The sequence below is a fragment of the Aspergillus pseudodeflectus genome (assembly GCF_044049435.1).
Source record: "Aspergillus pseudodeflectus strain CBS 756.74 chromosome Unknown BJX68scaffold_57, whole genome shotgun sequence".
Classification (NCBI taxonomy): domain Eukaryota; kingdom Fungi; phylum Ascomycota; class Eurotiomycetes; order Eurotiales; family Aspergillaceae; genus Aspergillus; species Aspergillus pseudodeflectus.
In genome coordinates this window covers 1-215568 of record NW_027263833.1, presented here as the reverse complement: position 1 = coordinate 215568, position 215568 = coordinate 1, and the positions used below count along the sequence as shown (strand labels likewise).

General features: G+C 52.0%; 84 protein-coding genes and 2 non-coding genes across 86 annotated transcripts; 42 read left to right on the top strand and 44 right to left on the bottom strand.

Moving 5' to 3' along the window:
• Window positions 1-857: 857 nt before the first annotated feature.
• On the top strand, window positions 858-1349 carry BJX68DRAFT_271170 (uncharacterized protein; the record flags this gene model as incomplete). The annotated part of the gene is made up of 1 exon (XM_071046894.1): window positions 858-1349. One exon carries the CDS (start codon window positions 858-860, stop codon window positions 1347-1349), a length of 492 nt encoding a protein of 163 aa, XP_070894636.1.
• Window positions 1350-5220: 3871 nt separating this feature from the next.
• On the bottom strand, window positions 5221-6134 carry BJX68DRAFT_271169 (uncharacterized protein; the record flags this gene model as incomplete). The annotated part of the gene is made up of 3 exons (XM_071046893.1): window positions 5221-5509; window positions 5631-5930; window positions 5992-6134. The coding sequence occupies 3 exons, from the start codon at window positions 6132-6134 to the stop codon at window positions 5221-5223; spliced, it is 732 nt and encodes a 243-aa protein (XP_070894635.1).
• A 1495-nt stretch (window positions 6135-7629) lies between these two features.
• On the bottom strand, window positions 7630-8371 carry BJX68DRAFT_271168 (uncharacterized protein; the record flags this gene model as incomplete). The annotated part of the gene is made up of 3 exons (XM_071046892.1): window positions 7630-7834; window positions 7912-8208; window positions 8262-8371. 3 exons carry the CDS (start codon window positions 8369-8371, stop codon window positions 7630-7632), a joined length of 612 nt encoding a protein of 203 aa, XP_070894634.1.
• A 1649-nt stretch (window positions 8372-10020) lies between these two features.
• On the bottom strand, window positions 10021-10680 carry BJX68DRAFT_271167 (uncharacterized protein; the record flags this gene model as incomplete). The annotated part of the gene is made up of 3 exons (XM_071046891.1): window positions 10021-10234; window positions 10289-10597; window positions 10649-10680. The coding sequence occupies 3 exons, from the start codon at window positions 10678-10680 to the stop codon at window positions 10021-10023; spliced, it is 555 nt and encodes a 184-aa protein (XP_070894633.1).
• Window positions 10681-13747: 3067 nt separating this feature from the next.
• Window positions 13748-14407, bottom strand: BJX68DRAFT_271166 (Hemopexin-like domain-containing protein; the record flags this gene model as incomplete). The annotated part of the gene is made up of 1 exon (XM_071046890.1): window positions 13748-14407. The coding sequence occupies one exon, from the start codon at window positions 14405-14407 to the stop codon at window positions 13748-13750; it is 660 nt and encodes a 219-aa protein (XP_070894632.1).
• A 2886-nt stretch (window positions 14408-17293) lies between these two features.
• On the top strand, window positions 17294-18959 carry BJX68DRAFT_278654 (sugar porter family MFS transporter; the record flags this gene model as incomplete). The annotated part of the gene is made up of 3 exons (XM_071048581.1): window positions 17294-17778; window positions 17828-18609; window positions 18668-18959. The coding sequence occupies 3 exons, from the start codon at window positions 17294-17296 to the stop codon at window positions 18925-18927; spliced, it is 1527 nt and encodes a 508-aa protein (XP_070894631.1). The 3' UTR covers window positions 18928-18959.
• A 411-nt stretch (window positions 18960-19370) lies between these two features.
• Window positions 19371-20527, top strand: BJX68DRAFT_271164 (GNAT family N-acetyltransferase; the record flags this gene model as incomplete). The annotated part of the gene is made up of 3 exons (XM_071046889.1): window positions 19371-19478; window positions 19861-20353; window positions 20454-20527. 3 exons carry the CDS (start codon window positions 19371-19373, stop codon window positions 20525-20527), a joined length of 675 nt encoding a protein of 224 aa, XP_070894630.1.
• Window positions 20528-21261: 734 nt separating this feature from the next.
• BJX68DRAFT_245597 (uncharacterized protein) lies at window positions 21262-22882 on the bottom strand. Its single transcript, XM_071041522.1, has 2 exons — window positions 22028-22882; window positions 21262-21945 (listed from the first exon to the last, which is right to left on the bottom strand). The coding sequence occupies exons 1-2, from the start codon at window positions 22602-22604 to the stop codon at window positions 21503-21505; spliced, it is 1020 nt and encodes a 339-aa protein (XP_070894629.1). The 5' UTR covers window positions 22605-22882; the 3' UTR covers window positions 21262-21502.
• Window positions 22883-24720: 1838 nt separating this feature from the next.
• BJX68DRAFT_172989 (Zn(II)2Cys6 transcription factor) lies at window positions 24721-26749 on the top strand. The gene is made up of 2 exons (XM_071037079.1): window positions 24721-25009; window positions 25054-26749. The coding sequence occupies exons 1-2, from the start codon at window positions 24942-24944 to the stop codon at window positions 26576-26578; spliced, it is 1593 nt and encodes a 530-aa protein (XP_070894628.1). The 5' UTR covers window positions 24721-24941; the 3' UTR covers window positions 26579-26749.
• BJX68DRAFT_172910 (serine hydrolase FSH) lies at window positions 26634-27579 on the bottom strand. The gene is made up of 2 exons (XM_071037078.1): window positions 27003-27579; window positions 26634-26910 (listed from the first exon to the last, which is right to left on the bottom strand). The coding sequence occupies exons 1-2, from the start codon at window positions 27469-27471 to the stop codon at window positions 26690-26692; spliced, it is 690 nt and encodes a 229-aa protein (XP_070894627.1). The 5' UTR covers window positions 27472-27579; the 3' UTR covers window positions 26634-26689.
• A 43-nt stretch (window positions 27580-27622) lies between these two features.
• BJX68DRAFT_245592 (uncharacterized protein) lies at window positions 27623-28342 on the top strand. Its single transcript, XM_071041521.1, has one exon. The coding sequence runs from the start codon at window positions 27688-27690 to the stop codon at window positions 28075-28077; it is 390 nt and encodes a 129-aa protein (XP_070894626.1). The 5' UTR covers window positions 27623-27687; the 3' UTR covers window positions 28078-28342.
• BJX68DRAFT_245591 (endonuclease/exonuclease/phosphatase family protein) lies at window positions 28320-30455 on the bottom strand. The gene is made up of 2 exons (XM_071041520.1): window positions 29678-30455; window positions 28320-29630 (listed from the first exon to the last, which is right to left on the bottom strand). Exons 1-2 carry the CDS (start codon window positions 30345-30347, stop codon window positions 28459-28461), a joined length of 1842 nt encoding a protein of 613 aa, XP_070894625.1. The 5' UTR covers window positions 30348-30455; the 3' UTR covers window positions 28320-28458.
• Window positions 30456-30526: 71 nt separating this feature from the next.
• On the bottom strand, window positions 30527-33021 carry BJX68DRAFT_245588 (glutamine--tRNA ligase). The gene is made up of 5 exons (XM_071041519.1): window positions 32505-33021; window positions 32375-32456; window positions 32038-32330; window positions 31779-31989; window positions 30527-31734 (listed from the first exon to the last, which is right to left on the bottom strand). The coding sequence occupies exons 1-5, from the start codon at window positions 32874-32876 to the stop codon at window positions 30809-30811; spliced, it is 1884 nt and encodes a 627-aa protein (XP_070894624.1). The 5' UTR covers window positions 32877-33021; the 3' UTR covers window positions 30527-30808.
• A 724-nt stretch (window positions 33022-33745) lies between these two features.
• BJX68DRAFT_245586 (putative short chain dehydrogenase) lies at window positions 33746-34835 on the top strand. Its single transcript, XM_071041518.1, has one exon. It carries the CDS (start codon window positions 33984-33986, stop codon window positions 34749-34751), a length of 768 nt encoding a protein of 255 aa, XP_070894623.1. The 5' UTR covers window positions 33746-33983; the 3' UTR covers window positions 34752-34835.
• A 2179-nt stretch (window positions 34836-37014) lies between these two features.
• Window positions 37015-37345, top strand: BJX68DRAFT_271157 (uncharacterized protein; the record flags this gene model as incomplete). Its single annotated transcript, XM_071046888.1, has 3 exons — window positions 37015-37052; window positions 37124-37137; window positions 37200-37345. 3 exons carry the CDS (start codon window positions 37015-37017, stop codon window positions 37343-37345), a joined length of 198 nt encoding a protein of 65 aa, XP_070894622.1.
• An 814-nt stretch (window positions 37346-38159) lies between these two features.
• On the bottom strand, window positions 38160-38853 carry BJX68DRAFT_245585 (uncharacterized protein). The gene has a single exon (XM_071041517.1). It carries the CDS (start codon window positions 38656-38658, stop codon window positions 38335-38337), a length of 324 nt encoding a protein of 107 aa, XP_070894621.1. The 5' UTR covers window positions 38659-38853; the 3' UTR covers window positions 38160-38334.
• On the bottom strand, window positions 38160-39745 carry BJX68DRAFT_278652 (TMEM53 family protein). Its single transcript, XM_071048580.1, has one exon. The coding sequence runs from the start codon at window positions 39689-39691 to the stop codon at window positions 38816-38818; it is 876 nt and encodes a 291-aa protein (XP_070894620.1). The 5' UTR covers window positions 39692-39745; the 3' UTR covers window positions 38160-38815.
• Window positions 39746-40182: 437 nt separating this feature from the next.
• Window positions 40183-42199, top strand: BJX68DRAFT_271154 (uncharacterized protein; the record flags this gene model as incomplete). Its single annotated transcript, XM_071046887.1, has 4 exons — window positions 40183-40403; window positions 40551-40770; window positions 40882-41188; window positions 41904-42199. The coding sequence occupies 4 exons, from the start codon at window positions 40183-40185 to the stop codon at window positions 42197-42199; spliced, it is 1044 nt and encodes a 347-aa protein (XP_070894619.1).
• Window positions 42200-43303: 1104 nt separating this feature from the next.
• On the bottom strand, window positions 43304-45058 carry BJX68DRAFT_258115 (alpha/beta hydrolase; the record flags this gene model as incomplete). The annotated part of the gene is made up of 2 exons (XM_071043469.1): window positions 43304-44513; window positions 45048-45058. The coding sequence occupies 2 exons, from the start codon at window positions 45056-45058 to the stop codon at window positions 43304-43306; spliced, it is 1221 nt and encodes a 406-aa protein (XP_070894618.1).
• Window positions 45059-45619: 561 nt separating this feature from the next.
• Window positions 45620-46471, top strand: BJX68DRAFT_271152 (ribonuclease H-like domain-containing protein; the record flags this gene model as incomplete). The annotated part of the gene is made up of 1 exon (XM_071046886.1): window positions 45620-46471. The coding sequence occupies one exon, from the start codon at window positions 45620-45622 to the stop codon at window positions 46469-46471; it is 852 nt and encodes a 283-aa protein (XP_070894617.1).
• Window positions 46472-47123: 652 nt separating this feature from the next.
• Window positions 47124-48497, bottom strand: BJX68DRAFT_271151 (phosphotransferase family protein; the record flags this gene model as incomplete). Its single annotated transcript, XM_071046885.1, has 1 exon — window positions 47124-48497. One exon carries the CDS (start codon window positions 48495-48497, stop codon window positions 47124-47126), a length of 1374 nt encoding a protein of 457 aa, XP_070894616.1.
• Window positions 48498-49528: 1031 nt separating this feature from the next.
• On the bottom strand, window positions 49529-52912 carry BJX68DRAFT_245579 (exoribonuclease II). The gene is made up of 3 exons (XM_071041516.1): window positions 52674-52912; window positions 52289-52623; window positions 49529-52234 (listed from the first exon to the last, which is right to left on the bottom strand). Exons 1-3 carry the CDS (start codon window positions 52854-52856, stop codon window positions 49621-49623), a joined length of 3132 nt encoding a protein of 1043 aa, XP_070894615.1. The 5' UTR covers window positions 52857-52912; the 3' UTR covers window positions 49529-49620.
• Window positions 52913-54529: 1617 nt separating this feature from the next.
• BJX68DRAFT_172859 (FAD-binding oxidoreductase) lies at window positions 54530-56651 on the top strand. Its single transcript, XM_071037077.1, has 7 exons — window positions 54530-55198; window positions 55242-55355; window positions 55405-55487; window positions 55531-55782; window positions 55829-55857; window positions 55901-56096; window positions 56150-56651. The coding sequence occupies exons 1-7, from the start codon at window positions 54697-54699 to the stop codon at window positions 56471-56473; spliced, it is 1500 nt and encodes a 499-aa protein (XP_070894614.1). The 5' UTR covers window positions 54530-54696; the 3' UTR covers window positions 56474-56651.
• Window positions 56652-57598: 947 nt separating this feature from the next.
• BJX68DRAFT_271148 (uncharacterized protein) lies at window positions 57599-58355 on the top strand (the record flags this gene model as incomplete). Its single annotated transcript, XM_071046884.1, has 3 exons — window positions 57599-57757; window positions 57852-58177; window positions 58259-58355. 3 exons carry the CDS (start codon window positions 57599-57601, stop codon window positions 58353-58355), a joined length of 582 nt encoding a protein of 193 aa, XP_070894613.1.
• A 660-nt stretch (window positions 58356-59015) lies between these two features.
• On the bottom strand, window positions 59016-64497 carry BJX68DRAFT_258111 (uncharacterized protein; the record flags this gene model as incomplete). The annotated part of the gene is made up of 6 exons (XM_071043468.1): window positions 59016-59293; window positions 59595-60588; window positions 60647-60660; window positions 61101-61447; window positions 61494-61743; window positions 61797-64497. 6 exons carry the CDS (start codon window positions 64495-64497, stop codon window positions 59016-59018), a joined length of 4584 nt encoding a protein of 1527 aa, XP_070894612.1.
• Window positions 64498-68522: 4025 nt separating this feature from the next.
• On the top strand, window positions 68523-72920 carry BJX68DRAFT_245562 (uncharacterized protein). The gene is made up of 2 exons (XM_071041515.1): window positions 68523-69679; window positions 69751-72920. The coding sequence occupies exons 1-2, from the start codon at window positions 69087-69089 to the stop codon at window positions 72539-72541; spliced, it is 3384 nt and encodes a 1127-aa protein (XP_070894611.1). The 5' UTR covers window positions 68523-69086; the 3' UTR covers window positions 72542-72920.
• On the bottom strand, window positions 72615-73123 carry BJX68DRAFT_172769 (uncharacterized protein). The gene has a single exon (XM_071037076.1). It carries the CDS (start codon window positions 73009-73011, stop codon window positions 72688-72690), a length of 324 nt encoding a protein of 107 aa, XP_070894610.1. The 5' UTR covers window positions 73012-73123; the 3' UTR covers window positions 72615-72687.
• A 258-nt stretch (window positions 73124-73381) lies between these two features.
• BJX68DRAFT_172705 (phosphatidylinositol-3-phosphate-binding ubiquitin-protein ligase) lies at window positions 73382-75680 on the top strand. The gene is made up of 2 exons (XM_071037075.1): window positions 73382-74599; window positions 74658-75680. The coding sequence occupies exons 1-2, from the start codon at window positions 73709-73711 to the stop codon at window positions 75288-75290; spliced, it is 1524 nt and encodes a 507-aa protein (XP_070894609.1). The 5' UTR covers window positions 73382-73708; the 3' UTR covers window positions 75291-75680.
• A 31-nt stretch (window positions 75681-75711) lies between these two features.
• On the top strand, window positions 75712-79143 carry BJX68DRAFT_245557 (putative C6 transcription factor (War1)). The gene is made up of 5 exons (XM_071041514.1): window positions 75712-75949; window positions 76045-76122; window positions 76212-77415; window positions 77463-78285; window positions 78342-79143. The coding sequence occupies exons 2-5, from the start codon at window positions 76059-76061 to the stop codon at window positions 78906-78908; spliced, it is 2658 nt and encodes an 885-aa protein (XP_070894608.1). The 5' UTR covers window positions 75712-75949; window positions 76045-76058; the 3' UTR covers window positions 78909-79143.
• A 22-nt stretch (window positions 79144-79165) lies between these two features.
• Window positions 79166-82407, bottom strand: BJX68DRAFT_245550 (uncharacterized protein). Its single transcript, XM_071041513.1, has 8 exons — window positions 81721-82407; window positions 81618-81646; window positions 81361-81555; window positions 80977-81287; window positions 80656-80923; window positions 80152-80607; window positions 79982-80094; window positions 79166-79901 (listed from the first exon to the last, which is right to left on the bottom strand). The coding sequence occupies exons 1-8, from the start codon at window positions 81729-81731 to the stop codon at window positions 79665-79667; spliced, it is 1620 nt and encodes a 539-aa protein (XP_070894607.1). The 5' UTR covers window positions 81732-82407; the 3' UTR covers window positions 79166-79664.
• BJX68DRAFT_172694 (uncharacterized protein) lies at window positions 82307-82959 on the bottom strand. Its single transcript, XM_071037074.1, has one exon. It carries the CDS (start codon window positions 82727-82729, stop codon window positions 82379-82381), a length of 351 nt encoding a protein of 116 aa, XP_070894606.1. The 5' UTR covers window positions 82730-82959; the 3' UTR covers window positions 82307-82378.
• A 328-nt stretch (window positions 82960-83287) lies between these two features.
• BJX68DRAFT_245544 (uncharacterized protein) lies at window positions 83288-84630 on the top strand. The gene has a single exon (XM_071041512.1). The coding sequence runs from the start codon at window positions 83798-83800 to the stop codon at window positions 84236-84238; it is 441 nt and encodes a 146-aa protein (XP_070894605.1). The 5' UTR covers window positions 83288-83797; the 3' UTR covers window positions 84239-84630.
• A 291-nt stretch (window positions 84631-84921) lies between these two features.
• BJX68DRAFT_172650 (putative MFS transporter Fmp42) lies at window positions 84922-87409 on the top strand. Its single transcript, XM_071037073.1, has 3 exons — window positions 84922-85010; window positions 85064-85492; window positions 85541-87409. The coding sequence occupies exons 2-3, from the start codon at window positions 85069-85071 to the stop codon at window positions 87220-87222; spliced, it is 2106 nt and encodes a 701-aa protein (XP_070894604.1). The 5' UTR covers window positions 84922-85010; window positions 85064-85068; the 3' UTR covers window positions 87223-87409.
• Window positions 87410-88021: 612 nt separating this feature from the next.
• On the bottom strand, window positions 88022-89941 carry BJX68DRAFT_271139 (uncharacterized protein; the record flags this gene model as incomplete). The annotated part of the gene is made up of 2 exons (XM_071046883.1): window positions 88022-89265; window positions 89314-89941. 2 exons carry the CDS (start codon window positions 89939-89941, stop codon window positions 88022-88024), a joined length of 1872 nt encoding a protein of 623 aa, XP_070894603.1.
• An 809-nt stretch (window positions 89942-90750) lies between these two features.
• Window positions 90751-93107, bottom strand: BJX68DRAFT_245541 (putative acetamidase). The gene is made up of 4 exons (XM_071041511.1): window positions 92858-93107; window positions 92387-92790; window positions 91868-92338; window positions 90751-91818 (listed from the first exon to the last, which is right to left on the bottom strand). The coding sequence occupies exons 1-4, from the start codon at window positions 92896-92898 to the stop codon at window positions 91001-91003; spliced, it is 1734 nt and encodes a 577-aa protein (XP_070894602.1). The 5' UTR covers window positions 92899-93107; the 3' UTR covers window positions 90751-91000.
• A 1407-nt stretch (window positions 93108-94514) lies between these two features.
• Window positions 94515-95228, bottom strand: BJX68DRAFT_172610 (uncharacterized protein). The gene has a single exon (XM_071037072.1). The coding sequence runs from the start codon at window positions 95187-95189 to the stop codon at window positions 94719-94721; it is 471 nt and encodes a 156-aa protein (XP_070894601.1). The 5' UTR covers window positions 95190-95228; the 3' UTR covers window positions 94515-94718.
• A 1190-nt stretch (window positions 95229-96418) lies between these two features.
• On the bottom strand, window positions 96419-98549 carry BJX68DRAFT_172598 (uncharacterized protein). The gene is made up of 2 exons (XM_071037071.1): window positions 98207-98549; window positions 96419-98137 (listed from the first exon to the last, which is right to left on the bottom strand). The coding sequence occupies exons 1-2, from the start codon at window positions 98351-98353 to the stop codon at window positions 96563-96565; spliced, it is 1722 nt and encodes a 573-aa protein (XP_070894600.1). The 5' UTR covers window positions 98354-98549; the 3' UTR covers window positions 96419-96562.
• A 29-nt stretch (window positions 98550-98578) lies between these two features.
• Window positions 98579-101071, bottom strand: BJX68DRAFT_245534 (putative sugar transporter). Its single transcript, XM_071041510.1, has one exon. The coding sequence runs from the start codon at window positions 100412-100414 to the stop codon at window positions 98855-98857; it is 1560 nt and encodes a 519-aa protein (XP_070894599.1). The 5' UTR covers window positions 100415-101071; the 3' UTR covers window positions 98579-98854.
• rhgB (putative extracellular rhamnogalacturonase) lies at window positions 100642-102384 on the bottom strand (the record flags this gene model as incomplete). Its single annotated transcript, XM_071043467.1, has 4 exons — window positions 100642-101369; window positions 101415-101616; window positions 101670-101708; window positions 101758-102384. 4 exons carry the CDS (start codon window positions 102382-102384, stop codon window positions 100642-100644), a joined length of 1596 nt encoding a protein of 531 aa, XP_070894598.1.
• Window positions 102385-104580: 2196 nt separating this feature from the next.
• On the top strand, window positions 104581-106201 carry BJX68DRAFT_172560 (TDT family transporter). The gene is made up of 5 exons (XM_071037070.1): window positions 104581-104848; window positions 104905-105273; window positions 105325-105621; window positions 105669-105954; window positions 106006-106201. Exons 1-5 carry the CDS (start codon window positions 104754-104756, stop codon window positions 106150-106152), a joined length of 1194 nt encoding a protein of 397 aa, XP_070894597.1. The 5' UTR covers window positions 104581-104753; the 3' UTR covers window positions 106153-106201.
• A 974-nt stretch (window positions 106202-107175) lies between these two features.
• BJX68DRAFT_271132 (uncharacterized protein) lies at window positions 107176-111363 on the top strand (the record flags this gene model as incomplete). Its single annotated transcript, XM_071046882.1, has 1 exon — window positions 107176-111363. One exon carries the CDS (start codon window positions 107176-107178, stop codon window positions 111361-111363), a length of 4188 nt encoding a protein of 1395 aa, XP_070894596.1.
• A 400-nt stretch (window positions 111364-111763) lies between these two features.
• Window positions 111764-112963, bottom strand: BJX68DRAFT_271131 (hydroxymethylglutaryl-CoA lyase; the record flags this gene model as incomplete). Its single annotated transcript, XM_071046881.1, has 3 exons — window positions 111764-111829; window positions 111949-112378; window positions 112443-112963. 3 exons carry the CDS (start codon window positions 112961-112963, stop codon window positions 111764-111766), a joined length of 1017 nt encoding a protein of 338 aa, XP_070894595.1.
• A 927-nt stretch (window positions 112964-113890) lies between these two features.
• Window positions 113891-116428, top strand: BJX68DRAFT_245528 (putative cholinesterase). Its single transcript, XM_071041509.1, has one exon. The coding sequence runs from the start codon at window positions 114104-114106 to the stop codon at window positions 116330-116332; it is 2229 nt and encodes a 742-aa protein (XP_070894594.1). The 5' UTR covers window positions 113891-114103; the 3' UTR covers window positions 116333-116428.
• Window positions 116429-117016: 588 nt separating this feature from the next.
• Window positions 117017-117640, bottom strand: BJX68DRAFT_271129 (uncharacterized protein; the record flags this gene model as incomplete). Its single annotated transcript, XM_071046880.1, has 1 exon — window positions 117017-117640. The coding sequence occupies one exon, from the start codon at window positions 117638-117640 to the stop codon at window positions 117017-117019; it is 624 nt and encodes a 207-aa protein (XP_070894593.1).
• Window positions 117641-118636: 996 nt separating this feature from the next.
• On the bottom strand, window positions 118637-121102 carry BJX68DRAFT_271128 (transcription factor domain-containing protein; the record flags this gene model as incomplete). Its single annotated transcript, XM_071046879.1, has 3 exons — window positions 118637-119804; window positions 119852-120564; window positions 120617-121102. The coding sequence occupies 3 exons, from the start codon at window positions 121100-121102 to the stop codon at window positions 118637-118639; spliced, it is 2367 nt and encodes a 788-aa protein (XP_070894592.1).
• Window positions 121103-121559: 457 nt separating this feature from the next.
• BJX68DRAFT_271127 (Zn(II)2Cys6 transcription factor) lies at window positions 121560-123849 on the bottom strand (the record flags this gene model as incomplete). Its single annotated transcript, XM_071046878.1, has 5 exons — window positions 121560-122547; window positions 122602-122778; window positions 122831-122988; window positions 123069-123620; window positions 123673-123849. 5 exons carry the CDS (start codon window positions 123847-123849, stop codon window positions 121560-121562), a joined length of 2052 nt encoding a protein of 683 aa, XP_070894591.1.
• An 847-nt stretch (window positions 123850-124696) lies between these two features.
• ugp1 (UTP glucose-1-phosphate uridylyltransferase) lies at window positions 124697-126696 on the bottom strand (the record flags this gene model as incomplete). Its single annotated transcript, XM_071043466.1, has 2 exons — window positions 124697-126160; window positions 126616-126696. 2 exons carry the CDS (start codon window positions 126694-126696, stop codon window positions 124697-124699), a joined length of 1545 nt encoding a protein of 514 aa, XP_070894590.1.
• Window positions 126697-128704: 2008 nt separating this feature from the next.
• Window positions 128705-133556, bottom strand: BJX68DRAFT_271125 (putative membrane bound C2 domain protein (vp115); the record flags this gene model as incomplete). The annotated part of the gene is made up of 7 exons (XM_071046877.1): window positions 128705-130003; window positions 130055-130194; window positions 130245-130385; window positions 130437-132842; window positions 132897-133152; window positions 133218-133280; window positions 133350-133556. The coding sequence occupies 7 exons, from the start codon at window positions 133554-133556 to the stop codon at window positions 128705-128707; spliced, it is 4512 nt and encodes a 1503-aa protein (XP_070894589.1).
• Window positions 133557-135705: 2149 nt separating this feature from the next.
• On the bottom strand, window positions 135706-137972 carry sti1 (Hsp90 cochaperone STI1). Its single transcript, XM_071041508.1, has 5 exons — window positions 137817-137972; window positions 137552-137745; window positions 136774-137503; window positions 136132-136723; window positions 135706-136083 (listed from the first exon to the last, which is right to left on the bottom strand). Exons 1-5 carry the CDS (start codon window positions 137879-137881, stop codon window positions 135931-135933), a joined length of 1734 nt encoding a protein of 577 aa, XP_070894588.1. The 5' UTR covers window positions 137882-137972; the 3' UTR covers window positions 135706-135930.
• Window positions 137973-138117: 145 nt separating this feature from the next.
• On the top strand, window positions 138118-139709 carry BJX68DRAFT_245502 (RPC34 RNA polymerase subunit family protein). Its single transcript, XM_071041507.1, has 2 exons — window positions 138118-138541; window positions 138607-139709. Exons 1-2 carry the CDS (start codon window positions 138285-138287, stop codon window positions 139421-139423), a joined length of 1074 nt encoding a protein of 357 aa, XP_070894587.1. The 5' UTR covers window positions 138118-138284; the 3' UTR covers window positions 139424-139709.
• Window position 139710: 1 nt separating this feature from the next.
• On the bottom strand, window positions 139711-141245 carry BJX68DRAFT_245501 (putative PHD finger domain protein). The gene has a single exon (XM_071041506.1). It carries the CDS (start codon window positions 141050-141052, stop codon window positions 139799-139801), a length of 1254 nt encoding a protein of 417 aa, XP_070894586.1. The 5' UTR covers window positions 141053-141245; the 3' UTR covers window positions 139711-139798.
• Window positions 141246-141735: 490 nt separating this feature from the next.
• Window positions 141736-143669, top strand: BJX68DRAFT_172152 (nicotinate phosphoribosyltransferase). Its single transcript, XM_071037067.1, has 5 exons — window positions 141736-141980; window positions 142035-142118; window positions 142184-142803; window positions 142857-143292; window positions 143365-143669. The coding sequence occupies exons 1-5, from the start codon at window positions 141869-141871 to the stop codon at window positions 143583-143585; spliced, it is 1473 nt and encodes a 490-aa protein (XP_070894585.1). The 5' UTR covers window positions 141736-141868; the 3' UTR covers window positions 143586-143669.
• A 304-nt stretch (window positions 143670-143973) lies between these two features.
• On the bottom strand, window positions 143974-146446 carry BJX68DRAFT_172158 (transcription factor domain-containing protein). Its single transcript, XM_071037068.1, has 2 exons — window positions 145762-146446; window positions 143974-145697 (listed from the first exon to the last, which is right to left on the bottom strand). Exons 1-2 carry the CDS (start codon window positions 146344-146346, stop codon window positions 143985-143987), a joined length of 2298 nt encoding a protein of 765 aa, XP_070894584.1. The 5' UTR covers window positions 146347-146446; the 3' UTR covers window positions 143974-143984.
• Window positions 146447-146993: 547 nt separating this feature from the next.
• Window positions 146994-147605, bottom strand: BJX68DRAFT_245499 (putative TOM core complex subunit Tom6). The gene is made up of 2 exons (XM_071041504.1): window positions 147425-147605; window positions 146994-147362 (listed from the first exon to the last, which is right to left on the bottom strand). Exons 1-2 carry the CDS (start codon window positions 147524-147526, stop codon window positions 147309-147311), a joined length of 156 nt encoding a protein of 51 aa, XP_070894583.1. The 5' UTR covers window positions 147527-147605; the 3' UTR covers window positions 146994-147308.
• A 90-nt stretch (window positions 147606-147695) lies between these two features.
• Window positions 147696-150317, top strand: BJX68DRAFT_245496 (beta-catenin-like protein 1). Its single transcript, XM_071041503.1, has 10 exons — window positions 147696-147912; window positions 147963-148017; window positions 148079-148317; window positions 148370-148476; window positions 148529-148763; window positions 148811-148904; window positions 148950-149464; window positions 149514-149798; window positions 149848-149965; window positions 150018-150317. Exons 1-10 carry the CDS (start codon window positions 147886-147888, stop codon window positions 150098-150100), a joined length of 1758 nt encoding a protein of 585 aa, XP_070894582.1. The 5' UTR covers window positions 147696-147885; the 3' UTR covers window positions 150101-150317.
• Window positions 150318-150745: 428 nt separating this feature from the next.
• On the top strand, window positions 150746-152708 carry BJX68DRAFT_172097 (indoleamine 2,3-dioxygenase family protein). The gene is made up of 5 exons (XM_071037066.1): window positions 150746-151418; window positions 151498-151811; window positions 151881-152041; window positions 152102-152404; window positions 152469-152708. The coding sequence occupies exons 1-5, from the start codon at window positions 150928-150930 to the stop codon at window positions 152670-152672; spliced, it is 1473 nt and encodes a 490-aa protein (XP_070894581.1). The 5' UTR covers window positions 150746-150927; the 3' UTR covers window positions 152673-152708.
• Window positions 152709-152744: 36 nt separating this feature from the next.
• Window positions 152745-154717, bottom strand: BJX68DRAFT_271116 (Leucine Rich Repeat domain protein; the record flags this gene model as incomplete). Its single annotated transcript, XM_071046876.1, has 5 exons — window positions 152745-153960; window positions 154011-154135; window positions 154186-154296; window positions 154346-154650; window positions 154705-154717. 5 exons carry the CDS (start codon window positions 154715-154717, stop codon window positions 152745-152747), a joined length of 1770 nt encoding a protein of 589 aa, XP_070894580.1.
• Window positions 154718-155026: 309 nt separating this feature from the next.
• BJX68DRAFT_258087 (uncharacterized protein) lies at window positions 155027-158265 on the top strand (the record flags this gene model as incomplete). Its single annotated transcript, XM_071043465.1, has 5 exons — window positions 155027-155209; window positions 155272-155352; window positions 155436-156647; window positions 156705-156818; window positions 157153-158265. 5 exons carry the CDS (start codon window positions 155027-155029, stop codon window positions 158263-158265), a joined length of 2703 nt encoding a protein of 900 aa, XP_070894579.1.
• Window positions 158266-158610: 345 nt separating this feature from the next.
• BJX68DRAFT_258086 (RTA1 domain-containing protein) lies at window positions 158611-159573 on the top strand (the record flags this gene model as incomplete). Its single annotated transcript, XM_071043464.1, has 3 exons — window positions 158611-158773; window positions 158844-159092; window positions 159143-159573. The coding sequence occupies 3 exons, from the start codon at window positions 158611-158613 to the stop codon at window positions 159571-159573; spliced, it is 843 nt and encodes a 280-aa protein (XP_070894578.1).
• BJX68DRAFT_172072 (uncharacterized protein) lies at window positions 159397-161037 on the bottom strand. The gene is made up of 2 exons (XM_071037065.1): window positions 160903-161037; window positions 159397-160804 (listed from the first exon to the last, which is right to left on the bottom strand). The coding sequence occupies exons 1-2, from the start codon at window positions 160969-160971 to the stop codon at window positions 159656-159658; spliced, it is 1218 nt and encodes a 405-aa protein (XP_070894577.1). The 5' UTR covers window positions 160972-161037; the 3' UTR covers window positions 159397-159655.
• Window positions 161038-161172: 135 nt separating this feature from the next.
• On the bottom strand, window positions 161173-162185 carry BJX68DRAFT_245487 (uncharacterized protein). Its single transcript, XM_071041502.1, has one exon. The coding sequence runs from the start codon at window positions 162005-162007 to the stop codon at window positions 161261-161263; it is 747 nt and encodes a 248-aa protein (XP_070894576.1). The 5' UTR covers window positions 162008-162185; the 3' UTR covers window positions 161173-161260.
• Window positions 162186-162825: 640 nt separating this feature from the next.
• Window positions 162826-167076, top strand: BJX68DRAFT_245486 (putative nuclear pore complex subunit Nup85). The gene is made up of 3 exons (XM_071041501.1): window positions 162826-165410; window positions 165467-165968; window positions 166013-167076. The coding sequence occupies exons 1-3, from the start codon at window positions 163065-163067 to the stop codon at window positions 166477-166479; spliced, it is 3315 nt and encodes a 1104-aa protein (XP_070894575.1). The 5' UTR covers window positions 162826-163064; the 3' UTR covers window positions 166480-167076.
• An 82-nt stretch (window positions 167077-167158) lies between these two features.
• On the top strand, window positions 167159-168589 carry BJX68DRAFT_245484 (uncharacterized protein). The gene is made up of 2 exons (XM_071041500.1): window positions 167159-168235; window positions 168298-168589. Exon 1 carries the CDS (start codon window positions 167895-167897, stop codon window positions 168129-168131), a length of 237 nt encoding a protein of 78 aa, XP_070894574.1. The 5' UTR covers window positions 167159-167894; the 3' UTR covers window positions 168132-168235; window positions 168298-168589.
• Window positions 168590-168715: 126 nt separating this feature from the next.
• On the top strand, window positions 168716-169941 carry BJX68DRAFT_271109 (putative lipase/esterase family protein; the record flags this gene model as incomplete). The annotated part of the gene is made up of 2 exons (XM_071046875.1): window positions 168716-169384; window positions 169456-169941. 2 exons carry the CDS (start codon window positions 168716-168718, stop codon window positions 169939-169941), a joined length of 1155 nt encoding a protein of 384 aa, XP_070894573.1.
• A 212-nt stretch (window positions 169942-170153) lies between these two features.
• BJX68DRAFT_271108 (uncharacterized protein) lies at window positions 170154-171319 on the bottom strand (the record flags this gene model as incomplete). The annotated part of the gene is made up of 3 exons (XM_071046874.1): window positions 170154-170714; window positions 170810-171117; window positions 171202-171319. 3 exons carry the CDS (start codon window positions 171317-171319, stop codon window positions 170154-170156), a joined length of 987 nt encoding a protein of 328 aa, XP_070894572.1.
• A 149-nt stretch (window positions 171320-171468) lies between these two features.
• esdC (GTP-binding protein EsdC) lies at window positions 171469-173458 on the bottom strand. Its single transcript, XM_071041499.1, has one exon. The coding sequence runs from the start codon at window positions 172831-172833 to the stop codon at window positions 172027-172029; it is 807 nt and encodes a 268-aa protein (XP_070894571.1). The 5' UTR covers window positions 172834-173458; the 3' UTR covers window positions 171469-172026.
• Window positions 173459-174223: 765 nt separating this feature from the next.
• Window positions 174224-178549, bottom strand: BJX68DRAFT_245478 (DNA-directed RNA polymerase II subunit RPB2). Its single transcript, XM_071041498.1, has 2 exons — window positions 174674-178549; window positions 174224-174583 (listed from the first exon to the last, which is right to left on the bottom strand). Exons 1-2 carry the CDS (start codon window positions 178276-178278, stop codon window positions 174421-174423), a joined length of 3768 nt encoding a protein of 1255 aa, XP_070894570.1. The 5' UTR covers window positions 178279-178549; the 3' UTR covers window positions 174224-174420.
• A 134-nt stretch (window positions 178550-178683) lies between these two features.
• Window positions 178684-179624, bottom strand: BJX68DRAFT_245476 (protein PET117). Its single transcript, XM_071041497.1, has 3 exons — window positions 179433-179624; window positions 179167-179369; window positions 178684-179102 (listed from the first exon to the last, which is right to left on the bottom strand). Exons 1-2 carry the CDS (start codon window positions 179526-179528, stop codon window positions 179190-179192), a joined length of 276 nt encoding a protein of 91 aa, XP_070894569.1. The 5' UTR covers window positions 179529-179624; the 3' UTR covers window positions 178684-179102; window positions 179167-179189.
• A 180-nt stretch (window positions 179625-179804) lies between these two features.
• BJX68DRAFT_258079 (uncharacterized protein) lies at window positions 179805-180475 on the top strand (the record flags this gene model as incomplete). Its single annotated transcript, XM_071043463.1, has 5 exons — window positions 179805-179807; window positions 179862-179900; window positions 179959-179992; window positions 180116-180216; window positions 180302-180475. The coding sequence occupies 5 exons, from the start codon at window positions 179805-179807 to the stop codon at window positions 180473-180475; spliced, it is 351 nt and encodes a 116-aa protein (XP_070894568.1).
• Window positions 180476-180919: 444 nt separating this feature from the next.
• On the top strand, window positions 180920-182583 carry BJX68DRAFT_278620 (triglyceride lipase; the record flags this gene model as incomplete). The annotated part of the gene is made up of 8 exons (XM_071048579.1): window positions 180920-181127; window positions 181183-181423; window positions 181601-181689; window positions 181737-181775; window positions 181833-181962; window positions 182009-182245; window positions 182309-182343; window positions 182412-182583. The coding sequence occupies 8 exons, from the start codon at window positions 180920-180922 to the stop codon at window positions 182435-182437; spliced, it is 1005 nt and encodes a 334-aa protein (XP_070894567.1). The 3' UTR covers window positions 182438-182583.
• A 4-nt stretch (window positions 182584-182587) lies between these two features.
• On the top strand, window positions 182588-185443 carry BJX68DRAFT_245452 (arrestin (or S-antigen), N-terminal domain protein). Its single transcript, XM_071041496.1, has 5 exons — window positions 182588-183376; window positions 183437-183553; window positions 183606-183818; window positions 183875-184444; window positions 184499-185443. The coding sequence occupies exons 1-5, from the start codon at window positions 183164-183166 to the stop codon at window positions 185207-185209; spliced, it is 1824 nt and encodes a 607-aa protein (XP_070894566.1). The 5' UTR covers window positions 182588-183163; the 3' UTR covers window positions 185210-185443.
• An 822-nt stretch (window positions 185444-186265) lies between these two features.
• BJX68DRAFT_171827 (uncharacterized protein) lies at window positions 186266-189309 on the top strand. Its single transcript, XM_071037063.1, has one exon. The coding sequence runs from the start codon at window positions 186359-186361 to the stop codon at window positions 189062-189064; it is 2706 nt and encodes a 901-aa protein (XP_070894565.1). The 5' UTR covers window positions 186266-186358; the 3' UTR covers window positions 189065-189309.
• Window positions 189310-189553: 244 nt separating this feature from the next.
• On the top strand, window positions 189554-190168 carry BJX68DRAFT_271101 (uncharacterized protein; the record flags this gene model as incomplete). The annotated part of the gene is made up of 1 exon (XM_071046873.1): window positions 189554-190168. One exon carries the CDS (start codon window positions 189554-189556, stop codon window positions 190166-190168), a length of 615 nt encoding a protein of 204 aa, XP_070894564.1.
• Window positions 190169-190344: 176 nt separating this feature from the next.
• Window positions 190345-192743, top strand: nfr1 (putative AIF-like mitochondrial oxidoreductase (Nfrl)). Its single transcript, XM_071041495.1, has 3 exons — window positions 190345-191106; window positions 191168-191357; window positions 191410-192743. Exons 1-3 carry the CDS (start codon window positions 190560-190562, stop codon window positions 192680-192682), a joined length of 2010 nt encoding a protein of 669 aa, XP_070894563.1. The 5' UTR covers window positions 190345-190559; the 3' UTR covers window positions 192683-192743.
• Window positions 192744-192780: 37 nt separating this feature from the next.
• BJX68DRAFT_171806 (DNA-directed RNA polymerase I subunit RPA43) lies at window positions 192781-194429 on the bottom strand. The gene has a single exon (XM_071037061.1). The coding sequence runs from the start codon at window positions 194285-194287 to the stop codon at window positions 192977-192979; it is 1311 nt and encodes a 436-aa protein (XP_070894562.1). The 5' UTR covers window positions 194288-194429; the 3' UTR covers window positions 192781-192976.
• A 1-nt stretch (window position 194430) lies between these two features.
• On the top strand, window positions 194431-195790 carry BJX68DRAFT_171807 (J domain-containing protein). Its single transcript, XM_071037062.1, has 3 exons — window positions 194431-194604; window positions 194656-195174; window positions 195224-195790. The coding sequence occupies exons 1-3, from the start codon at window positions 194563-194565 to the stop codon at window positions 195668-195670; spliced, it is 1008 nt and encodes a 335-aa protein (XP_070894561.1). The 5' UTR covers window positions 194431-194562; the 3' UTR covers window positions 195671-195790.
• A 1615-nt stretch (window positions 195791-197405) lies between these two features.
• BJX68DRAFT_271097 (uncharacterized protein) lies at window positions 197406-198285 on the top strand (the record flags this gene model as incomplete). Its single annotated transcript, XM_071046872.1, has 2 exons — window positions 197406-197836; window positions 197898-198285. 2 exons carry the CDS (start codon window positions 197406-197408, stop codon window positions 198283-198285), a joined length of 819 nt encoding a protein of 272 aa, XP_070894560.1.
• Window positions 198286-199547: 1262 nt separating this feature from the next.
• Window positions 199548-201830, top strand: BJX68DRAFT_271096 (putative Ran-binding protein (RanBP10); the record flags this gene model as incomplete). The annotated part of the gene is made up of 6 exons (XM_071046871.1): window positions 199548-200323; window positions 200377-200603; window positions 200654-200784; window positions 200848-201094; window positions 201144-201653; window positions 201700-201830. 6 exons carry the CDS (start codon window positions 199548-199550, stop codon window positions 201828-201830), a joined length of 2022 nt encoding a protein of 673 aa, XP_070894559.1.
• A 559-nt stretch (window positions 201831-202389) lies between these two features.
• On the top strand, window positions 202390-202517 carry BJX68DRAFT_t147. Its single transcript has one exon. It is a non-coding gene; the product is annotated as a tRNA-OTHER (tRNA).
• An 86-nt stretch (window positions 202518-202603) lies between these two features.
• On the top strand, window positions 202604-202732 carry BJX68DRAFT_t148. Its single transcript has one exon. It is a non-coding gene; the product is annotated as a tRNA-Val (tRNA).
• BJX68DRAFT_245435 (uncharacterized protein) lies at window positions 202611-202961 on the top strand. The gene has a single exon (XM_071041494.1). It carries the CDS (start codon window positions 202623-202625, stop codon window positions 202830-202832), a length of 210 nt encoding a protein of 69 aa, XP_070894558.1. The 5' UTR covers window positions 202611-202622; the 3' UTR covers window positions 202833-202961.
• A 478-nt stretch (window positions 202962-203439) lies between these two features.
• BJX68DRAFT_258072 (uncharacterized protein) lies at window positions 203440-205698 on the bottom strand (the record flags this gene model as incomplete). Its single annotated transcript, XM_071043462.1, has 5 exons — window positions 203440-203581; window positions 203748-203885; window positions 203982-204508; window positions 204556-205372; window positions 205547-205698. The coding sequence occupies 5 exons, from the start codon at window positions 205696-205698 to the stop codon at window positions 203440-203442; spliced, it is 1776 nt and encodes a 591-aa protein (XP_070894557.1).
• Window positions 205699-206320: 622 nt separating this feature from the next.
• On the top strand, window positions 206321-209261 carry BJX68DRAFT_171702 (uncharacterized protein). The gene is made up of 2 exons (XM_071037060.1): window positions 206321-206632; window positions 206990-209261. The coding sequence occupies exons 1-2, from the start codon at window positions 206405-206407 to the stop codon at window positions 209036-209038; spliced, it is 2277 nt and encodes a 758-aa protein (XP_070894556.1). The 5' UTR covers window positions 206321-206404; the 3' UTR covers window positions 209039-209261.
• On the bottom strand, window positions 209261-210833 carry BJX68DRAFT_171686 (protein-lysine N-methyltransferase). The gene is made up of 3 exons (XM_071037059.1): window positions 210542-210833; window positions 209891-210442; window positions 209261-209840 (listed from the first exon to the last, which is right to left on the bottom strand). The coding sequence occupies exons 1-3, from the start codon at window positions 210773-210775 to the stop codon at window positions 209484-209486; spliced, it is 1143 nt and encodes a 380-aa protein (XP_070894555.1). The 5' UTR covers window positions 210776-210833; the 3' UTR covers window positions 209261-209483.
• A 254-nt stretch (window positions 210834-211087) lies between these two features.
• Window positions 211088-211766, top strand: BJX68DRAFT_258069 (40S ribosomal protein eS24; the record flags this gene model as incomplete). Its single annotated transcript, XM_071043461.1, has 3 exons — window positions 211088-211164; window positions 211360-211607; window positions 211690-211766. 3 exons carry the CDS (start codon window positions 211088-211090, stop codon window positions 211764-211766), a joined length of 402 nt encoding a protein of 133 aa, XP_070894554.1.
• A 1899-nt stretch (window positions 211767-213665) lies between these two features.
• BJX68DRAFT_171636 (uncharacterized protein) lies at window positions 213666-215563 on the bottom strand. The gene is made up of 4 exons (XM_071037058.1): window positions 215426-215563; window positions 215173-215375; window positions 215000-215107; window positions 213666-214940 (listed from the first exon to the last, which is right to left on the bottom strand). Exons 2-4 carry the CDS (start codon window positions 215371-215373, stop codon window positions 213783-213785), a joined length of 1467 nt encoding a protein of 488 aa, XP_070894553.1. The 5' UTR covers window positions 215374-215375; window positions 215426-215563; the 3' UTR covers window positions 213666-213782.
• Window positions 215564-215568: the final 5 nt, after the last annotated feature.

The window sequence follows — 215568 nt, the reverse complement described above, 5'->3', positions numbered from 1 at the left end:
TCTTGTTTTATGGGTTTAATCTCATCTGGCCGGTTCCTGTTTATCCGGTGGGGAGGGAGGAGGAGGGCGGGATGGGGCTTGAGAGTATGGCGAGGACGGAGGGGTTCTTTGAGGGGGGGAGTGCCGAGGGGATTTGATTGGGGTTTGGGCCTGGTGTGGAAGAGGGGGTGAAGAGTGTTGGATATGGGGTTCGAGAGGTTTAGACGTTGACTTTGAGATTTGAATGAGAGACATTAATTCATATTCGGCGCTTTCAGCGCTGTATTAACTGGATATTCTGTTCACATATCGCTAGTCCCTCTCCTGACTCGAATGTATGTCCTCGATATACGGGGCAAAACTAGCAAACGAGAGTCCGAAGCAAAGATCCTCTGCTCGGCGCCACTGCACCTCCAACCCCGCACTCCGCAGTCCAAAAAACTCCTCACGGCATCTAGATCTCTCCTGGAACCCTCTTTTGCAAACAAACTTCCGGAACAAGAGCCATGGCACCCGGAATCAATCTCCGAATGACGTCTCGCCAATGGCTGCCGAAATAAACTCTCGGTCTGAGCGAGGGCCACTTCCACGCCAGTCCATCGACATGTACTTTGCAGCGGACCAGATCCGGTTGGGTGGGAAGCCTCATGCGCGTGTGAAAAGCTTGATCCATTACGCCCCCGGAGGAGGATGACCATGTCATGCCCGGTCTTAGAACGGATTGTAAGGTTTTTCTTGAGTCATTTCGTTCCTCTTGCTCTTTCTTCTCTTCAACTCTCTGTATCTCGACTGCATCCATCTGAACCACATTATCGAGCTACTTATCTGTCTTCCCTACGAAATGGAATATTAGCATTGTACCTGTCTACAGCTGATCTATGCTCATATTACCTTTATTTGATACTCTCGGTGTCCTTCTCACAGACGATAACAATATTTCTTCCATCTCTCACCTTCGTCCGAGTCAAATCGAATCCAACCACCACCACCACCACGACCACAACCACCGCAGACATTATCCCTATCTCACCCGAACTGCAAGTTATCGGCCATCACAGTCTCAAGGAATACCACCAAAGGATCACATAACACCGACGACCAAAATCCACCTACAACCAAACACACTCACCACCACCATACCTCTCACAAACCCGCTCCCGCGCGTGCACTCGCACATCCAGAAACAGTTCCAGCGCAGTACCGAGGGCATCCACCGCGAGTACCAGATTATCCGTCTGCGCCGCATCCTCAAGAGTATCCCCGCCCTCGCTGATGCAGAGGCGTATTCGTCGCATCATGAGTTTGTGAATGAGAACCCGACGCCCCTTACCGCTATTGCGAGTGCGGTTGAGGGTGCGAAGGTGGCGTGAGAGATTAGAGGAAGGAGCGAGGAATTGCGGAGATAGAACTGTTAGATTGATAGGTACGTTTTTTCTTCAGGGGTGTCTGTGCGGGATCGTTGAGGAGCTGGCTAACGGCGGGCGCGAGAGTAGTCCGCAGCGTTGGGGAGTTTGAGTTGATTCTAGCTGCTAGGAGGATTTGTTAGCGATATGTGCTCCCCAGCATGATGAATTGAACGACACAACACCGGATGACATTTAGATTATGGCCACATGAAGGCACAACGCCAACCAACCACACATGATTGACTTTCTTATCATCACGCTACCCATATGAAGCGGGACCGAACCACATCGATATCACAGCGCGAAGAACATAAAGAAGAAGAGAATATAGACTCGCAGAGTGCGAGTGCGGAGCTTACCAGTCTATAAAGTCAAGGTACGTACTGCACTCTATATATGAGTGGACAAGAAAGAAAATTAGCTTGACTTAACGGCGTAGGACTGGCGACATAGAGTTCAGCAGTTGAACACATTCAGATCTCGTCGCTTGAGATTATATTATAAGCTGCGCCAGGATTAGCTGACCAGCACAGCTTCGCAAAGATCCCAAGCTCATACACCGCGGGTGCGGCGGCTAGCAAGGCGTAGATTGAGGTACGTGATTCAATGTTGCTGATGAAGGTTCATCCTGAGTGTGTGATCTGACTAGGCGTAGGGATATATTGGTTTTAAGCGTTAGACGATCGTTCACGAATGCAGGACGATATAAGCCGAGGACTAGAAGGGAGGATATGGTGTAGTCTAGCACGCCAGACACACCATTGGGAAACCTGAATACGATACTGGCTGGATATATTAGGTGTAATAAAGGGCTTAGCAACGTTATCCTGGATTCGGGACATTGGTCATCATGTGTTCATTCCTGTTCTTTTGTCTGGCTTCTTTTTTGGAAAAACTCAATGTCGAGTTGGCGTGTGCGTCATTGAGACGATTCTTCCTGTATGTAATTAGCACCAAACAATGGAACCTGTGTCTACCTTTCCAATATCGCACCGTTGTCGTGACTTGGGCGGATGCTGGCCTTCGATCTGTAGCTTGCAAATCACCGAGTAGCAGTGGCTTTTCCGTCCACCAGTTGGAAACGTGTTGTAGCAGAAAAGAATAATAAACAAAAAGAGAAGAAAGAGAAGAAAGAGAACAAGAGGTGTATAGGTCGGGATTGAGCATCCCTACCGTGACTCGGAAGTAATCTCCCCATCCCAGCTGGAGGCAGAGCCATCTTACCGGCTCACAGGCTCCGTGGCCACACCGTGTGGCTAGGAGGATAGATGCTGCCAGAGTCGAGGTAGGGAAGGAACCTTAAACGAAAGAGAGGTCACACCGCACTGGTATTCGAACCACCGGGGGCCCCAGTGTGATGTGCTCAGCCTTCAGCCTTCTCAGCACTACCCGGATCTCGGCCGTATTAAGACACCTGGATCGCAATTAATTCGGTGGATCAGTTTCCACGTGTACGGCTGGTCATGAGGCAAAATGGTATCTTCCATAGCCAAGGTTCGGCCAGTCAAATTTGGACGTCGGTAGGTATTCCGCTCGTATCTCGAGTTGGGCGAAGAATTGTCCAGGCTCCAGAATGAAACGCCTGTCACGACATGCCGGACCAACAAAACTGTCTCCTCTGGAAATAATATTTGGTCGCCGTCGTGCCTGTAGACTCTCTAGGAGTCCGCATTTCTGTTCTCACCCCAGCCAGTGCGTATCACGATTAAATCTCGACGGATTGTGCGTTTGATGAGTCGATTGCGTTTGATACAAACACATATTACCGCAGAAGCAGCTAAACGCGGTTTCCTTTTTGACTCGTGCAATTCCTCGACGGATCGCTCGGGTCGTCCTGACATAAAGAACGGACTGGATCGCCACAAATTTTGTGATAAGACCGGGATAGCACAGCCAATCCGTCTTTTGTTTTGCAGCTGCTTAGACTATACTGCTCCTAAGTCACCTATCGCTTGTCCCCTATCTCGAAACGCTAGCTCAATCAGGATCGCCGCCGGAGGTTCGACCGCCACGTTGGAGGCTCCGGCGCTATGGGTGTGGGGTTTGGGGAGCTGGCAGTCGATGGACGGCTAGTGGATCTCGGCGCTAGATAGGGTGGGGCGATAGTGATCCAGTACGTAGTCGGATTCCGTGTGGAGGCGGAGGCGGAGCTGAGATCGATTCGATAACCTGGATGGAACTGGGGATGGTTAGGTAGTAGCTTTCAAGGAGTCTTCCTCGCTCGCTCAGCGAAAGGTCTCCAGCCGGATTAGTGAATTTGATTATCAAGAAAGTGAGGTCAGTACCTCTTGAGGGTTCCGAGGTTCTTTGGGAGCAACCGGCTCAAGGAGCGGAGCGGGATGCCGAGCGAAGCGATCAAAGGCGCCGGGCTCTGGTCTTTCTTTCCACTTCCCATCATCACCAAACAACCTCCGCGCCGCGGCGTCTTCCATCCTCAACAATGTCATTTCCTCGTCATTTCATACTCTTCCAAGTCTGGGGTCCTCATTCAGTTTCTTATGCCGGCCTAAAGCCCTGCTAGAAGCGCACCGGCCAGACTGCAGCGACTCGATGGGAGAGGTTGTTTCATCGCGGCCAGGAAATCCGACCCTAGGCAGGCAACCCATATGAGGTCTTCACTACTTACTGAATCCAATAATAGTACTGCTTCGTGACGCATTAATCCCAACCTCTTTCTCGAAAAAAAGCCCCCTCGACTTTTTCCAGCTCGCGTGGCCGCCGTCATAATCGCCGCGAACTCTGTCAACGCGAAAAGGCACCACCACCTCAGACAGCGACTACGAAAACGGCTTTTCCAATGTACTAGAGCATACGCGGAGATGCCTGAACGAATAATGGGCTGGAGGCACTTTAGTTCCTGCAGGGACAAATTTGAGTTGATTGCGAAGACAGGCTGCCCGCAGGGATCTCACAGTTCGGGGAACAGCGCACTTTGAGGCTATTTGCGCCAATGGCCGCAGACATTTCTGATTCTATGACGCAGTTTCGATCGCCCTCTATCGTCTAGACACGATACCACTACATCGAGTGACGCAGAACTGGGAGAGATCCGGGCAGAGAGGGGAGCTTTCTTTTCTGTTTTGTGCTCGGCGATAGCGTGTGTCTAGATTCGGTTTTTGTTCTTTCCTCTTTACTTGGTCCTGCTTCAAATGATACAGATTGCTGACCGGTGAGCGTGTGGATGGTGATTAGGAAATGTTTACATGCCTCTCACTACCACCCTCAGACGAGCTCGTCCAAGCCGAGTCCATGTCCAAGTCCTTGGAATCCTATGAGAAAAAGCGGATGCCCGGACTATACAATCAGTTACCAGACAATGGATTAGACTTGCAGGTTGCCACAGAAGCCTGAACAATCAAGACAGTCAGCAGGACTATGGAAAACCTTGGTGGGATATACAGAGAGGAACACACTTTGTACGTGCGTCATGAGACGGCGGGACTTTTGCGACGAGAACCGATATGGGGATCCAGAGCATTTAGGCGAGAGGATTCAGAAAAGAGGGCAATGACTGTCATGGGCTTACTGGCAGACCCGCGAAGCAATCAGGCAAGGTCTTCGCACGAAAGAAAGGATTGCTTACTAGCCCAGGTTGGCTGATGCCGCACCTCCTTCGAGCTGGGATAGGACAAGATACGAAGGGGAATTGATGGTGGAATAATCAAATTGACATTACTTTATTCTTTCTCTGGCTATCCAATACATCTCTCACCAGACGTAGACAACGAGCCAGCCGTACTATCACTTCCAATCAATCAATCACCGAGCTTGCCGTACGGGCTCTTCATCACCAAACACCCAACCTAAACCTCACGACAGACACACATCCAACCTCTCAGTTATTTAATCCCGACCTGCCGTGTCCAGCGAAAAACTGATCACCCAAAGACCTCATCCCCTGATCGGCTTCATGCCTCTGCACAAGAGGACTCCAACCCTCGAACATCATCTCAAACTCCTCCTCGGTTCCGCCCAGTTCCCAGCCTGCTCTCACCATACCATTTCTCACGGCGGGCTTTTTGACCATTCTATCGAGCCAATCGTCAACGCGTGGGAGGGTCGGTGCCTTGAGCTTTCGATGCAGAGCGTAGACGTAGGGCAGCAAGACGAGGTCGGGGAGTGAGCTAGATAAATAGAGACTTGTTAGCGCGTATCCTGAGCACGGAATGAACGACAGCTAAAGCAGTCCGAGGAGTGATCCAAGAGGAATGATTAGTGAATTAGAACGTGGAAGGGAAGACGTACACCTTACGGCCCACAACCCATTGCTCGCGCGACCAGACCAGACCGTAGCTCAGTGCACAGAATGCGCCGGCGTCGTCGCCGAGATTTTTGATGTCCTGCTGAACTTGCTCATAGCGAGTTTGAACCTTGCTGGCCATGAGACTGCCTTCTTCATAGGAGATCTTGTGGTGCTGGTCATGGTTCTTGACCAGAAAGGTGAGGATCTCCTCATCATGGACGATGACAGTGTCATTCGGAACGTTCAAGTTTAACGCGGGCTTGTCGTCGTCCGTCTCTTCGAAATCCACGCGATATTTGACGCTGAATGGCGTGTAGTCAGTGGAGTGCTCTTCAGAGGGAGGATTGTAATGTGGTTGCTTACCCCAGAATGGACATCGCCATCGCAGCAGCTGTTCCCACGCGAGACTCCTTCTTGCAGATCAGAGTGTATCGTCTCTCCTGAATCGGTTCCTCGTTGAGGGTGGCCAGGAGAGCCTCGGAGGGCCAGATGCTGAAGACGGACATTTTTGCTAAGGGTGACAAGTGCTGAAGATGAGGTGATGAGACAAGAAAGGACGACGAGACTGGGCGATGCGCTGTATTTAAGCACAGCTTTGGCAACGCTTTAAGTGAATTGAATCTTGTGGTCGAGTGGTGGTGGGGTCGAAAGGTGAAGCCGGTCAAGAGGAGGTGAATGAAGAAGACACGAAAGGATGTGAAGGTAGCAAACGACGAGACAGGCTCAACAGCGGTAGTCACTACAGCGGATCTCAAAGATGTAGATGATTGTATCGGGTGAAATGGAAGAGTGAATCCAATCGAAGACAGGAGGAAAAGGGCAGGACAGGGGAGAACATAGGTGTCAATCAGACGGATCAGCAGCAGTATCCAGCAAGTGGTCTCAGAAACGCTGAAGTTTGAATAGAGTGTCGCTTGCAAAGCAGTGTAGAATAGAATTGTGCACTCGACTGGTGATGAAAGGAAAGGAGGAATCCAGACGACGAGACGATGAGGGGTAATGAGAGGACCGAGCAGGAGGACTTCCCGACTGATTTCAACAACAGAGGTGCGTGACTTGACTGTCTCTGTAAACAGGTAGGGTATTGAAATGTGAGCCTGGCTGTTGAGGAGAGAAAAGGCAAAGAGGGAAGTGGAATAGAAGAGCGACCTTGACTGAGGATAAGAGGAAAAGAGGGAATGTAGAGGAGAAGGGGGAGAGAAACAGGGAGATGCAATGAGCAGTAGACTTTACAACTAGTCACAACGACAGAGAGACTTGAGCTGAACGACGCTGTGAACTGTTGTAGAATGAAAGCTTGGAGCAGACTGCTGAGGAGGGGGAGAGAGAAAGAAGAAGAAGAGGAGGAAGAGAGGTGGGGGGGGAAGAAAAGAAGAAGAAGAGGCGAGCTGGGTGAAGCACACAACAACAGAAAAGGGAAAACGGGGCAGAGGGCTTGTGCAAATAAGCCAGAGGGGGAAGGTCACGGTCACCAGGGCCCTGCAGGCAAGAATCTTTTACATTGAGGGCAGATTCACTCCCTGCAGCTCGAGATTTCCTGCCTGGTGGATTCGCAGATGGTCACCAAAATAGAATCGCTTTTTTGCCTGACATAAGTACAGTGGCTTGAATCTTGCTAGTATCTTGGAAGTTGCAGAAGTCCCAAGACTTTCGCTAGAATCTAGTAGCTCAAGAAGAAACACAACTAGTGGGGGGAGTCAATTAGGAGCCTTGAAGCTGACAGGGCTCTGGGAGGTTCCTGTTGGGTAGATTTCGACCAGGTTTTACACGCTTAGTCGTCTAATCTGCAGCTGGGAAGCCTTGTAGGCCATTGAAAAAATCTCAGAAGAAAACAGCTCTGATATACAACCAGCTAAATCGTAGTCCTAATCGTACAAAAGCGATAAGAAAAAAAGAAAGACAGAGAAACAGAAAATTATCCAACAATGCCCCATACCAAGCCGAAACACCTCCGTCCAAAGAATTTCCCAGCCGTACACAGTTCCGAAAGATGCAAGTCCATCACCAGCCGTTTCGTTCCAGCAGATTATCATAGGCAGCATCCCCTTTCCGCCATCCAACCGATGCCATTGCATTGAGGGTCCTGGGGTCACGCGCCCAGGCGCTGTACCAAAGATTAGTCCGTCTAAAAAGACAGTTTCTGACTTCCTGAAAGGGAATAAAGATGCTAAACGAGACTGGGAAGAAGAGAAAGTCGGCAATTGAGCTGTATGTCTTGTCAGGAACAGCAAACCCACAAGTGTCACAAGGTGCCAAAGCGAGATGCAATTGAGTCTGGCTTACGTTGTACGTCCGACGACCCGACAGGAACGTTCCTCGCGCAAATACGTTTCCAGGTCGAATGCGAAACGAACTGGGTCGCCGGCCTGGATGCGTTCCATCATCCGGTCGATTCGGATCTGCACTATCTGGGACCCCAGTGTGCCTTCTTCGTACTTCCGTTTCTTTTCAGTGTCTAGCGACTTGAGAAGGTGCGGCACAATGTCGAAACCAGCTATAGTCTCGTCGGTATGCGGATCGTGCAGGGCGGGTGAGTCCACGCCGACGTCTTTCTCGTCCCAGCACACACGGTATTGGGCGCTGGTCTGTCAGTCCAATGCTATCAGTCCGGAAGACTGTTCTTGCAAACTTACTTGTACCATTGGAGTATCAGGGCCGCGCTGGCGCCAATCGGGGACCTTTTTCGACAGTACAGACTGTAATGGATGGGCACTGAGGGCGGGGAGGTGGTTGAGGAAGACATTGATCGAAAGATGAGGAACAGGGCTTCTTATGTGTTGAATCTGGCGAGGCGACTGTAATCAGAACGCTGAAAGTGTGAAGATGCTGAGAGCTTAAGATGTGAATATGCGAATGTATCGAGATTTGCGTTCTGAAGGACGTGAAGGAAAGAGAGGAGAGGGGCAGGAAAGGAAGAGCAAGGCTGGTCGTTTTATCAGGCGAGGGAAGCTCAGTGAATCACCCTTGCGCCCCACTCACGTAGACGGACGGCCTGCAGTGACTTCACACTGCAGGTCCAATAAGATCAAGACAGGACCTGCAGCAATTTCAAATGTGCAGCTGGCGTCTACTCGAGGTGAATGTCCAATGGGTCACGGGCAGGACCTGCAGTAGCTGGGCACCCGTGACGTGCTGGTTGATTCTGATCGAGGCGAAGACGGCCACTCGAGAGCAGCTTGATTGGCGGAGATCAGACAGAACCTCCCGACAGCCCTCAGTTACCCGCAACTCTGCTTTGCTTGAGGTGGGGTATTTGCGAGACAAAAGTGTGGTCGGCGCAGGACTACAGCATCGAAGATGAAAGAAAAACTGTTGGTGGCTACGGTATGACTTTTTTGCCTCCGTGGCAGCAAATTCCAAGAAGGATGGAAGCCACTGCTGGTTAGGCAACGTGCAGCTCCGTGTTGTTCCAGCTCAAAATTTGAGGTTTTCCAGAAAAAGCGTGATCTGGCGGTACAAATGGGAAAACCAGCGGCGGCTGTGGTATGCCTTTGCAGCAGACTTGGTTGTTTGACTAGCAATGGATACATCATTCTATTTCTTGCGTTGCAAACAAACTCCTAGAGAGAGATCGCCCAGTTCTGCGAGATTGAAAATCGTCGAGGCCCAGACTGTAGGTACAGAACATGTAGCTCTGCTTGGCTCGAGGTGAAAAGCTTACGGGGAAACCGACCAGCGGTAGCTGTAATCTGGCTGAGAGTCAAATTTGGCAGATTTGGCTTTCGGACTGGCTTTACTAGATGGATGAGCCTTTGCACCCGATCAGTTGCAAAGAAAACTTAGAGGAAGAGAAAAAAATCAGTCTGCGAAATCGATAGAACCGAGACTCCAGCTGTGGTTGCCGAGCCTATAGCTCTCGTCTGAAGAGTTTTGCTCAGGAAAGGCTCGGTTGTTCCTGCCAAGCAGCGTCAGACTGGGGTTGTTGAAAAGACTATCAGTGGGCGTAATACCGTTGTCCGTCGAGTTGAGCTTCTTCATTGTCCATTAGCTTCAGGGACAACTAGTTCCTGCTCTTTCAATCAAAGTACGTCAGATGGAAGCCAGGTAGCTCTAAGCGGAGGAGCCTTGTAGACAAGTGTAGTCAAGGACATCAGGACACATCTGTTTACGGACCAGGACCTGCACCCATCGAAAGTTTCGATTTCTTTTCTACTCACAGGGACGCCGACAAGGGCAAGAACAAACAGGCGCTGCAATACCATCAACTCATCTCGATACATAAATGACACTCCAATCCAAGGTTCTCTCCTGTACAAAACTCGGTCCATCACAGCACACCAAGTCATTTATCCGCGTCTCTTCAAATCGCACGAAAATGTCAACCGCCACCAGCACCCTATACAAGACTCTATATCCAGGTAAACTCAGACCTCCGTTTATCTGTCCATCCACTCAGAGTCGCCCTTGATAAAGCAAGCCCCTTGCAAGCAGATCTCTGAATTCCTTACTCTCAAAGTCCCAGCCTGCCCCGAGGACCCCCTTCCGAAGATCGCTAATTGCGGCCATCTGGAAATACCATTGGCGGACATTGGGGAACATGCCAGAATCTATGGCGGGAATGCAGTTCAAGTAGATGTACGGAAACCAAACAATGTCGGCGAGTGTGCTGTGCGCTGTTAGCAAACTTAGTCAAGCTGAGTGGAGGAACGGAGTCACATACACTGTGTTTCCGACGACATGGAAACCGACAGAGTTATGCAAGTAGTACTCGAGCTTGCATAGCATGGTTATAGTCATGTCGTTCCCGTCAACACTCTCAAACACAAACTTTGCCCGATCGGCGACCATGGCGGCTTTGGAGCTTCCCTTTTCGTAAGAGAACTCCTTCTCGGTGTCGTACTCTTGAAAGAGATACTCGATGATCTGTGATCCAAAGACCGTCTCCTCGCCCCATTTGCCGTCACCTTCCCTAATGGGTTCACTAAGCATAGTGGTGCCATGCTTATCAAAGGCCATCCCGTAGGGTATTCTGGAACCGAGTTAGTGAGTTTGATAGAAAGCGCGTTTGGAGGGTAGTTACCCGAGGAGCTCTAGGGTTATTGCAACGCTCATTGTGAGTGCTGCTCGCTTTCTAGTGTAGACAAATGGAATGATGGGCCTAAGCCGAGGAGCCTCGCCAGCCGACATATCTACAGTATCACCGTTCTCCATTGCTGAGGTTTGTGAGTTGAGCAAAGTTTCTGTAGGCCGCGACGAGGTGAAAGCCGATGAGTGGATCGAAGCAGCGGAGTCACGAGGACCTGGTGTTGTACAAAAATCCAACAGTCTGTGCCGCGATGGATTGTTAGTTCTGCAATAGGACGTGACGAGTAGAAGCCCGAGTGGGTGTGCAAATGGTAGAGCAAGGGGAGGGGAGAGAGTACTAACGATTGTTCTATGAATGAGAGGTAACTCCTGATCTGGTAGAAAGAAGAGTTGAGACCAAGCGAGTGGTTGGAGAGAGGAGGGAGGAGGGAGAGAGAGGAGAGGGAGAGGAGAGTTTAGATCAGTGTCGGGTGGAAGCCTGGAAAATCAGTGTGGCCTTATAGGTCCTCAGGCACCCCAGGATTTCTCAATCACTTCTTGCAGTTGGGTTTTGTCCGTCACTCACCCTCGCGTCCTCGCCACAGGACACCGCAGCGCGTGGCTGGCGCGTGACTCGACCGTGTTTGTGTCCCAGGATCGAATCCCAGCATGGCAGACCTTTCATTTAACAGTTTACAAGTAGAAGGAAGAGCGTTCTAACTTCGTATCGACGCGCTTGAGGCATCCAGAGAACTTTGAGCTGCGCAAGGCTGAGCGTCGAGGGGTTTCTGTCTCTAAATATTACGTGGATTGCCAGAAAAGGAAACCTGGTCCTATACCCCGGTCTGTGGACATTGCAACCGCTTGGAGCTAGGCGTAGAATTGCTGGAAATACAATCCGGAAAAAGACCTTGGCTAGCAAGCTCTTGAGTGAATCTCTGGCGGTGGTCCAGAACAGTCTGGAGTGACGCCCAGCCCCACTGTGATCTGATGCCCGTAAGCGCCCCGCAATCTATGATGGTCAACCTTTCTTGAATCCAAGAACTAAGCTTCCTGAACGCTATTCCAGCTGTCCAGCATCTAGAACAGACTTGATCTTACTACCTATTTTCCGATCGTGTTTTCATTTACGGCTCTTGATTTACTTTCTACGATTCACCCTAGGAACGGACTCGGCTTCTGCGTCGCTTGCCGTCGATTTGTCGAATTGGGAAGTCTCTAGCTTCACCAGCAGACTTCACGCTTCATCTTTCCGTTCGGATATTGCACTTGGGAGCGCAGAGAGACGGAATCAAACACCAGGAAAGATATGTTTGAACAACATTTCCAGCTTTTCGGACATTGCAGCGACAGAAGACATCGCCAAAGTATTTGGAAGGAGCGACTCGAGATCTGAGCCCGCGGCTCGGCAAGATACCAATCTCCAGTTTTGGTTCTCTCTTCCCTCCCTATTACTTTCTCGATCTACAATGCTGATAGTATCTGCGGTCGAAGGAGATGAGCAAGATTCTCTCGACCGTCGAACGGCCTCCGTCAAATTCCCTCGCTCGATCCGTCCGGTTTCCTCCTTCCACTCAGTCTCCGTCTGTGGCAGCCAGAGAAATGCGATCCCAAACTATAAGCAGAATATAAATCGCGCGCCTTTTTGCAATTCTTCTTATCTTCTGAGTCACAGGGACAACGCCGCCTTGCACGCCTCCCTTCACTGGCCAAAAGGGAACCGTATCGTGCTACGAGACGGACAAATGGGCATCGATACAGCGGAAGCCAGGAAATCCGGAAGGCATTGATGACAGACGAGCATGTGTGGCACACTGTGAGAAACATCCTTGACTATGGAGCCATGGTGCTTGTTGCTTCCGTCAGAATTTCTGGAGCAAAGTGCGCAATCATCGATGTGCAATTACGCAGGAACCGCACCGGCGACAGCTCATATAGCACTAGTGAATCAAAGGTATGTGATATTTGAATCCAGAGAACTAGCGCTTGACGACAAGTTGTGCCTAACCATCCCTATAATTCTAGTCCTCTCATTTCAGGATGTTGCTCCGTTTCCAGTTGAACCTGCAGATGTGTCCTGTGAACCCAATACCAATCCGTACGATAGTCACCCAAGTCGCAGCCATGATATATCCAGGGTAATACTGGCTGGGCCTTAGAAGGTTGAGGGTATCGTCGGACAGCCGTGCCATTGATAATGTCTCTTGCCCTTGGCCAATCTTCGTTTGCGCCGGTAAGTACCATTCTGTGTCCTGGTCCCCAAAGCGCTCTTGGAATTACGTTGCTAATTGTAACCTTTTCAGATATGGCACCCAAGACGAGACACACAACTGTGTCCTTGGATACGTTTCCCAAGGCCACTGCAGCCAGCTCCCGCTACGCCGCGGAATCGCCAGCCCTTCAGAAGGCCTCCGTCTTAACAATGCATCCTCACGGCATACGAGCTATCTACGAGAGCGAAGGGCGTGTTGACCCGAGCTAGCTCGTATCCGAATAACAATCATACTCGGCTGCTTGTCCGGTCGCACTCGCGCCCTCCCAGCCTTGCGTTCGGACGAAGCTTCGCTTTCCTGAAGACCTGGTGGGCATTGCGATGATCTGCTCAAAGCCTGAAAGTCAGAACATCAGGTTGCAAGAAGACTTGAGGGTCAGAAAGGCGCTCGACACTGCATGACTGAATTGTGCGAAGTTGATGAAGTCATCCTTGCTGGGGGTTGGTGCCTGAGGTGTCTGCACGGACGAAGCCCTAATTCGACAAATCATCTCGGAGCCACTTGACGCCGTGTCTTTACTCCGCAAAAATAAGACACCATTTCTCGCACTTTCCCTCTCAGTAAATGTTGTTTTTCAATCTCAGATTGATCTGGTCCCTATAACAAGCGATTCAAGGCTGTTTCGCCTGCCCTTGGGCGGGTGTTCCCGCTCCGCATCTCACGCTCCCCTCTCTACAGAATATTGTACGGTGAACTCATGGGCAGATAATTCATTAACGAGCGTATAGCACTAAGCTGGCTAGTTACAAACAGCACGATACATCAACTGACTGTCCAAGCACTGGAGCACTTGCGGTCTCCGCGAGCGGCGCCGTTGGCCAACTCCCTGATTTCCCGCTCATCTAAATCCAGTCGAGCGTCTTCCAGTGATCGGCGATGAGCTTAGGCCCGTACGTGACCTCATCCGGCGCGGACGCAACCACTCTGATCTTGACGTACTTGTCGCCCTTGAAAAAGTACGCCACATCAGCGCTACCAGGCTGCGCAAAAGCGGCATCGACGGAATCAAAGCCCGCAGAGGTCAAACCAGGCCACTCCTTGGCCAGTGCAGCGGGACCATAGACAATCTTGTCCTGGTCAATATTGACACGGACGTAGTTGATGCCGCGGAAGAAGTACACCTCGCCCGACTTGCCGGGCACTGGAAGTGCGGCGTCAATGGTGTCGAATCCCGCTTGTCCGAGACTCTTCCATTTGTTGGTGATGACCGTAGGCCCCTCGACAACGGTATCGCTGGCGGTAGAAGGAATGACTTTGACGCGGGCGACACGGCCGCCGAAGAAGAAGTAGGACTCGTCCCCACTGCCTTGGACTGGGAGGACAGCTTCAACGCTGCCAAAGCCGATGGACTTGAGCGAAGGCCAGTACTGGCTGATTATGCCGGGGCCAGAGGTGATCTTCTCGTCGGAGCCGTTGGGGACAAAATCGATGCGGGCATAGCGCCGGCCGCCAAAGGCATAGGTGTGTTTTCCACCTGTGTGGTAGTAGATTGCATCAACCATTTTGATGGTAGTTGGATTGTTCTTGGAGGTGTGGTGGTTGTTTGAGAAATGTGATGGGATTGGGGATGTTGTTGGTAACGCAGATTGCGAGGGCGAGATGGGGGTTCTTATAGACGAGGGAGCTGGGTCGACCCTCGTCTCTCACGAATCATTTCTTGCGCAATCTCGTGCAATACCAGGCAGTTCTTGCCAGTGTGACCCTAGCAGAGCTCGGCCTGAGCCCAGAGGGTGAGGCACTGACCCACTGGACGATTCATCGACAGACTCTGCAAGTTTCATCACATTTCGTCAGAGAGCGCCAGTCAGAACGTTGTCCAGTACGTCATCTGCTGCACAGACATTGATGTGGCTAGCTGAGGTCCATTGCGTAGAGACACTTCTGAGAAGCTCCGTGCTGCAGTTTATTTTCTATTCTGTAATTAGATGTCGCCAGATCTGCACGGATTGACCGTAGTTCTGCAGGATCAATACGCTTCTGAGGCACGAACCAAGTGAACCAATCATTGCGGTTCCTAATCGAACAAGCAAACAAGCCCCATGACATGCGACGGGAGCTAGAATCGCGTCATCCATCGCCCCTACGCTAGCTCATGGTGAACCTCTCTTCCCAAGGCTTTGACATTGACCTCCTATCCGCACATTCTCACTGGTATCCATTGCTCAAACAACCTGTTTTTTGTCTCCCAATCTGATGTGAAGGCATATCCAAACAAGCAAAAGAGGTCACCCCGCTCATTTGAGGGGAGACGTGTCAGACGGACAAATGCGGGCTCTTCCTCCCGACAAAGCAAACATGGCGCTTATGCCCTCACAAATAACGTCAGCCAGACTTCCCTTGAGCACTCGACCTTGATTACGGCGCCACTGAAAGGCTTAGCGATCTGCAGACATGGTGTGCTGTCGACGTCCTAAGCTCAAGTCTAACACCGAACATGGATCGTGCTTCTAGGCCTTTCTCTCTTTCCTCGCCGATCTCGCCCCGATTCAACCGACAGCTTTCTGTCTCCTAGATCAGCCAGACTCAAAGCATTTAGCATTACTGGGGTAGAGGGATCTTTTCACGAGGTACGATGTTCTGCACTGGCTGTTCTTCAGAGGGTGACTGCGTGAAAATGTCGGTGGACGCATCCACTGAGTTGATGAGCAATGGGATCTGGAGCTCCGAATATGCATGACCGATCTTGGTTGTGCCGCGTTAGATCCAGCATCCCCATGTGAGTCTCTCCCAATCCTTCGCCCTTGTGCAACAATTAACGTAACGGATTTCCTTCAGTGTAAAAGGCTGCCGATTGTGACTTTGCGGCCGCGAAAGATGCAAGTGCCAGCACATCTAGAAGACCGGGATGACGCTATGCTCACTAGGTAACAGGTTTGTACGGCCATTCACCTTGATCCTTGCAGCCGACAATCTTGTTTCGAAGCATTTGGGGTTCTCTTTGTTACACCAGCACAGCCCACTGCTATGTTATCATCTTTGTTCTTATTGTTCCCATTGTTCTCATTGTTGTTGTTGATGACCTGCTGATATAGTTCGTGCATTTTGTTGAGTGGTTGGTTGCAGTCTCCCTTTGAATTACGTGACGCGATTTTCACAATCTCAGGTGACATTTTGCTTATACCTGCCGATATTGACGACTCCCATTCTTATGGCAGGATGGCTAAGGTCTGCAACCTTCGCGGCCTAACCGCCGCGCCGAGATAGTGGTTAGGCCACGAAGGTTGCAGACCTTAGCCATCCTGCTCGTGGTCTCGAAGCACCGAGAGGACAGATGCGACCCTTTGCAGAGCTCCCACCTGAGTCCGCCTCTTATCATTACAGTTTCGATAGTTTCAGCCGAGTGCTGGCGAAGATAGAGCTGGCGAGAGTTCTACAGGAAGATGACCTGCTACAGAGCCTCAGTGCCTCTCCTGAGACATCTCTTCCAGCATCCATGGATGTCTCCCAGGGTCCCCGGGTGATTCGCCTTGTCACACTCAATGCGGGCGGAAATGTCGGAAGTAAGCACGATGGACAATCGTTCCTGATTCTAAATCGGCATGGATTTCTTTCTCAGTACAAGAAGCTCCAGCGCCGATAGTTTTAAGCACGGCTATAAGCAGATTGCTGACCATATCTACTAAAGGCATCAACGACCTAAAAAATCACAGCTTCTAACTTACGTCGGGTTAACGGGCACCGAACCTGAGTCCTGGAGATCTATTATCATGGCCCGGGCTGGCCGTATCTCGTGGAGGCCTTCACGAACCAATCACCCACTGTGTGTTGATGGAGGGTGATCTCCTCTGCGATTCGGCTTTAGCGGGTGTCTAAAGCTTGACTCGCTGTGCCGCAATAACCAGTCAGCACTTGCTCTTCGTTCAAAGGGAAACCACCGAGACTATCGAATTCCCTCTTTGCGGTATCACTCGGAAAGCTCGAACCCAAGTCAGAAACGATGACGCTGATTAAGAGTAGAGACAATGGTGGCCAGGATCTGCAAGCCACAGGGCGCCCAACTGATCCTTCCCATAAGCCGAACCAAACGGGGGGCGCCGGATGCTGCCAGGCGGTGCGGCCGCTTGTCTCGCCAACCAATTGCCGAGATTCATCCAGAATTCTTCCCGAGTGAGAGTGGACGTGATGTAACGTGGCTCCGACCCCAGAGTGGCGACACCCCGCAGGCTTCGGGGCGATGATCGCCCGACTCGGTGCGCGAATCCCGATAAGATCGTCGGCTTACATCCCATGCATTCGACAGCCGCTACGTCGGTGGGGAGGCTCTGTGGGCTCGCTCGGGGGAATCCAGGGCGACCGTCTGGGGATTTATGATCCCCAGGTTCGTTTCCCGCGAGTTCGCTGGCTCCATCTCCAGATCAATTCCCGGAGGCCTCTTCACCACCACCAAGATGCATCTCTGGAAGCACGAGTTTCGAGGCAAGGCGCTGGTCTTTGCTATTGCCGCCGCATCATGCCAGGCCTTTCTCCTCCTTGGCTTCGACCAGGGCGTCATGGCCGGTATCATTGGTGCTGAGAACCGATTCGGGCGCGATTTCAACAACCCGGACGCTGACATGCAGGGGAACATTACCGCGCTGTACGATATTGGGTGTGTGATTGGCTCGATTGTGTGTTATTTTGTTGGTGAGCGGTTCGGTCGACGGACAATGCTCATCAACGGAGGAGGAATCATGATTGTCGGTGCTATTATTCTGACGACGTCCGAGACTGTTGCCCAGCTCATTGTTGGGAGAATTGTCACTGGCATTGGAAATGGAATGAACTCGTCTACTGCGCCTGTGTATCAGTCCGAGTGTGCGCCGTCCAGATATCGAGGTGCCCTCCTTACTCTGCAGGGGACGTTTACTATCCTCGGTGTCGTTATTGCTTATTGGTATGCACCCCCTCCTCCTCCTCCTCGAAGCCAGTGCTAACAACAGCAGGATGGACTACGGGACGAGTTTCACAGAGTCTTCCTTCCAATGGCGCTTCCCTCTTGCCTTCCAAGCCGTCTTCGCCATCCTCCTCGTCCTGCAAGTCATCGGCCTCCCCGAAACCCCTCGCTGGCTCGTGCAGCACGACCGCCACGAAGAAGCCCGCGCCGTCGTCGGCGCCATCGAGAATAAACCCAGCAACGACCCCGAGGTCATTCGCACAGTCCTCGACATCCAGGTCGGAGTCGAAGAAGAACACAAAGGCGGGCCCTTCCGCTTCAAGGAACTCTTCACTTGGGGCGATGAGCAGAACTTCCGTCGCCTACTTATCATCATCTCCGTCGAGCTAGGTCAGCAGTTCACTGGATCCAACATGATTAATTACTACGGACCCGTGATGTTCCAGACGACGATGGGAATGGGTCGCAACCTCGCTATGATCCTTGGCGGAGCTATTCAGTGCACTTACCTGGTTGGGTCTGCGATTCCGGTCCTGCTCATGGATCGTTTTGGACGGCGGACACTACTCATGATCTGTTCCATCGGGCTGTGCTTTTGCTTCGTCATGGTTTCAATCTTGCTCTCGCTTGAAAATACAAACGCAGCATACGGTGCGACTGCGTTTATCTTCATCTTCCAGCTGTTCTATGGGACTGGACGGCTTCCCGTCCCATGGTTCTACCCGAGCGAGATCTCGACGACGCGGACTCGCACTCGCATGCAGGCCATTGCCTCGGGCTGGAACTGGATGGCTGTCTTTGCCGTTGTGAAAATCACACCCATCGCTTTTGGTATGCTTTGTGTCATCTCTCCCCATCCTGCTTCGATAACAGAACTGACAAATCATAGACAACATCGGCTGGCGCACGTTCATAATCTTCGCCGTGCTCAACGCCGTCTTTATCCCCATGGTCTACTTCTTCTACCCCGAGACCAAGGGCCTCGAGCTTGAGGATATTCCGCTCCTCTTTGCGAAGCGCGGGTTCACGGGTGGTGTCTTTACGTCCAAGGGTGGGCGCACGGTCATCCCTGGGCAGCATGCCCAGCAGACGGAAGTTGGAAGGAAGGTTGAGGGGTTGGGGGTTGAGCAGGTGGAGACTGTTGCGTGATGAAGTGGGATTTTAGAGGGTCTATAGACTGGTATATTAGAGTGCTTCAACTAAGCGTTTTTTTAGTATATATATGATACGTACTGTATGAGAGTCTTGTAAAATCTGTAGGAACTTTAAGGAGGAATAGTTGTAACTTGTACTTTGAGCCTATATATCGCTGATTTCTCGTTATCAAATTCCGAACATACGGATGTGCCTCCTATATATCGCATCTAGAACACTACTAATAACAAAGCCAAGGATTCTCAATTATGAATGAAGCCCTACAACTTGTGCTGGCCCTTGTGCCTACGTTCCTAGTGCTCAAAATCAGGTATATTTCTGGATATATCACGCGGAATACATGAAAGCTATTGGTGCTCACGCGGTAGTCGGCAGTTTTTGCTCGCATTTCGTACGCCGTTATATCCAGTGCCTTGCACTGAGTATGTATTGATTCTATGAACTACGGCCACGTACTAGCACCACTGCTGTTTGAGGGAAATCGGGTACGAGTCCCCGTCGCCTACATGTGGCCGAGACTACAGGTCCTGCGCCTTCCCGATGTGGTATGCACGAAGGACTCAGGTCAACTCTCCATATTCCAACGACATTTCAAGCCCTCCTGTTTCTCACCACCGCATCACTACCTCTTTCGAGGAATCTCATTTTATTCTTATTCTTACTCTATTCTTATCCACCTCACCAGTCCTCTCCGCTCGACCACCACCCGCCAAAATGCAATCCCCTCCAGACACGGCCCTCACCTTCTCGTACACGATCACTCTCCTCGAACCCACCGAGTACACCACCGCGTTTACTCTAGCAGACACCTGCTTTGCACCCCTCGACACCCTCCTCTTCAAAAAGAACAGCTACCCACCCTCAGCAACCTCCTCCACCCAACGCACGAAACCCTGAATCGCCCGGCTCAACAATATCTCACCACAGCCAACTCTCTTCAAAGCAACCGACACCGCGACAGGAGAAATAATCGGGGTCGCCCACTGGACGATCCACGCGGACGATGAAGAAGTCACTCAATCCGTCGCCGACGCAGTGGCTGATATCGTCGCGGCCTCGGTACCAGAGATGAACCGCGACGCAGTCCGGGGTTTTTACACGATGGTTACGGAGGGGAAGAGGGATGTTCTCTGGGTCGATGTCCCCGTTCGCGGGGTCTATGGGCGGAAGGAGAAGACATTTCCTGTCGTCAAGCTGTCCCGGCGCGTCGAGCTCGAGACGGTTTTTGTGCATCCGGATTGTCGGCGACGCGGTGTTGCGACGCGGTTATTGGAGTGGGGGATTGCAGAGGCGGAGAGGTTGAATTTGCTTGTTTATCTTGAGGGCACGGAGGAGGGGAGGATGGTTTATGAGCGGGTTGGGTTTGAGGTTGTTCGGGGGGAACGGTTTGATGCGGCGCGCTTTGGCCGGGAGGGGGGGTGTGAGTATACGGTATGCTTTCCTCCTTTTATGTTCAACCGAGAGGGTGTCTGGTTGTTTTCGGTGTGACAGTGGTTGGTCTTGCGCTAATGGCCTGATAGTTTATGGTGAGGAGGCCTACGGAGCTGATGGCGGATTAGATCACGAGCTGTGGAGGGCAGACGGGGGGATGTGAGGTAATACTGATTTTTCCAATTGGAATGCGATTGCTCAGGCGGAGGGAAGGTGGTGCAAATTGGGTCTCCGGCCTGATCAAATTCGTATCCTCCATCTCTTGATCCTTTACCCTACACCACTACCTCTTTGGTATTTTGTTCTTCAACTACTCTCCACTCAGCTCCCATCAACCATCGGCATGACCGGCCAGATAGTCCCCAGTGGCTCAATTCCAGTATTCAGGTCTGGCGCAGCACTCTACCGCCTCATCTCCGGACCAGGAAGACCACGATAACTCGCTGCACAACTCCTTTACCACTCAGAGTAGCCACTCACAACCCCATCATGATAGTAATCACGTCGCCAGGAACAGGAACTCACCCTGCTGGGAGCAGGAACATCCTCAAATACACCTCATGAGCTTGGAATTGCCCTTCGAGGGGACACCTGTAGGCATCTCACGCTCCATATCCACCGCGCATCATTCTCGCGCGGTTGCGAGGCGCAGTAGAATGGCGATAGATAGTTATCAGCGATACTGGATTTTCACGTCCCCATTGGCCCCGTTACACGTCGGGCAACATTATTACTGGCAGGCACGCAGGAGACGCTTAGTGTGGTGACTGACGGGTCGATTCCTCTGTCTGCTAAATAAGTGGTACGAAACAAAGCGGAGGGGAAAGGCTCTCATGTTTTCGGATTGTGGAGCAGGCAGCTTTGATTTTTTTTGGATTAATTGCTGCGATGTTTTGAGAGGGGGAAGCGCAAGAAGGCCTGGCGGTAGTACGTGCCAGACTCTCTTCGGCTGGATTGTATGACTATTCAATGCCGAGAGCCGTCCTAAGTACCAGAGAGGGCGACTCTGTGACCATTATTGAGGTTACAGTGTAGAGGCAGGTAGATACCTTGCTTATAAGAGAGGGATCAATTGGATGGCGAGCCAGCAGCTTGAACCAGGTCCAATTGCTTGCTCGGTCTCAGCCCTTGTTCGCGCTTAGAACAACCCAGAAACCATTGCAAGGCCCGCAACAACAATCGGCAAGACGAAGCCCGACACCCGCGCCGCGGAGTTTTCATCATCATCTTCAGCACCTGCACCTCCACTCCCACTCTCATCATCGCCACTCTGACTCTGGCTCTCATCCTGACTCTCACTGTCGCCTGCATCCCCCGCCGAAAGACAAACAAACTCGACATCAATCTCCTCAAATGTGACATTCTTCTCCCCCTCGTACTCCATCGTCTGCCAGTTCAGCACAGGCTCCAGGTAAACAGGGACGCGCGCGAGAATGCCCACGCCGATCTTGTCGAGTTGCGCGCTATAGCTGCGGGCGCGGTCGATCGGGGCTGAGTAGGTGGATGAGGCGTTTCCAGTCGGGAGGAGCTCGGGTGTCATCCAGCCGAGGGTGTTGTTGAAGGTTGCTTCGATTGCGAGAGCTGCAAGTGTGTTAGTATGGCTTGTTGGGAGTGGTAGGGGTCCGCGTAGGGGTGGATGAGGGTGTTAGAGGGGAAGACGCACCACGACCGTAACTTCCGTTCCCTGCGACAGTTGGATAAAGAGGGGAGTCATCGAAGAGATCACCGGGGCAGGAAAGATTCGTCAATGGCTTCGCGTACAGATCATCAAGGGTCTGGTACAGCGACGCATTCTGGCCCTCGGCGAGATGTCTCAGGATCCCCCACTTGAGCACATCCTTGAGATTGTCCACACACTCCGACCCGATAATCCCGTCGCAGCCGCCATTGTCCCCCTTGACGGTCTGCGACGCGTTACTGAAGAGCATTCCTACTTGCGAGATCACTAGGTCCTCATTGTCGATGTGGACTTCGGGGTATTCGACCCAAAAGGCGATGCGCTGGGCTTCGGTTGCCTCCTCGATTGTGCTGTATTGCAGTTCGTCGGAACTGAGGGAGTCGACGGCGTATACGAGGCTTGCCTGAGATGGGAAGAGAGGCTCGAATTCGAAGGTCTTTGTGCCGTTCGTTTGCGGGTTGATGCAGTTTGATTCCTTGCTGTAGTCGCATGATTGCGCATTGGCGCCTGCAGTTGCGGACGCAACGAGGAAAAGAGTGAATACGGAGTTGGTGGTCCTCATGTCGGAAAGGTAAAAGTAACGAACGTCAGGGCTCCAAGTCGCAGAGTCTGAGGGGTTGACTCCGGTGCGCGAGGGTCGGGGTCTAATTCAAGTACCCTCGCAGGGGAACTAGTCTGGTCGGAACGAAGTGAGGCCGAGTGCTACGGCCCCATAAAAACGCCGACTAGTGACTCAAAGTTCTAAATAAGGGGTGTCTTGCGGCGAATGTGCTTGTGAGAGGCTCATGCGCGCCAATGAAAACCGTCTCTCAACATTAACCGATGCACGATTTCTGTCCAAGGTAGTTAGTGCAAGCGAACCCCGGGACCAAGAACCCCGACAGGCTCGGTTGATCAGGCACAAGGTGCGGCGGGAGATTAGCCTGCGCGAAAGGGCCAATCATCATTGTGCCCTGGTGTTGGGGCGCTTTTAGTGCTGGTCTTCTCCGAGACTATTTGGATTAAGGCAGGCTAAGCCGGATTCTCGGCTCCATATCCATCGTTGAGAATGGTCAACAAGTTGGTAGACGGCAAGTATGCCCAATTGGTCTCTTAAACGGTCGGGTCAATATTGGAGGACAAGCCTTGAAGATATCACGTATATCAACCGAGAGGCTGACTCGATTGTACCCGTACATGGCGGGAACCGAAATGCTCAGAGGGGGAACATGTGGAGCACGAGTTCAGCGACTCACGGCGTCAAGAGACTCGTAACTGGTATCTTCGGTCGAACAATCTATTGTAGATTAGACCAGGCGCATGGAATTCGCTGCCAAGATAGAGAAGTGGGATGCACAACCCCATACAGGGCTTTTTTGCTTTCCTGTTATCAACCGCACCCAGTCGCTTTGCACGCGCCGCAAATAGCGAAAGTCTGAACCCCCCAACCCGCCCAGGAAACCGGAATCACCATGCTAGCAAATTTCTCTGAAAGGCACCATTAGCACCTGATAGCCTCGATCTTCTGATTGCGTTGCCGCATATACTTGGTGTCGTGAAACTTCGACTTTGTGTCTGCGATGCCGAAACGTTGCAGAGCAGGTTGACGGACCGTTTCCAGGCAAAACTCAACATTCTGTTGGACTGAGTCTGGGATCTGGCACCAACTGATTCCAGCGACGGCGATTTCCTCCATTTGGTGCCTTCCATAAGTTCGGCCCATTATGGGACAGTGTTTGGTATCCAGCAAGGTTCTTCTGGCAAAGCACAGAGTAGGTTCTGCGGGATTCACTCTAAAAGTAGGTCATTTTGTCTGCATCAGAAGCCCTACCGTGGAAAAGTAATGGTGCCGAAACGCACGGCTTTCAGCCGTCGCAGGGGCTTGATTTGTCTCAGCTGTGTGAGCAGTAGCCACAGGCAAGCATCCCTCCGGGGAAGAAACGTGGGTCGAGGGTATTGTTGGGTTGAAGCTTTCCTGCGACTGCAATCCCTCCTGAGATCCTCTCAGGTCGATTCAAGAGCGCTCAGGCTGGGTAGATGGTGGAGAATATCCGGAATGAGGCAGGTGAAAAGTTCAATTTGTTACTGCTTGGTCTCTGTAAGCGGGCAAGTTTCCACAACATGAAGAATGTCTTCCTCCATTTCGAACATGCCAACTCGCCTTAGAAAATGCGTAGCTTTCGGAGGTTTTGAAGTGTATCAAAACAAGGATCGAATCCGTCAAAACTCGGTCTCTGGCACCCAAAGCCGGAAGACAAGTAGTCTCTCGAATTGCCGGACCTGCTCTGTCCAGGACTGCAACTCGTGGCCCCAGCCGCTCTGTAGTTCTTGTCCACATACGTAGCCAAAGAGCTTGTCCTTTTCCCCGAGACTCCGTGAGACGGACGCTAGACGGGGATTCGAGCTATGTGGTGTTTGTAGATCCTGCCAGCGTGGGAGGGCCTTTGTGCTCGTGGGGGCTCTATCAGGAGGCGCCTGCGTCCTTTCAAGGCTAGAATTCTCGTCTCACAAGACCCAATGGATGGGTTGACTGTTGCAGAGAGATGTCCGAGGCTTTGGAAGGGATGATTCCAGCTTGCAAAACTTGTGCTATTCAAGGCAGCAGCGAGCCAATGGGGGCCAAGCGATCATGTGACCTTGGTCTTCTTAGTCTCGGCTGACCCCGACCGAGATTCCTCCTTTCTCCACCTCACAGTCGACCTCATGCCAGATCAAGTGGGACGCGTTCATTTATCTTTGTGATAGGAGGAAACAAATCCCAATTGCTCCGACTGCCTCAAAAGGTTTACAACCCGACTACCAGCGAATTTTTTTGACCAGCCTGGAGCCGATCGTTATGACCCTCTCCGGCGGCCGTTCGACAGTCTCGCGATCCAGTTCCAATCGGTGATGCTAGCACCAGCGATAAGACCGCCTTCGAATGTCCGGACTATATCCGCCAGGTCGCATTGATCGAATCAAATCGAGAACAGGCTGCAAAACGTGCAAGTGGGTGCTTTAATCGGTTAGGCTGGGCAACGCTGACGTGCCAGGGTCCGACGCGTGAAATGCGGAGAGGAGAAGCCATCCTGTGTCCGTTGTAGCAGCACGGGGCGACGATGCGACTACACAAATACCGCCACAGCAGCGCAGTCCGCTGTGGCGCGAGCCCTGCCGACAATTTCGGCCGAGTCCAGGGAGCGGCGCGCTTTTGAATACTACTATTTCTCCGCTGCGCCGTCTCTCTCCGATGCGCTGGATCTGGATTTCTGGCGCGGCACCGTCCTGCAAATCTGCAGATCTGAGCCGGCGGTATGGGATGCTATTGTCGCTCTGAGCACCTTGTACGAGCATCCTCTGCACCCGGGGTCGCGGGCGACGTATCAGATCGACGAAACCGATCGTTTACCATCACCTCGATCGCGGAGCCATCGAGAAGCTCTGACTTGGTACTCACGATCACTGCGCAAGATCCAACATCAAATCGATCAAGGCTTGGCCGACTACACCGTGGCACTAGTTACCTGCGTGCTCTTTTTGTGTATTGAGATCCTCCAAGGCAACATCAAGGCTGCCATGTCATTGTACCATCGTGGGGTACAGTTGCTGTCATCGGCCGGATCGGCTTCTATCTCCCGGATTCGAAAAGCAATCCTACCTCTTTTCCTCCGCGTTGCAACTTCAGCTGTTATCATCAGTGGTGTTGAACCGGTCCTCGATCGCCAATACATCGATCCTTCAGGTGATGCTTTTACGTCCCTTTCCGACGCCCGGACGGCACTGCACAAGCTAGTCGCCGACTGGAAAATGCTTGATTGTGACTGTGCAGCTTTGCGCCAAGTGCCGGAAGCAAGTCTGCACATACCTCGTCCCTTGCAGCACCGTCGAGATATATTAGAAGGAAATCTTCTAGCGTGGTACCGGCTATTCTGCGAAATGCCCGAGGTCAGCAAATCTTCTTCGCCAACTAGAGCAGAGCACCAAGGGGTGATAGCAACACTCCAGATGACATACAAGAGCATTCTCATTCTCACCCGAACAGCCTTTTCTGCTACGGAAACCAGCTACGACGCCCACGAAGCCTACTTTGCGGATATACTATCGCGCGCCCCGACAGCCCTCGCCGCGACAGCCCGCGAAACCGGCCAGCAGCCACCATTCACCTTTGACATGGGCAGCGGCACTCCGTTATTCATCACGGCCCTCAAATGCCGGACACCGTCTATGCGTCGTCGGGCATTACGCTTGTTACGTCAGGCACCGCACGTCCAGGGCATGTACTTTTCGCAATCGGCGTCGGACTTTCTTGCGGCGATTGTCGCTGTTGAGGAAGGTGGAGGGCATTGCTCGGAAGAAGAACTGTCATTCACCAGTGTGATCACTCGCCCGGGAATTGTCCCAGAGGAGAGTCGGCGGGTTTTTTCTCTACAATTGGTACCCTGGACAACGACCGAAGGCGACAAGCGAACGGCGTTGAAGTACTCCAGGAGAGACCTAATTGATGGGAAGGTGCAGGTCGTCAACGACGTTGTCGTTTTACCAGCTCCCTCTCCCCACAGAGCGTTGAGCATCCTTTGATGTCCTGCTGCAGCCATGCCATCAAAACGATAAACCCTCTATTATCACTTGAAACGTCCTTCTATACGTCTACCTTCCTCTTTTCATTATTTATCCACTCTGCTTGATCCCCTACTTCGTCTTGTTATATAACTCCTTGATCCGCCTCGCCAACTCCTCCGACTCGGCCTTGACCCACGGCATCGCATGGTGGTAGTTGATCTCGTACAGCGTCGCGGTCTCGGCGTCGTAGTAGTTGGCCAGCTGTTCGCGTCCCAGCGGCAGGAACTCGTCTTTCAGTCCGTGGAGATGCAGCGTCGGGATCCGGATGACTGTGTCTGGCTTTTCCATTTCTGCCGCAGTCAGCGTGATACACCACCAAATAACCGCCGAGAAACAGGAGCACAGAATGGCGAGGAAGAGAAGCAGAGAAAGGGAAACATACTAAACCCAATCTCCCCCTCCATCGGCGGCCCACCCCCCATACAACAAACGCCAAACTTCAGCTTAATCCCCCACGGAACCCCTTCCCCGGCTGTCTCTCTCCTCTGCTGATCCAACAACAACCCCCCAACAACTCTACTCCCCTGACTGAACCCAATAACGCCCACCCAATTCCCACCCGGAACCCTCTCCTGCATAAGCCTCCAAATCCTCGCGACACCATCGCTCCCCTTGTTATCAAACCCACTGCCATCGCCCGCGTTCGTCTCAGGGTGGAACCACGATTTGTAAGGCGCGTACCCGTCGAATGCGGGCAGGACACCCGGGCCCGCAGAGCGCTCAAAGGGCCCGTCGAAGAACTCGAGGCGGAATGTGTCGGAGAGCAGGCTGGTTAGGAACGAGCACTGGATTTCGTATATGGAGGCGTTGGAGCCGCCGCCGTGGAAGGCCGCTATTAGGGGTTTGGACATTGTTGGTGGATTGGTTCTGGGGGAGTGCGGGTTGTTGTTGTGGTGTTGTGGTGTGGTGTGGTGTGGTGAGGGGAAGGTCAGTGAGTGAGATTGCGGTGGGGTGAGACGGCGGGGCCGACGCGAGGGGTAAACTTGACGGTCGAAATAAGCATTTGGGCTGGCATGTAAGCTGCGTGTATTTTAGTCACACTGCTGCCAGCTGATTCCTCAAGTGTCATGCATCCTGCCGCTGCCCGCGTGGCTGTTTTATTTCATTTTATTCCATACCACCGCAGATGCAAATGCAAATGCATGCAGTACCCCATCTCAGCACATATGCAGTCGACTTCCGGTTTCGAAATCGTCTGCAGGCGGGTAATGCAGGCGACTTTCAATTTCGAACACGCCGACAGCGGCGCTGATCCACCATGCAGTCGAAACCGAGTTTCCAATCCGTCCACGCCGGCAGAATCAAGGTTTGTTTGCTGTCGTACAAGAAAAAATCCAATCATTTTTATTCCCCTTCCGATTTTTATTTATTCCATTTTCTTCCTGCTGTGTCACAACGGTATTCCGATTCCTGTAAGTTTTGTATCTGTCTGCCGCTGCGCTTTACCGCGCGCTTAGTTATCGCTGATGTTGAGGTTGGGTTTCGACTGCGTTTTGTTTGTCTGCTGGACAGCGTGAGGTGGGTGTGAGTTTATTTCGACTTCCAGCACGAGCTTATTTGCACTTCACTTCCATCTTTTCGGTGTTGAGGTCGGGTAGGAGGATGATGGGGAGCTTGTCTATAGCTGGGATGGGTTGACTATGTGAAGGGGATAAAGTGCGCTAGATCTGTTCTCTGCCTCGAATAGAAGCTTGATTCGATTTAATCATCATAGAATAATCCACTCCCTTGCGAAGATGATCCGAGTGCGAATGCGAAATATATACAGTAATAATCACCAACCACCGAAACCAAACACTCTCCTCTCCTCTCCTCCTTTTACATCAACCAACTCAATATTAGTGCTTGGGCTTGCAAGTCGACTTCTTCTCACAAACATTAAACACCGCAACAGACGGATCATGGTCACTGCTCGCATCATCATAGTTCAACCACGTGTTGACATGGACATGTTCCATCTTGGCGCCCTTGGCCAGCGCCTCAGAGACAAACATGTGGTCGAGCTGCTGGTGGTTCGAGTCATAGATGTACGTGTAGCGCTCCGTCTCGGGGATTCCCACGACTTCGTCGAGGTCGACGAGGCCCGATTTCTCAACAAAGGTCGTGAGTGGCTCGACGAAGGCGAATTCGTTGAAGTCGCCTGTTGCGAGGATCTTCGCTTTCGGGTCTTTCTCTAGGATGCCGGCGATGAACGATGCGATGACCTCGGCTTGTGCGATGCGCTGGTCGACGGCGCCGTTTACGGGGGGGCGGACGTCGCCCTGGAGTGATGTGCCGCCGCCTTTACTCGAGAGGTGGACGTTCACCGTGAAGAACTTGTTCTTCCCGTCGAGAGTTTCCCAGGCTGCTGCGAGGGGCTTCCGCGATGCGTCCCACGCGCCGTTCGAGGGGTCGATGAGGCCTGGGTTATATTTCAGCTCAGCACCCGCAAGGACCTCATTTGCGTCTGTGGAGGAGCCGGCGTTTTCGTTGCGGAGGCGGATGATGCTGGAATCGTAGAGGTATGCGACGCGGATGTTGCCGCCGGGCTGGCCGCCGTCCGCGTTGTTTACGGGGACGATTTCGGTGAACTCGTAGTCTGGTCCGCCGGCTGCGGCGATGAGATCTGCGAGGGTGGATAAGGTCACATTGGCAGAGACGACGCCGTCGTCGGTTGCGCCAGAGTTGTCCTGGATTTCCTGGAGGGCAACGAGGGCGGGGCCGTTGAGGTAGTTTGCGATGTGGTTCGCGATGCCTTCGATGTTCGAGGCGTTGGGGGTGAGGTTCTCGACGTTGTACGAGCCGATGCTGAGCGATTTGCAGGTCCCGTCACCAACGAGGGTGGAGGCTGGCGCGGCGGTGTCGTTGGAAGCTGTTACCTTGAGGGCTGTGGTGGGGAGGACCATGTACTGGCCAAAGACCCACTGCACGACGCCAGTGACGTCCTCGACGGTGTCGCCGACTTTCGAGTCGTCGCGGTTGCGTGTGCCATCGAGCGGTGTGCCAATTTTTATGGCTTCAGGGTTGGAGTCTGGAGATATTAGTATAGTTTCAGTCTCAGGATCTAAGAAAACATACCCTTAGCAGTCATGGTCAGACCACCGTGCTCATTCAGGCCTGAAACAGCCCAGTTGCCTCGAACAAAGACATCGCCGTACTGGTTCGGCTTGGTGATGATGGTCAAGTCAGTCAACGAGACGAGCTCACCGCTGAGACTCTCCCAAAAGTCGAGACCATTGGCATCGGGCTTCAGGACGGGGTTCTCCTCGGAGATCCGGCTGACGTTGTTTGGAAGCGCATAAATGTCACCAGTGTCGAGAGCAGAGTACACCTCTGTCGGGGGGGAGCGGTCCTTGCCAATCACGACGGGGGTCACCTCGTTGCCGCTGCTCTTGACAACAATGCTGGACGGGGAGGTGATCTCTGTCAGGTGGAGGTATGTGTCCTGAGACCGGTACTCGGAGACCTTTCCGCTGAGCGTGATGATGTCTCCGACAGTGACCTTGGAGACGGAACTGCTTCCGTAGACGTAGATGGACTCCGAGGTAGCATCGTCGGAGTCTGGAGTGGTCGAACGGATGAAGAAGCCGTTCTCGCCAATGGCCGTGACCAGGCCTTCGACGCCGGAAACGCTCTCGCCCTTTAGCGGGGAAAGGTACGTGTTTCCATTGATTTCAGCGATTGTCACTGCCGCTACTGCAGAGGGCAGGACCCAGGATAGGGCAGAAAGACACGCGAGGGACCTCATTTTGACGGCTCGGTCCGGAGTATTACATGCGACCAGAGGCGGGCTTTATAGGCGCGGGGAGATGTGAATCCTGTTATCGAGGCGATGGTCAGCCCCTGATAGTTGAGTGTTATCAGGCGGGAGTACCTGAGCTACAAGGGGCGGCAGCCACTGAGATTGGCGGGTGATGCCCACGTTGCATCGCCAAGACTGCGCCCAGCCCCGGCTGGGAAATGCCCCGACGACTCACCGGCCACAGCACCAGGTTGTGAAGAAGTGCAATATATTGTGGATAGCCTTGGTCGGACTTGGTCCTGCTTAAGAGCTGCAATTCAGACGCTAACGGCCAATTAAATATCAACAGATTCTCTATTCATAACTTGCGCCCACGTGCTCAACAGATAATTGTACGCCATCCTCTCTTCGTCTCGTCGTCTCTCGGAGCTCGCCGGATCGCCCAGCTATCAGGCTCAGGGCTCGGCTCACGCCTTTCCAGTGTCCTGCTTGAGCGATACGATCCGGTTCAGCACCACATGATCATCCGTGGAGTCGGAATCCATCGCAAAGTAACCCACCCGCATCGCCTGGAAACGAACGGTCTCAGGGCGGGGTCTATCTTCGCTGTGCTCACCAGCGGCCTCGGGCCAGGGGGCGCGCCGCCGCACCTCGTCAAATCCGGACTCGATCAAGGCGTTTGTGTAAATGGTCTCGCTGTTGGGATTAATGTCGGCTAGGAAACCGCCCTCGGCGCTGGCAGGCTCTGCCGATTTGAAGAGAGGGTCGTGGACACGAACTTCCACCTTGCGCGCGTCTTCTGCCACCCAGTGGATATACGTCTTGGGCTTTGGTCCGTCGCGATCCAGGACAGCGCGCACTTCCGTGACCTTTCCATCCTCATCCTTCGAATAGGTAGTGGCCTTGATGGGGAATGGCGACTTGTACAGACCGACGTTCTTGCCAGGCGCAAGGCGGAAATAACCCTTGCTGTCCTCCTCACGGAAATCAGAGCGGTCGATATACACGGTCTTGGTGTAGCGAATAGTGTGCGATCCCATGGAGGTGTCTTTGGGGGAGAAAGGAATGTCAAGATCGAGCTGTTCAGGAGTGAGGGTCTCATAATCCTCGATCACAACCGGGATCGGGTCAAGAACAAGCATGAGTCGGGGTACCCGTGTCTCAAGGTAAGTGCGGATACTCTGTTCGAAGCGAGCGATGTTGATGACAGAGTTCGCAGTGGTGACTCCAAGCTCATTGACGAACGACAAAATGGCCTCGGGTGGTACACCACGGCGGCGCAGGGCAATCACAGTGTACAGGCGGGGATCATCCCAGGCTCTGACGTGGCCTGCATCAACGAGCTTCTTGAGCCCGCGTTTGCTCATAATCGTTCCACTGACGTTCAAGCGGCCTGAAAATTAGCGTCGTCTATTGGATAGCATTTGATGAGCTTACCATATTCTCGCTGCATCGGCTCATAAACGCCGAGTGTTGAGTTGAGCCATTCGTAGCTCTCCCGGGACAAAACGAACTCGGTTGTGCAAAGACTGTGTGTGATTCCCTCGAAGCTATCGCAGAGACAGTGGGCAAAGTCGTATGTTGGGAAGATAACCCAGCCAGGTGCCTTGTGATGCTCCTTTTTCAAGACGCGGTAGGCCGCAAGGTCCTTCACGAATTAGCTCGAATTTCCCCGCGGGCTCGAATGCAAACTCACCCACATCTGAGGATTGGGGTTCTCAATGTCCTGGCGCATCCTCAGGAACGCCGTCTGCGGTTCGTATTTCCCGTCCTTCATATCCCGGAACTTCTTCAAGTTTGTCTCAACATCCTGCTCCGCGTCCTTGCATCGGTATCTCGGCCCGTGGTTCTCTCCTCCGCGTTGCAGTTTGAGGTCTGTGTCGCTGCAGTGGCAAACGTAGGCCTTTTCAAGCTGGATAAGCTTTTCGGCGTGCTCGTAGAGCTTCTGGAAGTGGTCGCTTGAGTGGGTAATCCTGGCAGGTTTGAAACCTACGACTGTTAGCAGCATCACACCAACAATGGCGCCTACATACCAAGCCACTGAATGATCTCCTCGATAGCCACAAAGTATTTCTCCTCCTCCGCTTCGGGGTTCGTATCGTCAAACCGAAGAATCTACCCTAGTCAGCAAGCCCCATCTCCAAAACCTCCTACCATACGCACCGTCTCTCCCCCATGGTATCGCGCAAACCCAAAGTTGACCGCAATCGCCTTGCAGTGTCCAAGATGCAAATATCCATTCGGCTCCGGCGGAAATCGCGTAACGACAGGTTTCATAGGACGTTCGCGGAAGACATTGGCGAGGAAGCCCTGCTTGAACATGGCATCCGGGTCAAGCGGGGTCTCCTCGACGGGCTTCGCCTGTTCGGTCTTGGGCTTCGGGGCCGCAGGCTTCTGGTTCGCTTTGGCGGCGGCCGCGGCGGCCTTTTTAGCGCGTTTCTGGGTCCGCTTCTTCAGCTCGTTCTTGGAGACCATCTCGCCGGTCTCCTCGTCGAGGACGAGCTTCGCCGTGCTTTCGGCGAGGGCGTCGGCCATGGTGGGTGGGTTTTCGACGTTTGAAGCGATAGAAATATAGAATGAAAGAAGGGGTTAATCGTGTGAAGCTGTAGGATGGGCAATTCGCTAATCTATCAAAGAATGGGCGCGTGAGTCACGGTTTGGTGTGAGGGTCAAAGAAAATATCCCGCCGTTATCAGCGGGGAATCTTTTGTGCCGCAGATGGTGACTCAGCCGCCACCAACAGCAGGCGGTCGGGCCTTCTTGCACGTGATGATAAGGGCAGCCCGTCTTGACACCTCAGGTGTCGACTTTGTCCCCAGAAGGAAGCACCTTGGACTCGGAACTCGTAATGCTGCATGTTGCTCCTCGTTGCCTCTTCGAATTATTCCCTGTCTCAATCTTTGTAACTCGCGGCCAGTGTAATTGCATTCCACCGACTTTACTCCCGACTATATCCAATGGTACTCTGCCGCTTCTCCTTCAGCTCTTCGTGATATCTATATCCACGGCACTGGACCATTTTATGTCATCGAACCAAGAGTGACCCTCGAAGACTTAAGTTCCTCGATAGAACTTGACACGGACATGACGCTTGCCAAGCGTTTGCTAGGTATCAGGTTCCACCCACAGTTTAGGCACCTACAGTTCTCCCGCTGCGGCGACTTCATCCTGAGAGCTGCACGATGCTTACCCCTTTCCCAACCAATAGGAATCTGAACCAAACTCGCCAGAGTTCAATCGTCGCCCGCGGGTCCCGTCTTCAATCTGCAACTGGCGAGTCTTATTGGTCAAGTGTTCGAGACCCTTTTTGCCAAGTCCCGAATACGAGCTTCGATTCCATACAAACTTATGGACGTCACGTCCAAGAGCTTCGTTTTTGCGCTCCGACTCATCGGTCCAAACATGCCAAGTACAGCACTTCGGAGACATTGCTTAGAAATTCACCTGCTGTCCATTCGATTAGAAATGATTGTGCGGTAGAAATGCTTCGAATCTGTACCTTGCAGAGGCCGCTGGAGAGGTATAAAGAGGGCTGAACAGACCGTGCAAAGGGTCATCACCAAGCAACCTCAGCACGAGTACTTGACAACTATCGACAACTCACAACCGCTCTCCCCATCAAACACCTCACAAAATCACAAAATGTCTACCTACGCTGGCAAGAAAGCCGTCATCATCGGCGGCACCCACGGGATGGGCCTCGCAACCGCCGAGCTCCTCCTCGCCTCCGGCGCCGACGTCCTCTTGACAGGCCGCAGCCAGCCCCCCATTGACTCTGCAAAGGCCAAACTCGGCCACAAAGCCCACATCGTCCAAGCAGACATCACCTCGCTCGCGAACATAACCCGCCTCGTCTCCGACACAAAGGCGGCCTTCGGCGACGACGCCCAGATCGACTTCCTCTTCATCAACGCCGGCTACGCAGCCCTCGAGCCCGTCGCCGCCGTAACCGAAGAGTCCTTCCGACGCACCATCGACACTAACGTCTTTGGCGCCTTCTTCACAGCGCAGCAATTCATCCCGCTTGTCCGGGACGGCGGCGCAATCGTCTTTACCAGCTCCGTCTCGGCGAAATTCGGGTTCCTGGGTATGGGTGTCTATTCGATTGGCAAGGCCGGTGTGTCTTCCTTTGTGCAGACGCTGGCTGCAGAGCTGGCGCCGCGGAAGATCAGGGTTAATGCTGTGACGCCCGGTTTCATTAAGACGCCTACGATGGGAGTGTCCGGTGTTTCGGCAGAGGACCTTGTAGGGTTTGAGGCGGAGGGAGCAAAGCTTACACCACTCAATCGCATCGGAAACCCCGAGGAGGTGGCAAAGGCGGCGGTTTTCTTGGCTTTTGAGGCGACGTTTACGACTGGGACTGAGCTTTTTGTTGATGGTGGATTGGTGACTATGCAGAAGGAACACTAGGTCAGGATTTGTCAAAAGATCTTGGTGGCACATAGGAGGAATTGAAGAGTTAGCTATTTGAATACCATTCATGCATGTTTACTTTGATCTGTTGCTTACTGGCTTTTTGCTCCATCTATTTATGGAGCCGCATAAACTGTACCGGAGTGCCTACGATTTCCACCTCAACTGCTAGTATAGACTCTAAGACCTAGTTGTTCGCTCCATATCTAAATGGTCTGTCATAGGTATCTCAACATTCCGTCATCCACTGCTCGGGGCCCTTCTCAAAGTTTCATTGATACCGCGAACTGAGTTCCTCTTATTCCTGTTCAAGAAATGGTGGTTCCAGGTCAGGTGGGTGGTTGCCTAGGAGTCTACGACAACACCTTTCTGTAAGATGACTATTCTATGGCTCTTCGAAGGAATTCCCCGAGGATCAATCACCAGTCCACACGGCACAATCACAGGGACCGTAGAGCACACACAGGCCGCAGAGAATACATACGACAGAGCACACAGACCATAGAGACAATAAAACATCAAACGCCAAAGACTTACCAGAGATTCATCCGTGTCACGCCGACGACCCTGATCCAAACATACCGTGCAGGAATCACGCAGATACCCTCCACTAGAGAACCTGCCAGAAGACCCGCCATAAGTCCCAGAAGCTATTATTGACCAAGCCGCGTGTCCAATTGTCAGGTACACTTTGCTCTCCCATCACCGCAGATCCTGTCGTCCGCCATATGCCGCAGACACGTTCACCAAGGGAAAACCGAGATCGACACGGGAACTGACTACGAAATGGCCCTCATCAAGCGCAGCTAGGACTTGTACATGACGCGTCAGTATGTGGACTCAAAGAAGAAACCAGAAACTGCATATAAAACTCACGATCAAGGGCAAGATTGTAACTCTCGTCTTCTCAGACCTCGAAGTCACGTCGTTGCCCACGTATGCGTACCTATACGCTCTCAATAACGCCGGTAGGCTCTTGGGCTCTGCTGAGGAAAAGCTAAGGGGAACCAATGCGTCGACAAACACCTGACCAGGTATGAAAAGCTTGTACTCGAAGAAGCAATATTCGAAACTGGATGCTGTTGGGGAGAAGAGAGAGAAGAATAGGAGGAGGAAAAGGGCGGCAGAAGGAGATTATAAGGGAGGCCATCAACTGTGGTCCAGGCGGGCGGGCAGGAACAGTCGCGAAGGCACGCCCAACCTCCTTGACGTGTTGGTCTTTTTATCCATCATGCATGATTTGATCTGAGCGTGTAGATTCCTGCCTACAAGGACCGAACACTGCTCAGACAGGCCAGTTCTGCATGCCAGCCGTCTGGGTGGTATGTCCACAGCCAGGAACAGTGGTGTGCAGCAAATCCGCTCTGGGATTGTTCTTAACGGCAGCTTCATTATTAGTCTCACTAGAAGCTCATTTAAACGTCACCTTCTTCATCAGTAACTTGCACTCAACAATGTGGCTGCCAGCTAGTCACGAAAGAATGGCGACGAGGGTGACAACAAGCGAACATTCCAGAGAGCCGCATCGACTGACTTGCAAGCATGGGCTGAGACTTCGACACGAAGCCGATCTCGACTCGAGTGCGGCAAATGTGCGCTGTACTCTGGACTACTGCCTCTTCTCATGCCCAGTCAACTCATCACGCGTGAACCTCACCCACTCTCTGCTCGCAAACCAACGACGATCTCCTCTTCAGCCGCTCCTAAATATACCTAGCCTCCATCAACCAAATCCAATTACCCTCGTATCCTCCGCCCCCCGAAACGCGCCGAGAAGATCTACATTCCCAGAGTTCGAGATCTACGCCAGCGATCACTCAGCCACCCCGCAAACCTGGAGTATATACGAGGGATCTGCGCGGAGGCCAACGTATGAGCTTATCAAATGCTACAGAGTCTCCTTGAGGGTGTAACTTTCCCTCTCTTCGAGTTTGTTTGTGATACGAGGTGTAACATCTCGGCTTGCGGATCGCGGCTCTTTGGGGTAGGGAGGTGCACGAGCTGAGATGCGGACTTCGTGTTGGGTTGCGTTTGTTTGTTCGTGTCTTTTCACAGATGGGCGTTGACATCAAAGTCTTAGGAGAGTGGCTATAATTAGAGGGAAGGCAAATGGGGGTCATGAAAGGTATATAAGCCCCGTCATTCTCTCTCGAGATCTCATCATCATCTGCCAACAGTCGAGCATCGCAAAGCAAAGCATCACAACAACAAACTGAATCTGCAAGCCACAAATCCCAAGCAAACCAACCAACCAAACGGAATGAAGTCCTTCATCCCCATCGCCCTTGCTCTCGTCGGGTATGTCTTCTTCTTTCCTTCCCTTCCACTTCTGCATTTTCTTGGCAACCTATACTAACTTTTATATACAGCTTCGCCGCCCAAGGTTAGCCTGCATTCCTTTCTGTACCTCATCCTCAGTTCAATATTCCTAACATGATCACTTAGGCTACGCCGTCTCCTGCCAGTCCCAGGGCGGAGCCTGCCACGACGGTGACCGCGACTGCCCCGCCGGCACCAACAGTGTTTTCTGGGATACCGGATGCGATAGTGCTTTCTGGCCCTGGGAGGAGGACGACAAGTGCTGTGTCTAGGCTAGGACATGGATGACGCTCTTGAGTCGGGTGCCATTGGGATACTGGTGGGGATAGGAGGTATACGCGGTGGGAGAGGTGGACGTGGTGTGTGTATGGGATTTCAGCTCCAATGATTAGGCAGAGTCATTCCTGTCCTACATAACATTCCTAAAGCACAATCCACATACTGTCAAGCATTTCTTTTAGAAGAAATATTCCTGCCTTTTAGTCGTCATCATCATCTGGGACGAAATGCGGTCGCCGATGGTTGGGATCCTCCGAATCGTCCCTGTTAGAGTCAGAAGCTCTACTATACCCAAATACCTCATCCATATGTTCCAGTACTCTGGATACTAAGCCTGTAACCACCATGAGCTCTTCCTCGGCAGATATGAAGAACACCATGAGACGACGCAGCCATGTTCCGAATGGGTACGTTGAGATTACCAATGTTGAATGCGGCCATTCGGTCCACATTTCATCTTCACTCCCAGCGACAAGTACACTCTTCTATCTCGATGGTCCTTCTGTAGGCGGATCGGATACGATGGAGAGAATCACGAGTTGGCCACTCTCCACGAGAACTTTGGTTCCACCGAGAATAGGAAGGTCTATTGTACACGTTGGTGGATAGCTTTGACGCTCGAAAGGCCTGAGACTCAAGTTACATCCGGCATAGTCCTGGAGCGGCAGTTCCTCTACATCAAACATGTATGCTGCAATACTCCTTAACTGTGGTGGGACTAGCTGAAAGAAACTGACACCGCTTCTATAGCGCATAGTCGAATACGGGAGATGCCAAATCGGGCACCAAACATGTTTTTCGTCGTCGCGCACACATTACATTCTCAAAAGTCGCCGCTCGAATCTCCGGCGCGAGATCGTCTCTAGTCTCCGCTCAAACAAAGCATTGTAGGCATCATCATCAAGAGAGCCGTAGCGGTGTCGTTCGTTATCCAAATCTTGCTCTATCAACCCTTTCCACTTCGTGCCCGCGACCCATTCCTTCACTCGGCGCGTAATGTTTGCGTTGACTTTGATTGGCTCGGCTTGTGATCATCTGCGGAGAGTATTTGCTCGTGGAGCTGGACTCTAGCGGCCTCCAAAGCTCTGGTTTCTGATGGGATATTTAGGAGCTTTGTTCTGAGGACGGTAGCGGCTTCTGAAGGAGCAGTTTCAGACATTGTGAGGACAGTTTTCGATGGTTTGATGAGATTCAGATGGTCGTTTGGGAATGAGATGATGGATGAGAAGGAGCTATTTGCGCACTGGGAGGCGAAGAGCCAGAACCCGAATGTGAGCGCCGGATCGAGATCCCGTGATGTTTCCATCTTCGACGCCAGTAGCCTTCCATGAGCCAGGAGCAGTAACCGTCCTGAAGCAGGGGACAATCAGGCGAGAAAAGTGCGGCGATACTCACAGACCCTCAGGTTCGCCACGGGCGTGGTCGCTCCTGTCCTAACGGGTCTGTCTACTAGATCTCGCCATCTACAATCGACTCTCCCTCGCCGACCTCTCTTCTTCCCCCTCCCAAGCCCTTCGAATTGACCCCCAGTACCTCTCTTCGTCAAGCATAACAAGCGCACAATGCGCCCCTTTCCCAAACTTCTCCCCCTGAACCAGAAACCCGCGTCCTCTCCCATCCTCCATATGCCTCTCGACATCCTCCCACCTCACCAGCTCGTCCTCGACAGAATAAACATAGAACCTCCGTGCCGAACTTCCAAATAACCCCGGATCATTCAACTCTGCTCTCAAACCCTCAACATCACTCATCACCCCGGCAGCCTGCAATATGGAGAGCAGCCCGATACTTGGGTACAGAACGGCCCTGCCGAGGAGATTCCGGATTGGATAAGTTGTTGCCGGAGGCAGAGATACGGCTGCGGCATTGTACTGTCGGATAAACGCGCTGTCGCCGGGACAGCAGTCGAAGATCACCAGTCTCAGTGCGGAGACGAACCGGTCGTGCTTGGCGACGCTGTCCTCTCGGATCGAGCGCATAAGCTGCGTGCCGATATTACTGCCCCCGTGCGAGAAGATGTGAAGGAGGACTGGTCTACTCGTGTCTCCACCGTCACTGTTCAACTCAAAGAATTGACTGATAACTCCCCTTGCTGGCTCCAGTCTTTCCTTTACAGCGGCAAAACTCTTCACCGTAATCTCCGCAATCGTCGTCGTGATCAGTACAATCACCGCGGTAGGAAACAACTTCGCATAGCCAGCCGTGTACTTGGCAATTCGCCGGGGCGAGGCACCGCCGAGCCATGTGCAGAGGATAATTAGCGCTGTTGGTGGCGTGGGTGGTGTGTAGAGGTAGATGTTCTGGGCGATTGGTGCGCAGGGCCCGATGGGGTAGTCCATGGCCGATGAGGCTAGACAGAGGTGACAGAGGCGATGATGTGATGTGGTGTGTAGAAGCGATGGAGGAAGGAATTGGAGTAATAACAAGCGTCAGTTGTTGGGATGTTGAATGCCCAGTCAGGCTAAACCCGAAACAGCCCTATCGCCCGGTTGCGACACGAGGCGGGCTGCAAGCCACCCGGCCTGCGGAGCGATTAGTTGCGGAAATAGAGGTTGTTTAGGTCTCGGTTATTATCGTTGTTATGCAGAGAACAGACCATGACGGAGAGATCTGAGGCTGGCCAAGGCCGAGTGGAAGAACAACAGACTCCGACTACAGACTCAGAGTAAATGACATTATCCCGTACTCCGATCACCAGCCCTAATAAATACATCTCGCGATCCAGCTCATTACCAGCTCGTCACAACCCTCATTGTACCTTTTACCCTTTGACAAACAAAGCTTCACAATAGACGAACCCTCAAGGATCGAGACCAAGCTCAATCCCAAAATGAAAATAATCCTAGCAGGAACAACCGGCTTCGTCGGCACCGAGGTCCTCGCCCAAGCCCTCGCCAATCCACGCATAACATCCCTCATCGTCCTATCCCGCAAACCGCTCCCGCAATCCATCACAGAGAATGAAAAAGTCACCGTCAAGATCCTAGATGATTTCCTTACGTATCCGGAATCCCTCCTCGAGGAACTTGCTGGGGCGGAGGGGTGTATTTGGTTTGTTCCCTACCTTGTTTCTTCTTAAATCACAGCCGTCAAGGCCCTGGCTACCGGTTTACCTTTCTTACCCACTACCAGAGCGGCGCTGAGCTAGACCCACGGTCACCCTCTTCGAGCTGGATACTGATACCATGAGTGCAATAGGTCCCTCGGCCTCGCCACATCCCCCTCCCTATCCCTCTACCGAGAGGTAAACCACGAATACACGCTCGCTGCGCTCGATGCGTTCTCCAGAATTCCTCTGCCCCCAGGAACGGCTGTTCCCAAACCCTTCCATTTCGTATACTGCAGCGGCGCCGCAGCCGTCCGCGATCCCGACCGGACCAAGACGCTGTGGTTCATGGGGGACATGAGGAGAATCAGGGTATGCTTTCTTTCCCGCATCCCACTCCCCTGCTTCTTCTGCCTTTGGGTCCTGCTAGGGGGCCTAACAGGACCCTGTATGTACTTGTACTGACCCGCTGGATGAGCGCAGGGCGAGACGGAATCCGCGCTCCTCTCATACAACTCCAATGTCAACTCCAATTCTCAGACCGTGGACCCTCTCCAGGAAGAGAGGAGTACACCTACAAGAAAGATGGAAATATCCATCGTCCGCCCTGCAATGGTCGTTGCAAAGGAATGGACCCTGCATAGTATGCTGTTTAGTCTGGGCCCGAGTATCCGTGTTGATCGCGTGGCCGGGGTTATGCTTGGGCTTGTGCTGGGGTCTTATGCGGATGAAAGTGAGGGGAAGGGCGAGGGTAGGGGCAAGGGTAAGGGCAGGCACGAGGATGGGGAGAGTGAGTGCAGCAGTGAGGGAAATTTCGGGGTGAGAGTGGTGGAGAATTGGGAGATGAACGGTTGGAGAGGGTAGAGTGGTTTTAATGTTTGCGGCCGTTTGCTGTTTGCTTGGTGGCTGGTGCGTTTGTTTTGACTATGGCTGTTTGAGTTAGGTATATTGGAGTTTAATATTGGGAATATTGAAGATGGGAGAGTTAGGGCCAGCTTTTATGAGCGTCTGTGTTTTGAATACAAGTCGAGATGCCTTCTACAACACTGGGCGTAGTAAAACAACATAAATACTCGCATTGGCATATATACATGCATCAACAAATAGGAACATCAAGCAATAGTCTATCAATAATTGTGGAAACAAATCGTCACCTATTCCTCATTCTTTCCTCCTCCTTCTTTTCTTTGACACGATATTTTTGTCAATTCGCTCTCTTGCGGTCGGTTGACCCCACTGCCCTCGCTGCTTGTGTGGCTTCTCTATTATTTCCTCTTCTCCAAAAGGCAACCTTACTACTCTTTTCTCTTGCCCTGTAACCAGCCTTACCTGCCACTCGGCCCAATACTCAAAGTAGTTGTCAACCCTCAGGATGCGGAGACAGATATCTCTGGTTACAAGCATGCCTTAGAGGCACTAGTGCCCATCAAACCCCGGGATTCACCGCCCAATGGATCTCGTACGTGATTTGCTTCAAATTGTAGGGATTGACTGTCCCGGGGTAGAGTTCGCGGACTTTGTTTGTCGTGAGAATCTGGGTATCGACAATGCGGTTGTGGACAAGACGCGGGGCCTCGAGGTCGTTCTGGGCTGCATGCGTGACGAGGATTGTGTTTTGATCCACAAAGCTGAAAAAGGCCTGTTGGGCTGGCTCGAAGCCTTTGAGATAGTGGCCATCCCGCTCGGCGTTCCGTTCATGATAGCGCATTCTCGTGGCCGTCATAATGCTCCACTTTGTTCGTCAATTCTCGATTGGGTCTTGCGGGTCAACCACGCAGTCGATGAGAACTTCTCCAGTTAGGACGTCGACAACACATAGTTCTCAGATGTGACTGGTGTTATTGGGACTGAAGCCAGCCGTTTCGCAGTCAAAAGCGACGACCTTTCGCTCCCTCTGTCCGGTAAAGTTCGGTCCGTAGTTGATAGGGACAGAGAGGTTGGAGTTTCCGCTTGGGTAGCGGGCCTTCTCAAGGTCATATTTTGAGTGGATATTGTCTTGTATTTTTCGTTACATCGTACCCCGCTCTTCCGGCCGGATATTGTACCACCAGCCGCCGCTGATACCATCTGACGGGCGTGGGGCCCATTGTAAGTATGAATAGAAAAGTGATCAAAAGAAAGAATACGGGTTGTGATAAAAGTCAGGTATAGCCGTGCAAAGATAGTCGAGTATAGAAACTCCAAGTAGGGATAGAAGTCGGGTTAGATAACCAGTTCATAGCCTGACCAGCCATTCCAAAGCCCATCAAGGAGCCGTCGCCATCCGGCATTGAGTTGAGAAACCGAGCTCGGGATCGCACAAAGGGCAGACAAAGTGATCCTTTCCGGGCATTTCTCGAAATAGAGTGGTGGGTAAATCGGCAGTCCATAGAGCGCGGATGGAGTCCTGAACTCGACCGAGAACAACTATTCCATTAAAGGAGCTCTCTAGTCCAAAGTCGATAGGACTGATAAACTAAAGCAGAAGAGTCTGGGTATGTGCGCGCTCCTGGACAAAGAAGCCGCCAAGAGGCCTCTGCGACTCAACCGGGACACCACTCGGTAGAGAACATCGAGTCATTGCAATGCACGGCCAGAAAGAAGAATTGTTCTTAAGGAATTCTCGCCAGGTCAGTGGGGTTGCAATAGCCATGCGGTAGCCTTGCGGTTGCCATCGACTGCTCCAGCCCCGAGACCTGATGACCGGTTCGTGACACCTCTCCTCGCTCTGGGATATATAACGTTGTAGACGATAACACCAAGCGTATCGTGTAGATGTAAATGTAGGTCTTTTGGAACGACATGGCCAAGCAGGTCTTGGTCTTCGATCTGGAGTGCGTCGTTGGGAGGTTGAAATGGAAGGGGCGACAGATCCTTGAGCGGCCTACAGAAGCCGATAACCAGAACTCCCGAATCAACACTCCGTCTATTTACAAGAAGAAACCTTGAAGATAAAATTGACCAGCGCCTTTCTACCGTCTACCTTGAGCGGCCCCTCGATATGCATCGCGCCTTTGACGTCTTTCCGTTCCACATCGAGTCCAAGAGTCTTTGCCTTCTCTTCCAGCTGGTCGGCCACCCACAGCGGAATGACCTCGTCGTTTGCCGCGGACAGGATAAAAATCGGAGGAACCGGTCTAGCGTTCTCTAGAGCTTCCTCTCTATGATGGGCGATCTTTTCCAGAGCTGCCGCCACGTCCCAATTGTTCCAGGAAAACGGCCAGAGATACCGGTACGGCAGCCATTTTTGCGGATAAAGACTGACCAGCATATCCTTGATGCTAGAGATAGGAGCCTCGAGGATCAGGCCTGATATAGGAACGGGGTTTTCTTGACCTGCTGGTTCATGCGATGCGGTCGCGGTGGACAGCTGCGTGACGGTAGCCGTGCTAGCAACAGCTGCGCCCAAACTGTGACCCCAGAGGACGACCACCAAGTCGGTGTCTGGAGTATTATACGTCTCGGAGACCCACTTTAGAAATGCTTGAGCGTCAAGTTCGATGCCACGCTGCGTCGCGCGCCCCAAGGACTTCCAGTACCCGCGGTACGACAACGCAACCACGATATACTCCACATCAGGTGAATGTGCAGAGTCTTGAATCGTGCGCATAACCTGGGAAAGCAGCGGCAAGCGCAAGGGAGTTGAGCCCCCATTCCCTTGAAAGTAGCAGATGACGACTGACTTCTTCCTCGCATTCGAAGATCTAGCAGTCCTGGTCGGAAAACGGCCTTCACACAGCGCCAACTTGGTCCCGTCCAAACTGCGAATACTATTCTCAGTCCACTGCACACCGCGAAATTCGCCTGCATAGTCCGCTATACTTTCAGAGCGCGAAAGAGGCGGCAGCCACGAGAGGTACAGCAGCTTGTCCTGCAAAACCACGATCCAGATACATTTCCACGTCCAGAGCGCCAGAAGCAGTCCAACAAAAATAGCGGGTGGAACCAAGATTGATGGAATGGCTTCGGTGAATAAGGCTCGGGCCCCTAAGAGACCTTGACACGAGAGATGATGTCGCGGGCTGTGCTGGATGGAATGGCGGGAACCACGAACATTGTGCAACGACCTAATGGGTCCTCGTTTACCAATGGCTAGTGCTTGGCGCGGACTGCGCCAGAGGCGCCGAAGAGCCCATCTTTGAAGCATCAATTGATGGGCGGGCCACTCAAGAATTGATGATGGTGTTGTGGGAGAAATCGGAACTGTTGTGACGACGACGCGGCAGCCCATGTTGCATGTGCACTAAGAGTGACTAAGCTATGCTTGCATAACTAACGAGGCATTTATACAACCATAACCCTAGACAGTGACTCTATAATCATCATGGTGAATGTATGAAATCAGAGAGCCTTTTAATGTAATATTTAACGCCTCCGCTCTCCGTCAGAATCTCTCGCTGTTCCACATCTCCATGACGCACCCAGCCCGACACCGTTTCAGACGCTGAGAACCTTGACCAGATCATAGCCGCGGATCAATGCAGCATCCCAAGCCGTTTTGTGTCTCTCGTCTCATGGATCTACTTACAGGTTAGATTCAAGACCCCCTCGGGACCGGCCCGGTCAGAACGCAATGCCCTCTCAACCGTGTCGAGATGGACCTCCAGCAGTCAAGGCTGTAGGTCTAGTATGACGACTTCTCAGGTAGACGCCAGTGACTCGACAAGAACATTCCCGTCATGTCTGTAATGTCCGTTTCTTTTGCCTGGCGTGTGGTGGCGGGCTCTGAGGGCCCACACCTCTCATGGTAAAGAGTGGCTCAGCAAAACGTCCCGAAGCCCCATGAGCCGACAAGCCCGGGGCCATTCCAAACGAAACCCCAAGGCACGGTGAGTCCAACAGGTCAATCCTTAAGCCCATAGCCACAGGAGGTTAGAAACAGCCGAACCACGTCAAAGTTTTCCGGAAACCCTAAGTAACTTTGCGTGTCACGGCCGAACGCTAAGTTTTCAGCAGCAGAGCATATGACCCGGGATACACTTCCTGTTGAAGTCTATCTTAAAGCAACGCTTGACTCATGCTGCGGCGTAAGGCTGCTTATTTCTTTGCCTCTCGGTTCCTTCTCACTGAGACATCTTATCATCCATACACTGTTTTATCCATTTATCAGCTTTCATCTTTCAATATACCGAGCTATAACATTTATCTCTTAACACGCTTAGCGGCTGTTGTACTGGATATCCAGTAGAATATCCACTTCTATATCTTTATTTCATTTCAACCACGACGACAAGTCATCAAAATGCCGTCGACAACCACAACCACAACCACAACCACGACAAAACCCACCTCCACCTCCACCGCACCCCCCGTGTCCATCCAAAAAGAAAACCACGACACCATCCTCCACACCCTTTCCACCAAGTGCCACTCGACCGCCACACTCGCCCAAAACCAGTACCGAATCGGCACCCCAACGGCACCGCCACCAAACCCGCAGCGCACCAAGAAACACACTGCCCTCGCCATCGACTGCGAGATGGTCGGCATCGACCCCCGAAACACCGGCTACCTAGGCCAAGTCGTGGCCATCGACGTGCTGAGCGGCAAGACCGTGCTCGACATCTGCGTGCAGCCCCCCGTGGCCGTCCGCAACTGGCGCGGCAAATCGAGCGGGCTGTCTCCCGCTGTTTTCAAGGAGTATAATAGGCGCGGGAAGCTCGTTTCCGAGATAAAGGGTGCACAGAAGGCGCTGTTCAAACTCATGGACAGCGAGACGATTCTCGTCGGGCATGCACTTCAGAATGACCTGCAGGCCCTGGGGATCGTGCATGGATGTGTCGTCGACACGCAGATCCTCACAAAGGAGCTTGCGGGTGGGTTTGCGGGGGTCTTACCGAACCGGACGTGGGGGCTCAAGGGCCTCGCGAGGGATATTCTGGGGAGGGATATTCAGAGGGGGAAGGGACATGATTGTGTGGAGGATACGCTTGCGACGAGGGACCTTGTGCTTGCTTGTATTAGAGATGAGGGGGTTGGGGAGTGGGCAGAGGGCGAGGCGTCGTGTGCGGGGAATTTCCCTTCGACGTCGTGGGGAGAAGAGCAGGATGAAATGTGGGATCTGGATTCGAATAATGTGAATTCGTGGCTTTGATTGTTCTGTTTCGAGGTTTCTTATCTTGACTTCTCTTTCGAGTTCTCGATTCTTTGCTGGTTTTGTGGTGCGAAGCTAATTGAGGTGTCTGTATGTATAGTCTCTCGAAACACCTGTCTGCTCTCATGTGAGGATCTTCTATACATCCATGCAGTCTCGGAAATGATATACGCTTGCTCCTATTCTGGCATTTCCATCAAATTATCATTTGTAAAGCTCCTGGGCATATAGATAGCTAAGACGATGGGTCATGAGAATGTGTAGTGTTGCCTGGGTACCAACTTCTTAAGCTCGTTTGTGAGGATGGAAGATTCTCTTGATGCAGTCGTATACTAAGGATCCGTCAACGCCGGGCAGTCTTCCAACGTGGGATCGAATCTACCAAGCGGGTGACTGGCGTAGAGAGAAAGGAGGTATGTATGCTGGTGAAAGTAGGTACCAGAATGATGATATGTGGCAAACAATACACAAGGGATACGAAAGGATAGCAACAGGAGAAGCTACGTCCTGTATATATCTAGTTAGGCTGATTTCCTCGAGACTAGCAGTCAATAAGAATGATATTTCTCGGTCATCTGCTGATATGACTATTCTTTGCAGCTAGGCTATCTAGGCTATCTGGTCTTCAAGCTCACATCTATCAACTAACAGCTCACAAGTCACACAGTGCATTGAATGGAAGAGGATCTGGAAAGCGAGGTCTGGGGCTCATCCTATACTCTGCTACCTTGCGTTGGGTCAGGGTATTCAGTTCGGCCTGCTGTCCTGCACTCAGCAACTCGATACGCTGGTCGAGATTAGAGAACTCGCCATAGTATCGCTGGTCGATGTATTTCCAGTAAATGGCATCAAACAGCGACGGAGTGCGAGCGGCGAGACAGAGCCAAAAGATTCCATTGTCTATGGACGCTCGCATCCGCCTAGAGAGCCGGTGCTCTTCGTTCATGAAGCGTTCGCGTATAAGCTCGTCTTCGCGCTCTCTCATGACTGCGAGGAATTCGGCCAGTCTAGGCATGTAGACATTCATCACCGATTCAAGGTTAGTGCTCCATAGACCCGGAGTCTCTCCCATAAGCCACCATGGAGCGGCATATGTAAATTCGACTGGCGCGGCGTACGCAAACTCCCAATCAATCGCTGCAGAGACACGCCCGGTCTTCCTATCTGCTCGCACATTCGAAGGGCGAAAGTCGTCACAGTATAGCCTGAACGGCCCCTGGGGACTTTCGTAGCTGAGGCGATCTCTGACGAGGTTGAGGAATAGGAACCGCGCAACGAGTTTAGACCGACAGTCCCTCTCGGTGTAGATGAGCCCGTTGAACTGCACCCGGAACTGGGTGAGGTGCAGGTTGGCCAGGTGCACAAAGTATTCTCTGGAGGATATATACGTCCGCTTTGGAAACGCTTCGAGAGGCAGACCGCAGTTTCGTATCAGCTCGTTCATGGTAAACGTGAGCGGCCGACCTGCCACTGCGAAAGTACCCCGCTGCCGGACGAGCGACCCGATCCCGGAAAATCTCAACCAGGATAGACGCAGAGTGATATCGGCCATTTCGCGGTACGCCTGCCGCACCTCTCGCTCATGAGCTCTGGGGTCACGCGTCCTATCAAGGAGTGGGAAGAGGACGCGACACAATGGACGCCCATCCACCCAGGGCATGACGACGTACGGGCCCATTGGAGCCATGCCCGTCCCAAGGACTTCGGGTATGGGAATCCCAGCGTGACCGCGTAAGCATTCCGAAGTCGCAATCTCAGAGTCCGTCTTCTCTCGGCGCAGAATCTGTTTCCCCAGCATCGGAAAGCGAACAATGACCTTTCTTCCGTCCCTCCATATGACCGGAAAGCACGCGTTGAAGCTTCCGCACTGTTCCTTCCCTACACCGAGCGGCTCACCCCAGTTCAGGTGTTGTCGAACGGCCGTCAAGCACGCGCTTTCAAACTCCTCCCGTGGCCACTCTTTCCACCATTCGCCTGCTTTGACGTGGGACCTCCGCCTCACCACGTAGTCCTCGAGGCGTGCCATGCTAGATCGGTTGGTAACGAACGGCTAAAAAGAGCGGATAAAGCGGTAAATGATGTGTATATCTGAGTAGTAACGATGTTTGTGGTGATTGTTCAAGCACAGTCAATCCAGGACAACAGTTCCCGCCAACATCGCCCTACATCCTCCAAAGGAAGGCACGACTCATGGTACCATCGCCTGCCCAAATGCTCCGGAGGCTCGAAGACTGAGCTTCCTATCGCCGAGCTCAAGTTCAGTCCAATCCAACTCCGGGGTGGCAGGCACCATTCCACCATGTACTCGCCCATTGGCCTCAGAGCCGCGCAGCTCAGTATATAGCCAGCCTCGCAGTCCATCTCCTGCTGACGACGCTCACATACAATAATCTCTTCTTGAGCCCAACTCTCTTCGTCCAGCCAGCATCGAGCAGCACATCCAACATCGACCATCGATCTACAAAGGGCGTCTACGCATCTCCTTCCACGCCTTCCAACAGTCCCACGTCCTCGCGGACTCATCCTTCGACCCACACGCCACCCATACACCGAAATGGTCGTCGGCCTCGTTCTTCCATTTTGGACGGGAAGGCTCAGCCCATTTGGCTCCCAGGGTGGCTCTTCTTGTTTGCGCCCGGATTTATATAGCAAGTTTCGGCTCGAGGGGAGTTTGTGGGGATCTGGGTCGTGTTGCGTTGGCGTTGGTGCCGCTTTTCAAGATGATAATAATGTAAATTAATAATTCAATTGACAAGTCAACTTAACGGTTATTTTCAGGGAGGGATAGAAAGTGGAAAGAGAGTGTGAGAAGGGATGAATGGAGGTTAAAATGTGAGATAATGGAGTATATGGGGCGATAGAAGATTTAGGATCTTTTGACCTGGGTAGATGTATGGTGGATATCACGAATATTTGTACCATCCGAACAGAGTAGCAAACCAGTATGGTTCTCCCGACATTTACTCTTCTAGCTTGTTGTCCAGGATACTTAGTGTCCGGTGCTAGTACAGCATGATACACATGAACTACTGGTTCCGTATCTTGAATGTCTATCTTCGGGCTAATGTACATGTTTCTATTGAGTGGTTTGATCTAATATACATAAAGCTGGGTGGTACGCTGAGGCAAAAAGCTATAACCTCCATAGCTTACGCCCACTCTCCAACACGCGTAAACGGTCTGACAAACCTCGTCGCCTGCATCATCACAACCGATTGTGCCAAGTCGACACCAAGAATCTTCGCCTCCACAATGCTCATGGTACTAATCTCCCCAATCTCCGGCGGCGCAGTGATATGGCACCGGACACCGAGCGACGTGATGGTCCCAAAGTGCGTATCATCATTTGTAGCTCCCGCCTGGTTAAACGGGCTGTGGACGACGCACTCGAACCTCTCGGGGAGCTCGCATTCTCCAAAGTAGAACGCGCGGAAGAGGAGCATGCACGCCCAGAACTGCTTCGAGCCCTGGTCGCAGACCCGCAGGCGGGTGCGCAGCCAGCGCGTGCGCGCGATGTAGTGGTCCACGTCGTCGTGGGTATAAGGAAGCTCGGCGATGTCGGTTGGGCTGTTGCCGTCGAAGCGGCGGCCGTGTTTGTGTTCGAAGCGGAGGGCTGCTTCGATCTGGTGGTGGGCTAGGACGTCCGTGTAGCGGCGGAGGGGACTGGTTGTTTTTACGTAGGCGTCGAGGCCGAGCGGGATATGGGGGATTGGGCGGGAGGATGAGACGCCCTTGGGCGGGCCGAGATGGAGCCAGCCCTCGCCGCCGAATTCAGAGACGTTTTCGTTGGTCAGGTGTGGGTATTCGGGGTGGTAGTATGTGCCGTCGTAAACGGCTGGGATGTTGCGCTCAGCGCACCATCTTGCCGCGACCCAGCAGCCGAGGTTCATTAGTAAGGAGACAAGGTAGCGTTTTGTCTGGTCTGCAATCTCGTGGGGGTCGACATTCTTCTGGCGGAGCTGGATGATCGGGTCGCCGAGGACATAGCGCCCTGTGGAGAGGTTCGGCTTGGATGGCGGAGCAGGAGCGGACCCGAAGCTGACTGCAACAGAAGTGTCGGCTGGGCTCGGCCAGTCCATTGCTCCGTTCTGGCGGCGGAACTCGCGGAATCCGAGCATGAGCTGGCGCAGGGTGCGGAATGTGTCCTCTTCCTCGGGGGTGATTGTATCGCGGATGCCTTTGCGGGAGTCATGGGGTGTAAACTTCCCTCCAACTGTCAAGGGCGGCAGAGTCTCGTTTTCGCCCTGTGATGGTTGGAATATACTGCGCAATTTGTCGTGCGTGAGATAAATGACGTTTCGGACGATACCATTCGAGACGTCAGTATCCAGAACCTCGCCGTTGAGTTTCATTTTGGCGCTGAAAGTTATTGTAGGCCGGTCTGGAGCAAGACTGAAGTGGTTCTCTGTCAGGGATTTGGGCAGCATTGGATAGGTCCTTTCGGGTGTGTACAGTGTCTGCAGCCGAGATGCTGCATACTGAATGATCGTGTTTTGTGGATCAAGAAACGCAGTAGGGTTGGCAACATGCACGTGTATCCAAAAGGTGTCGTCGGATCCTGGAACGGGCTCAAGCGAAACACCATCGTCAATCTCCTTCGCATCTGGATCGTCAATGCAATAGACGGGGAGGTCTCCCCAGTCTGTTCGATGCTCTTTCATTGTGTCGACGATACCATCTTTGTTGAGCTTTTTACTCTCCGTTTCAACAGCATCCCACATTGCGTCAGATTGCTTATTACCGTGTCCAGGTAAAGCTAGATCTCGGTCGGAGAGATGCAGGTTTTCCCAGGGCATGAATACTCCAAGCTCTTGTAACAACAAAGGGACCGACCCGGCGTTGAGGTCCATTTCACTATACATTTTGGTTGCGCGCATAATGTGCGAGCCAGCCGCCCGTAACTCAGCCTTGGTCATTCTTCTCGGAGGTGTGCACCATAGCCGGAGAAATTCGAGGATAGTCTTGTCCTCTTGGGTGAATGGTTCGGTAGCCATCTCCCGATACACCATTGGCTTGCCATCTTGTCCAGCCACGAAGCGTTGCGCTGTTGGGCCAACGTTGGACATTGTCGTAGGCGAGCGTATCCTTCGGCTGAGACGGACTAACCGCTGTGCTCTCCGAACGAACATTGCTATCGGATGATTCTTCAATTCAGGGACGTCCCTCCCCGTTTCAGCACGAACCAGATAGTTTTGGTGCTCACGCACCCAGGAGACGACTGTAGTAAGTATCCTAGCTGTTCGAGTCGGAAGCACAACGTAGTGGTTAGCAAAAAGAGAACTGCTATCACCTTCCAACAAGAACGGGTTTCGGCGGACTGCGCGGTGGACAGCATAGAGGATGACGTCGTTCAGCTGCTCCGGTTCAATATCCAACGCTTTGCAAGCCAACTGTTCCAGAGTAAGGTGCAACTGCTCTTCTTCATGGGCAACTAGGTCGTAAATTTTGTCAAAGCGAAGCGTATTGGATCGATAAAGTTCTTGCACCTGCGAGTTGAAATCGATTATCCTGAGCAAGAGACCGGCTCCTACATTCCGCGGCACGCCACCTTCAATCGCACTCTGCACTTCCGGACTCAACGTAGCAAAAGTATCGGGGAAAAATGGGTGTAGGGCGGAGACTTCTTCGGGAGATGCAAATCCCTTGACCACGAAATCAAGGTCTTTCGGGTACGCGACTCGCCATTTCCCCCTTTCAGTGTAGAATTGTTGCTGCTTGAAGATGGATCGGACGTATATAGCAAATCTCAGAACTTCGTCGCCACTGCGTCACCCTAGATTAGCACTTGTTGCACAGTCATACCCAGCCGGTACATACCATGTAATCGCTACCAGGTCGCCTGGCTCTAGGTAATTGTACAGACCCTCCTCTTCATTGCCAAAATCCATGATATCGGGTACTTCTTCGCCATTTATCCGCTCAATATCGCTCCCCGACTCGAAGGCTTCCACGCTGTCGTTGAGCATATTTCCTACCCACATCTCGCCCTGCTTGTATCCCTCGGGAATGTTGACGGGGTCCAGAACATTTGGGTTGATGTCCTGCCATTTTCGCAGATACTCCCTAACGTCTTTGTTTGCCTCGAACTCGTTCTTGAGTCGGATATCTTCGATGTTCGGCGGCCGTAGAAGGTCGTTTCCTGTAGGGACACTCTGGCAAGCGATTAGCGAGTTGCATCCCAAGACAAATATGGAAAACAAACCCCTGAGTTGGTAACTAAGCTCCGAAAGATGACCGAGGAGCCTAGCAATGCTCTATTGAGCCATGGGGCTGGTCTTGAGAAAGCAGTTCCAGGTGTCGGAGACGCGGCGCGACTGGACTGGAGCAAACCGCGCACGGCAGTCGCCCTGCCCGGTACCTGACCCCTTGATAATTTCAAGAGCATACTGCAGTGCCCATTTCAAGAGTCCAATGTCAAATTCGACTTGTCTTTCGATAGGGAGGCGATAGAGAAAAACTAATCGATGCGACGTCCGCGAAAAATGAATGCGATTTGCTGGCAGTATATCTTCGCCGCCTTGGCGGTGAGCCAGCAAGCTTATCGCCACGTGCACTTATCTTTCCCCCTTCAGCAAACACCGGTTTCTCGATGCTCTTCCGTCAGGCTCGGCGGTCTTGACAGCTCAAGTGTGCCAATTCTGTATTGATCGTCTTCGACACCAGATAGCCGCACCACTTGTCGAACTCTACTGGAGCCGGTGATCATGGCTCCATCGCCGAACTCTCAGTAAGCTGGCTGAGGTTTGTTGCGAAGTGTGCACAGGGCTGTCTCTAGCTGCTAGCAGTGACCAAGTCGGCCAAGATTCGCCCCTATCCCCAAGTCTCTTCCCATCCGCTCCCTCCGAAAATATGATAGCGCGTCCTGGCGACTTGAGGATTCCACGTTGAGCTGTCAATTTTTTTTGTTCCTTATCAACAGCATATCCTCAAGGTCAAGTTCATCAATCCCTCCCTCCATACTCTGGAGTACATCCTCGGCTGAGCCGCGAGTACCCACATGTGACGGATTGGCCCGAACATGCACAGTTCCGTTATGACACTCCGTCAATCGGCGTCAAAGGAGATACAGGAAGCGGTGACCACCAATCACGGTAACAGCAACTGGATAAAAGGTTTTGAGATCAAGAATATACCAAGCCACAAGCTTGGTGCGAGGCAATCCCTTCCGAAAGCAAACAGTCGAGTCAGTAGCCAGCACGTCAGAATGGGGTCCGACCGTCCGAGTCCTCGAATTCGGAATCCGCAAGACTTCCTTTCCAAGTCAAGTGCCTTTTGTGCTTGAAGTCCCCACTCCCCGCATCTCAGTCCACCGGCTCATGAACGATCATGGACGATCTATGCAGCTGCCAATGGAATCGACATCTTGCCCTCGCTTAGAGAACGCTATGAGCCGTGATTCTCGAGGTTTCGTACTCATATCCCGCTCATGACATCTCGTCAATTGGACATATGTCGTACTGTCATTGCGGATCCCTCTCCTCGAAGCACCTCATTTACACAGAGGGGATTGTGCCTGCTCATGTTTTCCTCGCCAGGATACTGACAAACCAACGGGGATTGCATCGGACTCACTGGCAGGGATAACGGCATTCTAGAGACAAGTAGTGCCTGCCGATCACAAAGCAGATTAGCTTTCTTCAAGATGCGCGGACGAATGGCATTTCAGCCACCACGCCCCCAGACCACCCTTCTTTGACTGGCCCATAGTTCATGGAATTTTACCCCGGAACAGCCTCTACTCATCTGTGTCGCCCCTGTGATTCCGAGGCTCTACATCAGGAGGCGAGGGGTCCTTCCAGTGTGAATGGGTCCGTTTGTGACTGGCTTTCCAGGCACAAGCCACGAAGTCTCCCCCTACATGCTCTCAAGATAGATTCGGAGGCCCACTAAACGTTGTAAGCGAACGCCGATCAGTTCTATCAATGACTCGCCTGATCGAGTCTGCTCAGTGGATGACAGGCCGCCGTGCTCGACAATCTCCACGCTTCCGTATTTACGCAGAACAACCGAAGCGAATTCTGCTTAACAAATCCAGCCGAATAACGGGCTGTTCCAAGATGTAGACAAGCAACCCCTGAAGGCGTGGGTGGCGACGCCGTGTTCTCCGCAATTTTGACCCATGGTTCCTCTATATAATGAGCGTGGCCGCTCGCCGAGTATAAGTCCGCAGCCCCTTATGCAGGCATCTCCTGAGCATTTCTACCTCCTTCCAGTCTTATCTCGTCATGGGACGGCATTCAGGATGGCGCGTAGTCGCTATGGCGCTTGCTTTGGCGGCCATTCCCCTGGTTGCTGCAGATATCTGTTCTACACTCGAGTCACAGGGTGTGGAAATCGAACGGCCATTTGCGCTTGACTATACCCTGGAAATGAAGAACTATTGGTCCGTTGCATGTGGTGACCTACGACCTACATGCATTGCCTATCCCTCAAGCGCCCTCGAGATGTCGGCTATCGTCAAGGAGCTTCACAACACGGATGATCTCTTTGCTGTCAAATCCGGGGGCCACATGCCCAACAATGGCTTTGCCAGCATTCAAGATGGCCTCCTCATCTCTACAAGGAGGCTTGACCAGGTGATCTATGATCCGGGCGACCAGACGGCGCTCGTCGGTCCTGGGTTGGATTGGGAGGAGGCGCAAAAGGCTCTGGATAATGTGAACAGTGGACGCACTATCGTTGGTGGCCGATTAGGTGGTGTAGGGGTCGGAGGGTATATGCTCGGAGGTAGGTCAAAGTCTATTGAGTGGGATGTAGCTGACATGAGCAGGTGGCTTGAGCTTTCTCAGTTCCCAGTATGGCTGGGCAGCGAACAACGTTGTCGAGTTCGAGGTCGTCCTGGCAAATGGTAGTGTTGTCAATGCCAATGCTCAGCAACATTCCAGTATGTCGTATCATCCCAAAAAAAAAATGTTTTCCTAACTAATTACTAGACCTCTTTGCTGCTCTCAAGGGAGGTGGAAACAACTTTGGCATCGTGACTTCGTATAAGCTCGAGACACACCCAATTTCAAAGGTTTGTCTATCGCTCGTGTATTCGATAGCTCTAACGAGAGCAGGTTTGGGGAGGAAACTACGTCTTCACTGCAGACAAAACACAAGAAGTCCTGCAAGCCGTCCGCGACTTTACCGAGTACTATCCCGACGATAAGGCCGCAGTCATCGTGACAGCTGAACATGCCTTGGTGCTCAATACCTGGATCATGTTTCTATTTTACGATGGACCTGAGCCACCCGAGGGTGTGTTTGACAACTTTACTGCCCTCCATCCGATTGAGACCACAAAGACATGGGATACGTATTATGATTTGGTTTGTCCTGCGCATCGTTTATCAACAATATGCTAATCAAAAGCAGCTCAAAAACAACGACTTCTTTATCCTTCAGTAAGTACTCCATCAAAAAGACGGACGAAGCTAATAATACCAGGGGCCAACGTTATACGATTGCCACCGAAACGACACCTCTTCCCTCAAAGGAAGTCGGCGCAGACGTGATGCAGAGCTACTACGACCATTGGTTCAACATTACCAACACAGTGCTCGAGGTTCCCAACGTCATCGGATCGCTAGCGCTGCAACCAATGCCCCGTGCCATTACGAGCAAAGCCAAAGCCAAGGGAGGAGTGAGTCATCAAGCCGCAGATACAACTGTGTAACTCCAACTCAACTCGTATAGGATCTACTCGACTTCCCCGAAGACCAAGACTACATCATCATCGAGCTCGACTTTTCGTACGCCTTTTCCGCCAGCGACAACAAGATCGACAACGCCAACAAGAATTTGTATCGCGGATTCGACAATTTGATTTCCGAGTACATCGAGCAGGGCGTCCTACCAGATGTATACCGGCCACTCTTTATGAATGACGCGTACTACCCGCAGGACTACTGGGGACGAATCAGCCCAGCCTCGCGAGAGCTCGCCCTTGAGGCGCGCAAGGCGTACGACCCGGAGAAGTTCTTCCAGACGCGCACCAGCGGCGGCTTCAGACTTGGATAGACGAATCATATAACCGACCGTATATAGCTTTGACACCTATAGTCGCGATCAGACATTTACAATTATAGCCCTTCGCTCCCAAGCCCCGTCCTAGAGTAAATAAATCGCAAACCGCCGTACTTTTGCACGGCTTAATATAGACCACCCGGATACGCCGCCGATCGACCCAAGAACCAGGACACAGAGCTATTATAACTTGTCATTGGCTCCAAGCTACCCAAACCCGCGTTTCATAAGGAAAAATGACATCCAGCCACAATCTGCCCTGCGGTAGAGCCCCTGCGTCAGATCCGAATAAGCTCGTGTGGGTGTTGGCTGAGAGCGCACGCCGCACGCAGCGCCTAAGCGCCGGGGCGGGGACTGGACTGGATTCAGCCCTGAACAGCGCTATGAGCTGCCAATTTTATCTCCACTATTTTTGTCGCGAGGGATTGAGCTCTAGCTAGCTACTCGCTTGTATCTAATAGCTATTCATCGGAATTGTGGAAGGGGAGCTTTGACGCCGCGCCTGACTCACTCCACTACACTCCACCAAAGTCAGGCTGCGTGCAATCTAGATCCAGCCTCACCATCTTGGCCCCGTCTCACGGCCATCCTGGCGCTTTGAATGATCGTAGCAGCGTCCTACGCCGAGCAATGGGATTTGTTTTATTGAGTGTCTAGATGGAAAGGCCTAGACTTCGTCGTGAGCATCTAGACTTTCGAGCCCGTGTATATAAGAGTTATTGTGTCTCGCTCCATTCAAAGAAGAGTTTCAGGGTGCATCAACAACATCAATCAACATTCATAGCATAGCGGAGGTTTCTCCTTCTTTTTTCTTTGTCTTCTTCTCGGTCCTCTTTTGAGTTTTCTTCTAACACGGCGACGCTCCTTCATACATACTCTGCTTCCTCTTGAGACGGAAGCGACTGCATATAAGAGACCGGATCCTCTGCTGGCATTGGATCTCCATCTTGCACTATCGTTCCTAACTCGATTTCTCTATAGCCATACCTGAGGTATACAATTACGACACGACGCTACTGACGACTACAAACGGCACTTTCCCTACTTCTCTTTTCGCTTTATATTGCATTGCATACATACACCATCAGATTTCAGGCCCATCTCAATCCATCCAGCAAAATGCCTCGCTACGGTGCTCTAGGAGCGACATTCCTCCTCGCCCGCATAATCCAAGCTTGCTCGCTCATCGCCATCATCGGGCTCACGGCGAACTTCATCGCCGAGATCGTGCGCTATGATGCGAAGCCGCCTGGGATCTTCATTGGGACGATCACTGTTGTATGTTTTCTCCTCCTCCTCCTCGAACACATTCGCAAGCTCAATTGCGATTCTTTGGCATGCACGGGGTATACTAATCCGAATCCGCGTCCAGACCTGCATCGCCGTAATCTATACAATAATAACCACAATCCTCTTCATCGACGACATCCTCCCCTTCCTCGCCTCAGGTATCCTCGACACACTCATCCTCATCGCCGTCATTGTCGTCGCGGTCATCATGGGCCGCCCGCTGTCCTACCTCGAGTGTGCGGAGATCGGGTCCGGGAACGAAATCTCGAGCGCGTACACGTTTGCGACGCATCTGAGCTCGTATCTGAGGAATCTGAATGGCGAGGTGGATTATCGGAGCTGGGTTGGTACGAGCAAGGGGGTTTGTTTGGAGGCCAAGAGTGTTTGGGGTTTGAGTATTGCTATGTGGTGAGTTTCTTCTTTCTTGTTTCTGTCACGTTGAGGGGGTGTTGGGTGGTGATGCGTGGAGGGAGGCTAATCTGCGTGCAGTATCATGTTCTTCTTCTCTGGAATCTGCTGCGCGTGTTTGTGGAAGCAGAAGAAGATTGGGGCTGGGGGTTCCAGTGATGCGAAGGAGGTTGATTAATCAAGTCAATTAGCATCAGCATTCTTGATCTAATCAGGCTGCATGATTCGGATAAGGGGGCGATAATGAGGCGCTTGTGGGTGACGGGGCTCAGATTGTGTTGATTCTGTTTTGCTTCAGCTTTGTTTTCCCTCTTCTGTTGTTAATTCTCATTCGGTTTGGCTTCGTTCTGTTTTGCCTTAATACTCTGATTCGCACATTTTCAGCACATCTATATCATAAATTAGTGAGACATCTACACAACCAAAATCAAAACGCATTCCTCATGATTGCGGCTGTCCATCCTATCTCTTCTTTACCAAGATCTCAGGGTCTAGCGAGACTTGGAAATCGAATAGATGCGAGAAGGTGTTTCAGTGTTAGGGAGGCTCACCCTGTCACACAGTCGTCGAGCCGTGTGGATAAATCAAACGAAGTTCGAGGGAAGATGCTCAAATTCCGAGTCAAAAAGAAACTTCAACGCGATGATATTGTAAGAATCTAAAGCCGTGGGTATATGTCCATATTTAAAGCGCCTCCTAGCAGTCTGATCAGTCTCCAGTCATATCCGAAGAGCGCAAGACTCACCTCACCCTTATATACTTTCATTCCCCCAACACTGCATACGCCCAATTCGCCCTCTCCTTCCATTTTACCCTCAGCGAGTTGGAAATCGCCCGATCACCCCGAACTAACAGGCGGAATAATCGCGACCTCATCCCCCTCCCCAATCACTACACTCCCATCCGACCCCTCAACATCACCTTCGACATCAACATACTCATCTCCCAAACTCACACTACAACTGGCGAGCACCTTCTCTTTGATCCCCGGGTACAGCGCCTCGAGTGTGTTGAAGAGAGAGGAGAGTGGGAGCGGCGCGGGGAGGCGTTCGGTGTTCTTCCCCGTGTAGGTGGATGCACTGGCGAAGTAGTGGATTTGGAATGTTGGGGACATTTCTATGTTCCCTCTTTTTTCTCTTTTGAGCCGGTTGTGGTTTAGGCGAGGGAACAGGATGGATGAGGGTTGGTTTGTTTGCTGCGTTGCTGAGGTCGAGGTTCGTTCGAGTTGAAGATAGCGGGAAGTGGGGAAAGTGGTTGTGGTGCAGAGTGGCCTTATCTAGATAGCGCAACGGTCCAGCAATGCGATTTCTAACTTACTGTATACGGTTTGGTTGAATTTAGAGATTAAATGAGATGAAATTGCATGGTATCTATCGACCCTCAACAAGCGCTCTGAACGCATTCACTAAATCCCGACGAAGATCCTCCCAGTTCTCCAGGCCAATGCTCACCCGCAGCAACCGACGGTCCACAGTCTTATCAGACATCGTCCGCCATTCAATCAGCGACTCCACACCTCCGAGACTAGTAGCATGCTGGAAGAATGCGAGCTTGCTTGGGAGTTTGCGAGCGTAATCCTCCTCCTTCATCGTGATAGAAAAGACAGGCCCAAACCCGTTGGGCATCTGCTTCAACAGCCAGGACTCGTCATCTTTCTGTAGACTCGAGTGAAAAACCTGTTCGAGAGCCTTTTGAGTCGCATCTTCGTCGCTGCCCGGAGCCGCGTTCGGCGCATGCAGTGCGTCGTGAAGCCACGATACCAGATTCGTCGCGTTTTGGCTCAGTCGTTGCACCCGAACCTCCAGGGTTCGCAAGCTCCGAACTCCGAGCCAGCTCTCCATGTTGCCCATTACACTTCCCAAGAAGACTCTGTCTTTAAATAGTTGTTGCGCCCAGTCTTTGTTCTGTGTCGCAAGCACTCCACAAAGGACATCGCTGTGTCCGCCAAAGTATTTGGATCCCGAATGCATCACGAGATCCGCGCCCCATTGGAAGGGATCTTGAAGGGGAGGTGGAGCAAAGGTTCCATCGACAATAAGGTACGCTCCTCGAGAGTGCGCCTTTTTGGCGTAGGTCTCAATGTTGAACGACGTGCCCTCGGGGTTCACAGGAGTTTCCAAGTGAATAACATCTCCAGCCTGCAACTCTTCCGCGGGACAATCCAGAGGCAACTTTTGCATGCCGGTCAGGCGGCTGAACAAGTCGATGACTCCATGACATCCATGGTAGCCATTGCCGATCGAGATCCGACGAGGGTTCAACAATGTAAGGGCCGCATGAAATGCCGACAGTCCAGAAGAGTAGCTAATAGCCTGGCCATTGAGAAGCGCTGAGAGAACAGTTTCGAAACGGGTAAAGTTGGGAGCAGTTAGGCGCGAATATACGTGTGACGTTTTATCCTCGTCATTGTACTAAGAGTGCAGGTTAGTGTCTGCCAGTAAGGGGATAGCAATCTGGTTGGTGACTCACCCCGCTCAGGTCGGCTATCGGCGTCAACTTGTCCGGGTCGTCCGAGTAGCGAAAAGTAGTCGCAACGTGCAGTGGAGGGGCGACGTCTGCAACGACATTGAGTGCATCATCTGCATGCAGAGACCGCGTTGAGGCGCCGATTTCCTGATCAGTGGGTAACATTGCGAGCGGAGGGGAGAATGGAAGATGAGGAATGGGAGAAGAGGGGTTCGGGTTCGTTAATGAGGGGTACACGTGACTCGGGCGGGTCAAGAGTGGGTTGATTGCGTGACGAAAACCAGAGTATCCGAGTCGACTCCAAGACTGAGAAGACAATGTGATGGTGGTCTACCGCCGCAGCGAGCCCATCCTAGATGGTTCACGTATTGACCCGGGAACGGCCGCCTGGAAGTTGCTCCGATCTACGACCATTAGTGTCTAGCGCCAGATTTATTATGATCCATTGGATACTTACCAGCTTCCGAGTCAAATGCGATGGCGATATCGTCATGCTCGCTGGGATAGTCGGGCATGTCCAAGCAGACAAAGCCGGATGCTGGATCATCGTCGGTCTTGGGCAGGGCGAATTTGGCGTCCACGATGCGGACACAGAATTTCCCTGATCGGTTGAAGCCCTCCAGAGTGTCGGTACTCTTCAGCACAAAGTTCAGACACCTTCCATGACTAAAGTCGTTGAGGAAGGCAAGTAGCTGCACCACCTTATCCTGGCGAACAATCTGAATCCGAGCCATGGTCGACTCCCATTTCTTTGTGATCGGAACCACCATTCGGCGGCGGGAAATCATGAATGAAGAAGCGACACTACATGATTAGTATGCGTTCAGAAGTCAGAGAAACTACGGCGTACCTATCAAAGAGCACTTTGAATCCTGTGACAGCTCTCTCGAAATCATGTAGACCTTTCAAGGACGCAAAATCAAATTTGCGAACCATTGGTTTAACCATGGCCGTTTGAAGGAACTCCGTTAGCTTTTCAGGCATTTCCGGAGTGATCAGGTTCTCGGCAGCTGAGACAGTCAGATCTTGCTGCACTGGTCTGTACAAGCTGAGTCCTGTCCGGTTATTGACATCCAAGCCTAGTCTAAGCTCCCCAGGTCCTATAGTTTGTCAGTAACCTTGTCCATGGATTCCAGGTGAGTTGGTAACCTACCAAGGTTAAGGCGGTCGGTCACGGAACCCCAATCAGAAGCGACGAAGGCTCGCAGATGTTCCGAGAGGATAGTGGGCCCATATCCATGGTCGACAAAGTCATGCTCTTGGTCAATAACACTTACGGTTCCTGCAGGGAACTGGAGGTGCTGTTTAGGTGGTTGGCCGGACGATCGATCAAATGGTTGTTCAATGGTGTATGCCCGGATTGGAACGTCGATCACCTTCTGTTCCCTCTGTTTAGGCAACATGGCAAGGAGCAGTGAGTGAAGGGTCGTCCGTTCCCGGACTTCTTGGAATGTCATTAGCATAGACCGCGTTCGACCATCCTCCGTCACTTTGAGAACAAGCGCCGGTGCGCCGTTCTCGCCTCGCAGCAGGCCAAAGACGATAGGGGCTCCATGACCCAAAAGATGGCGTACGCTGCTAAGGGTCTTTACTTTTGGTGTTGTTAAGATGGTGATTCGGAAGCCTCGATGTGCGCTTCTAGTGCCGGTGCCCTCTGTGACTGTGACAGAGCGCTCAAACAGCCGTAGACGACATCGCTCAATGGGCTCTGCGGGGAAAGCTTTTGGAGTACCCGGGTCCATGTACTGGAACTGCTTTAATGTGCATTCATAAACCACAGATTCACCAGCCTCTGGCTGCAAACTTGCTTCTGTCTTGAGGGTATATTGAACGATATTCCAGAGCATCTTGAAATCATCTTCCTTGAACATGACATCTAGCTCAAAGCCTCGGGGTAGCTTGACCCTCATGGAATGCGACCGGACCTGCCAATCAACTTGATCCCATGTTGGTCCCTTTTTTTTATCGGACTGAATCATAACATTGACCAAATCGCTCTGGCTCGTAATAGCCGCGAAGACATACCAGTCAACACGGTCGCGAATGATTGATAAGGCGCAAGGCATAGAAAACTGCTGTCCGTCGTCCTCGCTTGAGCTCACGGAAACCTCAACAAACATACTTCCATAGCTAAAGTAGCGGCTGGTGTCACCAAGAGGCATCGTCTGTACAAAGGTCGGTCCTTTTCCGGAGTTGTCCAGCAACATAGATCGTGATGTGGCTCCGGAAAGAACAGCTGACACATCAGGGGCGAAGAAGGGGTATCTGACCCAAACACTCGTGTCAGCCTCAGCATCAGGAGGAATGTCCAAAAGGATATTGTTTCGCTTGATCGAGACGGAGAGTGATCGAAGGTGGCTCATTACTGATTGATGGACTCCGAGGAGGTCCTCGAGTTGTTTGTCACCAGTTGTACTGACCACGGCAATAAGCGCGTCGATGCTCATTGCGCCGTACCGAGTCAGATCCCCATGCTGGGGAACGATGTTCTCAAGGATCCACAATGCCTTTGCGAGATCAATCACAGCTTGCTTTGCGCTCCCTGCTGAAGACGGGCGTGAGTTTGGTCGCGCGCCAGAGCTAGACGGCCTTGAGCGCGCATACGCCTCCAAGCGCTTCTTTCCGCGCATGAACCACCAAACCGCGGCCCTCACCCATTCCGCAAGGGAAGTTTCCATGAGCGGTTTGACACTTTCGGCCGAAATTTGTATAAGAGCGTCGTATTGTGCTGCATATTCCTTGAACTCGGCAAACGCCGTCTCGCCGAATTGACTCGCGATAGAGCGTAGCGAGTACTTGGGTGGTTGAGGGCTGGTAGATTTACTGCGTGCACCCTGACTAGATGGGCGGAGTAAATCATCACTAACAGCATCGTTCGCTGGTTGCGGTTTCGGAGGCGACATTGTTCGCATATTACCGCCAGGCGCTAAGCCAGATGGAACAAAATCGTCGGTGGTGGTGCGCGTCAACTGAGGGCTCGGAGGGGTGCGAAGCGGACTCGGTGGAGCAGCAGGTTCCGGTTCCGAGATAGGGGGAGTGTCATACATTGAACTTGGGCTCTCCGGGCTCCTCTCGTTCGAAGGTGAAGTCGGTTCCGTGTACCTGTGTTGCAGGGCACGGCCTTCTTCAACCTCCATCTTTGCGCGTACTCGCTGAGCGAGTGAATCTGATCCAGGAGACGCTCTGAAAGATAATCGAGAGCCGCTTTCACCGAGACTTAGAGTCATCAAGAAATCTGAATCTTGGGCACTTTGTACGAGCAGCGGTGTCCGGTTTGACGGATCACCACCTGCTTTGGTACGGTCTCGCTCGCTGAAAGAAGTGTCTAGTCGAAGGTGAGGAGATGCAACCTGAGCGCTGTCACTATCATTAAGCCGACTCGAGCTCTGGCTATGGCTACGAGTCCGGTTGCGCGATATCTCTATCGTAGGTGCCTCGGATTCGTCCCCACCTTCTCCAATACAATCAGGTGCCCCGTCGGCGAACTTGACCCTCAACCCTTTGTTCTTCCGTGGCTTTGTGGGCATTTTCGGGATATTGACTGGGGGGTAAGAGTCAGTAGCTGGAGACGGGTTGGAGACCGGTGATAGGTTTGTAGGTTCTTGTGAAGACGGCCACTGGCGGGGTATATCCAGGCGGGGAGGTGGTGCTTGCAAGTCCCTTTGCGGCGGAGCTGCCGTATGGCGTCCATGGGAGACGGACATGGAGCGAACAGGACCCAGGAAATCCGCCACCTGCTGGTCCGCAGTAAACTTGGGCTTGTCCCTCGAAAACAGCTTATCCCTCCAATGGGGCTTTTTGACTGTCGGCTTCCGCTCAGTGCCCCTGTATGAAAAATGATCTTCCGTAGACATGGTGGCTGAGATCAAAGTGAATTTATTTGTCAAATGGTGTTGAAACCGCTATAGCGCATCGCAGGTGTGCGCAGGAGATAAGGCAGCAAGACCCCTCACAGAGTTTCTTGGCCCTCTTCGGAATCCTGCCCGCTCAATAACACTGTAGAGCGAAAGTATTGAACGGCTGTATAGGACGCGTTGGCTTTGGATGAGTGTCGAATATGGGTACTTGGTAAGAACGAGGACTCGTCGATGGCGAGGAACGACGTAGTGTAAGCAGCGTCGGCCAACAGGGAGGGAGGTGGGGAGAGCGGCAGAGAGAGTTATTATCGGGATATCGAAACCCCTAGCGTTAGCTGTATGAGCGGAAGGCTGGCTTTGGGCTGCAGGACTGCGAAGGAAAGGAAGGAAATGGACTAGTAGTGGAGGATAAGCTCCAAGGCCGCGCAGTGTTCTTAACTCTTCGCAAGAGGTAAAGTCGTGCTTCCAGCAGGAGTGATTGCTGCGCGTTGTCTGGTGTGGAGTCAGGGACGAGCGATCTACCGCGACCAATTATTCAATGACCATTCAGGAACAAGAGGACGGACGGGAAGTTTGCGAAGAAGGGGGCATTTGCGCAAGCTCAAAGGGGAGAGGGCGGGTTTTAGGAGGTACCTGAAAAGCGACTAAGCTGATAAACAAACTCCCCAGATTCGAATGAGGGACAGTCGAAGAGCCCGGTGGGGATCCACGAGAGTACTTGGTGGACAAGAACGAAGGATTTGCCTGAGCTGAGCCAGCAGCCGTGAACTCGCCTGGATTTGAACAAGTAACAGTGCGCCCCTGTCGAGATAAGTAATAAAAGATAGCAATCGAAGAGAACGACGTTCAAGAGGAGGATGGGAAGAATCCCCAGGAAAGTAGGTGGGCGAAAGAGGTGGAATGGAGACGACAAGCCCGTGCGACGAAGCCTCTCCCCCGACCGAGGGCGCTTTGGTCCGGAAGTCAACCGCCCAAGGATTCCTCAAGTCTCAAACGCCACCTTACAACCACCAAACCTCGTTCTCCTCTTTATGGGCTTCGCTAGGCACAACGCTGCTGTCAGGTCTTGTGCCTTTGATTGTTTTCAAACCTCAATTCGCAGGTTATCCGCTCAAAACTCGAGTGCTCATCATGTCACGTGGTCTAATTGAATGTGCATCTTCCTGCAATAATAATACCTCAGACATAACGCCCTTTGTTTTATTAATCTCGGAGAGCCTAAATATAAAAGTGTCTCCTTTCAAGCTCCTGTGATTGATGCAATTTCACTGTTGGAGTCTTCAATTTCGTCGCCGCTAGTTCTCTGTAAAATGCGACGGATTCGAAGTGAAAAGCCTCGGAAGGCTGACCACTGACCGGAAGCGCTAAGCGGTTTCAGCAGATGAACTGACGCCCGCCAACGGCGATTCACCCCGCATATTCCTGTTGGTTGTTTTATCTAGCAACGTCCACATTAACGGCGTCCTCTGGTACCTCAATTGCTGGAGAAGCCGCAAAACGGTGAGGCAAACAACGTTGGAATTTTCCGAGAGAACTCGGTATCACCTCGCGCGCAGAAAGGCTGAAACTGACGTGGACTCGTGAGAGGGACCCAAAGAACAAATGAAACCCCTGTGCATTAGCGCCAAAACAGTTATCTTAGGAACAGATCAGACAGTCTCTCGACCAATTATCAATGAAAGGAATCACCCCACTGCCACAGCCCGTCTGTGCGATCCATTGGGCGGCGTCCACAAGTCAAGCCCTCCCGTCACTCTGAAACTGGTCGATGCCCCGTCTCAGACAACGTCGTCCCTTTCTTCATCCTTTTTCAGGCAGACGCGCCTGCCCAGTGGGCCTCGCTAGCCCTCGTCGAACCTTGGCTCTCATGTGGGTTTTCCATGAACCGAACCATATCTTCTCCTTTCTCCGAGTCTCAGTTTCTCAGGGGTGATGATGAAGGCTGTGCAATTTCAAAGCTCTTCAAGACATTGTTGCGCCACAGGCGTATTGGCTGAGAGTGGAAGAACTCAGCCACATCTTGGAAAGAATGTTGACACTTGACAGAACAGGGGCAATCATAGAGTTCACATCACAACTTCGAAATAGCTGACAAGGCGTATCATCAGGGCTGCTCGGTACGTCACATGGGGAGGGCAATGCTCAGCCTGAATCAACCCAAGCTGCGCAAGTCTACACTGTTAGATTTTCGAGCACGCAGGAACCTATCATCAAAAGGTCGAGGAACGATGTTCATCCGCTGAGCAGAGAGTAGAGATGCTCTCATGTCTCTCAGCCACAAAAAGGCTGAGTCGAACGTCAACCAAGAACAATTTGACATAGCGCTCAGCCGGAATGCAGGTGCAACAAAAGTAGCACCCGTTTGGGTGCCCGGACCTGAAGTCCTGGACGCCTTAATATGAATGAATCGGCCAGGATTATTATACTCATGTACAGCTCCGCGATAGTCTCCTCCTCTGGAGTCAGAAAAAGCATGGTGCTGGCCAAGAACCTCGGCTTCCCTAATCCATCGATCCCGGGCACATACTTCACCAGCACAAGCATGCGTCGGTAGCTTACATTGTTATTCATCTACCCAGAGCCCCTGTTACTGTGGAGCATCTCAATATCTGCACGAGCCTGAGAAGAATCATGCGTTATTTATCTTCCTCTGGAGTCTGGAGTAGTATGGAGTAGTGAGTACGTACTCCGTACTGCGTGCGAGAACCCACCTGGCGATCGCTGCGGTTGTCACAATTTTGATGATTGGTGGCGAGCAGCAATTAGTTTAATATTGTATAGACACCTCAAAAATAAAGAACGAGGAAACTTGTGCGCTTGGAGTGGATGTCTTATGACGTCGCTGCCTTTTCCGATGATCCTAGATCGTCGAACAAAATGAGGCCTCCACATGTCAGTAGGATACATCTACAACCCTACGCGGTCATTTTATGGTTTGATCAAAATCCTGCTGGAGCACTCTCTATGCAGACAAGACGAATAATACATCTCCAAGTGCCTCGTAAAAATGATGTACAATCGAGCGTCTTTTGTGCTCATCTGATATCTTGGCGGCTGTTTTGGCCAATATGGGATTGGAGTACAATGCCTAAATGAGGCTGTTCGGTATCAATTTGATATATATCGTTGCTTAACCTCGCAAATATACGTGAATCATGTTCGGATTGAATTATGGAAGTACTCATCTCATTTTACTCAAGACAGTCGGACGCTTTCTACTTCGGTCACGATAGCGAAGCACGGGTCCGAGATATATATATCCAGGTTTACACTTGAGTGCGCGAGCCTTGCTCGAATATGCAATGTGCCTCGTATTCGTCCTCCTGCATGGGAACGCCTTTCTTATCCTTACGTCGCCGTGGTCCTATGAGTAATAGCAATTGGACCAGGACTGTCGCCCAGCACGACTGGTGGGAGCTGTTCTGAAACAATGGCTGAGGTGGAATCCAACCACGACTGAGCTTATTACTGAACGAGGTACTCGATCTTTTCCAGATGAGGGACGATCCACGTTGGGACGCCTGGAGATCTTGGTATGAGTATGGAGTCTTATTATTCTTTCTCCGTACTCCAAGCCCGACGCTCAAATATTAGGGGTATTGTTGATTCCACTGATCACCAAGCATATACCACAGGGCTCGAATTACCGTTGATCCGGTAGCGCATCACGAGATGCTTAGTATTCAAATCCTCTTGGGCTAATATAATACTGAGTCACCTGGGCTGAAACTTGGCAATTTCTCGGATGGTTGAAGCGGGGTATCGAATGACAGCTCACTGGTTCGAGATCGAGGCATCGGACAATATCTGGAAGTTCTCGGCCGTCGGTCAAGCCAGAGGTAGGATAGCTCGGTGGCTGGCTGGCTGACTGCTGGTTCGAAGACCGAGGAACAAGATGGAAACAAGCGCATCCGGATCAGCAAGGTTTTTGAGAACTGAGACACGAGTGGGTTCAATTGAGAGGCCTGGGAAGAGGAGGCTCATATATATTTAGGTCCACGGCGTTGATGTGTGCCGGCCCAAACTGGTTAGCGTTTCCAAGATTAGAAGACTGGCTGGACATCACCGCCCCAGTCGGCACCAGCAAAGTGAGCAAACATGCTGCGCAGCATCCTCCGCCCAGTTTTCGCATTCCAACTCTCCCATCCAACTTTTTTCGACCAGTTTCCCTTACCAATAATGTCTCTCAGGGCTCCAATCTAGCGCGTCTAGATGTGAAGCTGCTCCAGCTTTCCTGCACCAGCGCCCGGTGTTTATCCTGCCGCCGACCGAGCCTCTCCCCACCGTTTTCGAAAACAATACCTGCTGCGCCTCCCTACCTCCCCCGAGATCTGGAAGAGGGCGTCAACAACCTTTGACCTCGATCCCCCGAAGAGAATTATTTCGAATTGGACAGTGGCTTGGGAATTTTTTTCCAGGTGTTGGTTTTGGGTCGCCGCCTGAGGATTGCGGATACGAGCTTATCAGGCAGCCGTCGTGGATCAAAACTCGAACAGTGGAAGACTCTTGGCCCGGGCAACGTGGATTGAAACCTTTCGACAGGGCTGACCTCCCCAAGGGGGTCATCCCATATAGACAAGATCACGATGGTTCTGGATCGCGACCCCAGGCGACTCGATAAATGGCCTGTCGCTCTACCCCAACCACCCCGATCAGAGCAACCCTTCGGACGGTCTCATCAACGACATCGAAAATGGCACAGTACCTTTCGGCGACGGCCACGGAAAGCTGCCCCGTTCGGAAACGGGGTAGCATGCCTTCTGGCGGTACTCCTGACTTTTCTGTCCTCGGCCCATGCGGCTCTGCTGGAATTCGACAATTGTTTGGCCAAGACCATTGTTGACTCGAACCCGCAACAACTGCAGTTTGTTCCGCTCAATGTGTCCGTCAACTTCGACCTGTCGGATCCACTGTATCCTCTCGATGTCACAGTTTATGGAAACGTGACTGGAACTGCGGACAGAAGCGCGGACTACCCGGCTCCTAGCGATCCCCAATGGAACGATAGCAATTCAACGACTGGAAAAATTGAGGACCTAGACGTTGCTAATAACAATTACTCGACTCTCATAGCCTCTATTCAGGTCGTCAGCTTTAAGCCTTATTCGGAGGCCTCCCGCTTCTGCGATTCAGTTACTCAAGGGGATTGTCCGTTGGGGCCGGTTTTTGATGCCAATACGTGAGTCTCTTGACGTCTCACTTCGGTGTTCCTAGCTAGACTCGAAGTTGGGCTAACTTATTTATGCTTAGGTCCGATCTTACCACGCTGCGGGCTTTCTCAATTCGCCATGATATGGTCTCTTCCTACCGTTTCTCCTCTCTCTACACTACTCTTAAAGTTATATCCGGCGACGCAGCCGCAGATAGACTTGGTTGCATATCTCTCAGCATAACGCCTGATCTAGGCTCAACCGTCAAGGGTGCTCTAGCCTACGTTCCCCTCGCGATTCTCATTCTGGTGGGATTGGCGACAGTTTCCGCTGCAATGTATAGTCCATGGGGGACCACAGATCCGTTTAGATGGACCAGCAATTATGGCCGCGACGAAGACGTTTTGCGGCTGGTGACTCCAGGCTTTGGAGACTGCCTTCAGTATATACAGTTCATCGTTCTTACCGGTGCACTGTCTCTGAACTACCCTGGTTATTACCAGCCAGTAGTCAGTCAGGCTGCTTGGTCGTCTCTCATGTTCAACCAGAGCTTCTTTGGATCTGAACAGAACCCCGTGGTAGACGGTGTATACGCCGTGAACGGTTCACGGGGGTTGGACAGATTAGAAAAATACGTCGGCATGGATGGAGCACGCGATGTCTGGCCGGCAGCGATGGTTTGGCTGCTGTCTATCCTGGGCATCGTCACGCTTTTGATCCAGCTAGCATTTGCGTTCCGCTGGGTTTACCGTGAACTGGCAAATGTTCCGGAAGAGGACCTCCGAGCCAAAAACATGCCTTTCACTATCGGCAATGTTATCCGAATTGTCTATAACTTCTTCTTCTTGCCGCTAATCTCGCTTTCATTTTTTCAACTAATTGTCGCCGGCGAGTCCCCAGCATACAGTGTGGGCCTGGCCGGTGTTGTCATATTCATATTAATATGCTTCTCCATTTGGATTGTTCGTTTGATCATTACAACAAATCCGGTTTCCTGCCTTTTCGACGATTTACCAACCGTGCTCTTGTATGGCCCGTTGTACAACACTTTCTGTGATGATGCGGCTTCATATGCTTCCATCCCAATCTTCATCTCTTTCACCCGCGGTGTTGCGATTGGCGCACTCCAAACATCGGGAATTGCCCAGATTGTCGTCCTGGCAATATGCGAGGTGGTGTCGGTTCTTACCATTCTTGCCTTCCGCCCCTTCACCTCTCCATCCTCTATGAATCTATATCACATATGTTTCTCGCTCATACGATTCCTGACAATACTGCTGAGCATCGTCTTCGTTCCTTCCCTCGGAGTTTCGCAAGCCGCCCGAGCTTGGATTGGCTATGTGATCCTATTACTCCATGGCCTGGTCTTGGTTTTTGGATTCTTCCTAAATGCTCTGCAGACGCTAATTGAAGTTGTGGCCCATCTCCTTGGGGCGGGCGGCAATGAGGCCGGCGCTACGCGTGGTGGTCTTGTCAAAGTTTTCGGTATGCGCCAACTGTCACGGCGCCTTCCAAGACGAGATGTCGTCACCCGACAAAGCATGGCATCCGATGCAGCTATGCTGGCGCATACCGATGACCGTCTCTCGTCTCAGTTCGACGGGTCCCGGCCTAGGAGCCTCTCAGGCAGCTCGGCCTTGCTATTGAACCGAGCAACGGCAAGCGAAAGCAAGGGCAGTGGAATCTATGAATTTGGAAGCGCGTATGATAGATCTCATAGTCGAGCCAACAGCGCTGGTCTTTATACACCAACTACCCCGGGCGGGTTCCAAGGGTCTGGTTACCATACCACAGGAAGCAATTCACCCAAAATTGGTCCAGTTTTCTCCATACAACCACAAGATCCTTATTATCGACCACCCCGACCCCGTAAGAGGATGTCGGAACGAGGCTATTCAGATGATTCCGGCAGGCGCCGCTCGTCCAATCTTTATCGAGATATCAATTTCGCGGACGCAGATGATGACATTATCGAAGGGCCCTCGGTATCTAGGAGGGGGACGCCTATCCCGGCGTATATCCCCGCACCGAAAGACGACCTGGATCTTGACGACCCAAGGAAGTCGAGAAAAGATTACGCGGTGCGAGAAGTGGATTTCTACTATCGTGTCCGGGGCCCTCCGCTTTCACACACGGGCACACGAAAACTCAAGACGGGTCCTGCAGATCCTACTGGGCCGGTCTCGTCTGCCACCGGATTCTTCCGTAATCTACTTCGTGGCAAAACGAAAGAAAAGGGCAAAGGATTTGAGGTTGTTCGAAGCGCCAGGGCTCCTCCACAAAGGCTTCCTCCTGCTGGCGAAGAATTCAATGAGCCGTACTCGGATGAACCTGGCAACCAGGCAACCGCTGAGGCTGAAGATCGCCCGCAGCAGGATTCAGACCGCAGCGATGACAATCAGCCAGGGGAGACCGAGATTAGCTTGCCTGCCATTGATTCCGGCGGCACGATCGAGCTTCCGAGCCGCGTAGGATCTCGCCGAAGCACTACAACACTCCCGCCGGTCCCAAAGACGCCACCACCACGTTCAAGCAAAAGACGTGGATCTCAGAGCACTCCCCCAAAAGAACAGCATGAAAGCCCCAACACCTCCCTGAGCCTTCCTGGACAGTCCAGCGGAACTGCCCGATTGCCATTCAGCGCGAACAGCTCTCCCTCCCGGGATCGGAATCATTCACTTGTTTCTACTAGCGCATCGACGGCATCCAGCCACCCACAGGCGAACGAGAGAACAGGCCGATCCCGCATCGAGCGCCCCTCAAGTGTGGGCTATGTTGCCCAGCACCGTACGCGAGACAATATCCACCAGCCTCTTACTGATGAGCCATCGTTCACGGAAAGTGCCGCAGAGCTTGTGAATGAACTCTCCCGTGAAGGAAGCCGTACATGATTCCTCCAAGCACCCTCATGGTACACATGATACGCACTTGAGGCGTTTCCTTTTGATATGTATGTTGATTTGGCAGCGTATTGGATTTCCATATTCCTTCATCTATGTGTTGATATCCATGTGACGAATCTCCTTGTCTTTTTTCCTCAAAAGAAGCGATATCCCAGTCTCCTGCTGTAATCGATCCTCGTGGCGTGTATGTCTTTATGTGCTGAGTGTATATGTTCGAAGCTGCCTCTCGTATATTCGTATGAGAAATATAATATTTCTAATGCTATCCCTGGGATGACGTGGCTATTTCTTTCTGCCACACTAAAGAATTCAGATGAAAGAGCAGAGTAATGGGGTGGGAGCATCACGAGGCTTATGCACGCGGGATATATGCAAGTAAGCAGCAACGGTACAAGTTGAAGGACGGGCAAGGTGGACGGGAAAGAGATAAGGCTGAGGCTCCGCGAGGTCGGGCGCATCCAATCATCCAGAAACTGGCACTGAGTGACCTGAGGAGCTGAGAGGGTCAGGTTCTCACATTACTACATTTCTCGGAGAAGCAGTCGGTAGTTTTGCCATATCATCCCTCAGATTTCCCGACTTCGCGCAGGCAACTCTTTGGTTTGTTTTCTTTGACTAGGCCCCGCGGCGAATTTTCGGGCACAGTGCAGTGGCGGTGATAAGACCAGGCACCTCAGGCTGTTTCAGGCCCTGTGTTGCTTCCAGCGTCTTCTGTCCGACCTGCAATCTGCCTTTATTGCCCTGCTCAACTTCTGCCTCGCATCATCTTGTTCCTTTCGGTTTCCTCTTTCTAGCGTGGTGTTTCTCTGGTCTCGCGGTCGCTGGGTGACTGTCACGAGACTATCTATCCCGCCTGGTCCAACTCCTCTTATCGGCTCGACAACCAACGCAACGACGACCTCCCCCTCAATTATTCTTATCCCTCTCATCTTTCTCCCTCGTACCGGTCCTAAGTCCCCGCCCTACCTCTCTTTCTTGCCTCTCTACCGTTGTTGCGATTATCCGCTGCCAGCGCTTCTGTCCGACCTTCCCTCAACCCTGGAACCGCCGCGCCGCCCAGTCAATGACCATCCGGTTTGCAAGCGACGGAGATTGATCTCCCCGCGAGGAAGAACCTCATCCTTGAGCTCTACCTTGAACCATTCACCTAGTTTTATGTCGTCGTTCTCGGATTCCGCACACTCCGCCAACCGCCCACATACGAACCCTAGCCCCGGCTTCAGATTCCATGCGAGCTCGGACAATTTGAGGAGACGCGAGGCTGGCCCTGTATCAGACCCACGACTTGAAAGAAGGAGGTCTACAGTTTCTGGACCTGATCGGAAGAGAAGACTAGTCAATCCGGAGGTTGCTGCTGGGACGAGGTATGTTAGACCCTCGGCAATAGTGTCAAGCAGCAGCAGCAGAGCGGAAATGGATAGCAGGCCTATCCAAAGTTCATCATCTCAGTTGCAGCCGGAAACTCCCAGACCCGGTTCCTCCTACGAAACCGCCATCGATATATCCTCATCACCCCCGGAACCGCCGACGCTCGACCGCCGACGGAGCTCCTTATCGCGCAGGGATAGTCAGTATGGTGCTGATTCTACACGGCCGCGATGGCAACCGGACTCGGAGGTGACGGAATGCCCAATTTGCGGGGCGGCGTTTAGCTTTTGGTACAGAAAACATCATTGCCGGAAGTGTGGCCGCGTCGTATGTGCGTCATGTTCTCCCCATAGGATTACGATTCCGAGGCAGTACATCGTTCATCCGCCGACTGCTATCCACCCGAGCGCCTCTGCGCTAGCCCACCGAGCAACGCAGATGATTAGTCTAGAGGGAGACGAACCGACACAATCGCCAGTGGCTTTCAATCCAGCTCTTGGAGGTGGCGAAGAAGTGAGGCTCTGTAATCCCTGTGTCCCCGATCCGAATCCTGAACCGCCTCATGGATACCCTCCTGTACGAGCGCCTGGTGAGCTGGGATCCGGTGCAGGATGGGTGCGGCATCGGTCGTATCATTCAATGTCAAATCCATCGAGACAGCACCCGTTTACCCCAATTGTAAGTTTTGTATTCACTCCCGTGATCCCGATCGGACGCTTACAATCTGTCAATTCAGCCCGACGTTTTCACATCTAGGCCCACTCGTAGGACTGTGGGATCAAGCGACTACCCTGCCTTTACTGGGTTCGGTGGTCCGCACGCTCCGTCCCTTCAAGGACGGCCAATAAGCTATGGTTCAATGTCGAGTTCTCGCATGCCTCCTCTGAACCCAGGTAGACACTCATTCCATTATCCCTACGGAGCAGTGTCAGGCTCTCACCCCGAGCCGTCGGGGTCGTCAATGAGCGTCCCTCGTGTGTCGCGGGGCTCACACTCGCGACCTTCCCGGCCTGTGGACGAATGCGATGCCTGCCCGATATGCGACAATCCACTCCCCCCTATTGGGGTAAACGGGAACGAAGACGCCCGAGAAGCACACATTCGAGGTTGCATTGAGAACCACGGACGGCCCGCGAGTGGGAGCCCGGTCTCCCCATCTCCTGTTCCCGTTCGAATGCTGGCCTTTACGGCGACGGAGAAAGATTGCATCGGACAGGATGGTACAGAGCAAGAGTGCACCATCTGTATGGAAGAGTACGAAGTGGGTCAGTCCCTGGTGCGCCTCGAGTGCTTATGCAAATTCCACAAGAGGTGTATCGTGGAGTGGTTTGAGCGAAAGAAAGAGTGCCCTGTGCACAAGACCTCTTAGAACACCCGTTGGCGCTCCCTGTTTCCCGCCCGCATTCGTGTTTCGTCCTTATCCGCGCACTGTCCATCCTAAGCATCACTCTCCCCCTCGTCTATTGGCTAGTTGGAGTATATATGATCCCCCCTCTACGTTCTAGCCGGCGTTTGTTTTTGACCACTTCAGACACCCCCTGACTTGTATGCGTTGGCGTTTGTTTCACATGGGCGTGGCATATTCTGGTATCTGATGGTTTTCACTATGCTCAAAGTTAGTGATAAATTCGAATTCAATAAGGAAGACCTAGTAGATACTCATCTAGATGATGCTCTAAGCCTTCTTCGTAGGCAGATAGCCTGGGGCCAGAGCGTTTGATTGGCTGGTTGCGGCGAAGCTCCATCTCGACTTTCAGGTCCTTCGTGTACTGACTCAACCTCGTTTCTTCCTGCTGATTTTTCATCTAAGGGCCTAGAGTCCGTCGATAATAGAAGATGTCATGATTTAAAGCAAGATTCTTCGATTTTCCCTCCCTTTTCATCGACAGGGCCCTGTTTTATCGGATCCTCCACACGGTCGGTGATCGGGACCCAAAAATACCGTGCCCTTGGCTGAAGCAGCGACGCCTCGACCAGCCCACCGCAGAGAGATTATTAATTGCTTGGGGACTCGCTGATGACAGCTTGGTATGCTAAACTCCCCTTCGAAGCTTACCTTTGGCCCCCTGCTACCGCCTCGTCGCGACGATGGTGAAGCTGACATCCGCCACCCACTATGTTAGAGTCCCCGCAATCGATGGAGATTGATCCACGACTGCACGCTGGGAGGGAGCACAGCTCTTCGGACACCGCGGAATCTGGTAAGCAACGCCATCATTACTCCCGGGATTCCTCCCCCCGTAGCTCCACAAAGCACAGTAAGCTAATGTTCGCCTTTTACGGCATAAAGTCTCCGATTATCCAGAGCAGCCCCCTTCTCAGTCCGCGCGTCCGCAGCCCTCCTCGACCGTCGTTCCGAACCCGTACGAGTCACAGAACCCCCTCCATACCTCCCCGCATCTCGATTCCGCCGACCCGAATGATCCATACTCCGATTTGAAACGGCCACGCGCCTGTGAAGCCTGCCGACAGCTCAAAGTCCGCTGCGAGCCCGACCTCAACAACCCCGAGGACCCGTGCAAGCGGTGTGCCAAAGCTGGGAGGTCATGCATCGTCACACAGCCCACGCGGAAGCGACAGAAGAAGACGGATAGCCGGGTTGCGGAGTTGGAGCGCAAAATCGATGCTTTGACGGCGACGCTACAGACTTCGAAGCAGGTTGATGCCCTTCTGCCGTCGAATAGCAATGCGCAACCTACAACTTCGCGAGATGACCATGTCGGACGGCGGTGGTTGGTTTCAGGGCAGACTGCGACGAACCGCTCTCTACCCACGCCGACGAGTCAGGGGAGCAAGCGGAATTTCAGCGGAGAAATCAGGGACTCGCGGGAAACCGCCAGCCTTTCGACGCCATCACAAGCTAGCAACCCCAGCCCGGCCGCGGAGCAAACACACGATGCCGGTGCCAGACAGTGGCAAACTTCTTCGTTTTCTGCCGCAACACCTGGCAGCAGCAGAGAGACCAACAAGGGTCCTGATATCATAGAGAGAGGTCTTGTAAGCCATGCGCTCGCCCAGGACTCGTTTACACGCTACGTGGATCATATGGCGGGTCAAATCCCTCTGGTGGTCTTCCCGCCTGGGACACTAATGAACGAGATCCGGAAGGAGAAACCTATTTTGTTCCATGCCATCGTTGCTGTTTCCATCGGCCGGTTTGAGCCAAGCGCGCAGACTCCGCTACTTCAGGAGCTGTACAAGACCGTTGCGGAGCGGGTGATTGTGAAAGGCGAAAAGTCGCTTGATCTCGTGCAAGCCCTTATTGTGTCGTGCTTGTTCTACACTCCACCCGAGAACTTTGAAGAGATCAAGTTTTATCAGCTAGCACAACTGGCTGTGGCTGTGGGTATGGACATAGGGATGAATCGGAAAGCTTCAGGGAAGCTGAAACCGTTCAATCTTCTCCGTGAAGTGATCAAGAACTCACCCACTGCGGATCCTGATTCTCCAGAGTCGAGACGTACCTGGCTTGGCTGTTATTTTATTTCTGTTCAGTAAGTTTTGGCCGCTATGTGAGACATGCATTATCTAACCTGATTAGGACTTCGAGCGCTTTGAGACGCCCAATTCTGGTACGATGGCTTCCATATATGGATGAATGTGTTGAAATTCTGGAAAACTCACCCGATGCCCTACCTTCTGACAAGTACGTCATACACTGGGCCAAGCTGGCGCGCATCATTGAAGAAATCAGTGCAAGATTCTTTCTGGATGATCTCGGTGTTCAGTCATTCTACGAACCGCATTCCCAATTCACCCTGAAGGCGTTCGAGCGACAGCTGGAACAATGGAAGACAGAGGCTTTCAATAACCACAACACAGCTCTCATGATACAAGCGGAAGCCATCGTCAACGTCTACCTTCATGAACATTCAATGGCTCTGGAAAACCCAGATGAGTACGGAAAAGAGACAGAGGTAGACATTGGTAGTCCTCATATGACGGCTCGTATAAGCGCTCTCAGCTCCACGCTCTCATCTATCCACCGATCCATCGATGCAATCTGCTCCGTCCCCGTCAGGGAGCTTATTAACATACCTACAGTAAGCCTGGCGCGGACGGCTTTTGCTATCGTCGCCTTGATCAAGCTCTACTCAATCGTGACAGCACCGGGTTCTTATATCGGGCAGGTGATAGAGCCCAACAACCTGCAAGTCGACTGCTACCTAGATAAGGTGATCGCCCACTACACAGCTGCAGGGAGTCTTTCAGGCGGAGTCACTCCAGCCAAGTTTTCTACAGTCTTGTCTATGCTGAGGGATTGGTTCAAGTCGCGCAAAGACCAGCATGGGGTGCTGAAGGATTCCCTTGAGACTTCTACAAAGGGAGATGTGGTCACGGCGCTCAAAGCAGCCACGGGCCAGGTACGGAACACACTTACTACTTGTAGCTTTCCATTCAATGTACTGATCCACAACAGCAAAACCAGGCCACGAATGCAGCCGGCCCCACTCCACTCCACGTCCTCAGCGCAGTCGCCACAAACGATCCTAAGAACCAATCCTCACAGCAACAACAACATTCATACTCACACGCCGGGTACCCCACAGACCCAAACGTCTCCCAACAACACCAATCGCCCTCAGACCTCATCCAGTCCCTCCCACCCTGCATCGGAATCAACCCCTCCGCCTGCCCACCACCCGCCACAACAACCTCCTCCGACCCAAAAACTACCGACTCCTGGACCCCCTACGCCTCCCAACGCCAATTCTACCCAACAACAACAGCAACATCCCCCTTCGGCACAACCGCTTCCCCAAACCAGAACCAACCCGCCTCCGCACCCGCGCCGGGCTACCCAGATCTCACCGGGAGTACATCCGGCGGCGGTGGGATGATGATGCCCTCGACCCCCGGCGTGTTCGCTCCCGAGTTCGGTATCCAGATGAATTATACGGATCCGAACCTCTTCGCGTTTTATGAGTGGTTGGGCGATGGCGTGTCGAATTTCCCCGTCCCGCCTGAAGGGACAGGGTTCTTTTGAGGGGGGGTTGGTTGATATATAATGATATATACATAATCTCCTCTCTATGAGTGTAACGATAGTATTTTCGGCCTATAGCTTTGTCTAGAACTATAGGCCCTTGTATACGCGTCCATCTTGAACAGCGGACGCGAGAAAAACTGTTACCAAATACATCTCCGCTTATTGAGCTGGTCTCATTGAGTTTTCAAGTTTTCTGTTATCTGGATCTACAGCTGAGGGTGAGCGAGGCGTATTTCTCTATCAAGTGATTATGATGCTGTAGTTCGTGTGAGTATATATACAGATTAGATCTCTATTATCGATACAAAGGAACTTCATTTTATATAACTGAGCCAGCTAAGGCGACCTTCTCAAAAGTATCCTCGAGCATTGTAGGCAAAGGACGCCTATATATATCAGGCTTGAGGTTGGAGTATCTCAATTCTCCTCTAGAAGGTGCCTGGTCCGCCGAGATTGAGGAATCATTCCTCTGTGGATAGAGCCACTGAACCCTTTCGAGGCGTACCATATGGCAACCAACCGTTGGCTGACATTCTAGGGTAGGCCAGCTCTACTAGATAGAAGGTGGGTGACTCGGAGACATCGAGCGACGTCCCTCAACATTTCCAAAATTCGGCCACAATCGCTCGACTGACTCGAGATGCAGACGACTCTGCAAGTTTGTAGGTTGCCCTTCGTTTGCTAACAGTCTCGTTCCATGCAAGTAGCATACTGGACGCGAAACATTCTGTTGGTGCAAGTCGTTCATCAACATCAGGTTGCAGTAAGGTGCCACTCCCGACTAAGCCTCTGAGCTACAAAGCCCCACGGCCATCCATTCTCCGTTTCTGTCTTGCGAAGCAGGTCTAGAAGAACTCGTTGCGCGAGGGGTTCGCGGACCCAATATCCACAGGCAGATAGTGCGTGGCATGCCATGACGCGGGCAGAGGCGTCGCCGTCGCTTGAGAGGGCGATGCCGAACAGAGTGCTTAGGTTTTGTGTTATGTAGTCCTGGGATTTCGGAAGTTAGTAACACCATTGTTGTTGCTGGTTTTGATAGCAAGGTACTCAGCGGGACGATGATGACGAACCTCCATTCTATCGGTGTCCTGAGTGTGACTAGGATCATGGCGCGCATGCGGATCGCGCAGTTCCTGCTCTTGTATCAGGACCTTTGCCATGCATATATGCTGCATTGCGGTAGCTGATACCAATCGTTGGGTTAGCGGAAGCCAGAAGTTTTCAAAATGAAAAGGCTTACCGTATAACGACTTGGTATACCAAATGACAGGATACGGCCTGCCTATTCTCGAGTCGGCAAGCGAAAAGTGCAAGGGCCGAAAGCCATCTGGTTTGCGAGTCTCCCACATCTCAATCTTTTGCTTCAAGAGTCTTCCATTCGCAGAACGCACATTAGGGTCGTGGACACCGTAGCAGTGGTTTATAGTCTCCGCTAGAAGCCACATGGCTTGATGTGCCCAGTCGCGGTCCGTTTGATTTGTGCGGTGACTCCATAAGAGTTGCAGTCTTTCGCCGAATGGGCTCAGCGTTAGACGCAGAGGCTTCTGGGATGTCAGCCCGAATTGAATATCCTGCATCACAAAAACCCAGAATGCTGCCTCTGCGAGACCCCCGGACACAGCGCAGTCGACTTGAGAGCTTATGTACACTGACCCGGCGAGGAGATGGCGTTGTGAGTCGTTTGATGGAGCGTGCGCTATTACTGTTAGCTTTCGAATGTAGCACTTGGATTTGCTCGACGTACACGACAGCTGCTCAAAGAAGCGCAGTATCACTGTGGATGCTAGAAGAATCTCGAGTCCTATCTTTGACTCCCAGTTTCCCAGACCGGGGAGAAGTATAGCAATGCATTTTTCATGATATTCATCCGCGGTATTCGGAGGGACGAGGTTCGTGGTGTGGGAAAGGTGGCGCGCCGCGGTGGCCAAACATGCGTAGAGCAACAGAGGGTATGAGGGCGCACGCTCGACCACATCTATCGAGAATTGTCTTTCGTAGTCGCAGGAATCAAGCTAAACGTCATGCGTTAGCTCGTTGTTGACTATGAAGAAGCGGGGTATGTTACCCAAGGGCCTAGTGTCTTCTGGAAATGTCGCAGAAGGAAAGCTTCGTTGAAGTCGCCCAAGCTTGGGTATTCGCGAGGCGACCTTGGTGATATGAGCGAGTCCATTGAGTATGCGCGCGAATGGATGTTGCTTGACGGTCTGGGATTGACTGGGGCGATCGCCTGGGTTGGGGACGCAATGGACGGTAGGGTAGAAGTTGAAGTATTAGTAAACCGATCCCGGTGAGCTCCTCTCGGGGCAGTTGGAGACGGCTCAGCAGAAACGACGTAGTACTCGGAGGCTATCTGTTCTGTCTCGTCCTCGAAGAACACTGGAGGAGCGTTAGCCCTGGAACCTCCCCCGACGCTTGGGAATCGAACGTTGAGAGCAAGCAAGGTACACACATTCAGACGGCAAGACGGCCCATTCCTGGTCATCCGGAAAAGTTAGATCTGTTTCTCCGTAGCGAGGCGGTCCTCTAGATCGCATAGATGGATTCTGGCCGTGACGGAATGTGATCTCCTCCGGCCTGGCTGGCGCGGGAATACACTGTCGTCCAGATCGCTGGCAGCGCAGACACTCGGTCCCAGTCTTATCACCTGTATAGCGGCGGTTAAGCAGTGATCTCACTGGGCTGGGAGGCTCTCAAGGCAGGACTGACATTTAAGGTGGCGTTGGCGACAGGTGAGGCTGGCGGGTTGGAAAGCAAAATTAGAGTCAACGGCGCACAGACAAGGCATGCCTATCAGGCGGGAGACACTCACCATCCCCTCATTACGTTATCGGCAATTCAGTCTTTGGCTGATGATGAGAAGAGCCATGGACGGGGAGAAACAACAATGCTGGGCGAAGCAACCATTGACAGTTAAGAGGGAATGCAAAAGAAGCAACACCATTTCTGAAACACAGTAAAAAGAACCAGAGAGCTGAGAGGAAGATAACGCGGAGGGGAGAGGTCTGAAGAATGAGAGGCACTAAGGATGTACTCGGTAGATGCAGCTAGACGCATTGTGACAGTGATTGCGATGGGCGGAACAACAGTCCAACGGCTCAACTGTGGATGAACGGTTCATGCAAAGTGGAGCCGTCGAATTGGCACCGGTAGCCCAAGGATCAAGAAGAGAAGGACGCCAAACCTGGGACAGCAAGAGGACGAGAGCGGGGAGGGAGATCGTTGCCTGTGACAGAACTGCCGCCGAACCAGCTCTCTCGCCGTTTCAGGGGCTGATGCTCTGTTTAATTTGGGTTCGCGTCCACATGGTATCTTGTCAGGAATGAGGATAATCGCAGTGGAAATGAAGCCTAATTCCATCCCCACTGCAATAAGGGTAAAAAACGGGGTTCCTCGATCGCGTCTCGCAACCGCATGGCGATTGGCACGCCAATGTCCGATCACTGCCCAAACAAGGCAATCCTCACGCCTTAAGATGGAAAACCCACCCAGGCGGCCAGGCCGGAGCTTTTCTTGGTTCTGTCACCGGAGCTTCTCAGGAGGATTTCGGCACAGCGCGCACCCTGCTGCTGATTTAAGTTTGGCCCGTCAGAATTGTATGCAGAGTGATTGTGAATTGTCCGTGGTTTGTGCTTGATCACAGAATCATCTGATTCTGGACGTGTTGTGACTAACTCGGGCTCTTCTTGCAATCCCTCTGTCGAAGAAGCCGTGGGATATCTTGGACTCTGGAGTCTGGACCGCGCCTTCTGTTTCCTTTCCAACACAGCGCGCCGTTGGCGGGTCGAAGAAGCTCGCAGATCATCAGCCAGAAATGACATATTTAGATACCAGTCATTTGGTGCATGCCCTCAAGTGGAGATATCCAAGAGTGGCTGAAACTAGCATTCAAGCATTTGCCGGCGAGTTGGGCGTTGGACATCTGGTATTTTCCACTTGGTGCGAAACAGCCTTTGGTCTGTATAGATTAGTCCTACGAGTCATCCATACCGCGTCAAAGAATGGCTTGGTGGCACCACAATAAACTGGACACCGTTGAGCTTCTACTATGGCATTGTCTCAAAAACAAATACATTGTAGATGAAGGATAGTGTCCCGCTAGATGGGTTGAAAGCAAACACTAGGCCAGAGCACGAAGCCGCCAAAAACCAGGCTCTTTCTAGACCTAGACCCTAGATCCGCAATATACAGTCCATAGGGTTGAGTTCCAAGATAAAACCCTTCGCGCGTCGAGAGTAACAACTACTACACTATACCCAGTATCATTACGGGATAGCTTCATGAATGTCATTCCGTCCTGTTTTTTCAACGCTCCTCTACATATAACTACTAGTACCCACACCTCAAACGCCTCGACAGTAGGTTAACTCTAATTATCTCCGAGAGTTCAGAGACGCATTGCAGGGCTATCTAACCACCACTACTCCAGCACGTTTCTCTTTCCTCTTTGCGGCGATTTTGGGTTCGGTTCATGTTTCCTAGGTTCAGCCATCAGCAGAGAAAACTTTACCCGCAACTCATGGCGCACGCTATATGGCCAGAGAGAAATAGACTTGTGGCGGAAACGATGTCCGTGGAGGCAAAGGCAGGCATGATAAAAGATTTCAGCAACCTCCTACGCTCTTTGTCTTCCTGCCAGCTGCTTTACTTACACAGTTCCAAACCCCATCGAAAGCTATCAATCTGAGCATACCAAGCACTATCAACATGTTTGACGACTTCCGCGTCCGTGTCCGGGACACGATAACACCGAGTCTTTGGTCTCACAGACGACGAATGGATCTCACTGCTCGCATACTTCACAGGTACGAGGAGTTAGAGTGGCAGTGCAGCGGGAGACATGGCTTCGAGGCGAGTCGGCACGGTTGAGATGCATATTGAAGGATGAGATGAGGCATGGAGAGCCTACGCCAGACCAACTACGCGCATACGCAGACATCCTAAGCGAGAGACAGTTGAATAAACAGGCTTGCAAAAACGCCCTCGACAAGTGGCAGGCAACGGCACAACGGCACACGGCATCAAAGACACTCCTATGTACCGCGGGCTACATTCGACTCGCACGGCTTGTACGAATCGCATCACGGACTATTGGTGGCTTTCAAAATGGCTTCGCCAGCAGTGTGCCAAATCTGGAGGGTGCTGTGGGAGAGCTTGTAAATGTTGTTGGAAGCTTCAAGACATTGAACTCGAGACTTGGGGTGGTCACTGCACGCCTGCATGTGGTTGTCGTCTGGATTGCATGGGCGTTGATAAGCCGATTGAGCAGCTGGAAAGCCGTGGGGAGCGACGCTCTGACCCGGAACATGAATGGAGCGACAAAATGCTGAAAGCATTTGTGTGGCAGCACTGAATTTTTTTTTTCTCACTTGTCTTCTCATTTATCAGCAGTTGAGTCATTGCTACACGAATTCTATTGCTACACGAATGAAGAACTTTTCAAATCCTCGGCACCCATAAGAGCAAAATAGAGAAAAGGCATGTTGTTGGATTTCCTCAATCTTTGATGGCTTTGCCGAAAAAGTAGGTGCTCAGCAGTTGCACAAACTGCAGGCTCGGGTTGCACGCAATTTAAGGTAAACCCGCAACTGAAGGCGCACCATTGGTGAGCTGAGGCAGCAAAATAATGGTACGACGATGACTTGGGAGCTCGAAAACGGGCACCAGCAGAATCTGGAAAAAGCGGCAGAGAATTGAAGGATCGGACCGTGGACGTTATCTCGGAGACGGAACCCCAAAAAGAAAGAGAAGACATCAGCCGAATTAGCCCAGCTAAAACGCGGGGAGAGCTCCAGTCAGGTGACGTTATCAGCGTCTTCCAAGGAACCAGCAGCCACGCGCTGCGAGCTCCCAATTCCCTCATTTTCACTATCGTCATCGCCATCCACGTCATTTCTCTCATTTTCCGCACTCGACATCCCTTTCTCTTTTATTGATACCCTGCATCGAGCTCTGTTGTCGCCCAGTCAGCGATCCCGAGAGCTTTCCATCCTCCGAAGACTCCCCCGCACCTTGTTCCGGGCCAAATTACAACTGCTGTTTCAACTGAACCTCGCCACTGTGCCAAGTGGAAGTGAGCGGCTACAGAATCCTTCTCCAAAGGTACCCCTTCCAGTCTTTTTTCTACAGGCAGGCTATACTAACAAACTGCACAGGTAGGATGTCCCTGCCCCGAGTCTCTTACTTGGAGTCGTGGGAGCCGAACCCAGCCTCACTGCGCCGCCCGCAAGACCGCGATCGGAGCCCAGGCCATGAGTCTGACGGTGATAACGACTCATACCAAGATCTTCCCGATTCTTCCTTATCGTCCTCCTATCCGTCCGCCACCGATATCCCCTCGTTGCGACATCGCCTAAATTTCAACCCATACGCTGGACCTGGCTGGACCCAGGCTGTTGTGGATGGCGGAGATGACGATCGAAATACCCTCTCGCGAGTTTCTTCTCTCGCTTCCAAACACCGCCAGGCAAAGCGTGCGGCGATAGCAGAACCACAAGCCATTCAGCAAGCCGAGCCGGATCAGGACGCCTGGGGCCCGCTTGAGACAACCGGAGCGTTCGAAGTTGGCACTACAAAGCGAGTCCGTGAGTGATACCAACCCCGACAAATTGTTCTAGGCTGACATTCTATAGTACAGGTTATTGTTGCGGTGGTCTACTGCTTCTTCGCTTCTGGCATTGTCTTTGGCTTTGCTGCAATAAAACCAGTTTTCATTAGAGAAGGAGTCTATGGTAACTATTGTTCCGGGGAAGAAGATGTTTGCTATGGACAGGAACTCCGGCTGAACCTGATGTTCACAATAGCTGCTGTCGCCACGAACGTTTCTGCTCTCCCAGTAGGGACCATTCTCGACACGTATGGTCCACGGGTGTGCGGGATAATTGGCAGCAGCTGTCTCCTTCTGGGTGCGCTTCTTCTTGCGCTAGCCAGCCGTCTTCCATTCGATGCGTACGTACTTGGCTATCTCTTGCTTGCGTTGGGAGGTCCTTTTATTTTTATTTCGTCGTTTCACCTCTCAAATACCTTTCCAACTCGGTCCGGTTTGATATTGTCTTGTTTGACCGGCGCTTTCGATGCCTCCAGTGCCCAGTTTTTGATATTTCGTATCATCAACGACAAGACACACGGCTCCTTCTCTTCCCAGAAGTTTTTCTCAGTCTATCTTGTGATTCCTCTGCTCATCTTGATTGCGCAAATAACGATCATGCCTAGCACCTCTTATAAGACCGCTGGAGAGCTTGTTCAGCAAGCAGAGGACCACATAGTCGCTGAAGCAACTGATCGTGTTGATGACCACATATTGGACCGTGATGAGGGCGAAAGACAACGAAATGATCGCCGTATGCACCGCCAGACTGTCGTTAGCAAGATTCAAGATCTCCTCACCGACGGTGACGAGACTGCATCTGTCATTAGTGAGGGGTTGACACTGAACGATGGCCGGGGTACCGCCGAGGCTAGCGCCGCCCGAGCCCATCCAGAACTCAGCCCTCCAAACAAGCACACGAGCGGCGGTGTCTGGGGCGCAATGCACGGGTTTTCCGCCGTCCAGCAGATTTGCTCCCCTTGGTTCGTTCTCATCGCGTTCTTTACAGTACTTCAGATGCTACGCATCAATTACTTTGTCGCATCCATTCGACAACAGTACGAGTATCTGTTTGATTCCGATGAAGACGCCCGCCATATCAACGAGCTGTTCGACTTTCTCCTCCCAATAGGTGGCCTCTGCGCCGTCCCGTTCATCGGAACCATCCTCGACTCTGTCAGCACCCCATTTGTGCTCCTCGTCCTAGCCTCAACAGCCACAGCAATCGGCATCTTGGGCTGCATCCCAGACAGCCACGGAGCCGCCTACGCAAACATCATTCTCTTCGTTATCTACCGACCCTTCTACTACACAGCCGTCTCCGACTACGCGGCCAAGGTCTTCGGCTTCCAGACCTTTGGCAAAGTCTACGGCCTGATCATTTGCGTCGCGGGCCTCGGAAACTTCGCCCAAGCCGGCCTCGACGCTCTCACCTTCACCGTCTTCGACCGCAACCCGATCCCCGTAAACCTCATCCTCACAGTCCTCACTTGCGTCACTGGGTCAGCTCTCGTCGCCTTTGTTTGGCGCAAGTCAACCCTGATGGCCGAGTACGGGCCTCCGCCTCCACCAACTCATCCGAATGATCCTGAGATCGCGGTCGTGGTTCAGGACTATGACGGTGTCACAACGAGGGACTGGGAACAGCAGCCCTTGCTCGAGCCAAGGTCTATCCCGTCGAGGCGACAGGGCGAGTCGCCGTCTTATGGCAGTGTGAGGAGTCGGTAGTCTTGACCAGGTGTGAAATATTCTTGGAAACGCTTTGTTTATATGCGTATGTACAAACCCACTGGCTTCTGCTCATTCTTTCTATCCCTTGGTTAAACAACCTCGTTTCTTTCACTGCTACTGCTTTCAAACATTACCATCTAGGTACTGCAAGACTCATGATTGATGTATATGCCATGCCATACCCCGTTACGCGATGCCATACCCACTCCATTACTATATTCATGAATGTTGATCGTTTCTTCTTGCTCCTTGCGCTTTCTTGCCTTATTCTTAGAGCAAAATCAGTCTCTATTATATACACAGACACAGAGAGAGATCTATATATGGTAGATATACAAGTTGTTTCACTGTTGTATCTCAAGATCCAAAAATCAACGAAAAGTAGATGCCAGATAGAGATTACTGAAAGGCACTGCTCTCATGATGGTCGTAATTCTATCGACCTGATCGTCGTCTTCCACTCCTCCATAGGTGTATATGCCGCTTAGGGTGATAAGTTCCCCGTCCGTCTGACCAGCTGACGGCATACTTCGTATTCTGATATTCGCGGAGTCTGGGCCCAAAAACGGAAAAGGCATGTATATACCCAGGATTCAGACTGGCTGTATGTCATCCCAGACCACTGTATTGGGTCTATCTCCTGCGGTAGGAGAGTGTCTAGAAGCGGATAGAGGCTGGATCTGAAGAGTCTCGAATATATTCAAGTTCCGTCACGCTGCGCCGCAGCGGACGTACAAGAATGTTGCAACCAAGGGAATGATCTTTGGGGTATTTCGCCCCTCGAACTTAACTATCGTCACCGATACATCCGCGCTCTCTCGAGCGCAAACCATAACTTCATGCCCGGCGTGTCACAGGCTACCGGATACCACGCCAACATCGCCAAATACCGCGATAGATGCTCGTAGGACGCGATCTTGTGATGTTCGACTACGCGGCACAGCCTCTCAATGTACCATGACCGATGCGGCGTATGTGTTGCTGCAATGCCGCCGAGGGTTAGAATCCAGAGGAGCGCAACCTGGGCTTGTGGGGTCGTCCACAGAGATGGGTGATTTGGGTTGCTGAGGACGTTGCGGAGAAGTTCGGCGAGATTCATAATTGGTGAGCTCTGAGGTGGGATGGGGAGGACGATGCCGACGCTGTAGATTAGACAGGCGAGACGGAGGGCTTCGTAAATAATGTCCTGGGGTTGAAGGGGTGGTGCTTGACTGATGTTTGAGTTTGGGTCGGTTTGGTGGGGGGCGGCTGGAGGGAGGCATAAGAGGGTGTAGTGTACGATGCTGCGTTGATCGGCGAGTAGAGAGAGATCATAGTGGCCCCTTTGAGCTTGGTCCACAAGGTTGGTGTAAGTGTTCATTGCGCAAAGGAGTTCTGCGATACTGCGAGAGACGCCGAGGTGTTGGTGTTGTACGTAGTACCGGTCGATATCGGCATCCCTATACCCTAGCAGTTCTTGCATCGTCTTGTTCTTGCGACTCATTTCCAGAGGTATCCACGGGAAAACCGGGTGGAGGAGGAATGTGCTCGAAGTAACAATGTCGGAGAACGATATCACTGAGGCCAATCCAGGGAGCTCAATCTTCTCTATGCCACCTCGTAGATTGACCATCTGGATCAGGCCTCCGATATGGATAAGGTTGGGACGGAGGCACCCATAAACGTCTAGCCATTGGAGTCGTTGCATGGGGGCGGTGAACGGGATGTCTGGTAGTCCATTTACATCATCCTCAGCCTTATTGTGTGCCATGCAGACAACGCTCCAGATCATAGCATCGCAAACTGCACGGGAAGGATTGCTCATCTCTCTGCTGACCAATCGGACCGTTTCCATCTCAACATGCTCAAGGAGGCGCTGTTGCCGGTGGCGGAAGATGTGTCGAGGAATCCAGCCTTTCAGTGCCTGGACACGCATGTGCGAGAGGGAACCAAATAGGAACGCGGTAAAAAGAACTGGATCGGATACCCCCAATGGAAACCAAGATTGCATGTTCGTCCCTGAGGGTCCGGGGGTGAGTCCAGGCCAGAGGCATGAAATGCCTATCAGGTGTTAGTACAGGACAAGAGAGGCAGAGCAATTGAACACACAGTATTCATCTGACAATCGAATGAGCTTTGGATCGATGTTTGTAGGATATGCTCGGAATGGATCCAAAGAGCCAGCGCCCACAATCTCAATGTATCCCCTGGATGACGAAGTGCCGGACTCGGCCCAGTCTGCAGATGATCTCTCGTCCTCATCATCGACTTGTTGCTGATAAAAATATGCGTTCGCTGGAGAAGGGGTGCCAGTCTGTGAGGGTATAATGACCAGCGGCAGCCGTGGATGCGGGGCTTTCGGGAATATAGGAGTCACATCCCGCGAAGCGCTCGAGGTACTCGACCCCGGAGAATCGTGTGACGAAGGAGACGAGCCCGACGTAAAGGTCCAAGACGGCGAAGTAGAAGAGAGATAAGGATCGTCAGAGTCGGCATCGACGGCTTCCACTGGCGGATGGGGCCTGTCGTCGAAAGCAGCAAGCGGGGGCTCAACCAAACTGGCGGGACCAGCAGCGGCGGCAACAATACGGCCCTTTGTTTGGGTTGAGATCCATTGTCCAACGTGAGCGCGCACCAGCCGCTTATTATTCAATCGCTCTGTTTCCGAAGTCGGGTATGCGTTGACGAAGTGGATGGTATCCCTCTTGACCTTCGGAGCGCCCTTGTCAGCGGGCATGCTGCCTTTGCTTCCCATGCCTCAGTACACGCTCAAGAGCAGGCAAACGGATATGGCTGGAGCGGTATATGAGATGCCGGGAGGGTCATCATGCGTTTTAAAGCTGGGACAGGCAGGTTCGAGGCGCGAACATAGCTGATCTAGGAGGGGGTTTTGCGAAGGGCGAGAGCGAAGTTAGCAAGACGAAGGATGCGAAGATGCAAGAAAAGAGGAAGAAAAGATTGAGTGCCCAGAGAGGGGTAGGCGAATCAAATAAATAATTAAGACCAGACCGGTGTCTGGGGTGGTGAGTGCCAGGGTGCGGAGCAGAACGGCGAGGGAGAAGAAGAAGCAGCTCAACAGCGAGGTGAAAACTTCAAGCTGAACGCGAGGCGCTAGAAAAGTCCATGCCGAACTAGATCAATCCTCACTCAGCTTGGATCCGCCGCAAAAGTGCGAATTGCGAGCCCAGAAGGCTAGGGACTCTCCCAAAGCCCTCAGGGTCTTTGTTTGTCGCGTCGAAAGTACTTTTGCGATCGAAGAGCCAGCGATCGTCAGACCGAGAAGATCCATGGAGGCCAACCGCACTAAGCCGCAATCTCCACTAGAGCGGACCCGTCTCTGCTTAGTGGACTGCCCGTAACTGATTTGTCATGTTCCAAACCAACACTCTTTGAAGCTTTCCGTTAAAGAGAGGGTTGAACTTGAGTATCGACATTGCGGATTCAACTGCCGGTATATTGAAGCTGTTGTTGTTATCCTCTTCGCTCATGTGCGAAAGGAGGCAGAAATGACGCCTGCAGGCTACTCGAGGTTTGCGCCGGACTAAGCTCTCAACACAGGCTGGAATCGCGAATGAGATTCGTTCTCAATAATAATCTCAATTCCAAATCTTCGATTGGTCTTTCTGAGTGGTACAATAAAGTTTCGCTTCTTAATTTGCGCAGAGACATATCGTCGATCAGAGACTGCGGTCATAGATGATTATGGAAAAAATTCCTAGTATCAAGTCTTATGCTACAGAAAACGACCTAATCAACGACAACTCTTATAAAGCGGGCATACATCGTAGTACCAAGCTCAGTCAAGCTCAAGAAGTGGGTACTTTCCCCCCTCTCCAGTGATGGGATTGTGATATTTCTCCAATGCGCCCTCGACTGCGGCCATGTAGCCAAGCACCTTCTCTTCCTGCCATCTTCTGCCCACGACCTGCACCGCCGTCGGAAGACCCGCCATTTTAGTAGCATTGTAGTGCTTCCAGGCGCCCCGTGCAAGCGCGCCATTGGCACCAAGTTGCTTCAGAACCGTCCTGTAAGGAGCTTCCAGAGCATCCTTTTTAGCATCGACATGTGAGACCGGCATAACACCAGCGCTGTAGTCGAGCAAGTTCCAGAGAAAGGTGTACCCGCAGGAGGAGACAGCATCTTTCATCGCCCTGTGTGGAAGAGCCGGAGTGGCATTTACCGGACAGAGAATGAAGTCGTAATCTTGCTCATCCCACCAAGCATGCCAGGTTGAGCGGAAAGCCTCACGTTTCGCAACTAACTTCCACTGCTGGGCAGCGCTCTTCGGACCGAAACCTAGTATCAAGGCTGCCCATTGCGGGTCACGCCGGATATACCGCACAAAAAGGTAGTAAAGGTATCGTAAAGGACGAGGCAGGTTGGCAATCAGGGACAGCTGAGAAGCGCCAGGATCGGAGGGTTCAAAGCTATAGAAGTGTGAATTGAAGGTCTCGCAGCCATCGGAGTTTAGCAGCTGAGAGGCAAGATGAAGACCGGCGAACGGATCAGCATTTGGTGGGGGTGTGATCTCCACAACTTGGTGACCTGCCGCGTTGAGAGCAGCAACTGTGGTAGCGACGGCACGTTGGATAGCGGGAGTTGGAGGAATGACGCCTATTAGTTGGTCAGAGAGTTTCCCAATATACCTCAACCTTTGGCTTACCATCCGTAGACATTAGCCCAACCCTCAGTTTCTTGCTCTTGGCCTCAATCTCCTCCTCACCGCGCCAGGCAATGGGATGAACGGTGTAGTCATACTTCCATGGTTTCATGCCAACAATGGACCGAGTGAAATATGTGAGATCGTTCAATGTGCGAGCCATGGGACTGAACACACTCGCCACTCCCTCTTGCCCGGCCATGCTGGTGTTCACTCCATTCTTTGGCCAGCGACCAGTACTGCAACGCAGGGAGTAGATTCCACTCCAAGCAGCAGGAACACGGACTGAACCTGCGACGTCCGAGCCGATACCAATTCGACCACCCAAAGCGAGCAAAGCACCCTCTCCACCGGTCGAGCCGCCGGGGGAGTACTGCGGAACATGAGGGTTAAGACAGGTACCCCAGAGAGCGTTTGCCGATTCAAAGGACAGAAGAGTGACCGGTAGAGCCGTCTTCGCATAAGGTACCGCACCTGCAAGGATGAGCTAAGGGCAGTAGCAGGTTTAAATACGATACTCACCTGCATCTTTCAAGAGCTTCACCATCGGACCATCCTCGGCATACGGCTTCCCGGCCAGGCGCGAGTAGCCTAGCGTAATGTCAAAGCCTTTGACCTGGATCGAGTCCTTCAAGGAGACAGGCACTCCAGCTAACGGACCTTTGAGGTTGACTTCGCTCTGAGCCCAAACCTCGGCCTCCGGAAGTAGCAGTTCTGTGATGCAGTTGGTCTTCTCCTGAGCTCTGACAGCCACCTTGCCGTACGTCTGAAGCACATCTGTCGCGGAAAGAGAGCCATCCTGAATCTCCTTTACGAGCTCTTCGATTGGCTTATTGATTACCGCTTTATCTGAAGCATCTATGGGCGCATGGTAGACCGCAGGCAGAGAAGCGAATCGCGCAGCGCGTTCCTGCCGCTTTATGGTCCTATTGTTGAGAATCAAGCATTAGCCCAAGCTCACCAGGTTGGTAGTTTCGCCTAGTGCAGACTTACCGGGCACGACGATAGTTGAAATAATCGAACGGTGGAAGCATCGTGACAGCGTGACAAAGAGCAAGGAGAATGAGGGGGCAGTTGGAGACAAACGGCGCAACCACTGTTCTTATATGCGGAGACAAGTGCGGGGGCTGCGATAAGACCCGTAGATAAGCGACGCCTCGGCGAGCCTGGCGCAGCAACAAAAGCGCTCGTTCGGTAGCAGATTTTGAATCTTTTACTGGATTCGCAAATGAGTGTATCTTCTGCCCCTGTGAAGGTTAGGAACAGAGAAAGTCCCCTTCTTATGGTATTTTCGAGAATGAGCTGCTCCACGTGACAACTTCCATCGGAAACCATGACCTTCCCGATTCGGAAGGTCCACGCGTGCGCGGCCGTTGATAACGCGAGTTTGGAGTTGCTGCTTTGCTGGTCCACGATTCGAGCATCTCCATCGGTCCTCGTTTTGATACTCGTTTGCCGATTCAATAGCTTCAAATAAGTTCATATCGGGTATTCTATGTCCAGCTACTAAACTCTATACTCCTGAAATTATCACAACAAGGCCAGCTCATCATGACCAACTCCGTTCCTTCTCCGGCCTGCTCCTTTCCCTGAACGTCTACAGAGAGCTCATGCGGTTTTATCTTCTCTAGACTTCAGCCAGTTATGTGCGCACAACCACCAAACCACGACGGCTATAGCTGCAGCACATATCATCACGACGAGAAGCACTGCACAGCCGCATAGGACGCTTTTCCGCCGTTTTCGATGTTGCTGTTCGAGCCAATCGCCACTGACATCCATGTTAGTTGAGAGACACTCTAAAGCACCCGCCTCGTTTCAAAAGAGATTCACGCACGACCAAATTGTGGGTTCCTTTTCCTCAGCGGGTGACTTGACCACCTCGTCCAAATGGACGGCTTTCGAAAACCTTTTCCAGAACCAAGGGTCCTGGACTAGTGCCATTGTTCTGTATGTATTCGGTCATGCGGGTCGACCCGTCGTTCTTAAATTTTACTCGAGTGTGCGCGTCAATGAGTTCAATACCGGGTACGTGTGATTCTTCGTGTCAACGGCCTCAAAAGACACGCGTTGTTTTGAGTTCGCAGAAAAGTCGCGTTCTGCTCACGGTCGATGAGCAGAGAGGAAAACAGTTTGGGCGCGGTGATATTGTTGGAAAGTCAAAGGTGCGAGGATTGAGAAATGAAGTTCAGGTAGGTGTGACGACTTACGCGCCATGTCTATACTCAGCGTCCAGCGTCGAGGCCAAAGAGTGAGGAACCTGGATTGAGTGGGCGCCGGCGTTGTTATGGATAAAGACAATCCAGAGATGCCGAGAGATGCCAGGGAGCTGCGACCGAGTTCTCCCTGCATTCCAGCCATCCAGGCAGGGCACGCATTCTGGAGCAACTGCCTAGGAGAGATCCCGATCCTAAAACGACCCACTTCTGCATGTGTATGCATGTCTCGGACTATGGGTCTCATCTTAAAACAGTAAAAACGCAGGGCAAATTGCTTGTCGAAAGCTTTGCTCCATGACCTCGAGGTTTTCAAGACCTTGTGCCTGACAAGGAGTGGGGCTGAGAAGTCGGATTGTCAGATCTTTCTATTTTGACAGCAATGCCCTTCTCAAGATGCTATGGCGATCACACATTCTCATCAAAACTCAAAAGCGGTATGCATTGCTCGTCACGAGTCATCAAACTAACTGTGTAGGTATATGTGTACACCATCACTCCGAGAACATCACATCATGAACCATCATAAATCATAAAACTCAGGAAAGAGAAAGAAACCGTCCCATACCCGCACCATCCCAACACCCTCAACATACAAGTGGCCAGATTATGTTTCCTTGACACGTGGATGAACAAGATTAGGAAGTGAGGTAAACCCTCCTAGGCCTCCTCACACTTCCCCGGTCACCACCACTGCGACTCCGGTACGGCTTCTCCGAGTACTCATAAGTCGGGCTTCGTCTTCTTCGCCGCCGATAATGCGTTGTTGCTTCATTCGTGGGGTATCCTCCGTTACCCACAACAACGGGCGTCCCCGTATGCTCAGCCTCGTTGATTGCAGACGTTACCATGCATGTGCGCCACAGCCAGATTAGAAGCAAGGTACCGGCGATTGACCCAATGACTATTCCGGCGATGGCGCCTCCGCCAATTGTGCTTGGACATGAGCACGATGTACTGCCGCCGCTGTCGGAGTCGGAGGTGGATTGGCGTGGGAGGAGATTGAGGATGTGGTCGGTGGATATTGGTGCCTGGTTGGGTGTTAGCGGCGGTTTGTTTACCGAGGAGACGTGGAATGTGAGGTGGATTGGTGGATAATGAGTAACCATGGTTCATCCGTTTGCCGATTCGACTTTGTTATGGAACAGAATCAGGCTCAACGGGCCGTAGCCGCGACCAAACAGAGGATGAACCAAGAGTGACGAGGTGCTATTCCAGGTATTCTAGAGTAAGTGAAAGCAAACGTACCATGTTGACTGAGACGGAACCTCTCCGGAATCTATACCTCCAATCGACACCAAAAAAAAAACGCGAGACCTAAGTGCCCCGGATCTCCAACGTAAGGGACAAGGGATAAGGAACGGAAAACGAAAGAAAAGAATAACCGCGGGGCTTTCCTCGAGATATACTCCCCGAAGCATCCACTTCTGACGGGCGAAGCGGGATGAGGGTCTCATACTGACGTCAATATGCCAACCTCCCACCGAGGAAGTCTAGTTTCGCGACCAGGACCCGGATCCGCTGTTGATCTTGTGTGGATTGAGATAACCCGCGCTATGCCGAGGCTTGAATTGAATGCAATTGACTCGCAGTATTCGTATGTTGTAAGCCACTGATTTTTTCTTCCCTGGTTTGGGGCCCTGGGCGCTGCTTACAGTAGTGTCGCGCAGTGCGCGTTTTGCTTGCGCATGGCCGTGATTATGATGTCGCTTGTCGGCGATTCGGCGCTCGGAAGTTGGGTGGGGGTGGGCTTGGATTGCGCTTTTTCATGAATTGATTGTGCTGTTGAACAGGGATTTGTGCTTCAAGTATGGATGTGGCCGTCTTTTATTAGACACGATGATTTGAACGTGACGCAGTAGGGGATGGATATCTCTCGACTGATGAAAAGAAACGCAATGCATAAATTCGAACTAACGCCTCGTAAATCAATCAATCAGGCAGGAAATCAAGGCCAAAATGAACATTCAAGCGTATACAATAATGAGGAATAGAGGAGAAAACGCCTTGTCTACCCCTCTAGTCATAACGTCGTAAAATCGTGGCGTCGCAACACAGAGTTGGTTCTCGAGCGAAGACTCCAGAGAGCCGACCCCGCCCGCTCTGGTAATTCGTATCCATCCTGGTGCATCAAGTTTTTCTCTTCTGTAAGTCCAAATCAAATTCCAAATCGAATCAACGCCTGCATCCAGCATACAACGATGAGGAGTATGTAAACAAGTCGTATTGTGTCGTGTCGTGTCTCATCAATCAGCGAGCACTGCGATACAATGCAACCAATGCCCGAAACTCCATTTCAGCCAGTCCCAAGCCAGTTACACCAACCACCGATAACCAAAAATAAAAATAAAAAATTCAACCAAGCCGACAAATCGAAACCTAAATATTGGTAGTCAGATGTTTTGTTGTGCATATACAAACCTTTACAGCACCCAAGTTGGGATACTCATCCTATCTCTTTTTTTTCACAATGTTGTTGGCCCTAGCGATCGTACATCGATGCCATCCTGCCGTATTCGGCTTCCATGATGTTCTGGGGCACCCCTCGTCCGCCGGGACCGGAATTGTGGACGCCGGACCATCGTGGAGGCTGGAAGTCGCCTACAGACGCGAAGCGCGGCCGGCCGTGGTGAGCAGGATTCCCGCTCGGGTTTGGAGTCACGCTGCCACCGCGATAGCTGTTGCGTCTTGGATCTCTCGGGTCGTCCATAATGTTTGCGTCGAGGTCAGCCTGTGGATGGACCATGTAGGCTGGGCCACTTCCGTTCACGAAACGAGGGTGTATAGGATGGATGGGGTGCACATGGTGCACTGGGTGTGCGTGTCCGTACACAGGGCTGGTTGGAGCGGTAGCCGCCTCGGCAAAGCCAGGTTCGCGGTATTGAGAGACGGGGGTACGGGATTGGCGGACTTCATCGATATAGACTCTGGGCTGCCGCACACAGCGACCGCTGTCGGAGTCATAGATCCTGGAGCTCGAGTTTCCGGGAAATGCCTCGCGGTATGCGAACCGTCGCTGCGAGTCGGGGGATAGTTCTCTCTGCGGTCGGCGCGAATATGCTTCATGGGAATGCCGACGGGCGTTTGGAGCGTGCGGCGGAGATAAATTTCGTTGATGTGGGTAGTGCGGCGGAGGCGAGCCGGGCTCTTGTGTTGCGGTCCCAGAGTCCTCGGAGGATGCATCTGAGGAACTATGTCCGTGGACCGGCTCTGGGCTCATAGGACGGGAGTATGTCTTGCGCTCTCGGCCTCGAGACTTCGGCGGTGCATGCTCCGGGTATGTCGGGGGCGAAGGCGCGCGTGGGGACGCGTAGCCGCTCGCGCGAGCGCCCGCGCCCGCGAACTCCGCCGAGCGACGAGGTAAGCTTGGTTGCGGTTTATGTAAATTGGCCTGCGGAATCTCAGCACTTTGTCGTCTCTGGTGACGGCGAGATGTTTGCGCGTCGGCGGGCACGGAATAGCGATAGCTCGATGATCTCGAGTGGTTAGAATGGCGGTTGAGATGGCCTGGGTGGTGCTGCTGCTGGTTTTGGGCAAATTCCTCCTCTTTGGCGGAGGTCGGAGCATCCTTCTGGTTAAACTGGTCGTGGTATGAACCGAAATTCGGCGGAGACGAGCGGAGCAAATTCTTCTTCCAGTAATCGAATTCGAACTTTTGGCTGACCGTCTCGTGCCACTGGATCATCTCTGGGTCTGGTTCCGCTGGGAAGGCCTCGCGGGGGATTGTCTTCGGGAAAAGAGTTCCGTTGGGGCTGAGAATGTCCCATCGTTCGACAGCGTTCTGCAAATATGAAACATGCTCGTCTGGATCGAGGAGGATCTGGATGGTCTGCCATCGCACGAAGCCGTGGGGCTGTAACGCCGGGATCGACGGAGGCTTATAGGGGTCGGCGGAGGGTTGGATGCTGTGGAAGCAGCCAAGGCGCTGGTATATAAAGGATAGGGCGGAAGGTTTCGTATCGAGAAAGAGGACATCGTAGTTTCCGCCGACTTTACGATAAAAAGCCGCGAGTCGCTCCGGTGTGAGGTCAGGGATGGCGAGTTGATCAAAGGTGGTCTGCGTCACCACCAAACAATTGGGATCAGCACACTCTCACAGCCTTTTTTTTCCTAGTGTCCAACTTACAATCACATGGGCAATCCCCAGACACAGTTGTTCCAGCAACGGCGAGGGACTCTTATCGGGGTTGATCAAAACACCCCAAAAGTCCGCCTCATGATCATACGAAAATGAGGCCATAGTTGGACGGTCTTCAAGATACAGCGCAGGCATCTGACAGCAGCGAGGACTGTCGTTGCATCGATAACGTGATTCGAGGTGGTGAGGAAGGGTTACAGAGAGAAAGAAATGAAAGCAGGCCAATCTCACTGGAATTCCAGCTTGCAAGTACCCCCGACAGGCATCGTTGTCTGGCGGTCAGGCACCCATCGTGGCTGTCGCTGCTCCACTGCGGGGGAGCCCAACTGGACAACGCAGGCCACTGCCTCTGCAACAAAACAGAGGGCGTACTTTGCAAAGAACTCCTAGTGCTTTGATTGGGAAACAAAGAGCCCAACTTGCAGTCAGGCCATGCACCTCGCCCATTTGGTTGTTCGCGCACTGGTTCGAGAACCCAGACACTGTTCGTCTGCATTGAACTGCAAGTTAATTATCCGGTACCTCGGCTGCCTCAATCTATTGTGATTTGGCATGGCACCGTGTTGCACTATTTACTACAGTTGCTGAAGAAAGTACTGGACACAGCTATACACAGACTCGAAGCTTAGGCACGTGCTAATCGCTTGCCAGTCCTCGCGATTCGTATGGAATCAGTGTAACCAACCAGCCAGCTACTAAAAATATCGCGCCGCTGATATATATCGGTACGGTGGTCTGCAAGTCAGCCCCAAGGGCCACAAGAGGTGCCATGATCCCACCAAGCCGATTCGCCGCACTCACGAGCGCGTTACCTGTGCCCCGATTTCTCGTCTCAAAGATCTCCGGTGTATACGCATAGAGAACAGCGTAGACAAGACTGCTGCTGAATCCGTAAGCACAGTTCCAGCCCAACAAGGCTGACGAGGTTGTGGCCGATGTAGAGGCTAGGAGGAACACCCCTGTCATTATTGTTGCTAGCGCAAGTGTGCCTCGACGCCCGAATTGCGGCAACTCGACCATAACGCCCCCGACAAGACTGCCGGGAACCCCTGCTACCGCGATAATCAGTGAGTTGCGGTACGTCAACGAAGTCGACCCATCCCCAAACTCTATACCACGTTGGTGCTGGAGGTAGGGTAAAAAAGCGTTGTACAATGGGAACGCAAGACCGATCAGCCCCCAAATAAGTATCAATAGCGCTGTTGTCCATGCACGGTGTCGGGTCGAGAACAAAGAATGGAGACGGGTAAAAGCAAGAGGCTCTAAGCGGAGTTTCACCTGCTCAACAAAGCCTAAGCCTCGGCGGTGGTAGTGAGAGCCCTGCCCATCTCCGTCATTGGTGCAATCGTGCAGCTCGTCTGCAGTCAGATTGCTGCTCTTTCCATTACGTCGTGCTACTTCGTGGACGACGGCAACGGCTTGGTAGTGCTTTCCCTTGCCCATGAGGTATTTGGGAGACTCGAGGAGAGTAAAAAAGAAGTACCGAGTGATGCACATAACCAAGGCCAATCCGCCCATTGTAGCGAGAAAATACCGCCATCCCATATTGTCAGATCTGACACAGTCATCGGCGGAAGGACAGGTGAAGTTACCCACCAACGGCCATGCGACGAGATTGGCTAGTAGCTGAGCAAGGGCCCAATTGATCGATAATACGGTAAGAAGGTACTGGTGCGAGCCTGGCAAAAACTCGAGGAAGATGGCCGAGTCCACGGGAAGGTTGCCGCCCACACCTGTCGACCAGAGAGCTGACAAGACACAGAGTGCGACAAAGGTAGGCGACCATGCTGCAGCCAGACTAAAGACAGCGGTTATCCCAATCGTCATGTTGAAGGCTACACGCCGCCCGAAGATGTCACAGCCAAACCCCCAAAACAGTGCGCCGACAAGGAGGCCTATATTCTGTGCCAGAAGCAAGAGAGGCGGTTTTGAAACGTCAAATTCGTACGTGACCGGAACGAGTACAAGGGACGTGACGATAGGCCACAGGTTATCGCAGGCCCAACCAAATCCGACGACTCCAAATAGCTGCCATTGGTATCGTCCCATTCCAATATCCTGGATAGCACGGTTCAATACATTGGCGTTCAGTTTATACGCGGAAGACGCATTAAGATCAGCGCCACGATTCAGCGGCGTAGTTTCGTGAAGGGCAGCAGTCGGACTGGCAGGATCAGATTCTCGACGAGCGGTCATTTCGGTTTGATTATGAGGTATATTCGAAGGTCTCAGAGGAGCAACGCGAGAGTTAACCTATTATTTCTCAGATCAGTCAGATTTCGTCCTCATGAGATGCTTGAGAATTCAGCACGATTCTCGGAACTTCAATGAACAGATGATATTCTGATGACTAGCATAAACTGAATTGAAGAATACCTCGGATCAAGTACTCGCTTTCTCTAAGAGAACACAACAAATAGCGATCAATGGGCGTGACAATGGTGTTGGTGGTTGTGATGATGAGAGCTTCCATGTGGAACTCCGGTAGGCTTCACGCTGCCAGTCGACACAAAAGGGGAATGAGAGGCCGTACTCGCTGAACTGCTCAACGCAGCATTAGCGACTCGCGTCGGCTTGACAATCGACGTTGAAGAGGGGCCAATTGAGCTTTCCAGTGTTGCTCTCGCATTGCTCACTGCAGAAGTGGATAAAACCGCCGCTGATGAGGACGATTCAGCAGAGTCGACGGAGTTGGCTCCTGCGAGGGCACTGTAGGGAGTTGCGCCAGGAAAGAAGGAGGTTGGGATTGTGGGAACTGGAATCTCGGAGTCGGTGCCGAACGCTGACTCAAGATTGTTTTCCATGCGGGGTGCGGAGAAACCAGACGGTGCTGCCGTGGCGGTCAACGTCGTGGTATAGGGGGCAGACCCGTCGCCATCCTGCAGACAAAATCCCGAGCCAAATGCGTTCTCGCAGCGATATGTTTGTTCGTCCCCTGTTTCTGTCCACATCTCAAAGTCCTCAATTGTGACCTCCGTACATGGTGCCCCGGCTGCGCAGACCACCTTGATTGGCCCACGCTCTGCCCCATTTGCCTCTGTTCCTTTCCAGTTGCGAATCGTGACATTGTTCAACTCAACCCCCTCCCCATCAATGGTGGACATGCTACTCCAATAGGCGTCTATGTCCAGGCTGTATGCATTTCCGTGGCCTAGGACGTCAGCATTTCTCTGGTCGCGAATGAGATCCAGCATACCTATGAAGTTTTCGAGTACAAGGTTGGAAACTGCTCCGCTCCCGCCATTGGATTTGACCATAAACATCTGGTTCGAGTTCCAGGTGTATACATTGCGATAGACAATGTCGGAAATGTCAGTGTCTGTTCCCAGTGATCCCATAGCGCAACCTCCGCTCCAATTGCAGTAAATGTTCTCGACGAGGATGTTCTTGGCTGGACTCTTTGGACGGTCAGAGCTAAATTGAGGGAATCCTCGAAAACTGCTTGACTTACCTTGACAGTGACACATTCGTCCTTGTTCGTGACCTCAACCTACACCCGTTATGAGCCAATTCCTTTCGAGGACGGTGTCTTGACTTACATCATGGATCCAGACGTTCTCACTCCAGACGTCAATTCCATCCAAACCTCCAGAGTTACCGCCACGGATCGCCATGTTGTATACTTCTCCATTATAGCATGTATCCAACGAGAAATGGAATAGTGGTGAATCAACGAGCGAGACATCATGCACCGAAAAGTCCGACACATCATAGAGCCTCAGAATCCGAGGGCCATCCATTGACCCTTCAGCATGAAACTCGTACCCATAACCCTGGATTGCACCTTCGGAAGTGCTGCTGAAGAACTCAAAATCGGACGAGTGCTTGATCATGATCATGTTACCCCCATCAGTTCCTGTGCGATAGATGATGCCGTCTAGCTGGATCGCACATGCGTTTCCTCCAGAGAGCGTGACCCAGGTCTCCATCGCATAGTCACCCGGGGGGATATAAATGACACCACCACTCGCGCAATCATCCCAGGCGGACTGCAAGGCAGAGCCGATATCCGTAGCCTTGTCGGCTACCGCACCGTAGTCAACGACATTGCAGGTCTTGACCTGGCTTTTGGAGCTTGCTGAAGTAAGGGGACCAACGCTACCAGAGAGTTGACCCTTCACTAGCAAGGGGGCTAGAGGGAGCAAAAACAAGCCAGCGGTATACATGATCAAGACGGATGCGATGCAGTTCTGACATCTCAGGCAAGGACAACGCACGATCCTTCTTTATGTACGGACCCTCCGTGTCGGTCGGAGAGAAATTATAAGGAGTCATTGCCCACCCGTGTTTGAGCTTGAAAGTGCCTGCATCCCCTCTTGCCCCTGTCATAATGAAATTTTAGCGGACTTTACCCGAGTGGAGTCATGCTTCTCTAAAGCTTGATGGTTCAAGCACGGCCCGTCGAGTTGGGCACTACCTTGATTGGTCGTTGATATCAATCTGAAGCGCCGGTGGATACAGGCATTCGACTCCACTGCTGTTTTAGTCTGGTGGGCTTGCGCGGTCGAGACTGAAGCTTCTCGTCTCACTGCACAGCATTTTCCGCCGAGTTGAAGATACCAGGTCCGTATTCGAGCCAGAGATCGAAAATAGACAGGTTTGTGCCTGTCAGGATGAAATTGAGCTTGTTCGCCTCGAGGCTTGAGGACCTTGACTCCGGTCTTCGAGCTGCCGCCTTAAACTAACTACGTGACATAGTCACATCGATGAAACTCTGGATCAAGGTGGTTGTCACCGGTATAGACTGGGGCGGCTTGAAGGCTAATCTCCAATCTATGTGGAGAGTCAGTCACAGCTACTAACTTTAGGAGTTAAATATTTCCCTGGCTATTCCTCAGCGCTCTGAGAAGGCCAACCCACCTCGTCAGGTGCAATAGCAATACTAGTTAGTCTTTCTGCGTTGATACTCGTCCCGATGAACCTCCCTTCTAAGGTTGAAGCTCTCGAGTTGCAGCATCAAACCCATCAAAATGATCCAGGCTGAGCTTCCCACTATTCAGCGCGAGGTCTACCTGGCGGCTTATATTATATCGCTCTCATCTTCAACGTCCTCAGATCAGAGTCTTAATCATCGCCTACGAGCGAAGTTTCTGTAGTTACAGGAGTGATCTTCAGCTACACGTTTTTAGGACTAACGGGTAACAATTGAGCTTCGCTGTGCATTATGAATGACTTCAAGTTCTCTTGACCTCTAATCTGCCTCAGCCTGAATGATGCTACCCTACTGGGTACATAGTTTACATGGGTATTAGGAGATCAACCACAATGGTGTTTCTGGTTATTTCTAGCCCAGAGGTGCATATTGCCCTGGAGGACAGCATTTGGGGCCAAAATCTCACTATCAATCTCACTATAAATGTGACTGTAAATGTGACTTTCACGTACGTTACAGTGTCAAACAAAGTTAAACCCGAGCTAACTTGTGTTGAGAGATAATAAGGAGAAGAACCACCAGAGCTTTATCAAAGCTCAAGTCCGCAAACTTACAACTGTCATTTCTGCCCGCGCCGGAAAAGGAACCATATCAGAAAGCGGTCGGCAGGGATAGACGGAAAATCAGACCCTCAGGCCAGCTGTGTCTTAGAGATGAGAAACGTTCCCGAAGGGCACAGAGAGAGCCGAACTAGTTTCTTGTCTACGGGTTATTCTGTCTGTGGCATTACCAGCCTGGAGCAAATGGGAGAGTACGTGTAACGACATGGTTGCCAGGCGGTATGTATATTGACCCTGCTAATGCGATTATTCAACATTTATTACAAACTGGAATTTACCACAATCCCCGAGGCGGAGAAAGCGATGAGGCTACTGAATGGGCTTGAATTCAAGGAGTGCCCACTAGGATCCGGATACCTCACCGGATCCCGAGAAACTCGCTGACGACTCGTGCACTCTGAATGAAGAGCTACGCTAAGCCTGATATTGAACCGTCCAGCCTACAAGACTCATCGTATCTCAATCTAAGATGAGCGACTAGGCACACTACTATGTTGAACAACTCACGGTTTAGCTTTGAACTGTCTACGGTGGTTTCAACTCACACTGGCGTCCCTATACCAACCTACAGAATGCACTGTTAGGTTGAGTCGGGCCAATGCTTGATTTGACAGTTGTAGTACCAGAAAAGTTGAAACTTTCAGCCTCCCGTGCCTCCATTCGCCACTGATCACCACGAACATAATACTAGCCATAGCGGAGCACCACTTCTAGCGTCGATCACTCTTGCGAGTATAATGAAACTTATACATTATTATGGTCAACTCCTATCGAACTGAGCAATATCTTCACCTGTGCTGCCTGGCTTTATCCATGATGGCGGGGCCAACAATCCATGGTGGAGCCTCCTCCAAGAAAATTTGGCCGAGCAAATTCCGAGTCAAATTTTCGTCGCAGAATCACGTTTAAGACTTTGAGTCAGAATTCCGACAGAACTAACCGGGTATACAGAATTTACCATTGAGGAATTTGGTGAGTTGCGGATGTCCCGAGTATAAACTTCTCCCGACGCTGTTCAGATGCGCATACTGCCACCGCAACGATGACGATAGAAGATCAGGATGAGAGTCCCAAGCCAGGTTCAGTCACCAAGCATGATATTGGATGGAGGAGAGTGGTGCGTAACTTTACACCGTCGTATGCGCTGATCTCTCCATTGCGTGATAATCCAAGCGGCTAACAGGAACATCCAGATGGTTTTCCATAAACATGGGCACTGGAATAGTGTCCACGCTCCTTTATGCGCTGCCCTATAACGGTACATGGCTGTACTGGATCTCGGTAATCATCTTTGCTCTAAATGTTTTACTCTTCATTATTGTCTGTGCCATCTCAACCCTTCGCTACACGCTCTATCCAGAGATATTCAGAGTCATGATCACGCATCCAACACAGTCCATGTTTATTGGGACGCTGCCAATGGGCTTTGCTACTATTGTGAATATGCTCTGCTTCGTTTGCGTTCCTGCATGGGGCGACTGGGCTCGAGAGTTCACCTGGGCGATGTGGATTATCGATGCAGTTATTGCGGTGGTTACTGCACTGTCATTACCATTCATGCTGTATGTGCAAACGAATTTCGAATAAAAGTGCTCCAACTAACACTGTTCCAGCATGTCCAGAAGGGATGAGACCCAGCTCTCGTCAATGACGGCGGTCTGGCTTCTCCCAATTGTGGGCACAGTGGTCACAGCTTCATCGGGAGCATTAGTCGCTGAGATCTTGCCAAATCCGCAACATGCTCTCTGGACTATAATAGTGAGCTACGTGCTTTGGGGAATCGGCTTGCCTCTAGCATTGATGGTCATGGTGATATACCTCCAGCGGTTGACGCTGCATAAGATCCCGCCCAAGGCGATGATTGTCAGCGTCTTTCTTCCACTGGGACCGTTGGGACAAGGGGGTTTCGGGTACCTATCCCCATGCTCTCACAAATACTGCAATTAACCATATTTAGAGCAATAAGACTCGGAAAAGCCGCGCAGACAATCTTCACCAAAACACACACTCTCGAGGAAGTATCTGGACCCGTGTTTTACTCAATGGGCTTCCTGGTTGGGCTTATTCTGTGGTCGTTTGGCCTCGTATGGTTGTTCTTTGCCTCGGCGTCAATTGCCCGCGCAAAGACGTTTCCATTCAACATCGGTTGGTGGGGGTTCTTATTCCCCATCGGTGCTTATGCTTCGTGTACCTGTCAGATTGGAGCAGAGCTTCCATCTGCGTTCTTTCGCATCTTAGGCACGGTATGTATCATTCCATTCAAGACTGTAGTGCCATGCCTAACATTCGGATAGATCATCACGCTTTGTGTAGTAGCTCTATGGATCGTCATAAGTCTGGGGACTTTGAAGGGGGTGGTCACTGGAACCATATTCTATTCACCATGCTTAGCGGAGCTGAGGGCGAAGGAGATGGAACGGGGTGAGGTTAAGGCTGTGTAGTTTGTCTGCTAGCATTTAAGCGAGTTGTTTTCTAGATTTTCCAACATTGCTAAAATATACTTCAGCAGAATCCACTAATATCGCTCAAGCGGGTCTGACTGAAATATCAAGCTCAACAGAGACAACGCTGACCTTGCACTGTACAGAAGGTTATAGTTTAGTCGCTTGAGTAACCCTGACGACCAACCCGTCCTATACCAACCGCGGTATGACGCGTGCTCATGGAAGCCTTGTGGTTCGTGCCCGACGTTGAGTGGCCAGTCTGGCAGCGCATCACGTGATGCGGAGAGAACCAGCGGAAAAATCGAAAATCGAAATTCAGAAAATCCAAAATTCAAAAAAGAAAAATAATAAAATAAAATAAAAAAAAGGAACGGCGCCCATCGAAAAGACCGCAATCCATCAGTTATTTCGGCCGACCCCAGCTTTCCAGATCCCAGGAGACGCCTGCGAGCCTTTGATTCACCCTGTTCCGGCTGCTTGACTGCCTTTGCTCGCTGCTGCCTTCGATTTTCCGGTCGGGGGGCGCGCTGAGTTTTCACCCTCGCTCTTTCCTGCTCACCAAAGTTGCGCCACCTGTCCTCTTCCGATTCCCGTAGCACCTGGCAGCCTGAGGCAGGAACGGTCGAGACGCGCATCACGGGACCGACTCCGCACACCCTCCGCTCTCATTCGCTGGTTCGGTGGCTTGTTGTGTGGCTTTTTGTTGAGGTCTGTTATTGTTGCCGGACGCTCACGGCAATTGTGCCAAAAACGCGTTTTCTTTTTGCGCGTCGTTGTGGCGTGGTCTTCCATCTCGACTATTGGATTCTTGCGACTGCCGCGATTATTGCTGCTGGTGGAGCTGGGGGGTTTGTCGATTCGCGAGCCGCCTGGTTATCGCGCGCGTGTACACTAACTTCGCCACTAATTCTGGTCCCTGGCCATTCCGATCAAACTACATGTCTGGTCTCGGCGTCGGCCGACTCTGACCATCTCTGAATAATTGAGAGTCGGTCGCTTGTCTGAGTTCCGCTGGACAAGATGATGGGATATGGGGGTCACCACTACCCTCAGCAGCAACAATCCCAGCGCAGTGCGCTCCCACCACAACAGCAGCAGCAGCAGCATATGCAGTCGCCATCAACCAGCGCGGCTTCTGGGCACCTGCAGAACGGTACCGCATTTGCTAGCAATAGTAGTCTGTATCGGACGCAGACGCAGGCCGACCTGACAGGTCTTTCACCGAGTCTCCGGAATATGACTGCGACCTCATCGCAGTCGTTGGTTGGGGGGTTGCCGGCAGCCACCAGCTACGGCTCATATACGGGACAGTTCCAGTCGCCTACCTCGTCCGACATGCTGTCTAGGACGACGGACTCACTCGGTCAGATGAAAAGCCCGTACATGTCTTCTTTGCAGGGGACTTCAATGCAGAGTTTACAGCGGAGCATGAATCCAATGGCCAGTTATCGGCATCCTCCATTGAATCAGCAATCTGCGCTGTCTCCGCATTCGCAGACGATGGGTATTTCTTCTCCGCAGCAGTCGCTGGATCGACTGCAGCAGCAACAGCAGCTCCAACATCGACAGTCTCCGCATACGCATCCAACGGCGTCCACGCCTGCGACGGCCTCACCGATGCTTGCAACTAATTCACAGCAGCAACATCAGCCATCGTATACGCAGCAGTATCAGCAGTCTTCTCCTTACCAGACTCAACAGCAGTCTACGCCGTACCAGCAGACACAGCAAGCTAGCCAATATCAACAGCAGGCGCAGTCGTTGTCTCAATATCAACAGCCGCAAAAAGCGCAACAAACCACGCAGTATCAGCAGCCAGCGCAGCAAACACAGCAACATTCCACTCAGTATCGTGTACCGCAACAGGCTCAATATCAGCAACCTCAGGCCCAGCAATCACCGTACCAGTCTCAAACACAGTATTCTCAGTACTCGCAGGCGCAACAGAGTCCATATCAACAATTGCAAACCTATCAGCAGCAGGCGCAAAAGGCTCAACAAGTGCCTCAATCTAGCCAACAGACGCAGCAGACACCATCATCCCAGCAAACGCAATCCTCCCAGACTTCTCAATATGCTCAAGTGTCTCAGCCCTCACAAACCGCTCAATTTGCACAGGCGTCTCAAACTTCTCAACCTCCTCAGTATGCTCAAGTGTCTCAGTACCCTCAACCTCAGTCATCACAGGCTACTCAATCTTCGCAACTTGCACAATTGTCTCAGCTTCCTCAGACATCCTACTCTTCGCAGTCAGCCCAGGCAACACAACCTTCGCAGACTACACAAGCATCACAAGCGCAACAGTATGCTCGGCAGCAGGCTCATCAAGCGCCAGCTACTCAAGCTTCTCAGACACCACAGGTCTCACAGGCTCAGTACCAAGCTCGTCAACATGCCCACCCGCAAGCCCAGCAGGCACAGCAAAGAGTCCATCAGCAAACCCAGCAAGGGCAGGCGCAGCAACAACAACAGCCTCAAAAGGCAAAGCAGCCGCAGCAGGTTCAGAAACCTCAACAGACTCAGCAAGCCCAGCATAGCCAACAAAGTCAGCAGACCCAGCAGAGTGCACTTACGCCATATCAGCAAGCACAGCAGCGCTTCACTCAGGCCCAGCAGGCCCAGAAGGCTCAGCAGGCTCAACAAGCCCAACAAGCTCAACGGTCACCCTACCAGGCTCAGATCCAAAATCCCCAGCTGCAACAATATGCTGCCTACCAGCGCCAGTATCCACAACAGCAACAGTACCAGTTACAGTCTCCGCAGTTGCATACCTCGCAGACGCCTCAGCAGCAACAGTACAATCTACAAACGCAGCAGTCCCAGACGTCGCAATCTCCCCAGCAACAAATCACGCAGCAGACGCCACAGCAAGTTAATCAGCAGTTACAACAGCAAAAGTCCCAGCAAACGCCTCAGCAAACTCCGCAGCAACAACATCAGCAGATACCCAAAGCCCATCCTCAACAGCAGCAGCAGCAGCAGCAGCAACCTCAGCAGTCATCGACCCAATCTGCCTCAACCAAGGCTAAGCCGGTCAAAGAGCCTAAAAAGAAGCAACCCACCAAGAAGCAAAAGGCCGCTGCCGCCGCCGCTGCTGCTGCTGCCGCTTCGGCTCCTGCTCAGGCAGCACAGCCGGTACGGTCGACTCATAATGCATATACTGCTCCAACTTCTCACACTGCTCACCCTGTTCCGAATTCTCATACGGCTTACAATGCACCAAATGCACACACTGCCCATACTGCCCCAGCTCACGCTCACGCAGCCCAAGCCCAAGCATCCCGAGTGTCCCAGATACCTCAGTTACCTCAAGTACCCCAGCCATCTCAAGCATCACAGGCCCCGGCAGCTCAGCCAGCTCAGCCAGCCCCACCATCACAACCAACGCCGGCAGCGCAGGCGACAAATCACGTGAACGGACAAGGTCCTGTTACTTTCATATCCGAGAATTCAAACCGGGCGCCCACGAAACCTGGAGATCCGAATCACACTCCGAGAAAGCGAGGCCGCCCACGGAAACAACCTGGAGACGAGACAAAGCCGAAGAAGCCGAAGAAACCCAAAGTTCCCGTTGCTCCGGGCGATGCTGCTGCAGCTGCAGCTGCCGGTCTGCCCAACATCCCGGGCGTCGGCGTGCCTTTCCAGATTACAACACCTGGTCAAGCTGCTGCAGGTGCTTCTGGCCTTCCTGGTGCACCGGGCGCCTCTGGAACGTCTACCGCTCCCCCTGTCCCAATAATTGGGCCGGATGGCAACCCTATTCCCATGAAGCGTAAGCGAGGGAGACCTCGTAAATCAGAGATGGATCCTAACGCGCCCCGCAAGCCCAAGCCGCCCAGGGATCCGAACAAACCAAAGGGTACGGGTCGTCCTCGAGGTCGGCCGAGGAAAGCAGATGTGCTGGCACGGAAGAAGTTGGAGGAAGAGCAAGCTGCGGCGGCTGCTGCTGCCGCCGCCGCCGGGATTGAAGATGGGGTTCCTTCTGTTCCTTCTACTACTCAACCGGAAACGCAATCAACGTCGCAACCTAGCTTTCAAGCAGCATCTCAACCTGGGGTCCAGCCTGCTCCGCAATTTGTGAATTCCGTTGGGGCCCAAGCGCAAGTGCAAGCTCCGCCGCAGAGCGCTCAACCATCGACCGAGCCTCAGGTTCAGCACATGTCTCAACAACCTCAGCATCAAGTTCAGCAAATGCTTCAGCAATCCCAATCTCAGATGCAATCTAGACCAACAATGGCACAGCTGCAGGCTCAGCAGATGAAAGCTCAGCAGATGCATGCTCAGGCTCAACGACAAGCGCAGACCTCGAAACAGGCGCAGCAAGTGCAGCAAATGCAGGCCTCGAACCAAAGGCAAGCTCAACCGCACTTGCAAGCGCATTCTCAGATGCAGGCATCAAGTCAGAGACAGCCCCAAACGCACATGCAAGTCCAGCAGATGCAAGCACAGATGCAGCCGCAGCCGCAGCAACCGCAAACCAAAGCTCAGATGCAGGTTCAGCCTCAGAAAGCGCAACCGCAGATGCAAGTACAACCTCAAAAGGCTCAAGCTCAGATGCAGACGCACCAGATGCAGGTCAATCCTCAGATTCCTGCTCAGCAGATGCCGAAAGCTCAGATGTCGACCCAGCAAATGCAGTCCCAATCACAGCTACAAGCTCAGATGCATGCACAGACCCAACGACAGACGCAGTCCCCGATGCAGACCCAGACTCAGAGACCACAGGCTCAGATCTCTCATCAGCAAATGCAGCCCCATGCGCATGCGGCTCAGTCTCATGCAGCTCAATCCCGTGTACAAGTTCAGACACAGCCTTCTGCGCAGGCTCAGACCTCTACACACGCTCAGGTGCAACAGGTGCAGGCGCAAGGACAAGCCAAAGCTCATCAGCAGTACCCTCAAGCTCACACCCAAGGCCATACACAAAGTCATTCTTTGCCGTATCCGCAATCGCACTCGCATCCACAGGCGTACCAAACACAATTCCAAACTCAGATCCAACCGCAGCTGCATCATATGCAGACTCACTCGCTCCACCCACTCTCCCAATACCAACAACACCTTTCGCATCATACGCATTCCTCTCACTCACAAACCCAAGCTCAGCCTGGGTCTCCGATGACCTTGAACCCGGGTCAAAAGCGCTCCTCGTCGGCGCTAGACGACGACCCTCGCAAACGAGCCTATATCATGCCGCATCAGCTATAGCGTCGAGAGCTTACACTTGTCACCTTGCAGGCGTATGTTCGTTCCAGACATGATTGGTGTTATCATTACTCCCCGTTTCTATACCACTTAATATGGCGTGTCCTTTCCTTCCTAGCACTCGTGAGCCTTTTATCTCATCTATTGGTCGACTTGTTCTGCATTAATCAATCGGTTCGTCGTCTATTTATCTGTTTGTTTCCCCTGCTTCCGTTCCATAGCCGGCATTGTTTGATATTCCCTATACCATAATCCGTCTGCTCTGTCATTTGATTCGCAATCGTGTTATATATCATCCCTCTACTTGTTTCCGGTGTGGTCGACTGCATATTGTTTACTATACATAACTAGTATAATGACCACTTCAAGCGTTCCATTCCAAATTCAATCATACACCACGGGTCTAACAAACCCACAAGCGGTCCAACTCGTAGGAATCCGAGATCGTACTGGACTGCGACTTGGACGACTCAGGGCACCATTAGTATCTAAATTAGCCTGGCCGTAACCCAAACCTCTTCCTTTCTCTCGCTCTTTCTCCTCTCTCTCAACGTCAGACTCCCCTCCTTCCGAAACCTCTCTCTTCACCCACCTCGCCACCTCCCCCAAAACTCGGGCATCAACACCAGTCCTCACCCCCCTCCCCTCAAACATCCCCACAACCTCCTCCGTCGCAACATTCCCCTTCGCTCCCGGCGCAAACGGGCACCCACCGAGCCCAGCAACACTACTATCATATACGCGAACTCCACACAGATACGCCTCCCAGACATTCTCCAGGCCCCGTCCATGACTATCGTGGAAGTGGCCTCCGAGCTTGGGCACGGGGACGGGGACCTCGTGTGTGGTGAGGTAGGTTAGCAACGAGCGCACGAGAGACGGGGTCCCTGTCCCTGTTGTGTCGCCGAGAGAAACTTCGTAAACTCCGGCGGCGAGGAGGGTCGTTGCGCACTTGTGGACTGAGGAGAATGGTGTGGGGGAGTTGGTGATGGGGTCGGTAAAGATTGAGGAAATGTATCTGGTTTATCTTAGTTTACTAACCTACTATAGAAGAGGGTGGGAGAGGGATGGAGGAGACTCACCCACGCACAGCAACCCCCTTCTTCCTTGCTATCCTCGCAACTTCGACGGCCCGTTCCAGACCCTCTTCAACAGAACAGTTTATATTCGCGCGGCTGAACCCTTCTGTAGCACTTACGAAGACTGCAACCTCGCCGACACCATGCGCAAGCGCAATTTCTAACCCTTTGACGTTCGGCACGAGGACTGGTAGTCTCAAGGCACCCGCATCTGTATCTGTATTCGCATCCGCATCCGCCCCATCACTTCCACCCTTAGCCTCATCCTTGCCATCGACGGCCCTCCGCCGCTGTAGATGCCTAACAGCGTCACTCCTCAGTAACTCCCGACAATCCGCTAATTGCGGAACTGCGCGCGGCGAAACAATCGATGTGAGCTCGATGCTGTGGACACCTGTCCGGGAGAGACGAGATATCAGCTCGACCTTTGTAGATGTTGGGATTTGGTGCGCGATATTTTGTAGGCCGTCTCGCGGGGAGACTTCGACTATCCGAACCGCGTCTGGTATCGAAGGTGGCCTCATTTTCTTGGATTTTTGTGTAGTATATGATGTGGTATGGGGTTGGATTGATAAGTAGATAAGTAGAGAATAGGTATGCTAATCCATAACGAGTGTATGTGTGTCCAACCCGATCGAAGTCGTCTATGCCCCGCGCACAGAACTCAATCTGACTCTTACTTTTGAAGACGCCAAGGTTGTCTGTGGCAAACGCAGGGTCTGGTCGGGTTATATACTCCACGTTTCGATGAGTTTCCGGGCCGAGGCTGGGCGGAGACGACCGGGGCTGATGACGACATGCACCTGCTGAGGCTCGGGGACGTGGAGATTTATCGTCCGACTGAAGATTTCTGGGATATTTTTGTATTTATTTATGATTATGAAAGATAATAATCCGCTTGAGTATATTATACCGCTTTATTCAGACAGACTCGGTACTTTTTTTTACCTCGAGATGGAAGGATCAGGAGGGGAGGCTCGGTGAGGCTGTACGGGATATTTCTGGCAGACTTCAGCTCTCCGGAGTACCAGGATATGAAATCCGGTAATTTCGGACTCGGATGTATGATGCTAGTGTGAGCTTAGGAGTCCTTTGTGATACTCGGGGTAAGAGTCGTGACTCGATGGATGAGAGTCATTCTGACTCGATGCGGAAATAGGGCAAAAGTCTAGGGCTGGATGCAGGTCCAGTTTTACGCCTGAGGCGCTGAACATGGTCGACTCGCAAATTGTTGCTAGTGACTGGTTCATTTCCATCGAATATTTCATTGGCAACCATAACATTTTGCATTAATCATCTCCTCGTGAGTTGTCGAATCACTGCGTCCCCCGATATTAGTGTGTTATTTCCCCTCAAAAGGCAGACGCTAAGCAGCTGGCTAACAGTAGTTGCTGACTGGGCATATATTACGGGGTCCGGAAGCCTCGGCTGCCCGCTCCACACGACGCCCAGTCCTCAATCCTGTTTTGCACAGAATGCCTTCTTGTTCGGGCCTAATCGCCTCCAATTCTAACTTCCCCGGGCGCTGAACTCGCTGGAGTCCTCGCTAGCTTTATCCTTTCGGGCATCGATGGGGCCGAACCAAGAGTCGCCGCGCTGCGCTCAGGCAGTGCCAGCCGGTGCGGTGCGGACGCCTGACTGACGTCTGAGTTTATAAACTCGTCATGTCGCTCTTTCAAACTCTGTCTCTTTTGTGTCCCCAGGTGTTCGCTCCAGAAATGCATCTCCGGTCTTTTGCGAGTGTCCTGCTTCTCTGCGGAACTGCTCTCGCGGCTCCGACCAAGGATCGCTGCCCAGCTGGGCCCAGTGTCCCCAGTCCTGACTCGCTTGGCGCTCTTCAGGCGCTCAATTACAACAACCTGGGCGCGGAGAACAATGGCACCGCTGCTGTCCTGGTGTACGAACGCTTGCCCCGCTCCAAGGCTCAGGAACGATGCGCTTCGATCGGGGAGACCCTGTTCCCCTTTGCGTCTGCGCCTGAAGCCAACCGCACCGAGCTAGTGTATCAGCTAGACTACCTCGTCTACGCAAAGGATCTCCGTCCTGACGACGATGTATGGGTCGCTGGGGACGGCAAATGTCTGGCGTACTCTCAGACCAGGAAACAAACGTACTCTGCGCCGTGCGACTCTAAACTTCCGGCTCTCTGCACCTCTCGCGTTCCTCCCACCACGGACGTGGATCGCACGGTCATCGCCTCGTCTAAGATTACCGTGAAGAGCAACGAGTACACCTTGACTGGATACCGCGATGCGCGCTCATTCCGCTTCGTAGGTGTGCCCTTCGCAGACCCTCCAGTGGACGAGTTGCGGCTCGCTCCGCCACGCGCGTACTCGGGTCCTAAGAAGATCGATGCAACCAAGTTCGGAAGTCCCTGCGTTCAGGCAGGGTTCGGAGGAGACGTCTCGGAGGACTGCCTGTACTTGAACATCTACACCCCTGTCCTGCCAGAGCGCTCCGATACTCCAGTGCACCGCCGCCCCGTGGCCGTGTACTTCTACGGCGGCGCCTTTGTCTCTGGCGCGGCGTCCGAAATCGACTACGACGGAGGCAACTTTGCCAGCCGCAACGACGTCGTCGTCGTGACCGTCAACTACCGCCTTGGCGCCCTCGGCTGGCTCGCCACGGGGGACCTCACCACGGGCAGCTACGGTATCCGAGACCAGATCCTCGCGCTCGAGTGGGTGAACAAGAACATTGCGGCCTTTGGCGGCGACCCGAGCCATGTCACCATCTTCGGCCAGTCCGCCGGCGGGCAGAGCGTCATTGCCGTGCTCTCCTCGTCTGCAGCAAAGGGACTCTTTTCTGGGGCAATCGTCCAGTCCGCACCCGTTGACCTCCCCTGGTATACCCGTGAGGTGTACTCCTCGCTCGTGGTCCCGCATGTCGCCTCAGCCGTCGGCTGCGGAAACTCCACATCAAGCGAGGAAACCCTCTTGTCTTGCCTCCGCTCCATCCCAGCAACAAATTTTCTCGAAGACCCCAACGCCAACGTCAGCGTGACCTCCGCAATCGCCGAAGCCGTCAGCGAAAACTACCTGCACGTGTCCCAGCTCATCGCCAACATCGAGCCCTACATGCCGATGATTGACGACTCCGGGTCCGGCGTCATAGACGACCAATTCCACACCCTCCTCGAATCAAACTCGCTTCCCAACCGCGTCCCAACAATGTTTACAACCGTCACCGACGAAGCAACCTCCTTCGTCAACGCCGTCGTACCCAACCTCGGCTCCGCGCAGTCCTTCCTAAACACCCTCCTCGGCGTAGCATACCCACCAACCCTCGCGCAGACAATCGCAAACAACACAATCTTCCCCGTGACCCCCGGACAGAACGACAGCGTCCGCATCACGGGCGCCGAAGCCCTCACGTACAGCGAATGGGTGTGCCCACAAGCCTACCTCCTACGCAACGGCGGAACCACAACCTTCCCATCGCTCTACGAAGTCCAGATAACAAAGGGCCACGCCGCCTACAATCTCCCCGAAATCTGCTTCCCAAACGCAGTCTACAACGCGACGTGCCACTCCAACGATGTCCTCCCCGTCTGGGGTACGCTGAATTCGAAGACGGAGGGCGTGAGTACCTACTACGATACGGCCGACTGGCTGCACTCGCAGCTACTCAACGACGTCTTTGGGTCGTTCTTCCGGAGCTATGATCCGAATCCGGATGTCGAGTGGTTGAGGGTTAGGGGGCCTGCGTATGCTTCTACGTTGGGGATCTTTGCCGGAGAGGAGTACCGAATTGAGGAGCATAATCCGCGCGATGAGACGCTGGCGCTGTTGGGCATGCCACCGTCGACGGCGCAGAATCCAGGGCTGACGGAGAAGTGTGTTGTCTTTGAAGAGTATGGGTTTACGTTTGAGAATGCGGAGCTTACTGTCTAATCTGCGAATAAGTGGGGTCGACGTGACGTGCCGTGACGTTGTATATATGCTAATGATGTATATATGTAGTAGTTAATGAATCTGAATCTCATAGTACTATTGCGCAAGACAAATATGAAACATTAAGAAAGTAACCTGCAGCCAAACAATGAATCAAGCCCAAGGCCCCGTCCCGTCCATCGTATATTCAAGTGCACGTGCAGGGGTAAAGTATAGATGGCAGTTACATCGGTAATAATATAGCAGAAGTGTGTAGGACAGTATGTGCAGTGTAACAAGGGAGAAACTCGAGTAAGCGGGCTGTATACTGAGGCTACTTGGCCTTGTCATCCATAGAATAACATGAGCAGGAAGGGGCCAAGCAGATACTAAGCAAACTGTGTGAGGCACGAAGCTCTAAAAATAGACATCGAATACAAAGAAGCCATTTAAGATCTCGGGGCGGACTGCTGCTCAAAGGACTTATTCAGGAACCGGGAGAGGAATTTCCTCGAGCGATTCAGGGTAAATGTCGCTAGTACAGTCTATACTCGAGTCTTTCTTAAGGTGGTTCTTTAGTTATTGTGTAAGTACTTGGGCTAGCCCTAACTCCTAGAAGCTCCACTGTTGTAACACTGACCATGACTGAACAAAAGTATCCAAGCACTATTTCCAAACCAAAATCCCAAATCCCCATAGACCAAGTTACATTACCACTGGCCCGACAATTCTAATCCTAGACCGACGCACGTACTCCGTGGCCCAATCCTCCAACTTCTGACGGCTGTCATTAATCACCAACAACACCTCCCTGGCCGCATACACATCCTCCACACAATCATGGCCCTTGACTAAATCCGCTTGAATGATGTGCCCACACAGACTCTTCGATAAATGCTGCAACTTTGACAATCCGCTAGGCGGCTCTCCGTCCTTCCACTTCGGCTGAATCGCAATCACCTTCCTCACCTCGTTCCTCGCCAGGATTTGCGTATCAATCACATTCATCACATTCACGCCATTATGCGTGCTCACTTTAGTATGTCTTATTCCCACCGCCCGAAGGGCATTCTCTAGTGCATGCCCGACCAGAATCGTGTTCTCATCGTTCCACTCGAAAAGCTGCCTGCGCGCGGCTGCCACACTCTTCACCAGTTTTCCCTCTTTCCGGGCATCCGAGAAATGCGCCTCTGTAAGCCCGCTCTTCTCCGTGTGATAGCACACGACGTGCTGGGGAGTGTGTTTTACCAAGACGTCGACCAGTACATCCCCCGTCAAGACGTCAACAGCCACGAGTTGCGCAGCACGCTGATCGGTTTTTGGTCCCATTGGTCGCCGTCCAACGCGCTAATCAATTCGCAGTCGAAGGCGACGAAGCGACGTTTGGGGACGCGGGGGCTCCCGGTACCGTGGTTTATGGCCGTGGTGTCCACGTCTGGTGTGGGGATTGTTTCGGTGTCCTCTTCTAGGGGATAGTTGGCTTCTCGGAGCTCCTCCGGTGTGGCACGGTGATCCAGGAGTCGCTGGGCGACGCTCGCGCGGTCGCTGGGGGGGATCGAGCTCCATCTGTTTCCCGGGGGGATGGTGTGGTTGTAGTAGTCAGGTATTCCTCGGGGATCTCGTTGTAGTCCATGTTGATGTATATAGATGTTGATAAAGATAGTGCAAGTGTAGATGCTGTATAAGGATATAGCTGAGCCAGCAGTATAGTAGGATAGTATAACGATAGATAGAACGCAAAAAGACAAGAGACGGAGAAGAAAATTCGAAGACGGGAGTAGGCAAAAAGTATACTAAGCGTACATTCTACTTTACCAGCACATCCAAGGTTAATCTCTAAATATACTTTTGTCCTTGCCACGAACATGGCTCCACTTTCTCTCGGACAGTAGGTTCAAGGGAATTAGCGCAGAGAACTCATTGTAGACAAGGGGCTGGTTGTCATCTGAAACGGCCGAGTCGATGGCACAAAGAGGCCTTGGGGTTCGAAGGTAAACTAGGATTTCGGGTCTAGTGGTTGCTGAAAGAGGGTTGAGGCAAAATAGATAGTGGAAGGATTCTTTGTTGCTGCTGCTGTTGACCGTAGACCTCATCGGGTGTTTCATTGTCTCGATGCTTTGGGGGAACCCATAACTCGAAGATATAAAATACATAACCCGGCAGGCAAGTCCGACGTCTAGTTCACAATTTGCGCTCTGGAAAGTTTTCACCCGAAAAGGAGCATTCATCGCCCATCTCATTTCCCCAGATTGAGAGAAACAGAGAAGAAGAAATATAAATACAAAGGGAAGGAAGAAGAAGGAAGGGTGGAAGGGAGAAAGAAGCCTAGCCGTCATCCACCATTGCCAGCCCATTCTCACTCATTTCAATATCCTCTCCCTGCGGTGGAAGCGTCTCCGAGCTCGGTAGCTCCCGTACATCAATTCCCAAACTCGGCCCCATGCGCCCTAGAAAGCCCTCGCATATCATAAATGCCCGTCGGGCGGCGCGGCTCGAGAAGGCCAGGTGGTGCAGCCAAAAGAATGCCTTGCGGGTCTCCTTGACGAGCATCTCGCGCGTTAGCGGTGGGACTTTATTCTGATCGGCTGTGTTCGTTTCGTTGTCCGATGTTGCGCATGTTGAGAGGCCGATTAGTAGAGCGGTCGTCGCTTGCATAATGTAATGCAGGATCGCCCACCAGGGAGTTACTGTGGTTAGCCAGACAGTGTCGGGTTTCTCGGGAAGAATGGAAAGAAGCGAGCACGAGGCCTGGAGGCAGGCGAGGGTCATTGTGGCACGGAAGCTAGACTTGGATTTGGGATCTCGGGCTTTCTGAAGAGAGTTTGGGGTATGCGAGAGACAAGGGCGGCAGAGGGTGATTCGCGCGCTGTAGTAGTAGATTGCAAGTGTGATACGCTCGCGAACATAGTCCGCGCCGGGTTCAATGTGGTACCTATCGTCTGTGGAGGAGAGGAAAAAGCGGTAGGCCTCTGGAATTTTGCGGAGCCAGAGGTCCATGCTCTTGCTGTGTTTTTGGAGCCGCTGTTCGAGTTGACCGGGTGTCTGGCGGAGACCCTGAATGCTATAGACGCTGTTGATCACCGTCTGGGCGATGATACTGAGGTCTACAACGTAGTGAAAGAAGAGCAGGGGGCTGGGCTCGCAGCGAACAAGCCAGTCTCTGGCAATCTGGGCTTCCTCATCGTTCTGATATATCGTCAACTGGAGGCGGCTCGCTTGCAGCGCCGCGTCGTGGAAGATGTCGTTGAGTGGTGATCTCCGGCTGCCTCCTCGTTCGTCAAATGGCACAGGAAGCAGCGCAGCACTGAGTTCTTCACCGCAGCCAGATATCCGGCCAGTGATTGAGGTCAGGAGATGTTCAAGAAGGAATATGGACCACCAAAGACGGCACCGTGCTTCCTTGGATGCGTGATGGGTCTTGTCGTCTTTGAACCGAAGGTTGATGCCGAGCGATATAGCGGAGCGCAGAGCCATACTCGAGAACTTGGACCCACTATGCGGGTCAGCAGCAGCAAATAGGTGTATAGAAAGAATACTCACCTGTTCACCTGTCCCAAGGCAACAAGATAAAACGCGACAAGTAGTTCCACCTGGATCTGCTGGAGATCATCATGGTCAAACAGCACATTTTCACCAAGGCAGAGCCTCCGAGTACGGTTCAAGAAAACAAGATCATCTGTATGAGCATCCTTCGCATTGACCTCGCCAGTCAGCTTGCAGAACCGACATCCGAGAGCAAAGATCATATTCAACACTGCAAGCCACTTACGCGGCGGGTTGACAAACTTCTTGGTGAAGAACTCCTCATACTGCGACGTAAATGTGTTTTCCCGGACCACCATGAACGCTGGGTGGACTGATCGCATATACGCGTGAAAGTACTTGTCGGCAAGCGGCTTTGGTGGCATCGCAAAGGGATCAACCGAATCAGAGAGAGGGAGCACCAGGTCGTCGAGGTGATAGCTCATCGACATGATCGGTACTTGTCTCCCCGAGGCTTTCTTCTCGAAGCCCGAATCGCCTTGCTCAGCTCGTTGTCCCGACACATCCTCCAGCTTTTGCAACCACGCAACCTCCGAGTTCTTTCCAAAAAATCCCATTGCTACCGTCTTATCGCTGCGATTCAGATCCTCCTTCACAAGGTCGATCTCGTCAAGCGATCCATGCGATGTGGACGAGTCCGCGTCGCTCCCACCATCTTCGCCTTCAACATCCGCGTCGCCGTCACCATCGGATGGGGACCGTTTAGTAACCTACACCGTTAGCTCGTGGATATTCTCCTCGCCTGCCACAACTATTACGCACCGATAGGGCCTTTCTGATCCGCTTCGTCGTTCCCGGGTCCATTTCATTCTCGAACTGGCGCAACAACTTCTCATACCGTTCCACCTTCCTCGACAACACTCCAAGCTGCTTCTGGTCGCGAATCCGCTTGATGTCAATATATGAACAGCTCAACGCGTGCTCGCGGCACTTTCGACACTCCGGCCGACCGCCGTCGCATTTGACCTTCCGCTGTCGACAAGGCTCGCAGGCACGCGCGGACCGGCGTCGTTGCGACGATGTCTTGGCGCTGGTAGCCCGTGGAATCGCAATCTTGGGTGCAGTCATTGTATCTTGCGGCGGCGGGAAGTGCGGGTGCTGCGCGGCATTGAGATCAGGGTACGGCGTGAAGGGATAGAGCTGGTAGTTCACCACCGGAGGCGCGCTGTTCGAGCTGATGGACCCTGCCCGCCACATCCAGTCGGAAGATGAGGACTGCGAGAGGGCCCCCTGATTATTTGGGCTCATGTTGCTATCGACATTGTCATTGCTCGCAACATGGTTGTATGCGGAAGGATGATTGGAATTGAACGAATCGTCCATTACTGGTACCCATGAGTGGTTGCCAATTGTGATCGAAAGGCTGTTGAATTGGCTCCGCGTAAGAGCTTATAAGTCTCAGTGACTTTCGAAAAGGAACTCGACAGGCCTCCTGGAATGTTTGGGAGCAAAGAGGGGCAGGTGAATGATAGCAGCTTGTAGGGGTGGCGGAACCTTTGGCCTTACAGGGGATGATGTCATGCGCATCATCATCGCGGTGACGACTTCAAAAATTAGGGAACTTTTATATGTTAGATGCGCAGAAGATCGTCGTGTCAGCTGTAAGGATTTTGCAAGAGCACTCGATTTGCTATTGTCGGGCGCCATTCTTTCCTGCCCTTTGACTGTCAAAACGCTGGCTTTTTGAATCCACAAAACACATTCTCTAGCCATGATCAAGGTCCCTTTCAGGTGCGAGCTCGTCCCTGCCTAGACTCAGACACTCATACTTGTCAAGCATCTTGCACAGGGGATGACACTTCGCGATTGCACGATACCTTATATCCTCCAACTTCTCCAGCCCCTTAGCGCACACATCAAACTGCAACGACTCGGTGAAGTTTTCATCAAACACATCCTTGACAACATCAGTCACCCTGTCGCTTTCACGAATTTGACTCCCTTGGTGTTTAGATCGAACTTGGACCCGAAATAGGTGAAACAAGTTCCGTCCGACATGAGACCGGCTCGCGATGTTGCCAAAGGTACATGCTAGGAACAGAAAGTCGTCGTCCTGGATATCAAAGTCCCGATTTAGGTTGAGCAGCACGAAGAGAGCCAGGTTGATGGCGTATACAGCGAAGTGGTGGATACGGGTAAGATGATATGCCCGCTGGTGCATGCGCGCAAGACCGGCGATAGCCTTCGCGGCGTTTTGCGCTCGCTCGTAGGGTGATATGACCTCCCTAATAGCGCCAGAACCTGCCGGACTATCGGGAGTAATCATGGTGTCTGAAACATCATTTACTGTTTCAATTTCGGCCTTGTATAACAATAGAATGATGATTAGAGTGTAGTATCGCATGCCCATGATAATCACGTATGGCGGCGGGCATCGCAACGGATCGTCAAAACTGACCTTCTCGTCTATTCCTTCATACCACTTGCACAGTTTGCGATCCAAGTCGGCCTTCTCCTCTTTCTGTTCTTTCGAATGAAAATCATCATAATCCACCGTAAAGAGACGCTGGGACATGTCGCAGGCAATTTCGCACAGCTCCCATGATTTCGCAAAGTACTCGTCGAAGTATGAAGGACGGGCATCCTTGAAATAGGGGTATTGCTTCCACTCTCTTTCCTCGGCAGAAAGTATAGGCCGAGGTAGGTTGACTTGACGTATGACGCAGGGCCTCAGAAAGTCGGTATGCACAACTCTAGCAGTGTTAAGTTCGGCTTCTAAAACACGAATTAACGAAGCGAGAGCTTACGTATCAATATGAAACAATCCCCAGGCAGTCCTCTCAAGAGACTCTTCCATATCAGAGGAGATGTGGCCAGGTATCAGATTAGAACCACTCTGACCAACCAATCCCATGGACTCTCCAATGTTGATCGCCCGGTGGAGCATGCGGTATCCAAAGTCCTCTTTTCCAGACAGAGAGTATCTGGCACAAGTCAGAAGATGGTGCAGAAAGCCTTGGAATTTGAGAGGCAAACTTCTCATATAACATCAAAGTGCCCTGTAGATAGGCCAAGGTAAACTTTTCAGGTTCCTGGGCACCTAGCCGCTCAGCCTCCGCAAGAAAATCGTCACCCTTGGTCATGATGTCACCGGGTTGTCCATGCTTGAACACCTCCGAGATCTCGGAATAGTGCTGGATGTGTCAATTGAGATTCCGTCCTGTCTAAGCACAGGTGCAAGAGGACTAGACTTATGTGGTGCGGGATTGCATACGCATGCATTCGCAAGTAGTGCATTCACCAAGAACGGACTGCACAGCTCGGAGCTCATATCCCCAACTTTCATATGCCGGATAAACACATCACGGTTCAAGAAGATATGGGATGGGTAATCCCAGGTGAAATAGAGAGATACAAGATGCGAGACGAGATCCGAATCCATCGTGACGGTTGTCCACGGTTCTGCAGGGACCAGATATGGGGGTTCGCACAGATAGCTGAGATCCATGACTTGAGGTCGGAAAGGCGATCCCTCGAGGGTAATGGAGTAGGGTTGGTTCATTTCCATTTCCAAGAGAGTCGTACGGATCAATTGGAGTATGTCATTCATTGGGGTGCCCTTTCGAATACACGAAAACAAAGTTCGGCCATACGACTCGTCCTCTGCTCGAACCACCCTCAGCAAATCGTAGAGAAAGTCTTGAAAGTAAACAAGCTCCTCGGCCGTATGCTTCGCCGCCACTCTGCGCCGCTGATCCTTGGTTTCGTCAAACACGCATTCTCGACCATAGGCGACACAGTTATCACACCTGTAAGCACCGGAGCACTGCAATGTCAGAGAGAGATGTATCAGGGTCAATTTCGGAAAAGGTAGTCACCTTTCGCTTGGACTTTTTGCACGCCAAGCATGCCATTGAGGCACGCTTCTTCCCATGTTCGCTTGAGCCTCGACGCTCTCGCGGCGGAGAATCGGCCACGGCCGGCTCATAATCAGGAGAGGGGACGGGCCCGGGCCCAGGCGCAAGAGTTCGATGCTGGGGTACTGCCTCGGGCATTTCCAGGCTGTAGGCGGGCGCCGGATTTATCTGAAGTGCTAAACAGAGTGATATCGTGTTTGCATAAGATGCTAAGCAACGTCGGGATCAGAAAGACATGCATCGTATGCGTATTCATTTAAATCGAAAACTGCCTGTTGGGTCATGACGTTCAACCGGGGCTTGGTTCGGCATTGTGCGCGGCGATAAGTAGTATGATCGCTGATAAATCCGTCCTCACTACAAGGATGATTGGATAACAATTGCGGCATTGCTGGCCAGCATCTACCGCTGGATACAGCCATGACTTCGCACCGTGGTTTACCGGAGAAAGCATAGGGGGTGGGGAGAGTCAGAGGGCTCAATGTTCCGCTGGAAAGGCCGCCGTGGGGGATTTACACGTGATTCTGGGTGGACCCACGCTCGGAAGGGGCCTAGACCGGGCGCTGGCTGTGGCCGCAAGTCTGATCCATCGGAAACTGAGGAATGTTTTTGAGTGACTTCCAGGATCGAGAAGCTTCGGGTACATCTGGGGTGAACCTGGATCTGCTATGGGGAATCATATGAACATCAGATTGCGCAAATCTGCCATCATTCGACAGGAAGCTTTAAGCGCATGTGGATGAACCGGATATACTCAGGAAAAGTTGACTCCGACGCTATAGATAATCATGTGAAATAACTTAAAAATCAAGAGACTCTGGTTGTAGAGGGCGGGAAGCTTCAGGCGCATTTTGGCTCCATCCAAATTCTCGAGCCTCTTGGCTACATAAGCATGTGATCTTTTTGAATTTGAATTCCACCAGGGTCTGAATTAGTTGTAGTAGAATGTAAAACGAAGACGGCTAGATACATTGTCGCCAGTAGTTTAATGCTCAAGGATACGCAAGCTACCCTGCACAACGCAGTTCTCTAGCACAGAGCCTGGTGGAATGTCAATCGTGCTGGTTTCAGTAGCCACAATAATGACAGTTCCCTTCAGTGTGACATTTCGGCCAAGATTCACCGCTCCAGTGATGGTGAGATGGTCGAGCTCGACGATACGAGGGATGCTAGGGATACGCTTCTGGAAATCAGACACCTTCTTGAAGTCTCCTCCGAGCTTGATGACCGGGACACCGCCGAATCGGTTGGGGTCCATGACCAGCTGACCGTGCTCCAGACGGTAGAGATCTGACTTGACCAGCAGCAGATCAGAGCAAGTCTTGACAGGAAGGAAGCGACGACGAGGAACATTGACACCGTGAGCATTCTTGAAGTGACGGATAGCGGCACCAACGGCTGTCTCGAGCTGGTAAATGGCCTGGTCGGCCTCGCCCTTCTTGTCGGCGGGAATGGACTTTTCATTGGCAATGATCTCCATCTCAAGCTCGTTCTCCTCCACAACACGCTTGATAGCACGGAGGTTCATCCAGATGTTGTTTGTGTTGAAGTACTTGAACTTCTTGATAGACTTGAATTCGTTGACGTGCTCCTTGGGCACCTGGGCGATTTCCAGGAGACGGACTTTGCCCTCGTAGTCGATAATGGTACCACCCTTGACGTCAGCCTTGGTCTTATCGGTCAACTCCATGATGTATTCAGCCTTGGTATCGACCATGTGCTGGAGGATACGCATGTCCACGACGGCGCCCAGGTTGTCAGCGTTGGAGAGGAAGATGTACTCAACACCACGCTCCAAGAGCTTGTCCAGGGTGCCGGAGTTGTAAAGTGATTCGAAGACGTCACCGTGACCAGGGGGGTACCAGTCTTGCAGAGGAGCATCAAAGGATTTGGGTGCGGGCAATAGCGAATCCTTGATGATTCTAGGGTACCGGGACTGGTTGAAAGTGATGATATCAACGTTGTGGCCCTGGTACTTCTTGATGATCGACTGAGTGTCCTGGTCGGTGTTGAACGAGTTCATGAGAACGAAAGGGACGTTGACGTTGTATGTGCGGTTCAGGTGCTCAATCTGGCGGACGGACAGATCCAGGAAGGACATGCCCTCACGGACTTCGATGACGGACTTGGGGCCGACGCAACCCATGGAGGTTCCCAGACCACCGTTGAGCTTGACAACGGCCAGCTTGTTGAGGAACTCGACAGAGGCCTCGCTGCCAAGATCATCGTAGTTGACGACTTGTGAGGGCTGAGGGGGGGCAATGCGATCCCAGTTGACGACGTTGCCCTTGGCCTTGTCGTTGAGGAACCGACGGAAGAGGGCAAAGAAGTTGTCGGTCTCGGCCTCGAATCGCTTGCGTTCGCTGGGATCAGGGACGGTCTCCGCGAGGGCGTTCAGGGCGTTGCGCATCTGAGAAGCGGCAACACTGGTAGAGGCATTTTCGAATGCCTAAAAACATTAGCATACGGTCGACAAAAGACACCAGACTGAGGGAGGAAGCGGGCAGAAATCGCAAAGCGGGACAAATATGAAGGCCAACCAGACAATCCAGTGATTTTCATCAGAGCAAATCTTCGTGGCGGTGGAAAGCCGCCAAGGCATAGCATGCAGCATTTTGGAGGTCTAGGTGGTACAGAGAAAAGCAAAAACCAGCAAGGTGCAGAATCAGGAGAGGACATCAACATCACGCAACTCAAAAGTCCAATCGCGGCAACCGCAGTCGACAGTCCCGATTGTTAATCTTGAACTGTAGTTGGGGGCTGATGTTGACTTTCAAATTTCAGTTCAAGGAGGGGAAGAGCAGACGTCATCTGCGCAGAGAGGGGGCTTGTTTCCCAATTGACAAGAAACAAAGAAAACCAATAGAAGATCAAAAACACAAACTGCACAGTTCAGTGACTGACCATGTGAGACTGGGACTTTCCATGGTGTTTCCCAAACCCAGTGTTTGAGGACAGGTGAGTTGGCAGATCTTTGGTGGCCATTGTGTCTGCTGTTCTGGAAAGAAAAGAGCTGCGTTTATGCGGGAATCTACTGTTGACCGGATATCAGCGTCAGCAAGGGAAATCGAAGCGCAAGACAGCGGGCAGAAAGCATGCTTTAAGTGGCATGGAATCGGTCCACGTCGCCACAGCAAGATGGTGTGTCGATCCCTGGGAAAGGGAGGGCCAAATGTTGACAAGCTGCCGTCATGGCGGCCGGCCGTGCGACATGGAGAGGAGCATGGACAAACTTACAATCCAATGGCGGGCAGACAGACAATGGGGAGGCGAAAAAGCCAAGGGGGGAATTGCAGTAGGAGAAAGCTGGACTGAGAGGAGAGGAGGAGGAACAGGTTGGTTTTATTTCTGCTGGTGAACAAGAATGACGAAAACAATTATTCTTAGCCTTGAATTGAGACCTCCCCACTTCTCCCACGCCCACTCCCAACACTTCAGGGGAGTCGAGAGGGGGAGCTGCCATACCGTATCTTACCCAGGGTACTGCTGCATTCCCACGCTTCCAGAAGCGGTGGACCTGGCCATGGTACCGTACCGGAACACCACCACCGTCAAATATGCTGGATATCAAATCGACCAGATGACCGTCGAAATGAAATTATTTGGAGGCACATTCCCAGACGGATTCGAAGAAGGTTCGACTGGTGTTATTCTTAGCTCAGTCACTACTGTATCTGTACCTGCACGGAGAAGACTAACTGACTAGGTACACAGTTCAGCTGGACTCAGGTTACGAGGTCCTATCAGCAAGCCAAAGATAGCGGTTGGATATCATGCATTGGCAAAGTCATCTCGACGCGGCATGTCTTTCCTCCTCCAGTCCTCGAGCAGCCAAAATCTGACATCTAGAACCTCCTATCCAAGCTCTCCTCCTATTCATCCCCTTTCCTTTTTGCCCTTTACCCGCCCGTCCAGGGTTCAATAAATAACGATCTCAAAAAGAGCCCCACCGCCTCGTCATCGCCCAATTCAGACAGCTCCAAGCTCCAGTCCCAGTTCACCCCTCCTGAGCCTCCAAGACCCAAACATGATTGACAGCTCTCGCAGGTGACAGACTCAGCATGCTACTATCAAGACAATCCCAATAATTATTCGAAGTACATACATCGTATACAATAAATACCGCACATCCCACCTTACATTCACCACATACCGACATCGGGAAATCCGCCCGAACTTTCGATTCCATCCAACAACCCAGTCAAGGCCGGCGTTCGAGCCATGCCCCTCCCTCCCTTCCGCCTGTTGCTTGGACTCGATATGTCTTGGACTTGGAGCCAGCCTTGGGCACGCCGCCCGAGACAGGCCCGAGTCCAGAGTGAGTCCAGTCCCGAAGCCGACTGGCGGCGACTGAACGAGGCCCTCTTCAAGTTCTAATTTTAATTTTCAATTCCCACTCTGTTACCCTACTAGTACATATGTACTTTGTACCCCTCCGTCGCCCTCGCAACTTAAGTAACAAGGTGTCATATGGATGAATCTCAGATCTCCTTTTTTTTTTTCTCTTTTTTTTCCCCCTCCCTTTTTTGCCCCTCCAGACTCCGGCGGTCCCTGTTCCGACTTGATTATTTCTTGTCTCAACTACCGCGGCTTGGACCGACTAGTTACTAGCTCGCTTTTCATGACTTATGTCACAGCCTAGATACAGAGTTACTTCGTGTACTTACTTCTGTACTCACTAAGTACATGTAGGTATGGCAATCCGCAGGCGTCAACCCCGTCAGGTATCCTTACCTGAGTAAGTCAGATATGTCACTTTGGTGTGTACAGATATCTGTACTGTGCATATGTAAGGAGCGGTGAGACAATTGAGTCCAACACATTGTCGCATTCCAGAAGCTGAAAAAAAAGGTATCTAACACAATAACAATCATTACCCAAAGTCCTCCGCCCAGAGGCTGTACACAAACGCTACATCATGTGAAGAGCCACAACGTTTGATACCCGCAAGAATAGAATAAGAAGGATAGAAAAGGAATATCTCCATTGTAGCCTAAGCTCCACTCACGCTGCGCTTGCTGAGGAAGCTACGGCGAGGCTTTCTGGAGTCAGGACTGTCCAGTACTTCCGATGAGTTGTCGCCTGTCGTAGAATGAGCAGTGCCCGGTCTGAGACCGCCATCAGACATGGTGAAGCTGCTTCGGATTTGAACTGTCCCACTGCCAACATTCACCGACTTCTCCTGTCCAGCTACCGAGCCCTGGTCGCCAACGAAGAAGATCGCCTCGCCCAGGACGCTGTCGGAACCAAACGTCGAGTGGTCAACTACTCGAATTTGATACTGTGCATCGGCCGTCGTGTTGTGCACGCGGCAAGTCTCGTTCGAAGCGTCATAGTAGACTGGCCCACCCCCGCTCTTGATAGCTTTGCTCTTGAGCACCTCTTTTGCGCCTTTGGGGCCGACAGCCCGCACAAACACACGAACATTAGCGTTCGGAGGGTATCCTGTTGCAGATACGATCGAAATGGACGCCGTTCCGCTTTCTCCCTTGCCGCCAATGCTGAGTCTATCGCCGTAATGAGAGACACCACTACGAGTACGGGAGTGATGAAGCTCGCTCTTGGGTGCCGCTTCTGGCGGGGTTTCTCCATCGACGAGGATTGCTGATGGTACATCTTTCTGTTCTTTCTCTTCATCAGAAGATGAGTCGTCTCCCCGGATCTTTGACATGATTCCATGCTTCAAGAACGAGGCACCCTTGATAACGTTGCCCCCAACAAATCCAACTCCCTTGACGGGGGCACCGACAATCTTTCCTGGCGTGGCAAAGGTACCAGAGAAGGTAGATGACCCTTGCCGTGAGCGCATGACATACGTCGGTTTGAACAGCAGTTTTAACCTGATAGCACCCGACTTGCCGTCAAGGGTAAGAGTAACTTCTTGCGCCTGGAAAGGATCCAGCATTTCAAGGTTGACTGGGGCGCCGCCGAGGTAGTCTGCCTTGTCGCCAAAGTCCCAGTCGTAAACATCGCACCGGAAATCGGCACCAATCCGGGATTTAATAGGGACCTCAAAGAATTCGTTCCAAGCAGGGTGCAGGGTCTTTTTCTGCACTTTGGTCTTGAAGACTTCCTTGCCGTCCAACCGGAATTTGCAGTACGGGTCACTGTATCCATTTCGGTCGGCAGAAGGCAGATCCGCCGCATCAAGCACATCCACGCGGAGCGTGCCCATGTTGTTAATGCTCTCAGTGGGGTCGAGCTTCATCGAAACCGGAATGTATCGAGCACTGACAGTGACCTTGCTGACTTCTCCCTCATTCGACCGGAGGACGAGCTCAGTAGGAGTGTACTAAGCAAGTTAGCGCTATGTAATCCAAAGAAAAAGGGCAATGGAACATACGAGGATACGTTGAAGTGTAGAATAAGTGTCACCCGTCAGTTTTGCCACGATATGCTCGTCATCGTCCTTTGCATTGAGCTTCTCCACAATTCGAAGCGTGATCTTAGAGAATTCAAGCTCACGCACAAAGGCATCACCAACTGTGCATAATGTCAGCTTCAATCAGTCAGGATCGGATGGGCAAACATACTGTCTTCGACCTTGCCGCTCTTTGTTCGGATCTTCGGCGATGACCATACCGGGAACATGTAGTCATCCATTAGAATCTCCACATGGACGTTGCTTTGAGATAGATGGACTTCGTGGAGCTTGAACACAATGAAACCGGATTCTGGAAGAAATTAGCACAGTCACCGGGAAAGAAAAAGGATGCGTGTTGTACCGTAGTTGCCAAGGTCATCCACGGAGATGTAAGTCTTGGGAACCTCCTTGATAGACTTGACCGACATGGTCTCGGAGTTTCTGGTACCGGGCCGGGATTCAAGACTTGCACGGCCATTTGTGTGCACGTCCGCAGTGCCATTTGTCATACCTCCCTTCCCGGAGGCCTTTGAATCAACACTGATTGACTTGGAATGATGGCTTTTGCGCTTCGAATCGGTGCTCTTTCTCGAGAGGTCGGTTCCCTCAGATTCGCCGCTAATTTCCTCGTCTAATTCGTCTTCTTCAACTTCATCATCAGGGTTGACGACAGGAATGGTGGGGTAGAAAGCGACTGTGTAGAACAAATCGCCTTTGGCGGAACGTTGGCCGAGACGCAGGGTACTGGTCAGTTGCTGCTTCTCGTCATCAACCTGGTACTCGCCGGCTTCATCCTCATGCACATAATCTGCAGCAGAGAGCTCTACCGAACCAAGGGAGCGGTCGCTTCCAACCGATTCTTCATCCATGACTTCGAGGGTAAGCTTCTCACGAGCACTGTGGATCGGGATGTACACAACTTCGTCCCAATCGGGGTCGAGGTTGTTTCTGAAGGTAACTGTTCGGGCTTTCATGTAACCAGAGAGCAAAACGCGGGCGTAAGGATCAGACTTGCCCATCTTCTCCAAGTTTCGAAGACCCGCCGCGCGCTGGAAATGGATTCGCATGACACCGATGGGGTCCACGTAACCAGCGCCTCCCGCAATGCCTCCGATCGCGACAGGCTTCCAATCCAAAACCAACTTGGCACGTCCAGACTTGGCGCCATGCAGATGGAACCATTGATGACCTTTCTCCATCATTTTCAGCATGTCGTTCAACTTGATTTGGTACGATCCTAGGATCGGGTCCTTTGTCAGATCCCTGTCATCCTTAATGACCAAACCAAGGCGAGCATTCTTTCTGTCCGTGATTAAGAATTCCTTGGAAGCATTCTGGAAGATAGGGTTGTTCGTCCGCTTGAGTTTGTTGGTCATGTGGATTTCCTTCCCATTCAGTAGGAGAACACCGTAAGGGTTGAGTTGTCCAACAATGCTCTTGGTTCCGTCCAAATCTTTGGCTTGCTCGACCGTTAGTCGGGCGATACCCGTGTTCATTTCTGGTGGCGGTTCAATTTCGCCATTCTCAAGCTTATTCCCCTCCAAAACAGGGAAGAATCGAATATCGGCATGAATGGTACCACGAGATCGGCCGCTAGCCAGAACCTCCAGATACACGCTCTCATGCTCCGCTTCTTGTTCGAGTTTGTCTAGCGCAAAAGTAGCGGTTCCAAGTTCCTTGTCTTTTCGGAATTCGTTCCAATCGTATGGCTGAATGGTCAAAGTGTCCGAGAAAGATGTGATGATAACATAGATGGTCTCATTCCACCGTGGGCTGTCCGTATCTTGTATCGTCTTGGTGCGGCCCAGCTCCGTCCGATTGTTAAGGGAGACAACTGCATACGGATCCGGGGTGCCTGCAAACTTATCTGGGTTCTTGAGCTGGTGGGCGCCATGGAGAGTGACGGCAACGACACCGATTGCCTGGTCTACCGCATTTCCGGCAAGCATCTTGGCGATCTCGATAGGGAATACGTTGGGTTCGTACATCATGGGGCCCAAGTTGGCGTGGATTTGGTCCTTGATGAAGCTCTCGAGTCCAGGGATAAAGTTGATGTCGAATCCAAGGGTGTCGCCACCGAGAGGTTTGCAGACATAGTCGATTTCCGGCTTTCCAATGAAGCAAACATCGACGCGCTCAATGTGAGGGAAGGGGATCTGAAGCTTTACCTTTACTCTCATCAAGCCGCTACAAGCCATGTCCTCAACGATCACATCAAGGCCCTTGCTCACGACTCCCTTACCAACTCGTACTTCCAAGACAACCTTTGGGTTGATCTTATTCTTCAATTGACGAGCGGTCAAATCCATGACGTCGTTGGGGGTGAAGCTAAACTTCCAGTCCATGATGACAGTGTCCACCTCCGTCTTGGGGTAGGTCTTAACGTGCTCCAATCGCGGAGGTTTGCTACCCAGAACAAACGTCTTCAGGCGCAGGCTGTCCAGAAAGGCCGGGGTCGAGGTGCTCAGAACTTGGTCGACGGAGTTGATGATAGTATCGCACATTACAGGCGCATAGATCGGCCAGAACTTGACCAAGAAACTGTTGATCCACTCCAAGCTCTCGGTGTCGGTCTCCAGGCGTTGCTTTGCCATCTCACGGTTGACGTCGTCGCGGAAGTTCCGCCGGACTCGACGAATAGAAGTCCGATAGTACGTGCTGCAAGCAGCCATAACGATGAAGATCCAGCCAAGTCCTCCACCTAATACAGCAACGATCCACGAGGCCAGACAAGCGAAGACGATTACTCCAGCATTGTGATACCAATCTATATCTCGTGCGTCAGTAACGGAAAGTAGCCAAGGCTCTGTAGATCACCTACCGCCGAAAAATTTGTCGTCCAGTTTGCCCTCCAAGAAGGTCTGGTGATCGAGCAGCGTCGTGTCATCGTGCTCTTCCTTGGTTTCTTCATGCGCGAATCGTGGAGCCCATCCTGTCCGGTTGCGTGCCCACCGCGCATCATCGTCTAGCTCGCCTTCCTTTTTCTGATCTGCCACCTCATCGGCCTTTTCGTCCAGTAGTAATCCACTTGCGGTACGTGGGGGAGGAAGGTCGTAAGGTGCTGGAGTCCCGTCGTCCTATAGATTGAAGCTTTGGTTAAACACATTCCCAATCTCAACCCGACCATAAGCACTCCACTCACCTTGTCTGTGATCACTCCAACACCCTTTGGTTTCCGTTCATGGTGGAAGCCCGGCGGGACATGCTAAAGAGAACCATAAACGTAAGCGGCCTGCCGTGTTCACCGGGTACGAGGGACATAACTAGAACATACAGCTTTTGCCGCAGCGGCTTTCTCTTCTGGTGATGCATCTGGATCGAATTGATACGCTGGTAAACCGGCCTTGCGGTTTTCGTCTACCAATTTCTGCTCAACGGTCTCGGGCCGGATGTGTGATCCGGGGTCTTGCGCAGCAGCCTGAGCAGTTTCTATGGCACCCTGCTGCTTCAACTCGGTCTTTTCCAATTTCTCAGACGCCATGGCTGTCGATGAGCCTCCGACGGCGGGAGTCCCCTACTACAGAACCGCAGCCGTTCAATCTGATTGCAACCGGTAATCAGCTAATTATCTCCGTTGTCATGCCAGAGCAGTGGGCTAAAAGGTAATTTGAGGTATATGGGTCTCGCAATTCGATCTCAAAGGCACGTAAAAAACGGTTGTAGCACGAGGTGTGTGGAAATCAGAATGGGAAGTGCTGGGATTTGATGGTTGCCTTGCCGCTGGGGAGGAGCTCGGCAGCGGGGACGCTGAAGCGCGGCAATTCGTCAGACGATTGGGAGATGCCGAGTCGAAAAAGGAGAGGCGGACATTTGATTAAATCGTCCTGGAAAGGGGGGACACTCACATGGGATGAAGGGGTGCAAATCTCTCTGTTGAATGTCGAGAGGGCGTTGGGTGAAGACGAGGATTAAACTCACGAGAAGCCCAGGAAATATGGAACGTGGAGAGGAGGCAGAGTGAGGTTCAGGGCAGCCGAAGGTGGAAGCCCGAGGAGGATGAGGGAGCCACTCTTAGTCGTCAAAGTTAGTGGCTCGTGAGGAGCTGGAGCTCATAAATGGAGCCAGAGACAAACAGCCTGTCGTGACGTCGATAAGAAAGTGCGCTTTCAAAAAAGGAACGCCGATCGATCATCGATGACCTCGACTTTCCACGGAACAGGAAAGCGTCTCACATCTGCAGACACTGTGCCACGCTGCTTATTTGACCCCAATAATTCAAGTGTCAGCAGTGGCTGCTCTTCTCAACTGCAACAGAGTAGCTCCTTGCTCAATCCGCCGTCAGTACTGTCGCGATTAATTCGGTGTCAAGATGAATTACGTAGTCTTGAAGCTCCGATGGATCGACGGGGAATTAGTGGACGCCGGACTTGGATCTATTGACTGCCCACATTTTGCACCGCCACAAAACAGTCGTGCCACAATTTAGTTGTCAAAAGAAAAGGAGACTCTCGTCGCTCAATTCTTGCTCAATTCTTGAGCCAAACCCTTGCTGTGCCGATGAGGATCGAATATGATCGTGAAGCATCCTTGTGGACCACCAAATAGCACCTCGTGCCCTGCCAAGAAGGCCAGGAGTGTCTCTTCCTGTGGGGGTTCCAGGCTTCCAGCGTCGAGCCACGTCTGATTCCGGCGAAGATCGGGCTATCTTGTTGAGTGATCACTGATCTCTTGTTTCTTTCCAAGCAGCACAGTCCTCTGACGCGGGAGTCCAATCAGATCATCCGCATTATATTAACTAGCCCAAAACAGCTGATTAAAGTCACAATCCAGTGCCATTCTGCGCTCCAAATCGAATAAACTAACTGTCCGTTATTGTGGTCAAGAGCAGTCAAGTCGTCTTACACGTGGCATGCAGAAGAAAAGGCATCAGCTGTCTGTCGCTGTCGAGCTTGCAAAAGAAAAGAAACCCCATCACATCCCCACTGTGTACGGAGATGCGCGCACCACAGTGCAGAACTCTCCAGAGCAACAACAAATCGTGCGGACTTTCGCCACCCCAAACTCAATTCAATTCCCTCTTCCATCGGCTGCAGTAGTCAACCACCAAACTTACCTCAGTACTAGCGGCGCATCGTGCGCAGGCTAAAGCCGCCGGCTGTCCAATCCCCATGCTAGATTTCCAGTCGGAGCGAGGGATATCCCTCCCGCCTCAAGGCCGGCCTGGTCCCAGACCTCTCAAGGTCGCTTCTCAAATCTTGATTCTTGTCACCTTCAGCTGAGCTCCTCTCCTCCGTCTCGGCTCCAAGGCAGGCAGCCGTATAAGGAACATTGCGCATCTGTGAGGTTTGTTTGTGCTATCGGCGAGGACCGACTCTGAAAACTGGGCCCGGATGCTGCATTGACCGTCAGTTTTCCACACGGAGCAATACATCTGCCGTTGAATCACACGATCACACAGATGTGTTTATGCATCTGGGGCAGTTCCTGTAGTTCCAAGTGGAGTTGATAATTGTCTGTCTCACAACAGGACTGAGATCTATCGGGCTGTCTGTCTTTCGCCTAGCGGCGATCATCAGCACTAACTTCGGCGAAACTTTGCTGTGTTTGGATTGCATTTTGCATGCTTTGTGCAACATACTTGGTCAGGAAGTATTGGTAATTAAGATTGTAGTCGTGCTGTATACTAATTTTGCGTGGTTTTTTTGACTCGGGTAGAGATACATATATCTGCATTGTTCTATAAAAGTTTTTTTACTGATCAAGAAAATGATTTTCAAATTGAATCCAGCGAAATTGTTAATAGCATGCATGCATTTGTCATTTCAGAATGTAGGTATATTTAAGAAAAATTATGAGACCGTTTTTCCAGGTGTCAAACTACCCCTCTCATTACCTCTTCATCATTGATTCGAAACTCACCGTCCAAGACGAATGACACCAGCGGCCATCAGTTTCTGAATTTTCAGTCGAACCTGTGCGTTCTTCATGTGCTCTTGTAGGGCAGCAGGGTCGCCCTTCGCCTGCTGGAGGATGCTCTGCATGACGGGGTCTTGGAGGATAGACATGATCTATGCAAGTTAGCAGTATTCACGGATGATTCATTGGATCTTCCATACCTCTGGATCATTCTGGATTCGGTTCATGGTCTCTTGCTCGGTTTCTCCAGCACGAGCACTGAACTGGGCGTCGAGAACCTTTTGCTGCTGCTGCTCGATCTCGCGGGCGTGGGTTCCGTCATCGTGCTCCAGGGCATCGGTACAGGCGTCTAAAGCACGGCTGTACTCCTTCATCGCGACTAGAGCCTGAGATTTGCGCATGTACGCACGGAAGAACTTGGGATCGAGGCGGATGGCCTCGTCGCAGTCCTGGACAGCCTGGGGGAAGGCCATGAGCTTGATAAGGGCGGCCGCACGGTTGGTGAATCCTCGAGGGTCGTTGGGAGCACGCTTCGTCATCTCGGTGAAGGCATCGACAGCACCGGGCCAGTCAGCCTCCTGGAACTTCTTCTGGCCCAATTCGCGAGCCTTCTCGGCCTCCTCAGGGTCGATGTACGCGTCCTTCTTGGCCTTGTCTCTGGCCTTCTCGGCATTGCGCAGCTTAGTGAGAGCGTCCGGAGTTCGGTGTTCCGTCAATGACTTGTTGTAGTTCTCGATAGCCTTGTCAAGGTCGCCTAGCCTCTCGTAGGCGGTACCGATTCTGGTGAAAGACCTGTTGATATGTTAGTATCGAGAAACCGTCGATGGAAGGGCCCTTCATACTTGGCAATAATCTTGAAGTCGGCGCGGAGCTCACGTCCTTCTTCGATAGCCTTCTGGCATGTCTCAATAGCTCCCTGGAAATCGCCCTTCTCAAACTTAGCTGCACCGATGTTGTTGAGGTATGTGACATCCTTGTGTAGCTCCCACGCCTTGTTATAGTGCTCAATGGCCTCGTCGAATTGCTTCTTCTTGTAAAAGTCGTTACCAATCTGCTTCTCAGCATCACCTGCCTCCTGGGCCTTCTTCTTGGCAAGAGTCTCCTCATCCTCGGGCTCGGGTGCCGGCTCAGGCTCAGGTGCCTCCTTCGGAGCGGATGGGCGGACGTCGGGCATCGGCACGTCTTCTTCGGCCTCTGTGGCGCCGGAGGGACCGCCAGCCTCGGGAGGAGCTCCGAAGCTCATGTCAATACCCAACAGCACACTCATAACCTGCAGGAATCGGGGGTCCTTGATCTCCTCTCCAATGCTGTTCGGGTTTTGTTGAAGGCGCTTGAGCTTCGCCATGAAGTCGCCGTCGGCGAGAAGGGCGGAGGTCTTCGGATTGCTGGACAGCTTCTGGAAGAGCTGGGGGTCGTTGAAAATGTTACCAAGCCCTCCCATGGGGTCTCCGGTAACGCCGTCAGCCTGGGCTTCAGCTTCAATGGCTCTCTTCACGGCGTTGAAACCGTTCTTCGCCTGCTCATTCGTGGGCTCGATCTTGATGGCTTCTTCGTAGGCATCGTGGGCGGACACTTCTCCTGTCAGCAGAATGTAAAACTTTCAGAAAGATAAAGACATACGGAGATCTCCTAGACCGCGGTAGGCGGCGCCCTTCCGTTGGTGGCCCTTGGACCAATCTGGTTTGATCTCAATGGCCTTCTCGGCATCGGCGAGCGCCTTTTCGTATTCGGCCTGAGCAGCATAGACGGCGGAGCGGTTGGAGTAGAGGACGTGGTTGTTGGGGTCAAGGGCAATAGCCTGGGTGAACTTATCACTATACAAACAATCAGTAAGTTGCACTTGATGTCTCACCATCCTCGTTGAAGCGGGGTAGAATCTACTTACATAGCAGTCGGGTAGTCTTTGGCAGAGAAGGCCTTGTTGCCCTCGGCCTTCAGAGCGTCGGCCATGTTGTGGGATGTCTAGGGTGTGAGAAATGATGAAGTGAAGCTGTGTGGAGAGTGATACTGATTAGAGTCGACTCTGGCGCCGACGCTGCTAATATTGATGGACTCTGAGCTTCTGGAAATTTCCGAGCCCAGGCCGCCGATTGCCTGAGGCTGCCAGGCCAACAAAGAGATGCGGAGCTCTGATCCGCGCTAAACCCTTTATGACTCAAGACGCTGGCCCTCTCCGAAGATTTGATTTCCAGACCACAAAAAAACATCTCTACTTCTTGTCATTGCACACCTTTCCCTCACTCCGCGCCCACTTTCTTTCAGACTACCAAGACTATTGGTCGGACTTGGTGTATCTCTGAACATGCACTTCCATGAGCCTTTGCGGTGATTGTGACGCTTGGTTTCTTCTCAAATGGCCTCCGCGGGGGCGTCTGGCGGCTCTGTGACTGAGCTCGCCTCCAGACTATACGATGCATGCGTTAGCAAGTTTTCCGCCGACCATCTCTTTTACCAACAAGACCTCTTGGGTCTGGACATTCTTCCGAAGAATGACCTCCCGCTTCTTCTTCAATGTACACAATCACTCGTCGACCAGAAACTATTCCGACTACTCCAGGGTAAAAATGACCGGCTGGCTTGGAAGATTATCCCCAGGGAGGATGCCGAAAAGTAAGCCTTTACTTGGTATACTGCTCCGCGATGGGGAAAACGGGTACTAACTTCCTTCTCCGTAGACTGCAGAACCTTAGCCCCGACGAAAGTTTGGTCTACAATGTGATTCATTCGACAGGGCGATCGGGAATCTGGGTGCGCGCCATCCAGAACCGTACCAATCTACACAAGTCTATCCTCGACCGATGCCTCAAGTCCCTCGAAGGAAAGAACTATATCAAGAGCGTCCACAATGTCAAATTCCCCAGTCGCAAGATGTACATGTTGGCCGGTTTGGCACCTAGCGAAGACGTTACTGGCGGCGCATGGTTTACAGACGGAGTTTTAGACGAGAACTTCATCAACGTTGTCTCCGGATTCATCGAGTTCTCGGTCAGCAAGAAAAGTTGGTACGAAGTGCCGGCCTCAGACAAATCCCGCAGCAAGCGGTTAAAGACAGCGGAGGGAAGCGTGACGGTTAAGAAGGAGTCTGGCCAACGGGAATACCTCCCATACCCTCCAGGCTACAAGGGCTATCCCACTATTTCCGCCTTGACCGCGGCCGTCAACCAGAGTGGTATTACCCCTGTTCGCCTAGGAGAAGAAAGCGTCACACAGCTCCTCGAAATGCTTTGTTACGACAACAAACTCGTAGCCCTGAATAACGGCGAATACTACAAATCCGTCAAGAACCCAGAAGAAGTCAAAGCCCGGCAAGCACGCAAACCAGACGAGGATCCATCCGCCACCGATGATCGATTAGTCCGGAACGGCATGACAGAAGTGCCCTGCGGGCAATGCCCTGTCTTTAATCTCTGCGTGCCGGGCGGCGCCGTGAGCCCGGAGAACTGCGAATACTTTGAGACTTGGATTCACGAGAAGAGCCCTCTCTCTTTCTAGTCCAAGCCCTTCAATTCGGATTGACTGCATGACAGGATTGGCTGTATGGGGTTGGTTGAGTATATGGTGTACAATACATGCTCACTCTGTGTGGGACGGTCGATGTTTTCTTTGCATAGCGATGGCGTTGCATGGTTCTGCCCTGGATGGGTTAAGCTTAGTCTTTATTCACTGACTATCATGGGCGATTTATGTCGTAAAATAGGATAGTCGAAAGCGAGGGAAAATGTGGACAAGATACCTTTAAAGTCTATGAGATAGTCATTGGCGACCTAGAATACTGTAAGAGATATTGTTACGGCTCCAGGTTTGCCCGCTGTAAGCGGTCTTGAATTATAGGCTAGCATAACATCATGCGAAGAGGTATATAGTACATTATTCGGCAGCCTTTGCAGCTAAACAGTCGGGGCAGTACCACTTCCCTACTGGCTCCCTTGTCAATCCAACGCACTTCCAGTGAAACCATTCAAACTTGCAGTTCTCATTATCGCAAGCAACCATATCGCCGTGGCTGACAGTACGGCACGTGCAATAAACCCTGGTATCCTCGTTTCCCTCATCTTCGTCGTCATCATCCATGTCTTCATCCCCGCGGCGTTCACTGTTGTTCTCAGAATCCGAGACGTCGGCGCTGCTGAGCATGGAATCGTCGTCTTCATCGTCGCCACCTGTAGCGGACGGAGATTTCTTTAGTGATCCTTGCTTGAGGCGGCTTGCGCTGGACGAGCGCTTGGTTGGCTTTCCGTTTAGGGACTTGAGTTTCTTGAGTTGTTGATGCGGCGCGAGTTTCTTCGTTAGGGCTTTTTTAATCGTTCCTGTTGAGCGTGGACCTGCGCTTCCGGCGCGGCTAGATCCTGGTGTTCCGGCTTTGGGCGTGCCTGGGCCTAATGATGACTGTCGGAGATTCGAAGATGCTGCAGGGAGTGTCCCTAGTGAAGCGTTCAATCGCCGCCGCTTATTCTCCACCGCACCGGCTGATGATTCACGTTGCCGCTGTTGAAAGTGTGCGGCGGCCGAGGCAGGGGTTGCCGGGGCAGAACTTCGTGCGGTATTTTGTGAAGCTAAAGCGGATGCCGAATTAGATCGGTTGAGCGAGAGGTTTAGCCTCTGGCCAGCACTCAGAGGGTTCGCGTTGCCTGAAGATGCGGCCAAAGGGGATGAGTATGAGGCGGCTTCGGTGGAGGAGTCGGGGAAAAAGATTCTTGGAGGATCGCGATATTGGTCTTTATTGTTGAAGAGGGAGGGAATCGGAGGGTCGTTTGAGAGTACGCCGTCGCTTTGTAGGTCACGGATCTTGACGTCTAGCTTCTTGATCTGCCTGTCCAACAAAATACACGCCTTTTCGCTCAGGTGTATCTTCTCGTCTTGTAGCTGTTGAGACCGATCTAAGCTTTGTAATATGGTCTTTGAATACTGCTCTTCCTTTGGATTCGGCGTTAAACTGCCGTTGAGCTTGATAAACTTTTGGATACTAGCATCTTTCGAATTGATGACGGCGCGACAATCTTGAATGATCTTGTCTTTCGCTTGTATTTCTTCCATCAGATGATTTATTTCCGCGGGGAGGTTGGCGACATCGTGGACAAACTGCTCCAGCACTGAAGCGCAATCCTCCTGACCATGTGCCATCTTTCGCCGCAGTTGGTTCCACTAGGACAGCGCACCAGAGCGCGTCCGCAAGACGTTCGTAGTAGACCGGAGTAAAACCTCGAAGACTCGTTGATAATGCAGCGGCGAGTGTTCCGGCGGCGAAATCAAGATGGAAACACGATAATCAAACCTGATATTGATGGATGGATTTAGGATCGTTGGCCTGGTGGTACTCTTGCGAAATGTATTGAGAAACCGCGGATCGGATATGGTGATATTCCGCTAATGCGCCACATGCATCTCACTAACCACATCTCTTCAGCCACAAATGGTATTGTTCTAAAATAGATTGTCACGTTGGGTCTATTCGAAAAGAGAAAGTTTGTGAGCAGGCTTCCCTCAACGAGCTGGTTACCCGACTATTGGAGGGGGTTCGGTCTTTTGGCCGGTGGAAGGCAAGCTTTCCGATATCGCACCGTTGGGGATCTATATGCGGGTGTAGATATAATCCTTACGTCCATTCGACACCTACAGTTTCAGTTATCCCAATTACGGGCTGGAAGGATACTTGACATTAACAGACTCGCTCTTCATATTTTATAGAAAGGAAAACAAAGCCGCATGACGTCGCTGTGATATTGCTTCATCCTAATGCAAACTGTGCAAACTGGCCTCTTTTTGGAAGTCTTCCCCGCGGCTTTCCCGCGGCTTTTCAGGAGCCCATTTGACTCGGGTTCCTAAGCTTTCGGTGTTGTACTCCTCTTACGCTGCTGAGAGTATTGGTCCTCTCTAAGTTCTCGCCCAAGTGAGGTCTGCAATTGAAGCTGCCCACTACACCGACGCAAAGACTTCGCCATGGGCGACCAACCAGCTGCCCCGCTCCCGGAGGGGATCACGTCTCTGCTTGATACTGATCTCTACAAGCTGACTATGCAATGCGCAATTCTCAAGTACTTCCCTGATGTCCGTATGTATATTGCGCGTCTACTATTACTGCTTACCAGCTGACACGTTCGCGAAGACGTCACATATGGATTTACCAACAGAACCCCGCAGATGAAGTTGACGCGGGGTGCATATAAATGGATGTTGGCCCAAATGGATAGTATGTGAACGACTTGGAGCCTTCAAGGTTTATGGTAACCTTGCTAACAATTGAGCCTCCCCTAGGACTTGCGAATATCCGAGTCACAGACGAAGAGATAGAATTCCTCAAAAAGCGATGCTCCTACTTCAATAACGCCTATTTGGAATTTTTGACGACATTTAAACTCACCCCTTCAGAGCAGATTGATATCAAGTTTACACCTGAGAAAGATACCGGTAGCGACAATGACTTTGGCGATATTGAGTATGTTGTCAAGGGCTTATGGGTGGAAACCATCCTCTACGAAATCCCTCTTCTCGCCCTGACCAGCCAGGCATACTTTATGTTTAGTGACAAGGACTGGAACTACGAGTGCCAAGAAGAGAAGGCATACCGGAAAGGCTATGTCCTGCTGGAGAATGGGTGTACTTTTTCGGAGTTCGGGACCCGGCGGCGTCGCGATTACCATACCCAGGATCTGGTCATGACGGGGCTATGTCGCGCGGCGAGAGAAGGAAAGGCGAAGGGTCTTCCTGGTGTTTTCACCGGAACCAGCAACGTCCACTTCGCGATGAAGTACGATGTCGACCCTGTTGGAACAGTTGCGCACGAATGGTACATGGCCATCGCAGCCATCACGGACGACTACGAAAACGCAAATGAGCTTGCGCTGAACTTCTGGCTCGGCTGCTTCGGTGAAGGCGTACGTTCAAAACCCCCGCCACTACTACGCAAACCGCGACTAACTAGAGACAGGTCCTCGGAATCGCACTAACCGACACCTTCGGCACACCCGCGTTCCTCGACGCCTTCCGCAAACCCATCCCCGCATATACCTCCGCCGGCGCCGGCGCAGTCACAACCTCAGCTTCAGGTCCCGGCACAACCGCAGATTCCACTGTACAAAGTGAGGCGACAACAAAGCCCCCCATTGCCGCACCGCTTGAAAATGGACACGCGGAACCAACCAGCAAAACTTACGCTCAGGTTTATACCGGTGTGCGCCAGGACTCGGGAGACCCCATGTACTTTGTGAAGATGGCCCGTGACTTCTACGACAAGGAAGGCATTACGGACACAAAGACAGTCGTATTCTCAGATTCATTAAACATCGAGCACTGTCTTGAGTATAAGGTCCTCGCCGAGGAGGCTGGGTTCAAGCCTGTCTTTGGTGTTGGCACTTTCTTTACCAGTGAGCCCACCTTTCAGCTTCTACATCCTTCAGAGTCCAGGAGTATAGATAACTAACTCTTACCGTTTACAGACGATTTCCTTAACACCACCACCGGCGAAAAGTCTAAACCTCTCAACATTGTCATCAAGATCTCGTCAGCGAACGGGCGACCGGCCGTTAAGCTGAGCGACAACATGGGCAAGAACACGGGCGATAAGGATACCGTGCAATCTGTCAAGAAGAGACTGGGGTATGTTGAGCATGAGTGGGAGCAAGGGGATGAGAGTAATCGCTGGGCGAGGAAGAATTAGGTGACAAGTTACCATATGATATATCTACGAGTTGAAGAAGATTAGAGAGGGATTGGTTGATAGAAAGACCGTGACGTGCCGTCCAATTCGTGAGGAACGAGGGATTTTTTTGCTTCATGGTTGTACTATATCTCACATTTAGATTGAGAAGATAAGAATCATACGCTATGGCACTGGCTCGATTTTTAGTACTAGTACAGACAGTTCAACTTCGTACGGAGGGGGAGGAAACCAAGAACCCCGGCATCGTGGAAGCCTGCAAGAGCAGACAAATCGCTCAAGGACCAACCGACGCTGATGATACATCACCGTCATCAATCACTAGCATCTCAAGACCACTAATAAAACAAGGTGTGATGGAAATCGTTACTTCGTAAAAGTCTAATAGAGCACGACGCATTATAACATTTCATCTCCGGACATAAAACCCAGATCCCGATCCAAATCCCCCGTGATACCCGTATTCAGATGGCTGTGGCTATCTCTATGCCTCGCCGGAGGACTTTGCCCATGCCCAGTTGGAAACGAGAAAAGGTCTCTAGGTTCGTTGATCTCTGCTGTCGGGTAATACTCTGGGTTGGCATCTGCCCAGCGGAGCAACTCACCTGTCCAATCGAGGTCTAGGTCGGGGCCGTTGGAAGGGTTAGTGGTAGGAGGGGTGAAGTTGGATGTGTACACGTCGACGTCGATGTCGAAGAGATCACTGAAGATGAAGGGGGCGGTCGATGAGGATGGATGGTTTTGGTGAGAGGGAATGTTGTTGTGGGCGGCAGAGCGATTGATAAAATCGCCTGGTGGGGTCGGTTGGTCTGGTTGGCGGCTGGCCGGGGTATCTTTCGTGATGCTGTGGTTCAGGCCTTCGGTTGTGTTGGGTTGACCAGGATTGAAAAGAGAAGACAGGTCTTCGTCTTCGCTGGGAGGTGTCCAGTGGCTGGGTATTTCGGCCTGTAAAGGCGATTGGATACTGTGTGAGCTTTGTCTCCGTTGCAGTCCTGGGGTTTGTGGTGACGGGGAGTTATCAAATTGAATGACCTTCAATAGTGCCTCTGTGCCATGGGATTGCGCCTTTACGGCTGCTTCAATATTGGCCACCTCCATGTCCGCAGCTGGGTAAATCTCCTTCAATCCCTGGAGGACTTGGAAACACCGTTGGAAGTTGGAAATGCTGCTTTCACGAAGAGAAGGGTCGTTGGACATAGAGTTGGCCAAGTGAGCAACAGCAGCCGGAAGGATGACGGTTACGCCAGATTGAGGGAGATATCGTGTGAGATTTAGCTGGTTAAGACCTTGAATGATGTGAGTTATACCGATAGCAGCCTCTTGCATTTTACTTCGTGCAATATTTGCCAGCTCAATGCGCGATTTTGTTTGGTCTTTCGCAGGGCCACATGCCCATGGGCGATGTAGGGCACTGATAGTCGCATGATACAGCATTCGGATCATAGCGCCATGGAGAAGTAGGACATCTTCTCCGTCATTGAACTTTGTCTTTGACGCCGGGATAAACTGGGCGTCTTTAGGTAGTGCAGACAACCACGAATCCAATCGTTGGCTGCAACGGGCCAGCTCCGATTCTGAGGCGTGCCTTGGAATAAGGTTAATCGTTGTTCTGTTCGTGAGGCCAAACTGATATTGCGAAGGAGTGTACTGGGCAAAAAGCACCCGTCCAATGCACTGGCAGAGTTTGGTTTTCTCAATGAACATGGTCGCAAGGCGTTTCTGGTGAGAAACATCCTCTAGCTGCCGACAGCGAAACTTCTCGACCACGGCGGGATGGAACGGTTCAAAATCGAAGTCGTCTATCTTTAACATCGGAAGATTGCTCGACCCTTCATTGACCTGCGTTGGGCGTCTCATGCCCATGGCAATGAGACGATCACGGGAGAATAAGCACCACCACAGACGCGTTCTCAGCTTTTTTGTTCTCAGGTCCATATTGGATGATGATGGGTCCCTATTCAGCCCTATAGACTGAGCGTTGGTGCTGCAGATGCCAATCCAATCCCAAATATCCCTCTGTGGGCAGTTCATATGGTCGGACCAGTACGTCATGAGAAGAAGGGTTTGCACGATTACGATGCGATCGTCTTCACATTCAAGTGAATATAGTAGCTACAAAGGCTGAACGTCAACGCCGTCCAAGAAGAATGGGTGAATAAAGAATGGATTGACATACCCTCAGTCGTGTATAAAACGTATTGCGCGCAGCCTTTCTTGTCGTAAATCCAGCAGCCTGTAGATGCTCCAAGTCCACAAAAGCTGTCGCCACAAACATAACGGCCTGGAAGAGTAAAAGACTAATGTTCCCGTCAGGGTCGTTTTCGGCAACGCATCGTAGGAATTCCTGCAGGTTCAGCACAGGCAGAAAGCTGTGAACCCATCTGATATAGCAACGCAGGAGCTCTGTCCGCAGCCCGCTCTCTGGGATACTCAGCGCTCCTCGAAAGCGAAGAAACTCCAGGTCCTCCTCAGGTATCCTGGACGGCAGTGGTTTTAAGAAGCGTGGCTCTTCGTCCAGTATAGCAATAAGCGGATCGAAGTCAGGGTCGAGTAGGTCCTGCACGGTCGATACCATATTTGCCAGTGGTAAAGACGGCGCGTGACCCCTGGTGCCTATGGAGCGCCGGCTCGCGGAGAATCTGCTCTCATGGAGCCATGGAGTATGCGCATTATAGCCTAAGACGTTGCTGGCCCTCCTCGCTGTGTGTTCGTTATCAACAAACCCGGCATCTGACTGCTTGCGCTTGGCTGTCGCCATCATCTTGCTTGCGGAGAGTACAAGTCTGCCGGCAGCATCCGAGGCATGGAAAGAAGATCAACAGGATCGGCGTTAGCCTGTTAACTTGTCAAGCTGTAGGCCAGAATAGCGTTCTCCCCGATGCGTGTGTAGGCGGTGTCCAGTAGCGCCCCTTGGGATGAGAGTGTATCGGCGACTGAGTGCTGTGAAGCAGTAAGGGAGCTTCAACTGAACGAAAATGGGCTGTGGGGGTGGGGGATTCTCCGGACATTCGAGGGCTTCCCCGCCAACTTGATGGGCATTCTTCTTGATCCAATAGGATGCCGGAGATTGAAATGGAGAGAAATCGGCATATTGGGGGGGCTGAGCTCGGCGAATCCGTTCCACTCATGAGTCTGGAGAAGGGGTGGAACTAGAGTCGATTTGCCGATTTGAGCATCCGAGATTTATGCCTTAGGCAGCTTTTCACACTGGGCCTGGGCAGCTACTGCCACCGGCCAATCACTTGGAGAGTTGAGCAATGAGCAGATACTCTCCAGCAAGAGCACTCTGCAATGCAATGATTGTTGAGAATTAAGCTTTATTTAAATGAGCCCCGTGCCGAAATGGACATTCTGTCAGGTATGAGGCAGAAAGAAGCCGGCTACTGACCAGCAAGCAGTCCGATGTAGTGAGGAAGTTCGGTATGATTGTTCCAAATAATTCTATTAAACGCCGATTGATACAGGAATCCCAGATAGACAGTGCTTATGCTCCAAGAGTAGCAAAAGGGACATGCCTACAAAACATTATATAATACACCATTCCGTCATTCGAGGGTAGCGAAATGTCGTTTGAAATAGATTGCTCGCGTCGTCACAGGTGCATAATGGTATTGACCATGTTCAAACACTCCATTCGAGGCTTGCGATGGGTCTGGAGGCGTTTAAAGACTTCAGGTCTAACGTCAGCAACAGCGCAATAACGGAGCAGATCAAGAGCGCGACTTACGGAGGAAGAAGGAGCTCGGAAAGGCTGCTGTGAAGGAAAGCAACACCAACCTATATACAGAACATTGTTAGCAATCTAGTCCAGAAAGAAGACGTGAAGGGATGCGACGTACGCCGAAGACCAAGATGCTGCGGACAATGGTAGTGTTCTCGGGAGAGGTGATCTGCTCGTATGTGGCGCTGAGGAAGCCCTTCTCGGTCTGTCTGGGAGCCATGGCTGGATGTGATTATCGAGTAAAATGCGTTCGGAATAGAAAGCTGGTATCAGGGACGAAGATGGTAGATGAAAGGTTGACCAAAAGCTGCTCCGAGAAATTTGGCGGCGATGCTTGGCACCGCCTTGCGCTTGGAGCTTTTCACGGTCGCCGTATTTATCACCGAGCAGCTTCGCGACTGATCTATGTTTGACAAGCTTAATTGGCGCAACATCCTAGAAGGTTGAAAATCAATTGAAAACTATCCTATTGATAATTGCTCCCTTATATCTGCGTCTCTTTTACGCTTCTTGGCCTCTTGGTCTCGCGTCTGTTTGGAGTTGTCCACCGCGAAGTCCACCGCGAAGTCCGCCGCAACCATGACGAGCGTGGATGAGCTTTTCAAGGTAAGTCCACGTTCTCACTGATCTTAAGGCGCCCTGACTGATGATACAAGAAACCGTTGTCGGCAGCGAGTGCCAAACGGAAATTAGATATCACAAAAGATCCGAGTACGTCCCGCACCCCTACGGTTTTAGACACAGTTTCAAAGCTAAATTTGCGACAAAACAGACGAGCTATACAAAGCGGCCAAGCTGGAAGCCAACGGAGATGTCAAGTCAAAAGGAAAGGCGCCTATGGTAGAGGATGAAGAAGAGGACGACGGCTATGCTGGCCCGGAACTGCCACCCGATTTCGAATCCGAAGACATCCCCGATGACGAAGAAGGACGCTTCTTTGGAGGAGGAATGGAACGGGAGACAGCTCAAGCTATGAACTATATTGACGAGCAAGATCAAGGAGAGGTTACAGTATGGGCGGCAATGCATCGCGTGCTCGGTTCGATCGCTGATTCTGGTATAGAACGAGAAATTCGATGTCGCGTGGCTCAGGCGCTTTGCCGTAAACTTCGAGAAGAAGATATCCAAGAATGCCGAACTACGGGGAAAGTTTGAGGGTGACCCTCAGAAGTAATTGTTTTCAATGGAGTTCAACATGTGACAATCGGCTGACTCTTCAAAGGTTCATGGCGTCCGAAGCTGATTTGGATACGGAGATCAAAAGCCTGTCCATATTGTCCGAACATCCCGAGCTATACCACGAGTTCGCCAAGTTGGGCTGCGTCAGCTCGCTAATTTCCCTTCTCTCACATGAAAACGCCGACATTGCCATCGATGCGATCCAGATCATCAGTGAATTAACGGACGAAGATGTGGAAGCAGAACAAGAGCAATGGGATGGGTTGGTAAATGCAATGGTACGGACTCATTACTGCATGGTCAAACTGGAATACTGATTAATTAGTTGGACGCGGACCTCATTGAACTTCTCGCTCAAAATCTGTCACGGTTAGATGAGGAAGCAGAGGCAGACAGGGCAGGAGTTTACTATATCTTGAGTAAGTGCCATATTCCTCTCAGATGGTGCATTTCTGATAGACTAGATGTGCTTGAAAATCTTGCGTCACAGGCCTCCATTGCCGAGAAGATTGGACAGGATTCGAACACGATGCCCTGGCTGCTTGCGCGGATACAAAAGAAGGAAAGGCCAGTGAGCCAAAACCAGCAATACTCGGCGGAAATTCTGGCCATCCTTTTGCAGTCTGGTTCAAAAACCCGTGAGCGCTTTATTGGTCTCGACGGCGTGGATGCTCTACTTCAGCTACTGAGCCAGTACCGGAAGCGTGATCCTGAAAAAGATTCCGATGAAGAAGAATATGCCGAAAATCTATTTGATTGCTTAACATGCCTCGTGGATGATGACGCTGGAAAAGAGAAGTTCCTGGAAGGGGAAGGCATCGAACTTGCGCAAATCATGCTCAAAGAAGGAAAGTTTAGCAAGGTTCGAGCGCTCCGAGTGCTCGACCATGCCCTAGGTGGTATTGGAGGCGCGCCTTCATGTGAAAGGTTAATCGAGGTTGCGGGATTAAGGACGATCTTCGGCATGTTTATGCGCAAGGTAGGCTCTACGGGCGTCGCATTGAATGCAACTAGCTAACTTCTGACAGCAAGAGAGCCAAGTCATAGAACACTTGCTGGGTATATTCGGGTCTCTCCTGCGTCTTCTTCCTGGACAATCACCACCGAGAATCCGCACTTTGGCCAAGTTCATGGAGAAAGACTACGAAAAGATCGAGAAGTTGGTCAAACTGAGACGTGACTATGCCTCCAGGGTGTCACCGGTCGAGCAAGCTATTGAAAAAGAGCGAAAACAATTTACAAAGGAAGAACAGGAGGTCATGGAAGCCGAATGGCTTTCGCGGAGATTTGATGCAGGTCTTTTCTCTCTGCAGGTTGGTCCTCTAACTTAAGCTGTTCATCCCGTATACTAACACAATACAGCTTATTGATGTCATTCTGGCGTGGTTAGTCGCCGAGGATGACGGTGCTAGGAAGAAGATTGTGTCAGCTTTAGCAGATCGAGATGAAGATTTGTCTCTCATTCGCAGGACATTGCAAGGTGAGTATTACTCGTGCCCTCGACCAACTAGTGCTATACTAACTATAATCAGAGCAAATAGAAGGTTTGTCAGAAGAAGGGCCAGGAGAGAAGGATCATAAAGAAATGCTGCAGACACTCCTGCAATTTTTGTAACATGTACTTTTGGCCATGAGTCTGGAATATATTCTCTACTAGTATTGACACACTCATGCCCATGCCAGTAACAGACAATAGTGGAACAACAGTAGGAAGCCAAGAGCACCTGACATAACAGCTCACTTTTTAAGTTTGGTAGACTTGAGGGGCAGGCCGGCTACCTGCGGAGAAATGGCAATCTCCGGTGAGTACACCCTGCGAACAACCCCCCCTCATTATCTTACCTTTTATTCACTCAAGATTGAGCCCGAATACGTATCATCACTAGATTGCAGTCGGCCTGCACCCATGGGGCGCTTCGAAGTTGTTTCTCGAGTAAAAGTGTAATCACGTGACTATTATCAGCCCTACAACGTGCCAAGCTTCTGTATAGGCAGGTGCAGTGGTATCACCAGGGAGGGTTGACGGAGGAGAAGGGATGCTGGTTAATTGCGTTTATATTGTCTGTAACGGGGAAAACAGGATGTGTGGCCATTCAATTGTTCTCATCCATGGTCTATCTATCTTTCGTCAATCGCAGAATGGCCGGTATCAATTCCGGCCTCAGTTTCTAGTAGCCATGAGGCCGGAATTGAAACCGGCCACGCCAGATTATAAGTACCTGGTACTTTCCCGCCTAATTCTCTCTCTGTTCTATCCTCACAGATCTCGTCTCTTCTCTACCTTCATAACCACACTCCAAGCCTGAACTATCTCTTGTGACACTTGCACTTTATCCTCGCTGCCTTCACCTTGTCCTCCTTACCTTTCTTTTTCTACCTTCTTCGCCCTCTTGTTTCTACACTCTCTGCCTTTCCTATTTCTTTTCTGTTGCATAGAGGAACATGTCCCCATCCAAAATTCTCCCAGAATCGTCTACAACTTTGGAGTTGTTCCCTCATATCCATGATGACCCTGCTACCCTGCCGCATTCCTTAGATCCCTTCACCATCACCACCTCTACTGGCTTTCTTCCCTACCTCACCTCCCCTACCACCCTCCCAGGTGTCTTCAAGCCCTTGGTGTCACTACTTGGCCGTCTCCCCGTTGTCAAGCATGATGGTACTCCGGGTCTACTGGCTACCTATGAGTTGGGTCCTGCCGTGAAGGAACTTCCCGACTTGACTAACGAGGTTGACAAGCTGGTCACTGCTGATGGAAGTTTGGATCTTTACACAATCATGGCTGTCTTCCGTGACTACTCTTTCCTGGCCTCTTCTTACCTTCTTGAGCCGTGCTGGAAGAACTGGTGTGAGAATCCTGATGGTGGTTATGGCCTTGGTCGGGATGTCCTTCCCAAGTCTGTGGCTGGCCCACTGTACCGTGCTGCTCAGATGTAAGTGCTATCCCTTTGCTTCCCTCTCTACATCAAGTAGCCTTGCCTTTAAACAAGTGTCTCACTACTTACTCTTTAGCCTGGACATCCCTCCATTCATGTCCTATGCTGCTTCATACGCACTCTTCAACTACACCCTAGATGACCCGGCCAAGGGTTTGGTATATTCCAACCTTCGCCTCGTTAGAGCATTTGAGCGTGGCCTGGACCCTCGCAGCTCTGAAGCAGGCTTTATTCTCACCCACATCGATATGGTAAAGGACACCCCTGGCCTTATCACTGGCGTGCTTCAGGTCATCGACACGCTGCAGCAAGGTGGGTCTCGATCTACCGTAAATGATGGGTTCCGGGAGATTCTAGCTTCTATGGAGAAGATTGAAGCGGGGATGGAAGGTATGACACCAGCAGTACATCCACTATCTTTTGATAGTTTCTTTGAGCACTCAGAACTAACACTCGCAGACATGTGGGCCAACTCCAAGCCGTCTGACTACCTCTCCTTCCGCGTTTTTATCTTCGGCATCACCTCGCAATCCATGTTCCCCAACGGAGTCATCTATGATGGCGTCGAAGGCAACAGTCCTCTCCACTTCCGCGGCGAGAGCGGGGCCAACGACAGCATCGTGAGTCTCTGAACTCCAGACCAAGCCAACCGCGAAGAAAATCCCTAACACCAAGAATAGATCCCTCTTCTTGACCATCTTCTCGAAATCCCAATGCCCAAAACGCCTCTCACCGAGATCCTCCATGAGTTCCGTGCCTACAGGCCTCTTCCCCACCGGGAGTTCCTTGCCCACATCCGTACCAAGGCCGAGGAGCTCGGTGTCCGCGATTTCGCCGTCCAGGACACCGAGACTACCATCCTCTTCCTCCGGACTTTGAACCACGTGCGTAGTTTCCGTTGGAGACACTGGCTGTTCGCTAGGGAATACATTATCCGTCGCACCCCTCATCCTACTGCGACTGGAGGAAGTCCAATTGTTACTGTAAGTGATCTTACCTGGATACTCTATTCAGATACGAGCATCGCTGACCTGGATTCCACAAAAGTGGCTTCCAAACCAGCTATCTGCGGTTATGGAAATGATGATCACTATATACGAGGCTGTGCTTTCCCCACGCAAAGCTCAGGGCACTGACGGGTATGGTGGCGCCTGTCAGAAGCTGGTCGAGCCTATGATGGAAATGGTGCGCGATCAGAAGGAGAAGCTCGCGAAGGAGGTTGAAAAGTGGTGCAAGGAGAGAGGCGTTTAGGAAATGGCTCGTGATAGATCGACGTGCTTCATTTTTGCGTAAAGACATTCTATCCAATACATGGCAACCCTACTAGATAATAACGGCAAGGCCCCTTGATCGTCCATAGTCAATAGCATCAGACGAGATCCCCTCGCAGCCCTTGATATAAACGCACTCCACATGTGCCTTGGCATCAGTTGCCTGAGCATCAACAAGCGTCTTAAGAGTCACACCCGTAATATCCGTGTACGAAAGATTAAGCACCTTCAACGCCGTAAGCCTCTCGATCAAGAAATAAATCGTTGTATCATCAATCCCCATAATATGCGCCACATTCAGCGTCCTCAACTGCAACGCATACTCGCGAAGAAGCGTAACAAGCGTCGTCGCTGTAATCCGAAAACAGCTGTCCACATGTAATACACGGATTGGAGCTTTGGCTTGCGCAATAAACGCCATCAACGTCACATGAGTAACCCAGGGGACATCGCTGAATATCAGGGTGTCGAGATTCGGGAGGTGGAGTGGTTTATCGTCTAAGAGAATGAAAGGAAGAGCCTCGATGGCGGCGCCACCGTGGATGCGCAGGAACTGGAGACTGGGGGGGAGGACAAAGTCGCCGCCCACGTAGATGCCGCTTATGTCTAGTCTCTGGAGGCGGGGAAAGTCGGCGGGGTTGAAGGAGGGCGGATAGGGGACGAAGATTTGCGGGTTCGAGTGGAGGCGGAGTTCGGTGAGGTTAGAGAGTACAAAAGGCGTTGGAGTCGGGGGTTCTGTGGGTATCATTCGGGGAATGTAGAGCGCCGGGAGGTAATTCTCGGCGACACCGGACTCGGTCGTGCCGAGAGTTATGCTTTGCAGTTTTGGGAGGGATGACGGCCACTGGACATCGGCTTCGCGGGATTTGGTGGCTTTGTGGATTTCAATGCGTTCGAGGTTGGGAAGGCTGGAGAGGAGATTTGTCAGGGTTGACTGGGGTATGGGTGTTTCTGCGGAAATTAAGAGGGTTTTGAGCTGCTTGCAGCCCTTAAAGAGTTCGTAGACACCTTCTGATCCGAAGGGGCAGAGGATCTCAAGATGTTGGAGATTCGGGCAGCGGCTGATGTACTCGAGGACTTTACGGATAGATGCCTTCGTGAGATTCGTCACGACGGCTTGCGTTAGCATCGCTTTTGAACGTCGGATATAGGATAAAACAGAGGACCAGTGGATCTTGCTGCGAGCTCCGGAAAAGTCTAGGCGCATCCATAGATCCCGCATTGAGGAGAGGAACCGGTCCCATCCTTTGGAGACTCGAAGGATGGCACTATATATTTGATCAGAGGCTAAAAGGACAAGGCGCACTGCTGGACTTACACAAGCTCCCTGAAGTCAAAGTGCTCTACTACCATCCTTGCAATTTCATATGGAAATACACTGAACGGATCGTAGCACTTGGATATCAGCTTATCCTGAAGCTTCTGATGCATTGACTCCACGACCTGCGTTGTTTAGCAGGTGTCTGAACGCAAAGATCATGGTATTAACAGACCGGACGGCGCAAGCTATCCTTCGGTAAGGACTTTAATGCGTAGGCATACACTTCAAGGGCTTTCTCCGGCTTTCCGTCCAAGAGCAAAGCCTTGGCACAGCGTAGGTAGCCCTACAGATGATCAGCACAAAGTATCATCGACGACAACAACAGTCCGTACCCGCTCATCTTGCTTATTATGCTTGATCATTTGTCTTGAGTCTTTCAAGGCTTGGTCATATCGCAAGAGTTTGGTATATGTTGCTGCTCGATTGTCCAGCACTGAGAGGGCATCCACATCGGGACACTTTAGTGCCTGAGGCATCAAAATTAGCTCAATCTCTCGCTTCAGACCACGATTTCCATCGCTGCCAATTCGAACGTTGACGAAAAGCAAATATACCTCTGTAAATGCTTTCGCAGCAGCTTCCCAGTTACCCTGGCCATATAGATTCTGGCCCTGCTTCTGGAGCAGCGCGGCTTCTCCTACGTGACCGTTAGCGCTCCTTTCAAGACGTGTTCAGAGAGCGGACGACGTACCTCGAGACCCCATGATCAATCATTGACACTAACCAAAGTCAAAACCATTGTTCTGGGTGACAATCCTCAAAGATGATCTCCAAATAACCTATCGAATGATGGATGGTCAACCTGGCAACCGACGCCACAGAACGAGCGGGGGGTGCGGTTCTGGTCTCTGCACGCCGCCCCACAATCTAACGGTGTTTACTTTCTTCCCCTTTTGGAGTGTTGCGAGACGACTGATTTTCCGCAACAAAACCTCGCCCGGGGACGCTGCACCTCGGTCTTTCTTATCTCTACTTTAATAACCTATGGTGCTTGCAGGACAAGCACGCCCATCATGGAGCCGCAGGTTGATCTGCAGGCTGCTTCCACTTACATTAATAATGTCTTACTTGCCCGGGGCCTGGTCAAAAGCGGCCGGCCGATTGATTTCGCAAACCCGGAGGATGAAGATGGCGGTGTGGCGACGACCATGGCGCGGATTATCAACCTTGTGAACGACTTGGTTTTACGGCGAGACGTGAGTCTGCCCGTGCGCAATGCCGATGCTGATCAAGTCAGACCTGACTAACGAGGATGAAGCGCGAAGCAGAACATCGGGAGAACCTTGCCACGACGATCCGGACCCTACGAGCGGAGGAGTCTCACAAGACGGTCGAAATTGTACGTGCGAAAGGGACACCATGGTAGACGGTCGGGCGAGGGATTGCAGGGCTAAACGTCTGTAGGAAAAACTCCAAACGAAGACGTCGGAACTAGCACGATCACTGGCACTGGCCGAGGCGCAAGAGCGGGCCCTGAAAACCAACATGTCGAGCGCCGAGGCGACGGTCCGGGGCCTGAAAGAACAAGTCCAGCGCATGAAGACGACCGTTCAGCAAGTCCGATCTCAATGCGCCAACGATATCCGGAAACGCGACCTCGAATTACAGAAGCTGAAGGCCCATTTGGCCGACCGGCAACGAGGAAAGCGGGAGGGCTTGGGCGTGACAACGATCAATATAAACCCAGCTGCGAGTCAATTGTCCCGAACGCGGTATCTCTCAGGCGGCGAGGGTGTCCACGATCCAGGATACAGCTTGAAGCAGGAAACAAACGAATTCCTTACGCAACTTTGCCAGACCCTGAGCGACGAAAACGACTCCCTGATCCTCCTAGCACGAAACACTGTCAACACATTGAAAGAACTACAAGGACTGTCATCGGAGGATTCTGGCGCTGAAAATGGATATTCTCATGGAGCGACCAGCACGGGCGCTCAAAGATCGACACATGGTGGCCCTGCCGTCGCAAGCCTACCTGCATCATACGAAGAACTATCCGGCGAGATGGACCAAGTGCTGGAGCATCTACGAACCCTGCTTACAAACCCTTCGTTTGTACCTCTGGAGGAGGTCGAAGTGCGAGATGAGGAAATCAAGCGACTTCGCGAGGGTTGGGAGAAGATGGAAAGCCGGTGGAGACAGGCCGTCTCTATGATGGATGGCTGGCACAAGCGAATTGCGCACGGTGGAGGTTCTATCCGGGCAGAAGAGCTTCGTATGGGATTAAAGCTGGATGTTCAGGTGGACACGAGGCACTCTCGAGTACGGGATGGGGATGTGGCAATGCATTCACCAATCTTTGAAGATCAAGAGGAAGAGGAGAACGAGTTCGATGACGGGGAAGACATGGACGAGTCAACATCAGCCCAAGAGGCCATCGAATCACTTCCAGAGCCACAACCTCAGCCCAGCCCGAGTCGAGCTCTGAAAGAACGAAGCGATAATATCGTATCAGCGGCACAACCGCCACGGAAAGAAGTCGCCTTCTCCGAGGGGTCACGTAAAGTCGCAACAAAAGCACAACCAGAGGAGGACGATACGATGCCAGTCAAAGCTCATCAGTCTGATGCTGTAACGCGAAGACCGTCACGGAAACGGAGTGAATCTACTAGTAAACCGCAAGGGCCACGGCCGGTAGGTTCTAGCAGAAGGTTCGGGCCGAACACAGCTGACCAGAATGACTGCATGCAGGCCCCCACCCGAATGAGCGTACATCAAAAACTAGCAGCTGCTGAGAGTGAAGCTCGAGCAGCCGAGCAAGCGCGCCGAGAGCAAGAGAGTCGAAAGAGGAGTCGCGGAGGCAAAGTGGCGCGAAAGAGGACAGGCGATCGTCGACGAAGCACACTAACGAGCGACGAGCTGGGCGAGTTGATGGGGATGAAATAGCATCATATACCCATTTTGTTTTTCCTTCGCATGTTGTATATTTTCCTCGCTATTTTTTAGTTTGTTAAGCAGAACACGAACCACCCATAATGATATCATGGCATCATGTCGGCTCCGCAGACCTCGGTAAAATTAGACTTCAGGCCATGAACCGAATTTATACTTAACCTCCTCGTCTCCGCATTTCTCCATCTTTTCGCTTTTTTCGTCTCTTCTTTGTAAGAAAGAAAGTAAAACAGCGCCCCAATTGAAGATGCCCGAAACATTTACTGGTTGGGTCGCGCGCGACCCCAAGTCGCCATTAACCCATGAACCGTTCACACCAAAACCCTTCGAAGACACCGACATCGAAGTCCAAATCAGCCACTGTGGTATTTGCGGTAGCGACATCCACACCATCCGCTCGGGCTGGGCGCCTGCCGACTACCCCTGCGTCGTCGGCCACGAAATCGTCGGGACAGCCGTGCGCGTCGGCTCGAAAGTCACTCCGCCAACACCGGACGACACCGTTATCAAACCAGGCGACCGAGTGGGAATCGGCGCGCAATGCTCCTCATGCCTCAAACCAGACTGTGAAGCCTGCGCCGACGGCGAGGAGAGCTACTGCCCGAAAATCGTGGGCACGTACAACTCCCGGTTTCCGGATGGGAGTAAAGCATACGGCGGCTACGCGAATCGATGGCGTGGCCCGGGGCATTTTGTGTTTAAAATTCCAAAAGAATTGAGGAGCGAGGAGGCGGCGCCGATGCTTTGTGGCGGAGTGACGGTGTTTGCGCCGCTGAGGAGGTTTGGTGCGGGACCTGGGAAGAGGGTTGGCATTGTGGGGATCGGGGGGCTGGGGCATATGGGACTGCTTTTTGCCAAGGCGCTGGGGTGTGATTCTGTGGTTGCAATCTCGCGTTCGAGTGCAAAGAAGGCCGATGCGCTTGGGTCTGAAGGAGGAGGTCAAGGGCTGGGCGCGGATACGTTTATCGCGACGGGCGAAGACAAGAACTGGGCAAAAAGACACGCGCGATCTCTTGATCTGATTATCTGCACTGTTTCTGGCGAGAACATGCCTCTTTCAGGATACCTGAGGCTTTTGAAGCGCAACGGGACCTTTGTTCAGGTTGGCGCGCCGGAGGAGCCGTTACCAGCACTGCGGGCTTTCTCCCTCATCCAAAAAGGCGTCAAAATAACGGGATCAAATATTGGCTCGCCCGCTGATATCCGGGCGATGTTGAAGCTCGCAGCGGAGAAGGGGGTGCGGGCTTGGGTGCAGACGCGGCCGATGGACGAGGTTAATCTAGCGCTGGCGGAGATGCATGAGGGGAAGGCGAGGTATCGGTATGTGTTGGAGACTGGGGGCAAGGTGGGAAAGCTGTAGTGTACAAGTAACTACTAGTTATTATCATTCATCTTCAACTTTCAAGGTCCTCGGGGGTACTCCGGTTGAATGCTGTATCCAGCAAATCACCCGTCAACGTTTCCGCGGATAGCAAGAGTCATGGTTGGCTGGTTATTTCCCAAGTTTCTCATGGAGAAGAGGCTAGTCGTGATCAGGCAAAGCTTACGAAGTACGAGATGGACCCGTTTTTGTTGCCATCAGCCATTGATATATAAGGAAACCAGAATTCGAGGGGGAGATGGAGGCTGAAGTTCTCTCAATAAATTTTTGCCATTCTCTATCTGTATTTCCTTTCTTTCGTTTGGTTTTCGTATCTCATTCAAGATGTCCGGCGGCTTCGAAAACTGGGAGGCCTACCTCTACGACCCCTCCATGGCGGCGGCGGTCATCTTCATCGTTCTGTACGGAGGAGTCACTGGCCTGCATACCTACCATCTGTTCCGGACAAGGACGTGGTTCTTCATTCCAATGGTGATCGGAGGATACTGTGAGTTCCCTCAACCAGCCTCCATTCGTCCGCCGATGACAACGCGAGGGGTCTTTTCTGACGAAACTAGTCGAGTTGATAGGATACATTGGCCGCGCGATATCGGCATCCGAGACCCCCGACTGGACGCTTGGTCCGTACATCATGCAGAGTGTGCTCTTGTTAGTTGCGCCGGCCCTCTTCGCTGCGAGCATCTACATGTATCTGGGCCGGATCATTGTCCTCGTGCGTGGGGAAAAGTTTTCGATCATCCGCGTAGGATGGATGACCAAGATCTTTGTTGCGGGCGACGTTCTCAGTTTCTTGATGCAGGCATCTGGTATGATCTGGACTGTGGCAATACTGGATACATGCTAACGAGATGAATAGGAGCTGGTATCCTCGTGACTGACTCGCAAGACATGGGCGAGAATATTATCGTAGGAGGCCTTTTTGTACAGATTGCATTTTTCGGCTTTTTCGTCATCTGCACGTTCATCTTCCAGAGACGTATTTCTGGCAACGCTACTGCGCTGGGGAATGCCAGTACGACACCGTGGTTGAAGCACCTGTGGGCGCTGTACGGCTCCAGCATCCTGATTCTGATCCGATCCATTTTCCGTGTGGTTGAATATCTGCAAGGTTGGGACGGCTATCTTCTGCGAAACGAAGCCTTTATTTATGTGTTTGACGCGCTTCTGATGTGGCTGGTGCTGGTGATTTTCGTGGTCATCCACCCGAGCGAGGTGAACTGTCTTTTGGGTCGCGGGCGTGTCATGACAACGAAGGGAGGGTTGAGCATCAGCGAGGTTGCTGTTTAGACTTGGAAAGCTGCAGATCCATAGAACAGACCAAGTTATTCTTCTTTTGTCAAACAAGGTTAGAGTTAGATCTCGAAAGGTGTCATCGCTCTATCATCAGGTACTGCTCTCCAAATATTTGCTCCATGCAGCCGTGTATTAATGGTCTCCAGTTGTCGTCCAGGACATACCAGATCTCCTGTGCAACGCGTGTTCCCCATTCAATACCAAACCACACGTCTTGGAGTCGAGCTACTACTGCACACCAGTGTGCAAGAATCGCCAGAGCCAACGGTCGACGGTCCCGAATGCGATCGACAAAGGCCGGCTGTAGTTTGATCGCCCATCGGCACGCCACAAAAAAGCCCAATCCGCCTTTTACCGCTGCACTCAAGTCGGCCAGGTGGTCGATTGCTTCCTGATATAGGGATGAGTCGTGGAGGATCGGGTCCTGGCGGGTGCATGCCTCGTTCGCCATGTGTAGCTGCTCGATTGCCGGCCGCGCCTCTATCGGAAGGGTAGGGTCGTATTCGGTGATATCTCGTAGTGGCGCCCAGGCGCGGTCCTCGAAAAGAGTGTTCATCGCTTGGTTGAGGACATACTGTACACCACGCACCAACACAAACGCCTGCACTAGATCACCGACGGCTGTACTACCCGGATCGGGAGTGCGGGGAAACCCAAACGCGTAGAGGACAGTGATACTAGCAAAAGCAAACATGGCCTTGCCATTAGCAGGATTTATATCGTCGAGCTGCTCACGAAAAAGCGCCAGCGCTTGGTTATGGTGTGAGACGGCGATCTGGAGGTAGTCCCTGCCCAGTTGTCCGTTGTCTGCAGAAGCTCTGGGTGCTCGTGTCCGTGCAATATGAACAGCCGATAATGCTAGGATTCCGTGCATTAGAAACGGGTGCGAAACTCCTTCTTCTGGAACGTAGGTGCGCCAGATTTTGTCGGTGTGCTGGCCTCGAGACATCACCATAGATGTCGCGTTTACCCATTGCAGCAATAACTCTAGGTCGCAGAGATTCAACGGGGCCAAGGGTGCTTCGCCATTATTCGAGCTGTTGTTGCTCCGGAATTGACCGAAAAGGCTGAAATCAGGAGATGGTGGTGCTTGCTGCCGGTCGGAGAGGGGACGCGGGGATCGGGAGGGCTCGTCGGTCATCCATCGCAGAGGCCCAGACGAATCATACTCGCAATCGGTCTGTCGTCGAGCACAATTGGCACAGACTGGTCGAGATTCGTCGCACTAAGAGAGAGCATTGAATGAGGAAAGGCGACGAGAATGGGGATGGCAAGCGGGGGAGGGGAGCCGAGGGGCGAGAGGGAGACTCGAGAGAGGTGTACCTTGACTCTTCGTCGCTTGCACTCTAGGCAGCCATGTCTGGATTTCTGATGCGATCGTCGTTGGGCCATGGGAGCCTGGAGGCGTTCGAAAGCTCAAGCAAAACCAAGGAGTTCGACTGACCGGGTGCTCGCGTTTCATAGATCCGAGGGTTCGTGAAGGATCAGGTTAGTGGGAGTTAATATAGCCAAGGCTGGGTTGTCGACTAGGCTGCATTATTTCTTAGCGAAATGCTGCTATACTTCTGCTCGGCGCAAACATTAAAAAAATTCATCTTGAATACATTATTATACTGATAATAGACATCTACTGGGTATATACAAAGAACAAAAAAGAAGGCACTCTTCCCCTTGGCCGTACTTAACCGCCGTCTCCTCCTCCTCCACCACCGCCTCCTTTGCCCCCAGTCCTGCGTCGGATCCTCTCATACATTGCTAGCAGGGTAATGAGAGCCATCATATCGAAATCAGGTCCATAATCTGCTGCCACCTGGAGCTTTCCGTTCTTTCGAGGGCTCTTGAAGCTGTTGCTGGTGAAAACCGCCACGTTTTGTCCGTTCGATTCGTCAACGAGCTTGAAGTTGCGGAGACTAAAGAATGATGGCGAGTCTCCATCCGCTCCGACAGACTGTGTTCGTTTCCAGAGAAACGATCGCCGCTCGTATCCGCCGTGTGCCGAGGGAATAGACATTTCAAAGCGGTATTTGGTCATGCGGAAGTTTTGACACTGGAGATCCTCCCAGACCATTGAACCTGCTCGCTGTGGATCTCCAAGACCGACTTTGCAATGCCGTGAGAGGTGAATGAACTTGCAAACGCCCGCAATCGGCGCGTTTTTGTCATCGCCAGTGTGAACCGTGATATCCGCCTTATCCGGAGTCAGGTGAGAGTTGTACACGAAGTAAAGAGGCTTCTTCTCGGCATTGGAGACGCGATAGTCGTAGCGGATTGGAGTATGGTAGATATGGTACAGACGCGAAGATTCTAGGCTGAGGCTCTGATCATCAGCCGAGTCTGATTCCCTCGATGAAGGTGTCTGTAATCCAACGTCTGACGATTTATTCTCATTGGCACCAAACGGAAGGCTGTTTGAAGAAGAAGTCAACATCGTGATGCGCTCATCTGGTGAGCAGTTTGAATGTTAATCTGGGAGTTCATTCACAGGGGGCTTTCGCCTCCTTATATGTTTTCCAGATCACATATTCTGCCTCGTCATTGCCTGCCACTCTTGGATCATTAAGCCCATAATACGAGCCCAGACAAGGCTGAGCAGCCGATCTCTCCACTTGCACAGGTTCTCCTCCAGAGAGGGAACGATTCGCTCATAGATGATGACCTTTTGCTGCGCCTGGGCATTGAAAGTCTGTCCAATCACACAGCCCACCGAATACGAAGCTTCCATAATCGGTTAAGCGTACCTAGGTCCACGGGTAGGTAATTATAGAGTTTCTGATCACCTGACCTACCCGTTGCCAGCTTGGCACACAGCCTCAATCAGCACCTTCTTTTCGATAATAAGCTTGCAGAGGATTCGCGGAAGAGAATTTCTACGGAGTAGACTCATGTATGACGAACCCTTCGGATTATCACCCTTTTGGGCGATACGAGGAGCGTCAAATTCGCAATCGCAACTGTATGCTTTTGCCGAACCCAGAACCATGAAGAGTTTTTCCAATTGTAGTAACTTTCTGTTGGTTGGCGGACGACAGAGTCAGCAATCATGTAAATATAGCTAATTGTTATCATTGCATGTTTACTTGGTAGGTAGTATTCCACATGAAACTTAGAACGTGCGTTCAACCAGATTGGCGGGCTGGCTAGCAGCTGGCGCAGTGGCTGTATTGATACTCCTGAAGTCTATCACATGACTCCACGTGATAGTTGCCAAGACTCCGCGGCGATGGTGACGGAGCAACAATCATAACACGGCGAGAAAATGATGGATGCGTCCTCGAGCTCGCCACGAACAAAGAGAGTGTCAACATTGGCCACTATCTGACTTTCCTGACTTCCCCATGGCTTGCGATTGAAAAAAATTGAGAAAACCTCACCGACATCCCCTGCTTCAGGGGTCTTTTCGCGCGCGTGGAACTCATTTCTTTTTCCACAGTACCTAACAAGCAGCATCAGTCCCCGATTTCTCTCACACCGCTTCACCAGACAAGATGGCCTTCAACTTCAACTTCGGGCCACCATCTACACCCGGAAAGGGACAGGGTCTCTTTGGCAATGGATCCGCGACTCCAGCTCAAGCACCTCCGTCCGCCTCCAACTCTTTCACTCCGCAAGGCCCTCCTCCGTCTACCATTCACGGAGGTAGCACTAGATCGCAAGATTTCTCCCCAAAGCCGATCTTCAATAGATCCGAACTGTTAAATGACAGCATTTTTGGCTCCTCCATCGACTCTCCCGATTTCGCATCTCGAACAAAGAAAAACACGGCGCCTATATCCTTTGGAGCGTCGCAATCCTTATTTAGCGTTTCTGGCGGCACTCGCTTCGGTGAGTCGACCAATTGGGGCGTTTCGAATGGTTTCCAATCATCACGGATGGAGGAAAGGCTAGATCAGGAAGAAGCGGTCGATGAGGACAATGGTCCGATGGAAGAGGAAGAAGAAGAGGAAGATGTTCAAGAACAGACGAGCAAAACAGCCGGATCGGGCGCCAACTTTCTCGACACGCACATTGGCAATACAGGGCCTCCGTCCTCCGTCCTATTGCAGCGAAAATCGATCTACTCGAACCCCGGAGATGCAAAACGGCCCAAGCTCGACGAGCGGTGGGCGAGCCAGTCACCCTTGCGCAAGGCGAAACTTTCCCCTAAGAAGGACTCGCCCATACCGGCTATCGTGCGGACCCTTGCGTCACGAGGTCGTGCTACGACAACGGAGGAACCAAGCTATTTTATTCTAGAAACCGAGGATGAAGTTTCGCGGATGTACGACGAGGTGAAACAGGCAGAGCAGTACGGACAGGTGGAATTTGAGAACGCTCTATCAGGGGTTTGCAGCCGGCTGTCTACGGTGTGGAAGTCACCCAACAGCAATGACCCTTCTCGGACGGGAACAGGCATTGGCCCTGGAGACGGTGCCCCGAACTTTGTGAAGGCAAGCTTCCTAGGATCACTGTTACTGCAGCTTCATCACCCACCCTTTGCTGCTAGTAGACCGCCAAGTTTCCCTAATTTCGGGTTCGGGGGACCGCGTGCGTTGATGCTTGCCGGCGGATCGGACACACCTGTTGCCGTTCCTAAAGTCCTTTTGGACTGGCTGGAAACGCACGCCGGTACATCAGGCGAGCTTCGAAGTCTTGCACAGACTGGACCTGATCCTACAGCATCTCCGAACTTTTGGGAGATAATCAACGCTGCTGTCCTGCGAGGCAAGCTCTCAGAGGTGGCGAAGATTTTACGGTCGGCTGATTTCAACTACGCTCGTTCAGCGCTGGAAGATGGCCTATCGCAGCCAGGGTACCGTGGAGCACAGCTGCAGAACATCCAGAGATGCATCAACAGAGTGCTCCAAGTGTTGGAATCGTGCCCCAGCGTACAGCATGACGACTGGGACGTCCGTGGTGCGGACTGGGTAGTGTACCGAAAGCGAGTTCTAGCTGCCGTGTCCGACCTGGAGGAGTTCGCGGAAGGAGACGAACAGCCTGCTCCTCAGCCTGCTGCTACTGGCAATGCGTTCCAGGCGATCAATTTTGGGCTAGGGCCAGCCCCCTTCCAAGGCACTTCCTTTACAGAGTCTGCTCGTATGGCAGAGAGCAAGGTGCCGTGGACCATCTACCAGAATCTCCGAGTGATTTACCGCGTTCTCCTTGGCGATCCGTCGGCTATCATGAAACTCGCAGAAAATTGGGTCGAGGCTACGATCGGCCTAACAGTCTGGTGGGATGGCGATGATGACGAGGTCAGCTACTTACATCGCGGGCCCAAACCGTCTGAAGATCCCTATCTTCGCCGTTTAAATTTGGCGTTTGGCAGCGCGACCAATGCGGAAGCGAACGAGAAGGGCTTCAGCATCAATTCGCTCAGCGGACTTGAGGCTGGTCTGGCATCAGTTTTTGAAGGAAATGTCGAAGGAGTGTTAGGATTGCTCCAGACATGGTCGCTGTGCGTAGCCTCTGCCGTTGCGGAAATTAGCGCGGTCGGTGGCTGGCTGGAGACGGGCGGTGTCAAGCCACCGTCCGGCCTCAGCGAGAATGACCTGATGGTGCTCTCGTATGGGCAGGAGGAGGTGACGGACCGTCGCGTCAACAAAGACGATGTTCTCACTGCGTATGCTTCGGCGTTGTTTGAGCGGCGGTCAATTGAAAATGAAACTGGCGCTCGTGAAGGATGGGAACTAGCACTTGAGGTGCTGAGTCGACTCGATGACCGTGAGAAAGGGCAGAAGAGCGTTTCCGAGTTGCTCGATAAGCTTCCGCTCGACACGGCGGAGCAGATGGACAAGGTTGTTTTGCTTTGTACAGAATTGGGTTTGGACAAGGAGGGCCGACGAGTTTCCGAGGTAAGTTCCTGAACTTTTTTTTTTCTAAGTTTAGTACTGATTTTTTTCTCCCTCAGCGTTATGGTGACATGACCGTTTCCAACTCGGAAGAGTATGGCCTTGCACTTGTTTGCTACGCTCGTGCACATAACCGCCGGAAGGTGCGGTCTGTTGTCGACCTACTCATCTCTTACAGTCTCGTCCACTCCAAGGCATACCCCGCGACAAACAACCTGGATGGCCAGCTACGGGCACTGATTCGAGAGCCCAAGACCTGCCTTCAGGCAATTGCGTTAGCGGACGATGAGGCTGCTTCAATTCTACAATTTTACTTTAGCGGCTACGCGACTCTGCGGCGGTTCTACGAGACGCGCGATGAAGCGATTGGACTTCCTGAAGGGCACAAGCCACGGTACAAGCCACTCGCTAGACGGCGGGCCGCCGCGCAGGCGCTGGTTGCAGTGATCAGTAGTGCTGCGGACAGTATCTACGGCGGACTATATGATCCCGATCGCGATTCGGCTATTCAAGTCGACGGGCTGTTGGCTCTCCTTGGCGAGGCTCTTCCTCTAGTTCATGGTGAGTGTCTTCCCGCGTAACATGAACCAAGCTAACCAGTGTAGAAAACTCATCGATTTTGACGACAGCTCAGCAGTTTGCGATCCTATCTGCTATCGAAGATCTAGAAACGGTTACACCTCGCGTCTATGCACAATGCGAAGAATGTTTCCGATCAACGCTCCTTGAGTACTCGTCCTCGAAACACGGGTTCTCTGGGAAATCAGACTCCTTCGTGCTGCCACCATCACCTCGAGCCCTTCTGAAAAAATCTGTTTCATCGCTTACCGGCTCCAGCACATTCTCAATCATCGGTAGTGACATGCTCGAGTCAGCACGCACACGGTCGTTATCCGGGTCAGCAGAAGGGTCCGGGGTGCTCGTGCCTCGGAGCGAAGGGGCGGTAGGAGCCGAGCGGGAGTGGGACTGGCGGGCAGGCCTGACAGAAGACGCAAAGGGCGAAGACATACTCCGCATGTTGCGGTTAGGACTGGCGGGCGGGCTGAGCTTGGGGGCATTGGGCCGGGTGTAATCTCTACATATTCTATCTTGGGAATTGATTTAGCATGGCTGGCATGGCATGGAAAGTACTCCGGAGTAGTACAACATTTGTATGTGTCGATGTGAGTCTCCGGGGGATGAACAGCGACTGTGCGGCTGTTACTGGTGCTGTTCTACCAATTTCCGATTTGTTCCAATAGTTAGATATTCCGTCATAATTTGCCTCTGGCGATCATCTTGCAAGTCTTCAGCCTCACTGGCCCTCAGGAACCCAAGGGCGGGGCAGGGCGTGATTGGCCGGGCGCAGATGCTGAGCCATGAGTCAAAATAGAAGAATCGCGTTATCATGACCGGCGCTGAAGTCTGCTACAAGATGAAACAGAGGACAGATTGCACAAGGCCGGAGCAGAGGGCCTGACCCGAGCACAAGGTACCCCCAGTCATCATCACCGTCGAGCCGTGACTAAGGCAGCCGGAATCAGGCACGCTCTTTGTCAACGAGAGTCATCGCGCGAGGACAATGACAGCTGAAAAGAAGCGCCAGCCGCAAGCCAACTGGGGCCCCGGCGTCGACGCTAAACCCGGCGAGGCCAGGGCGCTGGATGGGCACTCAATCCGTCGAGGGTGCTAATCCTGCTGCAGTCTAGCGTTGATCTGCCTGATCATCCGTTCAGCCCCGAACGCTCTCCGCTTGCACGTTGCACGTTGCAGGTTTCCAAGGTTGAGGTCCTGCCTAACCGGTTCGGCGATGGCCGTAGTTTCTACGGGCCCCATAGGACCGTTTGGCCCTGCCATGGATGGAGCTGGTTGGGGCTGCAGTCCAGCCGTTGCAGCGGTGATCCTTGGCTGCGTTCGTGAGCTGCGGAAAAAATAGCTCGTGCCTGGGAGCTACCTACATACTCCGTTCCTCTGCATGGGCACGGGTCCTTGTTTCGAGTCAAAGGACGATGAGGTCCACGCTGGGCTGATACTTAGCCTGCCTTTGAGTGGTGCTTGCTTTTGCGATTGACTCCTTTGCTCATTCTTTCAGTTTCAAGTCCGGATATCATGGTCCTTCAGGGCTGGATGGGGGTGGCCTGAGATTAGCAAGCGCACTCCTCATTCAGTCATTACGGAGGCTCACGCTTCCAAGTTCTCTATTTCATCTTCCTTATAAGGCTCAATTGACCCGCTCGCTCTTGAGGCTATCCACTCACTCACTCACTCATCACTCACTTCAGTTCTGGATAGCTTCGCATTCTTGTCTTCCATCTGCTACATTTCGCTTGCATTCTTGCCCTCCATCTTCTACATCCAGCTTGCATTCCTGCATCTGCTTTGCATATACTTCGACTTCACCACAAGAACGACTTTTGACAAGCGTCACCATGTGCTACCAACTTGTCGAACGCTACTCGGTCTGCGGCTGCCTCTACTTCCAGCACGCAATTGACCCTTGCACCGCATATGGCCAGCGCGGGCACCAGACCCAGGAGAAGACGGTGCTCGTGGGCTACGCCTGCCCTCGACACTCGGCGCGACGAGGAAGCGGGTCTTCATATTCGTCAGGCCGGTAGACAATATCTCGGTCTACAATTTTCTACAATTATCCCAGTGATACATATGAGCTTTTTCCCTCTCCAATTCGACTTTCCGATTCGACTTTCTTTCTCAACTCGCGATTCTCCTCTCTTATCAGCGTGAAACTACTCTGCTCTCGATTCAATGCTGCCGGCAGCATATCCTGTCTTTCTGACGTTCAATTGGTCGTTCTGGGAACGGAATGGTAAATCTCGGTTTTTCTTATGGTATGCCTCCTGATACCCAGATATATTTATGCAACAGCAGTCCTGACCTGGTGCAGTAAAAGTTGCGACTATGGAGCATAGCATGGCATAGCACGGCATGATCATGAATGGACGAGCGATGGACTATATTTAAACTATACACAGAGTAGATCTCTTAATCTATTATCTCTTAATCTGTCCAATCCCACTTGGTATCAAGTTCCATAGAATCAGATAATCATCCAAAGGCACGTCAACTAGCCCAATCGACTGTATTGGGAATCGTGCTGCCTTGTCGCATTGACTTGGGTCCGTGCGGCCCTGTGATTGGAGACGAATACGAGCTTCAGTCTTGGACAATCCATCCCCATGACCCATTCCAACCTCGTACGTATGATAGAGAAGATATCCCCTTGTCTTCTCTCCTTCTTTCCGTGTCGGTTTCCCTCCACCTTCCCACTGCCAACAGTAACCCCAGAGAGCCAGATACAAAAAGTCAGAATGCTCCTCCTCTCTGCCCTCCGGATAACGAGAGATGCCCTCTTCACAAGACATCTCCCCTTGCGCATCCGCCTCTTAATGCTAACACTGCAGCCAATTACCTTGCTCACATACACTATCGAATGGCTCACAGCACGCAAGTTCCCGCACCAGCAGGACCTCAGGATCCCATTGAAACGCGCGGGGAAGGGGGGGACTGTTAGGGCTGTCGTCTACTTGCCTCCAGCAAGACAATCCCTTCACCATACTACCAGTACTAGTACAACAAGCGCAGCAGCAGCAACAACAACAGAATCCAGCCCCCCAGAGCAAACCCTAAAATCAAAGATCCCACTCCATCTCAACATCCACGGCGGCGCCTTCCTAGGCGGACTACCCGAAGGCAACGCGCGGTTCTGCGCGCAGCTCGCGAGGGAATCTGGTGCTGTTGTCGTCTCCACGGGGTACCGGTATACGCCCGTGGCGAGGTTCCCAGATGCGCATGAGGACGTGCAGGATGTTGCGGAGTGGCTCCTCGAGCACGCGGAGGAGATGTGGGGTGCGGATCCGGGCTGTTTTACTGTGAGTGGGTTTTCGGTTGGGGGGAATTTGGGATTGGGGGTTGCGCAGTCGTTGGTCGGGAGGGGGGAGAGCGGGGAGGTGAGGGGGTTGGTTAGTTTTGAGGGTGTGGTATGTTCTTTTCTTCTCTTTGTGGTGTCTACAGGTACGATACGTGAAGTAAGGGCTCACATGCATTACAGATGGACTTTCGCATCCCCCCCTGGCAGAAGCCCCGACCAAAGGGCTTCGCAGAGCACGACCCGCTCCAATTCCTACAACCCCTCTTCGACGCCTACGCAGGCCCTAACCGCGCCCGCGACATGGCCAATCCCCTCCTCCATCCCATCCTTGCACCCATCAGCACCCTCCCACAGAACCTATTCTTCATTGTTGGCGGACAGTGCATCCTGCGCTCCGAGACCGAGGCGACGATCGAGAGACTCGAAGCGGAAGCAAAGTCTATCAATGCGGCGAACGGGCTCGGTCAAAGTGTTGTTGAGGAGGAGGGTCCTGATGGGAGAGCAGTTGTTGTCAAGAGCTATGTTGCCGAGGGCCAGATTCATGGGTGGACCGAGATGCCGTCTTTTGCGATTGATGTGGAGAAGAGGACGAGAGCGTTTGGGGATGCGGTGCGATTCTTGATGCGGGTTCATAGGGCTTATGGATATGTACATTTGGAGGCGTAGATGGGAGATAATGGCTAGTTCATGTTGGATAGGGCACGAGCGGATATGGGTATATGGGCTATAGACTGTATAGATCAGGCATCTCCTAAATGTATAATACACTCTCCACTTACTATACAACCTCACTGAATCTATTCGCATATCATACGACCTACCATACCATTCAATATCCAGTTCCATTTATAAGATACCCTACGAGGGAACAGTTAACCCTATCGAATAACCCTCTCCAGCCACTCAAACCCCTCCCTAGATCTCCGCCAGGTCGTCCCTCCAACCTCCATCCCCAATGCAAACGTATGATCCTCCCCCTCAACCTCCACAATCCCACACTCCACCCCCTTCTCCCTTAGAACCTCCAAAAGCCTCCGACTCACATCAACGGGAATCATCCGATCACAATCCCCATGCACAATAAACGTAGGAGGAAATCCCGCCTCGACTCTAGTGACAGGATCAATATCCTCCAGCCTCCCAGCACTCGCGGGAAAGATCGCATCGAGAACAGTCCCATTGGCGATCTGGGTTAGCGCGAATGCGTCGCGGGGCCGGCTGAAGTCCGGCCTGTTGGATTGTTGGCCCTCGAGGGAGATGCCGGATGTTGTCGGGATGGGGTACTCGTCGTAGACTTGTTGGAGAAAGTCTTGGGGAAAGCCGTTTGGTGGGAGGTTGGCTTTGACGTGTGGGAGGGGTTTCCGCCAGGAGGGGTGGGTGAAGTGGACGGCGCCGTAGAAGTTGAGGATTGCGCGCGGTGGGCGGGGCGTGTCGTAGCCCTGTTTCTCGTCAATACCAATGGTATACAAAAGTAAAAGCCAACAGTCTGGGAAAGGCCTAAAGAAAGCTTGCAGCACACAGGGGAAGAACTCACCAAGGCCAGCGCCAAATAGCCGCCACTCGACGTCCCAAACGCCAGAACCCTATCTAGATCGACCCTATAGTTCCGCTCATCCTGGGTTGGGCTCTGCTCTCCCAAGAACCGCTCAAGGTCACCAGCATAAATCCATGCCAGGAAGTCTCGCATGTCCTGCACCGGCCCGTTTAGCACATCGACCCCGGGACAAAGCCGGTGATTAGGGACAGCGACGATCCAGCCTCGCTCAAGACAGTCGTCAACTTGCGGCATCGAGACCATCCGGCTGTGGCCGAGCATGAAGGCGCCGCCGTGGATGTTTATTACTATGCTTGTTAGCTTGGATTCTTTTGTCTCTCTAGTTTTAATTGCTTGGGATTCCCAGGGGGGAAAGTTGCGTCGGAACGTACAGACGGGATATTTGTGGTCGCGGTAGGCATTTTGTGGAGGCGGGGGAAGGTAGATGTCCACGGAGATCTTTGACCAGTTGATCTCCTTGTAGATTGTTGTTAGGGGTGGTGGTGGCATATTGGTCGATATTGAGTGTTGGTTGTGGTCGGTGCAATGCATGAAGTAAGAGATACTTTATACCCGATGACTCGGAAAAGCCGAGCGGATGATCCGACGACATCTGCATCTACATTATCTCCTTCACCACTACGGAGTAAGCAACGGGATATAAGTATACCAGTCATAATTCATCACCTCATTTCTTTCATCTCGTCTTCACTACTCAAGCTAGCTACCTAACTAACCAGCTCCCATCCATCTTCCATCCCACCTTTCACCAACAATCTTCATCTTCCACCTCTTCTTCTCTCATGACTCACGCCTGGCTGTTGAGTTCAACAGAGCGGACTTGTCAACCTGTCTGATACATAAATATCCCACAACCGCCCCCGCGACTCCTCACCCCGGACACGAGTCGAGCACAGCTCGCATTGCATCGGATTGACGGGTCAGCGGGAGGCTAGTTCAGCCTTTTTTTTTTTGTCTTTTTCTTCGTGGTTTAAAGTATACACTCGCTGAGCATAGAAACTCAACAAGCGAAAGAGTGACTGATGTACTGAACGCAATGTACTGTTCGCATATATGCAACACGCACACGCACATGCAATGTCAAGCCGATCTGAGCCAGTCAATCCGAGCTTCGGTATGTATGTATCCCATCTATGTTGTGGAAGGAAGGAATAAAAAAAGCGCAACGACACGAAAAGCCTTTGTTGGCCTGTCATTTAGCGCCTCACAACAATACCCTGGCGACGCACAGCGCGGCGCGCATGGCGGTACTCCTCGTCGCTGTCGGACTCCTCGGAGCAGGAATCCTCAGACGACTCGGTGATGTAGCCGCAGCGGCTGCCGCCGCAGTCGAGCTTGACGCGGTCGCCCTTGCGCGTGATTCCGTAGCGCTCGCAGTGGCAGACGGAGGGCGGGTCGGACATGGAAGACAGAGACGATGGGGATGTCGAGCCCGAGGAGCGCGACGAGAGCGAGGAGCCGACGGAGCTGGGTGGGGAGGCGGAGAGCCCGTCGTAGTCGTCTGACATGCGGGAGCCCGCGAAGCGGCGGGTGAGCTCGTCCATGTTGGGAGCGAAGTCGGCCTCGCGGATTTGGCGGGAGGCGTAGGGCTTTGATGGCTTTGGGTGCTGGATCTTGGACGGGGAGAGGGCGCGGCCGGTGGCGATGTCTGTGGAGCCGCGGCGGGCACTGCGGCGGCTGGAGGTTGTGGCAGCGGAGGAGGGCTCCTTGCCGCCGGGAACATCGAGGATGTTGAGCTTGCGGCCGGTGGTGGGCTCGACGGTGTAGTCTGCGGCGGGGTCGTGGGAGACGTGGTAGCCGTCGAGGATGTAGTAGTACCAGTAGCGGCCGCCGAGCTTGAGCATGGAGGTCTGGAAGCGGAACTTGCCAACCCATGAGCCGGACTTGGAGCCATCGCGAGAGAGCGGGATCTGGCGCGAGTAGTTGTCCCACGAGCCCAGGAGGTGGACCGTCTTGACGTTGGACGAGGTGCGGAGGTTGAACTTGAGTTGGACAGCGGACATGTTGGCGAAAAAAAAACTAGTTATTAACGGAGTAAAGTATTATTGCAATCGTGTAGATAATAAGTGTCGAGATGGACGTTAAAAGGACTGCCAGAGTCGATTCAACGTGGTTCGTAAGGCGTTGTTGGTGAGGCTTGGAGCTGTTGGTGTTGGGTGGCAGAGCAACAACGGCGCTTTTCGAGCTTGAGGATCCAGTCCACGACACGAAAGAGGACAATTAGAATAAAAGTTCGAGTCAAGCAACAAGGCTGAGCAAGTTTTGTCTGATGCTGAACGATATCAAGAATCACGTCGAACCGGCGACGAGAGTAGATGAGACCGTTGTAGAGTTGATTAATTGGAGTATTCTGCACAGCAGATCAAATGTATAGCAGCCAAAAGATGTATATCAGAGAGCACAGCTCGTCTGGTGTTTTTTTGGATATGGTGTAAAAGGGTTGAAGATTAAATGCTGTATAGGAGCAGAAGCGAAGAACAGAACAAACAAGTGCAACCAGTGCACAGAATACTCCAAAAAAAGGGCAGCTTTCGACAAGACAGGCTTGCTGAAGAAAAAAAAGAAGAAAAAAGGACAAACGGGCCTGGCGCTTGCAGGACTCTTAAAGCATGGCTGCGCGGCGTGTGGTCAGTGGTTGACTGATGATGGTGTGCCGCTCGGTCGTCAAGGGTGTCTGTCCTTGTCTGCCACTGTCAACTCGTCACACCGTCTCTTCTATTCTGGGATGCACCCAGAGCCAATCCTCACGGACGATCGGCCTGCCCCGCTCATTGCGGCGGTTACAGGTTGACAGCGATTGGGCTGGAGCCGGGATGAGGCTAATGCATGTTAGCGCTCGTGATGAGGGCCCGTCACAGTATTGGCCAATCACGCTGGAGAGCATCCCAGAAGGTTGATTCTTGATGCATCGACTCGTTTTCAAAGTTCAACTTGGAGGGCCGGGGACTCTGCGAAGGCTGGACTTTGTCCTGCAAATTGAGGGAGGGCCTCCGAGTATTGAGAGCCGGCGAGAGAAGCAGCAGCATAATGAAAAACTATCCCCCATTCAAGAGAAACCCATCCATCTATATGGATGACTCGTACTTCCAGACTCCCTGCATACTCTCGCATCTCCGGCGTAGATGTATGATGCAATGTCTACACTCGACTGCTTCAATTGGTGTATCTCGCGTCGTAGATCACGATACATTCAAGACAGACTGATAGGTGGGTCTCACTGCACATCATGCTGCAGAGCTCCAACTGCACAAGAGAAGTGTGAGCCGTCTCGACTCCTCCCGTGTGAGTCTCTGGAGGTCTCCTCACGGCTCATGCTCAAGTCAGGTCTCATCACCGATTCGTGTAGTCTTGAATTACAAACTCAATTATGCATGCTTAGCGTCGTCAGCAGAATCACTTGAATAATGGTTTATTGTTCTGTACCGTAAGCTATTACCCCCGGCCCAGTTACGCCAGGAAATGCCAAAGGCTGTTTTTACTTGATACCCCAAAATTTAAACATGAAGAAAGCATCGCCAGCGTGGGAATGGAAGCAGAAAAAAGGTATGAGGAAAAGAAGAAGTGATGTTGTACAGACGGCAGTGAGCCCCTCATCGCACGGAGACGCCGGACCGGTTGGTAAACATACGAGCCGAAATATTCATCGCCGCCAGCTCTTGGAACAAAAGCTTGGCTGCATACGGAATATGCACCTGAGAGATTCGGTGCTTGTTGTTGCACAGTCGACACTCGAAAAGTCCCTTCTTCAGTTTCCTGCCACATGGGGTTACTGCGTTAGCTCAAATCCTGGCCAAATTTTCACGACGACGAATCCACGAATCAAAAGGCTAGGGGTCAACTTACGCGATGGGGGTCATCAGCCCGCAGTCATCACAAATGTGGACACGGAATGGGTCGGAGACGTCGAATAATCTCTCCTTGAGGAAGGCGCTCGCACCGTGGGCAATCATACAGTCGCGCTCCATCTCTCCGAATCGAAGACCACCGTCACGGGCACGACCTTCTACAGGCTGACGAGTCAAAATCTGCGTCGGGCCGCGCGCACGAGCGTGAATCTTGTCGTCTACCATGTGTCGCAGACGCTGGTAGTATGTGGGCCCCAAGAAGACCTGTGCGACCAGCTTGCGTCCGGTGTGGCCATTGTACATCACCTCGAAGCCACGGGACTGGTAGCCGTGTTCACGGAGAAGACGGGATACCGAGTCCACAGTGACATCCGTAAATGGAGTGGCGTCTCCCTCGAAACCACGCAGCGCAGACACCTTACTGAGCTGACACTCGATCAAGTGGGCAATGGTCATACGAGACGGAATGGCGTGGGGGTTGATGATAAGATCGGGTGTAACACCCTCGCGAGTGAAGGGCATATCTTCCTGGCGATAGGTAATACCAATTGTACCCTTTTGGCCGTGACGCGAGGCAAACTTGTCGCCAATCTGCGGGATCTTGGTCGTCCTCATGCGCACTTTTACAAACTTCAGGTCATCGTTGCTGGTCGACACCAACACCTGGTCGACGATACCATTTTCCGTGCTACGGAGTGGTGTCGACACGTCCAGCTTGGTGTGGGCCTTGGTGCGCTGACCGAGCTCCTCTGCATCCGGAGCGAGAGGAGCAGTCTTACCGATGATGATATCCTCTCCCGAGACACGAACACCGGGTGCGATGATACCGTCTTCGTCGAGTTTGTCGTACGTGCCCTTTCGCATGCCAATTGTGTCGGATCGCATCGGCTTTTCGAAACGCTCAACAACAGTAAGACCAACCATCTTCTCGCTGTCTGTGTATGTACGGTAGAATAGACTGCGGAAAAGACCACGATCGATACTGCTCTGGTTCATAATGACGGAATCTTCCTGGTTGTATCCCGAGTAACAGGCGATAGCCACAATCGCATTCTGACCGGCAGGCAATTCACGGAACCGCAGGAACTCCATCGAGCGCGTTGTCGCCAATGGCTTCTGAGGATAGTAAAGAATATTCGCCATGGTCTCCATGCGCTGGTCAAAGTTGGTCAAGAACACACCCATAGCCTGTTTACCCATAGCAGACTGATATGTGTTACGAGGCGACTGGTTGTGATCTGGGAAGGGAATGATACTGGCGCAAACACCAAGAATCATACTGGGGTGGATCTCGCAATGCGTCCAGGTGTGCGCGCGCTGGCTCAGAATGGACCGCACGCGCTTGTTCTTGTCGTGCTCCTCTTCAGGAAGCGCGTATCCCGCTTGAAGCTGTTTTGAGATCTCCAGATCCTCTGGCGTCATGACAATCATGATTGTCTCCTCTTCTTCCGCATCCACGTACTCAACAACTCCTGACTTGACTAGTCCGTCCCATCCGAAGTATCGCTCGCGGCGGTCTTCTGGATCAAGATCCGGTGGGAGATCCTTGTCCTGCTCCAACTTGCGAATATGCTCCTTGTTCAGGACTAGGTTACCGCAGTTCTCGCTCTTCGGATCGTTATCGATGACATAGAGTGGTCGGCAAACACGGCCAGCATCGGTGAAGATCTTGAATTCACGCTCACGAATATCCCGGATAAGACTGACTTCGTGGGAGATCATGTTCCGTCGGCGCAGAGAGAGCATAGTATTGACGAGATGCGCGGGATCGCGGTGAACACCAACCCAGACGCCGTTCACAAACACCTTGGTTGCATTTGGGGTAACTTGAGGCTCGAATTCCTCAAGAACTTCCATGTTTCGTTGGATCATAAAGTCAATGATGGGCTCGCTGGGAGTACCGACAGTGATGTAGCACATGAGAGCCAAGTTCTTGACCAAACCACAAGCCTGACCTTCCGGTGTTTCTGCAGGACATACCAAGCCCCAGTGAGTGTTGTGTAGCTGGCGGGGTTTAGCGATCTTGCCGTCACGGCCAATTGGTGTATTCGTTCGCCGAAGATGTGAAAGTGTAGAAGCATATGTATAACGACTGAGCACTTGCGACACACCAGCCTTGGCGCTAGCTGCCTTTTTCTGCTCGCCCCAGTTACCAGTGGCGAGGGCATACTTCAGACCACCTGTCAAGGTGCTGGCCTTGATACCAATGTTTAGGTAAATTTCTCTGTTTGTTTCCACACAGCGCTGCACGTAGCGCTGAAGATCGCGTGTGACTCTAGTAAACAGGACACGGAAAAGGTTGGCGAGCAAAGGACCGGCAAGGTCGAGACGCTTCTTTCCGAAATGATCACGATCATCGACATCACGACGTCCAAGAGCGCATTGAAGAAGTCTATGCACCATGTAGCCCAGGAAAAACGCCTTGCGGGTCTCGCTGCCCTCACTTTGAGAAATGTGAGGCAGCAGCTCCTTTTGCATAATCTCACGGGCATATCTCACACGGCGCTCGTGATTCATGCTGGACTGAGAAGAACCTCGCTTGGCGATAAAGTCCAGAGCAACCTCACGGTCCTGAATAACAAACCCCTCTTCAATACAGGGCTTCAACATCTCGAGCATGGGGGTATCATTTCGGTCGTAACAAATGTGGTTGAGAATATCTTCATCAGACACAACACCGAGCGCACGGAATACAACGACAATCGGAATGTCGGTCTTGACATATGGGAGAGTCGATCTAATGGTAGGACCAAAACCGCCCTTGGCACTATCACCCCTCGCAAACAGCTTAAGGGCCAATTGTGAAAGCAACCTTGAGCCCTTCTCAACAGCACTGCGGATCTCGGCAACATAGGGCGTTGGACTCGGGGGAGCTTTCTTGAAGACCTGGACCGTGTTTCCTGCACTGCGCTCCTGGGCAATCAAGACCTTTTCGCTTCCGTTGATGATGAAATAACCACCAGAGTCGTACGGGCATTCGTTCCAGTTGTAAAGGGCCTGCTCACTCAAGTCTTTGAGGATACAGTACTTGGACTTGAGCATGATGGGCATCTTTCCAATGAAGACAGTTTCCTCTTTGGCCTGGTCAGCGGGCAACTCCTTTTGCTCCCATGAAAGATAAGTTCCCTGCGCCTTTCGGTCTTCGTTCGAATCCATCATATCGTCTTCATCGCGATCAGCAACAAGACGCTCTCGTCCCTCCATGATTCTCTTTGTGATACCGAGGTACAGCGGGCTGGCGTATGTAAGGTTGCGTAGACGAGCCTCCTGCGGCAACATGATTGTAGTTGCTCCATCACCTTCAGTGACAGAGGGCCGAGATAGCATGACGGTTCCGAATTTGAGTTCGTATCGGCGGACAACGACGGGGTCGATTTCATCTTCGGCAGGAGGAAGGGTTTGATCGAGGGTCACCTGGCCCTGCTCCTCCACCAGCTCCTGCATGGTCGACGAGATGAATTCATCGAAGGAATCCAGCTGCTGCGAGACCAGTCCCTTGGTGTCAAAGAAAGAGGAGATCACGGTCCAACAATCCTCGGACGTAATCCCCTCATCCATATCATCGTAATACTCCTCATCGTAGGCATCGCCATAGTCAGCCATCTTGATGGTTACCGATTGGAAGATACTCGAGCGACAAACGGAAAGTCGAAGAGCGCAAAGGGCGCGACGCGCTCGGCGACAGAAATGGAACTGCTGGTCGTCTGGCTGCGAATGAAAGACCGAGCACCTCTAGCCAGAATTCCGAAGAACAAAGATTATCAGAGTCTGGGCAAGGCGGGAACCTCAAGTGGATGCGAAGAGATATCCCAGCCTGACAGAAGATGCTGGAGGAACACAAGAGATGTTGAATGTCTTCACTCTCAAGTCTCCGTCCATTCATTCAAGCCGCCACTAGCGGCCTTTGATGACTTGAGGAGGCAGGCGGTGAGAGGTGAAGGAAAGTGAAAATAAGTTTAGTCACGTGGAGAGACAAATTATGCCTCAGGCATCATTTTTGTTGCTATGGTGTATTGCATTTCTTTTCAAAATCCCACATATCTCACAAGACATGAGCTATAGCAAAGGATATCAAGGCGATCTTTGAATAGAGTCGCTTTCCGACCCTGTCTATCCAGTACTGATAAGGCATGAAGTGTATCAGGCGACATTACAGAGGATCGCCATCTCCGATGCAAACCAAGTTTTCAAGGCGAATGCCGGACGACAAGTCCGGTGGAAGAACTGTCATCATAATTTGATTTGTCCCTTGAGAAAGCTGATATGTCCATTATCCGTCGTATCTGTAGCTTTACTGGACGGTGGCATGAGGGATTCCGCAAGTCTGGATAGACGGACATTCGAGTGGTATAATAGGTGTTTATGAGATTGGAGGGGTCTCTTAATCGTGAATAATATACACATCGTGGTTATAATACATTTATATACTAGAACGGCTCCGATATCAGTACTTGTGACCTCGCTGTCCAGGCAGGGAGAAGATTCACTTACCAGTCGAATCCCTTAGGCTATGGTCATGTCCCCTGGTCCAAATTCGACTGCCCTGCGCTTGATATTTGTGAGTCTATACTCGGGGAGACTTTCTGTATCTTTCGGTATTCCTCTTCAAGCGCCTTCTGCATCGCAAAGTCCGCCTGTCGTTCTAATCGAATGCGCTGTTTCTCCATATCTCGCTCAACTCCTTTATGCATAGACTAGTAAACACAGCTCATCAGTTTAAAGATTTCTAGCGAAGCAAGCTGGAGTTTCTAACATACCATTTTTTCCTGCTCTTGAGCCCAATGGACAAAATAGACAATACCAGCAGTAGCTAAGCCGGTGGCAGCCAGTGTCAACTTCGAAGCTCGGGACATATTGCAATTGAATTAGTGCGCCGAGTGAGCAAGGAGTGAAGGGGATAAATCTTCAAGAAGGCTAAACTGTCATCTCGAGGAAGCATCTATCTGGTGATGGCGGTGAGGCGGGCAGAACCTCGACCGCCCAGGGGAACAGCCATCCGTATTGCGGAGATGGCGTAGACGCCGCATCAGAAGCATCATTCGTCATTTCTGAGCTTCACGCTTTTGCCTTGTCATATTTACTCTTGGGACTTTGATACAACAAGGATCTGGGATAATTAATTTGTCAACATGGTCAGTTCTTGATTCCGGTCACAACTGACCCTGGTTATGCTAACGCTCTTATAGTCCGCTCAGAACTCCGCAGGCATTCAGACCCTTCTCGATGTTAGTCAAACTGAGTTGGTAGAGACACTAAATGCACAAGTTGACTTGTATTGTCTAGGCCGAGAGGGAGGCTCAAAAGATTGTCCAGCAAGGTACGTTACCTTGATGATCCCCGCAGCTTCGCAGCTATTGCTGATGTGTCGCATTGTATAGCTAGAGAATGTATGGGATAGCCTTCACTTATCGTATCCACGACTTATTAACGCCGTTAACAGACCGTACGAAGCGGATAAGGGACGCCAAGTCAGAGGCGCAGAAGGAAATCGAAGAATACAGGAAGCAGAAGGAGGAAGAATTCAAGAAGTTTGAGGGAGAGGTGAGACTTGCCTATCTTTCGCAGCAATCTGTGGTGGTATTTGTGTCTGTGAGCCCTAATGGCTAATGTTACGATTCCTTATCAGCACTCGAGCGGTTACAAGAAGGCCGAGGACGAGGCGAACAAGGAAGCTGAAGTGAAGATTGAGGAGATCAAGAAGGCTGGGAAGGAAAAGGGTCCGAAGGTCGTCGAGAAGCTGATCCACGCGCTAACTGATGTGACCCCCGAGCCATCGACGAAGATTGTTACCAAGGCATAGAAAGACAGGGCGTGAACTGGTTTCGTCCGCCGTTATGAGCAAGTCGATTTTTTTTGTTCTTTAGAGCCTGTGAATATAGTACCATTCTACAGTTTTGATACTGTATACCCTGGATGATTGTTTCCTCTACAAACTATCCTGGTTCCGCAGTTTATGGTGAGCTCCATTTGCTGCCTGAGCGTTGCGAGGCGAGGACGAATGACAAGCCAATGATAACCAAGAAACCTTTGGTCTCAGTCCTTTATACGTCCTAAACTTGTCTGGAACTTGCTAGGTAGTAGGTACTCTCTGAACAGATGTTGTCACATGCAAGGCAAGGTTTCTATAGAAACTGTTCGCCTCAGGCACCAACTACGCCATTGCGTCACTGTTTTTGATGTCGTCTGGATGAGCTTCAGCATCCGACGATTATCCTGCATCTGTTCTTGAGGGCAGACTTGAGATATGGGGATCGTACTTGGCAGCTCCCTTGCGAGAAATACCAGAAATGTCACTTCCTTCCTATATCAATCTCGGTTTCTTTGCCCAAATTGTTTCGTGCGACACTTCCGCTCCTCGCGCAGGAACAATTCACGCGTATCTGCCGACCCACGCCTGGAGGATTTTGGCAAAGTGATCAGAGACGAGTACGCTGTAGTTAGAGAGCACTATGGTCAGTCAAGGATTCCTTCTAATCAAGACCTATAATTGACCGACTCCGCGGACAGATACTCCGAAGCATCCCATCATCCTCGCACATGGGTTGCTCGGATTTGCCGAACTGCGACTCGCCGGGCCCTTGCTTCCTGGAGTCCAGTACTGGCGTGGCATCAAAGAAGCTTTGTCGATGAAAGGCATTGAGGTTCATACTGCGACTGTGCCTCCCTCGGCTTCGATTGAAATGCGGGCTGAGGTTTTGGAAAAAACTATTGCAGCTACCGCTCGAGGGAAAGAGGTCAATATAGTGGCGTATGTTGATAAACTTCTCCCCCAGTTTCTAAAAGCTCTCTCTAACGCCGTGCAGTCATAGCATGGTATGTTGCCAAATCATCTTAGGACTCCCATATACTTATGGTGGCCTTAGGGGTGAGATAACATCACGAACCGCACAAAATGCTTTTTGCAATGTGTTAATCGCCTTGAAAGCGGACTTGACTCTCGGTATATGATCTCACGTCTAAAACCGAAGGACTTCAAAGTTCTATCTTTGACAACTATCGCAACTCCGCACCGAGGTCCGTGGCCGTCCGCGTCTTCGGAAGACTTTGCTGACTATCAACAGGCTCGGCAGTGGCTGACTATGTTTTAGGACAGATAGGCGGTGCGCTTGAATCACTGTGGGATCTTGGGTCGTTAGACTGATACGTTTCTCCCCCAGATGACCGGCTAACCCAGCTTTATTATCTCCTCGAGAAGATCCAAATTGAGTCGGGGGCATTCTCTCAGCTGACACGTGAGTATATGGGGAATACATTCAACCCCAACACGCCAGATGTCGGCGATGTCCGGTAGGTCTCCGCCCAGTGGTTCTCGGCCATAGGGCTGATATTGCAGATACTTTTCCTATGGGGCGGTAATGCAGCCAAGACTTTGGTCAGTTTTTCGCCTATCCCACCGGCTCCTTGACCAAGTAGAAGGCTACAATGATGGACTGGTTAGTGTAGCGAGCAGCAAGTGGGGAGGAGAAGACGGGTACAAGGGTACACTCATGGGCGTGAGTCACTTGGACCTCATCAATTGGAGCAACCGGCTGAAGTGGCTCGCGGGCGAGCTCACCGGGCAGAAACCAAAGTCAGGATCCTCGTTTAGCCTGCCAGCATGTCAACTTACACAAGGCTAATGTTTTATACATAGGTTCAATGCCGTTGCCTTCTACTTGGACATCGCTGGTACGTGTCAATTCTGCTTGCGTCATCCTGCGCGCTTCGCGAGCAAGGCTAATCCGCAGTTCCCCCAGACATGCTTGCCAAGGAAGGTCTCTGAAGAAGGGTTGTAAATAGAGCTTGTAGACTTAGAAATTAAGAATCTTGATGCCTAGAAGCCCTACCGGGGTTTTTTCGGCTAGGTACATATCCGGTTTAAAGCGGCGCCAAGGGAATGCATTTGAACGACATCATACTTTCTCCAATTCGCCCTTGTCTCAGTACTCGTGTGGTCGAGCAGTTCCTGAAGGGGTGACTGGCCAAACGAGAATGCGATCAAAGGTGGCGGTGCATAGCGAAGCGTCAAGTGGCTTAGCCCCAGGTTCCAGATCCATCATTGGACTCGCTGGAAGGCAGCCAGAATACTCAGGAGGTCGGTATCTCGTGGAGCTGTATTAAATGGTGATGGAATGCACTTTCCAGGGGTGAAATATAGCAACGTGGTGCCCGAGAATCTGTCAATTGCTGTTCCTCTTCTCGGTTCCTTTTCTCGGGAAGAGTCCCTCTGATCGCCTCCCGAAAACGCCGAGCGCTTTCTGCCCCACGGCTTCCTTTCTGTTCCTCAGCCTTAACGTCATTTTCATCTCTCCGTATATTCTCTGTAGTTCGTTCCCGAATTACCGTCCGATTTTCTTCTTCCGCTGCTTCCGTGTACTCCAGACCTCTCGTAGCACGGTATCTGGAGCTTCCGAGAGTTAGCAGCAGCTTGTGGCTTGGGGGAAAAGACCGCATCGGCCATCTTCCTGTCCCCCACGGCTTCCCCAAATAATCCGGAGAAGTGCCCGTCATGTCTGTGACCATCCACCTGGACCGACCGCATGCACATTTTACCAACCTCGACTTCATTTCTGGAAAGGTGATCCTTAATCTACCTTCGGAAACCTCAGTAGCGGGTATTCAAGTCAAATTAGAGGCAGAGAGTCGCACGCGTCTCTCTGGGCCTCGATACCCACATAATGAGCACTCTGATAAAAAGCGCACCGAGCTTGAGGTCCACAAGGTACGTTTCCTCCTTGATTTTGCTTATGGCGAGAAAAATATGTTGACTTTTTGGATACAGCTCCTGTACAAAGTGATGGATTTGTTTCCTGACCCAACTCTGGTCAGCAATCAATCAAACCCTACTACTTCATGGACATTTCCTCCCGGGATATCTGAGTACCCCTTCCAATTCAAGGTATTCACCTTTCTTTCCGTTCTGCCCTGTTCATAGGCTAATATATCTCCAGTTTCCGTTCAATAATACATGCAATCTACACAATAGCATCTCCACGAATCTCAGTATCACCGGTCTCAAAGTCGAAATGGCCAAGCAGGCCAATAGGCATGTCAAGAAGACTCTTCCCCCGTCTCTATCTGGCTTTCCTAGAATGGCCGAGATCAAGTACTATGTCAAGGCTACCGTTGTTCGCCCACAGTTCTATAAAGAAAATCTAAGAGCAGTAGGTAGCACCTTGCCCTCAGTCTGAATCCTGGTTCCTGACTATGCTCTTCCCAGATTACCAACCTAACATTTCTTCCAATCGAGCCGCCGAGGACCGGTAACCCAAAGGAAGAGACGTACGCAAGACGCCAACATCAGTTCCATAGCGGGCCAACCCCATCACCCAAAAGCCTGTTTCACAAAGTTTCTGCCCCTTCGTTGAAGGATTCTGCTAGTAGCTCTCTTCGTGTTTCCGCCGACCTCCGATTACCAAACCCGTCTATTCTCACCTGCAATGAACCCGTGCCTATGCGTGTGCTTGTTAGAAAGCTGTCTGAATCGTACGAGACACTTTTTCTGCAGATGCTGCAGGTTGAGTTGATTTGCTACACCCGGATTCAGGCCCATGATTTGCAACGGACAGAGAGCACCACCTGGCTTATTTTCAGCCGTAGCAACATGGGGGTACCTCTTGGCAGAGGAGGTGATCCTGCAGGTACCGAGTGGATGCTTGATGATAACATGTGGAATCGTTTGCCTATACCTCCATCGGTTTCGCCCTCTTTCCAGACTTGCAATATTTCGAGGAACTATGAGCTTGAAGTGCGGGTCGGTTTGGCTCACGGTACGGTGGGAAATATGAAAGTATGTGTTCACTCCAATTGTATTTTTGGTGGAAAGAGCTAATTCAGCCCACAGCCTCAGCTCATCATTATTCCCTTGAGGGTGCCTGTACGGGTCTACTCGGGAATTACTCCCCCAGCCGCACTCCTGGAGGCCATGGCTGCTAAACCACAAATCAAGCCGATGGCCCCGGTTCATACCCCCAGTTGGCCGCGTGAGGGCGAGGACGATACTGATCGCCCCCCAATGCCCCCAAGACCACAGGCCCCTCCTACCATGAATCCTGATGAAGCCTTTGACGATGCTCCTCCAAGTTATGAGGACGCGATGGCTGAATCCCTCAGTCCAGTGGATGGCCCTCGTCGCGAGTATTACCCACCAGAAGCCTCGTCCACTAGGTCTTCCAATGAATCAGGAGCTGATCCAAGGACTTCAGCCGGGAATAATCCCAAGTCGACTTCCATGCTTTACAGCAATCAGTCGGCCAATTCGTCGTCGGAATCTTTCGATATGCTCCCATCGACTCCGCCAGAATCCCGGTCCGGATCACCCGTCGGGTCCCTTGTCGCCCGCCAACAAAGTGTACTCAAAATCCACAAACACCCATTTCCGCAGGAAGAGAGTCCCCCGCAATACCAACTTGTCGCTGAAGATCAATCTTCATCCCATGCGCAGGAGACACGAAGACCATCCCGCCCTATGAATCTTGGAGTACCGAACAGAAAGCCAGTGCCTAGTCCAAGCCGGGCCAACGGTCACTCAGAGCCGAGAACCGGGTATCAATGACCTATTCGTCCTATCTCACAAGTCAGAGCAAGAAGCGCGCTTTACTCTGCTTGATGGGATTATTACAAAATTGCATAGATTAGGAGTTATTGGATTTTCGCAAGGGCATTCTACTTTATCATCCAGCGCGCCACCTGATACCAGTCTATTTCCAGCCGATTATAGTTGTTCTAATAATTATTGGCCAATCTGAATTCTTCAAATGCCGTTCTGCTAGTCGCATAGTCAACTTTTCTCCTCGTCTTGAGGCTGCGTCAACCAGTGCAATATGACAAGGTGTGTAGTTGGTCATTCCCAGATAGTCAAGAGGCCCATTTTTGTGGATCAACTTTCAAGCAAGCTAACATTTGCCCTGTACCAGTGTACAGCGACACCCTCGGTCGTTGATTGGCCCTGGTTGGAATGATCCTCAAGGAACCGCTCTTGGGATATCTTGCGTCCGTAGTACAGGTCATGCGCATTATGATGCACCGGACTCGACAATTCTACACTGCCGTGACAGTGACAGGTCGAAGTTTGAATATATTGTTTCGCTACTCGTGAGCTATGGCTGAGAGGCTATTAATATCGGCTCTTCATCTATAAAGCAACATATATATACTTGTCGAATATACCACCAGCTCACCATAAAATCTACCTACCCAGCCCAGCAGCTGGCAGATTAGTCGACGCAAAATTACCGCAGGCAAACAGTTTGTGAAAGAGACCTGCAGCTGCTCGTGGAAGGCGCCAAAGACTGGAAAAAGAAAAAGGTTGAGGACCACCGTGGGGTTGCCTCAAAACGGCGCCGATCAAAACAATGTGAGCGGTGAAGAACCTTCGTCACAAAGAGAAGCGCCTTCGGCGCTTTTCTCAACCTTCGCAACCTCGTGCCTCTTACATACTCACATACTCTCCATGATTATGCGTGCTGTTTCCGATTCTTAGCGATCGCTTTAGCGGGCCGGTTTTCTGCATTCTAGATTTGGCGTTGGTCTGCTTTCCTCCGTCGTGCTTTCCCTCGAAGATCTGTTACTGTTCGCCTCCACCGAAAAATCCCAATTATTCCGCGACAACTACACGGGCCGTCAACTCTTCTGAACCTCCAAGCTGTGTCGGTCTCACTGCTAGACTAGAAACGTCGGCACTGCATCATTTCACATTCCAAGCATGCGGCTCCACCTCACCATCCAGCGTCACGGCCTGCCCGTGACGCGCATTCTCTGGACGACGTCACCCCCGTCGCTATTCGGACATAATCATGCGAGCTCCTCGTCCATGATCCCTGCTACCTCCTCTGCTGTCACGTCGTCGCGCGTTCCCAATGCGTTATATGCAAATGGAGGATACACGGTTGCGCATTTGCTGGAGGATGTGAACGAAGTCATTCCGCTCGAAACCGAACCCCGACTATTCGAGGATGAATCAAGTGGACAATGGGGCTTGGAAGACTATGTGGTCGAAGTGGGCGGCTCAGAGTGTTTGCATTTTATGGAGGTGGATGGCTTGCTGAGGGAAGGTGATGAGGTCTTGATACGGGCACTACAAATATCGGATCTGAGAGCGCGTCGCCTCTCTGGCAGACACCAGATCTCAATGGATGGGAAACATCTTATCGATGGGGTGCCGTTTGGGAAGCCGTTCCTCAAAAGGCCTACGTCGTCGCGGCCGGCTATCACGATTCCGCCGAGGAAGAAGAGACGCACCGCGCTTTCGATTTGGGGCAGCGGAAGTAGCTACGAAGAGGAGGATACCGAGTGGGCACCGCCTCAGCAAATATCGACGGGAAAGGAGCTATCCCTGCTTAATCCTGCCAGTGGGCTTGAGAAGGAAGACGATGACGATGAGGACGAGTACGAGGATGCTTACCGGGATGATTATGAGGATTACCACGAGCCGAACGAAGATGGCGACGGAACTGTTATTCGGCACAACATCGACAGAACACCAGAAGGTGCGGAAGATGATCATCAGGGGTCCGACGGCGTGGTCGAAGATCTCAGCCAGGAATTGCAGGATCTCAAAAAAGACATGGAGGCGCCGTTGGTACCAGAGGATGGGAATGCTACCAAGAGGGGAAAGTCTCGCAGTCAGTCATTGCGCTCACGTCTAAGTACACTGCAAGCCGTTCCGAGAAAGAGCTCTCTTTCGCGTCCCTCTATGAGAAGATCATCTGACGCTTCACGGAGGGACTCCAAAAGTGTCACATTTGATCAACAGAAACAGGACTCACCGAAGGTCAACGTAGAAACAGCGCTTGCTAGGGCTGGGTCCACCTCGGAGGAGCCTGAAGATGTTATGTCTAGTGAGAGTGGTAGCAGCAGCTCCGCGAGTGATTCCGTCGTGTCGGAATCAAGTGACGAGGAGGAGGAGGAGGAGGAGATAGACTTGTCTTCAGCCTCGTCTTCGGTATCAGAAGCCGCATCAGAATCATCATCCGAGTCAAACTCTGATTCTTCATCCGAGAGTTCGCCATCTGAATCTGAATCCGAATCAGAGGCAGAATCCGAAGCTGATTCGGAAAAGGAAGATGTCGCCGACACTAGCAATATCCTGAAACCAACCCACAACATGAATCCGCCTGGTGCAGGATCACTACGAACTCGAAAGTCTAATCAACGGTGCAAATTACGGCGAAGGCTCACGAAACTCAAGGAATTGGGCATACTTGATAAAGGAGCCGATTTTGCCGCTCTTCGACAGTGGGAGGCTGAACACGGTGACTCCTTTTATGTACCTGGAGCAGCCATCGATCTCAAAGCGAAGGCGCAGGAGGAGTTTGAGGCAAAACGCCAGAAGCTACTCCTTGACCTGGAGTCAGGTGGTGTCGATATAACCCCCTACTCCGAAAAGGAGAATGTCACCCCGACCCCCGTTGAGCACGATGTGTCAGAGATACCTGAAGATCATGATGAACAATATGAGACTGCAAATGACACCAACGAGGCTAGCCCGGAGGTGCCCCAGCGCCGGACATTGGATGTCGCTAGCACGCGGCGGCTCCTTTTCGGCTCCCTTGGTGTCAGGGCTCCTCGCTCTAAGGAGGAAGAAGAGGCCACTCGAAGGAAGCTGGCGGGAAAGGCTCAGAAATTCATTCCTCAAAAGGCAACACAAAATGTCCCTGAAGACCATGAAACCGAGTCTGAAGTGGACTGGCGTGAGAAGTTAATACTCGGGGCAACTGAGTGTTTTTACGACGACATTGAACTGAGTACTCCGCCATTTCCGTTTGAACAGCGGTGGGACCCAGAAGCAACAGAGCTCATCAGACAACGAAAGCAAAGGGGAAAGAAAAGGAAAAGGAGGCAACAGATCCAGGAATATGATGAGGAAGAGAATACTGGATATGACTATTATGGCGAGGAAGACACGCAGTTGAACTACGACGACTCTGAGTTCCCTGAGGCTCAGATCGATGACAAAGTCGAAAGTGAGCAGGCAGCTTTCAAGTCGGTCGAAAGCACCATAGACGATCTCCCAGCGCTACCAAGTGATACTAGTGGTCTGGCGGGTGTCACTGTACAGGAGATGAAACCAGGTCTTGTATTCGCCTTCAAGCAGCTCGACGTGTCAAGAGCTACAAACTGGCAGCCTACTGTATCTGAGTTTCGAGTTGCAGTTGTCACCGACGTCTTCGACAACAACATACTCGGTATTCGACTTGCAAAACCATACCGAAGGGAGCCCAAAACCGACGATGATGAGGGTCCGTTCCAGTACAGTGGCTTCGAGATGCCCGGCATGGACGATGAAGAGGGGGAGGATGACGGATTCCGTGAGGTGCCATTCGACGACCTCATCGACCCGAAGCTGCTCCGCGCTGCGCCGACTGCAGATGCTGGAGATCAAGATACCGCCAGCATATCAGTGAAATAAATTTCCCTTTTATTCCTCGATTTGTCTGGCGGCCAAACACTTACCCGACCAAGACTTCCTGCAGGCGAAGAACCACCTGCGCCAGAGCCGAGTCAGTCTGCGGTCGATGATGCCGTCCTAGTTTCTGAACACGGGGAAGACCAGTTGGCAGCAATCAGCAGCCAGAAACCGTCTTCTCCTATAATTGACCGTATTTCCACTTCTAATTTTGTCACGCACCCCGATAGCCCTGTTCAATCACCACGATTTGAAGGATTCGAGCCTGCTAGTTCGCCTCCAAGCTCTCCCGCGAGCGGTCCCTCTTTAGCAGCGAGTTCAAACAAAAGGCACGATGAGGATGCGGAACAAAGGGCTCCTTCAACACCTAAAGAAAAGCATGGGAATGAGCAGTCTGAGCTGCCCTCGACTTGCCCTCCCAATGCAGATGATCACGATCAGCAAGAATCAGGCTTGACTGATCAACTCCAACCGATCAGCACCCCCAGCGACATGGGCTCCTTCAACCGGGTACTGGACTATTTGGCCAGCCAAGATCCATCCTCTCCGATAGGAAACTCTGTCAAAAGTGAAAGGAAAGGGAGTCCTTACAAGCCGACCCCGGAAATCAGCTCTCCAACGGTACCTACTCCATTCTACGATGTCGACAAACTCGAGGAGCGTCGCCGGCTTGCTCGCATTGGGGCGCAAAGCGACCGCAAAATTGGGCGTGCATCGAGTAAGCGGCAGCCACTCAAGGTCGAAGTTCCCTCATCCCCAGAATTCGCGCGCAAATCCTCTCGCAAATCCTCCCCTTCTACGCAGGATCCATCATTGGCTAGTGTGGTCCCAGATAGCGTTCAGCCGCCGGCGAGGAACGAGTCTCCGCCAGTGTCACAGGTGTCCGAGCATTTCATTGATTTGACCCAGTCCAGCCCTCCCGTATCTCCCGCTGGGAGCGACGAGGACTATGCAAAGACTCACCGGCTTCCGCGAGGGCCAGGCTGGGTGTCAAAGAACTTTCCGCGCAGGCAGACCAGACAGTCGTCTCAATCGAGTAGGATGGTCCAAACATTGGATACAGGGAGCATCAGCCCGCCCCGACGAAGGCGAAGGCGAAAGTCATGATATTGAAATGTATGACTAGTGTATATCAGCTGCTACTGCTACGTGTGAATATATTTTCTTGCTTGATTCAAGGTGATTGTTGGAGTCATGTGATGGCACAGATGGTGTGGTTAGAAAAGCGTGGTCGTTGATTGGCGAAGAACTCGGGAGAGCTGCATAACAATGTCGTCATTTCTCCAGATCTGAACAGCTCAAGTCGAGATCCTGAGGTTGACATGACGCATTGAAGACTGTGAATGTGAAGGAGCAATTCAGGTTATCCAGAAGCTGTCGCTGCTGGTCGGCGAAAGTCCTCCTGTTAAATGACCTCCTAACCACCGTCTCCCAAATGCTGTTGTGACTGAGCTTTTTCCTTGCATACCCCAATTTCCTTTCCCAATCGTCGAGACTTATGCATGTGCCCCTCTTCCCTCTCTCTCTCCCCTCCCGCCAGAAACTCATCCGTTGGCCTCGTTCTTTCTGTCCGTCAGCGCTACTCTCGACCACTCGCCTTTCCCGCCCATCCTTAGTCACCCACTGTCGGTGTGGTTGTCGCAATTCCTCCCCCTGTTCCTGTTCCTGCTGCGTACATCCCTCCACCGCTTCTTCGTCCCAGTCTCGACCGCTGGTGACCTGGCTATCATCTTCTCCCTCATCCCAAGTATATCATACACGCGATCAGATTAGACCTTTCTCATCAACGACGCCCTGTACATTCTCTCGCACTCCCGCAGCAATGGCCAAGGAATATAAGCTCAAAGATATCACGTCCTTGTCGGGCATCAAAGACTTCGACAAACTCGAGGCCGAGGTGGAGGGTGTGCAGGATGGAAAGGTCTTGCTTGTCAAGTACGACGACAAGGTTCATGCAATTAGCCCTAAGTGCACCCACTATGGCGCGCCCTTAAAGCTCGGAGTGGTTTCTCCAGAAGGCAGGATAACTTGCCCATGGCACGGAGGTAAGCAGCTCTCCAAGGAAGAGAGTGTGTATGTGCCTACAGTATTCTAATGCGTCCTTAGCATGCTTCAACATCAAGAGTGGAGATATCGAAGATGCGCCTGCCCCTGCCGCGCTGAATACATTTGACCTGGTGGAGAAGGATGGCGCTGTTTACATCCGCGGTACAGAGTCCGCTATCAAGTCAGGCCAGAGGCTGTCAGAGCATAAATGCAGTGCTTCCGGCCCCGGAGGCTTGGTTATCATTGGAGGGTAAGTGCTGGCAAAGCTTGTTCATATGCGCATAGCTGACGTTCTCGCTCAGTGGATCCGGTACCCTGGGTGTAGTGCTGGCCATTCGCGAACTGGGATACAATGGAGCCATTACGATAATTACTCGCGAGCCTAGCCTCATAATCGACCGCACCAAGCTGTCTAAAGCTCTTATTCCAGACCCAGAGAAGATCCAATGGCGCTCGCCTGAGTGGTACAGGGAAGTCGGCATTGAGACTGTCTCGGACGAGGTCACGGCTGTCGATTTCAGCCAGAAGACTGTTGTCACTCGCTCTGGCAAGACATTCCCTTACACCAAGCTCGTTCTGGCAACGGGTGGTGTACCGCGTAGCCTCCCAGTGGAGGGCTTTCAGCTTCTTGAAAACATCTTCAAGCTCCGCACAGTCACAGATGTGCAACACATCCTCAATGCAGTCGGCGAGGAGAAGAAGAAGAATATCATAATCATCGGCAGCTCATTCATTGGCATGGAAGTCGGCAACGCTTTGGCCAAGGACAATGAAGTCACAATCGTCGGCCAGGAACAAGCACCCCTCGAGCGCGTCATGGGCGCCCAAGTTGGCCGCATCTTCCAGCGGAACCTCGAAAAATCCGGCGTCAAGTTCAATCTTTCCGCCGGCGTCGCAAAGGCAACGCCCTCCAACGAAGAAGCCCGCAAGGTCGGCGCCGTCCACCTTCAAGACGGCACCGTCCTCCCCGCCGACCTCGTCATCCTGGGTGTCGGCGTCCGCCCCGCAACCGACTTCCTCAGCGGTAACCCCGCTGTCACTCTAGAGAAAGACGGCTCCATCAAGACAGACGAACACTTCGCCGTCCCCAACCTCAACAACGACGTCTTCGCCATTGGCGACATCGCCACGTACCCCTACCACGGGCCCGGTACAGACCCAGAGAAGGGCGCATACACCCGCATCGAGCACTGGAACGTCGCGCAAAACGCTGGCCGCAGCGTCGCATCAACAATCGTGCAGTCCCTCAACAATAAATCCTCTTCACTCCAGAACATCAAGCCCAAGGTTTTCATCCCCATATTCTGGTCCGCCCTGGGCTCACAGCTGCGGTACTGCGGGAATACGCCGAACGGGTGGGACGATCTGATTTTGCAGGGAGAGCCGGATGAGGGCAAGTTTGTGGCGTTTTATACCAAGGGCGATACGGTCGTTGCTGTTGCGACGATGGGCATGGATCCTGTTATGGCTAAGTGTGCGGAGTTGATGCGCAGGAAGAATATGCCGTCTAAGAAGGAGATTCAGGGGGGTGTGGATGTTTTGAGTGTTGATGTGCCAAAGGGGGTTAGGATTTAGATAGATGCTGGAAGGTAGTTGTAATGTTGGGTTTGACTAATGAATATGACTTTGACGTTCTCATACTTTTTGCATGATCATACGACGTAAGAAGACGGCTTTGTGTAGTTCTGAAATTTTTGACGAAACTAATGGCTCTATGCACTGTACTAAAATGAATGAACTGCAGCGGTATTAAACAACAGTGAAGCATTTTTATCCAGGTAACGCCGAACATGGACATAAACATCAAGATGAACTAGAGAGCAACATACCAGCATATCTCTATGTGCTGGCATCTCAATCTCACTGCATCTACCGCTGCTTCTTTCCCTTCCCCTTCCCCTTCACCGGCTTCTTACTTGGGCTATCAAGCTCGATATCAACAACCTCATTCTCCTCCTCCGGAGCGGCCAGACCCCCCGACATCGCCAAGATAGGAATCGTCGTCATCGTCGTCTTCCGCGCCGCACTCAGCGGGGCAATGATCCCGTTTTTCTCATCCTCGAGGACCTTGGCTTCCTCCTCGGGTGAGAGCATCGTCCCCTCTATGCTCAAGAATCCGCGATCCCGCTCGCTACCGGGGATGATGTCGATGTCGACGACGCGGAACTTCACGGTCCCGCGCACGCGGTGGCCCGAGATGGATTGGAAATGGCCTTCAAGGGATTCGTCAGAAATGTCGAATGCGCCCTGTTGGTCCTGGGCGGTGACGTCGCCCTCTCCTTCTCCTTCTTCGCCTGTCGTTGGAGCGGTGGTGTCTAGCGAGTCATATGAGAAAGGATTTGCGTCTGAGGCGAGGGAGACTGGATTAAAGTGTTCCTTTTCAGGATCGAAGGGTGAGGAGGTACTCTCTTCGTCGTCTTCGTCTGACGAGGTAGGCGCAGAGGATGTGGGTTTTGATGAATCCTGCATTTCATCCTCCTCTCCTGGTGGGATCCATTTCCAAGTCGGTGGGAGGCGCTTGCGCTCGATACCCACGGAGAAGAGGTTCAGCAAGACTGCGCCGAGGAATCCCTCGGATTGAACGTTGACCCAGCCCTCGAGGAGCTGGCCGCGCTGCGGGCGGAAGACGAGGAATGTCGCGGTCAGGTAGACGTACATGACGCCGTACTCTCCGGCCGTGGCGGCGAGAGTTAGTGGTTGTGGGTTTAGGTCTGCGGGGGAGGATGTCGAGGATGCGGATGGAGGGTGGCTTGAGATCGACGCATTGGAGTAGGCGAGGATAATCCCCTGGAGAGGAGGGTAGTATGTGAGGAGGAGAGGAGAGAGGTGTTCTGCCAGGAGAGAAGCGAGCGCATGTGTAGGCGAGATGGAGATGGGCGAGAGTGGCAGGTATAGCGTTGCGGTGGTGAGGGAATATGGGGAGTCGGGAATCACTGAAGCTGACTCTTGTTGCGCTGGTTGCGTGATAGCGGAAGGTGTGCTCTTGCCTTTGCTCTTGGAGGACTTGTCCTTCTTCTTGCTCTTCTTCTCGGCGTCGTCGGCTTTTTCATGCTTGCGCTTCTTTTTTGATGGAGAGGAGGTTTCGTCTTTGTGCTTGTGCTTGCGCTTGCGTTCCTTTTCTGACTCTAAAGGGCCCGTGAAGGCAGGATTGGAGTCGATCTCCATTTCGTCGACTGCCATTGTTCCCGAGGCGCAGTGTCAGAGTTGCTGGTTTCGTGAAGCTTTTTTTTTCTTTTACCTTTGTAATTCTTCGGCAGAGAAACAGGTCTGGAAGGCGGTGGGACAGGCGGGTGGACACAAACTGGACAAACAACCGGCGGCATGGGATTAAAGACCGCGGCATCTCCAGAGGACATATCTCACCTGAGGCTTTGTTCAGGGGTAATTGCTTCTAGGCTGTATCGTCTGAAACCTCACGAATACCATGATGAGAGAGTGAACCTGTCAACATCACCATGGCCATATTGTCGTTGATTGGTTGGTATACTCTTCCCAAGGTGAGCCGGCACCCCCAGGTCCAAACACAATACTCACACGATAGTCAACAGTATGCGACGAATCTAGTCCTGTATGTCTACTACGGTCTCACTATTCGCGCCGGTGACCCAAAGCCCCAACCGGGCACGCCGCGATATAACCGGGACCGTCGGAGGATTTTCGTCGCAATCGTGACCACCTACCTCCTCTATAACCTCTTTGAGGTCTACCAGAAAATACAGACAGAGGGGGATTTCTACCAAGCCCTGGGAGTGTCTCCTTTGTCCGATGAAAGAGCAATCAAGACACGGTTTCGCCGGTTGGCTGCCCAGCACCACCCAGACAAGCTTGGTGCTGGGAGTTCGAGCGATTACTTCGTGTATTTGAAGCAAGCTCAGGATACGCTGACCGACCCGGTGAAGCGATATGCCTACAACATGTGGGGATCCAGGATCCTCGACTGGGGAAAGATTGACACGAAGCATGGCTATTTTCTAGCTGGGTTGATGAAGTCTGTACCCGGATATCTTGTCTCGTTCTGGATGCTTTTGCTCTTGAATTATACCTGGTGGTCTGATTGGGGTCGCTACGTAAGTTTCAACCCGGATACCGTGTGAGCATCGCTGACTGATTGTACAGTGGCGCTTCTTCACGTTTGCGGCTCTTTTCACGTTGAACCTAGTCTTGATTAGCCATCAGGGCCCCGTGTTCTTCTCGTCCACTGTCTTTCTGCTGCCCTGGCAGATAGTGAAGATGGCAGAGACTCTCTCACTAAGTCTACACATTTTCATCTCGCAAATTGCACCGCCGGGAGCAAAGGATGCGGGGTCACCCGATTGTCTAAACCCGCAGACAATACAACGCCTCGGACAGCTCCTGCAGCTCAGCCGCGCAACGGATACTGAAGCGACACGGCTTCTTCAGCTCGGGTTCGCGCCGTTCCAAGGGGATCGCGAGAGCGTGGCAACCCTGCGAAAGGGCATGAAGGAGGGCTTAGTCCTGAGCAGTGTCCGTGCGAGTCCCGGGGTGCAGAAAGCTGTGAAGGAAGTAGTTGAGCGTAAGAAGCTAGAGAGAAAGGATAATTGAATAGTCGTAGCTGCCAGTCACATGTCTATATATAGCATTGTCGGTCGGTGTTGACTTCTTTCCTGTGCCTATACAGAAATCCCTCTTGAGAGTATTGTGATCACGGGAAACCGAGGAATCGGCGAGTAAAATAATCGAGGTTGCGCCGTAACCGTGCCTTAGCATGAAGATGCCATACCATCCTGCTCCTTGGGGAACAGAACGTGGTTGGGTCATTATGTCCGGTCCGGTATAGCTTACATGGTCTCATTCCAGTCAAGATTTAATATTATCGCGCATATTCTCATTCAATCCCTGCACTCTTGGAGGCGAGCGAGGGATCAAGCCTGCGTGGCGAGCCGATCGGGTGTTAATTCTTGGTTCATCGTTAGTATATTCCGTAGCGCAAGCAATTGCTGGTGATTGCAAATGGCCTCGTTAATTCGTTCCGAGTCCCGGGGGCGAAATGCCCAATGGCTCCGTCCGGATAATCACACCAACACTAACCAGCCACATGATGCGTGGTGGTGAAATGCAGGATGACCAGCCAGGGTATGTGTGATCTATCCAGCACGAAGATCAGGTGTGACAAAGTACAGTGCAGTCGAGCCCTCTGCATGTTGCCCTTTCTGGGGCTGAGCTTGCTTGGGACCGTAAAACGGAGAAAACTCGACCTGCGCCAGTAGTGACGGAATCGGTGGAAACTGCCGATGGCTGCGAAATTTGTGTTCAGAAAATCAAACCTGGTTGAGGCGGGACTCGACTGGGCGATCCATTACTGGTGATAGGAGCGAATGCCTGAGAATGGCGAGATTACTTTTCAGTAGACTATGGCGACGCGTCGGAACCCACGACGTCGGACGGACGCGGATGCTCTCATTCAAAAGCCGAAGAAGACTTTTCCGTTCCCTAGAAAGGTGACAGATTCAATGGGCGTGAAATAGGAGGCTGCTTCTCCGTGCTCCGTAAGAATCTGACAACATAAATAGGACGGTCCTTGGCAGTTATCCTCGTCTTTGGTACAGATTACGGGAGCAGGCTATGAACTTGAAAGATGAGATGTTTGGTTAATAACGGTACCGAGTTGATACCGTAATAAATGCTTTTTCTCCGTAGTCAAAGAGCACAGAGTATACTTCGGTACGCGTAATGACACAGAGCGTAAGCAAAGCACAGATCAGTTTCCTGGACTCACCTCTTCTCTCCTGGACCGACCGAAAGTCTGCTGTTCCCTAGACGAGAGAGAGAAACACACACAACTCGCCCAACAATGAAACCACACGGCGCCTCGACATCCCCATCCCTTCCATCACCTCTCCGCCCTTCCGTTTCCCTCCTTTCTTCTTCCCCCATCCCCTTTCATCCCCCCTCTTCATCTTCATCGTCACCTTCACTATCCACATCTCACCCCCGGACTATGTCACCTCTGCCTCACGTTTGCCTTGACAAGCCTTTCCAAACTTTCGCCTCGCCCTGACTTCAGCTTGGCCGCCACGTTTGATTCTAAGCAACCCCCAAATCCCGGATCAATTTCACCTGGACACCTACTGCTCACCACATCGATCAACACCATCACCTAAATCGGACACTGCCACCTCATTGTCCTTTAGCCTCGAACGCCTTTTCTTCCTTTCCCTCCTAGTCGACCGGATTTTGCGACCGAAAGGACAAAGCGAGGGAAGGAAAAAAGAAATTACAGAATCCCAAGAAACCATCAACGGGATTGGCGTTTTCGTCGCGACCATCAGACGAAACCATGTCCTCGAACTCCCGCTCCAATGGTCGCTCTAATGGCACCGCAACCTCCAAGCTGGTCGTCGTCCTTAGGCTCTCATCAGGTCTTCTGAGGAAGTTCGCGCCTGTGCCAGACACAAAGGACAAGAGGAGGAAGAGCAGCACAGCGGCGGCCATCGCCAGCAACAAGACCACCGAAGCCGCTGGCTCCCCTCTCAAAAAGGAGGAGGTTCCCTCCTCGCCCTCATTATCCGCCGCGGACCCGGCACCCGCTGCGTCCTCCGTGGACAATGCATCCGATGCTGCTTCTACACCCGCCGCTGCTCCCTCAGCGACCGATCGTCGAAAGGGTCTTCCCGGCCCAAAGCCTGGTGCGAAGAGAGGTCTCAACGCCACCCCAGACAGCAACCTCAAGCCGAGGGGGAAGCCCGGCCCTAAGAAGAGGCCTAGGCTGTAAGTCCACATCATTCTTCTTTCAGTTTTGTACACGCTGGAGCTAACGTTTCTCTTATAGTGAGGATGGCACCGCGGAGAATGTTAGATTGAGCACTACCCATCGGTTGGGACCCAAAGCCAACACAGGCGCGATTAATGCCGGACTTCGTGCTCTAGATCGGACTGGCGCCCCATGCCGCAAGTGGGAGCGTAAGCCCTTGCAGCTCAAGAGCTTTACTGGAATACAATGGCAGCTACCTTCCTGGCGCGCGCCCCGGGGCCAGAAACAGGGAACGAACGGTGACACGAAAGAAGGTGTTCTCGAGACTGGTGACAGCGACAGCAGAGCCAACCAAAGCGCAAGCGGCGTCCCCAGTGAAAAGAGCAACTCTGGTGACGGAGACCTCACGCCGGCTCCTCCCAGTATGGTCGAGGCATCGTCGCCTGCCCTCGCCATGGCCGCCTAGGCTGACATCTGACTAATCAGGCGTTTTTTCCCTCCTTCTTCTTGTATATTATTTCTTGATGTGTATTTCTTTTGGTGACTAGGGAGCGGATTGTTATCTCACGGTTGCTATCTCACGGTTGGCGTTGGTTCGGTTATTGGATGGTCACGCGAGCCTCTACTACAGCTACTATATTTCTCAATCCACGGGCATAATTCAACCGTTTGCTTTAAATCCTCTGCCCGAACCTCCGCTTGAACCTCCATCAAATCTCTTTCAAACCAGTTTCAACCCTCGTTCAGCTAACCCCCTCCATTAAACCTCCCTTAAACCTTCATTGATCCCTCATAAAACCCTCATAAACCCTCAATCAAAGCTCCATTAAACCAGCATCCTTGCTCGATGTCGATGACAGGCCTGTTGGAACTATGGATCTGACATTAGATAGTAGTAGTATAAATAGGAAGGTGTCCGGGCGGTTCTTCTCGGAAGGTATATATAGAAGCCGGACCGGATTTGTATGGATTACCTCTCCTGCGCTTGGGCTCTTCTGGGATACTGTCAAAGCGATGCAGTATAAGATGGAGTAATACTAGCAGTATTAAGACCCATATAGGTAGGATGGATGGTAATCTCCGGACTGCATTTCCCCTCAACCGGCTATGCTGCCGTAAGTTGAGGCCTTGACCTTCCCCCGCAGTTTCTCGTTGTTGGTCATGCCATCAACAACTCACGCTGTCCTTTTGCGTCTCTTCCCCCTTTTCTCCCTCGCCGTCGGTCAGTTTCTACGGCTACAACTAGTTCGTTGTGTTTATCTCTTTTGTCTCACGAGAGTCTCATTTTTACCTTCATTCCCGTTACACAAATAGTGATGTTTGCTCTCATCAGGAACGGGTTTCAGAGTTGCTTCAAGTTCCTATTGAGCAGCTGAACGGTCTTCGACTCCAATCATCTTATCATACTGCATACGGATAACCAAAGTATCTCCATTTTCTTTGGGTCACGGAGACAGTTTGCCTGTTACTCCACCTCCCCACCCCAATCATCGATAGCTTCCGGGACGGGACTACTCAAGATCGGGATCCAGAGAGAGAGGAATACGCTCGACTCCAGTAGCATATAGAAGCTACAGGAGAAATAATAGAAGAGAAAGTTTGATGACCGTCCTGCGGGGTTGACTGGAGTTCTGACGTCCAGTCGAGACCTCGAGACCGGCGCGTGAGAGGACATCTTCCAAGAGTACCCGCCTTGAGCCTGTTCCTCCACTGAACGTCAACGCCAGAATGACCGATACACCTTTTTCCCCTTCCGGTGGAGCTCCTCGAGCTCCTAACACCACGACATATCCTGCACCGAGCATCTCTTCCGTTCCCCGTCGCTCCTCTTACGCCTCCGTTCTCTCAGGAACTCCCGCTACTACCTCGACCCAAGCCAACACTCCGTTCTCGCACTCGAACTCGGTCTCCACTTCATCTTATCCCCCACCCTTTCACCCCGAAGCTCGCCTGTCTAGGCACTCGACCGCCGTGGATGCAGATATGCAGATGAACTCCTCCTGGAGGTCTTCCTCCGGGGACTCGCTCCCTCCATATTCCAGAAAGTTTGCGAGCTTTTCGGCGTTTGATCCCTTTTTCCAAAGCCCTGGCAGCTTCTCCGATTCCTCCTTCACGCCCTCCTACCTCCGCAACTCCCGATACATCTCCCGCCTCGATGCTGCCCGCCGCGCAAAATCTGCTCCCCAACGCGATGGAGCTTCGGTTGCTTCAATCCAGGGAAGCGCACCGCGAATCGCGCCTTCATACCGCGGAATGACGTATGATATCATTGACAGGGAACCCGCCGGTGACGACGACAATCCGATGCCGCTTCCCTCTCGATGGAATGACTCGGATAAATATCAAGGCCTGGAGCTTCCGAATGAAGGGTTGGAGATTCGATATACCGGACCGGTCAACAAGCAGGAGCATGAAGCTGCGGCGGTGCGAGCAGATCATCCCATGCCGCCGCAATGTGGCATTTACTACTTTGAGATTACTATACATTCTAAACCTAAGGAAGGGTAAGCTGGATGACAAAATTTCTTTATGTCCTGCTATATGCTGATAGGAACAGGATGATTGGAATAGGATTCTCGAGTAGCAAAGCGTCAGTCGAGCGGCTTCCGGGCTGGGAACAGGAATCATGGGCATACCACGGCGATGACGGCAAATCGTTCTTTGGCGAGAGCCAAGGGCAAGGGCGACAATATGGGCCGACTTTTGGCGTCAGTGATACTGTGGGATGCGGAGTAAACTTTTCGAGTGGCTGTGCCTTCTTCACAAAGAACGGTGTCTTTCTAGGTATGGGTTGAGTCTACAGAGGACAGACTATGGCGTTCTAACAACTCCAGGTAACGCGTTCCGGGAGCTGCGAAATCTGAAAGTTTATCCATCCGTGGGCATGAAGAAACAACCGCCGGTGCATTTATCCGTCAATTTCGGCAAACAACCATTTATGTTTGATATCGACGGCATGGTCAAGGTACGTAATGCGGGTGGGCTTGGTTATCAAGGTCTTCGGGACAACGGCTAATTCACCCAACAGAAAGAGAAAGCTGCCATTCATTCGGAAATCCGATTGACAAGCATCGCTAACATTCAACCCCCACTGGATGAATCTGCCTTCTTGCAGGAGTTGGTTGCGCAGTTTTTAGCCCATGATGGATACGTAGAGACTGCTCGAGCGTTTGCTGAAGAAGTTGCGGCCGAGTCGGCAGCACTGGAGAATGGCCGCCAGGCGCAGCTGAAAAAGTACGAAGTCGAAGAGGATCTGGAAGCGATCAACCGACAAAGTATGAAACACCCATTGTTCATTTGGTATATCTTACTAATTGATCTCAGAAATTCGCGCGGCTATTCTCGAGGGCGATATCGATAAAGCTCTAAAGTATACTAACGCCTATTACGCCAACGTTCTACAGCAATACCCCCACATACACTTCAAGCTACGGTGCCGAAAGTTTTTGGAGATGATGCGGCGTTCCACCGAGTTGTCGTCAGCAGCAAAGAAGGGAAAAGCTACCAACGGTCTCTCGGACAGCGCTGTTTTTGACGAAGAGATGGAGCTTGATGAACACATGCATGACCGCGACGGCTGGGAGGTTGATGGCATGGACATGGAAGAGAGCGAGACCGCAACCAAGTCCAACCAGCTGCTAACCGACGCAGTGCAGTATGGGCAGCAACTTCGAATGGACTACCCAAACGACGAGAACGGAGGGGACAAGAAGATGCTAGATGACATTTTCTCGCTTGTGGCTTACCCGGATCCCAAGCGCTCGGTGCATGGTCACTATCTGGATCCAGCTGGACGCGTTGCTGTTGCGGAAGAATTAAACTCGGCGATTTTAGGTAATGGTCACTATCCTCGCTGACGGCTCATAACTAACGTGTGTAGTGTCACTTGGCAAGTCATCAGCAGCGGCTCTGGAGCGGCTGTATCAACAAACAGAAGTATTAGTCAACGAGATCAGTGAAGAGGGAGGCGCTGGGGCGTTTATCAATGTGCGCAATGACTTTCTACAATGAGTTCTACTTCGAGTTGTTTTGCGGCGCGTCTGGATGGGATTGTGGTTCTATTCGTTGATATGGCATTCGCAGACTGGCATCTGAAGATTTGGCACTCTCACCTTGTGATTATTTTTACCTGTTGTACCCGTTACCCTACTAGGACCCCCCGGCCCTCTCCGTTCCCCTCCTCCGGTGAGGAGTTTCCCCAGATATATTTGAGTTTAAGGCCAGCTGATGTAGCACACTAGCCGGTAATATACTATATTTTGCATCACAGGTGGTGCCAGAAATCAGCGGATCATTGAAAAGCAGTGGCCATGTATCGTTGAGGAAGGCCACAGATGAGACCAGCCCTCGGCCTCCGCGAAACCCTGTCCATAGCTCGGGTCATTTTCTCTCATCACTGTTCTGCTGATGAAATCAAACTGTGCATGGTCGGATATTCCTATGTCAGTATCTGTTAACTTCCATCTAACTAGGAGACGATTATATCGATCGAACGTGGGTTGACGACCGAAGCTTCGCGTCACAGTAGGCTTGGTATATAGCCAAAGTCTACATGATCTTACTAATAATTGCCCGGATGGTCTAGTGGTAAGTCGCTACACAATACAGCCGCCAGTCGCTTCAGCTTCTAACTCATTCATCAGGTATGATTCTCCGTTTGGGTCGGAGAGGTCCCGCGTTCAAACCGCGGTTCGGGCCTTTATCTTTTTCTCTTTTGCTGTTTTATTCACCCTGTGCGGTTAATGTGTGAAAGCTGGCATAGCCTTAATCCTTAACTAACTATCGCCCGGATGGTCTAGTGGTATGTCACTGTCCAGTTCACGCCACCAATTAGACTCAGTTTCTAACTTACAATCAGGTATGATTCTCCGTTTGGGTCGGAGAGGTCCCGCGTTCAAACCGCGGTTCGGGCCTTACATCTTTTTTTATTCCTTTATTCCCTCTACACGACTATCGTCGTCCTTTGGTTTTGCAATGTTCTTCTCGGCCAGCTGTGACGTTAGTACAGAATAGAGAGGTGAGATTCCTGATCTCAAACACGCACTAAACAGGCCTTTTCGCAATGGATAATACTATCGTCCATTGAGTGTGTTTAAAGATAAGTTACACCTTGATCTTTTTCTCTGCCACCCTCTTCTCGCCCTCTTGATAAAAGGACGCCTATATTGACAGACATGGGTTGGCATCGTCATGACCACAACAGCTGTGATCGACCGAAGTTCTCAACTAAAGATTGGAAACCACCCTTTCATACACGACTAACCTTAATCCTGAGACAGCAAACATTCCTGCTCTAGGTGTAGAAGGTTGCGTTATTTCCCCCTTCCCCGGGTGTGGGTAACAAAACACGCAAAGCCTAGCTGATATTGTTGCGAGTGGTGGCTGGAACCTTGCCTATACGTAGTAGGCAGTAGAACTTATAGCGTGCTTTATCTCGATATGTCAACTCGTCAATATAGTTGATTATGTACGAAAGATCAGCACTGAGCAGATAGAGGGAATATGGAATGGATGGTGCCCGACTGGACTTGCTAGAGGTAACTCGGAATACATAGAATCGGTATACTATTCCGAGTTAGTGCAATCTCTACCCTCAAGCACCATGCATAGCGATCATTAATCATACTAGGACCTCATCATACATCTCACTGGCAGTCCTCTTTCGTGTCACCGACTTATCGTCCTCGAGCAACTTTTGGGCCTCAATTAGGGCGGCAATTCGGCCAGCAATGCTGAGATCTTCGTTGAAGTAGATATCGGGTCTGCGTGGGTAACTAGTAATGTCAAATCCCTGCGTTTTCTGAAATGTGCTCCAGAGTCGACTAAGATGTGCACTACGGATGAACGGATAACCAGCTGGCAACCAGTCAGTTCTTAAGCCGGATTTGGCGCACTTGTGCACCGCTACCACGAATCTGGCCAGTCCACCTCGCCCGCACGGATCTCGTCTCCCCGCAGCCCTGGCATATGACTTCGAGTTCGGAAGGGAGTGCTCCAAGTTCTGTTGCGCGGAGTAGGAACCAAGCGTCGAATTGGTCGACATTCTTCTTTTTCAGAGCTTCCTTGCTAGCTGGACGGTGCTTCAGACGGCCGTCAAGAGGTACCAGTCTAACGTTACTCGCTTGACAATCCGGGCGACCACAATTGGAGTTGAAATAGTACCAGAAAATGTACCGATCAGGGTCGAATATTGACCAGTATGCAAAAGGGTCATCAAGGTGTTGCTTACCGCATCCAGAACATTTTCGCGCGACAATATCATAGGGAGACGCTCGAAGAATAATCTTACTGTCAACAGAGGGCTTTCGCGAACGAGTAATCATCCATCCATACGCAGTCAGGACTGAAGCTGCCAGTGCAACTATATTTAATGACCTGGGATTACCTTCACATTTCTGGAGGAGACAAAAAGCAAGTTCAAGGTCAGGCCGGCTTGATATTTCGCGCTTGTTGAATTTGAGGCCATTCTGCGATTGTATGAAGTTGACGAATGGCCTAGGAAGATCTTCCCAATCCCAGCAATCCAGATCTTGTAACTCCTCCGGAAGCTGTTCTGAAAGAGTGGCTATAGCCTGTACGCCGTCTGTTTGTGCCTTGTGCAATGCAACGCAGGAGGGATAGGTGAACGCTGATAAAAGCATACGGAGTTCTTTCCAAAAGTCCGCTATCTTGCGCAACCGAGTGTTTCTCTAATAGAAATAAGCCAAGAAAAACACTAGAGTGAAGGGGGGCATACCAAGACTCTGTCATCCGTTAGATTAGGAATGCTAGCCGCCTCACTAAATTGTACCGGCTTGATTAGGGTCAAGACTTGGCGAAGGGCAGCCTGGTCTTCCCCCGTGACACGAAATCGATGAGATGTCTCTGCGGAAATAATGGCGTCAGGGAAAGCCTTGCTCAATTGAATCACTGCCTGGCCTTTCCAGACGTTCCTTCTAGCGCTGATCTCGCGCGGCACACATAAGTTCTGGAGCAATCGAGAGTCTAGCTCATAAAAGCTTGGGCTGATATGGATGTCACATAATCGAGCAGCAACAACCAAAGCTTGGTCTTGCGGAGCTCCAAACCGCTGACGCCAAGCTCGAGCATTCTCACCATCACTTTTGACGTACATGAAACGCTGCGGGTGCGCCACAAAAATGACAAACCGGACGAGAGATGTCTTTCGAGGCGTAAGCTCTAAATACAGAACCATACCAGTAAAATCTCCCCAAAGACGAAGATGCTCGAGACAAACCTTCTTCAACATGCGTTGCCGAACATTTGCACCCCAACAAACCTCAACCTTGGCCTTCGTTGCTGCTCGGAGTGCAAAAGTAAATTCTTCATGAATATCGAGCAAATCGTCGGGGTACACGTCTCTGCAGTGTTTGCTAGCATCTCTTCGGGCAATATGATCGAAGATCAAACAGTTATTTTCAGTCGAAAAACCAGCACTCTTGAGCTGGACAAGCGAGAAATTGGAAAAGTCTTCGGTTTCCTGGCGGCTTGGATCGTCAACGCTGAACGTAGGGTTGTATAAGTGGCACGCAATGGGAGCGTCCAGCTCGCCACTTGGGGCGAACCAAGTATTCTATTGGGCGAACGACACCTCGTTTGAGCCACCAGGCAACTTCTCTCTGTCGAAAACGCTCAAAAGCTTCATCAAGACTCCACCGGGACAAGGATTTTTGATCTGGTCACGGATTAGCTTTCAATGAATATATGCCTGGACGGGAAGAAAATACCTGCCTTTGGTCCTTTTCGCTCTGGCTTCCTCGATCTGTCGCGCCTCGAAAGCTTGGATAAGTGCGAGGAGCCTCCTCGTATGGAGCAATTCTTTGGCGGGCAGAGCTTGCTCAGGGTCCTGGAGCCACAAATTCCCGAAAATGCGGATCATCCTGTGTGGTGTGCGACTTGAGATGATCTCGCGCCTGCCTGACGCTTGATAGACCGATTGGCACGTAGTTCGCCTTCCTGTGTTGGCTGTATAGTGTACTACTGTACCACTCCCTTGGGCATGGAATACAACATAAGGCGGGGGAGCCCTACTGGCTGCTGCGAAGAGATAAAAGCAAAGCAAAGGGGCAAGGTGTACAATCATGTGACAACGTTGCTTAGCATCAAGTCTATGTGTTGCTTGGATACCCATCTCCGAGTAGTTAGTGATCACCTGACGTCTGGCTCCACCTGACGCCAGTTCCTGTCCAGTGTTAGTATTATTGGTTAGAGTCATGATTTTTGTCTTGAGGGATGCAGAGCCACTGCCCAGTCTATTTATGTATAGCGATGGTCGAAGAGGAGGGAATAATTCGTTTCGTCTCACTCAGCTTGGACCAAAACTCGAACTTGCCTTCGAACTGACATCACTTCCCCTCTTTTTCTTCTCTCTTTCTTCCAAGTCTTCTCCAACTCCAACCCACCCACAGCTTCGATGACCTGGTATAGGTTCTTGCATCGGTACCTTACCAGCTCATCGCTCCACACGGGCGGTGTCACTGCCAACTCATCCACTTACGCCGGGTAGTCCACCTCCTGCATTCCTGCTCCAACGGTAGTTTGTCTCTCGTCAACTTTGGCGCTAGAGAGGACGAACTCCTCCAGCCATGGAATCCGAACCCTGGCATAGTAGCCCTGGCCCCGACAGGGCCAGCGCAAGTGCAACGACAGGCAGGAGCCAGGTGGAAAGCTACATTCCAACGCACTCCTCATCCACCAGCCGGGAGGATCTCCACTGCTGCTGTGGCCGGAAGGAGTGCGCATACCTCCAAAACAACCATGTTGCGCTGGAGGGGCTCGAGAAGGATCTCGAGACCGCCGCGCGGTTAGGCCAGGTACGTTCCTTGGTATTAATGCATATGCTTATTTTCGGTTGTTTGGGTTGGTCGTCGGGCCGTCATCTGGTGCAACGACTGGTATTTATCATCCATTATTGTTTACTCTCCTACATTTTTGTTGTTTTCTGTCATACGTACTTCCTGCACATCAACATTGCTTGCTGAGGCTTGAATTCCTCTTGCTGTGGATTTCCCAGCACGGACGAAACCAAGGGAACGCGCGATTCCCAGTGTGTTCATTGCGATGGATACGAAATACCAGTCCCCGATTTTGTCCCGCTGTCTCGTTCGTTTCCTTGCTCTCTATCATCAGGGTCTGCAATGAGCTCGTCGTCGCTAACTTTTGCTCTCCAGGCTCTACTTCATCGCCATGAATCTTATATGGCCGAGGCGGAAGAGGACCGTCGCCGGTTATTTGCAAGCATCGACAACTTGGAGCGCGAGAAGCGCCAGGTCCAGGCTGAAAATGCTCGCATCGTCGAGGAAAATCGCAGCTTACTCGAGCAGCTAGACGGCCTAAACAAGGCCGTCGCGGACTCTGATGCCCATGCCAAAACACTAACCGCCGCGCTGGAGAGTAGCGAGGCGGAGCTGCGCAATCTGACTGCATCGGCGGCGCGCGCCGCCGATCTCGAGGCGCAGCTGGCTCATATGGAAGCGGAGCAGTCGAAACTGCAGGAAACGCTCCTGATGGCTCAGGAGGACTCCAAGTCGTCGATGCAGCGGTGGAAGAAGGCCGAGTGCACATTGCGAGACCTTCATGACCAGGTAGATCGCATTGAAAAGGAGGCTCGCGAGGAGCGCGAGCGGCACGCCGAATTAGTCCAGCGAATGGAGCGTCGGCGTGCGGTTGAACGAGAGCTTGAAGGCGCAGCAGGCCGACTCAAGGGAGCAGCGGCTGCTCAGAACCTGGGGCGGACGAATGGTACAAGCGGCGTGGTGTCGCGCTTTGTCAAGGACATACTCCAGGACAATGCCAATTTACAGATGGGGGTCATGGAGTTGCGGGAGATGCTTGAGAGCTCCAACCAAGAAGTACAGAATCTGCGCGATCAGATTCTATCGCACCAGCCTCTTGCTGCGGTTGGGAATGACCGACCAGCGACAACGTTGAGCCAGGAGCTGGAAACAAACGAGGCGAATCGGGTTTCACAAGAGTTCCATATCCACCATCACTACCATACCCCGACGGCTGCGAAAAAGGAGAAGGGCTCTCTTTTTCGTCGGTCCAAGAAGCGCCGCTCTCTGGGGAACCCGCCTCTGCATTCTGCTACAAGTATACAAACCTCCCGTAAGGTTAAGCATCGGTCTCAGCCTTCTACTTCATCTGCTTCCACAATACTGTCGCAAACGTCCGTCTCGATACCCCCAGCCTCGTCACAGCGTTGGTCGCTGCAATCTCCCGTGCCGCCTGATTCCATGGCCAGCTCGCCTCAGTCGGCTTATCGGTCGTCTATTTCTATATTTGACCGCGTGGAGCGTGGCTTCGATTCGTCGCAGCCTACCAGCCCTGACAGTGCAGTCTTTACGTCGCCACTCCGGAATGGACGATACAAAATTGGCGGACCTCTGGATGCACACCGCACGTTGGATGGGACTGACGGCGGCCCTATGAGCGATGAAGAGATTAGCGAGCTCGCGGTGCAGGCAGCCATCCCAGAGGAGATTGAAGATGCCCTGCCCATTTCTCGAACTCAATCTCCTACCGTGGACGAGGACATATTCTTCACATCCTCGCCGTACGGGACAGTGCGCAGATCTACCTCCCACGAGAGCCTGTTCTCAGTTGCGGGCATGGACATCCACACGCTCAGCCATCGCCCATCCCGCATGAGCGAGCTTACATCTGGCGCTCTCCCAATCAGTGTCCAGCGTCGAATCTTGTCATCCGACCTCTCCTCTACGCTGACTTCAACCACGACTGTCACCGCTGGCCGAGAGCCCGCGAGACCTTCGCACGAGTCACCCCAGTCCATTCTCGCTTCCGTCGCAGCCACTCACGCTGCTTCACAGCAACAAACTGATAACAACCCGACCCCTTCATCCTCACCCCTGGACGACTCCGCCCTCACACCAACCCGCATTCTCACCCTCGGCAGCCGTGTCGGCGGCTGGGTTCGTGGCCGCTGGGGTACTGCCCCAGTCGCCTCCCGCAGCAGCCTCAAGCCGCTCACGGAGGAACCTTCGCCAGCGCAATCCTCCGCTTCGTCAACAGTCTCATCTGAGCGGACATCCGCTCTATCCTCTTCAGCGCCAGCGAAGCGACCTCCCATGAGATTCAGATACCCCGGCGTGAACCAAAAGGGTCCCATTATGGGATTTCGGCCGCCGCCTCCACCACCTGTCTCTATTCATGCTGAGCAATTGAATGAGGGCCTGCTGAGGGAGAGTCTCGCTGAGTGATTCTCACGTACACATTCCATCTTCATATCCTATTCTCTTGCTATATGCTTTACTCTCTTTATATACCTACCGTCCATTGTCACGGATCGGTTGCTTTATTATTCGCCTAATTGCTTGCATTGCATTGCGCCGCGTTGCATATCTGGATTGCATTGGACTGGAACGGACCCTCATTTGGTTTTTCTTCGGTGACCCGGTTGCTTGGTGTTCTTCGCTTCATTCATAGATTACGATACCCACGCCACACGCCGCATTCTTTTGTATCTCCTTCTCATTCCATTCACATATTTGATCTTAGGAACTCACTTTCCTTACATTACCCCTTCTTGTATACCATACTACTGAACCGGACTATGATTTGAATATTATATTGAAACGCGCTTGTTGTGTAATTGATTCGATAACATCTTCCATTATCGATTAGGGTAATACCTAGACCTGATGGTCAAGATGAAGCTTTGATTCGGTACGTCCTTATAGGGATACTAGTCGAATGGAAGAAGCCCGTTTGTGTTTCTCTTGGCGGAGAGTCAAAGGGTATCTGGTCTACAGCGAAGCGGTTCCGTTCTACAGATAGACATGATATCAGATGTCTACAAGACAAGGAGAGAAGAGAAACATCGCTGGAAAGTGAGAGAGAGGCGCGGGCAGGAAGACAAAACTTACTGCAGGCGTCTAGAAATGTGCGGAAAGTATCTTCATTCCGCACTGTTGCGGAGATGACAAACTCGTGCAACGAGTAATTGTCGAAGAGATCTCTGATTGTGGAGACGAGCAGGGGGACGAGGTCGACGTCGTAGATCTGATCATCCAATTAGTCTCTCTCCAAATATAGTGAACAAGATGACATACAAGATCTGCTCCCAGCGCAATGTCAAAACCGGTCAAGCCACGCTCTGTTGCAATTTCATCATCGTGAGAAAATGGAGGAACCTGCAGTGGTGAACCCCACTCCCAGATCCCCGTTCGAATCTTGGTCTTCTCAAGGCCATTCTTTGCAACACAGTCATCTATCTGCTCGAGAAGCGTCGGATCGCGATCCGTAACCAGCATACTCTCAGTAGCTAGGTGTTTCGCGCACAGAAGGGAGACGAATCCCGTTCCAGCACCTAGCTCTAACACGCGCTTGCCGGCAACCAGAGATTGACCGAGATTTGTAGTCGAGAGGAATGTACCTAAATGCAGGGCAGCTTCCCAGGTACGGAAGCCAGTTGTCCCCGAGGCAAGGATTAGCGAGCGGTTTTCGGAAGTTATTATTGTTCTGGACTCTGTGCTTTCGGAGGCTGCGGCCGAAGATGGAGCGGTGTATCTGATGTATGTGAGGTTCTGAGCCTGTTCGAGGGCGGAGGACCTGGGTGTCGAGAGGAGAGAGGTCCATTTCTCCAGGAGGCTGTCGAGGATTTCCTATAAGTTCAAGATGTCTGAGCCTTTACTCCGTATTCAAACGTGCTTACTTCCGGTTGTTGCGGTCGGGCATGAAAAAAAGCGTAGGCATACTCATACATCCTCCTCTGGATCGCAGATCGCTTCTTCAATCCGTGCAATAATGACCTTCAGAACGCGAGTCTGGTATGAAGCTGGAGGGAGAGGCCATGCCGTGTCTTCATTGAACATGTTCTCGTAGATCGCATTTTGTATGGCGGGGGTGACGAGAGTGGGGCCATTGGGGAGGGTGAGGTTCGGAGGGTCGACTTGTTCAAAGTACTGCGCTGCGAGGAGCGCTACCGGATCGTACATAGCGGGCGACCACTGGCCATGAGACGAACATCAAATGCACAAAACTCCGAAGTTATTGTCGTGTTGGTGAGACGGGTTGGGGAGGTATCTATAACTTGGGTCGGAGGAGACAGGTCTCGTGACTACGCTAGCTGCTAGCGGTTAGCGCGCCCTAGCCGAGCCCACAGCCGACTTTGCACAAGAAACGAAATTGAACGAAGCGCAACTCGACGCCAGAATCGACGACAACGACAACGACATCCAACCACCCCCTGACCTTGTCATTCTCGCTGCTGGTGGTTCAGTCTTGTCAAGCCTACAACAACCACAATCATGGCCGACGCTCCCGTTACCCTGCGGACTCGCAAGTTCATCCGCAACCCTCTTCTTGCTCGCAAGCAGATGGTCGTGTAAGGCTCCTTTTTCCTTCCTGCACTGCGCCCGCACCACACCCAAGACCGATGGAGGGGGATGAGATGGGAACTGGAACAAGCATTCATTTTGAGGAATGAGGAAGAGATGGAATTTCGCTTTTTGGATATTTTCGACTCGGTTCGACCTTTTGGGTATTCATAACGGGATACTGATGCAAGACTTGTTTTTAGTGACGTCCTGCACCCCAACCGCGCCAACGTCTCCAAGGATGAGCTCCGTGAGAAGCTCGCCGACCTGTACAAGTCCAACAAGGACCAGGTCTCCGTCTTCGGTTTCCGCACACAGTACGGTGGTGGCAAGACCACTGGCTTCGCCATGATCTACGATTCCACCGAGGCCCTCAAGAAGTTCGAGCCCCGCTACCGTCTTGTCCGTATCGGTGCTGGCGTGAAGGTCGAGAAGCCCAGCCGACAGCAGCGTACGTCCACCTATCCTACAGAAGAAACACCAACAGCAACAGCAGCAGCAGAAGAAGAATGTGAGGCTAACACCAAGTACAGGCAAGCAACGGAAGAACCGCTCCAAGAAGTTCCGCGGTACCGCCAAGGTCAAGGGCCCCAAGAAGAGCAAGGACTAAGCGTGTGCGTGAGCTACTGTGGGATGATTGTGCTGGTGCTCGGGGGTTGGAGGGAGAATGTGGCGAGACAACTGGGCTACAGATTCTGATTTGGACTCGGATTCGCAACTCGGACTCGGACGCAGCAAGGCTGAGATCAGTCCACGATGATAATAACGATAACCCCAACAACCCTGTGATTAGCAACAAAAAGACGGAAGAAAGAGAACAAGAAAGAATGCGCGTCCAAGGTCTTGCTCTGTTGTATCATTATCATCAATGACTCCTATCTCCCAACGGCCCTTCTTCACCTTCAATCAATTATCCAAAAAAAAACTCTGGTCTGGTTGCACGGTGGTATGTTCGCATAGTCTGCTTTTTCAATACACTTTCTGTTCATTTGCCGGGTCCAAGCGTAGTACTTCTAGGACAACCCACTCCAGAGCCACAGCCAAGGTCACATCCCCAGCGGAGGCAAACAAAAGGGAAAGCAAACCTACCACCCAAACACTAAATCAAAGTACCGCCCACACACCCGTACTTTTCCAACCTCAAGCTGAAGCTCCCTGAGTCTTCCCCTTGCCATCCGGCGTCCGCACTCTATTCCGCAAGAGCCAGCCCAGAGTACAGCGTCCAGCGTCCAGCGTCCAGCCCACACTGCGACTCACGCTACTGCAAGTGCAAAACCGTCCCAATGGAAAGGATATCCCTGCTTGCGCACCTTCATGTTCCCGTTCCCGTGCCGACTTCCATCCACGGGCCAGGTCCGCACCCAGCTAGCAAGTGCTTGCGCGCATAGTAACCCTACTGTAGATCCTCTGCATGCAACATGGAAGCCGCCTCCTGGCAATCTCTGCATGAGGATCCCCGACCAATAACACACCCCAGATAACGCTCGAGTCTCTCAAGGTTTCCTGCGTGTGGACGGATTAGACTAATCTGGCGTTGTCTGTAGTGCGGTAAAGCGGACGGAACGGGACGCAGCGAGCGATGCCATCACAGGTGTGGCGGACTACCCGGATCTGTGTTGCTTTTCCTTTACATCCGGAGCCGAAGCGTAACCTTTTTTTTGGGTGGGGACGTTGGTTTGGTTGGTCTGGTTTGTCATACTTGGTGAGGTGGATTGTTCAGAATCGGAAGCACTTGCATTGGGATAGACGGAAGATGGCTGCCCGAGGCTTGGGATGTCAAGCTGAGGCAGGTGCACGTCAGATTTATCTCAATTGTATGGGTGTTTGGCTGGCTGGAGTCTAGGCTTTCTCATCCTTTCCTCCATCGTTTTTGTTTTTGGATGTACTTTTCAATGGACCAGTCAGTCATTTTCGGAGTCTATCTCCGGCCCATGGGCTTCAGAGCTTAAGCACGCGACTCCTTTGTTCTACAGAGTACCCTGGCCAATGGTGGTAATAGACAATATGATGTTAGGGTATTAACTAAAGCTAGAAATGCAATTGGACAAGGCTGTGTCGGCTTGGGATTGGCAAGTGGTAAAAGAACGCAACGCCATTGCATGGTGCAAGTGCAACAAATTAAGATTAGAACCCAGCCAACACGCCACTGTCATTAGTTATCTTAAGGTGACATGGACGCAAACAAGAAGTGCCAATGCAAACCACCCACAGTTGATGAGGTGAAGGAGAGGAAGCGGTCTGACAAAACACGAATAAAGGACTGGATTAGCAGTGCGTTTGATTCCTTTCCCAAACAGGACAAAGCAGGTTCTGGCCGTGTAATCGACCGAGTGTATCGTGGTCGAAAAGTCGAGGGTGAAGAGAGAAATGGACTGAGGAAAACGGAAGGTTAGGACTAATGGAGAAGAAAAAGAAAAGAAAAAAGAAACGTGATAGCCGGAGGTTGACAGGCCGCATGAATTGTGACCTGGCTTTTTGCTGTTTTCCACAACCCCCGAGGACTTACGCATCTTCGCGCTCGCGAATCACCTGTCGTCGCCATGCGTACTTCTTCAGCGTATCCGAATGTTCGCCACTGCGTCAATAGTCAATCTCGATGCGCAGCATAGCGCTATCACATTGACGGTCAGAAGCCGCTGGAATGACCGAGAGCAGGAACCGGTGTCGAGAAGTGCCCAGGCGCAATCTTGTAATCTGAGAATTCATCGGAAGTGAGCGTTGGAATAGGCATCGGATGCTTCGGCCGCTCATACGGCAATCCGGTAATCAATGTGCTCTCGGAGCTCGTGTCGCCTGCCAAGCGGGTTCTGTACGCTGGCATGGTATGACTGTAATAATCTGCCTTGGAGTGGAAAGGGGACATGGCCCGCTTGTTGTGTCTGGGCGAGCAACCTCTTAGTCGACTGTCCATTGCTCCACGGTATTCGTCGCCTGGATCAGCGACGGATCCCGCTGCTTCCGAGCTTGCAAAAGCGCCAGAGGACTGTGTCGAGGGGGAGGATCCATTGCTTGACTCTCCTGGTAGGAGTCCGAAGGACGTGTCCTGCGCACAGGATGGAACCAACCTGACCCGCTTCCCCGTGGCAGTGCCAAGAGATACATTAGAAGTTGCTTTAGTTCTCCAACATAACCTGTAGTCGCGGGTAGGGATATCCTCAGCAGTTGTGGTAGGTCCATTGTTGTTTCCGGGGAGAGTGTGTCGACTGGCAGGGTTGGGCAGTGTCCGCTCTGTTCCCTGGGTAGGAGAAGTCAGCGAAACTGGGGTAGCCATCATACTGAGAGCTTCGTTTGCCTGCCCAGCCTGCCCAGGCATCACGTAAGAGTAAGCTGGATTGAGAGTGTTGTCCGACTCAGCTTCAGACAACATCGTGTCACCGGGTGCTCTCCCACCCTGAAGACTTGGCCCCCAGTTTCTGGAACCCCATCCCGATGCACAATAATCAGTCATGAGCACCTGGGGTGAGCTTGGTAGCATGTATGCGGACGACGGCGGGATATTGTACGGGGTCGCGGACTCGTCCTCGTAGTTTGTTGTGGAGTCAATGGCATAGGGTTGGCGGCCATAGGGATTTGGAGAGTCAGAAGCCACTTCATGGTCTGGTATCCGCAAAAATGGAGAACCTCGATGGCTGAGAGTCTTTGCAGATAAGAGTTCCAACTTGCAAGCCACGGAAGGGGCGTATATTCCGGATCTCTGAGAGACTATATCACTCGGTGGATAGGGCCATCCAGACCCTGCAGAGTGTGCTTTCGGTGGCACTATGGAGAAAATTGAAGAGTTGACCTTTTCAATCATTATTATTAGAAGAAGAGAAGAGTGAATGGGGGAAGGGACAAGCTTGCCCTCAAGAACTGGCAGGGTGTGTTTCCCGCACTCCGACAATTGGAGCAACCGAGGCCGTCGCCAACATCGCCACTACACTTGATCTTCCTTTTGCGGCATCTCACGCACTAGCCACGTAGAAGACGTTCTCAGCTCTCTGTATACCCGTCTACTTTTGGGAGGGTTGACATACTGCAACCTGGATTCGCCGCCTCGTTGGGCCTCGACCCTTTACCTCAAGCTCTGCCCCGGTATTCAGACAGCCCAGGTTTCGGTCGAGAAGCTCTTGTTGGCTGTCGCTTGGGATAGTATGGGGTATTGACACAGCGTCTCGCTTTGTTTGCGAATCAAAGCCGACCTCGTCGTCGGTATGGTAGAATGGTTGTTGGGCCATGACTTCCTCAATTAGTGGAGAAAACATGTTTTGCATTTGAGTTGGAACTCACATGGAAGTCAGGAAGGAACCCGGGAATACAAGTACTTCCGAGAGATATCTAGGGAGACTTAAAGAGGACTATGAGGTCAGGACCAGGCAGGGATCCATGTTGAACGGATTGGCCGAGCCGGGAGGGAGGGAGGGAGAGAGGGG

Bases quoted from the DNA above. Each gene is read 5' to 3' on its own strand.
- BJX68DRAFT_245478 (XM_071041498.1), bottom strand. From the start codon at position 178,278: ATGGCTGACTATGGCGATGCCTACGATGAGGAGTATTACGATGATATG. The intron at 174,584-174,673 runs GTAAGTTGACCC...CCCATGTGGCAG, and splicing joins GGGCTGATGACCCCCATCGC to GAAACTGAAGAAGGGACTTT.
- BJX68DRAFT_245579 (XM_071041516.1), bottom strand. From the start codon at position 52,856: ATGCTCTTGAAATTATCAAGGGGTCAGGTACCGGGCAGGGCGACTGCC. The intron at 52,624-52,673 runs GTTTGTTTTCCA...ATCGCTTGCCAG, and splicing joins GCTTAGTTACCAACTCAGGG to AGTGTCCCTACAGGAAACGA. The intron at 52,235-52,288 runs GTATGTACCGGC...AGGGTGACGCAG, and splicing joins GACCTGGTAGCGATTACATG to TGGCGACGAAGTTCTGAGAT.
- nfr1 (XM_071041495.1), top strand. From the start codon at position 190,560: ATGCATGTGCCCCTCTTCCCTCTCTCTCTCCCCTCCCGCCAGAAACTC. The intron at 191,107-191,167 runs GTAAGCAGCTCT...ATGCGTCCTTAG, and splicing joins AACTTGCCCATGGCACGGAG to CATGCTTCAACATCAAGAGT. The intron at 191,358-191,409 runs GTAAGTGCTGGC...GTTCTCGCTCAG, and splicing joins GGCTTGGTTATCATTGGAGG to TGGATCCGGTACCCTGGGTG.
- BJX68DRAFT_245586 (XM_071041518.1), top strand. From the start codon at position 33,984: ATGTCTACCTACGCTGGCAAGAAAGCCGTCATCATCGGCGGCACCCAC.
- BJX68DRAFT_245499 (XM_071041504.1), bottom strand. From the start codon at position 147,526: ATGGCTCCCAGACAGACCGAGAAGGGCTTCCTCAGCGCCACATACGAG. The intron at 147,363-147,424 runs GTACGTCGCATC...TTCTGTATATAG, and splicing joins GCAGCATCTTGGTCTTCGGC to GTTGGTGTTGCTTTCCTTCA.
- BJX68DRAFT_172560 (XM_071037070.1), top strand. From the start codon at position 104,754: ATGACGATAGAAGATCAGGATGAGAGTCCCAAGCCAGGTTCAGTCACC. The intron at 105,274-105,324 runs GTATGTGCAAAC...ACACTGTTCCAG, and splicing joins CTGTCATTACCATTCATGCT to CATGTCCAGAAGGGATGAGA. The intron at 105,955-106,005 runs GTATGTATCATT...ACATTCGGATAG, and splicing joins TCTTTCGCATCTTAGGCACG to ATCATCACGCTTTGTGTAGT.
- BJX68DRAFT_245562 (XM_071041515.1), top strand. From the start codon at position 69,087: ATGGTTCTGGATCGCGACCCCAGGCGACTCGATAAATGGCCTGTCGCT. The intron at 69,680-69,750 runs GTGAGTCTCTTG...ATTTATGCTTAG, and splicing joins CCGGTTTTTGATGCCAATAC to GTCCGATCTTACCACGCTGC.
- BJX68DRAFT_171806 (XM_071037061.1), bottom strand. From the start codon at position 194,287: ATGGCAGTCGACGAAATGGAGATCGACTCCAATCCTGCCTTCACGGGC.
- BJX68DRAFT_172694 (XM_071037074.1), bottom strand. From the start codon at position 82,729: ATGTCATTTCTGGCTGATGATCTGCGAGCTTCTTCGACCCGCCAACGG.
- BJX68DRAFT_245486 (XM_071041501.1), top strand. From the start codon at position 163,065: ATGGCCTTCAACTTCAACTTCGGGCCACCATCTACACCCGGAAAGGGA. The intron at 165,411-165,466 runs GTAAGTTCCTGA...TTTCTCCCTCAG, and splicing joins AGGGCCGACGAGTTTCCGAG to CGTTATGGTGACATGACCGT. The intron at 165,969-166,012 runs GTGAGTGTCTTC...TAACCAGTGTAG, and splicing joins GGCTCTTCCTCTAGTTCATG to AAAACTCATCGATTTTGACG.
- BJX68DRAFT_172910 (XM_071037078.1), bottom strand. From the start codon at position 27,471: ATGTCCAAACCCCTAATAGCGGCCTTCCACGGCGGCGGCTCCAACGCC. The intron at 26,911-27,002 runs GTATGTTTCCCT...TGACTGCGGCAG, and splicing joins GGAGGGGGAGATTGGGTTTA to AAATGGAAAAGCCAGACACA.
- BJX68DRAFT_245550 (XM_071041513.1), bottom strand. The intron at 81,556-81,617 runs GTCAGTCCTGCC...GCCGCTATACAG, and splicing joins TCGCCAACGCCACCTTAAAT to GTGATAAGACTGGGACCGAG. The intron at 80,924-80,976 runs GTAACATACCCC...CATGACGTTTAG, and splicing joins AGAAGACACTAGGCCCTTGG to CTTGATTCCTGCGACTACGA.
- BJX68DRAFT_245534 (XM_071041510.1), bottom strand. From the start codon at position 100,414: ATGACCGCTCGTCGAGAATCTGATCCTGCCAGTCCGACTGCTGCCCTT.
- BJX68DRAFT_172989 (XM_071037079.1), top strand. From the start codon at position 24,942: ATGTCCGGACTATATCCGCCAGGTCGCATTGATCGAATCAAATCGAGA. The intron at 25,010-25,053 runs GTGGGTGCTTTA...CTGACGTGCCAG, and splicing joins ACAGGCTGCAAAACGTGCAA to GGTCCGACGCGTGAAATGCG.
- BJX68DRAFT_245541 (XM_071041511.1), bottom strand. From the start codon at position 92,898: ATGCTTCCACCGTTCGATTATTTCAACTATCGTCGTGCCCG. The intron at 92,339-92,386 runs GTGAGTATCGTA...TCATCCTTGCAG, and splicing joins GAAGCTCTTGAAAGATGCAG to GTGCGGTACCTTATGCGAAG. The intron at 91,819-91,867 runs GTAAGCCAAAGG...ACCAACTAATAG, and splicing joins TGGGCTAATGTCTACGGATG to GCGTCATTCCTCCAACTCCC.
- BJX68DRAFT_245502 (XM_071041507.1), top strand. From the start codon at position 138,285: ATGGCCTCCGCGGGGGCGTCTGGCGGCTCTGTGACTGAGCTCGCCTCC. The intron at 138,542-138,606 runs GTAAGCCTTTAC...CCTTCTCCGTAG, and splicing joins CCCAGGGAGGATGCCGAAAA to ACTGCAGAACCTTAGCCCCG.
- BJX68DRAFT_172769 (XM_071037076.1), bottom strand. From the start codon at position 73,011: ATGCGCCCGACCTCGCGGAGCCTCAGCCTTATCTCTTTCCCGTCCACC.
- esdC (XM_071041499.1), bottom strand. From the start codon at position 172,833: ATGTCCGCTGTCCAACTCAAGTTCAACCTCCGCACCTCGTCCAACGTC.
- BJX68DRAFT_171807 (XM_071037062.1), top strand. From the start codon at position 194,563: ATGGCCATATTGTCGTTGATTGGTTGGTATACTCTTCCCAAG. The intron at 194,605-194,655 runs GTGAGCCGGCAC...GATAGTCAACAG, and splicing joins GTTGGTATACTCTTCCCAAG to TATGCGACGAATCTAGTCCT. The intron at 195,175-195,223 runs GTAAGTTTCAAC...CTGATTGTACAG, and splicing joins GGTCTGATTGGGGTCGCTAC to TGGCGCTTCTTCACGTTTGC.
- BJX68DRAFT_245452 (XM_071041496.1), top strand. From the start codon at position 183,164: ATGTCTGTGACCATCCACCTGGACCGACCGCATGCACATTTTACCAAC. The intron at 183,819-183,874 runs GTAGGTAGCACC...TGCTCTTCCCAG, and splicing joins ATAAAGAAAATCTAAGAGCA to ATTACCAACCTAACATTTCT. The intron at 184,445-184,498 runs GTATGTGTTCAC...TTCAGCCCACAG, and splicing joins GTACGGTGGGAAATATGAAA to CCTCAGCTCATCATTATTCC.
- BJX68DRAFT_172859 (XM_071037077.1), top strand. From the start codon at position 54,697: ATGGGACGGCATTCAGGATGGCGCGTAGTCGCTATGGCGCTTGCTTTG. The intron at 55,858-55,900 runs GTAAGTACTCCA...TAATAATACCAG, and splicing joins AACGACTTCTTTATCCTTCA to GGGCCAACGTTATACGATTG. The intron at 56,097-56,149 runs GTGAGTCATCAA...CAACTCGTATAG, and splicing joins AAGCCAAAGCCAAGGGAGGA to GATCTACTCGACTTCCCCGA.
- BJX68DRAFT_245544 (XM_071041512.1), top strand. From the start codon at position 83,798: ATGAGGCATGGAGAGCCTACGCCAGACCAACTACGCGCATACGCAGAC.
- BJX68DRAFT_171686 (XM_071037059.1), bottom strand. From the start codon at position 210,775: ATGTACGATCCGGTAGCGCTCCTCGCAGCGCAGTACTTTGAACAAGTC. The intron at 210,443-210,541 runs GTATGAGTATGC...TTGAACTTATAG, and splicing joins TCTGCGATCCAGAGGAGGAT to GAAATCCTCGACAGCCTCCT. The intron at 209,841-209,890 runs GTATGTCATCTT...TTGGATGATCAG, and splicing joins TTGCGCTGGGAGCAGATCTT to ATCTACGACGTCGACCTCGT.
- BJX68DRAFT_245484 (XM_071041500.1), top strand. From the start codon at position 167,895: ATGGCCAGCGCGGGCACCAGACCCAGGAGAAGACGGTGCTCGTGGGCT.
- BJX68DRAFT_278652 (XM_071048580.1), bottom strand. From the start codon at position 39,691: ATGGACTACCCCATCGGGCCCTGCGCACCAATCGCCCAGAACATCTAC.
- BJX68DRAFT_172152 (XM_071037067.1), top strand. From the start codon at position 141,869: ATGGGCGACCAACCAGCTGCCCCGCTCCCGGAGGGGATCACGTCTCTG. The intron at 142,804-142,856 runs GTACGTTCAAAA...AACTAGAGACAG, and splicing joins TCGGCTGCTTCGGTGAAGGC to GTCCTCGGAATCGCACTAAC. The intron at 143,293-143,364 runs GTGAGCCCACCT...TACCGTTTACAG, and splicing joins TGTTGGCACTTTCTTTACCA to ACGATTTCCTTAACACCACC.
- BJX68DRAFT_172705 (XM_071037075.1), top strand. From the start codon at position 73,709: ATGTCGTCGTTCTCGGATTCCGCACACTCCGCCAACCGCCCACATACG. The intron at 74,600-74,657 runs GTAAGTTTTGTA...CTGTCAATTCAG, and splicing joins AGCACCCGTTTACCCCAATT to CCCGACGTTTTCACATCTAG.
- BJX68DRAFT_245591 (XM_071041520.1), bottom strand. From the start codon at position 30,347: ATGAGGTCCCTCGCGTGTCTTTCTGCCCTATCCTGGGTCCTGCCCTCT. The intron at 29,631-29,677 runs GTATGTTTTCTT...TAATATCTCCAG, and splicing joins TCTGACCATGACTGCTAAGG to ACTCCAACCCTGAAGCCATA.
- BJX68DRAFT_245588 (XM_071041519.1), bottom strand. From the start codon at position 32,876: ATGGCCGACGCCCTCGCCGAAAGCACGGCGAAGCTCGTCCTCGACGAG. The intron at 32,457-32,504 runs GTGCGTATGGTA...TGACTAGGGTAG, and splicing joins GATACCATGGGGGAGAGACG to ATTCTTCGGTTTGACGATAC. The intron at 32,331-32,374 runs GTATGTAGGCGC...TAACAGTCGTAG, and splicing joins GGAGATCATTCAGTGGCTTG to GTTTCAAACCTGCCAGGATT.
- BJX68DRAFT_171702 (XM_071037060.1), top strand. From the start codon at position 206,405: ATGGAATCCGAACCCTGGCATAGTAGCCCTGGCCCCGACAGGGCCAGC. The intron at 206,633-206,989 runs GTACGTTCCTTG...TTTGCTCTCCAG, and splicing joins CCGCCGCGCGGTTAGGCCAG to GCTCTACTTCATCGCCATGA.
- BJX68DRAFT_171827 (XM_071037063.1), top strand. From the start codon at position 186,359: ATGCGGCTCCACCTCACCATCCAGCGTCACGGCCTGCCCGTGACGCGC.
- BJX68DRAFT_172598 (XM_071037071.1), bottom strand. From the start codon at position 98,353: ATGCCTGCGCTGTATCTTGAAGACCGTCCAACTATGGCCTCATTTTCG. The intron at 98,138-98,206 runs GTAAGTTGGACA...GTGGTGACGCAG, and splicing joins TGGGGATTGCCCATGTGATT to ACCACCTTTGATCAACTCGC.
- BJX68DRAFT_245557 (XM_071041514.1), top strand. From the start codon at position 76,059: ATGGAGATTGATCCACGACTGCACGCTGGGAGGGAGCACAGCTCTTCG. The intron at 76,123-76,211 runs GTAAGCAACGCC...TACGGCATAAAG, and splicing joins TTCGGACACCGCGGAATCTG to TCTCCGATTATCCAGAGCAG. The intron at 78,286-78,341 runs GTACGGAACACA...GATCCACAACAG, and splicing joins TCAAAGCAGCCACGGGCCAG to CAAAACCAGGCCACGAATGC.
- BJX68DRAFT_172097 (XM_071037066.1), top strand. From the start codon at position 150,928: ATGTCCCCATCCAAAATTCTCCCAGAATCGTCTACAACTTTGGAGTTG. The intron at 151,812-151,880 runs GTATGACACCAG...TAACACTCGCAG, and splicing joins GATTGAAGCGGGGATGGAAG to ACATGTGGGCCAACTCCAAG. The intron at 152,042-152,101 runs GTGAGTCTCTGA...CACCAAGAATAG, and splicing joins GCGGGGCCAACGACAGCATC to ATCCCTCTTCTTGACCATCT.
- BJX68DRAFT_245435 (XM_071041494.1), top strand. From the start codon at position 202,623: ATGTCACTGTCCAGTTCACGCCACCAATTAGACTCAGTTTCTAACTTA.
- BJX68DRAFT_171636 (XM_071037058.1), bottom strand. From the start codon at position 215,373: ATGGCCCAACAACCATTCTACCATACCGACGACGAGGTCGGCTTTGAT. The intron at 215,108-215,172 runs GTATGTCAACCC...CTACGTGGCTAG, and splicing joins GGCGGCGAATCCAGGTTGCA to TGCGTGAGATGCCGCAAAAG. The intron at 214,941-214,999 runs GCAAGCTTGTCC...ATGATTGAAAAG, and splicing joins CACCCTGCCAGTTCTTGAGG to GTCAACTCTTCAATTTTCTC.
- BJX68DRAFT_245528 (XM_071041509.1), top strand. From the start codon at position 114,104: ATGTCGCTCTTTCAAACTCTGTCTCTTTTGTGTCCCCAGGTGTTCGCT.
- sti1 (XM_071041508.1), bottom strand. From the start codon at position 137,881: ATGGCCGACGCTCTGAAGGCCGAGGGCAACAAGGCCTTCTCTGCCAAA. The intron at 136,724-136,773 runs GTATGAAGGGCC...ACATATCAACAG, and splicing joins GACTTCAAGATTATTGCCAA to GTCTTTCACCAGAATCGGTA. The intron at 136,084-136,131 runs GTATGGAAGATC...TAACTTGCATAG, and splicing joins GAATCCAGAATGATCCAGAG to ATCATGTCTATCCTCCAAGA.
- BJX68DRAFT_172158 (XM_071037068.1), bottom strand. From the start codon at position 146,346: ATGATGGCGACAGCCAAGCGCAAGCAGTCAGATGCCGGGTTTGTTGAT. The intron at 145,698-145,761 runs GTATGTCAATCC...CAGCCTTTGTAG, and splicing joins CGTTTTATACACGACTGAGG to CTACTATATTCACTTGAATG.
- BJX68DRAFT_172650 (XM_071037073.1), top strand. From the start codon at position 85,069: ATGTCCCTGCCCCGAGTCTCTTACTTGGAGTCGTGGGAGCCGAACCCA. The intron at 85,493-85,540 runs GTGAGTGATACC...GACATTCTATAG, and splicing joins TGGCACTACAAAGCGAGTCC to TACAGGTTATTGTTGCGGTG.
- BJX68DRAFT_245501 (XM_071041506.1), bottom strand. From the start codon at position 141,052: ATGGCACATGGTCAGGAGGATTGCGCTTCAGTGCTGGAGCAGTTTGTC.
- BJX68DRAFT_245585 (XM_071041517.1), bottom strand. From the start codon at position 38,658: ATGGAAACATCACGGGATCTCGATCCGGCGCTCACATTCGGGTTCTGG.
- BJX68DRAFT_172610 (XM_071037072.1), bottom strand. From the start codon at position 95,189: ATGGTTACTCATTATCCACCAATCCACCTCACATTCCACGTCTCCTCG.
- BJX68DRAFT_172072 (XM_071037065.1), bottom strand. From the start codon at position 160,971: ATGGCCCAACGACGATCGCATCAGAAATCCAGACATGGCTGCCTAGAG. The intron at 160,805-160,902 runs GTACACCTCTCT...GCTCTCTCTTAG, and splicing joins GCAAGCGACGAAGAGTCAAG to TGCGACGAATCTCGACCAGT.
- BJX68DRAFT_245487 (XM_071041502.1), bottom strand. From the start codon at position 162,007: ATGTTGACTTCTTCTTCAAACAGCCTTCCGTTTGGTGCCAATGAGAAT.
- BJX68DRAFT_245597 (XM_071041522.1), bottom strand. From the start codon at position 22,604: ATGAGGACCACCAACTCCGTATTCACTCTTTTCCTCGTTGCGTCCGCA. The intron at 21,946-22,027 runs GTGCGTCTTCCC...ACACACTTGCAG, and splicing joins GAACGGAAGTTACGGTCGTG to CTCTCGCAATCGAAGCAACC.
- BJX68DRAFT_245476 (XM_071041497.1), bottom strand. From the start codon at position 179,528: ATGTCCCGAGCTTCGAAGTTGACACTGGCTGCCACCGGCTTAGCTACT. The intron at 179,370-179,432 runs GTATGTTAGAAA...TGTGTTTACTAG, and splicing joins CTCAAGAGCAGGAAAAAATG to TCTATGCATAAAGGAGTTGA.
- BJX68DRAFT_245592 (XM_071041521.1), top strand. From the start codon at position 27,688: ATGCATCCTGCCGCTGCCCGCGTGGCTGTTTTATTTCATTTTATTCCA.
- BJX68DRAFT_245496 (XM_071041503.1), top strand. From the start codon at position 147,886: ATGACGAGCGTGGATGAGCTTTTCAAG. The intron at 148,318-148,369 runs GTATGGGCGGCA...ATTCTGGTATAG, and splicing joins AAGATCAAGGAGAGGTTACA to AACGAGAAATTCGATGTCGC. The intron at 148,764-148,810 runs GTACGGACTCAT...CTGATTAATTAG, and splicing joins ATGGGTTGGTAAATGCAATG to TTGGACGCGGACCTCATTGA.